Below are 226,103 nucleotides of genomic sequence, written 5' to 3'. Positions count from 1 at the left end.
TTATAGAAAATCAAATCTGAACAGTGTAAATGAAGTTCTATCCCTGAACCAATGTAAAATTATTCAATGAACTTTATATTACACAACACAGCCCCTTTGTCTCCAGGGGATAGTGTAGATATGCAAAACTGCTGATAATAGTGGTAAAGGTAAAGGTTTTCCCCTGACGTTAAGTCCAGTCATGTCTGACTCTGGGGGTTGGTGCTCATCTCCATTTCTAAGCCGAAGAGCCGGCGTTGTCCATAGACACCTCCAAGGTCATGTGGCCAGCATGACTGCATGGAGCGCCGTTACCTTCCCGCCGGGGCGGTACCTATTGATCTACTCACATTGGCATGTTTTCGAACTGTTAGGTTGGCAGGAGCTGGAGCTAACAGCGGCTGCTCACGCCGCTCCCGGGGATTGAACTTGGGACCTTTCGGTCTCCAGCTCAGGATAATAATAGTAAGCTCTGTCCAAATGAAGAACTTCTGACCCAAGAATACCTTTGGATACCATAGAGTCATGATGGGAAATATCTAGAGAAAACGTATTTTGTTGGTCATGGATAAGTGGATAAGTCATGGATACCATGACTTATCCAGATACCATGGATACGGGAATCAAGTTGTACATGAAGATTCAACAATTCACTAGGTGTCAAACCAATAACAAAGATTTTGTGTAATCTACTATCAGACTTCTACAGCCATTAGTAAGGGTTTTAATGTCAGGTACACAATGAATAATGCAGAATGACACTATTCACGTTGTCTGAAGCAGTGATAAACTAGCAGAGAGAGAGAGAGAGAGATTAAAGCCTTAGTCATTACCTGAGCAGATAGATAATTATATAGGCCTCTAAACTGAAAAGAAACCATTGTAACCAAATCACATAAAAAAAACATATTAAGAATCAAGTTTAATCTTTAAGTATTGGTACTGATTAATGTGTTTAATACTATGATGTTATTTGGTGCACATTAGATATAATTATAGTTAATGTGTGTAATACGCTGTAAAAGATTCATCAATTGCTTAGTAAGAGTTGTCTATTAAAATGAGAAGTTTTGAGAAATGACATTTGGAAATTGACAGAAAAGGTTGAACTTATTCATGTTGTTGTTGTTTTCCTTCCAAAGCCCTGTGTACACTGGATGCACTATATAAATGAGGATGAAGATTTTTTTTTTCACACATGTATTCAACATTAAATTCCTTAAAAATGAGAAAAGCTTAATTTAAAAAGGATTAAGTGTGTTTTAAATTTAATAGATTAGACCAGCAAGTGTTTAAATGTGGTTTCCTGCAATCTTCCTCAACCTCAGATTTCCCAATAAGTGAATCTGTCTGTTATTGGGATTAATGCCACTACAAAAAAGGTAGTACTCAAGGAGCATGGGAAAATTACTTTTTTGGACTGCAGCTCTCACATTCCCCTGGCCAGTTTCCCCTCTGACTTTCTGATTTGGGATCAGATTTCAGTAATGTCATCAGTTATGATGCTTCTTCACTCTGGAACTTCAATATTAGCCACTGAGAAAAACAATTTTGTCAAAACATACTTACCCTCTTTCCAAACTTTGGTTGTTTGCACCAGTGGTCATCAGTTTTCAACCAGTATAAGGATTTATGCAAAACTGTCCTCTATGTGTTCAAAATTTGTGCAAACCTCCTATGAACAAATCTTGCCAAGAAACTCTCACATAGTGTTGTCAAAGGCTTTCATGGCTGGGATCACAGGGTTGTTGTATGTCTTTCGGGCTGTGTGGCCATGTTCCAGAAGTATTCTCTCCTGACGTTTCGCCCACATCTATGGCAGGCATCCTCAGAGGTTGTGAGGTATGGATAAATCCATTTATCCATTTATCCATTTATCCATACCTCACAACCTCTGAGGATGCCTGCCATAGATGTGGGCGAAACGTCAGGAGAGAATACTTCTGGAACATGGCCACACAGCCCGAAAGACATACAACAACCCTGAAACTCTCACATAATTGGACCACCTTACGATTGCCATAAATTTAATACTCAAAATGCTGAATAGGATCTATGTGCAAACACATAGACAGAAAGAACAGTATCTTCATTTCTTAAAGTCTTGATTCATTCCAAAGGTCCATCTACATGGTCTTAATTACCCATACATGCTGTGCAGTTACTACTGGCTGTCTTCATGACATTATCAAACTTGTGGTGCTTGTTGTGTGGTAAATTGGGTTAAACCTATTTAGCCTTGTGTTAAGTGTTGGAAATGCAACAACGCTTAGCACTGATGAGTGAAGAGTGAACAGGAGAAATAGGGTTAGATAGTTTGAGTGACCTGAAGAGTCCTCTCTCTGTTCTCTAGCTATCCTGCTCCTTCTGTGATGTAAACTGATACTCCTAGGGATTTTCTCCACCACTTCTCCTTCCCAGAGTCCTTTCTCAACCTTCCAAGATGTAACTACCGTAGCAAGATTAGCTCCCCGAGTAATTTTCATGTCAGAATGGACTTCCCGCAATAAAGCTGTTTCATTTCTCCAAACAAGTAGTGAGAACTCTAAACCTTCATGGGCACCCTGTGCTAACATCAGCAGAGGTGCCCACATAAACAAGAGGAAGGAGGAGCATTGTCCTACCTTCTTCCTGGTTATACAGGGCCTCTGCTGATGTCAGTATGGGGTGCCCACAATGACCAGGAGTTCCCAATGGGCTCTGTAGCCCTCTGGTAGCATCACTGGCAACAGAGACAGCAAGGCAACAGTCCAGCAAGGCAAAGCAATCTTGGCCCAGCTTGGCCATCATCTGGACTGCACCTCCACTGCTGCAGGTTAGGAAGAGTGTTTGTGGCTGCCATACGAATATGTATTCTAACATAAAATGCAGTTACATTTTAAATTAGTCTGTTTCTTTTTTAGTGAGGAATTGTTTCCACTCAAAATGAAACATTTTTTTTCATTGGCTTTTTATCTTTTTCTACTTGGAATGCTGGCAGTTAAAATATATTTTATATATCGTGAGTTAAATTCAATTGTCCGTCAGTTAGAATAGGCCAATTGAGTCAATGAAACTTATGTAAGTGCTAACTTGCCAAAGTACCAATGATTCAGTGGATTTACTCTAGTTAGGACTAGCAATTAGATTTAGCTTTCAAATCCTTTGTAAACCTCTATATGAATACTTGCATTAGCCTAGTTAGTGATTTGTTTACCCTACTTCGTTGCACAGTAGCAAAACTATAAGACCAGACTCTTTGTTATTTTGAAACTTCTGAGTTGATACAAGATTGGGATCAAAACAAAGATTCAATCATCTTATTAGTAGAACAATGTTGCTGAAGGTGCTACTTAAAATAAAAGGCATACTGTTAAGAATAGAACTTGATTCACCCATGGATTAACCTAAGTCATAATCCACTAAAAGTCTACACCATAAAGCCCTTTACTATTAAGTACACATTCAAAATGGGTGACAGATCATTAACAGCAAATGGAATTATATACATTGTTATACACTGTTTCTGGTTTTCTTGGCTCAAGCTTAACTTAATAATGTAATGGTCACATCACGTGCTATTTTATTTCTGAAGCAAACAACACCCAAAATATTTCCTACAAAAATATATATCAAATACCATAGGTTCAGCTTTTACACATACTAACCTATGCATGCTCTGAGGAATATATCTCTGTGTAGTTGTACATCTCCACTGTTTTTGGTGAGTAACATAATGCCATCAATGGGAGATAAATGTATAAAGCAGCAAATTCCATACCCATTGTCCACATTAATTGTGTACATTTTTGTTTCCTGGTCTATTAAACATGGTAGTATACATGTCATATGTTAGAATAAGGTGCATTAATTGTTTGGCATGCCAATAGGTATGACATGTGACAGGGATATTGCTATAATGTATATGGATGTCACAAAGAAGTTGATTTAAAGTAAGACAACCTTCGCCCCAGCAATATTCCATTATAATTCCAGGGCTGGGAGAAGGACCTTATGGGACATCTCTTTCAGATGAAAACAGTCTGGTTCACCATACACCACTGTCTTTTCCCTTCACTCAGCCTTCTTGTGGCACAGATATCAAATTATCATGCTCATGCAGCTGGAAAGAATTGGGGTCTCCCATATCCACAAATTTTGTATCTATGGATTCAGCCATCCATGGCTTGAAATTTTTTTAACCCAAAGAGCAAACCTTGATTTTTGCCTTTTATATTAGGGAACACTATTTTACTGTACCATTGTATATCATGGAACTTGAACATCCACAGATTTTGGTGTCCGTGAAGGGTTCTGGAACCAAACTCTAGCAGATCCCAAAGGCCCACTGTAGAAGACTATGAGCAAGAAAATGAGATAAAAGCCGCATTGCTTTCTCTTCTTACTGTAACTCTAGTTCCATGGTATTCCCAGACCTTGGAGGAAAATAGTTTGGACTACAACTCCCAAATATTGCTTGGTTGTGGGATTCTCAGAGTTGCCACTCAAAAATAGGTTTTCAACCTCTGCTCACAGATACCATACCAACACCTCCATTGTGAGGAGAGAGGAAGGAGTTAACTGTCATTGTAATTATGTCTTTAAATTAATTACAACTTTAATGGCATAGTTTTTTTTTTGTTGTTGTTATGTGTGTCACTCTGGGTTGCTTGATGACAAAAGAAAGATATAAAAAAGCTTTTAAAATAATGCCCTGTTTGTTAATACGCATGTGTAACCTTGCATGTTAATGCTCTTGGGTCAGTTAGTAATCAACAGATCATGGTAATGCATCAGGTGTTCATTAATTCCAGAGATATACTGTACTGCTCTGCTGCAGACAGGGTCTTTGAATTTGAAACTAATTAATGTAATGGTAGTATTACAGTCAGATTGGTTACTTTTTTTGTATTCTAGTATGTAGTTCTTTGCTTTCAGACAGGCATGTAGCTAGGGGGGGGGGCTTGAGGGGCTCCAACCCCCCCCCCCTCCCGAAATTCTCAGGGTGGTCTACGAGAAGGCCTTACATTTATTATTTAAACTGTTATGTTTATTCATGTCATGATCTGATCACCATGCTCAATATATCCCATATGCATGGGGGTATTGGGATACCGATACAACAGACTTGCTAGGGTAGATCCTCTCTCACTCAGATTCAGCCCCCACCCCCACCCCCGAATCAAAATCCTGGCTACGGGCCTGCTTTCAGAGGTGAATAATGTGCTAGTAATTAATATAGTAATGTGACTGTGATACTCTTTGAACAAAATCTGAAGATCTATTGAAATCAAATGAATTTATATTAGTTGTGAATTATTTAATTCATTAGGTCTACATACTGTAGGACTATGTAATTCCATGGTTTGGCTTGGAGAAGCCCAGCATTCTTACTCTGTTAATATTATTGTCTCATTCATTCAAACCCTTTCTGCTTTATGAACGTGGTCTAGTTAAGGTGGCTAGAAATCAAAAGAAGGCATTGCTCTTGCACACTTACGACCTCATCAGATGGGCCAATTTGCCTGTAATACACTGCTTCCACTCTTTGGCCAGGATCCATGCCAAAAAAAGAGGTGAAGCAGCACCTGCCACGATAATACAGGAGTCTCCTTGTGCTGATTTCCCTTCAATGAGGGGAAGCTGTGCAGCAACACTCCCGTGGGATGAGGAGGAAGGTAAGGCGTGCGATACAGGTCATGGAGCCCATGGAGCCCAAGGCTGGGAGCCCATGGATTCATCCTGATAAGGTCCTTAATAGATGTTCAGAAGAAAGAATTTTAGCAGACATAACTTATTATATTGACTATACCTGCTGATATTAACCTACTTGTGGTAAAACTATGCTTACACTTTAATATGAGATGCTGGAGCCCTGTTTTCTTGTACGTCAATCACCCAGGATCTAACAAATAATAATATGTGATGCATTATTTGAAGTTGTTAAAGCATTGTTTCCATGTGCATGTTATAAAGATTATAAAGTTAAAAACTGATTTATCACTTTATGTTTATTTACTTATGTTGTGATGATTTTTCATTTTAAAATTAGCACAATGCTGATGAATATAACTTTAGAAAGCTAACAATTTTAAACATACATTTATGAGCACTAATTTCAAAACAAAAGAAACTGGGAATGTCAAAAAACTCAATGAAAAAGAGAAACTGAGTGTGAATATGTAAAAAAGAAGGATTGGATAATTCTCTGGTGTTAGTTGAATGGAAATTGATTATCAGATCTCTCTACAGGGGTTTCTCTTTGCATTAGGAAGCATGTACTGTACCTCGTAGTTATTCTCCTATAATAAAAATGTAATAATCTGACTGTTGGAAAATTACATTTACAGTTAGGATTGAAATTTTTTTTACTTTTAGCATTTTCTTTGCAGTTCCACTGAGTTTCTTTCCAATATTATTCAAACAATAAATAGTCTTTTCCATTTGTTTACACATGAAATTTTATTAAACATAAAATAATATTTCTGTACAAAGAAAGAAACCTGAATTATGTTAGTGTGTGCAATTCTGAATGACTAGAAACAACATGCTGACATTGGCTCAAAACATAAAATATGTTTTTAATGCAATGTTGAAAGGCGCAATGTAAAATGTATTTCAGAAATCATCCAGGATTGGATAAATAAAATTGTCTCTGAACAAGTAGTAGGCCAAGCATTGTCCTCCACAAATCATTGAAATTAGGCCCAGACCTATGAAAAAATAAAACAGAACTCTTTATTAGCATCAACAACAACTAAAAAGAATTTTAAAGTACATTTGTGATTAAAATTAACTAGCTTTGAACTGGGAAAGTTAAGTTATGCTTTGGTTATTCTTTTTCCAACTGTTTCAAAAGGCTCACTCCCTGGGTTTTTTTCACAAGTTTTGTAAATGAAATTATAATAAGATACCTTTGCAAGTTTGACTGTTGCAGTTTTGATTCATATGAAGTGTTTTTTCCAGGAATCTCTAGGTCTTCCACTGGAAATTTATCATAGATTCTCACTGGAAGACATGGAGATTCCTAGAGACAACATTTTAATGACACTTTAATGCAAGAGTGAAACAAATCTGGATGGCTAACGGTGTGTTCAGCATCTTACTTAAATTATAAATTATCCTATTTCTGTATAAGAAGCCATGCCAGAAATAGATACAAAAACCAATATGAAAGTCTAGTATAAAACCAAGGTAAAGTATTTGAAGTTGTTCCATACCATTAGTTTCAATGATATGTCGAGCATTTCTGCCATTTCCTTCAGGGCAAAGATGACAGAATGAACTTCAAAACAACTCCAATTTAGCATTTGTAGTACAATCACCTTCTTCCATTGAGGCTGCCTGATATTTCAAAAATGTGAACATTGTCAGATGGTAATCCTGAAGTTCTCAAGTCATTTATTTTAAGAATTTGAATCAACATTAATTAAATCTATGACTGCAATACCATTTTTAGTTACGGGCATTTCTAAATACAGTGTATGTATAGGACCCTATTTTAATAGGCCAATTGCATACCTTTAGGCCACAATCACAATCCTAAGCACTAAAATGTCCTATTAAAATGGGAGTTCCATTTCCCCCCATTCAGTGAAATGTAAATTATACCCTCAGGACATGAGCTACTGGAAAAGTCTCCTGAAAAAAATATTGTGACACTTATACTAGTTCTATTCATTTTAGTGGAGGATGTGCATGAGAGCTTCCTGGGCAAGGATGCCTTTTGGTAAATCACTTTTATGAAGGGTTGTACTAAATGAGACAACAAGCAATTGCATTAATGGCATGTATATATGTGTGTGTGTGTGTGTGTGTCACACAGGATATGACCTGAATTGGGACCCTTGGGTGGTACAATGGCTTTTTAACCCTCAGTCTTATCCAGTTTGCACAAACATACCTCAAAATGCCTATTTGCTTTGCGGAAATTAACCTGTCTTTTTTTAAGAGTGGGAGCCTGCCTTCCAATATAATTACAGGAACAGTCGAGAGCACAGTGGGAGTAAAAGGTTACTGATCTCCAGTTTTCTACAAATGGTATCCAAACCAGATCAGGCTTCCACATCAACAGTCAATTTGTTTTTTAAAATGCTTCACTTATTTGCTAGATCCAGTATCACTACTATCTTTTGAATTCCATAAAAATAACTCTAAGCCATACCTAAAGCTGCCCACCAGTGCATCATCAGCGGAAATTCAGACATAACTGCAAATGAAATGTTACATTTTGTGATTAGTGCCAATGTATCATTTCTTTGGGTTCTATGGAGCCAAGTTATAAATGAACAATGTGAACACAATCACAACGATTTAAATCATTTTAAGATCTAAAAAAGATTTCCAATTAAACATCAACAGTGCAACATGTTTTATATTCAGTCCACCTTATTATAGGCTCCCAAATTTCAAGGCACCCCACAAAGCAGAACATGCTTGCAGAAGTCTTGCTGCTCAGTCATTATTTTAGGAGTCTCAAAGCCCTAATTCAAAGTGACAAGCACCTAATTCTTATCCATGGCAAACACAGCTCCTCTCCAGCTCTCCCCGAACTGAACTATAAGTATAGCCTCTTCCTTACAGTCTCTGCACCCAATCAGCCAAAACAATAATTCACTGAGGTTACACCAGTGGGCATAGGAGGGGGGGGGTCTGAAAAAGTGTATTAAATTGCACACTAAAAGTGAACTGCAGAAAGCCTGACTAACAGCCACATTATGTGCAGTATTCTGGAATGTCTAACCCAAAAAGAAGCCTTTCCTGCTCTAGGGATACTCCACACATGAAGCTATATTTCCATATGAAGAAACAAATATAAAACATATTGGTCAGTCTGAAGCTTCTCTTGTAGATGTGCACATACAGCCTCTCTTTAAAACAGTTGGTAGCCATTTTTTATGTGAGGGAGGAAGATAAAATCAGACTAACACCCTTTCCTTCCCTATCAAAAAGTTTGATCACATGACTTTATAATTATTATTATTTTACACTTTTAAAAAGAGCATCATGTGCACAGTTCCAAGTCCCAGTACACTGGATTAGAAATACAGTATATAGATACGTTGTCTATGTTCACTAGAAACTGCCTGGCATTATGAAATGGAAGCAAAGGGAAATTCAACATATTGATCATGTGAGATTTGCAAGGTTCCACTATATAGCCCCTGCAACAACACAATGCCAACCTCAGGTTTCAGTTAATTTCCTCTGAAAGCTCTTTCTAGCCATCTTAATTAAAAACCTACATGTTTAACATTTGAATGCCAAATCATTATTAATGTGCATTTCCATTTTTTAAAAATTGATTAAATATTGAAACATGCATAGTCACAAATATTCATGGAACAGTGCATTGTCAAACGTAAAAAGGTAAAGGTTTCCCCTGACGTTAAGTCCAGTCATAATTGACTCTGGGGATTGGTGGTCATCTCCATTTCTAAGCCGAAGAGCCGGCGTTGTCCGTAGACACCTCCAAGATCATGTGGCCAGCATGACTGCATGGAGCGCCGTTACCTTCCCGCCGGAGTAGACCTATTGATCTACTCACATTGGCATATTTTCGAACTGCTAGGTTGGCAGAAGCTGGAGCTAACAGCAGGTGCTCACTCCGCTCCCAGAATTTGATCCTGCGACCTTTCGGTCTGCAAGTTCAGCAGCTCAGTGCTTTAACACACTTTGCCACCGAGGCTCCTGTCAAACATAAACCACATGTATTTTGTTGACTCTTGTTACATCAAGCAGTGATTTTGCTAATTTTGGTGATGTCCTATGGCCAAAGGAAATAATTGCACTCGTAACAAAAACAATTGTGCTGTATTTTGTCTCCTTTTTGACCTCTTTAGCCCTTGGTGTCATATGCTTTGGGCTCAGGATGGGCAGTTGCATATTACATATGTTTGGCTTCAATTGTTCTTGAACGTCATGTCATAGTTCAATATGACTATAATATTCAGTATTCATTTGCTCGTAATAGTTCACCCATTTTCTTTACATTTGACTATGTTTATGGTGTCCTGAATATTATTTTTCTTAACTGGCCAAAAGCTTATTATACAATCAGCTGTTGAGACTTGCTGATACAGGACAAATACTGTCTGTAATGAATATAACCATTAGAAATCTGTAGCAAGCTATACGAATGACAAATACAAGTTTGCAGGGAGAGATTCAGTTAAATACCTTCCCCATATGTCCATGCAATCAATTCTCTTGCCATCTGAAGGGGGAGGGAGGGAAAGTAGGGGCAATAAGCCACTTCTGCTGGCAAGAATTCCTTGTGAAGCTCTTTTGTTGGAAAGAGAAAAAGGAGCTTGCATGCCAGGACACTATCTTTTATCAGTTAGCCTAAGCAAAATGTTGCCCCTTGCTGGGAACAGAGTCAATTAAACATTTGCTATTGCTCATATTTGAAGCTTAAAGCTATACTTTTCTCATTTCTCTCCAAACTCAACATTAGACAGAATGTTCTTTCTCACTCAGAGCTATAAAAAGCACAAATATGATTTAAGCAGATCCACGAAGTTGCAAATTAATGTACACGAAACAACCATTCTACACAAGGTGTACTGACCATTTTAGAATTCGACCTTACATATCTTTAAAAATGGTTGTCAGCATGGTGACCTGCATCTCTCCACCCATTTGCGCTTACAGCAGTACCTTCAGAAGTTTGGGGTCCACAGCTCCCATTAGTTCTAGTCAGCATAGGCCATGATGATGAGTGATGGGAGCTGCAATCCAACAACATATAGAGGGCTACATATATCCCTTTCCTGGCTTGTCTTGTGGAATAGTGTATAGGCTATAAAAATGGAGGATTGGATCTTAAACACTGTTCCATGAGACACAAAGTAAATGCTTGAATTCACACTTTTTTGTGGTTTTCAGGGAACAGTGTTGGAAACTCTCTGGTTTCTTTAACAGCCCCTAGTCAGGAATGAAGATGCAGAAGTTATGACTTCTACCAGAGTGCTTTCACCTTTCCAGCCAACTTCTGGAGAGCAAGCAGGACTCTGTTATTGCTCACAGAGATAAGACTTAGGTGAGGTGACTGGAGTGGAGTGGAAGCCCTGTAGAGCAATGTATTCCATTTATATTCCATTCTCCTTTCACTGTGCTCAGGGCACTCTTCATAGTTTTCTCTTCCCTTAATATAATAGTCCTGTGAGGTTGTGCAGGATGAAGCTGATGTAAAATATTAGTTTCAAGTTGCATGCAAAAGTGTGAATTCTTAAATTATCCCAATGTGTTTCATGCCAGAAATATGTATATATGCGCTTCTGCAAAGGAAAACAATTGGAATATCAGCAGGAAGGAATTTTTAAAAATGTTAATCCCTGCATATTGATTACTATTTTCCCCCCTTAAGAAGGCCATAAATTCTGAGGTGGGTTGAAACCCACTGAAATAATTTGAGATATATACTTTTTTGTACCATAGAGACTCAGGCTGCTTCCACACAGCCCTTTAACTTGCTCCCAATCATGTTTAAGAAACATGATTGGACGCAGGTTAAAGTCCACACACCATTCCTGAACAATTGTGCTTTCCTGGGGACGTGTCCAGACACCAACAAAAAACCCCAGAAAAGCCTTTAAAAGTATAAATTACTTACTCAGCAGCAATTACCCTGCTGCCAGCCCTCTCCTGATGGGTAGGAGAAAAGGGGCCAGGAGCGATTCCCCCTCCTCCCTTCTCCTGGTCATTTCTACGCTGCAGGAGAGGGTCGGCAGCAGGGTAATGGCGGCTGGGTAAATAATTTATACTTTTTAGGGTTTTTAGAGGGGTTTTGGGGAGGGGGTGAGGTCTGTCTTGGGACAACTGTGTAGATTAGGTATGAAAGTCGCACAACATGATCCCTGGGTCCAATCCACACAGCGACCACAGCTGGAAAGAACAGATGTCAAATTAATATGACACAAAGCAGGGTTTTCCTGCTTTGTGCCGAGTGAATTTGGTTTTACCTGAGGCATTGTTTGAGCACCTCAGGTAAAAGCACAGGAGCTCATGCATTTTGTGAGCTGTGTGGATGCACCCTCAAGGTGCATCTACACTGGAAAATCAATGCAGCTTGACATTGCTATAGGATCTTGAGAGCTGTTTTACAAGGTCTTTAACCTTCTCTACTAAAGACTGCTGGTACGCCACCAAACTACAACTCCCATGATTCCATAACATTGCAGTTGAAGTGACATCAAACTGCATTAATTCTACAGTCTAGATGCGCCTCAATCCTTTCTTTTACTACTTTCCCCCCATAAGCTAGACTACATTGAGGGTCTAACATTGCCCCTCTCCTTAAATATTATTGTAACCATTAAGTAAAGCTTGACATTTTCTTGATATTTAGAAGCACTTTATAAATCGTGTCTCTAAATTGTAGCTTATTTATCTTGTGCATAAATCCAGCACAGGCTGATAAACAGTGACTACCATTCAGCCCCTACAGTTGGCATTGCCCCTCAAATCAAGTCACCTGCCTACCACAATCAAAACCCCAATGTACATAAAATTAAAGTAATTTATGAGTATTTATTGTCACCTAAAACCAGCAATAACCTTGTGAACAAAATTAAACTCAAGTCTCTTGAGTTAACAATCTTTCTTTCTAATTTACTGCCACTAGCAGCTGTCTATCAAGCAGACAAGCTTTTCCTGAAATAGAAATGAAATAATAAGAAAAGTCTTTCTTGCTTAATAACTCCATTTCAGATTATAGATGCATGTCCTACATTTTAAAAAATGACAAGTAAAGCCAGTAAAGCCAACAGTATGGCTTTTAACATTTTTCTGTTTCTTTTTTAATGAACAGTACTTCTGTTTCTGAAAGAGTATTAAACAGCATACATACCAGCTGAAGTTACTGCGATGTGAATGACTGTAACAGTTATAGCATAATCCCAAACCCATTCTTCTACAACCAAGACAAAGAGTAGTCCAGAGATGAAATAGGTTATCTCCAGTGACACTAGAAGAACTGGAATCATACAAAATACGTTACAGCAGTAGAAGAAACTTTTTATCCTGCAATTGCTAATCCAGGGGCCTCTAAATTGTGTGTCAAATTGTCATAAGATGTAAGGGAAAGAGTTAGCAACAGTATTTATCCTTACTCAGTGTGTAACAGGGTCCTTTCTAATGAAGATGCAGATGCAATTGCTCAAGGAGATATAAACTGCAATAAGTTTTTATGCATGTTTTCATGCACAGTGGTACAACCAGGTTGTTTAGCACTGAACTTAATGTTCAGAGGAATAATCTCCTCTTTATAGTAATAAGTGGAGCTCACAAGAATTGCTATTTAAGAGTTCTAGAAGTTAAGGTCCAAAAATGTGATGTCTGAAAGCTCTGGTGCAGAGTATGTATTCGGTTACTGGTGTGGTCCTGATGTCTCTAAATTTATGTCGCTAAAAACCTGCCATGGCAGTACCTCTTGTGTTCTTCTCAGAATCTTGCAACATGCCACATATGCATAAGGCTGCCATGCTCTCTGATCTAGGTTCCTTCCCCAATCCACTGTCATCTGGGATAACAACAAATGCAATCACCAGGGCCACCTTCATTTTCAAATGCAATGTTATAGAGGTGTTTCCTTCTCTGCAAGAAAAGCACTATAGTATGGAAGGAGAGTTTTACCCAGCATAAAATCCTGAGCCCATTTCTGGATTGCAACCTTTAATGAGAGAAATATGTTATGCTGCACACCACACCAGTTTCCAAAAGCTTAGCTGACAGTTGCATTTTGACCAATTTATGAACATGATTTCACCATGGCCTTTAAAATACCACTATTAGGCTTTAATGTACATTTTAGCAATGTGTCAGTTTTTCATAATTTCAGTGTATTTTTAACACACAAACGTATTTACTGCAGTCTCCTGTTCATCACAACCAAAATCTCATTATACATTAAATTAAAGTAGTTTATGGGTACTTATTGTCATTTAGACCAGCAGTAACTGCATGAACAAAATTAACTTAAAAGTCTATACCATTAAATGTTGCTTTGAACAGTTGGCTCCTTCTTGAGGCCAGGAGACAATCCATTTTATCACCCAAGGATCTGATCCGTCATCAGTCAAAATTAGTAGTAAACATTCACAGCATTTAACAAAGTAAAAGAGGGCTTCCAGTAGTTGAATACCAACCCTAGCCTTTGGTGTCTGTTGTCTTGCCCTCAGTTATAACTGTCTTCTTTTAGCAATGAGACCTATATAAAGGAAAGGAAAGCTACTTTCATCTGTGCAATAGACTGGCTAAGAATGGTCTCGCTAATATACTCCTCAGATCCTAAACAGATGCTGTGGTCATTATTGTAGTTAATCTGCTGCTGTCCCATGTATAACCCTGGATGTACTAGCTTTTCTTAATCATGCGAGGGAACATTTGTGAGAAAGAGACAAAAGGGATAACTAATGATTGTATCTAGTGGTGTCATTCAGTCTGTTTGCACCAGTTCATCAGAACTGGTTGTTAAAATTGTTTTTTAAAATGCAGTGTCTGGAGCAATTGACAAATAGCCAGAAGTACCAAGAGGGAGGAAAAGATAGTAACTGGAGTGGTCAAGAAGAATGGAGACATGAAAGGGTCAAAGGGAGGAAAAGACTAGATCCTGAAACTAGTTGTTAATCATTTTGAATGACACCACTTGTTTTATAGTCTTCTTTTTCTCCCTTGCATTTAGGAGAGCAAGAGGTGGGAAAGGAAGGATCTCTTAAATCTCATTAATTCCTTGGGCTGGTGCAATTGGCTGACATGAGTGTTTCACTTTCATGAGTCATGAAAACCAATGTATGCAGTTCAACTTCTGTGAATATAAAAACTATTGATTACTAAGTAGTAATGTCTGTGGTGCATCAGTTCAAAAACAGCTCATAAATTGGCAGAGTGCTAAGTATTGTTTGTTTCTAGTCTCTTGACATTTCTAGATCAAATTGTGACCATGTCTTAGCTTTGGATGCAATTGCTTGGTTTGGTTGTCAACTTGAAGTGTAGTACGGCCAAACTGTAAAAGCCCAAGGTGATTGGATACTGGAAGTATAAATCAACAACAATTTAAGTACCCTTCTTTTAAAAATGTTAAAAAGTAATGCTGTTTGGTCACTGGAAATGCTTTACATGGTTGTAGATTGCAAGAGCTGGAAATTGAAGAGAGAAGCCAAGACTGTAATGCTAGAATCATCCAGAGAACACAGGTAAATTAGTATAAATCTGAAATGGTGCAACATCCATAAGAGTGGAGTATATGCCTTGAAGTGTGACTATGATGTAGTCACACATGAGCAATTGAAGAAATGAAGTAGCAAAATTGCTCATTTAACATGATTCAGTTCAATCCAGTTTCTTTATTGCCTTAGCACAATATCCAAATGAAAATCCCAGTGTTCTATAGCTGCTTGCAGAAAAACCTAAAAGAGACCCTTGGAACATAGTAATACAAAATAATAATCATCATCATCATCATCATCATCATCATCATCATCATCTCCTTAGGAGGACATTCGTTAATTTTGTCACAAAGCTATTGGGGGAGGAATATATAAACTAATTACTGTTCCCCATATAAATCTTGTAACAACTTTAGCATTTATCTGTGTGCAATGACTTGCTGGGACAGATGACTGAACATTAAAGGAGTGGGTAATCTACACTACTCAACACAGTGCAGACCATTAACTAATACTATATTTATGTCCTAATTAGATAATTTCTAGCTATTTGTTTGTTTGTTTATTTATTTATTTTCAGCTTACCTTTTCCACAAAAAGGTACTCAAAGCAGCTAAGAACACACATTAAAAATTAAATCTTGATTTAAGCATGATGAAAACTATTTTAAAAACAACAAAGACCTTCCAGATTGATCTCTTTTGGCTACACCAAGCCAAGTAGACGAGCTTACATACCAAGACCTCCCTGAATAAAATGTTTGGGTACATTGCCCTCAGTGGAAGTCTTCTTTGGAATGACACGCTTATTGTCCAACAGGATATAATAATGAAATGATATATGAAATGACATTGGACTAAATCCAATGTTAGCACCAACTGAATGGCAAGCCATGACCTTCAGAAGTCTCATTAATTTCTATGGGTCTACTGGAACTTGGACTAACATTCCTCCCATTTCCAGCAATGGGAATCATGCAGCCCTCCATGCATTGGTATCCTGATTTGGCAGGGACAGTTCCAATTAATCTTCTGTCATTCAACTTTTTCAGATGCTTTAAAAATCCCCCTTTTGTTCCTGATGGGGTTAAAATGTTGTTATTCAAGTGATTTCTGAACTTATAGTACCCTAATATTATTTGTTATGGTGACCCTATCATGATGTTTTCAGGAACTAAGAAAATGTGGTTCACCCAAGGGCACACACAAGGTTTCTGTGGCCAAACAGGGACCCAAACCCTGATCTCCGTTATTGCCCTTTCTCCCCATTCCCCACATGGCTGAGAAGAGGAATGACCTCTGCCTCCATTGAAATCCCTTCAGACAATCTTAACTGACAACAGATGTAATATATGAGGCAAAATGTAGACCTGTGACTCTAATAACATTTTTCTTCTCGTGAGTGGTTTTTTAAATCATCTTTGCTAGATGAAGAAACTAGTGAAGCTTTGAAAGTTTATGTGATCTATTGTCTGCATTTTGGTTGGTCAAGAAAGGTGCTGCTCTTTTGTGGATTTTGTACTTTGTTGTCTTTTGCTGCATGGCCAACACTGCCGCCCCTAAATGTTTTAAGGCTGATTACTGACTCTTTCCCTACCATCTATAAATCTGTCCTCAAAAGAAGCGCTTGGTAGATGTCCCTTTCAGAATCAGAAAGTCCCTTTCCCTGGTCCTATCATCCTCATAGACATGTGGAGACCCTAAAGGCACCCGATTTTGCTTGATATTGGAAGCCCTTCTACACCGCCATGCAATCCAGATTATCAAAGCAGATGATCCACATTATCTGCTTTGAACTGGATTATATGAGTCTAAACTGCCATATAATCCAGTTCAAAGCAGATAATCTGGATTTTATATGACAGTGTAGAAGGGGTCACAGTTAGTACTTGATTAGGAGACTGCCAATGAATACCCCATGCTGTGGGCTATATTTCAGAGGAAGAACTAGCAAACCTATCTCTAAGGATTCTTTGCCTAAGAAAACCATACGTCGACAAGGGACTTGAAGATATACACATACACGCAGAAGTGAAATGTGACCTGAATATAAGCAGTAACTTGTTTCAACTGTATATCTCCTCACCTCGCCCCCCATAGGAAACACAAATAGCCCCATTAAAAATGTTATTTGCATTTAAATGCAGATCGGTTACAGATCTTACACCCCTTTCTGCGTCTATACATGTTTCATGATGTTTATCATAACAATTTGCACTCAAAGGGGTTTTATTTGTAGTGATTTAGCTTTCCTTTCAGGAAAAGATTATGAACTGAAACGCATTTGCTTAATGTACATTTCTCTCATTTGGCCCAGAAGGGAAAACATAATAGCTTTACAAACAGTCAGGATGTTTCACATATCACACAGCATACCTCAATAGGTATCTATAATGAATCCTAGGGTCCTTTCACGCTACACAAGTATAATGCTAACATTCCACTTTATCTATGAAATTCTGTGACATACTGTTTTGTTTGAAGTGGACTAAAAGCACTGAAATTGTGTAGTGATAAGCCAGTTCAAGCCAGTTCATGCAAATCTTTGTGGATACAGCATGCACTCCAATATCTCACAAATGAAAACTGGGACATGTGTGGCCAAAGACCAACAGAGTGGAGTCAATAATGCAAAAGTTTTTAATGAGGTAGAACGGACAAGTTAGAAGTTCACTTTTGCCTGAACATATTGGAAAGGACAAAATTTTGCCTCTCCTCATCTTTTCACCCACACTTAATTAATTGAACAAAAATTAATTTTCATGTTGAATTTAGTTTACTTCAATTGAAATAAAGAGTGGACATGGGAGCAGCTGGGGTTTTCCTGCCAAATTCAGACAATTGGAGCAAATGATATAAAAGTACATAAACAGGCATAACCGCGGTAATATCTGGGCCTAGTCTGCCTCTGAGATCTTCCCATGTACCTCATGCCTCCTCAAACATTAGTTTAACAGGGGAGGGAAATGTCTTAGGAGGCCATTGGGTGCAATCTTCTGTTTGAATCCAACCCTTCTGTCAGCGCATTAAGTCATCTCTGGTGCCTTGGCTAAAGTCACTCAAGAAGATGAGCCACCAACACAAGCCGTGCTGCGTCTGCTGGCCACAATAATGAGGCAAAAAAGGAGGATGCTAAGGGTAACAGTTTGGCAGTCAGGACTCCTTCTTGCCTCCACAGCGGCCAGTAAGGGGGAATTGCCAGTATAAGCTAGGAGTCCCCAAACTAAGGCCCGCAGGTTGGATGCGTCATTTACCTGGTCCCTGCCCTAAACTTTAGACTTAGATTGGAACAACTTGAAGGCACACAACAGCAATTAACTTGACTATCTCATCAGCCAAAAGCAATCCCACACTTTCCATTGAAATACTGGTTTAAATTAGTTAAAATTGTTCTTCATTTTAAATATTGTATTGTTCTTTCTCATATATATATATATATATATATATATATATATATATATATATATATATTGCACTACAAATAAGATATGTGCAGTGTACATAGGAAATCATTTATGTTTTTTTAACTATAGTCTTCCCCCCCCCCCACACACACACACACGCACACACACAGTCTGAGGGATAGTCCCTCTGCTTTAAAAGTTTGAGGTCCCCTAGTATAAACCATCCTGGGACGAATCCCGCATTCACCACTCTGGATCAGTCCCAGGATAAATGGTCCATGTAGAGCAGGCATGGGCAAACTTCCACCCTCCAGGTGTTTTGGACCAATTCCTAATGGCCAAGAGTTAGAGTCTAAAACACGTGGTGGACCAAAGTTTTCCCGTGCCTGATGTAGAGCCACCCCTAGTTCAGCCATGGAAGCCCACTGGGAAATTTTGGGCAAGCCATCCTCTCTCATGTTGAAAGAACAGCAAACCTGTTCTGCATAAACCTTGTCAAGGAAGGTTTTTTAAGAATGAGCCCAGGAGTACTATGTAGTGTTTTAATATTTCTTTAAAGAAACAGTTTTAATGGTTTTATGGAATTAAATTATTTGTTTTTAATGAATTTATGTTTAATTTCATTTTAATGTTTCTACATTGCAGGTTTTAAATGGTAATGTACATTGTTTTTAGTGTTCTGAGCTGTTTTGAGTCCCGTTTAAGAGTGGAAAGCAAGATAAAAATAAGTTTAGGTGAAGACACATAACAACAATGGTAAATTGGCACATAAGCAGAAGAACTGATTGGAATTCTTCTTTATGAATTTCTTGGAGGATGGAGCATTTTTACACCATCCAGCATTCATTCTCCCAGCCCTCCTTTCTCCATTTTGAAATGGAATCAGGTAACAAGAAGTGTCCCAGCATGGCTGGACATTTAACTGCCTGAAACAAAGAAAAAGATACCACCTTGAGCCCAAATTCTGTTTAGAAGTCAGAAGGCGCACAACTCTTGCCATCAACCTGCCCTTTTTTACCCCAGCATTTTCCTCTGTGTTTATGTACATGCCTTCAAGATATCTTTTGACTCCATGAATTTGATCAAGTTTTCTTAGGAAAGGTGTGGCTTACCATGTAGAGTAGCCCATTGGAGATCCTTGACTTCTAAATGGTTGCTGCTAAAGGCATTTAAAGGTGATTGAATGTAAGAATTTTTACACAATGTTTAAAATGTTTACCATTCAGAGCTGGAAAATTATGTAGCAACTTTAATACAGAACCTGAAAAGCAGGTTTTACCTAAATAATATGTGTTAATCCATGAAGGCTTTGTCTTAAAATCAAAAGGTGCCAGTCCGTCCAACATCTGCAATCTGTTGAAGATATTTGAAATGTCAGTGGTGGTGTAAGCCATCTGAACATCAGTTATTTATTACACTACTTTATAATGTACATGAAACCATTGGGAGAGTTCATCCAGAGTTTGGAGTTCGGTGCCACCTATATGCAGCCCAACTCTACTACTCCTTTCCACCTAATGCCAAGGAAGCTGTCCTGACCTTAAACCAGTGTTTGTCATCAGAAATGGACTTGATGAATGCAAACAAATTGAAACTTAATCCAGATAAGACAGAGGTACTCCTGGTCAGTTGTAAGTCAGATCAGGGAATAAGGATCCAGATTTAAACTGGATGGGGTTACACTCCCCCTAAAGACACAGGTCCGCAGCTTGTGGGTCTTCCTGGACTTGGCACTGAATCTAGAGGCTGAGGTATCTGTGGTGGCCAGGAGGGCCTTTGCACAATTAAAACCTGTATGCCAACTACGCCTGTTCCTTGAAAAGCCAGATCTTGCCACGGTGGCTCATGCCTTAGTTACATCCCATCTGGATTACTGTAACATGATGCCTCTAAAGACTGCTTCAACTCTTTCAAAGAGCTGCACTCAGGTTGCTAACTGGGGCTGGCTACAGGGGGCTGACAACCCTCCCTGTTGCGGTAGCTCCACTGGCTGCCAGTTTGTTTCCGGGCACAATTCAAAGTGCTGGTTATGACCTTTAAAGTTCTAGATGGTTCAGGTCCAGGCTATTTGGCTGACAACATCCCCTTGAATGAACCCGCCCGGGCACCGAGATCTTCAGGAGAGGCCGTTCTCTCAGTCCCACCTCCATCTCAACTTTGGTTGGTGGGAATGAGAGAGCAGGCCTTCCTTCTCGGTGGCTGTCCCTTGACTCTGGAACTCTCTTCTTCCCAGGTATGCCAGAATGGGCCCCTCCCTGCTGTCCTTCTGGCAGCAGGCTAAGACCTTTTTTTTTAGGCAGGCTTTTAAATATGAAGGTGTTTAAGACCGTCAATGGCTGCTGTGATTTTGTGATGTGATTTTATATGCTTTTATGGTTTTAACCTGAATTGTTCTAATACTAATGTAGTTTAATACTGTTTTAATATTTAAATATTTGTACAGTAGAGTCTCACTTATCCAACACTCGCTTATCCAACGTTCTGGATTATCTAACACATTTTTGTAGTCAATGTTTTCAATACATCGTGATATTTTAGTGCTAAATTCGTAAATACAGTAATTACTACATAGCATTACTGTGTATTGAACTATTTTTTTCTGTCAAATTTGTTGTACAACATGATGTTTTGGTGCTTAATTTGTAAAATCATAACCTAATTTGATGTTTAATAGGCTTTTCCTTAATCTCTCCTTATTATCCAACATATTTGCTTATCCAACGTTCTGCCGGCCCGTTTACATTGGATACGTGAGACTCTACTGTATATTTGTACATTTCAAGTTGTATTGAAATGTTTTAGTTGTGAGCTGCTTTGAGTCTCTATGGAGAGAAAACGTGAGATATAAATAATAATAATAATAATAATAATAATAATAATAATAATAATACATTATTTAGCATCTGTGTTGATTTCCTTTATACCTTTATTAGCTTGCTAAGATGATTTAGTATTTTATTTTTTCCTGTCTAATAAGCATTTAAGATTTTGAGGTTTTCACATAGCTCAGTGAGTTAAGCATACTTATGCGTATTTGGCAGCCATAATGGGATTTGTTTTGCCTAAAAATCCCATCCAAAATATGTGAGGGCTTATTCTGCAGCAACATAATATTGCAAACCCTTTACCATACTTGTATCAATTCATTTATACATAATTATTGTAAATATATTCTCACCTGAATGTTGTGAAACAAATGCAAAGGACCACATAATACACCAAGTAGAATATGATCACACATATGAGCAGTTTGAGCAAAACAACCTGTAAAGTAAAAAAGTAAAATTAAGCTGCACTACTCAGTTAAGTTTAATTAGCAGCCTATAGTATTTTCAAGTAGTTTTTAGGAAACCAAAAAAGCAAACAATTATTTTTATGTAACAAGAAAGTAGATAATTACTTTTTAAAATAGTGTACATTTTATTATAAGAAAATACCAAAAATATGTTAGTCAATTTTTTAAAAGTAAATTTCAAGAATTTGGTTATACTTTGATGGCTGCTGTGACAAAAGAAAACTAAGAATTAGGGTTATAATTTGCTGAATTTTTACAAACTGAATATTTTTTGCACTATCTGGAAGAGCAAGACCTATGGAGTGACCAACCAAGCGATCACATCATAAACCACTTTGTAAAACGAATAAACAATATATTGCATTGGTCTGTGTGAACCTATGCAGTGACTCATGGCTGCTTTTGGAAATTAACCAAGGCCCCAAATCCAGCAACACACTATAGTTTATCTCCTGCCCTGACATTTCAACTTTATTTAGAAAATGAATTGCAACAAGAAATATAAGGTATTACATATAGACAGAAGAATGAAATGTTCAGATACATACAAGATGGGTGGCACCTGATTTGAAACTGTATATGTGAAAGACATTTAGGAGACTAAATAGATGACAAGCTGTACATGAGTCAACAGTGTGATGCATCAACTTAAAAAAGCAAGTGCAATTCTAAGCAGTATCAATAGAAGTATAGTGTCTAGATTGAGTGAAGTCATAGTCCCACTCTATTTTGCTATGATCAGACCTCACTTGGAATACTGTGTCCAGTTCTGGGCACCACAAGTCAAGAACGATATTGACAAGTTGGAACGTGTCTAGAGAAGGTCAACCAAAAGCATAAAATGTCTGGTAACCATACCATATGAGGGGTGTCCTAGGGAGCTAGGTAGGTTTAGTCTGGAAAAGAAGTTAAGAGGTGGCATAATAGACATGTCTAGTTATTTGAAAGGATATCATATTGAAGATAGAGTCAACCTCCTTTCTGCTGTTGCAGTGACCAGAACATGGAGTAATGGATTTAAGAGATTTCAACTGAATATTGGGAAGAACTTCTTAATAGTAAGAGATTTTCAATAGTGGAATACTCTGCCTCAGAGTGTGGTGGAGTTTCCTTCTCTGAGGGTTTTAAACAGAGATTGTATGGCCATTCATTGGGAGTGTTTTGACTATTGTATTCTCACATAAAAGGAATTTGGACTGGATTGCATTGTGGTCTCATCCAACTTTGTTTCTATGATTCTGATATTCTACTTTATATAATGCTTATAACTCTAGAAACATAAGAGTTGCTTGATGAGAATCTGTCTTCCAGATATTTTGAATTTCAACACCCAGAAGCCTCCAGCTAGAATGGACAGTGCTTAGGGAACATATGACAATGATACACAATGACCTTAACTCCTCTGACGTAGAATGTTTGGGAACCAGGGATTTAAAGCAGAGTTGAGATGTGCATGGCCCTCCAACTTTTGCTGACCCACAATTCCCAGCAGCCCTAGCAATAGAGTTAATGTGAGAAATACTGGGGATTTCAGTTCAGCACCATCCATGGAAATACTCTTCAGCATTTAACAGATGAAAACTAGGAAATGTGTGGTCAAGCAACATCAAAGTGTGGCCAAGATGGCAATGGTAAATAATGAAGATCACACACACACAAGAAGAGGCTGCAAGCAGTTTCCTTTTGCCTGAGACCCCATCTACACTGCCATATAATCCAGTTTCTGAATCCAGATTATCTGTTTGAACTAAATTATATGGCAATGTACATTCATCAGATAATCTGAATTCAGAAACTGAATTATGTGGCAATGTAGATCCAAACTGAACCTACTGGGAAGAGAAAGATTCAGCCCTTTCTCTCTTCTGCTGAGTTAACTGAGGGCCCTTCCACACAGCCAAATAACCCAGAATATCTGCTTTGAATTGGGTCATTGAGTCCACACTGCCATATAATCCAGTTCAATGAGGATTTTATACAGCTATGTGGAAGGGGCCTGAAAGGAAACTAATTTTGCACTTTGAACTCAGTTTGCCATGACTGAAGTAAATTGAGGATAAAAGGGTACAGTGGAAGAAGGAGAGAGCTACTTAGGGCATTTTCACCTTAGGACAGGTGAAAAAGTAGGATGACAGAAGATTAATCAAAACTGTCCCTGCAAAATCAGAACATTTGGAGGATATGCAAAGGGTTACACATTTTATTTTCTGTTTGAAAATATGCTAAAGGATAGAAGAAAAAAAAGAAAAGAAAAGAAAAAAGAAAAGAAAGAAAGAAAGAAAGAAAGAAAGAAAGAAAGAAAGAAAGAAAGAAAGAAAGAAAAGAAAAGAAAGACAGAAAGAGAAAGATGTAAAGAAGCAAACCCTTTCTAACTGAACTGTAGAAGAGTCTTTCAGATGGCTGCCAAATGCTTTGATTCTGATCCAAGACAGCACTCAAATTCAGGATTACTGGTAAGCCTATTCATGTCATTCCACACTCTGCTCCCAAATCTAAATATGTATGTTTCAAGAATCTGGAGCTTTCAAAAATATAGTTTCCTGCAGAAACTATGTACACATTCACATGGAAACTGTCGGTCACAAGTCTCAAACCTATTCCTTCTTGGGTTGTTCTGTTTAAATAATGAGAGCTATTGCTATTCATGCAGCTTGAAAGCATTTATACTATTTCTGGCTAGAATAAAAACAGTAATTAATGATGCTTTAGGAGCTCACGGAAAAGGCTATTAGCAAATATTTCTAAGACACTATTTGACTAGTTACAACTTTGCAAAATCCTCCTTGTTGCTGACACTTCCTCCAACCCTTCTTATCAACACTTTAAATATTTCCCCAATAACACCACCCATTTTTATTTGTTTTTTTAAGAGCCAAAGGAGGTTCTTCCAAATACCTGCTGAATGTCGCCTACAGAAATTCTATAAAATGACCTTGAGTTCAGCACCGACTTGATTTTCTTTACCTTAGTCTCAGCAATTTTGATCTTGAGAGCCATGTACACATGATGAGAAAAAGAGCAGTGATGCAGTTACATTTCTTACATCAGTATCAGCTGGAAGAAGCCCCTTATTATTATTTTTCACTTCCAAAGCACTTCTGGGTGTGCAGTATGAGACAGAACAGAATAGCATTATTGGATTAAAGCAAACTGGGGCAAAAGCCATCTGTGAGCCAGCTCTAAGCTGCTGAAGTCCAACTAGACAATCCTGAGCTGCTCATTACATCTCCAAACTGCTCAGCTACAACAGATCTTGCTCTCTGTGCTGTTAAGAGATTGCAGGTAACTTGCGCTTCTCATTCCCTCTCTTTGAACTGCATTCTTTCACATTAGTTCATAGGGGTTACACTACTTTGTCAATACTGATCACAACTGCAAATGAAAGTCCAATGTAATCACCCCACTTACCATAAATAAAGTTGTTTTATGCTGATGCAGACCATTGATATGCCTATTGTGATAATGTCTATGTGGCTGATAGATCGGTTCTCTGCAAAATCTCAGGTACATATATCTCCTGTCCTTATGCACAAACTCCTGCTTAAACTATAACTAAAAATGGGAACTGTTACGACTGTAGAGTCTCACTTATCCAACATTCTGGATTATCCAACGCATTTTTGTAGTCAATGTTTTCAATACATCGTGATATTTTGGTGCTAAATTAATAAATACAGTACTTACTACATAGCATTACTGCGTATTGAACTACTTTTTCTGTCAAATTTGTTGTATAACATGATGTTTTGGTGCTTAATTTATAAAATCATAACCTAATTTGATGTTTAATAGGCTTTTCCTTAATCTCTCCTTATTATCCAACATATTCGCTTATCCAACGTTCTGCCAGCCCGTTTACGTTGGATAAGCGAGACTCTACTGTTCATATAAAGCAGCTCAGTCTCTGAGCTTTGCCCCCTCTCCAAGGCCAAAGTTGGAAGTGCGTAATAAATATTATTTGTTGTTTGCTTTTTTGAAATAGATATTTCCTTACATACCAAATGCGAATCATATATACATCAAGAGCAATTAAACCATATTGTATCAGGTCTGTCAAAATAATTTAAGCAAAAACCTCGAAGTGGCTTGTAGTTCACTGTGGATTCTCAAAAATGGATATTTTTGATGTTAAACATTAAAGAGACAAATTGTTCTGTCTGAAGCAGCAAGTCACTCTAATTTTTGGCAAGAAAATATCACTAGATTCCAGATGTGTTGAATATACTACAAAACATCTGGGGCAGGATCACATGCATCTTCAAGGCCATACTTTGCCCATCCTTGGTTTAAAGGTTTAAGAAAATGTAGAAATACTGTGTTCCTAAACCTAACCCTGATAATGTGGGTAGGATACTTGGAGGGGTGAGAGCCATCAAATGCTTATTGCAGGGCACATTTCATCTAGCAGACTGTACATTTTTCATTTTCCTTTATTTAATCTGGGAACTAAGATTATCATCAAACCAACTATATTTCTGCATACTTCTTCTGGCCACTTACATTCCAAGTATGTAAGCATTTTTGACCTTTTCTGGTCAATCTTTCCTAACCTTTGTTCATAAATGTTTAGTTAGGATAGCTGTTGCCTGATAGATGGAATGCCTTCCATTTTGATTTAAGTAAATTGCCTTCTGAGTATTCATAATTATGAAACAAACTCTCAAGAAAGCTTAGCAGAATAAATACAGCTGGTTTTGGCTGCAACCCAGAACTGGAGTATTTTGAAGTTACACTATTGATTTGGGTGGAAAAACTTCAAGAGTCAGTGACAGAGAATTATAGTTTTTCTGTTTCTGAATTTGAATGAAAAAGTCTCAATTATTTTTGTTGCTTTTTGACAGCTTTTAAGTCATTTTTGAAATGCTTTGTATTTGTATTGAAGTTGGCTACACATTTGGTGTACTAGCTTACAGTTATCTACTCCCCTGTTTAAGGAGCTCCACTGGCTGCCGTTCATCTTCCGGTCCCAATTCAAGGTGCAGACCATCATTTATAAAGCCCTAAACGGTTTGGGACCCGCCTACCTTCGTGACCGTATCTCCTATCATAAACCTGCCCGACCTCTCCGATCATCGGGGGAGGCCCTCCTGTCGCCACTACCTATATCTCAGGCTCGCCTTGTAGGAACAAGGGAGAGGGCCTTCTCTGCGGTGGCCCCTCGCTTGTGGAACTCGCTGCCCATTGAAATCAGGCAAGCCCCCACCCTTTTAGCCTTCAGGAAAGATTTAAAAACATGGCTCTTCCGGTGTGCTTTCGGAGAGTAAATGTTCTATGCTACTCCCCCCCGATATTTATCCTCTAGACTGGTTCACTATCTGATGTCCCGTCCCTCGAGGTTTTATTCTGATCCCTTTCTCACCCAGAGTTTTAATTTTTAATCTAGTTTTTAAATGTAGTATTCATGCGGCCCGCTCGTGTTATATTGCTGTTTTGATCTTATGTTGTACTGTTTTATTTTATGTAATGTATTATTTAATTGTATTATGTTATGGTCTATTGTATTGTCTTGGGCATGGCCCCATGTAAGCCGCCCCGAGTCCCCGTTGGGGAGATGGTGGCGGGGTATAAATAAAGTTTTATTATTTATTATTATTATTATATGAAGAATTCCCACAAGTTGTGACTAAAATTAGGTTAAGATGTAGCTGCTGGTAAGCAATGTGAATATTCCAATAAAAAGTGTTCCCTGTAACAATGAAGCCTTCATATTTGAGCTATCATTATAGAGGGAATAGTTAGAAAATAAGGAATCAATTTTATCTTGTAGACAAGCTGTCTTTAGGGCTTCCATTTCTCAGAAATGTTTTGGATCACTGGAGAGAGACTGGTTCTGAAAAGGAGATATGAAAATAGCAGACAGTGGGAAAGTTTTTTGAACTACTACCCACTGTCCATGTTCATCACATTTGAATTCATGAGCAATATGGCCAGTGAATAGTCCTTCACTAATTCTTGGAGTCACAGTGCAAGAAACTACCTTTTCACAGTTCTAGAAAGCAGTATGAGAAAAAAATATTTGGAAGCGCAAAAATGACACCACAAAGCTTTAGAGAGGCAGCCCCCCCTCCCCTCTCCAAAACTCAATAACATCATTTATGAGCACTATGGAGCTACAAGAAAGCCTTGTGCCTTAGTAAGGACATTTCTTCTGCTGTTTTGGGGACAGCGGTCAAGGAGGAGAGGATGGCACTGCCATCCCACCTGGCCAGGCTACCTGTGGGGACCCTTCTGGGGATCGCAGATAGTGATCCCAGAAGGCAGTCGCCACACTCCATATTTCAGAAGCCTCAGCCCCAAATACTAGCAAAGCATTAATCAATAGTCTGAGATCAAGCTGATAATCCAACAGAGGTGCAAACATTAGAAGGATAACACAAACAGAGAAGCCAAATGTCCATACCATAGTTGTAAGTCGGCTTTCTAGAAGATCCGGGTCTTTGCTGGTATTTTTAAGCTGGATTAACAAATTTATTCCAGTTAAAATGCATTAGCTGGTATGTCATTTGGACTCTCTACTACTGGATTATCTACCAGTGTAGATAGGCTCTGAGTTGACTGCAAACCACTTTTGCACTTTAATCTCAGTTTGCAGCAATGGAAATAAAATGAAGACATAGGGGAAATGTGGGAGAATATCTGGGACCTTTTAAAATCAGATGAAATGTGGGAAAGTGTAGAATTGATTGGGACTGTCCCTGCAAAGGGAGACAGTGATGAGAGTATGGTTTAGCCCAATCAAGACCAAGCCACCTCAACAGACTTTTGATTATATAAGTAATTGCTGATAACGGTGCATTCTTGCTGGAAAAAATCAGTTCACCTGACTGCTATTGTGAAGACTGTGCTTAAGTTCAGGAGGAACTGGAGAATCTAAGGGGCTTGGCAGCTGATGTCATATACCCAGGTATTTAAAAAGCCCTAGGACTTTGGCCCTATACTCGCTGACTCCTTCAGAAAGAATCTAATCAAAAATGAAATGTTTACATGGGTATAAAAATGAAGTTTAATTTGTTGCTGCACTGACAGAGGAAATAAGGCAAAACATCCAAACAGAGACTTGTTTCTACAATATTATTTTATATAATGATAGTGAAACAGTCGAGTAAATTTATTTTTACTTATGTTCGAAAGAGCTGCCACTAGAGGGCAAGCTCAATGAGAAAAGGTTACATACAACCCAGCGACTGTCAGGAGTATCTCGTGCAGTCAAGCAAGTAGACATATTACATCACCGGCTTTCTTGGTACCTTTCCACAAAATGTCAGCCCAGGAGAGAATTTGGCCCATTAAAGATGCCATTTAGTTTTCTACACATAGCTTTACTGAAAGACTAACAAACAAAAACCAACAAAAATACCAGCACAATTTGTTCAGGTCACATGTTTTTGCTTATTTCTTTAATCACTGGTTGGATTGACACTGCCATATAATCCAAATTATCAAATCAGATAATCTACATTCTCTGCTTTAAACTGGATTATATGACTCTACATTGCCATATAATCCAATTCAAAGCAGGTGATCTGGATTTTACATGGCAGTGTAGGTAGGGCCTCTGTTATACTGATTTTGATTGTCTACATACCGGCATGTTAGATTGGTTTTAGGCTATGGTAGCATTCATTAGTTACTAACCAGTTAATTTTAAAATGTGAATTTTTACCTGCATTTTATTGGTGTTGGTCTTGTGTGTATTTTGTTACTTGTATTTTAATAGTGTTAACTGTGGTCCCTTCTACACTGCCATATAAAATCCATTTATCTGCTTTGAAGTAGATTATATGGCAGTGTAGATTCATATAATCCAGTTCAAAGCAGATAATGTGGATTATCTGCTTTGATCATCTGGATTATATGGCAGTGTAAAAAGGGCCTATTTTGTACCCCACCTCAAACTGTAGTTTCCAGAAACGTTGTCTGGACAGACCCCTTTTTAATGCAGGAAGTCCCACATTAAAGGGGCTGTCAGGATGGGCCCCCAGTTAGCAACTGCAAAAAAGGATTTTAAAAGCAGCAGATGTGGGACCTTTATTCTGATGAGATTTGACTTAAAAGGCCCCATACAGCTCAGGACTGGGATACTTGAAGGACATTATCCTCCTGTATAAGCCGGAAGGTACTGGGAGAACATCTGGATATCCACCTACAAAAGCGTGGGCTTTTGCGGCTGGTGTGCAACTACAGTCTGCACTGACCTGGGTTTTTTAAACCCAGGTCGAAGCAGACATTTCCGCTGTGTGGAAGCACCCAGGGTAAACAATGTCTTATCCAGTTTGACCTATACATCTTTTATGTTCTAATCTCCTTCCAAATGAATACATTATAGAGGAGTCTGTGTCACCAAATATTCATAAACTGGGGGTTCACAAATATTCATAAATTATCAAGAATATATAGCTATTATTGTACTAGGTGTGACATATTTCCTAAGCAATTTGCTTGGATCAGTCATGTGCCCAAGTAAGTGACAGGGCAGTGGGAGTTAACTAAAATGTTCTAATACAGGTGAAAGACAAGCTCTAAAGTTGAGGATTACAGACTATAATGTAAAATGCCACTTTAAATACCAAAATAGGTGCATAGGTCATGGCATATTTTTGAACTTGTCATATCTTATTCAGAGGAAAAGAAACCCTGAGCTTCTCATACTAGAGTAATTTCCCTGGCATAAATAAGACGCAGGGTTGGTGATAAGGAACAAAAGCCCAGGATTGCAGTAACAGAAACGCTGGGTCTAGCGACACTGTATCCTGTTGTGGAAGCTTACTTCGACCTGATATCCTCCAAATTTGTTGGGCTATAATAATCGACTGCTACACCATCCATAGGAATTGTAACCCAAGACATCTGGAAGATAGCAATTTGGGGAAATATTTTCTAAAATTTATAATATTTCTTAAGCATCTATCTGTGCTATTCTGCACAAAATAGACCTCTGGGTCTTCTATATCTTCAAATAGAGCCACTCAGCACTGTGGATTCAGAAAAACTAACCGTTTTCAGTTATTTGGCTCAGATAGCAGAATTTATGGCTGACCATTGCACTGGATATATATCAGTACAATTTCAATATACGACATCTTTAGTCCTTTTTCCTACAAATCTGAATTGTTAATAGAATAGCCTTCTCGATTAAATATTTCTATAGAAGAACTTGTCTTTATTTGGATCTTTGCTCTGTGTTTTCATTGTGGCAACCAAATACGAGTACCAGGAAGAGACAGTGAACTGCCACGAAATGCCTGCACAGGAATAACAAGGGAATCTATTCTTTTGTCTGTGGTTGTCATACTTAGCCACGTGAGTACACTCTCTGGACTCAGAATGACCAGTCAGTGCGATGTGCCCCAAGTCAGCATATATTAGCCTTGCCAATATCTGAGGATCATGAATGCTCTTGGCTGCAATTTATAGAGTTCTTACTGTGAAGTAATTTGCAGAATGGACTTACTGTGAAGTAATTTGTAAGGTATCCATGGAGCACAGAGTTGAAACGATGAAACGATACACAGAAATATGAACCTGTCAGTATCCACAAAATTCATTCTCTGGAAATTATACATAATACTTTAGAGTTCCAAGGTATCTATTCAGTGTGGCTTACTCCTAGGTAACTGTATTAAAGATTTAAACAGTACAACTAAATCTCATACATGCCTATTCAATCCAGTGGATCAGACTGACGTCAGGATAGGAGATAGATTTTGTAATACACCATAACATATGCTGCCTTCCATTTTAGTGGAGTGGTGCACCTGCTCCAAATTTCAGTCCATACTTTAAAAGAGCTACCCCCAAGGTACAGAAGTCTAATTGCCAAATTGGTTCAGTGCCCCGGACCAATGTTTTAAAGTTCAAACTTGAAACCAGTTCACTGTCCCAGTGGCATGGGAGCCACCAGCTACTAGTGTCACACTTCTCATAGAGAGTGAAACAGTTTCAGACATTTAGAACAAAAGAAGAACCAAGTCGCATTAGATTTCGGGCCAGACTAGTCCATCTGTTAACACAATGGCCGGCCAAGTGTCTCTGGGAAACTAATCAGAAGAAAAGAAGTGCAATAGCACCCTCTGTCTCAGTTCCCTTGCAACAGATATACTGGCTTTAGCTGTGTAGGGACTACATTTTAATTAAGCACAGTAACCACTGGTGGCTGTGTTCTCTATGAATTTACTTATCTCCCTTTAAAGCTGCCCAAGATGGCAGCCATCACAACATATTATGAGCATGAATTCCACACTTTTAATAATATTTTCTGTAAATGAGTACTTTCTTGAAACTATTTAGAACCAATCATTTATTCCCATCAGAAGAAAGAATTCCCATTTGCAAGTGGAGGAGATAGAATGTACTCTTTTAAAAATGATATTAGAGTAATTTCCCAAAAAAGAGTGGAAATCTGAATTAGGTTTTATGCAGATATGTGGAAAGTAACCCTAAAACAAATTGTATCTTTTTCATAACAGTCACAGGAAAACAGGTTTTGCCTGCCTATAGCCTATGCTAATTTTTTTCTTACTGTATTTATTAGGTATGGACAAATTTCTCAGAATCGTTGTTAATTGTAATATATATATATATATATATATATATATATATATATATATATATATAGTTTTTGGGTTCTGAATGGGGTTCCGAGGTGGTTTGGCCTTTCGGAATTAACCTTCCAATTCAAAGCATTGGAGCCTATTTATTTAATGGCCTTGGAAAACCTTTGGATATACGAGAAAACGTTTTTAATTCAAACAGTTTGCAGGGAGGAGGAGCCTAACCTGGGCTTGCTGAGTCTTGGCAGAAAGGGAAGAGCTTTTTCTCTCCAGGTTAGAAGCGGGCTAAGCCTCATAGGAAAAACCCACTGCTGAGTGTTTTCCCTCCTGGTTAGAGATTTGGGGAAACTGCCAAATATAAGACACCCGAAAGTAAGACCTAGGGAGAGGGAGCCGCCACTGCCACCACCGCTAAAGAAGGTGCATCCTCGGTGGTGACAACTCCTTCTTGCTCCTCTGCCAGGGAAGAGAAGGAGATGAAGGGAAAGGCAAGCACTTTTCTCTCCTTCTCTTTCCCTTCCTTGGTGGCAGCGGCTCCCTCTTGCTCTTCTCCCAGGGAAGGGAAGGAGACAGAGGGAAAGGTGAATGTTTTCCCTCCTGGTTAGAAGTGGGCTAAGCCTCATAGGAAGAAACAGCGGACTCTGTTTGAGACAGCATGGTGTAGTGTAGTGGTTTGAGAGTTGGACTACGATTGTGGCTTGATTCCCACTCAGCCATGGAAACCCGCTGGGTGATCTTGGGCAAGTCACACACTCTCAGGCAATGAAATAGGAAATAACACTTTCATACCAGGGCCTTCTCGGTGGTGGCTCCCCAGCTGTGGAACTCCCTCCCCAGTGACATTCGGCAGGCCCCATCCCTTTTGGGGTTCAGAAAAAAACTGAAGACCTGGCTATGTACGCAGGCATTTGAAGAATAAGCATGTGTTGGCTTCGACTCGGTCTGAATTACGGCTCTTGTATAACGTCTGGTGGATGAATGGCATAAGCACTTTGCATTGTTTTAAACTTTGTATATTGTATTTTATGACTATTTTATGACTATTTTATGATTGTTTTAACTGTTTTAATCATTTTAGTTTATTGTATATCCGTGTAACGGCATCAATTGCCACTTGTAAGCCGCCCTGAGTCCCCTCGGGTGAGAAGGGCGGGGTATAAATAATTGAAATAAATAAATAAATAAATACCAGGAACAGATTTCCTTATTCAGAGGCTGATGGCCATCTGTCAGGAGTGATTTGATGGTGTACTATGATTTCTGTTCCTGGGTGAGAAATGTCATTTCCTAATTGGTTCTGTCATAGAAACATGGTAAAACTTTATTACACTGGCAAACTTTGTCTTTGCGCAAGGGACATCGTCCTTTAAAAATAGAACATTATGGTTTGTTGAGTCTCTCTCCACCAATTTAACAAGTTTCAGCCACAAAAAACAAAGTTTATGAAGTAGAACAATGACTTTCAAAGTAAAGACAACCCAATGAAACAGTAAATAACACTTTCAAACCAGGAACAGATTTTTGTTATTATTTAAAAATGTTTTTTATAAAAACTTTGAAAATTCGCCAAAAAATTGAGGATAAGTCAAAGGTTCTTAGATTTGGTGAGCTAACAGTGGTAAATGTGTTCTACCAGTGTAGCAAATTTCATTAGAATAGCTCAAAAAATTAGGGAGAGAGAAGCCCCTCAATTTCCCCCATTGACGATAATGTTTTCCGTCATGTGCATGCGCATCCACCATTAATGAGGTACATACAAATATTTCGAATTTTTGGAAATTTTTGATTTTTTTTTTGCTTCAAAATTTGGGAATGACTTTAGAAACGAAGCGCCAATGCCCCCTACTTTCAAAGCAAGTATTGAATCATTTTTTTCATGGATCGCACATGCCTAGTGTTTATCATACCTTAACATGACTTCTTTCTAGCCAAAAGGCACAAGCAAAATTAGTAATCATCAGAAATAAACCCATTCTGTCATAACTATCATTTCTCTTGTTATAAAAATATTTATATGTGAACATCAACTCTTCACCAACAAACTCATTATGATGTATGCTCGTGTTTGTCTATTTTATTACTAACAACAATATTGTAGCATGCGTTCGGTTAAGAGACTGTGGGTAATTCCAAGTCACCCACAAAGTTTTATAGTTAGGTAAAGATCTGAATCCAGAGGAATACAGTACTAAACCAGTATCCTTTCCAGTAATGCCTTGCATTGACCTTTTAGGCTGAATGAAAAATAGATCCACTATATCCGCCCGTGGTGTTATGATCATCAGACTCCTAGCATCATTTGGCACACAGACAATATGTTTTCCCATTCCTGCTCTAGAAAGTCAGTACATCATGTGTTCTAAGCAGCGTGGACAATGGTTGCTTTCAGATGGTTTTGGTTTAAAACTGCCCTTGGCTCCAGTCAGTGTACTCATTACAGTTTTAACTGAACAATCCTACTAGAGTTACTAGTAATCATAACCACAGATCATTCAGGCTAAAACCCAGAACCCCAGTCCATGACTGATGCTGGATGAGAAACTCCCTCCTGAGCACACAGAAGACTGGGTGACTTGGAAGGCGCTGAACAGACTGCGCTCTGGCACCACGAGATGCAGAGCCAACCTTAAGAAATGGGGCTTCAAAGTGGAGTCCGTGACATGTGAGTATGGAGAAGAGCAAACCCCAGACCACTTACTACAATGCAACCTGAGCTCTGCCACATGCACAATGGAGGATCTTCTCACAGCGACACCAGAGGCACTCCAAGTGGCCAGCTTCTGGTAAAAGGAAATCTAGTATAATGTGTTTTTAAATACATTATAATTATATCCTCAATTCTCTTCTGACATGATAAATAAATAAATTTAATCATTATGTTTCTTATTGCTCAAAAAAGCCATATTTTCACATATTTCAAAAAATCTTCAATTGTCTTATCCTAGTTTATCAACTTAGAAACTCAGAAACTTTAACAATCCATTGTTTCATCATTGATGCTTCAGTCCATTTCCAGGTTAGAGCAAACAATATTATTGCTCAATATGTCAAAAAAGTGACCTTGAAGGAGCTGGGGGTGGCCATGGCCGAGAGGGAGCTCTGGTGTGGGCTGGTCCATGAGTCACAAAGAGTCGTAAGCAACTGAATGAATAAACAACAAATCAAAAAAGTAATTGTTATTTACTATTCAATTGTTTACTATCCATAATGCCCAGAAAAGACTTTTTTGGTGATATTACAAAATCTACCTTTAAAATCTTTTGGATTAACATGTATATTTTAGATGAATAACTCTTCACTTTCTTACAAGTCCACCACATATGGAAAAAGAGCTGTCCTTATCTTAACATTGAAACTCTGAGTGCAGCTACACTGTAGAATTAATGCAGTTGATATCACTATAGCTGCAATGGCTTAATGCAGTGTTTCTCAAACTGCTCCTCCAGGTGCAGCTTGAGAAATCCTAGCCAGTTTATTAGCTGTTAGGGATCGTGGGAGCTGAAGTCCAAAACATCTGGAGGAGCACAGTTTGAGAAACTGGCTTAATGTTATGGAATCATGGGAGTTGTAGTTTTACAGTGTCTTTAGGCTTCTCTGCCAAAGTGCTGGTACCTCTCCAAACTACAAATCCCAGGATTCCATAGCATTGAGCCAAGGCAGTTTAAGTGGTGTCAAGCTGCATTAATTTTACAATGTAGATGCACCCCTTCTGACAACACCTTATTTGGGTTAACTATTTCTGTTAGGCGGAGCCCCGGTGGCAAAGTGCGTTAAAGCACTGAGTTTGGAGACCGAAAGGTCCCAGGTTCAAACCCTGGGAGTGGCGGGAGCGCCCGCTGTTAGCTCCAGCTCCTGCCAACCTAGAAGTTCGAAAACATGCCAATGTGAGTAGATCAATAGGTACCGCTCTGGCGGGAGGGTAACGGCACTCCATGCAGTCATGCCAGCCACATGACCTTGGAGGTGTCTACGGACAACGCCGGCTCTTCGGCTTAGAAATGGAGATGAGCACCAACTCCCAGAGTCGGTTATGACTGGACTTAATGTCAGGGGAAACCTTTACCTTTACCTCATTTCTGTTAGATCCCTTAGGACACTATCTACACTGACCTGAAAATTCTGGGCCAATCCAGTGAGACATACATTGGATCTTCCCCAGTATGGGTCACACAGGGACTCCCCCAGTCACTGCAGAGGTGGGAGGCAGTCATAGCCATCCAGCAACATCTAACAGGGTTCACTACCACTGGACAACCATCCTAACTGTCTTCCACCACCCTCCATAATGTCCCAGCCATGACATGGGTCCTACCTGTCAATCGTTGCCTGCAGTGATGTCAGCTGGGGTACAAAGAAGGGGGAGAGGAAAAACCCCCTTCTTTCCCCAGAGCACCTGTTGCCCCAGCCAACATCATTACAGACAATGGTCAACAGGTAAGAACCACTCTGTGGCCAGAGACTCCCAGGGCACAGAGGTGAAGAAGCAACATGTCCTTGGGTCAGCAGAGCCCAAGAAACGGTTCTGTTCTAGACGGGCCTAAAGTTGAGGGGGTAGTTTAAGTTCTGGCCTAGAAAATTGGGCTATCCCTGTGGTTAACACAGGGCAAAGCTGCAGTAAGTTGATCTTGTTCTCTATTACCTGGACCAGCCCTGTGCTATAGGAGCCCCCAGGGGCACAATAGGTTAAACCCTTGTGCCAGCAGGACTAGTGACTTGAAGGTTGGGTGGCTGACATAAAGGTTTTCGGTTTGAATCTGAGAAGACTGCGAATGAGCTCCCTCTGTCAGCTCCAGCTCCATGTGGAGACATGAAAGAAGCCTCCCACAAGAATGGTAAAATATCAAAAAAACATTTGGGCATCCCCTGAGCAACGTCCTTGCAGACGGCCAATTCTCTCACACTAGAAGCGACTTGCAGTTTCTCAAGTCGCTCCTGACACAAAAAGACCTGTGCGATGTTTGGATGCCATGAATCCACACCAACCTAAGTGGTGTGCCCTTAGACAAATTTTTAATTACAAAGTCATCATCTTTACACAGCTCTAAATAAAAGGCATTTTCTCCAAATTCTATGGTCATGTCTCTCTTGATTTAATCTATCCTTAAGTTGCATATTAGCAAACTAATTAAGTTATTTGCCTTCCTAAAGGAGCTTTTCCCCTTAATTTAAACTCCCAGCTGTCTTGTTCAAAATACAAAAAAATAAAAATAAAACAGCCAACTCTAATTTTTAACCCATTCTTTTTTGAAAAAGGCTTCTTGTAATGAGGTGTCTGATACAATGTGTGTGTGTGTGTACATAGTAACACAGTCTGACAGTAGATAATTAACAACTGTTGTATGTATACATTCTAGACATTGAAGTATTTCTATATTATCTATTCACCTTCTTTACAAAGTTAATTCTTCTCATTACATTTTTTATTCCCGCCTCCCTCCACCCTCCCTTCCCCACCCCCACCCCATTTTCCTTTATATCTTTATCTTTAACTATACACACGGTTTTCTTAATCTTTGTACAATATCAATACTGGTTTCACCATCTTCTATCCATTTCATATAAATATTCCATTTCTCTTTAATTTCTTCTGTTTTATCCTCCTGTGTACCTTCCCAAACTACACATGCTATAATGTCCTATTGTACTTGCTCAAATAAATACTTGTTCCAATGTTCCAAATTCTAATTTTTTTTCATCTCTCCATCCCCAAGCTATTACCACCTTTCCTGCTGGGACCATTGCCTTGAATAAATCTTGATTCTTTGCACCCATATTTTTGTTCCCTCTTATTTTCATTAACATAAATTCCATGTTTACCTGGATTGGTATATTGAAAAATTTCTCCATTTTTAATTATCTTTTCCCAAACAAATTGTTACATTTAGACATTCCCACCACAAAGGCTGCGTACCAACCTTTCTGTACTTTACAATGCCAACCAGGGCCGGTTGGACATATGAGGCTGCTGACGCGGCGGCCTCGGGCGCTGGCCGCTAGGGGCGCTGTCGAGGTGTCGACAGCAGCCCATAGCGCCACAGCAGAGATCGCCCAATCCTCTGCATGCACACAGCAGAGATCGCCCAATCCTCCTTTACTTCCTGGACGCGGCCGCAGCTCGCCCTGGCGACCTGCGGCCGCGTCTAGGAAGGGAGAATTGGGCGATCCCTGCTGTGTGCATGCACACAGCAGAGATCGCCCAATCCTCCTTTACTTCCTGGACGCGGCCGCAGCTCGCCCTGGCGACCTGCGGCCGCGTCTAGGAAGGGAGAATTGGGCAAGGAGGAGGCAAGTGGACAATATCAACAGAAAGGAGGAAACCATGAAAATGAACAAAATCTGGCAAACATCATTTTAAAACTCTAAAATCAGGACAGTAAATAAAGAAACACACTCTGAAAAAGGGAATTCCAGACATGAAACAACCAGGTAACACCTCCCAACAAAGGATTCCCACAGGTAGGAATCAGCCAGACCTTGAAGCTGCAAGGCTTTTCACTCTAATCAAGGTGATTAATTGCAACATTCACACTTGCCTCCAACAGACAAGAATTCTTTCTCCCACCCTGGACCTTCCACAGATATATAAACCTCTCTTGCTTAGTTTCCAACAGACCTCACAACCTCAGAGGATGCCTGCCATAGATGTGGGCGAAACGTCAGGAGAGAATACTTCTGGAACATGGCCACGCAGCCCGAAAGACATACAACAACCCTAAAGGGTAAACGTTTTCCTCCTGACATTAAGTCCAGTCATGTCTGATTCTGGGGTTTGGTGCTCATCTCCATTTCTAAGCCAAAGAGCCAGCGTTGTCCGTAGACTCCTCCAAGGTCATGTGGGATGACTGCATGGAGCGGCGTTACCTTCCCGCTGGAGCAGTACCTATTGATGCACTCACATTTGCATGTTTTTGAACTTCTGGGTTGGCAGAAGCTGGGGCTAACAGTGAGGGCTCACTCTGGTCCCCCAATTCAAATCTGCTGCGGCCTTTCAGTCCAGAATTTCAGCAGCTCAGCGCTTTCACACGCTGTGCCATCAGGGGATATTATTTCCTAAAGGTTGTGAATATACAATATTTCTGATTGGTTTTTTTTTGTCTGTTAGAGGCAAGTATGAATGCTGCAATTAGGAAAAATGATAAGGATGTAAAGACCTTGCAGCTTTAAAGCCTGGCTGTTTCCTCCCTGAGTGAATTTTTTGTTGGGAGGTGTTAGCTGGCCCTGATTGTTTCCTGTCTGGAATTCCCCTGTTTTCAGAGTGGTGTTCTATGCGATATGTTATGTGCTTCTGCCGTCTGTGGCCGTGAGAAAACAGAGCATTTACCAGACTTTGATGATGGGAATACTTTGTTGGGAGGTGTTAGCTGGCCCTCTCACGATATATTGAAAACATTGACTACAAAAATGCGTTGGATAATCCAGAACATTGGATAAGCGAGTGTTGGATAAGTAAGACTCCACTGTGATTACTACATAGCATTACTATGCATGGAACTACTTTTTCTGTCAAATTAGTTGTCCAACATGATGTTTTGATGCTTAATTTGTAAAATCATAACCTATTTTGATGTTCAATAGGCTTTTTCTTAATCTCTCCTTATTATCCAACATATTTGCTTATCCAACGTTCTGCCGGCCTACTTATGTTGGATAAGTGAAACTCTACTCTACATGTTTAATGTTTAATCCCTTGTTTTGGGAGTTGTAGTTGGTGACTGAATGTTTTGTTAATTAATTAATTGAGTAGGGAGTTGTAGTTGCTGGGATTTATAGTTTTAATAATTATATATTATATATACTAGTTGTGCCCGACCACGCTTTGTTGTGGCGAAGTATGGTGGTATGGGAAATAAAGTATTGAGGAACTTGTGGTAGTTAAGGTAAAGGGTAAACATGTTGTCGAAGGCTTTCATGGCCGGGATCACAGGGTTGTTGTATGTCTTTCGGGCTGTGTGGCCATGTTCCAGAAGTATTCTCTCCTGACGTTTCGCCCACATCTATGGCAGGCATCCTCAGAGGTTGTGAGGTATACCTCACAACCTCTGAGGATGCCTGCCATAGATGTGGGCGAAACGTCAGGAGAGAATACTTCTGGAACATGGCCACACAGCCCGAAAGACATACAACAACCCTAAAGGGTAAATGTTTTTCCCCAGACATTAAGTCCAGTCATGTCTGATTCTGGGGTTTGGTGCTCATCTCCATTTCTAAGCCAAAGAGCCAGCGTTGTCCGTAGACTCCTCCAAGGTCATTTGGGATGACTGCATGGAGCGGCGTTACCTTCCCGCTGGAGCAGTACCTATTGATGCACTCACATTTGCATGTTTTTGAACTTCTGGGTTGGCAGAAGCTGGGGCTAACAGTGAGGGCTCACTCTGGTCCCCCAATTCAAACCTGCTGCAGCCTGTCGGTCCAGAATTTCAGCAGCTCAGCGCTTTCACATGCTGTGCCATCAGGGGATATTATTTCTTAAAGATTGTGAATATACAATATTTCTGATTTTTTTTTGTCTGTTAGAGGCAAGTATGAATGCTGCAATTAGGAAAAATGATAAGGATGTAATGGCTTTGCAGATTTACAGCCAGGCTGTTTCCTCTCTGAGTGAATTTTTTATTGGGAGGTGTTAGCTGACCCTGATTGTTTCCTGTCTGGAATTCCCGTTTTCAGAGTGGTGTTCTTTGCGATATGGTATGTGCTTCTGCCGTCTGTGGCCGTGAGAAAACAGAGGATTTACCAGACTTTGATGATGGGAATACTTTGTTGGGAGGTGTTAGCTGGCCCTGATTAATTCATGACTGGATTTCCCCTGCTTTGCTACACCCATTACAATGGTCCACGCTGGCGTGGCACTTCTGAAGGACAAGAGTTCACTTCCTGAGAAAGGAAGTGTCTATTCTCCTGGGGCTGCGTTCTCCCAAACAAAACTGATCTGAAGCTAGTCTGAAGTCTGAAAAATCTTCTGAAGAGATATCATGACCAGGAAACCTTTGTGTAGTACTTGTAGACTAGAAATAACAAAAAAATTAAAATTGTTGCAAAGTTTATTAAAATATTTATTTATTAAAATGCAAGATTGGTGTTAATTCTATGTAATGTTACTATATGAACATAATGTTGTTAATAAACTTCTGGTTGTAAGGTAAACTCTTTTATCCATTCTATTCACCTCTACCTTCTACCTTTTATTTCTCGGTGATTGGGTTTTTTTTGGGGGGGGGGCACCAAAATCCTGTTTCGCTTACACTTGAAAATTTCCTTGGGCCGGCCCTGATGCCAACATATTGGGTTTAGCCCTATTCCCATATTTTATAGTTCTGCTGGTGTCCTATACCATTTCCACATAATTTTCTTTCTAACTCTTAGTATTCTTTGTGTCCGGATAATAGTGAACACTACTGAAATGAAGGACTTCTAGAGATGTGCTGGAGGCCCTAGAAAATGCCTAGATAGAACATATTTTGTTATAGAAGTGAATATATGAATCCATGGGTACTAGTCCCATAGATACAGAGATTGTACTTAGAAAAATGTCTCTGGTTGTGTTTAGCCCAATTGTCAGAGACAGAACGCTCCAAGTAGAATACAACACAGTTTATTGAGGTTACAGAACTAAAAATTGCCCGTAGGAAACAAAAGACTAGGCAAACACTTGTCTTCAGTGTGAAAAGTAACAAAAATAACTTCGTTTGAGTCTAGATAGTTCAAAAGAATAAACCGGATTAAACAGAAGTTTAATCCGGATTAAAACAAAGGTGCTTACTTCAGCCTGGCAATTAAACAAACAAAAACTGGTTAACAAAGGGTCAAAATGAACACAAAACCCCGCAGCAGATTCCCCTCTGCTACTCAAGAGCTACAGAAGTAACTCGGGCTGTTGCTCCTCCGTGCAACGGGCGAAAACCAGGTCCAGGCACTTCAATCAGGGTAACGACGGTCAGCGGGGTCCCAATCCGGTCCGAGGTCGAAAAGCCAAATGCAGACGTCTAGGTTCCACAAGTTCCACCGATAGCCACAGAAGGGTTAGTCCAGAGTCGTAGTCAGTCAGTCAGTCCAGCGTCAATCCAGAGTTGGCAATAATGTCCGTCAAAAAGACGACGGAGGTCCAAGGTATCCAGCAAACGAATCACACCCATCTTCAGGAAGTTCCCCAACAAGAGCCCAAGCGTTCGTCCAGATTACCTTGCCCAACGCAATTAGCCATTGATTCTAAACCCCATTTTATGCCAGTTCATAACTCCTCATCGCTGTCAGCTGCTATCCTAATTCCAGGTGCCTCCTCATCATCATCCTCATCAGAACTAACACACCTTTGACTACGCCCCACAGCATCCCCAGCTGTGGACCCCGTTCCATCCCTCCAACCCGTCCACGGGTCCGATCTTGCAACCCGCCAGTCGCCTCCCATGATATCATTACCAGGAACACCCAAATCCTCCCTCACACGAGTCCATTCCATGTCATCCTCCTCTGAGCTAACCATCTCTTCCTCCATTCTCTCGGTAAAACCCTCAAAGGAGTCTTCGTCAGTTGGTTCTGCAAATAAGTCCCGGAGCCGCTTCCTTTCACGCTCCTCAAAAGAGTCTGACTCTCGAGGAGTCTTACGACCTCGTCTCCTAGTATCGGAGCCAGAAGGCTCAACCATAACACCAATCTCATAGAATGGCCTTTCTAATTCGATGATTTTTAAATTCAAAATATGCCTTAACTTTATCATCCTGAGATAACCATTCCAACCAAGTCTTGAATCATAACCTTCAGGTTTCTCATCTCTAAGCAATATCCATTCCTTCAACCATACAAAATAGCAGACCTCATAATACAACTTGATGTTAGGAATACCCAGACCACACTTTTCTTTAGTACCATGCAATGTTTTACATTTTATTGGGTGTTTCCTTGCCCATCAAACAAATCTGGAAATGTATTTCTGTCATTGACAGGGCAGAAAAAGAAGTGTCTTGGAAAAATATTTGCTTTTATTATTGCACTTCTCCACAAAATGGATAAATTTAAGTTTTCTCATTCTTCAATATCTCTATTAATTTTTTCCAGACTATTTCATAATGATTTGAAATAATAAGTATTGTTCTTCAAAATTGTTAACAGCCAGATATTTTCTCATTTTAATATTTAAAGTTTGAATGTTATACTTTTGAACAAGAATTGTCAACTTTAAAGCTATATGAATACTTCTTGTTCAAATTAATAAAATTGAATAAAGTTAAATTAATCAGTTATGATAGTTTAAATCAACCAGAAATAACATTTATATTAATTTTACTTTGAATATGTTTTAATGGTTTTTAAGTGAAATTTTAATACTGTTTATATTAAATTCTGTTTTAATGTTTGCATATTAAATTGTGTGCTAATGCTTTTATGTTAAGCCACTTTGAGTCTCCTTCGGGAGAGATAAAGCAGGGTATAAATAAGAAGAAAGGAAGAAGAGGAAGAAGAATACAAATAACATCTTATTATAAGAAGAATTCTTATACCATCTTTGTACAACCAATGTTATATCGATGTAATGTGACACTCAGTAGAAAATGAGAGCTCAGAAAGTAAATATAGATTGTTTATAATTATAAGTATCCATCAATGGAAAATATAATAAAAAGAAAAAGAACACATATTTTATTTTAAATTCAGCACCATTTTAAGTAGAATGTCAGTACCCTGCAAAAATAAGGCTGACATCTACCTATGTTCTTTCTTATGATCGTTTGAAACATTTCTGCAGGATGTAATTGAGATTTTCAAATACTTCAATGGGATGCTCTGATTCCATTCAGGAGTACTACCAGAAGGCATGAGCATTCTTAAACGCACCAGATCATGTGTAATCTTGGAAGCTAAGATTGGGGACTGCCAAGGCATACCAGTTGCTCTAAGATGTATTTTGCAGGAGGCAGTCTCAAATATACGTATAACATTCATGGAATCATCATAAGGCAACAGCCAATTTGAAGGCACACACACATTATTTCCTCCATCATGATTCAAACACACCAGTTCACAGTCTCTCTTAACCTTGTGGATTTGAGTGGCTGAGTTGCGGTTTGAACCCTGGTCTTCTGAGTTGCAGTCTAACACTCAAACCTCTATTACACGCTAGCTCTCACTGAATACATTTGAGAGATTTTTTTTTAAAAAATGAGTGTTAAGAAAAAAAACATATTCTACTCACATTTTGTGGCTTACCAACAAGTAACTTAGTCGTTTTTCTTTTGTTTTCTCAAAGGAAGCATCATACCTAAAATACTGCTTTAAGATTTGCATGAACACAATAATGCATCAGGAAAGCTTCTACAGGTTGAGCAATGCAAGAACTTTATGCAACTGTTCTCAAATAGAATTTTTATTAGGTTTTATTTCTATTTCTTTTTTTGTAGCTGTAACAGAGAGTGACAATAAACTTCTAAAATGTGCTAGTCAAGAACTGCAGACTACTATAACAGTTATCTTGCTTGATGAAAGAAATATTAGAGCACAACGCTATATATCTCTACTCTGAAGAAATCTCTCTGAGTTCAATAGATGCTACTCCAAGTAAGAGGGCATATGATTCCAGCCTCAGTAATTTTAGCGAATTCTTTAGTGATTTATGTAATTGCTGATTTATTGAATTTACTTAAATACATCTTTAAAACTAGGTTCCAGGTAGGTCTGCATTACCACCCTTGTTCGTTTAAAGTCTGCTATTTTAACTGCTTGTGCTGTTTGCCTTTCACTTTTTTCTTGCCCTTTTAGATCACAATCTCTCATCCAGAGAAGTTCATCTAGTCTGTAGGTTAAACTTTTAAAACTGCATTTATTCTTTTATTTAGAATTGTTTTACTACTGTAAATGGTTTAATCTATTTTAATATGGACTTTTGTATGCTTTTAATTGTATGGTTGTTTTAAATTGTGAGCCACTTTGAGTTCCATTTTTGGAGGGGAAGCGAAATATGAATAAATAAACAAATAGTTCCAACATTTACTGGGAGAAGACTTTTTATCACTACTGTTATGAGAATCTGCTTTTCTAAACAAAATTGTTACAAATAATATCAGTATTTGTTTCTGTTATATTTTGATTCTCTTCCTTCCATCGCTCCTATTCCTCAAGATTACAACAGGGTTGAAAATCATAACTCCTGTCATGCTTCACCGCTGGTTGTGCTGGCTAGGTCCACTTGGATTTGCAATCCCACAACATCAGCAAAATTACATGAGGTGCCGCGGTGGCCCGATAGGTTAAACCCTTGTGCAGGCTGGACTGCTGGCCTGAAGGTTGGGTTGCAAGAGGGTGGGCTCCTGTCTGTCAGCTCTAGCTTGCAAGGACATGAGAAAAGACTCCCAGCAGAATGGTAACACATCCGGGCATCCCCTGAGCAACATCTCTGTAAATGGCCAATTCTCTCACACCAGAAGCGACTTGTAGTATGTTCTCAAGTTGCTTCTGACACAATCTTTTTTTAAAAAAAGCAGAATTACATTATTTCAATTTCTGGTAACACTTCGTGTATATGAGAAAGTGTGTTGGTGTCCACACAAGCTTTTGGCAAATAAAACCCATCAGTCTTTTGGAAATCACAATAATCTTTACAATTAGAGCCAGCCCTCCACATTTGCTAGGGTTGGGGACATAGGACCCGTGAAAGTGGGATTTTTTTTAAACCTGAGAGGACATCTATTGAGTAATTTTTAAGTCCTCTAATATGACTTTATGATCAAATTGTGCCAAAGCACCTGCAGATTCCTAGAGTGTCATTTTAATCAAATCTGTGAATCAAATCTGCAAAAGTCAATGCGCAAATAGAGAGGGCTGACTCTATTTTAATCTGTATGAGTAAAGTACAGCTACAGCTATGATTTACTATAATATCAAATGTTGGCATGAACAGAGATTTTAAAGCATAGTTGCCCCGGGTGTACTCCCCCTCACCCGTGTCTTCTCTTAGTAAAGGAAAAATAGTATTCCTTGAAAGATTATAAATGTTCCCTTCATGTCAAATTTTCATCTGGTGTATTACAACTTCCCAACAGAGATCATCCAGATGAATTGCATCCTCTCACCAGTTAATAATGCAAGGGTTCATTGTGAGATTACAATTAGCAAAATGGGGATTACTATTCCATTTCCCCCATTCCTTTCGGGAGGTCTCTGATGTGGTAAGAAAGAAGATTTAGACTGATGCTTTACCTCTTTGAAAACATGAGAAAAATTACAAATGCTTGAGCCAGGAAAGCCCTTCACACTTCACAACAACAGCAGTTTGACAGCATCAGTTGCCATGACTCCATCCCATGGAAAAGTGGAATTGGTAGTCTAGTACCAACTACAAATACTTCAAATTGTGTCATACTGTGGTTGTTGTATTTTGGCTAATCACAACCGGATCCTAAATTATTAATATTGACCAAGACAGGTTTTATTGTGTATACATTAATTCCATAATCCACATACTAACAGACTATTTCTGGATTAGTGAAAAACAAGCATCAGCAGATAAGGCCCCTTCCAGACAGGCCCTATATCCCAGGACCAGATCCTAGGTTTTCTGCTTTAAACTGGATAATGTCAGTCCACACTGTCAGATAATCTGGGATAAACAGAAAACCTGGGATCAGATCCTGGGATATAGAGTATGTGGAAGAGCGCTAAGTATCCATTTAGAAAAAGTTGAAATATATTCAGAGACTTTTAAAAGGAAATTAATACATTGCTGTTAAATGTGTCTGCAGATAAATCATGTGCAAAAATATATAAGTCAAACTCTTAATAAAACAAGAGATATATGGAATACAGGTATAAAAAGGGGGAGTGGAACCAAACCCATGCAATGAAATGTGGTAGTGGTGAAATCGAGGTAAAATTTGGAGGTTCCCTCCCAATAGAGGGGGACCTGAACCTCCTTCAAAAGGGCCCGTTTTCCCCTGGTGAGAAAGAGAGAGAGCCGCTAAGAATCAGAGTTTACCAGTCCCAAATAAATCTTACCAGTAGGCTGAAGAAAGAACCACCGAGTTTTAACACAATCCAGCTGGAAAGGATGTCAAACCGTAATCATTCGTCAAGTAGGACATGCCATACAATAGAATACAACACCCTTTATAGTGAAAAAGACAGGGCGGCGAGGTTTGAATTTCCCTCCCCGCCTCCCTGAGCCGGCCTCACGCTGATTTGTTGTTGGAGTGAAGGCGCGAACGTCCTGCCAAATCAGGGAGCTATCCCCGCTTCGGCTCTTCAGTCAATCAGGAGCAAGGGGGAGGTCTGAATCATGGACAAAGGGTGGCTGAGTGAATATGTGAATGAATCAATGGTTCCAATCTGTACATGATGGCACCGATAGCTTAAAAAGCTCTCAAGGTGTCCAAAGATTATTTCCTGGGCTGTAAATATACATATTGGTCTGGCGGGGCTTGCCAGATTCCAGTTGTCATATAGCTGGAGGCTGGTCAGATTGGCGAGTGCTTTGTCAATATGTTCAGCCGGGTAAATAGACAAAAAGGAATAATCAGGCGGGGCGATCTTGGCTTTCCGAAGACTAAAACCGCTCCAGATATGAATGTGACAAGGAACCAAGTGATCAATTCCTCCTTTTGAGCGGCCTGCTCCGAGGCTCAAAAGGGGAGACCAATGTCTATTGTTTTTGCAAGGGATTTAGTGATGTCCTTTTGTGAAAGGATTATTCTCCCCCCTTGGGAATGAGTGTAGCTTCCTGGCAGTCAGGTCATGCAAAGGTGTCTTCTTAATATTTCATAATATAACTTACATATGAGGGACAAAAAAGGAAGGGAAACATACAAGGATACATGGGACACATTCAGAAATCATATCCACCCATCCCACCCTCCAGAAAGTCCAGGATAGACCTTGTTTCATAGGAAAGCATAAAACCCCAAGAAAGGAGAAACTGTCAGTAAATGTCCATGAAATACGGCCAAACCAGCCAAAAAGGGTCAATGGGGCTGTGATGGTAGACTGAGGCATGAGGGGACCCTTGGATGACCCCCTCTTTGTGTCCATCCGGTAGTCCGAACTTCACAGGCAGAGGAACGGCGGCATGGCAGGAACGTGGCAGGAAAGAGGCTTGATTTGACAATCAGCTGTTGTCTCTTTAAATCTGGTTAATGTAGTAATAAAGATGGTTTTCCCAGAACGGAGAGATTCTGAATGTAAAAGCAAGATAGCAGTTAGGTTTAGGATTAGTTCAGAAAGCAGCGGTGTGATTCTGGGGTCAATCCGTTAATGTGTGGTTACGGAGACCCTGGGATTTTCCGTAACTGCGGTTTAAAGGAAAGCATTCCAGCTGGTTGCCTGCAGCTGCCAGCAACTTAAGAAGGAAGGGGAAGCATGGTGAAAGGTTTATTATTAGACGGAAAAGATAGGTTCCCATGCCAGAGTCAAGGAAGGATACAAAATAACTACTATGAGAAGGGAAGGTTAGAATGAAATGATACTCTTATTTGGGATTAGTTATATTGTTAGGGATAGGGGGGGAGGCAAAAAGGAAACATGTTATAAGTTGCTGTTGGAACACACTTCATTTATTGATTGGTTCAGCAGGGCTTCTTCATTTGATTGGTGGAACTCCCTGCTGCAGGTCAGATTAGATTGAATGCAGGAAGTCTGTTTTCTTTGACCTCAGTGGTGTTAAAATTTAAGTGAGAATATGGATGATTCTACGCATACACTTAATGCATCTCCAACCAGTATGAAAAATACCTGTTTGAAGTCACATTAGTCTGACTACATAGGATTTCTGTCAACTGCCTTGGAGACGGGACCATGCTGCCACAGCCCAGCTGAGCTGAAAAAAGTTTCAGTATGGCTGGGAATGGGGCAGGTGTCCACTCCCCCCCCCCCCCCGCCCAAAAGTCAAAATCTGCACTTACTTTGATCGGGTTCTCTACTTCCTGGTTTGTTGCCATGTGATTGAAATGTTCTATTATGTAAAGTAGAACAAGGTTTGTCCTAAAGTATCCAGCAAACAGAATCATCATTCTGGTTTTACTTTCCCTGAAAGTATAAGCCAAATTTACCAGCAGAACAAAGGAGAGAGCTTTAATGAAATAAAAAGCAACATCACATGCTCAAAATGGTCAAAGCTGTTCATGAGGAAGAACACATATGACCTCATCACACGATGGAAATTCAGCATCCTAGGACACTTCTGCCTTGTGACACAAGGAGCCCCATGCTGTCCATCACATGATGTAGCCTCACTTCTGGCATGGCTCTGTGGGTCAACTGGGGCAGCAGCTTGAGCCACAGACACTGTGCCGTCAACAGGAGTCTCCCCGTGTTCTGTTTGGAACAACAGGGATACCACAGGGAGGTAGCCACGTGGCAAGGCTTCCCCACGTGGGATGGAGAAGTGTCGGCTGGCAGCAAGGCAAGGCATGGGGTGCCAGGATTGCCCTGCTGCCCCCCGATTTGCCTCGGAAGCTGGCAAATCAGAACACTGGACGTCATCAATGTGATGAGGTCCTAAGGCACCTTCCACACTGCCTCTATACTGTATCCCAAGATCTGATCCCATATTATCTGCTTTAAACTGAATTATATGAGTCTCCACTACCAGAAAACCCGGGATAAGCAGATAATCTGGGATCAGATCCTGGGACATAGGGACAGTGTGGAAGGGCCCTATAAGAGACTTCAGCAGTTTGCCTTTATCTAAGGGCACAACTACATTGACCCACGCTGATCTGAAGTACTGAATTCCAGAATGGCACCAGGATAGTTTTGACCACCAGCCCCGCAGCCATTGCAGAGATGGAAAGGAGTCCTGACCATCCAGCAGTGCTGAAGCCAGTTTGGCACTGCCAGACAGCGATACTTGCTATACTCTTCCCATTCTTGTCATAGCAGTGATTAACATTGCATCATGGCTAGTGTCTGTTGCCTGGAGTGACGTCAGCCAGGGTGTCAGAGCAATGTGGGAGAGAGGAAGGGAGAGAGGAGGAATCCCTTCTTTCATCCTCCCTTCTACAATTGCCCAGGTCCCCCAGTCAACATCACTCTAGATATTATGATCAATGGACAGAAGTCCTCTCTCCTGACCCCTGCTGAGTTTGTACTTTGAACTCCGTTTGCAGCAATTGAATTTCACACTCACTTTTAATTTTTTTAAAAATCCATTATATCATTTATAGCCCATTGCCTTTCAATGGTTTCCTTTCAGAAACTTGATTTGGTACTCCCATTTGGGAGTAACAGTGTGCTGCATTACCCAGCCTGTGTACTCTGGGTAGTTCAAATGCTATTAAGCAGAGATAGACAATTGTGACCTGATGTGGACTCTTATCATCCCTGTCTTTAGCAAGGGCTGGAGGAAATTGCAGGCCATATAGACAGTCATGGGGCCCCTGGTGGCGCAGCAGATTAAACCGCTGAACTGCTGAAAGGTCAACAGTTCAAATCTGGGAGCAGGGTGAGCTCCCACTGTTTGCCCCAGCTTCTGCCAACCTAACAGTTCAAAAACATGCAAATGTGAATAGATCAATAGGTACCACACCGACGGGAAGGTAATGACACTCCATGCAGTCATGCTGGTCACATGACCTTAGAGGTGTCTACAGACAATGTTGGCTCTTTGGCTTAGAAATTGAGATGAGCATCACCGCCCAGAATCAGACATGACTAGACTTAATGTCAGGGAAAAACCTTTACCTTACCTTTATAGAGGGTCATAGATCCTTGGCCCCATTTCCTTGTTTGTGGACCCCAATTCCCATCACTCCCACCCCATATTTGGTTATGTTACATAGCAAATGGATGATGTGAATTGTAGGTCACAAATATGTGGAGGATCATAGTTATCAGTCTCCATTACTAAGGCCTGTCAAGGCTTCCATAAGTTTAAAATTAACACTTCTTCTCTTCCTATGCTATTACATCCTGTTGATTCTGAGTTGGAGATTACAAATCAATAGCCTCTGATTTGCCTGTTCGATAGTCTGCTCAAACTGGCCCACAGCTAGTGCAGGTGGCAGTGACTGTGTTATTAAACTCTTCTTCCTGTTTAAATGGCAATAATGTAATTTCTATTAGTGAATAAAAAAAGAAAATGGGGGGAAGAAAAATGAAATGAAATAAGCAATTAAATACTCTGCATAAAGAAACATAGCTTGTACTGGGGTAATTTAGAGAGGAAATCCAAGGAGTCATTTGCATTAATTCCAACATTTCACAGATGAAAAACAGGACATGCATGGTCAAGCAACAAGAATGTGATCAAGGTGGCAAAAGTTATTAATGAGGAAGAACAGACAAGATAGGAGAGACTGTGGCAGTTTGTTTTTACCCGAGTCTATGGGGAAAGGCGAAGGGCCCCTGTGGTGCAGCATGTTAAAGCGCTGAGCTGCTGAACTTGTGGACCAAAACGTCACAGGTTCGAATCCGGGCAGCGAAGTGAGTGCCCACTGTTAGTCCCAGCTTCTACCAACCTAGCAGTTCAAAAACATGCAAATGTGAGTAGATCAATAGGTACTGCTCTGGCAGGAAGATAACGGCGCTCCATGCAGTCATGCCGGCCACATGACCTTGGAGTTGTCTAGAAACAATCCTGGCTCTTCGGCTTAGAAATGGAGATGAGCACCAATCCTCACAGTCTGACACAAGTGAACTTAATGTCAGGGGAAAATATTTACCTTTACTGTAGGGAAAGGCAAGATTTCAGTCCCTCCTCTCATCTCCCAGTAGCTGACCTAACAGATTGCAGACTGTGTTTAGACCTTGAACTTGCTTTGCATCAATTGAAGTAAAGATACAGGGATTAAATGGCAGAAGGAAATAAAAATTGGGATACAGTAGAGTCTCACTTATCCAACACTCGCTTATCCAACGTTCTGGATTATCCAATGCATTTTTGTAGTCAATGTTTCAATATATTGTGATATTTTGGTGCTAAATTCATAAATACAGTAATTACTACATAGCATTACTGCATATTGAACTACTTTTTCTGCCAAATTTGTTGTTTAACATGATGTTTTGGTGCTTCATTTGTAAAATCATAACCTAATTTGATGTTTAATAGGCTTTTCCTTAATGCCTCCTTATTATCCAACATATTCGCTTATCCAACATTCTGCCGGCCCGTTTATGTTGGATAAGTGAGACTCTACTGTATTTTAAAAGTGGGTGAGAAAGTGAGACAACTGAGAATTAATTGAGGCTGTCTCTGCCAAGTCAGGACAGTTAAGGGTATGCATTTGAAAGGTCTCCATTCCTCAATTCCAGTTAACAGTACAGTAGCAAATAAAATGGGCTAAAGCTGTAATTGAAAGACTTGCTATTAGCATTGGAAAAAAGCTCTATACCGAACGGAACTCATTTTTAGTAGATGTTATAGAAGCTTCTTAGCCACAGCATAGGAATTTGCTGGATAACAGAGTAACAGCTTAAGCACCATGTTACATTGGCATTTTAACTCTACTTCAAACTGAACATAAGCATATCTCAACTTCAATAAATCTAGCCAAAAAAGGACCTCCCGTTTGTGATGCTTCAGCAGTTTCACAAGTTAACACTGCTGCTGAACCTTTGTTAATATCTCTAGCCTAAACCCTTATTTTCTGATATTGCATACAATAGGATTGATCAATTTTTCAAGAGATTCAGAATGCACAGAAGTTGTGAGATTTTTAGTCCTGGAGATGTGGAACTGAACTGAAAGAATGCACAACATGAGTGTAATTCTTGAAGCAACAAAAGCTATAGGTGAAAGGCATAATTATTAAAAGGAAGGAAAGAAGAGAAGACGGACTTTCAGAATTGGAACAAGATATTTCATCTATCTGAGGCAAAAGATAAAAGTATCATCTCATTTCACAAGGAAAAGCTGACTGCACTAACAACTGAATCTTTCTTCAACAGTGGGGAATTGTACTTCACCACACACCTGAAAGGCAGAAAGCTAACTTTACCTAGGACAAGGTAGAATAACCAGCGTATGCCGTTCTGCTTTCCAATACCTGCCTTTCCTTCCCAGAGTCAGACTTATACCTAGTCCATGAGTGTATCGTAGATGGTGCAATACCTTTGTCTGGCTATTTTTAAAAATCAAAAGCTAGACACTTGTTGAAAACTGCAGTGGTGCACAGTTCTAACACCCACATCCTGCTATGCAGTAATATCTCCATCTGTCATATAGGCTCTACCTTCAAATTTTTAGAGTTTGCCAGATTAACTTCTAGCACATCTAGGGCTTCTTTAATAATTCTACAAAGCATCTACAAAGATGCTTTGTAGATATAGCTGAAACAGAATTTCCCCTTTATAGTGCTGCAATAACAGGGGATGGAGTGCATGTAATACTTTGCTCTTACTGGCCTATTAATAGCACAAAATAAAATAAAATCAAAATAAGTTAAGTACATATCAGAGATCGGCAACATTCATAACAGTATGTTTTACACAGAGCATTCAAAGGATGTAAAGAACATAGTAAATTATTTTCTAATTTCCTTTTACCATTTCTCAGTGACTTACCTATTTATCCATGTTTTTCTGTAATTTTAGTGCTGTAGAGTTGGTGGATCACTTGTTGGGGGAAAACAAAAAAATAAGAATAATTTTAATAATCATAATGCAATTTTCCTCTGAAAGATCTGTTCATGAAAAATTTGTGATAGGTGTTTGTTTTTAATATCACGATAGTCATCTAATTACCAATTTCCATCTTTTTTTGGTTCTGTTTCAACTTTCATTTTGTCACTCTTTCTGACTCCCACTCTATCAAATATTAGTCATTCATTACACTGAAAGCAGAATACATCTTATTGATGTAACCACACTTTTAAGAAAACACACTTATCAAAATTATATTTCAAAATTCTTCAAATAAAGCATAATCTGTGTTTCAGGAATGTCTGCGGGTTGTTTTGATTAAGGGCTCTTAAACTTAGTCACAATGAAGCTCACTAAGTAAAAGAGGTGTTAAGATGAATTCAGCCCTCTCCTGTTTGAACCATGAACACTTAGTATCTGCTGTAGGTGGGAGGGAAGACTTTGCCTATTTTCAGCTTGCTAGTTGCAAACAGAGCTGCTAGTGACTGAAGCTGATGGAAGGCAAGGAAGTACAGATTGGTTATCTGAAATGCTTAAGACCAAAAGTGTTTTAGATTTCAGATTTTGGAATACCTGTATTACTTATTTATTTACCATATTTGTACCCTGCCCTTCTCAACCCCGAGGGGGACTCAGAGCGGCCTCACATATCGGCAATAAGTCAATGCCTTAAAATAACATACAATTGATAAACATCTATCTATCTATCTATCTATCTATCTATCTATCTATCTATCTATCTATCTATCTATACACACACACATATATAAACCTCTATATATACCATACACATCAAAAGGTACCTTGGAGATGGAATCCAACTGTAAGCACAAAATTGATTCATGATTCATATACACTTTATACTTATAGCCTGGAAATAATGTTATGCACAATATTTTAAATAATTGTTCATTGAATCATCAGGAAGCACTACCACAACTACCCATGCGGACAATTTTGAATTTTGGAATATTTTATAATTCTGCATAAGGGATGCTTAACCTGTACCTTAGCTCTCAGATTTTGTACCTGACAAAGTTAAAGTTCAAAGCCAAATTCGGAATTTGTGGATGAGATAACAAATATTTCTACGAAGTCCACAAAAGTTCTGTTTTTTTTGTTTTTTTTGAACTAGAGATCTAAAAAATCATTACTAGATAAGCTATGGGAGCTCTAGTCTCCAAAAGTAATTTTTCTAAGCTTTGCTTCTCTGAAAGATAACTTGTCCACCTCTACTGATATTTTCCACTACAGTTCTTTTAATCCCCCTGATCTTCTCACCGCACCTATAGTGTCAGTTCTTGCTATGAAGGTGGATTGGCAAATTAACTTTCCCCAAACCCACATTTTCTGAGGCAGGACACTCGATTACAGAGGCCAACAATCAAGACAGTCGTGGTTGATGGAATGCTTGGCCTTTGTACTCTTCCCTGCAAATATTTCTTAATGGCATTTTGTCCACCAACATCAACTTAGTTTAGGTTTGGATTTGGAGCTTTGGGGGGAGGAAACAATGTATCTGTGAAACATTTAGAATTGAGAATCAGTGCAAGGAAAAGTCTTGGCTTTTGTTACTTGTAAAATTTTAAATGTAGCACCAGTTGCTACAAAAAAATCTTCACTTCCTAGAAAGCATATTATAATGACTCTCAATCACTACGTTCTGCAACTTCGAGCATGTTGGAGGGGGGAAAGGATAGAGTGCTGCTGATTGGCTATTGACAGTGCCATTGCCAACTTTTCTTCTCCTCCTTTTCCTCCAGTTCCAGAACAGATTGCAAATGTTTTTAAAGTGTCTGGGGAAATTTATTTGTAAAGCAAATCATGAATATATATACTCTTTAAAACACACATATGCCACCATTATGTCAGTTTAGAATATGTTTTTGAAATGGCAGAAAGCATTCAGCAAGTTACCACGCTGACAGCAGCTCCAGTTTTTGATTCACATAGATGCAGGTGCATAAGGCAAGTTGTAAAGCACCCCCCCCCCCCCAAATGCAACTTGGCATTGACAAAGCAGCAACTACTGCAGTTAGAAATGTTACATTTTTCATTAGACATCTAGAGAAATATCTCTTTTGACAAGCAAAATACTTAACTGCCCCGTTCCATTTTGCAGCTGGGGAGCCAAGTTGGAGAGTAGTTTGCCTAACCTCTTGGGTTGATATTCTTCCACATATCCTGTACTCCAACAAGCATCACCAACACAGCCCAATGTTACTGGCATCTCTCTCTCTCAAAAATGGCTAATGCCGGCCTGTGCTGTTCAGCCTCTCACCTGCTCCATTATTGGGTCTGCTCTTTCCACCTTCCCAGGGGCAAAGACATTCAAAGGCATGAAGGAAGTTGAGAGGGGAAAGCACAGATGGGAAGCACTGGGAAGGCATGAGGTGAAACAAAAGAGAGAAAGTTGAAAGAGAGGATGATAGAGTGGAAGGGTGCAAAGAGAAAGAGAAGTAAAGGCGAGGGAAAGTGCAAGGTATGGTTTGTAAATTTGTCCGTAGATTCCCCTCTGAATCAGATAGCAGTCACTTTCAGAAGCTGCATATAATATTTACATAGATCTGTACACAGTACAGTGATTTGATGGGAATGCAATAGCATTACCTGTGCCTGAATGTGACAAAGGATTGTTGCTGTCTATGACATTAGGAATGTACATGACCACTTTACATAGTTCCTATCCCGTTATTAATCCCTAAATGTGATTTGCTGTGAAGTAGTGATTGGCCAAGGTCAGAAGTAAATTCCATGACCAAAGAAAGATTTGAACCTGGGTCTCTCTGTTCCAATTCCAGCACAGTATATATCACTCTATTACCTTTCTCAGAATACGTATGTACTATAAAGATTGTACTGAAACACAGTCCTAGAAAAAATGCAACCATTAATGTTTGAAACTTACATAATTTGCATAGGAAAATGCAGGTTAATAATATACATAACTAGTATAATATGCATAATATGCATATTATGTTCCCCCTATTTGAGGATCTGGAATATAACAACCCCACTTTAACTACCATAGGCATATCCTTATTGATCAGTTATCATGAAAGGCAGGTGAATCAGCTCTGTGGTGGCTAAATCACAGAGCTGATTCAGGTTAATGCAGGTCAAGGCCACATTAATGCAGCCTAGAACCACGTTAACCAAAGTCACAGGTTGCTCTAAATTCTCCCTGAAAATCCAGAGCAAACCATGACTTTGAGCCCATGTAAACAATTGTGCTGGTTCTGAGACAAAACAGGTCACAACTGTTTACACTATGATCCATATTCCCCAGGCTCATGCAGTCTAGGGACATGAGATGGTATTCACTATCAGTTGCTTGTCACCTGAAATGACACTGGCGGGAGCCAGGAGGCAATCAGAGAAAGGAGAAGCGGGGAGGGGGGGAGGTGTGGTGAGATGAGTTACAAGGGTTGAAAGAAAAGTAATGCCTCCACCTTCGTAACTCCTCAATAGATAGCAGTACTGGTATGTGGCAGGTACTGGCTTGTTCAGTAGACTCTCCTCTACAGTTCCATTTGGCGGGAAGCCTTAGCATTGAACAGTTGTGTTGTTGCAATATTTTCACATCATAGGGCTTCTTCTCCCTATCCCCCACCTCCATGCAAAGTAGGAGCAGTGGCAGCTGTAAAGGGAAGAAAAGAAAAGGCCTAGTCCAGTGGTTCTCAATCTGGGGTCCCCAGATGTTTTTGGCCTACTACTCCCAGAAATTCCAGCCCATTTACCAGCTTTTAGGATTTCTAGGAGTTGAAATTTAAAATCATTTGGGGACCCCAGGTTGAGAACCACTGGTCCAGGCTAAGCTGCAAAGGGAAGGGCTTATTTTGGTGGTCTTCGGGGTGGTTGGGTGACATCCCAGTAGTTGCTGGGATGGCATCTAGACACATACCCCCCCCCCCCCCACCAGAGAAAGGCCAGGTTTTGGGGTGGGGACAGAAATACACGTTGAAGCGAGTTTTAAAAACCTGCTTTGGTGCGCATTTCTGTCAAATGTGGAAGCACTCTCAGAAAGCAGTTGCAGAACATGTCAACCTTCCTAGGTATACAGCAACAAATTTACAGGTTGTGGTCTTTGAACAATAATTAGATAGAGATTTGACTGAATCACTGTATATTCACAAATTCTAATCTAGCAGCAGAGGTATGAACAAAAACAATGGATTTATGGCATAATACATATATTAATGCAAGAGTCCTTGCTACTGCACATATAACAAAAGAAAAAGTTTTGAACTTAGAGAAATTGACTTCAAGTTACCAGATCTATTATTTTCCCCTCATCAATGCTAACTGAAAAAATTTACAAGATCCTGTATTATCTTGCTCTTTGAAAATTTAGGGCAAGAGGCATGAATTCCATCTATCAAACACCTATTGCATTCTGTCCAACTGCCTCAACTGTATAAATAGAATTTATACCTGAGGCCTTACTACTTCAAATTGCATCCAAAGAAGTGGTTTATTTATATCCACAAAAATTCATGGGAAAATAAAAACCTGTTAAGAGATTATTGCATGAGGTTTATGTCCGCTTTAACAGTTTCCAAACCATAAGTGGAGACCCTTCTGATTACCAGGCTTGCTCAAAAAATTCAATTTCCCCGTTTATCATTAGTAATTTGTTTGTTTTGTTGCTTTTGAAGCGATATTCGAATCGCATTATCCCGTCGTGTGGATCCCGTGGTTTCGAACCACGATAGGCAATTTTTCTGATGTCGTCGTTTTTTTCCGTTAGGTAAGCAAGCATTTGCAAATCACCCAAACTTGTTTCAGTGCACTGGGGCAACCTAGCATGTTGTTTCCACCTTGTGGCCAATCGGAGAGCACGTTTAACTCAGGGGAGGGGCTTGTACATCCTGAATGAAAACTGCAGGGAGCCTCGTTTCATTCGGCCCGGGGATCTGGAGAGAGAGGGTTTCTTTCTCACTAGCTCATCCCTCAGTACCAGCAGAACTACTTGTAATGAGTACAGAGCAAGTAACATGAATACAACACTGGAGATAATTTCAAGAGCCACAGGTAAAAAATCACTTCTGTAGCCCTTTTATTTTCTTGCACTGCACAAATGGCTGGCTCTCTTAAGCTTATCAATGCTTGCAAAGTCTGGCAAACGGTGCAATTCCCATAATCCACACAAATAGAACTTGGGCAAAAGGGAGGCTGTATTTTTCCCTTTTATTTTCTTGCACATTAGTGCAGTAAGTGCACATTGGCTGGGTATCTTACTCCTATCAATGCTTGCAAAGTCTGGCAAACGGTGCAATTCCCATAATCCACACAAATAGAACTTGGGCAAAGGGGAGGCTGTATTTTTCCCTTTTATTTTCTTGCACATCAGTGCAGTAAGTGCACATTGGCTGGGTATCTTACTCCTATCAATGCTTGCAAAGTCTGGCAAACTGTGCAATTCCCATAATCCACACAAATAGAACTTGGGCAAAGGGGAGGCTGTATTTTTCCCTTTTATTTTCTTGCACATTAGTGCAGTAAGTGCACATTGGCTGGGTATCTTACTCCCCCCCCCCCGGGCTGTTTTGGGCCACAGCGCATGTGCGTCCGCCATTAACGAATTACTTTTGAAACTAACGAATTCGGAAATGACATCAGAAATGAAACGCTAGCGCCCCCTACTTTTGAAGCGAGTTTAGAATCAATTTTTACGTGGATCGCTCAAGCCTACTGATTACACAACAGTGTAGTAACGGTGAGGCCGCAGACTGTATTTTAGTTCTTGGGGACTATTGGTGGTCTTGGGGACTATTGGTGGTCCACGGACCACAGTTTGGGAACCACTATCTTAGAGTAAGGAACTCGCAAAACTACTTTGGAGTATTTATTGTTTAAGAAAATCCTATGAAATTCACACACAAACAAAATATGTTCTCTCAGTCAGTAATTCATGCAATCCGGTGCCTAGAATTGAACTTTTTTTTCAATCAAGCCCAATCTCTGCCCCAGACTAATTTTATAAAACACTGAAGAACTCACACTTTATTTCCAGTTTTTCATTTGTAAAATATCAATGAACATACATAATTGAGATGATGTGAGAGAATACAGCACTCATTTCCAGAATTCTATAAACCAGGCTTCTGAAACAGAAGTTCTACAATCCTAGAGCTTACAGGAAGTTTGTGAATGTCAGGTATTCTAGACTCCATTTCCCAGATGTCCCAGTCAATATGGCAATGATAAGAATTGTGGGAGCTGTAGTCTAAAGCATCTACAGGGTCAAACAAGCCTGTTACATAAGCCTGTTAAAGAAATTATAATGTGTAGAATATACCAATACCTATAAAGACAAGCTATTTCCGTTGCAATACAAGTACTAATTTACAGGATCATTTTTTTCCTGAGCTGAACATACATATTACTATTTCCTGTAGATTTTCATTTTCTTAATTTGTCATTGAAATTGCTCAGCGTGTATGGACAATGTCTGGTGAACTTTTCTTTTTAAAAAGTACAATATGTTGTGTTTTGTTTCATGAGTTGGTGGTATTTCACAAGACACATTCATTATATAAAATTGGAATCATGAAGGTTGTAGTGTCTTCAGACTGAAGGAAAAGCAACAAAATGGTTGCATGTTAAGGGCTTGTACAGAAAATATGCCCCTGGAAATCAAGTGTGATTTTAGCAGATAAAATTTAAAAAGAGGTGGGTTAAAAACAGCTAACATGCAGGGTGTTTTAGGGCCCTTCCACACAACCATATAACCCAGAAGATCAAGGCAGAAAATACCATAATATTTGCTTTGAACTGGGTTATCTGAGTCCACACTTTCATATATTCCAGTTCAAAGCAGAAAATGTGGGAATTTTTTTAGCTATGTGGAAGGGGCCTGCGTGGCTGAGAATTCTGTTTAACCTGTTCATTTTGTTAATATCTGGTAAAATGCAGAAGAAATGCATGCATCATCTAACAAAAGAAATTGTATTCTAACCTAATAGATGAAAGGAAAGGCAAAAATTGATTTAATTGATTTAATTAACTAAATACATTTAATTTGTTATGTTTTATTATGCATGTGCATATGTGCTTTCAAGCAGCCTATTGACTTATGGTGACCCCATTAATTTCACAGCAGTTTTTAAGAGGAAATCTTGCCAGCTCCTTCCTCTGAAATATAGCTGTAGCACCTGCTATTCATTAGCAGTTTCCCATCCAAGTATGAACTATGTCTGGACCTGCTTAGCTTTCAAGATCAGCTAGAATTTGGTGCCTTTAGAGTATGTATTTAAGTTATGCTTTGTTATAATGTATTATTTATATGGGAGTATTTCTAACATCCTGCAGGTGCATTTGCTTGGAGTGTGATAGCTCATGCAGTGGATATATGATAAAGCAAATATATATATATATATATATATATATATATATATATATATATATAGTCTAATGAAGGACATTTTGAGACTTAACATTCAGTTTGTTTATTTATTTTGTGTCAAAAGCATTGCATAATAAATAAGTTTAAAAGTGATAAAATAAAGGAATCACAAACAGCTAAATAGTTTTGGACCAAAAGCGGGCAACAGCAATCGCATTGTCCGCAGCTTTAACTTTCAGTTGAAACCAGAACTCTTCATGCTGGGACTGAAGGAGGATCAATGTGACAAAAGATATGGAAGAATCTTTCAACATATGGCTATAGCTTTATGCACATATGTGGAAAGACACAATTATTTTGTCACAAGAAGACTAGGAGGCGTGGTGGCGCAATGGGTTAAACCCTTCTGCTGGCTGGACTGCTGACCTGAAGGTTGCTGGTTTGAATCCACAAGATGGGGCGAGCTTCCATCTGTCAGCTCTAGCTTGTGGGGACATGAGAGAAGCTTCCCAGCAGGATAGCAACACATCCAGAGTCCCCTGGGCAACGTCTCTGTAGACAGCCAATTCTCTCACACCAGAAGCAACTTGCAGTCTGTTCTCCAGGTGCTTCTAACACAATAAAAAAACAAAACTTGCTTTTGAAATCTTATGACTTGGCAGAAATTGACAAATTTATGATTTTGATCAAAGGAAATATTAACCATTTTTAAACAGGATTGACAACCAGTAATTATATTTTTGAGAAATTACTGGGGAGAGTTGTCGGTACTAGCACCTGAAAATAGCACATACAGTAGAGTCTCACTTATCCAACATTCTGGATTATCCAACACATTTTTGCAGTCAGTGTTTTCAATACATTGTGATATTTTGGTGCTAAATTCGTAAATACAGTAATTACTACATAGCATTATTGCGCATTGAACTACTTTTTCTGTCAAATTTGTTGTATAACATGATGTTTTGGTGCTTAATTTGTAAAATCATAACCTAATTTGATGTTTAATGGGCTTTTCCTTAATCCCTCCTTATTATCCAACATATTCGCTTATCCAACGTTCTGCCGGCCCATTTATGTTGGATAAGTGCGACTCTACTGTATTAATAAACAAGCAGAAGCATGCTTACATTTATAACAAAATAGAATAAGGGGTCAATTATAACCATCAACCAAGTTACTGGAAGCCATGTTATTTTTTTCTTTCCCCTTTTTGTTTGTGTGTACTTTTTTTAAAAAACGTTGTCTTTTGTGCATAGCAGACATTTTTTATAGCAGTCATTTTATAATGTAGTTTGTGTTTATGTAATTTTTCTTTATATCATTTTATATTATGTTTTTTTCTTTGTTGTTTAATAAAGATGTCATAAAAAAGACAGGGATGGCTTACGACATTCATAAAACTGCATGAATGTGCCATTATTGCCATCAATCTCTCATTAGAATGATTTTCCTCAATACAGGCTCATAAAATCGATGGGTTCAGGCCCTTGAGAATAAATGCATATTTAGGGGTTCTTCCAAAGATAGGCCCAATTTACTCTAGCTGACAAACGTGTGGTGTCACCAACAAGAAAGGCTGACTATCTTTGCTCACCATTTTCAAAGGTAGGCACGTAAGAAAGGTCTGAGCTGATAATGTCAGAATATACAAAGGGAGAGAGGAAGGGTCCTTTTGCTCAAAGTGTTTAAGGCAGGCATGGAGAACAGGAGGCCCTACAGATACGTATTGGTGGAATGAAACTCCCATGATCTTTGGATCTGCTGGATAGGATGCATAGGAGCTGCAGTCTCACCATCAGAAGTGCCACACTATCCTCACCTCGATATATGGGATTAAAAATTCAAACCAAAGTGGATTTGAAAATGGAGCAGTAACCAGTAAAGCTGGTGTTACATGACCAGCTCAGCCTTGGCACTGGCTGGCTGCATTTGGCTACCAGATGAAGTTTCTAAACTGTCTTTTAGGGCTCAGTTCTCACATGAAAAAGGAAAAAGCAACAACATGAAGTAAAAGTTAAACAAATAAAACCCAAAACTTAAAACCACCACTCTTGGAATTTCTGTGTATACCTTTTTAATCACTTTCTGGCACTAGTGTTAATTTCTGTGGTTTTAGGGCACATCTACACTGGCCATTTAATGCAGCTAGGAGTCAAAGTGTAGTGGCCATACACTGCATGTGGCAAAAGTGGACTGCAGCACACTTTAAGATGAGATCAGCAAAATCAAAGAACCCATGATGCACATCACCCTGCTCTAATGTGAAGTACATCACATGAACATAGCAATGCCACAGAATGTGAAGTGCTGTGCAGACACCCCAAGTACTCCACTGATGTTCATGCCACATGCCCATTCTGGAGAAAGGGAATTAAAAATAGGATTCTCTGCTGCTATCAAGCTGTGGATATGGAGGATCCTGGAACTGGTTCCAGAGTTACCAATCTAATCCAGAACTTTCCAAACTGTGTGTTGTGACACATTAGTGTGTTGGCTGAAGTGAGTAGGTGTGCTGTGCTAATGTACTAATAAATGACTAAAATCTTGGAAATGTATGTTACTATCTTACAACTCATATAGTTTAAAAATATCAATGAAAGGTTTTCATGAGATATTTTGTGACCCCATACATTTCATTATTACAGTTTACGTACATATCCAAATATCTTGTAAGGATTTGGTTTCACCTCTGATTTGCTGGTAGAACTGAATGACTTATCATGAAGTGATGTGTGTCTGAAAAGTGTGTCACCAACATGAAATGACTGGATAGCTCTGATCTAATTATCTGCAAATTGAAACAGCTTTCATCTACGCTGGTTCAAAACTCACCTAAGTTGTAAGAGTAGATGGGCTCATAGTTGCGATTCCCTGCAAATGACTGCTACTAACAATAATGCAAAATAATGCAAGATTCATTGTTGAGCCTGGAACCCCAGGTTTCGACGGTGGCTAGGGGATCTTTTGCACTACTAAAACTTGTGCACTAGTTGCGCCTGTACCTTGTGAAGTCAGACTTGGCCACAGTGTCCGCGCTCTTGTTATATCCTGAATAGATTACTGCAATGCTCTCTACATGGGGTTGCCTTTTGAAGACTGTTTGAAAGCTTCAAATGGTCCAATGGGCGGCAGTCAGATTGCTCATCAGAGCGGTGTACAGGGAGCATACAACCCCGCTGCTACACCAGCTCCACTGGCTGCCAATCTCCTACCGAGCAAAATTCAAAGAGCTGGTTTTAGCTTATAAAGCCCTAAATGGTTCCGGCCCAGCTCATCTGTCTCTATGATCCACCTCGGGGGTTAAGATCTTCACGGGAGGCCCTGCTCTTGGTCCCACCACTCTTGCAAGTGTGATTGGTGGGGACGAGAAACAAGGCCTTCTCAGTGGTGGATCCTTGTCTGTGGAACTCCCTCCCCAATGAAATCAGGTCAGCCCCCTCTCTCCTGTCCTTCAGGAAAAAAACTTAAAACATGGCTGTGGGACCAAGCATTTGAGAAGTAATTGAAGCAGTGCAATGAGACTGAATTAATGTGATTGACAAAGGGGCAGGCCTTGCACTATGATCTGAATTTACGTGATTTTAATTGATGTTTTAATAATTGATTGTCTGGTTTTTCATTGCAATTGTTTATTTTTGGAATTGTGTGTTGTTGACATTGAATTGTTGCCTGTTGTAAGGCTGTCCCGATTCCCCTTTGAGGCCCTTGATCCCATCTTCACTGACCAAATGCTGCTCAAAGCTAGCTTTAGACAACAAACTCTCAGCAAAACATGCAAAAGGCAGGCTTGTCATGCTCATCCGTGCTCTGTGGTTTGTGCAATCACTAGCCGAGCATCAAACTGGTTCCAGGATTTCTTATGTCATCATTTTCGCAACAAAACCACTTTATCCAGTGCTGCTTTGAAACTGCATTGAATGGCCAGTGTAGAAGATGAAAGTGTAAAAATCACTTAAACACGAGCCTACAATGTGATGCGGTGGCAAAAAAAGTCAATGGGAATTTGGCCTGCATAAATAGGAGTCTAGTGCCTAGATCCAGGGAAGCCATGCATCCCTCTATTCTGCCTTAGTTAGACCACACTTGGAATCACACTGTGTCCAATTCTGGGCACTGCAATTGAAGGGAGATATTGACAAGTTGGAAAGTGTCCAGAGGAGGGCAACTAAAATGATCAAGGGTCTGGAGAACAAACCCTATGAGGAACAGCTTAGAGCTAGGCATGTTTAGCCTGCAGAAGAGAAGGCAGAGAGGAGACATGATGAGGGCCATGTATAAATATGTGAGGGGAAGTCATAGGGAGGAGGGAGCAAGCTTGTTTTCTGCTGCCCTGGAGACTAGGACGTGGAACAACAGCTTTAAACTACAGGATAGGAGATTCCACCTGAACATTAGGAAGAACTTCCTCACTGTGAGAGCTGTTCAGCAATGGAACTCTCTGCCTCAGAGTGTGGTTGAGGCTCTTTCTTTAGAGGCTGGATGGCCATCTGTCAGGGGTACTTTGAATGTGATTTTCCTGCTTCTTGGCAGGGGATTGGAGTGGATGGCCATGTGGCCTCTTCTAACTCTATGATTCTATGTCCCCATCCTTTTCATTCCCTGGAAGTGTTTATTTATTGTGTCAGAAGCGAATTCTCTTTTGACATTTTACCCATTTCTATGGCAGACATCCTGGGAGGTTGTGAAGTCTGTAGGAAACCAGGCAAGTGAGGTTTATGTATCTGTGGAATAATGTCCAGGCTTTGGGAAAGAACCCTTGTCTGTCTGAGGCTGGTGTGAATGTTGCAACTGGCCACTTTGAGTAGCACTGAATTGCCTTGCAGCTTCTGGAAAGGCCATTCAATGCTTCTGGAACATGGTCGTCCAGCCCGGAAAACTCACAGCAACCCAGTGGTTCCGACATGAAAGCCTTCGACAACAGAGACATCCAAGTCTGGCCCTTGTCTTGCCTCCTTTTATTATTCTTTCAGCGTTGGCGGAGACGCTCCCTGAAGATGTTCCCACCGCTGCTGCTGCTGCTGCTGCTGCTGTTGCGGATGGGAGCAGAGGCGCTCTGGGTTCGGATTCAAGGCCGGAAGAGGGAGGCGAGCAACAGAAAGGAAAGAGGGAGGGAGGCGAGACCCTGGGCGACTCTTGCAAGCGGCGCCCAGTCTCCGTCTCCAGCGGCGGCAGCGGCGGCAGCAGTTTCCCCCTTTTCCCAGCCCTGACTCCGCGGGCGCATGCTCACTCGCGCCGGCAGCAGCCCTGGACCATATTTGTCAGGACTTACTCGAGAGACGGAGGGAAAAATAGAGGCAAAAAAAGAAAGACGGAGAAAGAAAGAGACGGAGAGAGAGAGAGAGATTTTGGGGCGGGTAAGCAAACGGGGCCACCCATTCCCTTGGACTGAAGGGAGGGAGGAGGTGGGTTGGGAAAAGGGGCTTGGGGATGAAAGTTGGAGGGGAGAGAGAAAGGGAGCGCACGGCCTCGGGGTGGGAAGAAGGGGGGGGAGGCTGCACAAAAGGACACGGCGGAGGGGCCTGCATTCCGACACAACCTCTGCCCAAGTGGCCGGAGAAAGTGGGCCGTTGCGGGGGAAAAGTGGGTGAAAGAGGAACAAAAGAGAAGGCGGAAAAAGAGGGTGTTTAGGTTCGCCCCAAAGGAGGGGTCTTCAGGGGGCTGGGAGAGGGAGGCAGGGCTGGGGGCGCATCCATTCCCTCTCCCAGCCCCCAAAAACCCCTCATTGGGGGCGGGGGAGAAAAATACTAGAAAACCCCCTCGCTGCGCCCGTTGCCTTTCCTTTGACACTTCCAAGGAGGGGTTTTTTGGGGGTGGGTGGGGGAAAGACAGGGAGGCGCAGCAGCCTAAGCAGGGTCTCTGCTGCGGCAGCCAAGCTTGGGGTGCGCCGCTCTCTCTCTCTCTCGCCGCCTGGGTTTTGTTCCTTGGCAAGGAAGGAAGCCAAGGGAAGGCCGACTGGGAATGGACTTTCCCTTCCTTTTCCTTTCCTTACCGGTTGCATGTGTCGCGTGTGTCTGCGTTTTGGGAAGGGAGGAGGAGGATCGGGGAGAGAAAAGGCCTGTGCGCCGCCGCCGCGCTTTCTGGCTGGCTTGCTTGCTTGCTTTCCGGGGATTGCTTGCTTGCATTTCCGAAACAAGCGCCTTCCTTTCCCTTCCTGACTCCTTCTTTGCCTTTTCCCCGTTCCCTTTCTCCCCGGGTGCCTCGTCTCGGGCGTGTGAATCCAATGCGTGCCCATTCTTATACGGACACACCAGTAATCATACGGAGCTCCCCCCAATTCCGCCATTTTGGGCAAACTTTGCACACACACACACTCACACGCGCACACGCAGACGCGCGCGCCGAGACGGCACTTCGGCTTCCCCAGCAAATGCACGCGTGGATTCCCCTTTTCTGCCCCTTTGCTTTCTCCTCTCATGAACTAAGTATGCACATAGGTGTGGGTGCGGAGGAAGGAAGGAAGGAAGGAAAGAGAGCGCGGCTTGCCAAGCCTGGCAGCAACTCCTCCTCCTCCTCCTCTCTCTGCTTTTTCTTCTTTCCTGGAGATGTGTGTGTGCGCGCGCGCGCGGAAAAAGCGGGGTTTCGCCTCTCTTTCTCTTTTTCTCTCGTGTGAACGCGGCTCCCCCCCTCGGGACAGGCTTGATCCAAAGCCACCGCTTTTGCGTTTTGGGCGGCACTTGTTCTTCTTTTGGGAGGGGGAGAAGAGGTGGGATGGGAGGAAGAAGAAGAAGAAGAAAGAAGGCGCTCGCCTCAATCAAGCGCCACTTCGGGTGCGGACGGAGCGCGCGCGTGGAAAGCAAGCCAGGCCTTTCCTCCTGGAGATATACGTGTGTGTGTGTACATATATATGCGCGCCTAGAAAAATAACAGGAGCGTAGGCTTAACCCCCAAGCCTTTTCTCCGCCCATTTTCCCCCCCACACCGGCGGCGGGAGGGACGGGGAAGGAAAAGTCACGCGCGGCAGGGGAAAAAAGTTGGGGAAAGGGCGCCGTCTCCAAAAGGGGACCCTTCTTCCAGAGGGAAATAGAGGGCCTCCCAATGTAATTCCTCTTCCCAGAGAGGAGCCTGGAGAGGCACAGATTGCAATACGTTCAGGGAGAAACTCTACATGGGTTTCCTTCACAAGGGACGAAGGAATGCGTGTCAGGGAAAAGTTTGGGAAGAGGGAGGCCCTTTCCAAAGTGCGCGCCGCCCAGTCGGATCCTGGAGGATCCATGTGCCAAGGAAGGAGAAGCAGGAAGGGGGGGGGGGGGCTTCACAAAAAAGGGGCACACACAGCTGATTCCCAAAGGGGAACTTTCCCAGAAGCGCGTCCTTTCACTAGGCTTGGAAAACACACAAAACAGACGCCTCCTCTCTAGTGTCATTCTGCGTCAATGGGGGAAAGTTAGCATGGGTTGCTGGGAGTTGCATGGGCATGTTCCAGAAGCATTCTCTCCTGATGTTCCGGCCACATCTATGACATGCATCCTCGGAGGTTGTGAGGTCTGTTGGAAACTAGGCAAGTGAGGTTTATAGATCCGTGGAAGGCCCAGGGTGGGAGAAAGAAGTACTCTTGTCTGTTGGAGGCAGGTGTAAATGTTGCAGTTGGGGTTTATATAACTGGAATGTTCAGGGTGGGAGAAAGAACTCTTTGTCTGTGAATGTTGCCGTTGGGCACCTTGATTAGCATGGAATAGCCTTTCAGCTTCAAGGCCTAGCTGCTTCCTGCCTGGGGGAATCCTTTGTTGGGATGTGGTGTTTATTCGTTCAGTTGGTTCCGACTGCCTGACCTCATGGACCAGTCCATGCCAGAGTTCTCTGTCAGCCGTCGCCACCCCCAGCTCCTTCAAGGTCAGGTGGGAGGTGTTAGCTGGCCCTGATTGTTCCCTGTCTGGAATTCCTTTCTCCCGCCCTGAACATTCCACAGATATATATAAACCTCACAACTTCTGAGCATGCTTGCCATAGATGCAGGCGAAACGTCAGGAAAGAATGCTTCTGGAACATGGAAAATTCACAATTCCGGCCATGAAAGCCTTGCACAACACAAATCTAGCACGGTTTCCCTTCCTAAAGAAAACCGCCTCCTTGTGATAGTAGGGATTGGCGACCCAGGTTTGTTTTGGACTCGCTTCCTGGGTTCTCAGTGTCAGAAGAAACGGGATGCGGCGAATAAACAAGAGGAGGCTCTCTCTTCATTATGCAACTTCCTTTTCTCCCAACACCCCGGCTTCTCGCCGTTTCTCGCAAGGCGGAGGCACCTTTCTCTACCCGCCCTTTCCGGGAGCCTCTCCGGCCACAAAGAGTGGAGCTCCCCGGGGGGCTCATCCAGGGGCTCCCCCTAAAAGTGGAGAGAGGCCCCTGACGCCTGGAAGCGTAGTTTACATTCAGGGTGGTTTTAATATACCGTGGAGCCGAGGCTTGGCCAAGTTTCATGTAAAGAGGAGCGACGCTTCATCAATCCCGATCCCCCGCCTTTCCTGGTTTCTTTTTTAAACATTGCAAGGGTTAGGGTTCACACATATCCGATGTATATTATTTGGTATTCCTCCAGAAAAGTTTCAAGTGCAGTAGTCATAGTATGTATACAGTACACATTCCAAAACTGGCCGAGGAGGGACCCCTACTGGTGGAAGGGAGGCATCCACCCCAGGGAGGAAAGTTCACAGTTCAAGTTTGGCAGCAATTTGCAGTGACCTCAGGATCTAGCAGGCATGGGCAAACTTCAGCCCTCCCTCCAGGTGTTTGGGACTTCAGCGCCCACAATTCTTACCAGCCTACTGGTTGTTAGGAATTGTGGAAGTTGAAGTCCAAAACACCTGGAGGGAGGGGCGAAGTTGACCCATGCCTGATACAGGAACTGACATGGTTTGAGTATCCCTTATAATAATAATAATACAGTAGAGTCTCACTTATCCAACATAAACGGGCCGGCAGAAAGTTGAATAAGCGAATATGTTGGATAATGAGAGATTAAGAAAAAGCCTATTAAACATCAAAATAGGTTATGATTTTACAAATTAAGCACCAAAACATCATGTTATACAACAAATTTGACAGAAAAAGTAGTTCAATACGCAGTAATGTTATGTTGTAATTACTGTATTTACAAAATTAGCACCAAAATATCACATTATATTGAAAATATTGACTACAAAAATGCGTTGGATAATCCAGAACATTGGATAAGCAAGTGTTGGATAAGTGAGACTCTACTGTAATAATAATAATAAGAAGAAGAAAAATCCAACCCACACAACTCTGTTGAACTTCAGTTGGCTTTTTAACTTACTGTGGACATTTATTTAGATTTTATGTCACTATATTATACTTGTCTGATTCTTTTCTAAGCCAAAGAGCCGGCGTTGTCCATAGGTCATGTGGCCAGCATGACTGCATGGAGTGCCGTTACCTTCCCGCCAGAGCGGTACCTATTGATCTACTCACATTTGCATGTTTTCAAACTGCTAGGTTGGCAGAAGCTGGAGCTGACCATGGGAGCTCACTCCACTCCCCAGATTCACTGATGTTAGGTTTAATTTGATAATAAGTTTTTAACACTGTATTCCTGTGTGGGGTCTTGTTGGAATTTTATGTCAAATTTATTTGGTTTCTTTTTTGAAGGTATTGAATGTATGCCATTGGTTGGAATCTGCCCTGAGTCCCTTCGGGGAGATAGGGCAGAATAGAAATAAAGTTTTATTATTATAATTAATTTTTTATTTATATCTCCTGCCCTATTCCCCAGAAAACCTTGGCCCCAGCTATGACCCAAAATCTAGTCCTTGCACTTTACTACTGTTCCCTACCCGAAGTTATAGTGCTCTATTTCATATTGCCTTCTATCTCTAATTTTTGCCATCTGACATTTGCAATTTAAACATCAGCCCTGTTCTCACAACTGATTTGCACCAGTCTGCCCAGGAACTGTTTTACTATTTCAGGCCACTGGTTGTTTGTTTGATGGTTGTTTTATACTGTGTTAGGTTGTTGTCTATTTATATTGTTTTATGATGATGTTTATGAATTTAAAGGTGTTATATTTTAACTATGTTGATCGGGCTTGTTCCCATGTAAGCCGCCCCGTGTCCCTTCAGGGAGATGGAGGCGAGATACAAAAATTAATAAACTACAAAAGACTTCAACCTGTGTGCAGCCTGGTGTATTTAGCAAGGTGAAGCTAACCTGAGGTGCGACAGTTATGACCTATAAAGCCTTAAACAGTTCAGGTCCTGTCTACCCTCGTGAGCGCATCTTCCCCTATGAACCGGAACGGGTTCTAAGATCTGCAGGGGAGGCCCTCCTCTCTCCCACCACTGTCACAAACGTGGTTGGTGAAGATGATGGAGAGGGCCTTCTCGGTGGTGGCTCCCAACTTTTGGAACTCCCTCCCAAGGGATATTAGGCAAGCCCCTCATTGTCCTCCTTTCGCAGGGAGCTAAAAACTTGGATGTGTCAGCTTGCGTTTGAGAACGCCTAGTCCCTAGTTATAAATACCCAGTCTCGAGGTTCTCTAATATTATTTGACTCTCTGCACTTCATCCAATAACCAGCCCTATGACACGCTATTTGCACTATCCCATGCCCGGCCTCTCTTTATAGCCTGGTCACACCCATTGTACTACTGGCAATTGATTTGTTGAGTATTGTCTTGATTGAGCTTTTGCTGCTGTTTTATATTCTGTTTTATCTAATTGTGTTTTATCTAGATTGTTATATTTTATTATGTTCTTATTTTAATTCTGTTTTGCTTTAATGAATTGCTTGTATTTTTTTAGTGTTTTGTGGGCATTTTGCCCCCAATGTAAGCCACCCCAAGTCCCTTCGTGGAGATGGTGGCGGGATATAAGAATAAAGTTATTTTTATTATTATAAATACAAACTTCATAAATACTTCATACATGTAGCCTGGATGGTTTCAGATTTTGGAGGGTTTTGAATTTCAGAAGTCTGGTTAAGGGATACTCAATGTGTGCTCTGATTTTAAGACATGCTTCTGTTTCCCCCCCAGCCTTGGTCCCATCATTTTCTTATATATATAAAATGTGAAAAAAGAAAGAAAAGACTCTAAATGTTAAGAGATTAAACTTTTTCTTGTTAGTGTTCAACATGTTGAACAGTTCTGAATACTGTAATGTGATAGCTGCGAAAGTTGCATGATTTTGTTCTTTCTCTTTCCATTTTGGTTCACCACTAACCTTAGATTGGTGAGTTTCACTTTTCTTTCTAGTCTTTTGTTTGAAGGCAGTGTCATTGGGTTGTGTTTAAATGGAAAGCAGTTTTCTCTGAAGAGATATAACTAAAGGATTTCGCCAAGCACCTATTGTGCCTTACTGAAGTTTCTTCTAACACGAAATTGATTGTTTGCTAGGTTGTATTAAGGTGAGCACTCATAAAGTGGTAGAAAGGTCATTTAAATTCTAAAGGCTAGAAAGTTCATTTTGGATAATAAATGTGCAGTTGGGCTTGACCTTTTTTACTCTGTAGATGTAGAAAGTTTGGAAGCCCTCCGGCATGATTTGTGGGATAAAAACCACAGGTTTTAAATGATTCCTGAAATAATATGAGAATAAATTTGCAGACTTGAAGAAGATTGCATTTTTGTATGTTGTACAATCTTGGAACAAATATATGTGTAGGGAAGAAGAGTTAGGTAGCCAGGTAACTAATTAGCTTGGAGGATAGAGGAGGAAATGTGATAAATACTTATCTAGATATAACGAAGAGCTCAGATGGCAAAAATATCCCCTTCCCTGCCCAACTCACTAAATATATATCTATGTCTTCTTTCATTGTAATCCTAACCTAGATTGTGCTTCCTCAAATAATTGTAAGATACATGGATTTCATCATAGAAGCTACCATACTTTCCCTTTTAAAATTAGCAAGGACTTTTAAAAAGGCCTGTGTTTGGAAAGAGAAAGTATTTGAATTGTATTCTAAGTGTATCAATATCTGTGTTGGAATGTAGAAGTTCTTAGGACAGTGAGGTGGTGAGGGAAACATCTGGGGCATTGTTGGAGGGAGAGTCAAGAAACTGCATTGGTGTGAGTTTTCCGGGTTGTAGGACCATGTTTCAGAAGCATTGTCTCCTGACATTTCACCCACATGTATGGCAGGCACCCTCAGAGGTTGTGAGGCCTTTTGGAAACTAGGCAAGGGAGATTTATATGTCTGTGTAAAATCCAGGGTGGGAGAAAGAACTTTTGTCCATTTGAGGCAAGTGTGAATGGTACACTTGGCCATCTTGATTAGCATTAAATGGCCTTGCAGCTTCAATGTCTGGCTGATTCCTGCCTGGGGGAATCCTTTGTTGAGAGGTTTTAGCTGGCCCTGATTGTTTCATATCTGGAATTCCCCTTTCTTCTGAGTGTTGTTCTTTATTTACTGCCCTGATTTTAGAGTTTTTTAAAATACTGGTAGCCAGATTATGTTCATTTTCATGGTTTCCTCCTTTCTGTTGGCCCGAAAACTCACGGCAACTCATTGATTCCGGCCAGGAAACCTTTGACAACACAGTCAAGAAACTGTTTGCATATAGGATTGAGTCCACGTTAAAGTTTGTTACACGGCAGTGAAATTGCTCCTTACTGCCATTACAGTAGAGTTTCAATTATCCAACCATCACTTATCCAATGTTCTGTATTATCCAACGCAGTCTACCTCCCGTCCGGATCCACAGCTGTTTCTCTAGGCAGCAACGCACAGTAGGCCACACGCTCAACCACAACACAAGTGTAACCACGTTCCCAAACAACTGGCAGACTTGTTGTAAAACATGATGTTTTGGTGCTAAAGTTGTAAAATCATAATGTAATTTGACGTTTAATAGGCTTTTCCTTAATCCCTTCTTATTATCCAACATTTTTGCTTGTCTAACATTTTGCCAGCCCGTTTATGTTGGATAAGTGAGACTCTACTGTATTTCATAAGTGCAGTGTATTTGCTTTTAATGAGTAAAGGGATATTATATTCTAGAAGAGTAATAAAGGTTCTTGGCTTCTTTAAGAACTTTGCAGAACCTTGTAACAGGGCTTTACAAGCCAGTCTTCTCAGAACACGTTGACTGCAAAGACCCTACTAGGGAGAAACTGAATGTGTTCTTTCCTGGTCAGTAGTGCAAGTTTTTCAAACTTCTGCAGATTTTCCTTAATGAACACAATCATAGGGCTTACGTAGTCAACCCCAGTCTGTTTTTCTTTTGTGATGACAGCTCTGCGTTTGGACTTGCTGTTAGGTACCATAATGTTTTACCACACTTATTTGTCCCATATTATGAGACTGTCTGGAAGAGCCCTTAGTTTCTGCTATGAGCAATTCTTGAAGAATATTCAGAAACTGCAGGTAAAATAAAATGTAGTGACCAGATTGCTTTCTGTTGTACACTTCATTGACCATATTATATCAATCCTAAATCAACTACAGTGGAGTCTCACTTATCCAAGCCTCGCTTATCCAAATCTCTGGATTATCCAAGCCATTTTTGTAGTCAATGTTTTCCAATATATCATGATATTTTGGTGCTAAATTCGTAAATACAGTAATCACAACATAACATTACTGCGCATTGAACTACTTTTTCTTTCAAATTTGTTGTATAACATGATGTTTTGGTGCTTAATTTGTAAAATCATAACCTAATTTGATGTTTAATAGGCTTTTCCTTAATCCCTCCTTATTATCCAAGATATTCACTTATCCAAGCTTCTGCCGGCCCGTTTATGTTGGATAAGTGAGACTCTACTGTACTGTGCATTTTCTCAAAGTCTAATCCAGGATGCTGTTCTTTCCTATGAAAAACTGCACTAGGGGTATCTGGAATACATTCTGTGCAAAAGTGCCTATAGTTTATGTTCTGTTTCAGAGGCTTATTATGTCCCACAACAGATTCTAGGTTAGTGATCACATGTAGCAAAGCCTTTTCTGTTTCAGCATCTTAACTATGGGACTTGGCTGTGTGAAGGAGTCCATTGAGATTTTGAACAGTAGTGTTTCCTGGATGCTAATGCTGTTTCCTGCTCCCCCCTGCTATTACCTTAGGGAGGTGATTGGCCATATTTTTGTTTAGTTCAGTCAGACTGCTAAAACTGTTTTGCTGTGTTCAGCATTTGAAGTATTTTGAATGTTATTTACTTTGATAAAGGTTTGAGCTTTCCCTCCTTTACTCTGACTCTTTTTCAAAATAATTTTCTGTTTCCCTTGAGTTCTTGTTTCTTATGATATTGTTTCAAGGCCAGAGCAGGAATTAGGCACTTTACCAAATATTGTGGGACTGCAAGTCCTCCAGTGAATAGCCAGTAGTCAAGAATGCTGGGAGTCACAATCCAACAGCATCTGGAAGGATATGTGATTCCCCCCCCCCCCCCCATTTTAACATGACGAATTATTGGTTTCTGTCGGGGCTCCTGGAGCCCCTGGTGGCACAGTGTGTTAAATCTGCCAAACTTGCTGACCAAAGGGTCAATGGTTCGAATCCAGGGAGCGGGATGAGCTCCTGCTGTTAGCCCCATCTTCTGCCAACCTACTGTGTTTCCCCGAAAATAAGACAGTGTCTTATATTAATTTTTGCTCCCAAAGATGCTCTAGATCTTATTTTCAGGGGATGTCTAATTTTTCCATGAAGAAGAATTCACGTTTATTGTTGAACAAAAAAAACGAGCAATTATATACTGTACAGTAGTTGTCATCATAAACCAGCATAACCAGACCAACTGTGAATCCTATCAAGAATTTCTTGTTACTACCAATATTTCCATGTACAACACTTTATGGTATGTACATTTACCAATCCTGCATGAGCTGGTATTCTGTTTGGTGGGCATGCTTCCAAACAAAAACTTTGCTAGGTCTTACTTTCAGGAGAGGTCTTATATTTAGCAATTCAGCAAAACCTCTACTAAGTCTTACTTTCTGGGGATGTCTTATTTTAGGGGAAACAGGGTAGTAGTTCAAAAACCAAATGCAAATGTGAGTAGATCAATAGGTACCGCTCCAGGGGTAATGTAACTGCGCTCCATGCAGTCATGCTGGCCACATGACCTTGGAGGTGTCTGCGCACAATGCTGGTTCTTCAGCTTAGGAAGGGAGATGAGCATCAACCGCCAAAGTCAGACATGGCTAGACTTAATGTCAGGGGAAAACCTTTACCTTTACTATAGGGGCTCCCAGGAGCCCGGGGGGGGGGGATCATAAACAATTTTGTAAATACATAATGCTTGACATTTTTGCTTTGATTGTTTTGCCTTTCTTGATAATGTGGGAAAAGGGGAAACCCACACCAATGCAAGTACAGATTCTGTAAATTTGTCTAGCAGTTTGAAAGTTCTAGTTCTTCCATTTATCAGCCTTCTTGAAATTCTTGTGCCGTTGGTAGAGAGAACGAGTATTTCTTAGACCTGTAAGGAAATAAAATAACAGTGCTGAAGATATATAATAAAGCGGGTTTTTTCCCCTTTGTTTTTAGTGGACACATCTTTGTTCATCTTAGTTGTTGCCAGCACTTAGGAATATTGATGGTCTTCAATGGGCACTGTATCAGTTGTCTTCTATGATACACTATTAAATAAATCAAATAAATAGCATTAAAAAAGCTTTTTCGTCTATTTGTGACATATATGTTCGGAGATTTGGAGATGTATTTAGTTGGTGTTTATAGCAGAGTTGTCATTTTAAAGTCAGCTTCATTTAATCACTTGGATACTGAACTACACATTTGAAGTTTTGATCATTTTTAGTAAAAATAATTGAGTGTCCCGTAGTGTTTGTTATGCTGTATCTGGTGTGTAAACTGTTATTCAGTTTAATTGAACAACCTCTCCTGATGCATGTTGACAAAACAGTTTTCTGATTGATAGTGAGAATTTATTTCCATTAAATCATCATCAATTATCAAAACAGGTAGTTGGGATACAAATTGTGAAATATAGTGATGAATGAAGACAGGAAAGGGATAAACAATACAGCGTCTCATTTAATATTTCTGAAGTAAGACCTCTCTATAACATCTCAAACAAACAGCATTGAGACCTACTGTACTTTGCTTAACAAAGAAGCCAATGTATTTCTAAAGCAAACAAAATCATTTTATGCCTTCTGATGGGGCCTAATACATGTGTATTTTGGATGTTTTAATCATCTGAAGAGCAAATCTTTGACCACTGAAGTAATTCAGGTAATTAGGTTAATCTCAAATAGGAAATGATGCTGATCTTAAAATGATTTTTTTTGTAAATATATTCCTGGAATTTATTTGTGAGAAAACTTAGAAAAACTGAATGTCAAACCAATATGCCAGAAAGTAACCCATGATCAGAGGAGGTATTATAGTGTAATTTATAATCTGGCAAGGACTGTTACTCTTAATTCTAGATGGAGACTTTTCCCCACTTCCTTTTTAAAATGGATAATTCCAATACTGATAGTATAGGAGCGCATCTACACTGAATTACTTCAATTTGATACCACTATAACTGCCATGGCTCGATACTATGAAATCATGGGACTTATAGTTTTACTTTAGTCTTCTCTGTAAAAGAGTGCCAGTACCAAACCAAACTATAACTTCCAGGATTCCATAATATTTGGCCCATGGCACCAAACTGCATTCATTCTACATTGTAGAGCAGTGGGGCCCATGTAGGTGGGTCCTATGACTCTATGGGTACCTCTACAACAGTGGTTCTCAACCTGGGGTCCCCAGATGTTTTTGCCCTACAACTCAGAAATCCCAGCCAGTTTACCAGCTTTCTGGGTAAACTGGATTTCTGGGAATTGAAGGCCAAAAACATATGGGGACCCAAGGTTGAGAACCACTGTTGTAGTCATAGGACCCATCTATATGGGCCATATACCCCTGGGGGGGGGGGTGAGAATCTGCTCTGGTGGCATTTATATGATGCACAGGACCATCTACATGTTTCAGACCAGCCTTCGATTTTGTGCCCCGTGTAGATGCGTCCATAGAGTTGAAAAGACCACAATGCCATCCAGGAATACACAATCAAAGCACATCTGACAGATGACTACACATCCCATTTTAAAACCGCCAAGAAGGAGACTCCACATTTTAACTGAATGATATAGCCATAGCAGAAGTGACATGCTTAGAAAAGCTCCTTGAGTGGTTCAGCCAATTGCTTGAGGGGCTTGGTAGTTTGCTGTGTTTCACTGAATTTCCAAATAGCTGGACTATACAGAAAATTTATTGTAACCAAATCAATATGTTTACAGAAAATCTATGTTCAGCTCTTTCCTTGAATTGGGGCAAATTTCTTACTGCAATTGATTTGCTACATTTTGAGGCGGGGGATCATGAACCAACCATTGTAGTCCTCTTGTGCACTGTGATTGAATCTACCCTGCTCCTCCACTTTCCTTCCTTGACCCAGAAATCATTACCAAGAGAATAAAACAAAGGAAAGCCAATCCTGTATGAAATTGGCCAACAATTGTGTTTGTACATCCAAGACTGGATTATAATGATTCAAACAGTGCAATTGAACCAGGTGTCTCACTTCTCAGAAACCCAATTTTAAAAGGAAAATAAGCCTGTTTTATGATGCAAGACTTTGAAAGCTAATTTGTTATCAGGTAATGTTATATTTTCACACCTCTTTTTATATACCTATATACCTGGGGTCACATAAGTGTAAAAGTTTAAGACACCGTGGTCTAGAATAGTGGTTCATAAACTTTTCTGATTATGGAAAACTTCAGAAGACACTCCTCCCCCCCCCCCCCCCCCAACGGTATCCTAATTTAAACCCCTTCTATACAGCCATATAATCTGGATTATCAAATCAGATAATCAACATTACCTGCTTTGAACTGGATTTTATGAGTCTACACTGGCATATAATCCAGATCAAAGCAGATAATCTGGATTTTATATGTAGAAGGGGCCTTAGATTGCTGGCAGTGCAGGCAGTTGTCTAAATTTAAAATGGATACATAATTCTTAAATAGTTTTTACAGAGTCTCAGGGTTCCATGGAATACTGTTTGGGAACCGCTGGTCTAGACAAGCATCGAGGAACATACCCAGTAGCGTCATAGTCCATCTACACTTCTATATAATGCCTTTTGAAACTGCATTATATGGTCAGTGTAGATGGGGCCATAGTCAGGAAACAGTACAACCTGAAATTGGTAGGCAGGGTTTGTTTATGTGTAGGAAGTTATGGATCAGTGTATATGTCTAGAGTAGTGGTTCCCAACCTTCGTCCTCCAGTTGTTCTGGATTTTAACTCCCAAAAATCCCAGCCAGTTTCCCAGATATTAGGAACTGTGGGAGCTGAAGTCCAAAACACCTGGAGGATCAAAGGTTGGCAACCACTAGTCTAGGGAAACCTTTTGTGTGCACATGTGAGTAGGGCACTAGGTTGTCTTGAGTATGGGGTGTGTGGATTCCTTTATTGGAGAGAACGGCATTCTGCCTGCATATACTAATATAATTGAATATGGTAGGTTTCTGCCTGAAATTAGTGGATCTCTCAAAACTGTTTTGCAGTCATAATTTTAATTTCTCAATTTGATTTTCATCATGCATTGTAAAATATTGATGGAACCAAAAAATATAGCCTCGAAGGAATTCCTTGTGTGCTTTTGTGGACTCGTATCATGTTATCCTTTTTATTACAGGCAAAGGGGGATTGTGTATGTTCTGTGGCCCTATCGGGCAGCCCATGCTTCCTCCTGAAATACTTTCCCCTAGTCATCCTTACTTTGAAATAGATGGGCATAAGCCGGGTGCTTTTCACTTCTACCTCTGAATAGAAATGTATATGGGTGATTTGAGGATGCTTTATGGTTTACAGGAAAAGGATTAGATTTAGCAATCTCTCTGAACTTGCTGATTTTACAAAGACTGCCTTTCTGGGGATATCCTTCTCCACACACACACACCTAGTTTTGCAGGTATGCTGATGTGTCTTTTTCTACAATAGTTGCAGTAGGTCATTTTTTATATATATATTTTTTATACAGGCAGTTCCCAGATTAAGAACAAGATAGGTACTCTAAATTTATTCTTAAGTCGAATTTGTGTGTGTGTGTGTATTTGTATAATGGAGCCTCTAGTGGCTCAATGGGTTAAATGCTTGTGCCGGCAGGACTGCTGACCAAAAGGTCGGTGGGGAACAGGGTCTGTCAGCTCCAGCTTCCCATGCAGGGACATGAGAGAAGCCTCCCACGGGATGGTAAAACATCTGGACGTCTCCTGGGGAACGTCCTTGCAGACGACCAATTCTCTCACACCAGAAGCAGCTTGCAGTTTCTCAAGTCACTCCTAACACGAAAAAATGTATATGAATTAGAACAGGTGTAACCCCAGCCATTTTTTTAAGTTTTGCATAGCATAGGAAAGTGTTAACATCCCTGTAACATTTATTTTGCTCTCTGGGTCCCTGTTCACGTACTGTCCCTGTGACGATTTGATGTTGAAAATGGTGGGTTATCGTAGAAACAAGAATTGGCAATAAAGCTTCAGTGGAGACACCTTTTTCCCATGATAACTCTCACAGGATTGAATTTCCCTTCCTAGGTGTAGATTTCATCTTACTTCCATTTGTCTCATCCCCGTTTGTCATTAGGAGTTACAGTATATGTAAATCGGATGTTTGTAACTCGGGGACTGCCTGTAATCCAAACTTAACAACCTTAATTCAATCCTATGTATCCTGAAGGAGGACATTGCTTATCTGTACTGTAATTTAAAGTTTTACTCTGTCTATCTTCCTGTACAGACCTTCATGCTTGATAACAGTCACTAAACTTATGTTATCTAATGGGGCACAAACAAGGATTGTAGTAAGGTTTTAAACCTGATCAATTGCTTCACATATCATGTGAACACACAGACACTTTGAATTTCAATATATTTTCCCAAGAATGCATATTTATGAACTGACTTAAAGCAAGTTTTAGGTTTAGATTTATATGATATCAAGATTGATGGACAAACTTCTTCTGTTTTGGGGAAATTGTTCTTTTTGTGACGTTATACATGGAATTTAGTATGAAAAAAATTTAACAATTGTAGGTACTACCAGTCAAACATTTTCTTTGGTTCAAGCCAATCGGAAGGAAAGCCATCAATGTCAGCCTGGGCAATGCTAAATAAATTTCGTCATCTAACAAAAAGGTATAGCGTATGGATGCACTGAAAAAAATAAATTAAATGGTATTTGTGCAAGGGAGACTATGTGAAAGATAAATGTGTTTGTAAGCAGAGAGTCAAAATAGTACCAGAATAAAGTGGAGCGACCTTCAATGTTGATATATCCTGAGATAAAATAGTTTACATCTGTGAGATATAACTTCTCTATTGGCTGCGCCTGAACCAAAATAATGGATTATGTATACAACATGGTTCTTTGCAAAAACGTAGGCCTGTGCAGTTTAGGGGGGCTTGCTTCTAAATAAACTACATCCTTTAGATCCAAACCTATGCCATGAAACTTAGAACTAATCAAAACTTAGTTCTGAATAGAAATGTATTAGATTGTACTGTATTTTAAATTAAATTCCAAGTTTTGTTTTTAGTATACCACCTTTCAGCTTTAAGTCATCATTAAATGTTCACTATTGGGACAGTTATATCTGGGTTTTTTTTACTCTTGACACTTTATGGTATTTTGAGTGGTATGAGTACCATATGTGGAAAAGCATTTAAGTATATCAATACTTTAAAATTTAAAACCATCGAAGTCAGGTTTAGAGAGTTAATAATCCTGCTCTGGGAGAAAGGCGGCATATAAATTAAAATAAAATGTCACTTTTGAATCCATGAATCCCACACTATATATAGCTTATATGATGTAGTATTGAAACAAATTAAGTGGGCAATGCCGTAAGGTTATATTTCTGCATATGAAGGCATCTGGATTAGTTTTTGGTATACAGTATATCTGGTGTTGTTGGTTATAACACATTTTTGCCAGTGCTAGTGATGGATTGATAATATTTAAAATCACATGATAAGGATTGTGAACATAGTAGTATAACTAACTGTGTGTGTAAATAAAATATAATGCCCAGCATATAGCAGCGTGTATCATGAGTGCCTTTGCACATTTTGATAATTTTTCAAGTTTCAGGACTTTCAGTAAGACTTTTTTGTGTGGGAGACATGTTTTTTGTGCAAAAAACTTTTCATCTGTTTAAAGAAATTTTCCAGAGAAAATCTCAAAATGTGAGAAATGATTCACTATGAAAGATTCCTGGTATCATGATGTGTTACAATGCCTTCTTGTCAAGAATGGGAACATTTGTGAATATTATTTGTGCGTCCTTAATGTGTAATGTTAGGCAGTTGAAAAGCAGAAGGAGATAAAGTGAAGATTAAGGTTATTCAGATGTCTACAAACTTAGTTATTAAAACCTACCAAATTAATAATGTGTTAGTTGCCCAAATGAGCTATAAGTGTTCAAGACATTAGTAGGAATATTTGACCAAGACTCCATCTACACTGCCATATAATATGGTAGTGTGGACTCATATAATGCAGTTCAATGCAGTTAAATTGCATTATGAAACTGGATTGTATGGCAGTGTAGATGGGACCAAACACAACAAAAGAAGCTGACAAAGCTATCTAGAAACTATTCCGCTGTAAATAATTAAGGTTGATATAATTTAAGGGATAGGTAAAGGTAAACGTTTTCCCCTGACATCAAGTCTAGTCGTGTCCGACTCTGGGGGTTGGTGCTCATCTCCATTTCTAGAGCCTGTGTTGTCCATAGAGACCTCCAAGGTCATGTGGCTGGCATGACTGCATGGAGCGCCGTTACCTTCCCGGCAGAGCAGTACCTATTGATCTACTCACATTTGCACGTACAGTCTTCCCTCCCTACTTTGTGGTTTGCTTTTTGCTCCCTCACTGCTTCCCAGTTTTTTTCTGAGAAGTGCGCATGCGCAAAAAGTGCCAGTTTCCCTTTTGCGCATGCACCCTCCCTCTCATCGGCGTCCAGTGGATGCCGATGAGAGGGAGGCACATGCACAAGAGGGAAACTGGTAGGCGCCGGAGAGGAAGAAGCGCAGGAAGAAGGCTTGCAAAGGGGATAAAGACCACCTAACTACTAATATAATGTGTAAAAGTGTGTTAAAGCACTGAGCTGGAGACCGAAAGGTCCCAGGTTCAAACCCCGGGAGCAGCGTGAGCGGCCGCTGTTAGCTTCAGCTCCTGCCAACCTAGCAGTTCGAAAACATGCCAATGTGAGTAGATCAATAGGTACCGCTCCGGCAGGAAGGTAATGGCGCTCCATGCAGTTATGCCGGCCACATGACCTTGGAGGTGTCTACGGACAATGGCGGCTCCTCGGCTTAGAAATGGAGATGAGCACCAACCCCCAGAGTCAGATATGACTGGACTTAACATCAAGGGAAACCTTTACCTTTTAACTACTAATATAATGTGTAAATATTGAAATAAACATAGTGCCCCTACTTTGCAGAATTTCACTTATTGTGGGTGGTCCTGGAACGTAACCCCCACGATAAGTGTATACGGTCTGCGCAGTAATGTTTTTACTGACTGTTATATTCAAATTTATGAGTTTTGTAATTTGGATTTTTATTATAGTATGTTTTGTTATTTTGTACTCTTGATATTAAGTGATGTAGTTGTGGCATTTAATGTTTGCCGTTTATGTGTATGTTAACTGCCCTGAGTCCCTCTGGGGAGAGGGGGCAGTCTAGAAATAATGTTTTTATTATTATTATTATTATTATTATTATTATTATTATTATTATCATCATCATCATCATTTGAACTGCTAGTTTGGCAGAAGATGGGGCTAACAGCAGGAGCTCATCTCATTCCCCAGATTCAAACCACCAACACTTTGGTCAGCAAGTTCCGCAGCTTAGCGGTTTAATCTGTTGCACCACCGGGAATTTAAGAGATTATATCTGTAGAACTTGGAACAACCATAAGCCCAAACTATGATTTGTGTTGATAATAATGATATATTTAAGGAAGTAACGCTGTGACTGTGACCAAAGAATAGACACTATGGATTCCCTCACAGATAAAATGAAGCTGGAAACATGCTCTGCATCAAAGACACACTCTTGGATAGTACCACCTTAGCTGTCATGAAATCTAGGGCCAAATCTGTTAAAATAATGTTTAGCCTGTAGAAGAGAAGGCTGAGAGGAGACATTATAGCCATGTATAAATATGTGAAAGGGTATCATAAGAAAGAGGGAGCAGGTTTGTCTCCAGACCATAAGAGCTGTTCAGCAGTGGAACTCTCTGCCTCAGATTATGGTGGAGGCTCCTTCTTTGGAGGCTTTTAAACAGAGGCTAGATGGCCATTTGCCAGGGATGCTTTGTGCTTTTCCTGCATGATAGACTAGATCAGTGATGGCAGTCTATGACGTGCGTGTCAGCACTGACACGCCTAGCCATTTTTGCTGACACGTTGCCGCATGCAGATTGATTGGATGACTATGTCTTTTGTGGCCAAATTTTGTGTGATTTCGTCAAGTGGTTTTATTGTTTATAGGAATTATGCACATTACATTTCTATTTTATATATATATATATATATATATATATATATATATATATATATCATTCTATTATTATTCTATTATTGTAGTATATTATCATATTATTACTATTATATTATTATTATATTATTCATTATTCGTGACTACATTGAAACTAGAATAGAGAAACATCAGCGTGGAAACTGCAAGAGGTACCATAGATTGTTGTACATGGAAATAATGGTAGTAAATAGTTTTGATTTATTAAATACAGTTATATATTACAATTATATATTTTTGTTATTTAAACTATACATATTGCGAAATTATGGGTTTTTTTCTCAAAGTGACACACTACCCATGTCATGCTAGGTTTTTTGGTTAATTTTGACACACCAAGCGCAAAAGGTTGCCCATCATTGGACTAGATGATGGACTAGATGGCCCATGTGTCTCTTCCAACTCTATTATTCTATTCAACTAACTGCTATGACAACATCCCATGGGATTCTGGCATTAGCAGTTTAGAATTCTCTGCCATAGAGCTTTAGGACCTCATTTAAAACAAACCCTAGGACTCCATAGGATATTGCCATGGCAACTATATTTGTGTTAGTGTCAGTGTGCCTTTGGATTCCATAGGATGCAGGCAAGGCAGATGAAGTGGAATCCTGTGGTTATAACTGTCAAAAGTCCTGTTCTTTTTGTGGATAGCAACAGTGCTACTTCCTTACCTGCCTTGCTCTTGCACTGATTAGACTGTTGACAGTTTAATCTGAATAGATTGTCCTGGTTCACCCATCTACGTAGACCCTTCTTATTCTTCCAGTTGGGTCTGTTATACTTTCCAAGTTGGTCTCTTTTATAAATAATTTCTGGATCTATCTCCCCCCCCCCCCCCCCCCACTTAAAATTAACTTAACATTAATTGTGGTGAATGAGGGTCTGGGCAAAAGACCAAAATAAGAATGGACCCCCTTTCCTGCTAATAGTTTGTATTAGTTACTGATGATCATTGTAGAAACACCCAGGGTTTTCTATCTAAAATACAGCAATTGATTTTTCACAGATGAACACAAACTGCATCCACTGAAATATTGTTGAGGTGATACTAAAAATACAGGAATTCTCTGGGGGTTTGGAAATTGATGGCTGTTTCACACTTTCAAGCAATTGCCTAACATTGCCTGATGAACATATATTTGTGATTGCAGTTTTTTGTTTGTTAGCTACTAACAGTTTGAATGAAGGTGAAATCATGTTCTCAGTTCTTAATACCATATTGTAAAATACAGCCTTAAGGCCCATGTCCTCCCAAAGCTGAAAATACTCTGCTTTTACTATTTCCATTGAAGCTTAACAGCATTGCCTATAATTTTTTCATGACTGTTCATATAACAACACAGAACATTTCTGGGAAAACTGTGCATTACTGTACTTAAGGAACAAAATGGTTCGACTAACTGACGGGTTTAATTATTTTATACAATATGTGTAGGCTGAAATCTTACGTGTTCCATTGACTGTACCATCACACACATCTTGAGTATATGATTGCAGTACATGGTTTTATCTCAATAGTTTCTACACTCTTTTAAAAAATATTTTATGTTATTTGCTATTTATAGGCACTTCTTTCATTAGCTAGTTTTTCTTATGTGTGTAACAGGAGCGCTTAGATCTAAATCTCTGCATTCTTTCATCTTCACTGCATTCAAGCCCACAAAAAGGGTTTTTTCCCCTTTGTCAAATACAGTGAGTCCCAAGAGAAGATATATGTGAAGGTTTAGTCAAGGCAATTATTTTTCTGACAATGTGTTAACTTTTTTTTAAAAAGGAAGTATCAGCTTTCATGTGTTTGGCTATAACATATATCATACATTTCTACTTTCTATTGTTCTATATATGAAACAATATTGGAAACAAGCCTCCTTAGATTGTATTCTAGGATCCAATAAATCCAATAGATAAATAAATATGGATTACAATATATAATGACACAATTGAATAAGAGACAGCTTTAACCCTTGTGCTGGCAGGACTGTTGACCGACAGGTTGCCAGTTCGAATCTGGGGAGAGCGGGTGAGCTCCCTCTGTCAGCTCTAGCTCCCCATCAAACATTCGGGAGTCCCCTGGGCAACGTCCTTTCAAACACCCAATTCTCTCACACCAGAAGCGACTTGCAGTTTCTCAAGTTGATTCTGACACCAAAAAAAATCTGAAAAAGATTGTGTTTGCACCTGATATAGTCATTCAGTTGCAGAAGTGCACATTCACTGTAAAACCAGATGTTTCATTCATCAGTGTAATTCATCTTAAAAACCTGGGGACCCACAGGTTGAGAACCACTGTCTTAGAGTCTCTCCTGCCTTCTCATGGTCCCTATTTAGCAGATCACTTCAGGCACCTAGGCGGCTTGTTAACATCTCAGTATGAATGTCCTTGAATGTTAAGCCTGTGGGTATACAGAGAATTTCAAATATTTTACTTGGTGTTCAGAAAATGTGGCAATTTTAAAAACATTTTACATTTTATCAGTAGCTGCTGCATTTCCCACCCTCGGTTTATATTTGAGTCAATATTTTTGTGGTAAAATTATGTGCCTTGACTTATATTCGGGTCATCTTATACTCGAGTATATACAGTATATTGACTGTATTTAATAGAGCAATGAACTGCAGACATATATAATGCCCTTTCTACACAGCTGTATAAAATCTAGCTTATCTACTTTGAACTGGATTATATGCCAGTGTAGACTCACATAATCCAGTTCAAAGCCGATAATGTGGATTGTCTGCTTTGATAATCTGAATTTTATGGCAGTGTAGAAAGGCCCTAAGAAAAACATGCAAGTTTGCATTTCATTATCATTAAATGTGATTGCTAAATTTCAAAATAGGCAAAACCAGATATGTTTTAATGATATTTGTCTTAGTAAATGTGCGGTTGGAATATGGAGAAAAATGTTAATAAAATTGGGAATATTTTAAAAAGAGACCATCTCATAAAAATGCAGGCACTTCTAAAGAAATTAAATTAAAAAAAGAAACAGTGAACTCCTGTACCTGCAATGCAATGAAACCCTACAATGCCTAATACCACACTAACCCCTACTAAGGTCCCATCTGTACTGCCATACTGACAGTGGATTGCACTGAACTGGATTATATTAGTCTACACTGCCATATCAATGCAGTTAATTTGCATTCTGAAACTACATTAAATAGCAGTGTAGATGGGGCCTAAATTCATTGCCAGCAACACAAGCTGGATCTGGTATGCCATATATTGCAATTTTGGAATGCAGGTTAATTGGCAGTGTAGACTCATATAATCCAATTCAATGCTGTTAATCTGCATTTTGAAACTGCATTATATGGCCGTGTAAATCGAGCCACGAACACCATAATCATGCAATCACAAGGTAAAACTAATAATACCAGCCCGACTTGTAGTATTACTGATTCTTCAGCACAATTCTTCTGTAATCGTTGCTAATCCCAAAATTTCTTTAATCCTAGACTCAGGTGTCCTAATCATGAACATTAAATATACATTTTATTTCATGGGACTCTCAGTTTCTACCTGACAAACAGTTATAAAATTTGAAAGGCTATTTTTAACCTTTTATATGATGTGTACTGCAAGAAGGAGCTCAACAACCTGTTTTTGTGAGCCATAAGTTGTATATCAAAGAGCTGCATGAGGGTTCTCAAACCACACTTTGACCACTCCTGATCTAGGGCCCTTCCACACAACTGTATAAAATCCACATTGAACTGGATTATATGGCAGTGTGGACTCAGATAATCCAATTCAAAGCAGATATTGTGGATTCTCTGACTTGATATTCTGGGTGATATGGCTGTGTGGAAGTGCCCTTAGACCTTAGTTCCTGTTTTTTCTTGTTTCATTTTAGCCTTTGGGGATAGCCCTACAAGTCCTGATCAAGAATAACTGGTTGGAGTGATAGCCTTGATGTCATAGGCTAGCTATGTTACTCTTTCATCTCGTTATCTTTTAAAGAAAGCTAGATAGTGCTCACTTCTTTGAGATGGTGAGTATCTAGCATAGGAAGAGGTAGTCTGCCTCTTGCCGGATGCCTTTTCTTTTAGTTTGGCCATGAAGAGTCTAAAAATGAGTGCTGTGTGCATATATATATACTAGCTGTGCCCGGCCACGCGTTGCTGTGGCCTTGTCTGGTGGTGTTGGTGAGAAATTGTTGAGGCAGTGGTGGTATTGAATGTCTGTTGTATGGTTGTCTTTATGTTTAGTATGCACACTGAAGTGGATTATATGGCAGTGTGGAGTCAAGATAATCCAGTTCAAAGCAGATAATATAAGATTCTAAATGGGTTATATAGCTGTGTGGAAGGGCCTTGAGTCTACACTGCCATATAATCCAGTTAAAATCTGATAATCTGTGGAAGAGGCCTAAGTGAGGCCTAACTGTGCCTGTCCCCTGGGCTGAGTAGGTTGCTAGGAGACCAAGTGGGCGGAGCTTAGCCTTCTAACTGGCAGCAATTGGATAAAAACTATTATTCGTCTCCCTGTAATTAGGACTTTATTTTTCTTTTCTTTTTGTTGTATCAACCTAGAGCCGTGAATGATGGGTTGTGTTGTCAAATTTTGAGGTTGGGGGGCCTGTAGTTTTGTTGTTTTGTCTGCTGCCCTGATGCCATCACTCTTTTATATATAGAGATTGTGTATGAGAGAGAAAGTGTGGCATGGGAGGATATATGAGAGCGCTTTCTTATCATTTTACCTTCAGATTACTGAATTCCTGTGCCAGTCTTGTTTTCTTTTGGCAGGTTCAGTCATGCTGTTGGGAAGATGATAATAGTATATCCAAATGGAAATTTTGCTCAGCTGTATTATTGACACTACTGAGTAGGTGCAGGTGACATTCACGGAGCTCTGTTACAGCACTTCATATTGCAATGGGGGCATAAGAGAAGCCTCTCACAGGATGGTAAAACATCAAACATCTGGGTGTCCCCTGGGCAATGTCCTTGCAGATGGCCAGTTCTCTCTCACCAGAAGTGACCTGCAGTTTCTCAAGTCGCTCCTGATACAAAAAAAAAATGCAGTGGACCTATAAGAATGAAGAATTGACTTATCCTGGCAATAATGTCCTGTTTTCTGAATGCTGGGAAAATGCAGCAGCATTGAGACAGGAATTTAAAAAATAGTGCCTAGTTGGTTAGTGGGCCACTATTGTTCGGTTGTGTTACAAACTGTTCTTTAAAAAGGGGCTCGTGAATAACTCTAATATTCCAGATGAAAATTTCAGGCTAGTTATAAATTGTGAATATGAGCATACAAAACTATACATTGGAGAAGTCAATAGCATAGAGCCATGGCAGTTAAAGCAACAACAAACTGCTTAGTGATGCAGTCTGGCTACATCTACTGTTGTAGATGATAATGGCATTTAAAACCAGTGATCTTAATCCAGTTTAAATTAGTTTTAGGTCCCATCTACACTGTCCTTATAATGCAGATTGAATTGGATTATATGACAGTGTAAATATGATCCACTTCACTACAGTTCAGTTTGCATTATATGAATCTATACAAACGACATAATACAGTTCAAGCTGCATTATATGGCAGTGTCGATGGGGTCATAGTTGCAACCAGGTGAAAGTTAATTAATAAATTAGCTATGTCGGGATTATAGTAGAATTTAGCCACCTTGAGATTAATCTTTTTTAAAGAAAATTTCCCATTTGGAAGGACAATTCCAATTAATACTCTGTTGTCTAATTTTTTTATTAGAATGTTCCAGTTTCTGTCCGTTCTTCCTACTTCCTTTCTTTTTCATCAACTTATTTCATTTGCTGCAAACTAAATTCAAAATACAAAAATAGTTTGCATTTACGTAAGTCAACAGGAGAGGAAAGGAGTTGTGGACTCCTGCCTTTCCTATTAAACCCAGGCCAAAAAAAAAATTGCTGCAGCTTCTTCTAGCTTGTATGTTCTTTAAAAACCCTTTGCCAGATATACCACACTGTTATTGCTTAGCTACACATGTCATATGAAATATCAGAAAATATGTTTATGCTGAAGGTTTCCAATTTCTGAAGGCTTTCTTTAGCAAACTTCAGGGTTTGTTTTTTTAAAAATAAATAAACAAAAAGGAGCAAACAATGAAAGAAGGAACTAAATTGTTTTATAGCATCAGTTGCAGCATATGGGGGAAAGGACTTAATAATGTATAAATAAATAGCAAATGATTTCAAAAAGTGAACTGAGAGAGCAACTATCTCACTCTTTTTAATGGTTAGTCTACCCCAGAGAAATGCATCATTTTGCAACACAGTAATTCAAACTCCTTATAAAAGATATGGACACATACATAAATTGTAATAATTAAATGTATGGGGACACAATAGTTCTCATGAAACCCTTTTATTTATATTTTTTAAAATATGTGATTTATTACTTATTTCACATACTCAGAAGTTTCTCTTTACATTCACGTGACCCAACTACACACTGCTGTCAACACACTAGCATGTTGTAACACACAGTTTGGAAAGTTCTGGTCAAGTGGTTTCTCATACCATGTTTGTTCAAGCCAGTATTTGGGCCTGATCGGGGGACTTGTGAAAAAAATATATAGTGCTTACTAGGTCTCGGCTGGACTATTTTTTTTTAAAGATATTTTCACTTTGAACTAGGGTCATCATATCAAGTGATGGTATATTTCTGCCCCCCCCCCCTCCATTTTAATAGTTAAAATAAATCCAGAAAAATACACCAAATAAAAGGTTGATGAAACTTGTTCACAGCAATGGCTTCTGCTTACAGCACATATAATTTAGAATAGTGTTAAATATGAAGTAAATCTTAGTTTGTTATAAAGAAAGCAATTATATAACTTGCTGATTATGGGAAAAAATGAGATGGAGATTTATTTAATGTTTAATAGTATAGACCAGGAAATACTAACATTCTTCATGTGTTCTGTTGTTTTGTTAATACTTGTTTCAAGAATTCCAGAGCGGTAGCATCTTAAAAGCATTGAATTGTCTGGATGTAGTAGCCACATGCCATTATTCTGAAAGCACCATGTTTTTTAAGTTCTTTGTTATTGCTTGAAAATTATTGTACAGTTCAGAACAGCATTATACAAACAAAATTGCCAGATACTTATTTGTGGAATTGCTTTAGATGAATACACCGAATTGTTCCAGCCACAGATAGAATCCTACAATTACCCAGATCTGTCTCTATCCTTAAATTAAACATAAGTGATCCTTGTTAAGTATGAAACAGGAGTACAGAACAATATAGCAGTTGCATATGAACTGAGCTGCAAATTAATTTTCTATGTTTTCCAGATATACTTCACTTGAAGACAGATTGGAGTAGCTTCTAGAATCTTTTTTCAAAAATGCGAACCAACCATTATTTTCTTTGTTCACACACTTCTCAGTGCAATCAAAATCTTGAATAGCACATAGCACAGACTGCTGCAATCCTGTATTCCAGCCTTTCCCAAACTGGTACTCTTTAGGTGTTTCAGTTTGTCCCAAAGTTCATAAGAAACTGCTATTTTGTTCTTTTCTTCTGTTTCACACTTAACAAGGATCCTTTATGTTTAATTTAAGGATAGACACAGATGTGGGAAATAGTTGGATTTTATATATGCCTGGGATTTCAACAACGCTGTGTATTCACCTGAAGCACTTCCAAAAAGAAATGTCTGGCAAATTTTGTTTGTTTAACGGTGCTATAAACCGTCCACTAATCTTGAAGTGATAACAGCTCCTTTTGTTGTTGTTGTTACAAAGACTGATGAACTTCGTAGGGCAAGGTTTAAATGCTGCAGGAAGTTCCAATGAGGATTTACCTATTGAATCTCCTGCTGACTTGGGACTAGTAACAAAACATCTGGAAATCACCAGTTTGGAAAACACTGCTACACATACAAATTAATATGGTGTTGAAATAATGTATGAAGTGATTATACTAGTAGAGTGATATCCCCACCTGTGCTCTATCTTGAGACCCTCATAACAAGACAACTTTGTGGTTTCAGCAATGCATTTCTTCCCTTCACCCTCAATTGCTGCCCTGTACAGCATGCAGTCTGATGGGTTTTGGAGAGCTCATTGCAGTGGCATTTTCTTCTAACAAGGCATCTCCACATTCTGGATTATGTTATAAAGCATTATAAGTCTTGAAGGGCAGGCAAGTAATGTGAAAACCATAGAAAGTATGGTGAATTGGAAGGAGCAACTGGATTAGTAAAAACATTTCCCTTATGCCTCTTCTTTTATTTTACAGTATAATCACCATGACTGAACCAGCTTCAAGTGGAAGTGGACAGGATTTTGATGTGTTTAGTGTAATGGACTGGAAGGATGGGATTGGTACCCTGCCTGGAAGTGATCTAAAGGTAATATTTTTGTAATTTTACATATGCTTTAAAAATGGCAATTTAATCATTAAGGCAGAGACTGGAACTTTCTACAACTCCCAAAGAATTCAACTAACATTGTTGGATTTGAAGTTCAAAAAAGTAACTTTGCTTAGAGAACCAGTGATACGGGTTTTTCCAGAAAAAGTTCAACTAAAAAAAGTAGGAACATTATACAGTGCTATAATGTTAACTGATTTACTAGAGTTGATTTAAATCAGGGATCCCCAAACTACGGCCCGCGGGCCACATGAGGCCCCTCAAAGGCATTTATTTGGCCCCCACAGCGGCAGCTCCCTCCTCCTCCGAGGAAGGTGCATGCCGTTGCCGCCTTTCCCGCCTCCTCCCTCTCGCTGCACAAGACTTCCCCGCCTCCTCCCTCGTCCGGTGCACTCCTTCCAAAACTTGTATTTATAAAGGTATTTCAATTACTTATTTATTTAATAATTAATTAATTATTAAGGGGTGCATTGCTTCTGCTTTTGATGCACAAAGGCAGAAGGGGGCTGGATTAGATGGCCCAAGGGGTCTCTTCCAACCCTTATTATTATTATTATTATTATTATTATTAACATTGAGGTTCTATTTGTTCCCGTTTTGTTTTTCTACTTCAAAATAAGATCTGTGCAGTGTGCATAGGAATTTGTTCATAGTTTAAAACTATAGTCTGGCCCTCCAACAGTCTGAGGGACTGTAAACTGGCCCCCTGTTTAAAAAGTTTGAGGACCCCTGATTTAAATGTTATATTCAAATACATTCAAAGAGCTATGTGGAAATTATGGTACTGGAATATTTCATTACAGTTTCCCATTTTATATGCCACATCCTTAGAATAATAATTAGACTTATGTCTTGAATTATGCTCATCTAACACAACTGATTGCATTATAACTACTCTGAGAATTTGACATAAACATAAGTGTGTGTGTGTTATAATGTGGAAAAATAGTCATTGGCAAAAATTTTCATCCCACTTGTCTGGAAAGAATGACAATCTAATATTGCATAAAGCTAAATATTTGTTTTTATTTAAAGGGTTTTTAGACATCCATATTGACCTGGAGAAAATAATACGATAGTTACAAAATTCATTCACTAAAAGGTAACAGAATATTAATAATGAAGTAGTAAACAGCAATGAAATAACAAAAGCAGAAAAGGGCAATGTAAAATCCTCAGTTAAACGTTATGATAAAGCTAGAAATCAAAAATAAAAGTTAAAAGCCTGGAAGAAAGGTTTTTATCTGACCCAGAGAAAATACTAAAATGAGTGCTGCCACTGAACACACTCCATTGTCAGTTGTCACCTACCTCATTTCTGCCTATGGTAGCATCTCCATGTCAGTTCATCTGCCTTGGTACCCCAGGTGATGCAAGAGGTAAATAACATAAACGTAACATAAACATAATGGTAATGCAACTGCAGCCAAATGGGAGGGTTGCAATATATGTCATGCAAATGACACAGCCGCAGTCTAAAAGAGGAACTCTGTTGGAGTGGAAAAATACAGGCTGATGGAAGAAAATGTTTTCTGCACCAAAAAGCCTTTAGCTTCTGTGAGAAAATGTCCACTGTCCTGCTGCCTTCCTGGCTATATTGACTTTCATGCTTGAGAATATCATGCCAAGAATGCCTCTACAAAAGCTCAGAAAAAACTGCATTGTGGACAGCAGAGAAAGCAGAAGGCCTGAATCAACCCTAACAGTATTGGTGTGACTAGATACTGTATGCACAGTGAAATAATTCTTTCTGTGCCATGATAGAGCATCAACTGCAGTTTTCGCCATAACAACCCCTGTCACTCAGTCAAATTGATGCTAATAAATTCCTTGAGATCAAGATGTGATCCCCATCCAGTTGATGAAGCACAGGTTCTCACTGTGCCACAGATTGAAACATGTTTCTGAGTTCAAAACTGAAACTAAAGAGAAGATTAGCATCTCGTCCCTGGATGAGGATGAACATCAGTTTGGAAAACAGGTCCCCTGCCAAGACAATGTACCAATCCTAAAGCAGTGAGCTTAATACTGAACAGGGAGGAGACTGAGCACTGGGAGCTTATTTCCTAGACTTTGCATACATTGTAGTCTCATAAGTATAGGGAAAAATCACTTCTTAGGAATTCAAGGTGCAATGATGGCAACTAATTTTTGGACAGCAGGTATAATCCACATCCATTATCATCAGGCAGAGCTCAGCTGATCCCCTTATTACTGCATCAGATAGATTCAGCAGTAGCCATGTTGGCCAAACAGCAAAAAATGTGCACTTATATCAGCTTTATTGGTTGATCAAAGTGCAAAAACACATCATGCCAGCTTTCGAAGCTCCACTGGTTTTTTCATCAAGCAAACCTGTTAAACATCATATAAGAGAAGAGTAAGAATGTTGGGTCAGACCTACATTTTGTATCACACATCTGTAGCCCTTAGAGCATCGAATAATAAGCCGCAAGGCTAGCAAAGCCAGGGTCTTGTTAATGTATTGTCGATAATTAGATGCTCATGGTTTGGGAGACGAGGTTTCATTCAAGGCCAAATATTGGAGGACTACAGTCTCTGAGATGTGCCATTTGCCCAGCCTCCCATAGTGTACTGCAAAGGAGAAAAACCCAATGATCACAAATGAACAGGAACAAAACATGAATGTTGAGATAGAGCTCAATGCTTCCTGTATTGTAGAATATTCCAGAGTGTCCAGTGTTTTTCTGGAAACAGGTTCAGATTGCATTTTGTGTTGGGGGGCAGTGTATAAAATATTTCTTCTTGGAAGTGAGACAGCGTATCTGTGGTGTTTTCTGTGTCTGCAATGTATCAGGTTTGCAAAGTGCTGCTAAAAAGGCAAGCAGTACAGAACAACGTTCAACCTATGCCCTCTTGGTTGATTGATTACATGATTCAAAGCCTAGGAACACCATCTTGTTCCTGTGCTATTCCTTCCAAATGATAAGCTCAGCCAAAATTGGAAAGAATTCAAGGACATTAAGCTATGAAACATGTCATATTTATCTCCAAGTTTTTTCATGGATATATCAAGGACAGAGATAGGCAAACTGTAGGATTTGGACCTTATGCAAATCCCCCCCTTTTACATCTAGCCCACACTTATTAGAAGTTTTAATAGTAATGACCTGAAATATGTCAAAGCCTGGTGTTATTTTGCCTGCATTTTGAGAAGGTCTTTGACTTTTTGAAAGATATTCTAAATCGGTCACTAAAACTGTGACATCTGGCAAGGAGAGAGGTACCTTACAAGCCATTGAATTCTCCCTCTTTAAAATAGTGAGATTTGAGAGAGGCTTGCTTCTTCAAAAAAGACTACTCATCATTTTGACTATGCGGTTAAGCAGCCTAGATAGTCAAGGCAATTACTGTAATTCTGATAAAAGTTTTGTGGGGTCCAGTGCTATTTATCCCGATTGCATTGCATGGAAGATGCTGCAACTGACTTTCTATGGACTTGAGCTGATTCTAGTTCTTCCCAGGAGCCAAGATTTCCTCATTTAACAATCTTGAATGAGGAATACTAGCAGTTCTCACTGTTGATTATCCCAATGTTGGTTCCTTATTGTGTGATGGTGCTGGCAAGAGTATGTGTCTGCAATGTTTTTAACAATCAGTGGTGGAGAAATGCAGACACAGAAATCATGTCAAGCCTTAAATAACTCAAAAATGTAAAAAAGATCAAGAGTTTAGAATTATCTTCAAACACACCATGGCAACCCAAAAAAACTGTGGCGAGAGGCCTATGAGAATAAAGCAGTTTTTGTTTGGCTGCTTACAGGTGATTTAAAAACAAGTTTTTATGGCTTTCCTATATGAAAAGAGTAATATATATACAGGGCCATAGCCAGAGAGGGTAGGGGTCCTCCCCCCCACCAAATGTGTCAGGTTAAAAAAACTGGTTTATTCATAAATTGGTTAACCAGTTAAAATTCATGAGCAAACCAGTTTTTTTTAACCTGACGGCTACGGCTCTGTATGTATATTAGTACGGATTTCACAGGACAGCTATAATTGTAGATTCTCAGGCTTCCTTCCTCTAACTGGCTCATTGTGTGCTAGTTTAATACATTTCCACAAATGATAGCTTCTGGTCAAATGTGTCTGACATCTGTTTGCCAAGAGTCAGGAACTACTGATACCCGAGAAAAGAAAAACAGCTGCTACATACGGTATCATACAGTCAGATCCATATTTGACCTTCAGTAACAGATGCAAGATAGCAAGATATGGATAAAGCTATGAATATTATGCAATTACCCTAGACTCATCCATACAATCTTACAAAAGTGTGGGTCAAAGGCAATATTACCTCTATACAGGCAGTCCCCGAGTACAAACATCCAACTTACAAACAAATCATAGTTAAGAATGGGGGTGAGACAATAGATAGTGAGAGAAATCCACCCTAGGAAGGGACAGTCACTCCTAGAAGAGTTATCATGGGGAAACGGTGTCTCAACTGAAGCTTTCTCACCAGTCCTTGTTTCCACAACAAGCCTAATTTTTCAAAATTCCATTATCTCAGGGATAGAAAGTGGGCTGAAATCTCCATAGGGGTGGTAACCCTTCCCTATGCAATCCAAAGCATGTATGTATGTATGTATGTATGCATGTATGTGTGTGTGTGTGTGTGTATATATATATATATATATATATATATATATATCTGTGTGTATATGTATGTGTGTGTGCAGAGTCGCCCCGAGGTAATTTTCGGGAGTAGGCGACCAGAATTTTGGCGTCCCCCTCCGAATTTTGTTCCCGCCCCCCAAACAAATCGCCGGCACATGCGGACACGGAAGCCCCAGCCACCCGTCCGCAGGGGCGATTGGAAGGCGTGTGCATGCTTACAGGCCCATCGCCCCAAAAGCATGGTCAATGGGCCTGTGCATATGCGCAGGCCTTCCAATCGACTGTGCGGACATGGAAGCCCCACCCGTCCACACGGGCGATTGCTTTGGCCTGGCACTGCACCGAGCGGCCTAGGCGGGCCGGGACTGACGGCGCCCCCAGTAATAATGCGCCACAGGCGAGCGCCTAATTGGTCTCGCTGGTGGACCGCCTCTGTGTGTGTATGTGTGTGTGTATATATGTGTATGTATGTGTATAGTTACACATGAAGGTGAAGTTACACTTTAAAAATGTACCTGTTTTGACTTACATACAAAACCAACTTAAAAACAAACTTGCATGACCTATCTTGTTCTTAACTTGTGGACTGACTGTATTACCTTTCTCCTTTGCTTTTGCTATCTTTTTTCTTCCCTGAAATGCTTTTGGGGTGGGGGGGGGGGGGGATTCTCCATCAAATGATCTCTTAATGCTATCAGTGGCTTGTATGTTAAGAATTTATGAGAACTTTAGCTGTAACATTCTTGGGTTCTCCATTCAAAGAAAGCATTGGGGTGAGGCAGGGAGAAGGTGCTCCTGCAACGAATCCTGTTACCATCCTTTGACATATGCCCTGGGAATGTTCAGTGGAATCATAAAAAGGAAAAGATGCCAAAGGTGCCTGTGTGATTTGAATCTCTGTTTGGTCAGTAATTTTTTCTAGAAAAGATTACTTTTGATAATATGAGCAATATGTCTACTAGGCCACATATTCTAGGATATACAAGAAATCCATAGAGGCCACTTACCACTCCTTGTTTGGGTTGTTGTGTGTTTTCCGGGCTGTATGGCTGTGTTCCGGAAGCATTCTCTCCTGACATATATATCTCACAACCTCTGAGGATGCCTGCCATAGATGTGGGCAAAACATCAGGAGAAAATGCTTCTGGAACATGGCCATACAGCCCAGAAAACACACAACAACCCTGTGATTCCGTTTATGAATGCCTTCGACAACACACTCCTTGTTTGATAGGCAGTTTCTTCCGAGCCTCAAGAAAAAAAACAGCATAGAAAAGAGCCATCCATAATGCTCACACTGGCCTGCAGAAAACCGAGGGTCATAAAAACATTTTTGAAAAATGTATGCTTGTTTTACAGAAATCTGGCATCTTAAATTCAGAAACCTTGGGATCAGTGCAATGTTAAAATGTTTTTTATGTTTGAAGGTTCATAGTTTTTAATGGCCTAAGGCAAGGGTCCCCAAACAGGGGGCCAGTTCATGGTCCCTCAGACCGTTGGAGGGCCGGACTATAATTTTTTAAAAAAAACTATGAACAAATTCCTATGCACACTGCACATATCTTATGAAGTAAAAAAAGGGAACAAATACAGCCTCAATGTTAATCATCATCATCATCATCATCATCATCATCATAAAAATAATAAAGAGGGTTGGAAGAGACCCCTTGGGCCATCTAGTCCAACCCCCTTCTGTCTTTGTGAACCAAAACATAATCAAAGCACCCCTGACCAACAGCAACAACAATGACACTGTAATAATCAGGGTTCAAAGAGACCTCTAGCCAAGAAAGGTTTACCCCTGACAGACAGCCACTCAATAATAATAATAATAATAATACATCATATATATCTCGTTTGCTGTGCCATACTCTGTCTTTGTGCCAATAATAATAATAATAATACCATAATAAACATGGTTGGACGAGACCCCTTGGAACCCCCTAGCCAAGAAAGGTTTACCTTTTCCTTTTGCTGAGACTGAGCATTGGCAATATTGAAAGATGGGGGTTCCAGTTTATTGGCTGGAGGGGCACTTATTCACCATCCCTGTAGTATATCTAGGCTCAGTTAAAGCATTTTCCCTCGGTGACGAGAAAGGAGCGAGTGGGGAGAGCAAGGAGGCGTGGAAGGTGAGTGCCTTCCCCTCCTCTCTTGCCCTGTGTGCGCGTTCCGCAGCGGCAGCGGGAAAGGAGCATGTGGGGTGAGCGAGGATGCATGGAAGGTGAGTGCCTTCTCCACGCTCACCCCGTGTGCGTTTCTCGGCGGCAGCGGCACCGGGAAAGGAGCGCGTGGGACGGGTGAGGAAGGTGAGTGCCTTCCTCTCCTCGCTCACCCCGTGTGCGTTCCTCAGTGGCAGCGGCAAAGGAGCGTGCGGGGCAAGCGAGGAGGCGAGGAAGGTGAGCGCATTTCTCTCCTCGCTCGGCCTTCCTCGGCGGTGGCAGGAAGGGAGCATGCGGGGTGAGGGAGAAGAGAAAGGCGTGCGCGGAGGCAAGCGAGGAGGGGAAGGCACTCACTTTCCACACCTCCTTGCTCACCCCACTCACTTGTTTCCCCCCACCGCTGCTACCTTGGTGAAGGAGGAGCGAGCTACCGCCAAGGGGGCCAGATAAATGGTTCCGATGGGCCGCATGTGGCCTGCGGGCCGTAGTTTGGGGACCCCTGGTCTAATGTATAGTCTTATGTGTTTTAGATGTGCGATATATTGTTTTTATTGTATGTGAGGCATTGAATTTTGCCATTTATTTGATGTGAACTGCTATAGGTTCCCCTAGGCATGAGAAAAGTGATATATAAATGCAATAAATAAATAAATAAATAAATTGAGAAATGACTTCCGATCTCCTCTATCACATATTTTTAACATGTTTTAACATTTCTGTGTTGTCAGATGTGAATGAAATTGGTGTAGCGATTAGTAATGAAATTTATGGAAATTCATATACTTACTGTGTGTTGTAGAACATTTTCAGCACCTAAAATACATTAAAAGCAGCTGCAGTATTGAAAAAAGTTTTTTCATTGTCGCATTTTTTTCTTAATAGTAAATAGATGCACTGAAACCATGTTCTTTAAATTTTATTCCTAATTTTTTAAACAGGAATGCAGATTACATTTCTTGTTTTTAATATTGAAGGTTGTGTTATTTATAGCAAGCAATTTTATACATTGCCTTGAGCAATTTTTCCAGTTTGCCACTTCTCTGCAATACAATTGCAGTTCTTACAAACCTGTGCATTTTCCAGGTTTGTTTGTAACTTTGCATGTTGCTTTTTGATTCAAATTATTAATCAAATGCACAAGGAGGTGAAAATAAAATAGAAAGTAGTGAATCAGCAGACTGACTTATATTTTGGTAAAGAACTGGAGACTAACAAAGGTTTTCAAGGTTTGGAACTTTTCTATTTGGCAAACTAAGCAGCATGTTCAAATCAGAAACACTTCAGTGCTTTACAATTGCTTTGCACTGTGTTGAGGACTTGGAAGAGTTGATATCTTCAAAGCTGAAGAGCATATATAAATGTGAAATGCTCTGGTTTTCTGAATCACTTTAACGGGTGTACACAATCTCTATCACCTCCAGATTCAAGTGCTTCCTTCAAATTGGACAAGTTGTAGTAATTTAAAATTGCTTCCTGGCAGAATGGCAGTATATGAAATATTTTAGGTCTTATGTTTTCTCAAGTGCTATATTGTCAAAGTAGAATTACAAATTGGTCTAGTATTTTGCTATTACATCCAAACAAGCCAATGCACTAATTTAAAGAAAAAATCATTGTAAAAATAGACATAGCCAGGAAGTTTTAGAAAGACCACATGGGAAAATTAATGGTATGGCAGGGTAGCCAGAGACAAATCTACCATTAAACTGGATTGTTATCACTGACAGGCGGCTTAAATTATTCTACTTTTGTGCTTTGACAATCTTAACGTTAATGTAATATCATTTACAATTTATCATCCCGTGACATTGTCTAATGTGGGGCAAAAAGGCTTTGTGCTACTTGGATCCTTTTTTAAAAATTATTTTCCAAAACAAAGCCCCACTAAACAGCACCAAATGCAAAAGATATACACTTAGAAATTAAGTAGAATCCATATGTACCTGTGTTAGTCTGGATCAGTATGCATTTTTCATACAGGCTGCTTCTGTATTGTTGATGTGATGCAATATGACAACACTTTAACTGCCATAGCTCACTGCTAGGGAATTGTGGGAGTTGTCGAAGGCTTTCATGGCTGGAATCACTTTGTTGCTATGAGTTTTCCGAGCTGTATGGCCATGTTCCAGAAGCATTCTCTCCTGGCGTTTGGCCCACATCTATGGCAGGCATTCTCAAAGGTTGTGAGGTCTGTCAAAGGCTTTAATGGCCGAAATCACTGGATTGCTGTGAGTTTTCTGGGCTGTATGGCCATGTTCCAGAAGCATTCTCTTCTAATGTTTGGCCCACATCTATGGCAGGCATCTTCAGAGGTTGTGAGGTGTATATATATATATATGTGTGTGTGTGTGTGTAGTGAGTCTACTTTATCTCCCTCATTAGCTGCATAGAGTGAAGTGGTTATGAGCATTTATGCCCATGAATGAGCAGGTGTCTCTACTGTGAGTATGGTGGTGAGGTAACAGTCAGTTTTAAGTATTTTTTTGTTAACCAGGAGAATAGCAGAAAGAAAAAACTGAGGGGAACCAAACCAGAAAGAGGAGATCTACTAGGGATAGAAAGCCTATCATAATCATTTGCTAATAGAGTGATACAAAAAAGCAACACCATTATAATGACATTCTTAAAGCAATCAAATATCCAACAGAAATGCCTACTGCCGTAGTTGGACACAGTACTTGCAGTGAAGGAGAATATAGTCGCACCTTTTTGGTCCAACACACTGCAACATCTACATACCTTCTTGTAGGAACATTTCTACAGCTAAGGAAGCGTGACTGAGATTGGAGGCTTATAGCTGTATTTGAGCTGTTATCTTCTCTGTTCAATACCCGAGAATCTACATGTTCCCCACTCAATTATTGGACCTATTTCACCCACTCTGCCCTGCCACTTTCTTTTAATCGTAGTTCCTGTGTTTTTGTCTACACCTGCCCCCCTTCTTTCAGAAAATAGGAAGTTTGGTGAACAATACCTACTCTTTTGATTAATTTTGGGCCCTGGCATGCTTCCCTCTCTTTGCTCTTACTGCAGTTTGAGCCCATATAAACCCAAATGAAAAGGTGGAGATACAATTAGTGAAATGAGGGAAAGCTGGATGTATGAAATATTGAGGAATATAATTGTCTTTATTTTCTGATACTTTTTAGTTTGTGTTTGGCTGGAAATAATTCCCAAGCAAGCACAAATCCCTCTCTGCTCCGAAGTAAAAATCGGTAGTTTACTCAGAAGTACAGTGTACTCAGAAATACAGTAATCAAAAAGGTTATGAGTATTAATTGGAATATATGTTTTTCATTGCATTATATTTTATGGATAGATATACAATACTTTATGGGGGTGGGTCACTGCACATGGGCCCTTCTAGATAAGCCCTATATGTGTTATGGTTGAGCCTTATGGCTCCGATTCTGGGAGACGTGGTCGTAAGACTCCTCGGGAGTCAGACTCTCTTGAGGAGCGAGAAAGGAAACGGCTGCGGGACTTATTTGCAGAACCAACTGATGAAGACTCCTTTGAGGGTTTTACCAAGGGAATGGAGGAAGAGATGGTTAGCTCAGAGGAGGAGGATATGGAATGGACTCGTGTGAGGGAGGATTTGGGTGCTACCGGCAATGATAGTATGGGAGGCGACTGGGGGGTTGCAGGATTAGACCCGTGGACGAGCTGGAGGGATGGGACGGGATCCACAGCTGGGGATGCTGTGGGGCGTAGTCAAAGGTGTTTTAGCTCTGATGAGGAGGATGATGATGAGGCACCTGGAATTAGGGTAACAGCTGACAGCGATGAGGAGTTGTAAACTGGCATAAAATGGGGTCTAGAATCCAGGGCTAATTGCGTTGGGCAAGGTAATCTGGACGAACGCTTGGGCTCTTGTTGGGAATTTCCTGAAGACGGGTGTGATTCGTTTGCTGAATACGTAAGTTACCAAGGACACTGGGCATAGACGGCGGGAGGAACTGTGTGGGCTTTTCCTGTGCAACTTGTGTTTAATCTTAATAGCTTGGACCTCCGTCGTCTTTTTGACGGACATTAATTGCCTACTCTGGATTGATGCTGGACTGACTGACTGACTGACTCGACCTCGGACTATCCCTTCTGTGATTATCGGTGGAACTGGTGAACTAAGACGTCTGTACCTGGCCTTCGACCTTGGACCGGATTGGGACCCCGCTGACTGCTTCTGCCCTGATTGATGTGTTTGAACCCGGAGTTCGCTTGCTGCACGGAGGAGTAGCAACTTAGTTTATCAACCACAGCTGTTGTGTAGCAGAGAGAAATCTGCTGCCAGTTATTTACGTTTTATTGAATCTTTGTTTACCAGTTTTTGTTTGTTTTAAGTGCCAGGCTGAAGTAAGCATTTTTGGTTTAACCCGGATTAAACTCCCGTTTAATCCGGTTTATCTTTTGAACTGTTTTTTAGTATCTTTTCGTATTGAAGGCGAGTGTTTGCCTAGCCCTTTGTCTTTTACGGGCATTTTTGGTTCTGTATCCTTAATAAACTGTGTTGAATCTTATCTAGTGGCGTTCTGTCTGTGACAATATGCCAGGATCTTATCCCAGGTTTTCTGCTTTAACCTGGATTATATGAGTCTCCACTGCCCGATAAGCTAGGATAAACAGAAAACCTGGGGTCAGATCCTGGGATATAGGGCCTGTCTGGAAGGACCCTAAGCCTCATTGAGAAGGGAAGAAGATAGACAGGAATCTATGCAGACAACTCAAAACAATGATGGATGGGTGACTTGACTCCACACCAAGGTGCAGAAAATCTTAAAAGCACTAACTTTTTACAAAAGCATTTATTTATATGTTTGCATGTATTTGTTTTGCTGAGTGGTTATTATTTCCATCTGTACTTGTTACATCCAACCTTACATAAGTGTCCATTGTGTATAGATGTTGGAATTCAGATGGCAAAAGGATTTGCTATTTTCTCCATTTAGAATCCACTCTAAATGTTCACTTTCAAAATTACAGTATTTTTGCTAGTTGTGTTTTCATAATGACCACTAGATGGTAGTGGTGTGCCACATTATTTCTCTTGTACATTTTATTTTACCTGCCATTTAATTGTACGCAGTTTTTCTTTTTCTGTACTCATATAGTTCCCTACACATCAGTATTGAGTAGGGATTGGAAGAACTAGGCACTTGATCGAGCCTTCCAAAACCTTATCTTGGTTTCCAATGTACAGTATTTTCACTGTGAAATGTCCCTCAGCTGCACCCTCCTCCCATGTATAAACAGACAGGAATGTCAACAGATGGGAAGAAGTAGCTTCATGAAAGTGTATTATAGGCTTTGCTAAAGATGGTGATTGGTCAACTATTTCTGAATTCAGAATGTATACTGCGTATAGCTATGACACATATCACTGTTAGAGAAATGTATGGAAAATGTTAGGATTTCTTATTAAAAAACATTTGATAAGTACTGCCATAAGTAGGAATATGAAAAACTCAATTTGGCTACATTGAAGGCATAACTTTTTAAAAATTTTACACTTTCTTTTTAAAAAATCAGTTTCGTGTGAACGAATTTGGTGCCCTGGAAGTGATCACTGATGAAACAGAGATGGAAAATGTTAAGAAGGCAACAGCTACCACAACCTGGATGGTGCCAACTGCTCAAGAAGGTCAGGGCATTGATTTAATTATTTTTGTGTAATTATCTCATAGTCATATCAAAGTTATCTAGTCGTGTGCGTGAGAATAAAACTTATTTAATCTCTAACAGTGCAGCCCATTAATTCTAGTCATATATAAGTCAGTTCAGAAAGTGAGCATGGTGAAGTTTTTAAAGATCATGTCAGGGGGTGTTGTGGTTTTTAGCTTTGTTTATGTTTTTATGAATTTTAACTGAATTTTAAAAAAACAATTTATATTTAAAACTATTTTAATGTTTGTATATTTGTAGATTTTAAATTGTACTGAAAAGCTTTTCATTGTAAGCCACTTTGAGTCTCCTTGTTAGAGAGAAGAGTGGGGTATAAATAAACATAATAACAGCAACAACAATAACAACAACAAATATAGTAGCTTTTACTCAATGCAAACTGTAGCTGGTTTATGTGTGTCAAACCAGCTACAGTTTAACACACACTGGGCAGCAGTGGCATGGCAAAGTGTGAATCCCTTTCGCCAGAAACTGTGGTTCCAAACCTGACTAGGATGCCTTTTAAGTCACTCAGGATTTATATCAAAAGCTGGCAATTGCGTTAAGAATTACTGTTTATATGATGTTTTTATTGCTGTTTATAGATTGTTGTTTTTGGCAAGTGTAGCCTACCATCCACAAAATAGTAGCATAATTGTTGAAAAACAAGCATTGTTTGTTTCAATACTGATATGTTTAGGACATTTGTCCACCCATGGCTCTTAGAGCAGCTTAAACATAAAATATGAAGTACAAAAGAATATCTGAAAGTAAATCATGACAGGCATATAAAATCCAGCGCAGAACAGAGACCAAGAACTAAAGGTCTAATGTACCAAAAGGTTCTTTCCTCTGACAGATAGCCAACAGCAACTGATATTCATTGGTGATCTGCCATCCAAGGACTAACCAGAGCTTACTCTACTTAGCATCCAATGTCAGATAAAATCTGGTGCCTTTAGAGTATTTAGGTCTTTCATGTTATGAAATTCCAACAAAAGAATGACTTTGCTTTTTTGGAAGTGTGAATTAAGCCTAAGGGCCCTTCCACACAGCCATATAACCCAGAATGTCAAGGCAGATAATCTACAATATCTGCTTTGAACTGGATTATCTGAGTCCAGTTCAATGTGGATTTTATACATCTGTGTGGAAGGGGCCTTAGAGAACAGTTCTAGAGTTTGATTAAAATTCTAGTCTCTCCAGTATGTGTGTCATTTGGTAAATCTGAGTCATGACCACATATTAGTATAACTATGGAAAGTACTTTAGAACAAATTGCTATCTTAAAAACTAAAATTTAGTCTTCCAAAGCTTTCCTCTGACATTTTGGTGTTAGGTCATTTAGTTTTCATTCACAGAAAAAAGCCAAGCTCCAAGAAAAGCTCTATTAAAAAATATCTCTGCTGTAGTCCCCTGCACATTGTTTTGGAAGATCAGTCAACTTTCTTGAACATCTTCTTTGGATAGGAGGGAGCAAGAGGATTTAAGTGGGAAATGGAATCAGTGAGAGCATCTCTTCTTGCTCCAGTGGAAACTCTGGTGTTGAACTTTTATCACTGATGTGAATCCAGTCCAATATCGTTCATGCTAATTCTGTTCACAAATAGATTATTACACTTCTGATATTTTTAAACCACTGTATAAAAATACATGTAAGTGGTATAAAGAGCTTTCATGCTATTGAGTGAACTATCTCATCTAAAGCCAATAACACTGCTGTGACTGTGAATAGCTGCTGCAAAGCCTTGAGCTCTTTTTCATAGCAGTAGAAATGTTCATAAGTGAGTTTAGAAAAGCTTGGAAAATATATAGCATGTACTGACACATTTTGCTTGTTACACATGATGTGCAACAATGTCTGGTATTTTTCACTTATACACAGTCCCAAAGACCCACTGCTCTTTCCACTATGTAGCCTTCTCAGAGAAGACAGATGTGTCATCAAAACTGAAGGAGGTAGATGGACTTCATTTCTATGAAAATTGTTTTCATTCTGGAACTACGATGGAGTATGCACCTGGGGACAAAGCTTGCAGCCCTAAGTGTACCCATCAAATTAAAAACAGGTAAGCATCGTTGCCATATGCGGAAAATAATTCGACAGCAAGTTCAAATACTGCAATATAAGAGAAGATTGAGACAGCATGGAAAAACAAGAACTCCATAGTGAAATCAGCTGAGCTTAAAAATACAACCCGTATTTTATTTTTATAGCCTATTTTATCATTGTTTTAGCCTTTCTCTCTAGAGGGGAAGGAAATACAATGATTTAAATCACTGGACCTGTTCTGCCTTATATTTTCTCAAAGAATGGACAGACTTGTTAGAGGGTTACCCAGAGATGTACTAGTAGATCCCAATCTTGAGTCTGTCTCCCCTATTATATAGGATATCTCATATTACCATTTTAGTACTTGTAATGATTAGTTTTGGCTTTTATTTAAATTTCTTCTTGAAAGTTACTTTTTATTTTTACAATGGAAGAACGTAATGACATGCGAATTCTCTTTCTAGGGAGCTAAAGGAAGACAAAGACATATCAGAATTCAATGATGAAGACTCTTCTAAGAATGCTCAAAAAAGGAAAATCAAATTGCCTCCCAAATCAGAATGTGTAGAAGATAGAAACAAAAAGGACAAGGAAACAGTTAGTATGGCAAATCTGATGGTGTTAAAGGTCAAACTATCTGCAGTTGCAACCTTTTAAAAAATCCAACATTGACTTGCATAGACTGGTCTAAAAGTTCCAAATTTTAAAAACATACCTAAACATATCTGTTTTGGAAACATTGAATGAGTGGTCTTTGTCAAAAGTGCTCATGTCAGGAACCACATCATTATTGTTATATTTACTCTGTACAGCTTTTGTGTAAGCACATGAATTTTTAAGGCTGAACCCTTTAAAACAGTTTTAGTAGATGTAAACCCATTGGGATTTGCTTCAGAGTAAACATGCACAGAGTGCCCTGGAGGTTTTACAGATTGTATGAGTCAAACCGTTAGTCATGAACAGTTTTAAAAGTGCAGTAAAATTGTCTTTATGAAGTTATTTAAATTGTTATTTATACTTTAATTTTGCAATTTAGGAGGAGAACCCTGAAGGAAGGGTACTAAGAGTCTCTCAGAGAGCCACACGGAAGAGGAAAAGAGACATGGCAGTTTTAAAAGAGAGTAAGTTCATATTTGACCCTTTTCTAGTTTCCATCATTTTCTCAGAGGCTCATTACTTATCTCATGAAAGCAAATGATAGTGCTGTGTACAGCAAGGTCCTTGTAATTTAGAAAATGAAAGTCTGCAAAACATTGTTCTTCATGTACTTCCATTTTATCATTTGACTGAATAACTTCCTTTATGCTTTGGTTTTGTTATACTATTCCACAGGGGAACTTTCAAGTTGACATATAAATGAGATTATGATAATTAAATCTTTTGAATGCAAGCAAGAATTTATTTTAGTATTTGTAAAGGTCATACAGATAATTTTTGAAAGCATATATTTCAAAAGCAACAAGGAGACCTTGCTTTGTGTCCCCTTTGGTGTGTATGTGGGGGGCAGGGGTTGGTAACTTCAAATCTAAACCGCATGGCAAAAAATAAGAAAAATGTATAGAACCTGAAATTAAATGTAAAAAGGAAATACATGAGGTTGCACAGTTGATACACTACATTAATAGCAGAATAGGTACTTGAAGGAAAACATGATTAAGAATTGCTGATTAACTGAATAGTGCTCTATTATGATAGGTAAGCCAGAGATAGTACAGTTACCTTTAACGCTGCAGCACTAAAATCAATGATGTTATTGGTGCAGCTGGGACCATTTGCTGTTCTTGCTTTCAAGTCATTTTTACCTAACACACTTTTCTTGGTATGACTTGTTCAGAAGAGGTTAGCCATTGCCACCTTCTGAGGTTGTGTGTGTGACTTGTCCAAGGTCACTCAGTCAGTTTCTTTGTATAATGAAATAAATAACATGCAAAGCTGTGATGTTTCCTAATTTATTTAAGTTGTTTAATTTGTAATTCTAGCGTTAATGTCAAAGGCAAAGAAAGCATGGAGTTGGTCTTCATATTTGGAAGAAGAGAAGGCAATAGCAGCACCACTTAAGATTTTTAAAGAGGTACAATATCTTCTGAAATCCTAACAGACTGCTTCTTATACGAAGCCTACATAGATCATGTATTGTGGCAGTTAATCATTAAATCAGAGGTAGAAATCATATATATAGTTTTACTGCAAATCCAGTCCATCCTACAAAGCATAGCAGTGGTAAAGAATGTTAAAGTCCAGCAACATCTGGAGAGCCTCATGAGTTCAGCTGACCTCTAAATAGAATGTGTGGTAAAAAAAATGATATTAACAACTTGCTTATTTTGATACTTATCTTCCTTATGGAACTTGACAACTGTCACATATGAAGCAGAATCCATAGCTTTAACCCAGGCATTGGGAAAACTTTAGCCCTCCAGGTGTTTTGGGTTTCAGTTCATTAGGGATTGTGGGAGTTGGAGTCCAAAATACCTGGAGGACCAAAGTTTGCCCTTGCCTGCTTTAACCAGAACTGTGAAGTTTTCCTCCTCCTTCTTGCCCTTATCCCCCACATTCAATAAAAAACCTGTTCCAAATGGCTGGGAGAGTCCCCCGATCTATTATTTGGTATCATGGAGAGCTACAATAGGAGGGAGAAGGAATGCAGTTCCCAGTGTCACTAGTGCTGGATAACACTGTTGGATCATTGTAATGGTTTTATATCTTTATGGGGAAAGCCAAAGTGTTTCTTAGATTTGTTTGGGTTGAACTGTTCTTTCCAGAGGTCATTCGCTCCTAGGGGCTATTTACATGGGTCACTTACCCTAAAGCGGGCCAGACATCACTCCTTGAGTGTCCCAGAAACATCCAGGGATATCTGGCCCCTAACGAAGTTTCACTCCACGCTAGGTAAAGACTCAGGACAACTCTGAACTTCTCTAAAGCTCTGGAGTAGCCCTGCATTTCAGAGTGTTTGTGAGCAGCTGGGCCAATTTGGAAAAACACATATATTGCGTGTTGCTGCTGCCTGTACCAGAAATACAAGTGTTATGGCCACTAAATCTGTAATTTGCTAACAGTATTTTGGCCTGTAAAAGAACAGATACTGGAGCAAGTTGTTTAAATAGTTCAGCACAGAAGAGAAGGCTGTCATATCTTGGGTAGAATGTAGCCACAATAGCTTTATAATAATAGTTGTAATGTATGCCTTAGATGCCTTTGAAATTATTGTTATCTGGTCTATTTTTAAAAAAACAAGGAAAGTAGGATTTTTAATAGGAAACTATAGCCTTTTAAAGCACATCATTTTACAAGGTATTCAAGCAGTGTGGAATGCCTGTGTAATTCATTACAGTAATTTCTGTACACAGTTTCGTTCCAAAAGGTTGTGTGCAACCTTTTCTTTTTCCTTTATGCATACCTATTTCTAGTGCTATTGTAATTTGCATGCAGAAAGGCAGAAATGTAATAGCACTGTGATATCATGCCGTAAGTGCTTTTTTCATGTCAGGGGCGACTTGAAAAACTGCAAATCGCTTCTAGTATAAGAGAATAGGCTGTCTGCAAGGATGTTGCCCAGGGGGTGCCCAGATGCTTTACCATCCCGTGGGAGGCTACTCCCATGTCTCCGCATGGGAAGCTGGAGCTGACAGACAGGAGCTCACCTCGCTCCCCGGATTTAAACCGCCGACCTATCGGTCAGTAGTCCTGCCAACACAAGAGTTTAACCTATTGCTGCACCGGGGGCAGTAGTAATTGTGCATTATTACAGCTTTTTTTTTTAAAGAAAAAGAAAAAAGCAATCATGATACTTGAGGGTGGCAAATAGCAATGTGGTATTGATGAACGTAAGAGAAAAAAAAACTGGAACTTAAAGAACAAAGTAAAAGGTGCCATATTATCAGCATTCAGCTTTCTTTTGTGAGTCCAGCTGAAGTGATTTCTAAATGGGACAACCTGACCGGTTGTCTCCTTCAGAAACACATAATCAGCGGGATGCCAGCCAATAAATGCTGGAATTACAATAATTGTTAAGATCTGTTAAAAGTGACAGAGAAGGGCACTGGGGCTTTGTTCAACGAGAAAGCTGTTGTATGTGCCACCTACTCACAACTTTGTAATCAAAGCTGAGGGCCCTTCTGAATTAGATAAGAGGATTTGTATCATTTCAGGCTTCTTGTTGTAAAGGGAGCAGTTTTGCCAGCATTCATTCATTCATTGTAAATTTTCCAGGGACTAGCAAGATCTAGCAGAAATCAAGAGACCTGTTTGTAATCTGTTCCTAGAAAAGATACGTCACCCCACCATATTTTCAAATGTTATATAATTCCAATATGTATTCCCTACCTTTCAGTTCTCCATATGTGTATACTTATGGCTAGCTTTAAATACATAAGTAGAGAATCTGTTCAGGCTTTGAGATCCATACTGAAATATCCACCCATCTTTCTATGTTCATATTGAAATAACAAATGACAAAATTGGTACTTTCCTTCTAGTATCAATCCCTCCCTTACAACAAAAATGGATTCAAAGTGGGAATGAAGCTGGAAGGGGTGGATCCGGAGCACCAATCAATGTATTGTGTCCTTACAGTAGCTGAGGTGAGTACAAAACCATAATAAAAGACATTAATCTTTAATAGAGGTAAATTCCAATTTGTATGGAGAGGAGGAGGTGCAACTTCACCATGCCTAGGCCAGATGAAAGACCCTTCATCCCAACTGCCACAGCTGTGGTCTCAAAGTCCAGTATCTCTTGGACTTCATACCTTTCCACACTGCCATTTCCTTTCCCTTTTCTTATCATGTCTTAATTGAATTTTAAATCTGAAAGCAGAACAGTTCAGTTGTTCTTTTACTTGTAAAATGCCATTTACAATGATTGAGCTATGTAAATATGATAATGATAATGATGACAATGCAGAAAACATCCCTATCAAGCAATTGAGAGTATGATTGTGGGAAGATGAATGCCTTTCAAGTAAGGATAAAGTGCCTTGCAAGACAAGAACAGAGACTTAGCTACACCAATTTGCTGTTTCTAATAGTGGCCAACCAGATGCTTTTGAAAGGCCCACAAGAAGGACATGAGGCCAAATGCTCTCCTGTTTGCTACCTGTTTGTATTCAGAGGTGACCTCCCTCTAATTCTGTTAAGATGGGTAGCATTGTTCTCTTTTAATTTGTTTGATCTCTTTTTAAGAACATTTAAGTTGGTGTCCATTACCCCATTCATGATAGTACATTCCATAATTTCAGCAATGTCTTCTGTAATTAGCTTTTGCCCTTTTCTGACTGTCATTCAGCATCACTTGGTGGCTCTTCTGTTGTGAAAGAGAAAGACAGATCCATGTCGGGACAATTGCACCTGTAATTGAAATACTGTAAACTCTAATACAGGGATCAGTGTGCCCCAGACTCTGGAGAACCACATTTCTGGATTATTGGAGTGTTACTTCTGGTTATTTCATGGCCTGTTTGGAAGAAAATTGGCTGTTTCGGGGTGCCCCCCCCCCCCCAAATAATTCAGTAAAGTTCTTTTAAATTGTATGTGCATATGTGGCCCCAAAATAAATTTATTTGGCTGGAAAATATTTCAAAATGACTTTGGTGGACATCCCTACTGTAGATAAAAGTGCACATCTAAATATATACACCATGGCCTTGCTGTTTTCTCTCACACAGACAGCATGTTATCTTATATTCCTCTTCAGCCTGGCATTGATTCCCTTTTCTCAATAATGAAAGAAGTTGTGACAGTGTGATAAACTGTAGTATTATATCTAGAATTTCTTAGTTCTGACCCCATCTATGACACAGATTAAAATTTGGGGATTATGCATAAGTCTGCTTCTTAGTCTACATTGACTCATGTCTGTTCTTTGCTTTGCTGTTCTTTTCTTCTCTCTCCTCGCAATTAGACACTTGGCTACAGAATTAGACTTCACTTTGATGAATACCCAGATTGTTACGATTTTTGGCTGAATGCTGACTCTTCTGATATTCACCCAGTAGGATGGTGCGAGAAAACAGGGCACAAGCTTCATCCACCAAAAGGTAATAAGTTCTGTTTAAAAAACACATGGTGACACGAGTACATTTGGAAATAGATATCCATCTAGACCATCTACAAAGAGCATGTTAAAAATGTAGCAGGTAAACTGCTGAATAGTTCAAAACATTGGGACACTGTTATTCCAGTATTGCAAAGGTCTGCACTCATTTACAGTCTATATTTTATTTTGGTGGTATTTTATTTGTACCCTGTCTTTTTCCTGGAATAGAAGCATTTCATGCTGATATCATTTTATCTTTCGAAGCATTTATCTTTTAAAGCCCTAAACGGATTTGAGCCTAGTCATCTAAGGAGCTATGAACCTGTCATGCTGTTAATACCAGCTAGAAATCCCCTTTGAAGACATCTTTTCTCACAGCGAACAATGAGAAAACTTTTCTCTCATGTAGCTCCAAAACAGTGGAACTCGCTTCCTTTGGAGGTTCGGTCTGTCACTCCTTCTCCCTACTTTTAGGAAACATAGCAAGACACTTCTTTTCAAGTTACCCTTAAATGGTTTTTTTTAGTATTGTTAATTATTGTTATCCATGTTTTAATAATGGTTTAGTGCTTATTGCTGATTTTAAGATTTTGCTGTTTTTTAAATGTGCTCTTGAATGTGTTGGTTTTTTTGTTTTTGTTTTTTTGCAGGAGGCAGTATTATTATTTTACAATATAAGAGCAGGCCTGGGCAAACTTGGCCCTCCAGGTGTTTTGGACTTCAACTCCCACAATTCCTAACAGTCCACCAGCTGTTAGGAGTTGAAGTCCAAAACATCTGGATGGTCCAAGTTTGCCCATGTCTTCTATAGCGCCACATTTCTTTGCCCAATTAGAGTAAGCCTTCCTTTGTACTATTGACCTCTATGGAACAGCCCACCTTGGATGCCTTTACAGTGTAGAATTAATGCAGTTTTAAGCCACTTTAATTGCCATGGCTCAATGCAGTGGAATCATAGGAATTGTAGTTTTGCAAGTTGTTTTGCTTTTTCTGTCAAAGAGTGTAGGTGCTTCACCAAACTACAAATCTCAGGATTTCATAGCATTGAGCCATGGCTATTAAAATGGTGTCAAACTGTGTTAATTGTACAATGTAGATGCAACCCAAGAGGGCTCATTAGCCTGAGGAGTAATGACCTCACCTGTCTTAGCCACCTTTCACCCTTAACATGTTTTGCTCTGTTTCTTTCATCAAACTGTGGTTTGGTGTTCATCAGCCTTGTATTCATACAGCCTGTCTTCCTGTTTATTTTGTTTGAATTTGTCAGTTCTCCTTTCATGAGAACCATTTCTTGCAGTTACAAACTGGAATCCCACCTCTGGGATGAAGCATTTCTTTATTTACATCATGAGCCACTGTGAGTTGTAATTTTCAAAGAGATACCTGTGTGCTTTATAGCATACACCTTCAGCACATTTGCAGAAGTGAATTGATATCCCCAAAAGCTCATAATGGTGTTACTTGGTTCCCCCCTCCTCTGATTTCCTTATGGTGATTATAATTAAATAATTAAACAATTAAATGGACTCTTTGTATTTGGGCTACAAATCAAACTTGATAAGTTGTATGAGGGATTTCTATTTTTCCTTTCCAAACTTTGCATCTTGTTGGTTACAAGAGTTAAATAGAATTCATAAGTGTATATTATCTGCAGATATTAGAAAATTGTCTACTAGAAAATGGGTACTTGTAGCTTTGGAAGAGAAGCAGATGGTTTAGTTTTAGTATCTCTACCTCTGGACCGCTTTAGGAGAAGCTGTTAGTATGCTAAATTAGAATGCTGCTGACAATTAAGTTTCCAAAAACAGGAAGAATTTTTTAAAGAAAGTTTGATGTTTTTCCAGCTTATACTGGCAATGGATGATTTGGCAGATAGTGAAAATTAGTTTTAACAGAGGTGGCTGCAGTTGACATAACTTCATCTCAGAATTAATGAATATTTTATCTTCTTTCTTTTGCTTTCACGGGCTTCTTCAGGATATAAAGAAGATGAATTTAATTGGCCTGCATACCTGAAGAAATGCAAGGCTCAAGCTGCTCCTAAATCCTTATTTGAAAACCAAAACACCGTAAGTTTTCTTCCACTGTACTTGGCTTCTCTGCTGTCAGTAGCTTTCCTATCATTTGCTGTTGTCCTTGATCTTACTTAAAATATATCTCAACTTCTTGTTGTGTGCCTCTAAGTTGTTTCTGACTTACAGCAACTCTGTAACAAGGTTTTCTTGGCAAAATTTGTTCTGAAAAGGGTTTGCATTTGCCTGCTTCTGAGCCTGGAATGTGTGATTTGTCCAAAGTCATAAACAGCCTTTCTATGGCCAAGTGGAGATTCAAACCCTCGTCTCCAGAATCATAGTCCAGAGCTTAAGCCACCATACCATGCTCCTCAGAGCTAAAACATGGAGAATACTAAATGAGGAATGGTGGCACATCTACTAAGTATTGCTGTTTATTATAGTGCAGTTATATCACATAGAATATTAGAATAATGTCTGCTGCTGCTCTTGCTCCTTGTTATTAACCATAAGCTCTGAGCGCACTCTGGCTGACATCAGAAAGGGGGACTGTTGAGACTGTTGGTGTACTATTTTCACTGTAGAATTAATACACTTTGACACCACTTTATCTGCCAATGGGTTGGGTGGTACACCAATAGAATCTCTATTCTGTCCTAACCATCCATCTTTAAGTATACAAATCTGCAGGTTGTGGACTAGGGCATCTTTATAGGGAGATAGAATCACAATAGACCAGTGGTTCTTAACCTGTGGGTCCCCAGATGTTTTTGACCTTCAGCTCCCAGAAATCCTAACAGCTGGTAAACTGGCTGGGATTTCTGGGAGTTGTAGGCCAAAAACATCTGCGGACCCCAGGTTGAGAACCACTGCAATAGACCATTCAAGCTCCACCTCACTTGTTCCAGATTTAAATTGCCTCTTTAAATCTCCCTCTGCCCTGTTTGACTCTGTTAGCTGTTCCCTGAATCTGTTCACTACCTCTTTCCCATGAAAAACATACTCTTACTTTATTGGGGCTACAGAACTCTTGTTCTTAAAAACAACCTAATATGAAGACAAGTGAATGGGGAAACCAGATAACAAACTTGTTGAGAAGAACAGACCTTGATCTCATGTACCCTTTCTACATTCCCTGATTTATGGGCACTTTCTGTTGAGCCAGGACTTCGGTCCTGCAAAGAGCAGGATCCAGCAGGTGAAACAGGTCCAAGACAGCAGTAACTAAGGATGCATCTAATTGAATTAATGCATTTTGACACCACGTTAGCTGCCATGGGTCAACACTATAGAATCATGTGAGTTGTAGTTTTACAAGCTTTTCCGCCTTCTCTACCAAAGAGTGCTGGTGCCTCACCAAAGTACCAGTCCCAGAATTATATAGCATTGAGTCAAGGGAGTTCAAAGTGGTGTTCAAACCACTTAAAATAGTCAGGAGTCCCCGGTGGCACAATGGGTTAAACCCTTGTGCCAGCAGGACTGCTGACCAAAAGGCCGGCGGTTCAAATCCAGGGAGAGGGGTGAGCTCCGGTCTGTTAGTTCCAGCTTCCCATGTGGGGACATGAGAGAAGCCTCCCACAGGATGGTAAAACATCAAACATCCGGACATTCCCTGAGCAACGTCATTGCAGACGGCCAATTCTTTCACACCAGAAGTGACTTACAGTTTCTCAAGTTGCTCCTGACACACACACAAAAGTGGTGTCAATCTGCATTTCTTCTACAGTGTAGATCAAGCATGGGCAAACTTCAACTCCCAGAAATCCCAGCCAACTTGCCAGCTGTTAGGAATTGTAGGAGTTGAAGTCCAAAACACCTGTAGATCTGAAGTTTGCCCACGCTTGGGGTAGATGCACCCAAAAAGCAACCCCTTCCTCACTGCAGTATCCAGATGGTCTCTGTGGTCCTCTCTATTTTCTTAATACTATACAGCTAGGCAATACATCTCATTTTTATGTCATACTGTATTAGGCAAGGAACCTTTTTATGGCATACTAAACTAGTTAGGACATTTCTTTCATCTTTGTTTAGAGATGAACACAATAGTAATATTTCTAAAATATTGTGAAACCCATTTCTGGTTTTATTTTCATACCATGAACATTAGTAAGCAACCTGATGTTATAAATACCACGATTTTTGATATTTAATTTATTCTAAATCTGCATTTTAAAAATTATGTCTGATGTTGCATTACTCCATGCAGTTAAATAAAATGAGCTAATCATTACTTTTTTCAACCTTTCTTTGATTAGACGGTGATTCCATCAGGATTCCGAGTGGGAATGAAGCTTGAAGCCGTAGACAGAAAAAACCCTACGTTCATATGTGTTGCTACGGTAACTGACATCGTGGACAGCCGTTTCCTGGTTCATTTTGACAATTGGGACGAAAGCTATGACTATTGGTATGGCTTTTGAAAATAACTTCTTTGTCTGCATGCTGTGTCTAAATTGGGCAACAGAACTAGGCTGTCATTTCAAGTCTGGATGTTAGTGTTCAAGGGTGAAGCAAGACTTTTCTTAAGGGGTGAGTGGTTGCTAGGGGAGCTACGAGGGCTATATATATACAGTATATAGTTGTGTATAAGTTGGACTTATGTATAAATTGAGGGCAGGTTTGCATGACTAGGAAAGAAAATACAGCATGGGATCCAATGTTGGTGGTTTCAACAGGTTTTGGTGGTTTCAAACAGGTTTTTGGAAATGACTAATCTGAAGCCCTAGACGCCACTTTAGCCATTAATGGAAACTTGGGGTCTAAATTGGCTCTTGGAAGCGATTATTCTGTAATCTCTAGATGCCACCCTGGCCACTACATGACTCCTGTTCTGCACTTTACCTGCTTCTCTGATTTTGTTATGGTGTTTACTTTTATTAGTTCTACCTGATAGCTGAACAGTAGGTTGAAGTGGTGTAATCCTGGCCTAGGTTACTTGCTGTTAGTCACACTTCACCCCTGGCTTATGCCTATTTTTACCACGTGAGTCCTACCTACCCTGGCCCATATTGCCATTTTGTTCGATTTATATATTCTACCCATTGGCTGTAGAATCACCCAGGCGATTGCAATTGCTTTTATTGAGGTATCATATTGTTTTAAAATGTTGGAATTTTAAATATGTTTTTGTTAATTGCTGTTACAGCAGAGTCTCACTTGTCCAAGCTAAATGTGCCAGCAGAAGCTTGGAAAAGCGAATATCTTGGATAATAAGGAGGGGTTAAGGAAAAAGCTATTAAACATCAAATTAGGTTATGATTTTACAAATTAAGCACCAAAACATCATGCTATACAACAAATTTGATAGAAAAAGTAGTTCAATACACAGTAATGTTATGTTGTAATTACTGTATTTACGAATTTAGCACCAAAATATCACGATATATTGAAAACATTGACTACAAAAATGGCTTGGATTATCCAGAGGCTTGGATAAGCGAGGCTTGGATAAGTGAGACTCTACTGTATATTGGTTTCTTGTATTTTGTATGATGTATATGTATTGAATGTTTTTATTATGTGTAAACCTCTCTGAGTCTCCATGGGAGATAGAGCGGTATATAAATAAAGTTTGTTGTTCTTGGACCAAGTCACACACTCTCATTCAAAGATGAAGGCAGAAGCAACCCCACTCTGAACAAATCCTGGCCATAAAACCCTGTGATAGATTTACCTTCAGGTCACCATAAATCAGAAATGACCAGGAAGGCACATAACAAGTTTGTTTTAAGTAGTTTGGCATTTAACCACTCTCCTGATCGCTATGTCAAAACAAATTCAATGCACAGGATTTTCTCCCAGAAGCCCTACTTAGCTTTTCTAGGCTGATTGTGAAGTCAGTGAAGCGTCTTCCTCTGAAGCCAGTAAAGAAATGCAGGATTGGCTAAAAGGAAATCGGTACTCTCATATTCTCCAACACTAGTTCACTGCACACTTAGCCTGGAAATGTGTGGCATGTGCCTGGTTTTTACTCATAAGAGACACATGTCCAATGAATAAATATAAATCACATAAAAATATAACAAGCTGTAGTGTTAACTTGGGGGGGGATGTTGTTTTACCATAATTTAGCATAAAGTATATGTTCATTGTGAGTTTTATATCTGAACACTAGATGGAGCTGTAAGATGATTTGTGCATTAACTGGTTTTACTGAGCAGAAATAAATGAAAGTGGCCTGAACAATGAAAAAGATGCACAGATTGAAATTATTTTACATTTTTTTGCTATTGTATGATAGTTGACTATTATTTTTAAATTTAGTTTTTAGGGGACTGCTATTTAAGTAGTTATTCCTAGTTTTAAGTATTTTATGGGAAAACGTGTTGGCTGTTTGTAATGTATATTTATTGCTAATTACATTGTTGCTAATTCAGAAAAGAAAAAAGTTAATAACTAGGTACAATATTATAGTCTTCAAACTACACTTCATTGAGTATTCCTAGTAACATTGTTACAACTGTTATTGTGGCCATGTGGGCTATAAATATTTTAACATGTATATTTTGTTACTGTACTTTTAAAATAATTATTCCCTGCCTCTCCATAGAGATATTTTCACTTTCCTGAAAATATCTTCAACAAAAAAATAGCAATAAAATCGCAGTGTAATCTCTACCCAAGCTTGTAAATATCTATTCAGATCGCTGTACTGAGTAAATATAATTTTTAATACAGCCAAAGCAAGAATAAGGGTTAAAATGTTTAAGGTATGTAATAAATTTGGCCAAATGAGAAAGTCATTTCATAGCTATTTTGCTTTTAGCAGGCAACTCAGCTGTTCATGTGTGTCCCATTGACCATAGGATGTTTTAGATGAAATTAAGTTAAAATTAAGTGTAGATGACCCTTTATCCCTATTTTTCCTGTTGCTGAAACTCTACTGTTGGAAAGGTAAACATTCACCATCCATCCTTCAATAGTTAAAAGGTCTTCCCTTTTAGTTGCACATGTATGTGCATTTTATAGGCATCAGCTTCAAGAATGTATTATTGGAGTTATGGCCTTACTAGTGCCTGCCTATGCCCATATTTCTATATTCTCTCTCTCTTTTTTCTTATTTTTAAAATCTAATGACCTTTAAAAATATTTTATTTGCAGGTGTGATGCAGCTAGTCCACATATTCATCCAGTTGGATGGTGCAAGGAACATAGGAAGACACTTATAACCCCTCCAGGTACACATTTTTTCATAGCACCATAATTGTAAGTTACTAGAAATTTTAAGATGCAGTCCCATTAGTATGCTCATGAAACCAAGCTCTGGTTCTTCTCTGAGCCATCTGGGCCGTGTGACTGAATGCTTTAAAACCCTGGATGAGAGTCAATTCCAGTAAGACAGGTGCTCTGCGAATTGGTGATTCTTGGGTCTGGGACTTGGGAAATGTTGTAGCCTGAGTAGGATTGCACTCCTGTTTCCTCAGTTTGGGTGAATTATTACATCTATCTTTATCACTGGAGACTCAAGTGGGCCATGGCACAGAATCCTTTCCATGGGTTTCAGTTGGTTCATCAGCTATAGCCTTCCCCGGACAAGGATAGCCACTGTGGCCACACACACTCTCCGCCCCCCTCCAGCACTGAAACTTCCTATTTAGATTTCTGCATTATACTCTATGTGCCCTTTTAGATTATTTTGAATATGCAGCTTGAGCTTGCTGACTAGAGTACTATTTGGCCAGCACTTTTAAAGGAACTACACTGACTCATGCAGTCATGCTAGTCACATGACCTAGGAGGTGTCTACGGACAACACCGGCTCTTCGGCTTAGAAATTGAGATGAGCACCAACCCCCAGAGTTGGACACGGCTGGACTTAATGTAAGGGGAAAACCTTTATATGAGTCTACACTGCTATATAATCCCATTCAAAGCAGAAAATCTGGATTTTGTATGGCAGTATCGAAGGGGCCTCAGAGTCCTAATCGCTTGTGACCTTGACAATTGAAGGAATGCCTCTTCCTATGTGTATCCGTCTTACATTTGCCTGTTCGTCACAGCAGCAGGAGCAACACATTGTGGGAAGACATGGAAGAGTACCTTTTTTGCTATGGTGCCCCATTCACATTCCAACCACTGTCAACTTTGATTTCTTTCTGGTGCCAAATTATAACAGGACTTTATTTGCTTTTCGAATTGTACATGTACACATGGTTTAGTCTTTTGGTGTTTAACATTATAAAGTGTTTTGATGTATCATGCTTAAATTAATGTATTGCTTTTAACAAGGAAGTGTTTTAAATGGCTTGTTTTACTTCTACACCGCCATGAGATTCAGTTATAAAGGACAGGGTATAAATGTTTTGATAAATAACAGTTAAAAAAATTAAACTATAATGAGATTTCTGATTCGCACCATAATGAGGTGCCAAAGAGCATGTCTCATGTCTTAATTCAAGAATGAGATGGTGATGATGGGTAAAGGGAGCAAATGCGTAATTTTTTATGCCAGCTAGCAAATAAGATTTTATGAAAGCATCATCCACGAAATTATGATTGCTCAATATGTGGTACTTAATATTAGCTATGTGCTGTATGTAGATGAATGAGGTCATATGAAGAAAGATAAGTGAATAAACAGTAATGATTATCATGGAAAAAATCATTATGGAAAGCAGCAATAACCAGGAAATGGAAAGCAATAATATGTTGAAATCATGAGTAATAATTCGTGGGATGAAACTGGGGCATGCAAATAGGCTTATAGGACAACCTTTAATGTGCCATAAATATTTAACCTGTCGGTGAATTAACTGTAGTTCTTGGTAGCAAACTCTATAAAATAGCCCACACAGAGCAATGGTTTAATTCACTGCCATAGTATGAGTCACCCAAAAAGCCTTGAAGACTGTTATCTTTTAACAGTAGGGATTTATAAACCAGAAAGGTTCAGATTGGCTTCTCAACAGAGATAGTGTTTCCCCTTCATGATATAAAGCGATGGTGACTTTGTACAATATAGAAAATTATGTTCAGAGTGATTTCAGTAAGGCCTCTTCTACACTGCCATAAAATCCAGATTATCAACACAGATAATCCACATTATCTGCTTTGAACTGGATTATGAGTCTATACTGCCATATAAATAATTTAGTTAAAAGCAGAAAATCTGGATTTTATATGGCAGTGTTGAAGGGGCCTTAGATTGCTGGCAGGGCAGACAGTTGTCTAATTTTAAAATGGATACATAATTCTTAATAGTTTGAAATGAGTATATAGCTATGTAAAATGTTACTATCTGAAATTGATATGCCTTTGAGTATGGTTTTTTTGTTTGCCAAAAGTCACCATGAGATTTCTGTGATACTTTGTCTTCATAAGTCTTATAATAATGGGTTCAGCCTCTTTCAGGTTTGGAGTGAACTATATTTTGCTCTGTCATATTTATTATAAGGCCCCCTACTTTTCTTACCTCTTGTTGACACCAAATGTTGAAGAGGTAGCAAAGCCATTGTGTTGTCACCCCCCTCCCCGAATGTACTTTCTAAGCTTACACTCACTCAGTGTGCATGCTTTGGATGCAGATGCACTAAGACACAGTAGTTTGGTCTGAGGAGGGGGAAACTGTCACACCTCACCTTTTCAGGTCTGGATGCTTCTCCTGATCAGACTACAGAGTGCTCTGAGGCAATTGTTTTACAAGGAAAATACTTACTGGTAGTCTTCCTTCTTCATACATCTACTATTCAGAAAAGAAAGTGGAAGAATGAGGTCTCGGAGTCCCAAGGGATAGGTCTTAGAACCTGTTGCTCTTGCCACAAGGAGAATAACATATCCTGTTCCTTTATATGGGGTGAGAAGAATACAAATAACACTTACTGCTGTTTTTAAATTACAGTAATAACTAGCTCTAGGGGGGAAATGTAGCTGGACCTTTAAGCCTCTGTTTTTATTTTTGCATGAGCTTGGGTTTATATCCACAAAAGCTCATGCAAAACTAAAGACCAGTTAAAGATGCTGCTGCACTTACCCTTTTCTCTCCCCCCCCCCCCATCCTTTTTATGCTGCAAAACTAACACAGCTACTTCTGGGAAATATATGTCACATAATATGTCTCCTGCATGTATGATTCTTCCTTTTAGACTATCCACATACCAAGCATTTTTCTTGGGAGAAATATTTGGAAGAAACCAGTTCTTTGCCTGCACCTGCCAGGGCTTTTAAAGTGGTAAGAAACATATTCGTGTTTGATTAGCTACCATTGATGCAGCCTTTGTGATCAGTACCTGCCCTTGCCCATCTGGTCTTAGGTCTGATGGCTGCTCATTTGCCTATTGCTGCATTTGTATGCCATCTCTTCAGATATATTGTTCATGGGATTTATTTTAGGGGTCAGCAGCTGTAGGCCTTCCAGCCTAATCCTCCCCCCTGATGAGAGCCATCTGTTTCTTCAGTTGCTTATGTAAACATAAACATGAGCATTTGAACCAGAAATGGAAAGCTTGCTTTTATACATACCTCATTCCCTTTCTTTGATTGCTATTTCTTGAAGGGGAGAGTGGAATACTGTATGTAAACTTGATTGATTTTGGGTTGTTGAGTGTTTTCTGGGCTGTATGGCCATGTTCCAGAAGTATTCTCTCCTGACATTTCGCCTACATCTATGGCAGAGGTTGTTTCGTCATAGATGTGGGCGAAACGTCAGGAGAGAATACTTCTGGAACATGGCCATACAGTCCAGAAAACACACAACAACCCTGTGATTCCAGCCACGAAAGCCTTCGACAACACATTGATTGATTTTCATTTTCCTTCTCTTTCACTCATCCTGGTCCCTTTCTGTGCCATATAAGGGGGAAAGAGGATGAATAAGGGAACTGTGGGTAGCCAAAGTATTGGACTACTAGAATATAAAAAAAACTCTTCACTAAGTCAGTTCAAAGCCCAGTAGTCTCTTTTCAACACAGGCCAGTCAGTTATGCCTCTGGGAAACATACAAGCACAGAGGCTAGATCTGGCTCTCAGGGCTTCATTGTGAGGCCTTTCGCCTCTCTGAAATCACACTCAAAAGAGAGGGTTGGGAAGATGGCCATCATGGTCTTGAAGCTTTATCTTAATTGTTCTGCTCCTCCTTTGCCTGAAGGAAGGAAGAATGAAGCTATCTATACACTCTGCAAGGATCTTGAGTTATCAGCTGAGTCCAGACTTCAGGACCCAACTGGCTTTAACTTGCCTCTCCCTCATCCTCCCCACACAGGGATGACAAAGAAGTTGTATTCCCAAAACGTGTCATTTGGAAGCATTTCAGCTTATTGTTTGGTTAGAGCAGGCCTGGGAAAACTTTGGCTCTGCAGGTTTTGGATTTCAACTCCCACAATTCCTAACAGTAGGCTGTTAGGAATTGTAGGAGTTGAAGTCCAAAATACCTGGAGGGCCGAAGTTTGCCCAGGCCTGGGTTAGGGCCAAATGACATGTACCCCACTCCATATATCAAGCTTGTAACATCTCAGACATTCATTTTAGTACTACCATACTTACATAGAGATTGTCAAATGTTTTCATAGTTATTTAAGACAAATTTTGTATTTACATTTTAAAATGGTGATTCATTTAAAAAAATTTTTTTTAATTCATTCATGATACACTTCTATATCATATCTTCTCCTGATAGTTAACTTAGGCATCCAAAACAACAACACTCAATCAAGGTTTATCTTTTTTCAAGTACAGTTAACAAAGCCTCTGATGAAGAAGTTCATTTTTACCATACACAAAAATGCACTTGGCTCCTTTTTTGTCCTCTAGTTGGGAGATGTTTTAGCAGCATTGGCATTGAGAAGATGGTGTGAAGTGGAAAAGCTTGTTTAGACTAATGGATTGAGCTTTTCCTTGCAATCTTCCAGCTAAAACTGTCTCTCTTTGGAGATCCCTCTCATTACCCTTGGATTGCTTGGGCTCACAACTGGTCATCAACAGTAAAGTCCAAACAGAATTAGTATCACCACTGCATTTAGGTATTCTTCAATGTTATAACCCCATGATATTTATGATGGGAGAATTAATAAACTCTGTCAGGGTTTTAGGCTATTTTAACATATACAGTCATATAAGCATACATATTATGCATCCCCTTCAAGGAGAAATATAGACTTTGCATGATCTCAACACATTACTTACAAAGTTATATTGTTGACAAGGTGTCATGCATCCTTCACAGCAGGCTTGCACAACCTGTGGGCCTCCAACTCCAAGAAGCCCTAGCCAGCTGTTCCAATACTCAGGGATTCTGGGAGCTGAAGTTGAAAACACCTGGAAGGCATTAGGGTGTTCTAATTCATATGCTGTTTGTGAAGAAAACACACAGGTGTATCTGTTAATTTCACTGTGTTTTCTTAGTTGCTTTTGAATAGAAAAGTGGTATACAAAACTATAAAATAGAAACTAAAATTATCTTTTTCTGTTTCAGAAACCATGTCATGGATTTCAGAAGAATATGAAACTTGAAGTAGTTGACAAGAGAAATCCTGTATTAATCAGGGTAGCCACCGTAGTAGATACTGATGACCACAGAATTAAAGTAATTGAGATTTGCTTTTTTCCTCTTTGTCTGCCTTTTAAAACAAGAATCAATATATACCGAACCACAGCCCTTCTGTTAAAGTGAATGAATAAGTCTGCAGACACGAGAGTCCATGATCATACATGCGCTTTTCTAGTACTCGTCCTTTGGGAAAATAAAATCCACCTAAAATGTTGTGCCTTGTGGATTGTGCTTAAATAGTATTAAGTCAAGATGCACTTCTAAATTCTCTTAGCTGAGAAATAGTAATGTTAGTCTTATAAGGTGGACTCACATTATCTTCTAAATATTGACAAATACTAAAACTGAAGCTAGCAAGCACATAAGGCATTTTAAAGTATTTTACAACATTAAGTCCTTTTACCTCTTAAGCTTTTAATAATCCTTCACACTTGCTTGTTGTTTTATGTATTGATTTGTCTGTTTTATTTTTTATAAACTGGTTTGAAATCATGACTAAGTGGCAATGTTTAAATACAAAAAGCTTCACTTGGAATGGGAGAAAATAGTTTTACCAAGTAACTTTACTGGACATAACTTTCTTAGTTTATTATAATAATGAATATGCTTGCGATTGAAAGAAAATCTATTTTATCACAAGATTGTGTTCTTATCTGTAAAGCAGGACAAATCATGAAGAGCACAGTTGGGCCTCCACTCTTTCTTGGGAACTTTATTTTTATCTCCCAGTTAATTCAAACACAAGTTGTTGTCTCTGTGTCCATTACAATTATTCATCAGATATAGTAACTGTCAGCTCAGATTCTCTCTTTCTGCTGTAATCTCCAGCTGTGCTTTGATTGAAGATGCTGAGAATTAGCATATTATTTAATAAACCGAAACTACAGCTGCAACAATTTTATGTCATCAAGGGGAACTTTGTCAGCAATTGTTACTTCTGCAGTGCATGGCTTCATATCAGGCAGGGGATAGGCAAATCTGTAAGCTACATATGCTGACACTTTTCCATTTATCTCTGTCTCTTTCATGTCTGTGCACAAATACGCATCCTTGCCTCTTTCCCCACAAACGCACACATATTCACCTGATTTGCCTTCCTTCTTCCATATCAGTGTCCATATAGAGAGAGGTTTAAAACCTCTGATTCTGTGATGAAACGCCCCTTTCTACCTCTGCTGAGATGTAGAGGTAGCAATCTCCAGCCTTTGCATTGCCTTGTATGCTGTCATACCTTCATGAGTAAGAAGTGATTTTGAAATTCATATCTAGGTGCCTCAAGTAAAGAAAATTTAACTTTTCATATTCTTCCACCTATTCATTACAAAGCTCTTTAGCTTATAGAATATTTTCTAGGTAGTTAATAGCTGTATAATGCATAATATACAGAGTTTTCAGGATCAAAATACTTTGCTCTTTTTCAACAAATTCAGATAAATTTATTCAGGAAACAAGAACTGATCACAGCATAAAATTGTCAGAACTTTCAGCTACACTGTATGCTGAAAGCACTAAGCAGTTTAAACATTTTCACCTTTTTTTACTGCTATTTTGTCAACAACACAAAGTATTCTGCCTTCCTAGGCTTTACCTCACTCCTCTCATATCCCACATTTCTCATAGGAACAACTTGGCAGCTCAGTTTTCTTTCCCAGCACATTTTCTCAGTATCCCAAACTGCAAAACAATTCCATTCCCCAGCATCAGCAGCTGTGCAGCATATCCCATCATTCTATGTTACAAAACATATGACAGGCCAGCATAGCAAGACCTATGAACCTAACAAGTACTAGTTTAGCACCCTCGAGAATTTTCCTATTTTAATGGAGTGTCTTCAATTAAGCTTTTACTTTAGATCTTTTTTTGAGATAATTTTATTGTACTCTCAGATAACCCATTTCATAGACGATATTATAGCCTTTAAGAGTATATGTCCATTCCTATTCAAAGGTTAAGCATCTTTTGCCATAATGGGTTACAAGTTCTGGGGTCTAGTTGTTCAGGAACCTTTCTGGATTCAGTGTGTGCTTAAGGTTGTGAATCAAGGCTTTAATGAATTAGTTTTAATTAGCATACATTTGAAATTCTTATTTCAAATAAATATAGCATAAGAGCAGCTGTAATTATCACAAATGGCACTTCTAGCTTGGTTTGTATCATTTAGTGTTTATGCTTTGTTGAGAGCACAATCAGTTTCATCCTGCATTCCGGTCCAACTAAGCAGGAGTCCACATTCATTTTTATTAGTGCCATTAGCCCCCCGGTCCTTTTCCATCAGCTTTTTATCTCCTGCCCTCCTAACTAAAGTAGACATAACACTTAGACATAACATGGAAATAAGACTTAACTGCAGTTTAAACATACTACTCCTTTCTGCTCTAGATTCACTTTGATGGCTGGGATAGTATTTATGATTACTGGGTTGATGCCGACAGCCCTGATATCCATCCTGCAGGCTGGTGCGGAAAAACTGGACATCCTCTTCAGCCCCCTCTCAGTAAGATGCATCATTACATAGTAAAAATAGAAGACGAAAATAATTGCCATTTTGTTTAGATGGTTTCTCTGCATTGACTGGATGATGTGGCACAGCAGATCTGCATTGGTTACTAGTTCATAGAGTGAATATTTGTAGCATCTCTGAAGAGCTAGCTGAGAAATATTGGCAATCATAAGTAGCTGTCATCTAGCTCTGTGTCCATGTGAATGTGTGTGTGCTTGGATGTGCAAAATAGAAAAAAAAATCAAGAACAGAAAATAGAAGAAGTGATTAACATTTAATAGCCCCAGTGGCGAAGTGCGTTAAAGCACTGAGCTGGAGACCAAAAGGTCCCAGGTTCAAACCCCGGGAGCGGCGTGAGCGGCCGCTGTTAGCTGCAGCTCCTGCCAACCTAGCAGTTCGAAAACATGCCAATGTGAGTAGATCACTAGGTACCGCTCCGGTGAGAAGGTAACAGCGCTCCATGCAGTCATGCCGGCCACATGACCTTGGAGCTGTCTATGGACAACGCCGGCTCTTCGGCTTAGAAATGGAGATGAGACCCCCAGAGTCGGTCACGACTGGACTTAACGTCAGGGGAAACCTTTACCTTTACCTTTTTAGCCTCTGAAAAGAACTGCATCTAGATTCCTAAATACCAAAAGACTAATGTACAGAACTATACTAGTCATTACAATTTAATGGATATGCATTTGATGAAAAAAACCACTTCCTAGTATGTAAGTATATTTGATCTCAGTTGCTCAGAAATAGATAATAGGTCTGATACGAAAACCATTTTATTTTTGTTTGACTTAGTGTGACACATATATTTTCTTTTCTTAATAATGTAAAAATAGCTGTATGTTTTACCTCTCATTTTATTTGAACAGGTCCCTTGGAATTAGTAGAAGCTTTAGAACAAGGAATATGCCCTACAGCAGGTTGCAAAGGAATCGGACATATAAAAAGAGCCAGACATATGGGCCACCACAGGTATGTATTGCCCACTTAGACTGCCGCATTGACCTCAATTAATTGATACTTGTAAGAAAAGAGGCTGTGACGAAGAAAACAATGGGATACCCAAATATTTGAGGGGGTGAGCATTTTGAAACAAAACAATCTGTAGCTTCCGTGGTGTGATTAACTTGAAAGGTTACTTGCATAGCTCAGTTCTAGACAATGTGTGTATGTATGTGTATTATCAACTAATGCCACTGTAGTTTGTTTGGCTTTGACTTTTAGTTGCATAACAAAATTCTAAACAATGTATTTATCTTTTTACTAAGGCCACTGTAGCAAGCTTGCTCCATCCCCTTTTAAAAATGCCTGTGAACAACAAAATCCCAGATACAGAAAGCTATTAAAACACACCCTCTTACTCTACAGTGTTTACAGTTTTAGTCTCCCTTCAGCCTTCATGACTAATTTCTTTATCAGGTACATGTGGATATTACCGTTCTCCACAAATGCTGATCTAAGTCTGATCTCATATCTACATGCTTGGAGGTATTATTAATCATATGGGTGTTGGCAGTTTAATAAAGCTTATCCTGCCTCATAGAAATGGAAGTAGAGGCTCTCTGCTGTGGTCTCCATCTAGGGAAACTATATGGAGTCACATAGAGCAAACAAAAATTACTCCCAACTTGACCAGTCATTGAATTTCCTCTGTTTAACCTTAACTGTAAATTACTAATTTTTGTAGATTTTTGGTAGGCTTATTTTTGCTAGGCTTATTAAGAATAGTCTTTATTATTATCTCTTGATAAATTCTGACAATGGATATTTTACTTAAGGGATAGTTCAAGTTGAAACATATCAATATATATTTTTGAGTTGAAGTTTACATGCCAAATTTTGTGAATTCCACTTGTTGGTAATCATGAGGAAAAGGTAATATTCTCCTCATGTCCTTGTTGCCTTCCTCTTAGACATCTGGTTTGCTATTGGAGAAATAGAATGCCATATTAGATAAGACTTCTCTTGTGATCCAATATAAATAATCTTATGCTAATAAAACCAATGTAAATGTTTTGAAGCACAAGGCCTTTGCATACTTACCAGAATTCAATTCAGAATTCCTTATGGGTAGACATGTGTAGAATAGCATTGTCAAATAGAAAAGAAAGTCAATGGCCATGTTCTTTTGGTGGTTGCTACAAAGTCATCTGTACTGAAACTATTGGAATATTTAATTCAAACTACACTCAAGGGGGAAATGTTGTCATTCTCTTCCACCCCAACCAAAATATATTGGGAGAATAGAAACTGGGTGTGAATCAAGGTCATCCTAACGCTTCCCAAATGGTTGCTCCTAGTTCCTGACTCAAATTGTGTTCCTGGCTTCCGTTTGAATTAACAAAGACAATGTAAAATGTGTATACAAGCAGTCCCCAAGTTACTCACAAGATAGGTTCTGTAGGTTTCTCTTAAGCTGAATTAGTTTGCAAGTTGGGAAAGATCCATTTTTAATTATAATTCCAGCCAAAAGTATATATATTCTAGCTTTGGATAGTATTGGAAAGGGTTAACACTCCTGTGGTGTTTATTTTGTTGTCTGTGCCCCTGTTCAGGAGAATTTCACTGTACTTTCTGTCCCTGTGATCATTAATTAGATTTTGAAAAATGTGGCTTGTTGTGAAACAAGAATTGGTGATAAAACTTCAGTACCTTTTCCCCATAACTCTATCAGGAATGAATTTCCCTTCTGAGGGGTAGTTTTTCTCATTTCCTGTTTTCTCACCCCCATTCTTAACTATGAGTCATTTGTAACTTGCCTGTAATTATCTATGTCAGGTTTCAGACCATTGCTTCTTTCATCTCAACTGAAATTGTACTTAAATGTGGTTTGGGAATTTTTTTTTTTGACAGGGTGCGTTTAGCTTGTTAGAAAAAAATGTCTTAGAGCATGTATCTTGGTCATTTTGTGATGGCATATTGTTTGAGCTAAATGAAACCTGCAGTGATTAATTATGACAGGGTTAAAATGAGCACCTCTTAAATCTTAAGGCTTCAGGATTCTGCAGTGGCAGAAAGATGTTTCAGACGTACATACCAATGAATAGCTCAGTGTCTTGTGCTTTTATGTAAGAAATAGTGTTCTGGATGTTATAAAAAGTTGACTTTCTAACTGTAGCACCTTTCTGCACTCACTCAAAGATCTATGCATAGTACTTTTCTATACTGTGCTATTGTATGATGTTTCACAAAAAAGTGGGGCAGAGTTAAGTTACAAGTGTTGAAATATCAAAACAGAATGTGTGTCACGACCCAGGCTGCAGAGCACCAATAACCATACACAGAGGCCAGAATCTAACTAATATCTTTATTGAAGGAATATATAAAGTTAATAAAAGCAAGTGTATGAAATAGTCCAGAAATAGACCTTTCAGGAAAGGTCAAAATTAGTCCAAAGAAACAATGTCCAATATGAAATATTAAGGTCCAAAGTTGTAATCCAATAACCGAAACACTCACTTTGCCAGGCAAAGTGAGGGGAGATGACAAGGTCTTTTAGTCCGTGAAACTTGAGCGAGGCTAGGAAGTAACTTGATTCTTGGGAAAACGAGGCTTGATTCAAGGCAACAAGGAAACAAGGAACAAGAACAAGATCCGTGGTAATTTCTTGGCAAAATCCGGGAAACAAGACGAGGCTGAGTCTTAGAAAGCAAGGCAGGATTCGTGGAGTAAACAAAGCTGGGAACGAAGGCTTGGCGACAGGAACGGAGGCTTGGAAGCGGAGTAGCTGTCCACACACGCTACTCCGGTTGCTGACGAATTGACTCCGCAAGATCCCTTTATGGGTAAAACACCTAAATAGGGTCCCGTTTTCCCGCCCAAGAGCAGTTCTCTGGAGAACCAGAAACGAAAGCTATTTTCTGAGTCCAGATGCATGACTCCCTAAAGTTTCCCATGGGAAGCAGGCTTAATCAGCTGAATGCTTAGCAGCTATCCTAGCACTCCTGCGAGACGCCTGATCGACTCCTCTCTGTTGTTTACAAAAATCATGGCGAGAAAACGTAGGAGATTTAGGCTCAGGGCTTGTTTGACAGACTTCTGGAAGACAAATCTCTTGCAGGTGCAAGGTTTCCAAATCTGGCTGGGAAAGTTCCAATTCTGACTGAAACGGCGAAAAACCCAAGTTTTCCTCTTCATCTGGCACCACAGTGCCAGGAATGGGACTACATTGCCCATGGGTCATCACAATGTGAATAAAACTACACAGCCCAATGGGGATTTCTTTTCTGTGTGGAACTTATTCAAATGAACACAAGTTTTGTATGGATGCAGTTGTTTCCTTTTTAATTGGTTGAACCCTTTTTTGCGTAGCATATATTGTAATTTGGATACAGACTGTAACATTTAATCCCTTCAGCCTTTGTTTCTAAACCCAGGAGCATCTTTAAATGCTGGGTTTACTTCTATGTAAATAAGTATGAGATTGCACTGTTAGAATTACAGCCGAGGATCCGCTTCAGTGCTCTCACTAATGAAAGAGGTCTGTCAGCATATCTAGGGAAAGGCCCTGCCATTCTCAGTATCTGCCCCAGGAAGATAGGGAACTCTCTAAAGCAATGTTTTGTGTGGAGCTAAAGGGTAGGAAGAGAGGAAGAGAAAGAAGGGGAGCATCTCATCGTTAATGTGGAAGAACTGTTTGGAGAAGGAAAATGGCCTCCTACTGGACAGGCTTCTTCCAATAATGCAAGTGGCCAGTTGGATGCTGACTACAATGTGTAATTAAAAAAACTGCAGCTTAGTTTCCCACAATTCCCCTAGCACACTGACACTTTTTGATTGAGGAAAAATTTAAAATGCTGCCACATAAACCTGCCAGGGCTCTCTAACAAGGGAGAAGGCATAGCGTAGTGTACTTGTTTCCAGAGTGCCAGAAACCTGGGGTTAGCTCTGGTCATGCTATATGTAAAAATTAGAGGATATGATGGTGGTCCTGTTCTTTGCCTCCATTTCATCTGGGTTATCTCTTAATACTGGAACCAAGAAATAATGTATAGTACTGGAGATAGTGGCCATCTTTATTTAATACAAGATGAAAAGTCCTGGGTTAGTAGAGAGAAGAATTGACTGGGTTAGTGGAGAGAAACATTCAGCCCTTGATTATTTCAAATCTATAGCAACATTCAAGGCTGCAGCCAAGGGGGGAGGGGTTAGGGGTTCAACCTCCCCCCCCCCCCCCAAATTTTCAGGTTTTAAAAAAACCTGGTTTACTCATGAATTTTAACTGATTAACTAAATCCCTATGAGTGTCCACTGAAGTTTATTGATGGAGCCTGATTTCTAAATTATTTTGTGTTATGGAACTACTCTTCATGAATCACAAAAAAAATAAAAAATCACACACACCCCCCCCCCCACCCCGCCCGCTCAAAAAAAAAATTCTGGCTATGTTCCTGGCAACATTATTAATTAAATGATACGTTACCTAATTGCATTTTATATTATTATGAGTTCTTAAAATAATAGAGTTGGGAGGGATTCCAAGAGTCGGCTTGTCCCATCTCCCGCCGGTATAGGAGCCCCTGGTGGCACAGTGAGTTAAACCTTTGTGCCGGCAGGACTGCTGACCTGAAGATTGGGTTGCTGACCTGAAGATTGTCAGTTTGAATCCAACCTGGGGAGAGTGCGGATGACCTCCCTCTATCAGCTCCAGCTCCATGTGGGGACATGAGAGAAGCCTCCCACAAGGATGGTAAAACATCAAAACATTCGGGCATCCCCTGGGCAATGTCCTTATGGACAGCCAATTCTCTCATACCAGAAGCAACTTGCAGTTTCTCCAGTTGCTCCTGACATGAAAAAAAGATCTCCAGCCAGTGCAGGAATCCACAGCTACTGTCTTCAGCTTAGATGACAGATGGGTGTAATGTATTCTACTTAATATATCACATTAATTTATTCCATTTACTTATATCACATTTAATCCCCTTAATTATCAGGATATAGTTACAGGGTAAAATATTCAAATTCTTACAAATTTGAAATCCAAAATCCTTAACATTTCAATTGTTTCAATTTCAAAAGTTTGTGTGTCAGTAAGCTAATATTGTATGAAGTGACTCAGTCTTATTAGTATTTATAATAACTAATTTACTCTAGTATGTAATTTCTTTAAATACTATTGCAACTAAGGTTAGAAAAAATTGTGCATACAAATGGGTAAATGCCCTCTGCCAAATGCTTTAGCCTTTGGCTTGGCTTGACTTGGCTTCTAGCATTTAATCTTTTTGATTTTCCTTGATTTTCTTGATTATTTAGTGGGACTGGGGGTTGGAAATTGTAAGTAGATGGGTACACAGTGTTTGGGGACTTGAGGTGTGCTTTTCTTTTAGGCTGGTTCTGAGCTTTTGGTCACCCTTTTAAAAAGGTAAAGGTTTCCCCTGACGTTAAGTCCAGTTGTGATCGACTCTGAGGGTTGGTGCTCATCTCCATTTCTAAGCTGAAGAGCTGGCGTTGTCCATAGACACCTACAGGTCATGTGGCCGGCATGACTGCATAGAGTGCCATTACCTTCCCGCCGGAGCGGTACCTGTTGATCTACTCACATTTTGCATGTTTTCGAACTGTTAGGTTGGCAGGAGCTGGGGCTAACAGCGGGTGCTTATTCCACTCCCGGAATTTGAACCTGGCACCTTTCAGTCCGCAAGTTCAGCAACTCAGCGCTTTAACACACTGTGCCACCAGGGGCCCTTTAGCCTCTACTAAAGCCTTTAGATTCTTCTTTTTATCTCTCCCTCCTCTCTTTCATCAAAGTAGTACTTTTAAAAGATTTTTATTCAGGAAAGAGCAAAACCTCATTCTCAGAAAAATGACCTATTTATTTATTTATAAATTAATTTTATTGATAAGTAACATAAGTATCACAAGACAAACATATTTGCATAAAAAGAAAATAGAATAAGTATGGTATTGATTTCCTTAAACAGTAGAGTCTCACTTATCCAACATAAACAGGCCGGCAGAATGTTGGATAAGCGAATATGTTGGATAATAAGGAGGGATTAAGGAAAAGGCTATTAAACATCAAATTAGGTTATGATTTTACAAATTAAGCACCAAAACATCATGTTAGATAACAAATTTGGCAGAAAAAGTAGTTCAATACGGAGTAATGCTATGTAGTAATTACTGTATTTATGAATTTAGCACCAAAATATCACAATATATTGAAAACATTGACTACAAAAATGCGTTGGATAATCCAGAACTGTCAGGTCCCTGAACATACTTGTTGAATCGTAGTAGGAATGACTGAGTAGTACTGATAATTTGACAGGGAAGACGTGTGAGAGAGTAAAAGAGTAGAGGAGAAAAATAAAATATTTATGTATGTATTTATTTACTGTATTTATATACCGCTTTTCTCACCCCAGGGGGACTCAAAGTTGTTTAGAACATAATAATGGCAATATTCAATGCCTAACATACATACAAAACCAAATCATAAAATTAGCAAGAAACATATAACTATGCATTAAAATCAATACAATGATTAAACATAAGATAAAACAACATTTAGATATGAAGACATAGAATTAAAACCACGTTTATATATATATGGTTTTCTTTTCTCATTCCAAAATCAGTATCTAGAAAAATGGCAATGTACATTATTTTATTAGACTGTGATCGATATGATCAATATTGTATTTACTTGAATATAATGCACCATTGAATGAATATAATGCACCATTGAATGCACACCTCAGTTTTGAAGGTGCACATTTAAAAAAAAAAGAATTTGCCATTAAATGTAATGCACCCAATGGTGTAGCATAGTTCGTCTGAAAGGCATGCAGCATGATTGAGGCCAGTTGGAAAGCCATGCCCCTCCATCAAGACAAGGCTCGTGAACTTCCATCATTCCCAACTGGCCTAATCCATAAAGCCTTCAACCCCCCCCCCCCCCCACCAAAAAAAAAAAAAAAGACTAGTGAATGAGGCCATTTGGGAATTGCACATGACTGGGCCATGGGGCTGGGTGGGTGAGAAACCCTGAGGGCTGCTTGGGGGGCAGAATGCACAGCCAAACCTTGGTCCAGAGGGAGGTGGTGAGGGTGATACTTTCTGCTCCTTTGACCAGAGGCCTAAAGCTTCCACAGCCCCTCCATGAGTAAGTGGCAGAAATTATTGGGCCTCCATCTGGCACTCCTCCTCTGGCACAATAGAGCCCCGAGGCTGCTGAAGCAAACAGCCTCTTCACTCCCTACCTATCTGCTTGGCCTCCGAGTCCCTCTGGGCCATTTCACACAAGTGGGTTTATGTATGCAATACTAACATGCCATTGAAACTAATGCGCACCTCAATTTTGGCTGTGTAATTTAATAAATAAAGGTAAATAAATACGGGTAAGTCTTTAAGTTGCAATCTTAAATTCATTTACCAAGAAGTGAATGGGTATCATCCAGAGGCTAGAATTCTGAGAATCGTGAGAACTATTCCCTACTCCAGAAGGGGCTATGGATCATTGTGCCTCCGAGATAAACTGTCCTGGACTTGTGGGACATTGCTTTTGAAATTAAGTGGAGTTTCAAAACTACAGAAAGCCCTTATTTAAAATGGTTACCCACCACTCCACTCCACCTCTGGTGCCCAAATTGCAGGTACTCTCCAGTCTTCAGTCTTGATTACTGTTGCATGGGCCAAAAAGCAAGGTGAAAGAGGAGGGAGGGCCGCCTTTCTTTTCCATTTGGGCAAAGAGGAGACAATGAGATGTAAGTTCATCTTGTTTCTGCCTCATGTCACTACTTTCACATTTTAGCATTGACCCAGGCTGGCTGGGGATAATGTTTGTCAAATAATTTCTCAACTTAGATATGAATATATATGGTAAGAAAAGTAGGGCTTGCTGACAGATCAGGAAGAAGGTACCCTCCTTGCATCAGTCATTTTAGGATCTTTATGCTTCTCTCAAAGAATAGTTTGTTATTAAAAGCAATCAGTCACAATGACTGATAAATGTAGAATGGTATATGAAAGGATAGCTACAGTTCTGAAAAAGAAACAGGTAAAATCTGTGGAGTTTATTTCTTTACATTTTATTATAGAAAGCCAGGCCATGGACAAAAAATAGATAAAATAAAAAGGAAAAAAGTAATTCTGTTTCACAGCAGGTGTTCAACCTATTGACAAGAAAAAAGAGACACATTTTAATATACCTTCTCTTGTGTCTGGCAAAGTGGTTATGAAATTCATTTTGTGCACTTCATTGATGGTAATATATCTGTGTTACTGTCAAAATTTGAAAAAGTAATTTTAGACAAATTGTGTGGCACCTGGGGAGTATGTGAAGTAGGATGCCGATTTTAGTTCCTAATTAAGTTACTTTCATTTATAATAATTGTACTTCAAGTATGACTTCTTTCATCCCCTTCTCCTCCCACATACATTCTTTAATATGTGCTATCACATACTTAAAAGAAATGTTTTCTGTTCTTCTAAGAAGCCAGATTCCATTCATTTCACCAGTAAAGTGTCCTATGAAAGCTGGAAGTATAAAGTAGCTTACTTTTGTGGGGAAATGTTCCCTATTCCTTCTTTAGACTGTTCAGCTCTCCCTTCTCTTATTTCACTATTACTGTGTGTGAACATGTCCTCTTCTTTTAAATCCCATGTTCAACTTGATACCACAACAGGATAGCTGTCAGGATGAAAGGTGATGAAGGTAGAGAGGAGCAGAATCCTTGGCTGACAATCACACCCTAATGCTTGAAAATGCTGCTGAAAGGGCATGACAGAAAAAGTTATTTCTTGCAAAGAGTGGAAAATAGAGTTGGCTGCCTTTTCTCAAACTAAAGTTCTATGAGTTTTTGAACTGCATCCTATAGGACAAGAACAGGTGCTCACAGTGGGGCAGAATCCACTGTTCTACTAATGGATACATTCTTTTCTACAGTGAACACCAGGAAGTAGTGAAACATTACATCATGCAATAATTCTGCCTTACGTAAATAAGGAATATTGAATTAAAACAATTACAGATGTGCTTAAGTTATCAATCCCTTTTTCTCCTTTTTACTCCTTTTTAGAAAGGGTCTGGGGCACATGTGGCTAGAATACTGATTCTTCCCATTTGCAGAGCTCTTGCTCAATAGGAAGAAAAAAGCCAGCCAGTGGCATCGTCTTCACAGCCACCCTTTGTGTTCTGCATATATCTTATCCTTTTTGTCTGCCATCTTACATGTAGTTTGATAGCAACATCAGGAAGGATGTTAGAGAACAACATCTGCAAGCCAATAAGGGGGAAAACAAGCTAGGGAAAAATAATGAACGCTTGCTGCAGGTGGAAAGCAGTGCTACCTTATTAGCAAGAAAGAGCTCCTGTTTCTTTTTTCCTAAGCAGCAGCTACACTAACAACCCAGTAGGAATGTATTTGACAGCCCCAATTTCCCCACACAAGGACTTTCAGTATCTGGTTGTACATAACAGGTGTGTCTATAGTAAACAAGGCTTTTGACAGCCCAGAAGCTCAGTTTACTCCACACATATCTGTGTGAGCTGTGAAAAAGCAGGATTCTACTGTAGCAGTGTGTTCTTTCCTGATGGCATGAAATGGATGGCAAAATAGTGCGGGAGAAATGGAGAGCAGATAATATTGTTCCAGCAGACAAGGAAAAGCAGTGTAGATCTGTAAGTTTGGCTACCAAAATTTAAATCATAAAGATGAATTTAGGCTAGTGAAATAAAATTCAGGTGACACAAAATTTAGGTAATTTCCTGTTTGAGCACAAAAGATTTGAGCACAAAAGGATCCTGACTGATGAAAGCTGTATAGAGAGGAGAACTGTGCTCCTTGCTTTAGACTGAGTGCTGCACTGCTGTGCTGAATGATCAAAGAAAAAAGCGAGGCAGGCCTCTCTTGAAGCATTTTAGAAAGAAGCCTTCAATTGGTCTATAGAAAGTTCAAACTGTTTTTACTTATCTGGCATATGTTAAGTTCTGAATAGAAAGCTTTCTTAAACACCTTGAACTCCTTTTTGTGGGTAGGAATATTTTTCCTGTGTTATTTCTGCCTCTTAAAAAAACAAAGCCCAGGAACACATCTACTTCATTCACTGAGCTATATCTGTAGTGTGCTGCGATATATAATCTCATTACGGTTGGCACACTATCTAAAAGGCATACTTTGTAGGGAACTTTTGGAGTGTTCTTATTGTATAGTTGACAATGGGGAGTTTGGTTTTTATCACAGAATAAACTGTAATTTCTTTTAGCAATAGAATTAAAGAAACTATTTTTGCACTAAGCATTTCTAGGACAATTGTATTTCTTCCACATTAGAACAAAGTAAAGTAGATGCTTATATATTATGAATCTCAATTTCTTTGATCAGTGAGGAACTTGTGCAATTGGATTTAGTTGACACTGTTCTAAAATAGAATTGTACCAGAAAGTTTTATTTGTGTGTGGTCATGGATAGAGCCAGGGGCCCCTGGTGACAGTGTGTTAAAGCGCTGAGCTGCTGAACCTGCAGACCAAAAGGTCCCAAGTTCAAATCCCGAGAGCGGAATGAGCACCCGCTGTTAGCCCCAGCTCCTGCCAACCTAGCAGTTCGAAAACATGCAAATGTGAGTAGATCAATAGGTACCGCTCCGGCGGGAAGGTAACAGCACTCCATGCAGTCATTTCAACCACATGATCTTGGAAATGTCTATGGACAACGCCGGCTCTTCGGCTTAGAAATGGAGATGAGCACCAACCCCCAGAGTCAGTCACGACTGGACTTAATGTCAGGGGAAACCTTTACCTTTAACTATGGATAGAGCCAAGTTCCAGGTAAATAGTTATCTAGATTAGTGCTACTCAAAGGGAGGTCCCTGAGCCATTGGCTGCCCATCTCTAGCAAGTTTCCAGGAGAGAAAGAAAAACAGTTGTACTTAATTGGCCAGTCCCCAAATAATTGCTGGTCTCTCATCAGAAGCACTGAACTGCATTGTGTTTAGTCAGGCTAGGACATCCTTTCAGTGCCTAATATTTTCTTTCTGTGTATCTTGTTTCATTGTTTCAGTGCTGTCAGCTGCCCATATTCTGAGATAAATCTGAACCGAGAACGTATCCTTTCAGACCGTTTGAGTGGAGAAATGCCTCTGAATAATCCGCCTACACATTGGAACAGAAAGCCAGAAGGAAATGAAACATCAGCTTCTCCTCTAATCAAGTAATTATGTCCCTAACAGAATTACAGATGTGCTTTATTATACAGCTTGTTGTGCCTGAAGGATCAATGTGCAAGCCTATTTAATGTATTGTGCATTTAAGGAGACGGTGATTGATTTTGTTTTTAATTTGTGTATTCTTGTTCTTAAAATGTATTTCATTCTTGAGAATGTAATACTTTCAAGCTCTTCTGAATTAATGGCAAATGACTGGACTCTAGAGAGATATTTTTAGCACGTGCAGCCAAGGATTTGGGAATACCTAGTAGGATTTCTTTTCTTTTGAGCAGCTTATAACTGGCATGTGCTTTTCTATATGGGAATACTTCAAAATCCCTGCAGTTGCACATGTGCAGAATTGACAATTACCATTCATTCAGCTCCCCTAAATGATAGGGCACCTTGCCCAGAATCATGAGCTATGTAGATGTCCTTTGCTAACAACAGGTGTACCAATGATTCATGTACTTTTTAGAAATCATCTGTTGTTTAGAATGAATATTTCAGTTTGCAAAATATCTTCCCTTTTTGTACTACTGAAGAGCCTTATCAACAAAAGGTGATATAGTTTTAGGAATAGCCTTAAATGGTCATTATTTTTTGTGGAAAATAAGGGGAGATCAGTTGATTGAAATGAGTGTTCCATGAAAAGCCAGGCAATATGTTCCTATGTTGTTACAAAGACCTTTGCATGCAGTGTAAACAAAACACGAAACAATGAACATTTTACAAACACATTAAATGCTTCATCCATGGAAGGCACATCTACATTACAAGATAAAATTAATTAACTGAAAGTTTATCCTTTTATAAAAATTTCTTTGAATAGAAGTTTATCTGAATTGAAGTATAATTAGTAGTTTTACTGAAGCTCTACTTGTGACTGGAATATCCTGTATTAGCTTATCATACTTAAGTAACTTCTGGCCCAACCTCTACACAGAAATAGCGTTCAACCATTCTCTGATCATTGACACAATGGATCACTTCCCTATGCTTTGGTAGATTATTGCTGAGTTACCATAATAATAATAATAATAATAATAATAATAATAATAATAATAATAATAATAATAATAATTTTATTCTTGTATCCCGCCGCATCTCCCCGTAGGGACTCGGGGCGGCTCACATGGGGCCTTGCCCAACATCACAATATAAAAACAAATCAAAACACATAAATTTACAACAATAAATCAACAATATCAGTAAAACCATCATAAAAACAATATTGCAGGAAAAAGCGTTAAAAACAGATATAAAACACAAGTCTAGGCCAAAGGGCGAATGTGTCAAATCGGGGGGAGGTAGTTACGTAATTGACATAGTCATTAAAGTACTAGAAATGACAATAATGGCAATAAGAAGGCGAATCAGTGGGTCTATTATTATGTAGGCAGACAACTTGAACCAACAGAATTTACTCATCAAAGGCTTTGCAACAATAGTATCAAAATTGTGACTGACTAGTGATTGTGAATATTAATATTGTGAATATTAAAATAGTTATTATCAGGTTACTGATTCGTATGCTTAGTCACAATTTAGACACAGGCCACAATTGTAACTCACACCAAACCTTTGCCTAAATTTGTTGGGTTAATAATTTCCAAGAAGAAATGTCTGGATTTGTACTAATTAAACAAAATAGTGTTTTCTAAAGAGTTAAAAGCTCATGTTCTCAAAGGATAGTAAGGACAAGGTGTTTAAAAAAAACTACACATTTTAAATATTTGTCATGTTATTTTTGAACAGTAATACAAATTGTCCTAGTCCCATTGGCCCAAAATCTTCAGCTCATCTCCATTCATCAAAAAAAGAAGACACAGATGGGAACCTTGTTTGCAAAAAACCTCTAATATGTGATGCCAAAGAAAAGAACTACAGGTAATTTTTCATAAATGTTAAAACGTAGAATATTCTTGTTCTAATCCTCATAATTTTAGTATAGTCCAGAGTTTCTCAAACTGTTTTCCTTCAGATGTTTTGGACTTCAGCTTCCACAGTTTGAGAAACGCTGGATATTGTATTGTTTCTCTGAATTAAGCATTTTGTTCAGGCCCCTTAAATTTTACATTCATGATGTCATATAAATAATGCACTCCTCATCCTTTGCTTAAATTCTCAGAAGTCTCATGTAAATAATATGTTGCAATCCTCTGGAAAGAGGATAGATTTTCTCCATGTATTGCAGTGTTTCTAATCAACAGTGTTCAAGGTGTAGTTATTTGCCAAGAATTCTGAATTAAAGTAGGTCTTTGATTCAGCATGATTATTCTTGTGTGCTGCTTCATTCTATAAATGAAAAGTCATCTCAGGTTGGCAGATTTATATACAGATGCTTGGATGTCTGGGGATTGTAAACTGAAGTGGAAAGAAATTACAATTAAAAGGGGAAAAGGTACAGACTGTAACAATTACTTTAAGTGTGTCAGAACCTGAATAGTTTCATCAAAGGCATTATTGTAGTATTGAGCTGAGTAACTCATGTAGTGTAATTTTAAAAAATCGACATTGTCCCTGCACAAACTGCAGCAAATCTATTGATGATCTGTTGAGTGATTTTGCATTATTCTTCTCTGTTTAGTTGCCTAAAGGCAATTTATAGTCTGTTTTAGTTGGTTTAAGCCAGTGTTTCTCAAACTGTGCTCCTCCAGGCCTTTTGGAATTCAGCTCTCAGAAATCCTAGCCAGTTTACCAGCTGAATTGTGGGAGCTGAAGTCCAAAACATCTGGAGGAGCACAGTTTGAGAAACTTTGGTTTAAGCATTTCTCCATTTACTTTTCAAGAATCACTTAGATTCCTTTTAAATCAAGATCAGTTTTTTTCTGCCATAATTAAGACATCTAAAAGCTTATTTTCCAATATTAATGTATACCTTTTAAAGACAAGAAAATAACTAGGAAAAAACTTGAAGTTGTCCTTGATTATTAATGGAATTGTATCAACTGCCAAAATTGTTACTGAAAGCTCTGTATTTTAGGCCCCATTATAAGGTGTTATTGTAGTATTTCCATGAGCTAAATGCTTTGTACATCCCCCCACCTCTTCAACCTAGGCATCTTAAAACCTTTTAGAAGTTTTAAAAGAAGTCTTTGGCTGTTGACAGAAAGATACCAAGGAGGGAGACGTGCTAGTTTCCCTAAAGCATAATGTTCCACCTGCAGACTGTCTACCTCCATTTAATGGGGCGCAAGGGACTGTCCTCTAACTCTGACTGCTTCATCCACTCCTCCCACTTCTACAGTTGTCAAGGATGGCAGCAGCTGCTGCTTACAACATAGAGATGAGAAAGTAAGAAGAGAAACCACATAATGAAAAATCAGCTTGTCTCAACTCAGTGGGGGAAGGAAATGGGAAAGAGTCACTGATGGAGTGCACCTTGTTGTTCCTCTTCAGCAACATTAGTTGAGCTTCCATGCTGTCAACTTCCCCACCAGTAAGCAGCAGCAAGAATTGACAGCTGCAGAGTTTTGGGTTATGTGCAAAGGGCTAGAGTTCCACTTTGGGGTCCATCCAAAATGAGATATATACATGCTTAAGGTCAAGGTAAAAGTTTTCCCCTGACGTTAAGTCCAGTTGTGTCCGACTCTGGGGGTTGGTGCTCATCTCCATTTCTAAGCCGAAGAGCCAGCGTTGTCCGTAGACATCTCCAAGGTCATGTGGTTGGCATGACTGCATGGAGCGCCATTACCTTCCCGCTGGAGCGGTATCTATTGATCTACTCACATTGGCATGTTTTCGAACTAGGTTGGCAGAAGCTGGGGCAAACAGCGGGCGCTCACTCCGCTCCCCGGATTTGAACCTGGGACCTTTTGGTCTGCAAGTTCAGCAGCTCAGCGCTTTAACACATTTTGCCACCGGGGTGTGCTTATATCACTACTAATGAGATTCTGGCCTTTGACTGGTATCCTGTTAGTAATACATGCAGGTGTAAGTATACGTTAGAATTGTATATAGTCATTTGTAGCCATGGTGGGAGGAGGTATTCTCTGTCTCCTCCATGCAATGAACATCCTACATGGAGAACTCGTCATTGTCCTGTGGGCTCCCCCCAACATGGCCATTTTTCACCCAGGGAAGTTGGAGGCAGCCAATGAGCATCCAGGTATGTTCTTGTAGCCCGGCACACAATAATCATCCTTCAGGACTGTTGGGATTCCCAGGGTGGGAATGTGGGTTCCTGGAGGATTCCTTCATTATGAGGAATCCTTTTGTAAGGACATAGCTGGGTGCATTTTTGAAGGTCAACCCCACTCTTCTGGCCACTGAATGGCCATGGTGGAGAAGGTCTGTAAGAGGGAATTGAAATTTCTGCATAAGCAGACAGGGAAAAAGCAGCATTCTTCTAATTCTGACAGATAGTTCAGTATGTAGTCCTCTTTCTTTCAACTATTTCTTAAGCTGCTTTGACTTATCCCATTTAGGTTCCTGTTGTATAATCAGAGGAGTGCCAGATCTTTGGCCAGATGTATTGTGGGCCTCACTTCAGTTTCTCATCATGATAATACTTTCTTAGTAGCTTTTCAGTAACAGGGCGGAACATGATATTTATCCCAAGGAAGTGAATCTTTAAATGAGAGAGCGAGACTTGATGAAAGTGTTGCTGAAATGAATAGCATCAAGTACTGAAAATACTCCCGGCACTGTCCCATTTTGTTGAGTTCATCCTTTTCCCTATTCATAGTGAATCTCACATAAGCAAGATTGATGAACAGCCTTGATATCATTAGTCTGACACCAGTAGCAGTAAGACTGCCTTCCCTGCCATTGAGATGGATTAGGCAATTTCTGCTCTCTTTGTGCATTTACTTAATGCTTTTCTGTAGTATACGTGAAGGACACAGAGCTCCCAGCGGGTCATTTTCCTGTTAGGTTGTGTACCAATGCATTTGTTCCTTTGCTTGTTTGCCTTTGTAGGGACATATATCAGAATCTTAAGGAAGCAGTAAAAATAAAGAGAAGCATGATTGATGGCAGAAAATGGCAGCAGTTGTAGTCTCTAGACATTCTTTTCTTTGAGTTCACTTTGAAGAAGTGTTTCAGCAGTCACAGACAAATATCATCAGTGTTTTCTCCTGTTAGATAGGTGGATAGCATGGTGTGTAGGCAGATGCTGTAAGTGATAGGGCATGACAGATTATGCACTGAGCACTATCATTTTTTTAATTACATGACTAATTTGAAAAAGAATGGTACTGTGACATTCAGCAGCCATAGCAGACATCCTAAAAATAGTTGAGCAACTTGTGTGTAGCATGATAGCGTTCATAAATTTAATTGAGGGATGAAAGTAACCTGTTCAGGGTACCTCTATAATTTAATAGTTATTTGGGAAATAATAGGAAAGATTTCGTATACACGTTATTATCAAGAAGAAAAATCGTTATTTAATTAATTAAAATATTAAACTCTTGTATTTTTTAGGGGAAGCCCAACAACCAAGCAATTTGCTAGGAAAGATGGATATGAAAGAAGAAAGATGGAAAGTGAAGAGCCATCTCTAAATGAAGCCAAAGGTAACTATGTTTTGTTTGGTGGTGTTTCGTTAAAAATCTTGGTTTTAACTGACATTTAGAAAATCTCTCACTAGTAGGCAGAGTCAGTCAAAGGCTCCCTGAATTAAGCACATACATTGCAGTCATAGAATAACACAAAGCTTGAGGGTAGAAAGTACCAAAGTTAGAACTGGTTAACTTAGTACTTCAACCTAGCTGTGCACATAGAGATAAACATGGAAACCCAAGCTCAATCCAGTTATTGGTCCCAAATAGAGTAGATCTGTTGAATCGCTTCAGTTCTGTTGATTTAGTAGGTTTGTAGCCAGTCATCAATATCTACAGATTCTATATCCATCGCTTCAACCAACCATAACCCAAAGTATTTGTGTGTCAGACCGCTGGAGGATCCAAAAAGCAAAACTTGATTTTGCTGTATGTCAAGCACTACAGCAATGTATAGGCTCACCCTGCTGTAGTCTCCCATCATTTCGCAAAGTCTCAGGCTCTCTCCGGCACTCATTTAAATTTTCATCATTTTAGATAAGGGGTATCATTTCACTACACCACTGAATATAATGGGCTTTGAATATCCATAGATGTTGCTATCCACTGGGGATCCTGGAACCAAACTTCAGTGGGACACCAAGTATCCACTGTACTCTAGGTGCACCAAGCAATTGATCTAATAATTGGTGCCTTTCCTCCACTTATTTTAACTTTGAATATGTTTTGATGGATTTTAACTGGGATTTTTTTTAGTGCTGCTTGTGTTTAATTCTGTTTTAATGTTTGTATATTTGTATATTTTAAATTGTATGCCAATGCTTTTATGTCAAGCCAACTTTAAGTCTCCTTTGGGGAGATACAGCAGGGTATAAATAAATATAATAAATAAATAAATGATAATATTAAAATATGAAAAGTATCATTATTCATACATTGCAATATATAATAAAAATAATTCACAAATCACAACTTAATAATAAAATATACAAGTTATGGGTGATTTGTCAGGCATTAATAGTCTAGTCACCAAATGTTTTGCCACTTTGAGTTCAGTAATGAAATAAAGGGTGGAATATAAATGGAAGACAATTAATTAGAAATAAATTCTGAATAGAAGAAAGAAAAAGTAGATTAGGGGTTTGGAGTGTGTGCAGGCTGCATATTTGGCTTTCTTAAATGGCCACTATTGACTAAATAAAAATACAGAAGCTAGCCATGTTAAATTGAAAGTACAAACTTGTTTTGCAAGTGTGGCCAGCAATATTTCTGTATGGCAGTTGAAATTTGTTTATTTGGGTATTGTTTTTGTTTATAGATGCCAAGGATTTCAGTAACCGAAGTTCCCATTCTCAAGCAGTAATTTTGTCTTCCAAGTTGACAAACTCATCATTTCCTTTGCGTTGGGAACAACAGAGCAAGCTCCTTCCAACTGTGGCTGGAATTCCTGCCAGTAAAGTTTCCACGTGGAGCACAGATGAGGTGTGTTTTGTGAACAGAACTAGGCTGCAAATGATAATCAGCCTTTTTAGACATACTGACATTGATATGTAACACGTAGAATGGCCTAAATTCAATGTTGTGCTGACCCTGCAGCAGCAGCATGTCTCTCTTCTCCCTAAAGTCCACTATAGATCCCTGAATACTGGTTGCAAAGGGTTTCCTAACTTTTCAGAACAGGTTTCAGAGATACTGAATTATGTGCAGTAGAAAGAGAAAATTTCTTATTCTCAGTTCTTTTGGACACTGTTCAACAAACAAAGTCTAGAATTGGATTCTACTCATTAATGATGAATATGAATTGTTCTTGCATGTTTTAATTGCTATTAGTATTGTCCAAGTTTGATGTTGGCCTAAGTCTTACGAGTGGGAGGAATAGCCACTTCGAGTCTCCTTGAGGAGAGGGGGCGGGATATCAATAAAGCTTTATTTATTCTTCTTAATGATATCTTCCAGTGCTTTCCTCCAAAAACCTACTTTTGACACTTCACAGTTTCACCTCTCAGCACAGCAATTCCTGGCTATTGCAGAGCGAGTTATGATGTGTCTACCCCTATTCTGGTGATGGGGCATACTGAGAAACGCAGTTGCAACAACTGCTATTGCAGAAAGGCAATTGCAACAACTGCTATGGGATTTTGTCAGGAACCTTTTATAGCCAGTGTTAGATATTGTTTTGTAAGTTTTGCTCTGGATGGTAGCAGATGGCGGAGTAGACCGTGCAGTTTTGATTCCCCGTTGCAACATTTATCCTAAGCACAGAAGAAATACCTGAATAAATGAGATTCTCAGTGACCAACTAACTGGAAATAGCTACAAAACCACTGGATCTGAAAACCCATGTGAGATTGTGGCTTCTGGTCTATCATTAGAAAAGTTATAACCCAGTCCAGATTCTGGAACCTGCAAATAAGTGGATCCAACTTCAGTGTCAGAAAGAATAAATTGGTACAAAGTATAATTAAGTTCCAACTAGACAGAAATACAAGTGATTTTTTAAAAGTTGAATGCTGTCATAAATCAAAGTGATGTCTGTTTTATGAAATTATGCGTATGACAAATAGAATTGTTAGGCATGTTTCCCCTCAGCCTGCCACAATGCTGAGGACCAACAGACCTGAAGTTAACGAATCCCAATTCAAAGAAACTGAACCAGACAGAGATGAATTATCATTGATAATGAGGAATACAGTCAAAGATACTGCTTCAAATCTGATTTCTTTTTCATATGTAAAGGGAAGTACTTGTCAGAGGATTGGGAATATCTGGAAGAAACCTGTGAAAACTGTTTTTTAAGTGAAGGCTGCTAGACTGAAGCAGAATGATGGGACTAACTGATGTGAGAACAGTTGGAGACCATATTTCTTGGTAGTGGTCCTTATATTTTGGATATGCTCCTGTCTCTCTCTGATGGCATCCAATGGAAGATCCTCAATAATGGCTCTAACTTCAGCCAGAAGATCCAAAGAACAAAGTCAGGGGTGACATCTCAAAACAATGGCCCCAATAAGAGACCCCACCACATGATCAGCCACAGTATGACCCTCAAGATAGAAAGCAAAGGCAGCTTTTGTATCCTCAGGCAGCCTTTCAAGATGTGAAACAGGTATTGCTGGTATAAGCCTAGCAATTAGAGATGTGAAACAAGAGCAATAAATCAAGCTTGTATTCTTTCTCTCCGGGGGTTGAGTGTGTCTCACCAAATAGTTTACAGGTAGCTGCCTCTCTACAGTCAACCTGCTTCTCTCAAATAAAATTCCATGGATGGAAGGTCAGTCCATGTCGAAAGAATGAGAAAAGTATTTCTCAATTTAAGATGGAATAAAGAACACGAGCTAAGAATTAATCTTGAGTTGAGCATTAGACGAGTTTGCTTATCTCATGCTATAGTATAATTGTCAAGGGGAGACTAACGTTTCCTCTTAGTCTCAGGAAAATCCTGAGCAAAATGGATTGCAGAATTATGTCAGTCGTGCTTTTCTTTTAAAATCTGTCAAAATTGGTTGATAGGTTTCAGAGTTCATACGAAGTTTGCCTGGCTGCGAGGAACATGGCAAGATGTTCAAAGATGAAGTGAGTATTATCAATGAATTCTTTAATGGCTAACACTCAGTTTTTAATGTACAAACATGTAGTCTCTTGGACTTATTTGACATGGAAAAGATACTGCCATTCTGAGTAGGGCTTTTGTTTTGAGCACATTAAAACTGATATTTCTTTTAACCTTTTTTTCTGAAGATCTTTTCCTAGCCTGATTTGCACCAAACTCAATTAAGAATTATTTTCAGTGAAACAGAACAGAACATAGAGTTTTTGCTGTCTTGAAATTGAATTAGAACTGAACTTCCTCTTTCTTCCAGCTTAGAAGTAGAAAAGTGATTCAATTGTCAAACATTTGGAGTATATTGTTAGGAAAGTGCATCTCCATGAATCCTAGAAAAAGGGAGAGGATTGCATTCGAAAGGCAACAATTGATTGGTACAGGGAAAAGGCTAGGAATGGACTTGATTTTGCATTACTTATCTTGATGGCAGGATACATGGGGATGTTCAGAGTTTGACAAAGGCTCATATTCTCCCAGCTGATTAGGATTAGGTCTGATTAGGAATAACTAAAGTTTTACATTGGAGATTGTAGACTGTGAGGTTGGTTTTTATTTGTATCAAAATTGTGATCATTGCCTTAAGCCAGGGCCTCTTGGCTGAGACTGGGTCATTTTAGCAATATAATATTTCAACCGTAATAAAGAGCAATCATCCTTTACTGCTTCAGCAAGAGATAGAAAAAGTGAGATCTGAATCTGTCCTACTGCATTTGTTTTCATGCTACTGCTGGTGTTACTGAAAAGCATTCTGTCATCATGTAGTAAATAATAATACTGAGAGCCTTTTACCTGACCATTTCTGGGCACAGCCATGTAAGTCTGCTGTAGAAAATACTACAAATGGTCTTACAAGGTAAACTGTTATAGGGGAAGCCTTAAAGAGAACAAGACACTGAATCAGATACATGACATTCTACTTTTGTTATCAGATGAATGGTACCAATGTTGATAGCTGAGAGATAGAGACATCTTTGCACAGATGATCTGATCAATGCACTTAGTGTGCCAACTCTGTTTGGTTTATGGATTCTTAGACTTTCTTTTACTTCTCCCCTACGTGTCCCTTTTGCAAGCAAAGTTTTTCTCCAGGCAAGTTTTCTAGAGAATTTCTTTGGTTTACTGGCCTTACCTTATCTGGCATTATCTGTAAAAGCTTGGGGTAAATCTGTTTCCACCCTAACAACTGTATCTGCATGTGCTAGAACTTAAATCAAGATATTATTAAATTGGTAGGAATAACAGTTTGGCTTAGTACAAGACAGTTTCCTTTGTTCATAAAGACATTTTTAACTTGAGTATGGCAAGAGTTGTAGTTTTAGGAGAACAGTATTTCCTACCAACATCACCTTTTCAAAAGTGGTTTGAGGAGAACAAATAGGCCATTTCTCATGACATGGAAACAAGTAACAGCTCTGTCTCTTATACTCAACATACTACACATAAAATATGTCGTAAAGGGAGAGGGAAATCCTTGACATTTCGTTTAAATGCATATTACATGGGTGGGAAATATAGACTCTGGGTCCTATCACACTACACTGTTGTATTCCACTTTAACTGCCATGGCAGTTTCATATGGAATTCTGTGAATTGTAGTTTAGGAAGGGCCAATTACAGCTCATCATCCAAAGAGCTCTAGTGCAACACTAAACCCAGACCACAGAATCTCACAGAATATTAGCCATGGCAGTTAAGTGAAACATAGCAATATAACAATGTCATCTGAAAGAGCCTTATGTCCAGCTGTGTGACAATTAGTCAAAAACATCTGCATGATACCATTTTTATAGTTGTTAGATTACTGTATACCAGAGAGATTTGGATCCAAAATGTGAGTTCAAGCTTGCCATTTTGCCCCCCCCCTTCAGTTATTAAGATGGACTTTGTATATTCTTAAATGCTATAAAATATTAATAGTCCTCTTTCTTTCTTTCTTTCTTTCTTTCTTTCTTTCTTTCTTTCTTTCTTTCTTTCTTTCTTTCTTTCTTTCTTTTCTTAGCAAATTGATGGAGAAGCTTTCTTGCTAATGACCCAAGCAGATATAGTCAAAATAATGAGCATTAAACTGGGACCAGCACTAAAAATCTTCAACTCAATTCTCATGTTCAAGGCTGCTGACAAGAACTCTCATAATGAACTCTGATTGAGAAGTGGATAACGGGACAGGCTTCTCTTCACTGAAGTTCATGTTTTTCTTCAAAGCACAGAGATACAAAAGGGATAATTACAGAACTCTCCAGGGAGAGGAAGAAGTTGGAATGGATGAAATGTTGATATTTTCCAAGAACCTGGCAATCTGAACACTTCTGGGAAGTGTTTAAATTTTTAGTAAGATGCTCATAAAACAGAGTGTAGTTAATGTTTACCAAACTTGATGGCTCTAATTTTCTACAGCTAGTCATCCTTAATTTGATTGAGAAACCACTAAGGTAACAGGTTAAAATAATGGAAATATTAGCTTTTTCTAAGGTGTCACAGAATGTGTACTTGATTAATTTACTTAATTCGGTTTAATGAATTCCTTTGTATCATTTTGCCATTTTCATAATAATTTGTTCACAATTTTAAAATAAGTGGGCTGTAGTTAGTTGAGATTGTTCACTGTTACATTTTGCACAGAATCTCAAAGTGAAGACTTTGCTATGGACTATGAGTCTGATGATTAACCTATTGTACAAAAAACATTTCCAGAAATTAATGCTACCGTTTTGTATTTTTTATTTTTGCATGGTTAAAAAAAATCTGAATGCATACCTCCACCAGCATATTTACTATGGAATTATTAAACAAACTACCAAAAATGAAATTTAATGTCTTAGGTAACAACTATTTTATGTTACATTATCGTAGAGCCAGTCTGTTAAAAGAGAAGAAAATTAAATGTGAATGTATGAAAGAAGGAGTATCTTCACCTTTCAGTTTTAAAAAGAATGAGATTCATGGGAAATGTTTACATCTGTTGAATGTAAAGTATGTTCTCAATAATTTTAAGCTTTTTGTCAGCGAACTGCCTTGTTTGAAATCACTTTGGATCAGCAGCATTGACAGATGTAGCTAAAGCAACGGAACTCTTTTCTCATTGCTCTATCTAGCAATACAGGATCACAGCCACTGTTGTTCACTTAATATTCTATTTATTGATTTAGATCTGTGGGAGATTTGGCAAAGTAACTTAATTGACTCACTGCTGCCTAGTCACTTTCGGGGGTTTTCCCCCCACAAACACATTGGTAGCACCCGAGACTTGAAAGCTGCCTTCTGGGGACAGGAATAACACAGAAATACATATATAGAACACTGGTTCAGGCACTACTTGTGACGACTATGGAGTTCTCCAAGCATACAATTCAGCCCACATGGCACTTACTTACAAACTAAGGAACCAGCCCATGCTGCAATGAAGAAACTGTTGCTCTCTTGTGTGTTTATATAGTTAGAAAACTGAAACACCTTGGTTAACCCTTGCTAAAACAATTACGGTATTTTCCTAATGTCATCTGCAACAATAGATTTTTTTTCTCATGTCAGGAGCAACTTGAGAAACTGCAAGTTGCTTCTGGTGTGAGAGAATTGGCCGTCTGCAAGGACATTGCCCAGGAGACCCCTGGATGTTTTGATGTTTTTACCATCCTTGTGGGAGGCTTCTCTCATGTCCCCACATGGAGCTGGAGCTGATAGAGTGAGCTCATCTGCGCTCTCCCCAGGTTGGATTCGAACCTGGCAGCCTTCAGGACAGCAACCCAACCTTCAAGTCACAAGGCTTTAAACCACTATGCCACCGGGGACTCCTGCAACAATAAATGTGGAGCATAGACTTCTTTAGTCATATGTTATGATCATACAACAGTTGGAGAGATATAAACTATTGAAAAGATAAACCAAACTTATGATATCTAATAAGCCAGGAATTACTTCCAAGGAAATTTTCAACAGTCACTGTATTGGTATATTATTATTGTTTTCCATTTCTTCTGATTTTCAGTTAAAGTATTGGTTGACATTTCACTTCAGAGATGAGGGATTCCAAAAAGTGAAGCGTAATGTTCTGCCTTGTAGGGAATGGAGTGCCAAAGACATGAAAGTAGGCCGGAAGAGCAACCAAGGTCCCGGTGTGGTCATCTAGTTGAACCTGTTTCGCCTTCTAATACAGAGGACACTCACACACATTGAAATTAAATGAATATTTATTTTGAATACTAACATTGATACGTTAACCTGCTTTCAGAAAACAAAGAATGCAATTTTTTGTAATGCAATTTTTGGCATTTCTTGTGTTACTTAAAAGGATTATTACAGTATCATTATTCTCATAAAACTTTGGGAGGAAATTTCAGCTAGGATTGACACTATCAAGACAAGACTATCCTACCTCATCCCCTTTATTTCTGATGTTTTTATCTAGACATGACATCAAAAACCTGTGGGTGGAATTCAATTCTGCAAACAGAAATATCCCCTGAATAGAGTTCTGCTTAAAGTAGTCCTGTTGGAAGAAGGCAGAGTGAGTGTGTTTCTTAATGCACCCTCCTTCTGCCTCTTCCAGCACCATTTCCTCTAAGTCTTTTAACCCTTTGAATAAGATTTGGGATATGGAGCACTGTGGCAAAGCAATCTACAAATACCTCATTAGATTATATTTAAAACTACCTGAAGAGAGGATATTTTCAGTGTGCAGGAAACACCTCCAGACAACCATTTTGCCTTTTCTGTACTTAACAGTCTCTCCTACACTTTGGGTGCTTCTGTAAATAACATTATTTACAGAATGACTATTATCTTTAATGATTTTAGCCTACTAGGGAACAAGTGGTAATAACAACCTTTGGAAAGGTCAGCAGAAGCAGAGCTAATCTCAGAAATAACAGCTTTTTTCACCAAGTAATGAGAACATGAAGAGTGCAAGCTGAAATAAGAGGCTTGTTATTGGAAAACTGAAATAAGTTTCTCAGCTACTAAGCACAGTTCAGCTGTCTCTACTGGATGACTTTCCCTCTATAAATGTCTTCTTTAAGACCTTTAGCAACATAAGAGCTTCCTTATGTTTACTATAATTTGACAACCATCATCAGTTGTGTCTTGCTTTACAGATACTGTTATGCAAAGGACTAAATTGGGCCAAGAAATAGCTCTTTACATACCTCCACACCTACAACTGGAAACGGGAAAAGGGAATCTTCTCCAAAAAACATCTGGCCAAAATAAACATGCGGCAGCCATCTTCATGCCTGTTCATATGGGGAAAATGCAGAGCAAAATTTTAACCAAATAAACACTGAAAGGGGGATGTGATGGCTCTGTAATCTGGATGTTTTGCCTACACTTGACAATAATTTATTAGGAATTCCATGCACCCCTATCCAAAAACCCATGCTGCTTTTATAAATAATACTACTTAAAGAATGAACAATTACATTTCCCTTTTCAGCGAATATAAACCACACAGATTCTGCTTAGGATGAATTGCAGAGCCATTTTTCAGTGTGCTTCTGAGAATATCCCAATTAAACTAAGTATCTGTCCATTTACTGCTTTTAACAACCAGGCAGAATTGCTTATATGCACATTTCTGAAAGACATTGTGCTATTTCAGACTTTGATAGAATCGGATTAATTATTCTTCAGCAAGTTCAGAGTCTGTATGATTTTGGAACATGCTTCCAAAATCTGCAATTTTCTTGTAAATGTCATTTTGTGTTAAAAACTGAAACCCCAAAAAGCTGGAGGTTGAGATGGAACCTAATTCAAATAGGTCAGCAAGACAGTGCTTTTTAAGCCAACATTTTAAAGGCCATATACTGTATGTGGAATTGGGTTCTATTCTGAGTCCTTTGAACAGGACTTCCTTTCTCAGAAACGTTTGCAACTCCAGAGAGAATTGGATCATCATATTAATGAATGATTTAATACTAAAATTCCTGGAGTAAATACACAATGGCCATCTTTGCTTCATACAATGCAAAATAACTACTTAAAATAACATCCATTACCTGCTAGTGTCACCTTACAAATTAAAATAATCTATGGATCTCTTTCAAAGGCATCCTATTATTTCTCATCTTGCATCTAAAATCTTGATCCTGTTATCCACTTCCATCCAATTTTTCTGTGTTTTGCTGTATTCTTCCATAAACCAGTTAACACAATCATGTATGGTGTCACGTTCTTTATAGTAAATGTTCTAAACTTGTCAAATTAGACACAGTTTAACTGTATCATATAATTATAAAAATATATTTCTAACCCGCACCTCTCTTCCCCGAAGGGACTCAAAGCTACTGCCAAACATAACAAACAAGGCAAACATTCAATACCATAAAATATAAATATTTACACATAAAATTTACATTGCATTTTTAAAAATTAAAAAGCTTTCATCAGCTTTGCAGTATCAACAAAAATTAGTCCTACATATTTTTTTTTCATGTCAAGACCGACTTGAGAAACCAATTTACATACAATTTCCAGGTTAGTATCATTTACCTCAATGCAATTTATTTCCAAGTAGACTAACAAAAGTTTTGCACTAGAGGATTAGATTATGAACCTTGTTGAGTTTATGCCCATGAGGCAGAAGATGAAAAGTAACATCTGCCTCACCACCACCAGACTCCACCAGAATGGTCAGGATTTTTTTTTTCTAAATTCATATTTATTCTAACTTTCAAGACATCCTCACAAAGACCATAGGATTTCAGTTGTAATCCAACCAGATTTTGACAAAATATTTATAAATGTTTCACAAGGATTTGCATGCCATTGAAATATAAAATATGCATGGGGAATACATACTTTTCTAAGAAAATTAAGACCTGTATATTGCCTGCTTTATTACATATGCCTGTGTGTAACTAAGTGCCATTTCTCGGCCTCACTCCTTCAAACATACTTTTCCAGATAGTAGGTGCTGATTTCAGTTTATAAAAGAAAAAAACAGAAGGAGGAGGATTGTTAAAAGTCTTGCTTACTTCCTGTGCCACAACTGCCAGCTGAATAAACCTAGATCTCCGAGTGCAACTTCTCTCTGGTAAACAAAGTTTGGGAGTGCAATTATAATTGTGATAATAGTTCCACAATTGTGGCTACTTGGTATGATTGAAAGCAGAAATTACAGCCTGACATTCTAGGTTATGAATCCATAACTGCAATACAGAATGCTAGCCCAGATCCTAAAGATTTCAACAGGTTGTGCTGCTTCCCAATTGAATACTATATACAACTACACTTTTCTAATAGAAGGTATTATATTTAGGGAAAATATATGATTGTTATTTCTCAAAGTAAAAAAATAATAATTAGCAAGCAGAATCCCCCACCCCCAATATCAGGTTTTCTGCAAAACTGGTTAGATAAAAATCATACTTTTCAGTTCTGCCAAGTGTTTGTTGAAACTCTAAATTAGAAATGTGTGTGGGGAAAGCTTACCCCACATCTTTTGCCAGCCCAATTAAGTCATTTAAATATTGGTATTCAAGAATAACGGGTAATTTTATGATGTTAAAGTATTATTATAGTGTTACTCTTACTAGTAACTATAGGATTAAAAAAACCAGTAATTATCAAACGCAACAGTTAATCAGACTTAGCATATGTGGTGAGAAATGGAGGCGGAGTTCTGTATGTAAAAAGGCTTTAATTAGCGATGCTATTAGTGTATGGCACAATGGATTGCAATACAACCACTCATACTTATTAAGGCTATAATTTTTACCCCATATTAACTTAGCACTAACTGATTTCATTGATAGATAAAAACGTGTTCACAAAACAGGAACACCTACGCCTCTATAAGCACCATTAAAATCAGCCATCCAGGGTCCAGTTTTTGTTAATGTCTTCTTACTCTGTTTTTAATTGCTGGCATCCAGCATTGCAATTACAGATTCATAATCTACAGTTAGAGATCTTTAAATGCTCCATACCCGTCTATGGCATGCATTCATAATTATAGTCCTATTGCTACAATTGTAAATATTCCCCTCCTCGAAACACATTTTTAACTTGAGCTTCCGCTCATTGTGTTGAAGTTTGCAGGTGGGAGAGAGCTATTTTTCGGGTCCTGATTCACTCAGGTCCTAGCTCAGATAGGTGTCTTACAAGGTTCTGATGCTGTTGGTAGTGTTATATAGTAGGCCCTTCACTTTTGCAAGCATTAAAGGCACAGGGTCCATTTGAATATGGAAAACCCAAAGATTAAAAAATACGGTACTGTTCCATTATCCTAGATGGAAGCCAGAAGGGGGTGCTAGACAGAAAAGAGTTGAAGGAGGAAAACCATTTTCCCCATTTTGCAGGTTATTCCCCCTCCCCACTTCCCATTTCATAACGATAATTGTTTCCATACTGGAAACAATGAACAGGTACAGGCAGTCCCTAAGTTGAGACCAAGATAGGTTCTCTGGGTTTGTTCTTAAGTTGAATTTGTATGTAAGTGGGAACAGGTACATTTTTAAATGTTAAAAGCCAAAAATTGTTATTTTTTTTAGCTTTGGATGGCACAGGGAAGGTGAATAGCCCTGTGGTGTTTGTTTTGCTGTCTGTGCCCCTGTTCAGAAGATTTCACCTCATTTTCTGTCCCTATGATAATTGGATTTTGAAAAAATTGACTTGTTATGGAAACAAAGATTGGGGAGAAAGCTTCAGTGGAGACACATTTTCCCCATGATAACTCTTTCAGGGGTGAATTTCCCTTCCTAGGAGTAGATTTCTATCACTTCCTGTTGTCTCAGTCTCATTCTTAACTATGAGTCATTCCTAAGTCAGATGTTTGTAGCTTGGAGACTGCTCGTACTTGCATTATTCTACCTTTCTGTCAGAGTGTGCTCAAGTGAAAAAAAATATAATAATTACACGCTTCCTTCTTTTTAAACTAACCAGATAAGGGGGGAAAATTACATGCACCAATGTTCTCTATTTCTGCAACCACTCTTCTGAATGCTCACTCTTGTATGAATGGCTTGGATTTTCTCATCACCATTTTAGGAGATTTTTGGTTGGTCCACGTCTGTGTCCAAACTTGCACATATTTCTCACAACCTGTTCATCATCTCCTATTGATCTTTGTTGGTGGTTGAAATAGTCTTTAAGAGCTCGTTTCCATAGAAACTGTATGGGAGGAAGCATTAGGGTTTTCTTTGAGCTTTATCTATTCTCTCCAAGCATGCTATCTCTTGCTCCCAAGTTGGGTGGGAACCAGTTTATTTCGAAAACAGTTTTTAAAATACTGTATGTATGTGTGTGTGTGTGTACGTATGTATATATATCTCTGGGAAAACATGGAATTAGGATCTTGGAAAGAAAGCAGGTAGCACCTTGGTATCAAATTATTTTAGGTGTTTTTTTTTTTAAGTATTGGTAAGTGTTCTGCATTTGGCTTCTATGTATTCCACAGTGAGACCTCAGATTCCATTACAGCAGTGGTTCTCAACCCGGGGTACCCAGATGTTTTTTTCCTTCAACTCCCAGAAATCCCAGCCAGTTTACCAGCTATTAAGATTTCTGGGATTTGAAGGTCAAAAACATCTGGGGACCCCAGGTTGAGAACCACTGCATTACAGAATGAGCCAAGGCCTTTTGCAGATCCTATATACCCTACAAATCAGTACATACTCTGCATGGGAATCTCCACCTCCATTCTGGTTATCTGGGTATGGCTGTTGTGCAATGGCCAATAAAAATACTCTGCAGGCAGAATACATCATATGCCTGTGTGTGTCACTAACAGGATGCTAGTCCCCATACTCTTTTGAGTAGTGAAAGTGGTGTTAGATCATAGAATCATAGACTTGGAAGAAACCGCATGGGCCATCTAGTCCAACTCCATTCTGCCATGCATGAAAAGCACATTCGAAGTACCCCTGACTGATGGCCATCCAGCCTCTGTTTAAAAGCTTCCAAAGGAGGAGCCCCCACTACACTCCGAAGCAGAGAGTTCCACTGCTGAAGTGGTAGTGATTTCCATTAAATTGGAAAGAATGTCTGGTCTTCAGTTGTTTAAAATGAGCAACAAGTACAATTCTTTCTATAGCTTAGACTGCCATGGGCTGGAATCACTATTGACTAATTCACCCTATATGTTGATCTCCTGGAATATTGCTTTCTCATGGGCCCTCAATCCCTGATCTAAAAATATATAGAGCTTCCTTCCAAATTATGAAGGTCCCAAGTTGTAGTATATTTAATTCATTATCCCTTGAAATAGATGTTGGTACTAGCCACACAGAAAAGGAATTAAGTGTAGATTTAACACATTTTAAGTGCAGCTTTTCCTTTTTTAAAATTTTATGGAAAACAAACTTATTTGTTTTAATACTTAGAAAGCTACTGCGATTCTCATCTAGAAAAGGGTATGCCTGGAGCAATGCATTGACAACATCATTATACTGCTGCGTAGTAGGATATATCTGTCAACAGAAAATAAATAAAGCTCAGAATTTATTGAAGTGCTTCTGAGCAGCAACTTAATTGAAATATTGTATGACATTATATGCCCGCATTCTAGATTGGCTGGCGTTTACATATGGAGACCAGATTAGGTAATATCTCCTGACTCAATCTTATCCCCAGCCTACCTTTAAGAGTCGGCTGCTGGATTAAGCAAAGGAGGTGCATTCAGCTGGTGATCAGCATACCAGTAGGATCACATTTTCACCTCCCTCCCATAAACCAGCAAGGCTGCAACATGAATTTACAACAGGGGTCTTGTTTCAGATTGTTGCAGCCTCTCCGACTGATGAGAGGGTCTGGAAATAGCTTCCTTGCAGCATGATCAGAATCTGAACAGACCTCCTTTGCCCTATGTGAGTGAGAGCTATTAAAGTGGACTGGGATGGCATTTGCTAGATTTCCAATAAAATACATAGTTTTACCAATCAGTTACAAACCCATAATTGTAGTTTACATATCCATAAATGAAATAATGATGATGACTGGTCAGAATCCTATTATGCAGTTATGAAGGTGTAATTGTTATAGTTATGGGTGTCTTACAGAACATTAAAACTCGAAGAAATTAAAAACAGGTAAACACATCAGCAATAAACATGTAAGACATATTTTTAAAAGCAATTAAGAATAGAATTAAAACTATTTAAAAATACATCATTAAAAGTCTGTTACAGTCAGTCCCTAAAGTCTGTTGTTGCCAGTAAAAGGAAATCCAGTCTCCAGCTGCCAGTAAAAGGAAAGCATGGAAGTAGCCATTCAAAGACTGGGACCAACCACAAGGATGGTGATTTATTTTTAATAGCTACTGTTGCGAGCTGGCATGATGTAATGATTTGAGTGTTGAACTATGACTGGAGACCAGGGTTTGAATTCCCACTCAGTCATGGAAACCCAAGGGGTGAGCTTGGGCAAATCACACTCTCTGAGCCTCAGAGGAAGGCAACAGCAAATAACTTCTGAACTAATCTTGCCAAGAAATTACTATGATAAGTTTTTTTTAGGGTTGCCACAAGTCAGGAACAATGAAGGCACTCAAGCTATTCTCTATGCTACAAGCAAAAATAACACAGCAATCAAGACTGCACCTCCCAGTATTCTTCAAGATTGGCTAGTCTAACTAGGGCTCTTGTGGTTTGTAATCCCACATCAGAACAGCCATATTATTTCTACATCTGTATTTGTTTTAATCCTTTAAACCAGTGTAGTTCTGGTTCAACTGAATCTGAAATCCAGGCTGAGATTTGGAAATCCAAAGATTCATCTCTCAACACATTAGCTACCATTGGATAATTTTAAAATGTACAGGTTGAGCCTCCCTTTTTAGGAATTCTTAAATCCAAACTACTCCAAAATCACAACTGTCCACATGGGTGGCTGAGATAGCAACACCTTTGCTTCCTGGTAGTTCAGTGTGCCTAAACTTTGTTTCATTCACAAAATTACTAAAAAAATACTGCACAAAATTATCTTCATGCTATGCATATAAGGTATATATGAAACATCAGTGAAGTTCATCCTTAGACTTCGTCTCCATCCCCAAGATTTCCCATTATGTATGTATGTGCAAATACACATACTCCAAAATCTTTTTTAAAAATCTGAATTCCCAAATACTTCTGGTTCTAAACATTTTGAATAAAGGAAATGTAACCTGTATTACAATTTCCTCCCTCTGTTTATCAGAATTGAAATTTGCAGCCATAGTAACCTTGCATGAGAGCGTAATTCCTGTTGAAGTTCAGACAAAAAGTCCTACATTCCATATCTTTTATTAACTGCAGGTGCCAAAAAGTGCTTATGTAAAATTTCTTGGCAAAACAGGTAAAAACTTAGAGGCATCATTGCCTTTTCTGAGGAAATCAACGTATTAAAGCCAGAGAGAGATAGGTGCAGGGTATTGTACAAAAACAGCTCCCTCCCTTTGTGTGTGTTTTTCAGCAATTTGTATAAAATAACATATAATGTACAGATATGTGCAATGTTTCAGAAGAATAGGCATAGGGACTAGGGAGTTATTATGACAGAAAATAAATCCAGTTTTTTAGAATAGTGAGCTATGGAAGTACTGAAATTTTATAACAGACCCATTTTCTCCCCAGCTCTTCTGTTCTATATTTCCACTGCAATTACAGTGTTGGGGAAAATAAATACCCTGTTTCCCCTAAAATAAGACATCCCCAGAAAATAAAACCTAGTAGAGGTTTTGCTGAAATGCTAAATATAAGGCCTCCCCTGAAAGTAAGACCTAGCAAAATTTTTGTTTGGAAGCATGCTCGCTGAACAGAACACCAGAGCATGCAGGATCGGTAAATATATGTGCCATAGAGTGTTGGACATGGAATTAATGGTAGTAACAAGAAATTCTTGATAGGATTCACAGTTTGTCTGGTTATGCTGGTTTGTGATGACAACTAATGTACAGTATATAATAAATGTTCATTTTTTGTTCAACAATTAATGTGAATTCTTCTTTATGGAAAAATAAGACATCCCCTGAAAATAAGACCTAGAGCATCTTTGGGAGCAAAAATTAATATAAGACACTGTCTTATTTTCGGGGAAACACGGTAAATTATAGGATGATTTTCTTCAGCACAATGTCAGGCAATTAAATAATACCTAGAGAGTTTACTTATTTATATATACAGTAGAGTCTCACTTATCCAAGCCTCACTTATCTAAGCTTCTGGATTATCCAAGCTATTTTTGTAGTCAATGTTTTCAATATATCGTGATATTTTGGTGCTAAATTTGTAAATACAGTAATTACAACATAACATTACTGCGTATTGAACTACGTTTTCTGTCAAATTTGTTGTATAACATGATGTTTTGGTGCTTAATTTGTAAAATCATAACCTAATTTGATGTTTAATAGGTTTTTCCTTAATCCCACCTTATTATCCAAGAAATTCGTTTATTCAAGCTTCTGCTGGCCCGTTTAGCTTGGATAAGTGAGATTCTACTGTATAAGTTTTCTTCTTGGGGATAGTAGGGAAAGTTTCAGAAATTTCCCTGAGCACTTTTGACATGAAATATGTGAGGGCAATGCAAGAGGCTGGGCTGGTGAGCATTGGCTATATCACCCTCAACTGGCATTTTAAGAGGAAGGATGCTTTGGGTTTTTGTGCTGCCATTCTCATCTCACTGTCAGGTGTCAGGTTATAGGCTACTTCCACCATAATGTCAAGGCCAATTCTCCACTGTGGGCAAAAGACAGGCAAAAGTGGATTACCCCCAGCAATGCACTCTAGATGTCAATGTGGAAACCAGTATTAGTTGGTGGTTGCAATGTCAGTGGGGCACTGAAACCACTCTGGATTTTAGTCCGAATTTTAAAGGAGCCATTCAAAGTGCTAAAGCTTCTCTCGAAGATGGTTTAGCACTATGGACATTTCCTTTAAAATTTACTCTATGAGGCCTCTGGGGTAAGAAATATGCTCCAGATTTCAGTCCAAGCTTTAAAGAATATATTTTGGGCATGGGATTCAATATCTCAAATTGCTCCTTTAAAGTTCAGGCTTAATCTCAAAATGGATTCTCCATCCCACTAACAGGAAAGTCACCAGCCATTACTAAAAAAGATATGGAAAATTCTGTATACAAGCTGCAGGAAATGCACGGAAGAGCAAGAGAGGGTGGTGGGACAGGTGCTACAGACAAGGCTGCAGAAATAACACCAAGGCAGGATCCCAGTCAAGTGAGATGCATGGTCTCCTTTGAAATACACACTCTGAACTACTACATGCTATTCTCAGCCCAAAGTTTGCATACACAATGCATATCTAAAGAAAACTGACACACCATAGCTGTAAGCAAGTATGAAAATAGATACGCATTTTTGATGTAAAAATTGGACAAAATTAATGTATGAGTCAATACACACGAAGTGGACATGTAGAGGCCAAAAATAGATGAATTCACCCATCTTTAACCAGCAAAAATAAAAGACATTCCTGATTCTGTTCTCTGTGATCTGGTACACAAAGACAGGTTGCTACAAACAGTAATTCAGTATTTCTGGAGCACAGTCCATAGGGTTTGCAGTGAGATAAAATATCATCTTTGGCTGGACTTGGCTTCCAGATCAGCCCACATCTGAGAAGTTATGTGCAGCCACAAATATATTAACCATGTCTTCTTAACCAATTAATCACTCTTCAAACCAATTTTCTCAGCATATAAATCAATGCATTATCTCTATGGAAATTCTTGCCATGCCTTATTTCTCCCATGAGGCAGATTGCTTTTTAAAAGCCCTTACTTACAGCAGTCCTTCAAGGTTCTTTGTCATGTCAGCTTCCAGGAATTCAATTATCCTGATTCTCAAACTGTGGTCAGGCATATCCTCTCTGCTAACATGCATTTCACATTATAAAGAAATGCAGGAAGGATATATGAATGTGTCCACTGCAGTGCCTTGTAACTTGCTCTAACATGTTTCACATTTTTTCAGTGAAAGAAAATAGAAAAAATTGAGTTCTGCCATGTGGACCTTTGCTAGTTCAATTACTTAAACATAATTGAGGAAACACCAACCTCTTGTGACAAGAAGGTGCTTATACTAGTACACTTTATGCATCAAGATACATATAAATTACATCTTCCTTTGAATAATAAAAAATACAGTTGCTTTTTTTTTAGCTTGATAAGAAAGCTTTCTCTCCTGATAGTCAGACAGGGAGCAGATCAAGTCCTATGTAGCACACTATTAAACTCTGGAAGCATGATCCATCTGCAAAGCCCTAAAAACAATAGTGACAGAAGGCTATGAATACAATCAATAGGTTTGATTTCCCTTCATTTGAATTATTTGTAGGTATGGAAGGAAGCTCTCTTTTCCTTTTAACAGACAGCTCTACTACTCAATTCCATATCCTTAGAAGAATTTATATTCTTTCTCACTAAATCTTAATAGTTTTTGCTGTTTTTTAATTATTACATTTTCACAGTCAATTAAAATAAAAAAACACACACATATATGTATTTCTTGTTGATAAATATAAACAAATATATTTAAAATACATAACCACAAATAATATTCATATCAACAACTTATCCATTTTGCCTTGAATTCAAATTCTTATTTTTAAAATAAATTAATCTTTAGATTATTATCTCAATATCTCCCCAAACTTCATTCCCTTATCTGTGACTACTACTCTCTTCAAGGCTCACAGATCACTTAAGACAAATAATGGCCCGTTTGGATTATCCCTTGATGTTTTTCATATCCAAAATACATTAGTGTTGGTTTTGGAGACAAAAGCAGGTTTTTCTCAGTGAATTGTTTCTCCCCTATAATGAGAGAGAGAACTTTAACTCCAGGCCTCACCCCAAAAGTTTTTGTTCTTCTGAAGAGTGAATCTCCTTAGTGTAAGAGAAATGTAGATAAGACAGGTATAATAACCCTGTAACATTTTTATGTAAGTGTGTGTATATGCGTGTGTGAATGTATGAGTGTTTGTATGGATGGATAGATAGATAGATAGATAGATAGATAGATAGATAGATAGACAGACAAATTGACAGATATGCAGATGATAAATATGTCTTTTTGTTACAATACCAATGTGATCTATATATAAAAAAGTCAAAGTCTATTTGCCTGCCTGTATGTATGTGTGGCTGTACCACAAAACCTATTGCTAGGTGACAATCTAGTGGCCCTTTGTGATGTTACTGGGAAACCAAGGTGTCTTCCGTGTACATGAGGGGAAGCAAGCAAGGAAGAAAAGAGTCACAAAGAGAGCCATGTTGTAATGGAGACATTATGTGAGGCCCTCTCTGAGCTGGAGAAGGGAGAAAAGGGAAGGAAAAGAAAGGAAAAATTAAAAAGGGAATGGAGAAGGGAAGAAAGATAAAGGAGGGAGTGAAGGAAGGAAGAGAAAGGCGAGGGGGTAAGGTATGAGGAAAAGGAAAGAGAAAGTTGGGATAAAAAGAGGGGGGCATCAGCCTCTCCGATACCTAGGCAATGCCAGGTAGATATGCTTGTTCAGAATGAAGGCAAGACAATCTCTGGAATTAACAGGGATGCCATAAACTCATTTTTGTTTGAGAACTCTTTGGTCGATGGATCCTTCCTTGTGACTTTCATTAGGAGAGAACTAATTTATCTGTTTCAGAGTTAACTGAATGCCAGGACTCCTGTAAGAAATAAAATATAATTAGTTATGATTCACAATGCCAGCAAAGATAGAAAATGCTTTGGCAATCCACAGTATCACTTTAAAATAGGGAAAGCCCATCAGCAGATGTCATCCAGTAAGTTCCATGGGGCTACTTAACTATGCAGATGACCCATAGTTCCTACAGATAAAATAGGCTTCTACTGTCTCTAGAAAATGTCTAAGCAATTAATTGAAGGCTTGGTTTTTATGACTGCAGGTCAAAATAGTCATCTATATGAAAAATTTAAAAAAATATCAGGAAACCAAACACACCAAGAGCAATGATTCCCTCAGAGCCTACACATGAAATTCCATTTACTCAGTGCACCAAAAGGCCCATTATGGACCAGCAAGGCAAAAGCTGGCACTCCCTATATAAATGCATGGATTCAAAGAAGAAGAAAAAGTATGGTATAGAGTTGACCTAATAGCAAAGTACCTTGAAAGCCTGCTAGATCTTTTTTCCTGGAAAAAGAATAATCATAGCATGTTCGTATCATGAGTTGGTAATGGAGTATATTTATTACATAATACAATAGATCAAAATGCAGCAAACCCCTCCCTGTTAAAAGTGATTTTGCACAACCCTTTAATACTATAAAAACTACCTGTCAGTCAAACGAGAAGACAAAAGGGGAAGCCTAATCCCCTGTAAACTTCTCTTTTTTTAATTTAATGATAAATCAAGCCATACAATTCACCATTCTGGATAAAAGGTAGCAGGAAAGGTATAACAAATGCATATACAGTAACTCCACTAAAGCTGAAAATTTTGAGGACCACTGTGAAGTTATTGCATGGATTACAATGAAGTTTTTACTGGGAACAATAGTGAAGGCCGTTTTTCTTTCTTTCTAATTATTACAAGGAAACTATCGCCTTTTATCGTTAACAAACAATAAAGGTTTGTTAATATTTTAAAACACATTTTCTTGAAAAAATATATATGAATGAATACATTTTACACTAGGCTTTGAATTTATGTCTGCTTTTTGGAATGGTTTTAAAGCTGTAAACTTCTCAACAGCCTCCAATTACTTTATCCACATAACCTGAGGTCCGAATAATTACGACTTTTGGATTACAGTTCTTACTTTACCATTCTGGCTAGGGAATTTTGGGAGTCATGACCCAAAATATAACTTCTCCATGCCTAGCAAATTTCCCAGCATGCAAGCTGATTTTTCCAAACACTTCGTATGGGCCTATGATTTTGATCATAGATGACGACCTGCACATCTACTTAAGTTCTTTGCTTGCTTTCAGGTCCAGTAGCCAATTCACATTGCACATCTATATTATGATGATGATGTTTGTGTTTGTTTATACCCCACTTCTCTTTCCACAAGGAGACTCAAAGCAGCTGTAACACTATTATTCATCATTAAGTGCCATAATTCTATCCTATGGAATCCTGGAATGTGTCATTTCTGAAATATAGACAAAAAGAATTTGTAATGGAAATGAGCATAATCTATCAGAAAATGTGGAGAAACTGAAACTGAGCTCAAACTAGAGATATGTGTCTCAGCAATTCCTCCATCTGAAGTGAAGGTAAGCCTTCCAGTGACCAACCAGAAAACAAAGTACATGACATGCTGGTAATACAAATCACTTGGTATGAAAGACAAACATCTTTCATCCCATGAGAAATAAGTGTCAAATATATGAAGTTATTTGACCCAGAAAAAGACTCGGAGACACAAGCAGCTACATTTCAATATTTGCAAGTGAACAGTTTGCTGTGGGTGTTCTGGCTCTCTCCCTAGACATGACATGAGAGCATAGACATGGGTTTCTGATAGAATATATTTGTGGAGTTTGTTTCCAAAAGGAACCAAATCCACCACGCCCTACACACACAAACAAAGAAAAATGCATCAGATCACATATCCTCAGCATGCTTTTTATTCCTGTAACATTTATGTAGATAGATTTGGTACCTTTTGGAAACAAATTCCACATTTAAGCTGTATGTTTTCAATTGTATTGAACTGGTATATTTGAAATAAATACAAATGTTATGAAATGCCACTAATTTTCCAAAAAATAAAGGAAAAACAAACCCATGTAACACTATACCTCAGCAGTTTCTCAGTTCTTAGATAAACAATGTCTGTCTTGAAGGCTATACTGCTATCCTGGCTCTATAGATGAAAGCTGTACAGATGGAAACATTTCACTATTGCCTCATTGGATTATAGGCTAGAAGTGCAGCTATACTGTAGAATTAATGCAGTTTGATACTACTTTAGCTGCCTTGGCACTCAGTTCCTCCTCTAAAAAAACAAAACAAAACCAAAGCACCATTATATTTTGAGTCTTTATCCTAAGAACACTTCTTTCCACCTCTACTTTCAACCATTATGTTGTCGTTACCCAATGCTGATTTTTTAAAAAAAGTATATGCATTATTTTCTTCATATAGCCTGTGGCTAAGCTAAGGAATTTTATAGACGGGGTTTGGGATGAATTCTGATATATAGGTCAAGCCCTGACCTAACTTACAACCCTGCTCCTGGAAATAAAGTGAAAATCTTCCCAGACTAAAAAAACAAACTATACTGCTCTATTGGTGTTATTGCTGTGTAACCAGAAAGCACATATACACTATCAAAAATTTCAAGTAGAAACTTACAGAGCAAGCAATATACTGCATCTGTCAAGGTTTTGGCATACAGTAAGGTTTCCTGAGTTAGCTGCTCACTCTAAATTATTATGCAAACTCAGTTTATATAATATATTTAAATCAATTTCCTCCACAATAGACACAGATATACAGACACATTTTACAAATAGAGAAATACACACTAAATAGTCTTACCACATAGTTTAGGAATCAAGTCCTCGAAGTTTTTCTGCTGCAATCAGTTGCAGACTTGATCAACTGATCAACTTTCCATCTTCATATGCTACAATAGCAAATTCCACTACAGAGGTGGAGTGGGAAATTAAAATACTTAAAAAAAAAATGAGCCAGTCTTTTCTTGTTTCCGAAACACGAACATAGCAATCATATGAAAAAGGGTTCCTAATTCCACCTCCCTGATGATAAAAATATTTTACACGTGACATTCATTCCTGCTCTAAGTTGCCAATTTAATCTAGCCTTTTTCACCTATTCGTCTCTTTCAATCATGGTTTCTTTTGCTATGAACAGGCAGCTTCATTCTTTCGAAAAGAACACTCCCAGATCCCACACCATTAACGCTCAGGTTTCCACCCAAATATGAGAAAGATATGTGTGAAATTCATCACCACATTGCTCATTGGGAAATGGCAGACATTTTACAGAAAGGAAATATGGAGAAAGAAAAAAAATGTACATTTATAGCAAACTCTATGCTTCATGAAGAAGCTAATCAATTGGATACTTTGGTCTAATGGGAACAAAGGGAAAATGTGAAGTCACATTTTAAAATGCTGATGTTTAATTTGTATTTTACCATTATATTATACTTAAAGAGATGGGTGATATGTTAGTGGAGAGTGAATCTAGTCCCGATTTTACTCCAACAACCTATCCAAGATGCTGAATCTTATGCTTTAAAAGTCTTCATCTTTAGGCTAAGTCCTTTAAAGTTCAGACTACAATCCAGAGAAGCTTCCTGACTGTTAACACAAAAGCCACAGCTGCTCCTGCAATTAATTCCCTCCTTTATGCCAGAAGAGATGCTCAGGGCATTTGAAAATAATACTAATTCAATTAAAAAATTAGAAATTAAATTACCATTAAAGCGATAAACAAGATTTAAATTATGAGAGCACATAAAAAAGATTAATGACAGTCCATGTCAACTTGGAAGGTAGGAGACTGGTACCAAAAACAATTGCATGTAGGTCTTAAAAGTATAGTAAGTGAGAATTTTTCCTAATCAGAGGGCCTTCAATGATGCTGAGCAAAACTGGAAACATATTTCATATTTCTAGATAGAAACCACAGTTGAACTGATTCCCCTGCCCCCTGAAATTCTGAGGCACAATAAAATAAATTTCTATCTATTTTATTTAATTTATTTCACTTCACTTCACTTTATTTCTTAATTAGTCGCTCTCTACCAGAGTGCTCCGAGTGACTTACAATTTAAAGTATCATTCCACAATATAAAAAACATTCAGCATAAAAACATTCAACATAAAAACATTCAACCTAAAAACATTTATTTACAGTATTTATTTATTTATTATTGGTCTATGATATAGGTTTTTAAAAATTCCTTAATTTTTAAATTCTAGAAATATGTAATATCTTTGAAGAAAGCAGGAGATTAGGTAGGACAACTGTAGTTACGCAGCTCCTCTCACAGGCTAAGGAGTAATATCAGGGTGTGAAAAATCATTATTTGGAGAGAAGACTGCTGTAAATTAAAAATCACACCTCCCTCACACTCTTCTTGCTTCTTTGAGATGCAAAGGATTAAAAAAAGTCACCAAGATAAAAGGCAGAATACATTTCATTGGAAAAAGAATGCATATTAAATTTTGATATGCATTTATATTCAAAAAGGAAATATACTTTATCACTATAAACAAAGCTTTTAATATCTGAATGTACTGACATTCAGAAGTGGACAAAAAGAGACTAAAAGGTCAAAGAGAGTAAAGCTATTAGAAAATAAGTGATTGTGGACTTTTTCAATTGCAGTTACCACATTGATCCTAACAAACATTCATATATATTTAGCTTCCTAAAATGTAATAATAATAACAACAAACAACAACAACTTCTTTATTCTTATATCCCGTCCCATCTCCCCAAGGGGACTCGGGGCAGCTTACATGGGGACCAAGCCCAGTAATAAAGCAATAAAATATATCGGCATAAAATACATTTCAATTACAATGAGTTAACACATAAAACATATAAAATATCATAAAACATAGCTCAGCAAGACCAATAACCGATAGCCGAGCGCATTGGGCATGTTCAGAGTTGGAGGCATGACAATAATAGGGCATCTGCAATATGTTGCAAGACCACTGGTATGGGCTGGTAATAAAGTGTGATGGCAGGGTATGAAGGTAGAGGTAGAAAGACTAAGTTGAGTTGTTACTGATTAATCAAAGGCATATTGGAATAACCAGGTTTTCAGATATTTCCGGAAAGTAGCCAGAATGGAGGCTAGTTTAATTTCTCTCAGGAGTTCCAGATCCGGGAGACCACCATGGAGAAGGCCCTCTCCCTCGTCCCCTCCACCCGTGCTTGTGACGGCGGCAGGAGCGAGAGAAGGGCCTCCCCGGTAGATCTTAAAGTTCACACTGACTTGTAATAGAAGATGCAATCACGAAGATAGGCTGGACCCAAGCTGTTTAGGGCTCTAAACGTGATAACCAGCACCTTGAAATTGGGACCGAAAACTTATTGGTAGACAGTGGAGCTGCTTTAATAGGGGGGTTATCAGCTCCGTATAATTCACCCCAGTTAACAAACTGGCCGCCGACCATTGTACTAATTGGAGTTTCTGGGCCATCTTCAAAGGCAGCCCCACGTAGAGTGCATGTAGGTTCTGGCATAAAAACAAGAACTGATGTACATGACATTTAAAAGTACAGGAAAGAAAAAGAAAAATAGGAAGGAAAAAAGAATTTGATCATGCAAATTTTATCATCACATATTTAACCAATATTTAACCATTATGTAACCTATTCATTATCAAGAATTTATTCTCTTAACCTCAAAGATACATCACTTTCTAGTTCTTCTCTATGTAAGAGAGGACTTGGAAAAGTTTGGTCTGAGCTGCAGCACATGAGAAAAACAATTAACACCCTCCTGAGTCAGAAATTAGTACCCATGATCCTACTTGAAACACAAATCCATGATGTTGTTACAATCTGTCTCTTGATCAGGCAGCAGCACTGAGGGATGGCGCTTTGCAGTCCTAAGACCTCATCATACATGCTGCCAGAGATTGCTAGGGCATGTATGATGAGGTCATAGGACTGTGGTGAAGGGTGGGGGAACCCATCGCCCCACTCCCCACATCGCCTGGCTTCCCTTGACTTCATCCCATGAGGGAAGTATCCACTGCCTGGTTTCTTCTTGATCCCAATGCAACACAGGAAGCTTCCTGTGTTGATGCAGTGGCATATGCCGGTTCCTTTGCAGTTTTGCGACAGAGCCCTGCTGGAAGTAGTTCTACACCGTGAGATGGGAGCCATCAACAAACTACAGAGGAACTTTCATATGTCGCCAAAAACAGCCCCGTCTGATAAAGCTGCTAGTGAGTGGAGAGCAGTGGTGTCACGACTGTAAATGTGAATACCAGACAGTTGTGAGGTTGTAAGCCTATCTTATGACATCATTATTGCCTAAAAGGATGCTGGATACTATATTTACCATAAAAAGATCTTTTTTTGTTCTTAATTTCGAAGCCCTAGCATTCGATCTCTGTTTTGATGCAGTTTATCAATATTTTTGGTAAAATATATAGGTTTTTAATTAGCTAGTTTAAGTCAAATACTGACAATGGAAGACAAGACATATTCTTGCATATTCAAAGCATGGCAGTTTCAGTATCCCTCAAATTCTATATTTGATTATAATTACCCCTAGGGTGTTACATAGAATTAATGGCAATATAAGAAAGCTCATAAAAGACATTGTACATGACTTAGAAAGATGAGTGGACTTAAAGATGAATCCGAGGGATGGTTAAAACTAATGTTATACCTAGAATTCCTCTACTTACACCTTTCCAGCATTTTCAAAAACTAAATATATATATTTTAGGAGATTTGGTGGTGCACTCATCTCCTCCTAGAATTTCAATGAAAAGGATCCAAATTCCAATCAAAGAGGGAGGCTCTGCTCTTCCAAGTCTTTTTATATTGCTATTAGGCATATCTGTTATCTTGCATTAATTTTTACTTAAAATAAGTAATCCACCATAGTCAGATTTTAGTCTTCATTTCTGTCACCTCTGTTCAGACGAACAGTACTTGGATCTATTTTTATAAAAAAAAAAGTGCAGAGTTTTTTTTTGCCAACAATTTCAGCAGTTAGAACTGTGTGACAAATACAGCATTATCTCATCAAATGTAATTTGACCTATACTCCCATGCCAAATTCACTTTAGGAAGGAATCCAGATTTGAAAATTGGTTAGGAGCCATGGACCGATAATGGGGTTGCTATCTAAAATCAGATATTTTGCATTGTTGATTGTTTTTTGCCTTTTTCAGTTTTTGCAGAAGCAGTTTAAACTACTTTCAGCTAAATAGTAATATTTACAACACTAGCTCAGTTTGGCCCATTCTTTAGCACATATGTTTTAAGGTTCTCCCATAGAGGTACATTCTGGAAGGAAGTAATCCCACAAAGACATTTGGCTTTGAAATGTTCCTTGATATTCTGAGAACCTATGCATTTCTTCTGAATTATTCACCTCTTTCTTTGAAATTAATACATAACTAATGGAAGTGGATTTTCGAGCTCCTTTGAGTACCCGTTATCCAATGGATAAGAAAATCTATCCACACTTTCAACATTTGAAAGGATGATGCACATTATAGGAAAAATTTACAAATTGACTTACATTTTGGACATTTGGGCAGTTTTTATAGAAACTTACATATATAGTTATATGCTATTTTTTTCCCTTCGTGTGTTGATTTTCCTCCTTTTGTCAAACTGAAACATTATAATATGTAATTGTGATCCTTTTTGAACATAAATATTTATTTAATTTTTAAAAATATGTCACATGCTAACAATGTGCACCATCTACACAGCCATTAAATGCAGATTGAAATGCCTTGTATGGGCATATAAACCAGTTCAATAAAGTTAAACTGAATTATAATTCAGTTCAATCAGCTTTATAATGGTAATGTAAGGACTTCATCACATTAAGGCAATGAAATGGATGCAAATCTTTTGTTCAGTAGAGCTCAGTAGAGTTCCATTTTTTTAATTAAATAGATGAATTCCTTACCTTCACCACACTTCCATGCAACTTAGTATATTTTCTGCATTCTTTGAGTAAATTTCCCACCACATTACAGATCTGAGGCCCTGCCCACCATCCCTCCCCCCACATTACAATTTACAGCCTAAGGAAGGGAGGAAGCAGAAGCCAAAGGGAGAGAAAAGGAGCCCAAGCAGCAACGGGAGGAGAAGGAGGTGATTTATCAATACACGATTGGTTGATAAAAACTTAAAATAGTGTATAACTACTAAAATAATGTATAAATATTAAAATAAATATCGTGTCCCTACTTCGTGGATTTTCACTTATTGCGGGTTGTCCTGGAACCTAACCCCCGCGATAAGTGAGGGAACACTGTACCTCAAATACGTCTTGCTTCAGAGGAATAAGAGGAATTAGATATTTCAGTGTTATTTCTGGCATGGGGGAAGGGGAAAAACTCTGCAACTTAGCTGTATGTGCTCTGGGAACAAAGTATTATACATTGTATAATACTTTCAATATCATATACAAATTACTAGGGGATACTTGCATCATAGCGTAATTGCAGCCAGGGTTTGAAGCTGCAAGGCTATTCAATGCTAATCAAGGTGGTCAGTTGCAACATTCCCTCTTGCCTCTGATAATAATGGGATAATTCTTCTGGAACATTGCCAAGACAGCTCTGAAAGGCGCTAGAGTTTAATTCAACTCAGTGGGCCTAATTTCCAAGGAATTTTATCTTGATGCGACAATTGCAACAATCTCACTTGCCTCTGAGGATGCATGCCACAGATGTGGGCAAAATGAAATCCAGCTTCTGAATCCCAAAGATCTGGATACTTGCTTGATAGCATTATTGCAGCCGGGCTTTGAAGCAGCAGGGCTATTCCCCTCTTCTCTCTCTCTCTCTCTCTCTCTCTCTCTCTCGCTCTTGCTCTTTCTCTTTCTCTGTGACAGCAATGGATTAGCTGCCTTCCTCCCCTTCCCCCCCTCTCTCTCTGGAAGGGAGGGAGGGAGGGAGGGTCCTGGAAAGGCTTTTAAAAAAGAAATTGTTTTGGCAACTTACTTCGTGAGGAAAAGGTAATGGTTGCGGGTCGGTGGGTGGCTTAGCTCCTCCCACATTTTCAACAAAGGACACTACATTACAGAAAAGGCCAAACTTCCAGATGATGTATTTATTTATTTATTTACAGTATTTATATTCCTCCCTTCTCACTCCGAAGAGGACTCAGGGCGGATCACATTATATAATATAGGGCAAACATTCAATGCCCATATATACATAGAACCGAGACAGAGACAGACACAGAGGCAATTTAACTTTCTCCTGAGGGGATGTTCAATTCTGGCCACAGTGGGGAGCAGCTGCTTCATCAACCACTGTGATGGCACTTCCTCATTCCAACATTGTAAACTAGTTAAATTTGCTTCCCCACTCCCTTATTTCCTACTTGATAGATGCAACTATCTTTCGGGTTGCTAGGTCAGCAACAAGCAGGGGCTATTTTTGTATTTTTTTAAATTGACGGGTGCTCACCCCGCCACAGGCTGGCGTCGAACTCATGATCTCATGGTAAGAGTGATTTATTGCAGCAGGTTGCTCACCAGCCTGCGCCACAGCCCGGCCCCCTGTGGCGCAAAAAATCCAGTTCCCCACCATCTTCTGAAATGTTGAAAAAGACTGCTGGCCACCATGCTTAAAAATACACAAGGAATGCTCTCTTCCACACTTGAAACCAAACTAATGTGGTGGGAGCAGTGGCTTCCTGGATTTTAAGTGTAGCAGTCAGTGGAATTTAGTACAAGTGATGAAGTGATAAATGGGGCCATATTCTGTTAGTTTGATTCATTCCACACCCAACGCTTTTGCACTGATTTCAATGTGACAGATGTCCAAGTGAGAGGATGTCTATTAATCATATCTATAGTCTTCACTGAAACAACCAGAGAGGAAACCATTTAGTCTGTTATAGCAGAAGTACATCTTAAAGACTAACACATTTATTTATGCCATAAATGTCTAGGTTACAAAACCTTATGTCATAAGAATGTAATGCAACATGTCTTAATAAATACCATGATAAACCTGATAGTTATATTTAATAATACAGCAGAATAAATCTAATAGTTTGCAAGATGTCAGGTGATCATTTGTTATTTTTGCTATGTTCTTTAGCTCTTAACTTTTTTTCTCGACCATGCACCCAACTTTCTTTTGAAATTGCAGAAGTTTACTTCCACATTATCTTGAGAACTGAAGTACTCAATTTCTGTAATGTTTTCCTGCATCACTAGACAACTGGGAATTAAATTGCTGTGTTGTTCTTCTTTGTTTTGTTTACTTGTTTAGAAGAGTAATGGCCATAGCACTTGGAATTAATAACAGAGATAGGAAGGATGTTGCCTTTTAAAAGGCTGCCTAAATAACTATTTCTCCCCAGAATAACAGATTGAGCATACTTTTCTCTCCAGAGATTTGTTGTCCTTCGTTTCTTCATAACATAGGACAAAGACTGTAGACCTTACCATTTACAATTTAGAAATTTCTTTTTGAAAGCTCCAGGGGCCTCTCTTGAATAACAGTACTAGAGCTCTTGAGCACTGAAGTATCCTACCAAATTACAAATCCAATGAATTCGTAGAATGCAGTTTATCACCTATACTGCTGTGTCTCCAAAAACTTCAGTTGTGATGAAGAATTCATTAATTCAACTGGACTCCATGCCATTCTTTGTATGGACAATGATTCTGCACCCCAATGCGTATCCTATTCATATTCCCAATGGGAAATGCAGGTAAGTTACATAGTGGGCAATAATCTTCAATCTGAGATCAGAAATAACAGTGGACTTTTTCTCTCCTGCTGATGTTTCCCATTGGAATATGAGTGGGGTGAAGGAATGGAAGTCTGCTATTACCGCAGATACCAAATTGTAAAACAAAAAACAAAAAACCCCCAAAAAACAGCAAGGTTTCCCACCACTTCACTTGCAGAATCTATTGCGAATACAAGCAGGCTAGGATGGACATATTGTACATGCAGAGCCGATCCAACAATGAGGCGAATTAAGCAATCGCTTGGGACGCAAAACATACGGGGGTGAGTTGAGACTGCTTTTTCTGTTGATTTGTTGTAAAACATGATGTTTTGGTGCTTAATTTGTAAAATCTTAATGTAATTTGATGTTTAATAGGCTTTTCCTTAATCCCTCCTTATTATCCAACATTTTCACTTATCCAACGCTTTTATTTTTCAGTGATTGGTTTGGGGGGGGGGGTTGCCAAAATTCTGTTCGCCTACACTTGAAAAATACCTAGGGCTATAGCTCTGTGTACATGCAGGCATGGACTTTGTTCTACCCTACTCATGTTTCCCTATCTGGAATGTGAATATGACAGGAAATCCTTCCCCTCCCCAAGTTATATAAGAAACCCGAATTGAACCCTCCCTGAAACCACTTTTTCCCCCTTTCGACTTGAATACTTTTTCAGTTTAGAACTATGGTGCTGGATCTTATCTCTGTCCACTGCTGAAAACACAACCCTTATTTGTCATCATCATATAAAGCAGGCACAGGCAAAGCAAGGCCTGCGAGCCGGACCCAGTCTTTGGGCTCTTTCTTCTGGCCTCCGTCTGCCTCGACCTTCTTCTTAGTCTGTGGACACAGGAGCCCACCGCTTTCCCAGGCTGAAGGGAGGGCCAAGGCAGAGGCATGCGACTGCCAAGAGCTAAACTGAGAGCTCTCTGGTGGAGGAAGCGGCTGTGGCAAGGCAGCCCCCTCCCTGTTTCCCTGCCTTCCTCCCTAACTCTTCCTCATCCTCTTCAGGAGCCGGCAGGAGAAGGAAGGAAACAACCACAAAAATACACATTCAAAAGTACACATAATGCTCCCTCACCGCTCCCTGATTATAGTAACGCAGAAGTACACACAGTGTCCTTCACTGCCCCCTCAAAAAGGTGCTTTTTCAAAAAGTATACTGCTCGCTTCACTACTCCTTCAAAATAGTAATAATAATACTTCAAAAATGCACATAGCGCTCCCTCACTGCCCCTCAAAAAAAGATGCTTTTTAAAAAGACATAGTGCTCTCTACTCAAAATAATGATGATGATGATTATAGTCAAAACGACTCCCTCATTGCTCCCTCAAAAAAGGTGCTTTTTCAAAAAACATAGTGTTCCCTAACTATTCCCACAAAATAATAATAATAATCATCGTCATCATCATTATCATCATCATCATCATCATCATCATCATCATCAAAAGTAGCCCCCACTGGTCCCTCAAAAAGAGGTTCTTTTTCAAAAAGTGTAGGGTTCCCTCCAAATAATAACAATAATGAAAATGTTACTTTAAAGGACAAAACTTTATCTTATGGCTTTTACATGCAATTTATATTAGTTCACGGGTCCTGGCCCATCTACCAAATTTTAAAATACAATGCAGCCCCTGTGTCAAAAAGTTTGACCATGCCTGATATAAAGTATCCTTTGGTTTTTCTTTCAATTGGGTCACTGCAAAGCTTTCTTCACCATTGCTGTAGCTACCTCCCCAACTGTCTAACTGTTCCAGCTTCTCATTGAAGCACAGGAGATTTAAAAGTCTTTGAAATGGCATTGTCACTTGTTCTAGGTGTAATGGGTTAAACTGCTGAGCTGCTGAACTTGCTGACTGAAAGGTTGGTGGTTCGAATCAGTGGGATGGGGTGAGCTCCTGCTGTTAGCCCCAGCTTCTGCCAACCTAGCAGTTTGAAAACATGCAAATGTGAGATCAATAGGTTCCACCTCAGCGGGAAGGTAAACAGCGCTCCATGCAGTCATGACAGCCACATGACTTAGGAGGTGTCTATGGACAACACAGCCTCTTCGGCCTAGAAATGAAGATGAGCACCACCCCTCAGAACCGGAAGGTGAAGCCCTTTATCTTTATCTGTGTTTTGTTATTTCTAGGCATTGAATGTTTGCCTTTGTGTTTGTGTATGCTGGAATCCGCCCTGAGTCCCTTCGGAGAGATAGGGCGGAATACAAATAAAGCATTATTATTATTATTATTATTATTATTATTATTATTATTATTATTATTCTCTTTCTGAAAAGGTTGATAATAAATATTTAGATAATGCTAGTAAGAATTGTTTCTAAGGATTTCACTGAATGTGTTTGTTCAAATTTATGTTTAAAAGGTATGGAGTTTAAAAGCTACAGATGATAAATTCAAAATTCAGCCCAGTTTGAGAGTTTGTCCTGTTATTTTCTCACTATTAATATGCAAACTCAAAAGAAGTCATTTGCATTGTTTTGCATATGAATTTGAATAACAAAAGCACAATGACATAAAGTGGTTTTTCTACTTAGGGTGTAAAATTGTTATTTTTCCCCATAAATAATTCAGGGCAAGTTTACAACTGATAATTTATTTCAATATATTTCTGCATTGCAAATAAAGGCAATGTAGTAAGATATGTAGCATAAAACATTAGGCAGAAGAAGTGAAGATTTTCTTCCTCTGGATCTGCTCAGTACACCATGCAGCTCTAGAGAATTTTACATAGGGACCACCAAATGCAGCGCTCAGGCACAAATCAAAGAACATGAAACAGAGAATTTTCAAATTCAAACTGTGAAGTCAGCTATGGCGGAGCACTTGATGAACCAACCTGGACAAAGAATATTATTTAAGATCACAGAAAAGCTGGAGCACTCTGACAACCATCATGTCAGACTACACAGTGAAGCCATTGAAATTCACAAGCATGTGGACAATTTCAACAGAAAGGAGGAAACCATGAAAATGAAAAAAATCTGGCTACTAGTATTAAAAAACACTAGGATCAAGATAGTAAACAAGAAACACCACTCAGAAACAGAGGAACTCCAGACAACAAGCCATCAATGTCCATTTAACACCTCCCAAACAGAGGACGCCTTCAGGCAACAGAGACAAGGCTACCTCTATGCAGATACCTTCACTGATTGACTTTGCAGCTACATGACTACTCAATGTTAGTCAAGGTTGCTATTTGCAACATTCACACTTGCTTCAAACAGACAAGGGATCTTCCTCCCACCCATTCAACAGATATATGTATACCAACAGAACCTCTGAAGATGCCAGCCACAGATGCAGGTGAAATACCAGGAGAGAATGCTACTGGAACATGGCCATACAGCCTGGAAAACTCACAGCAACTCAGTGATTCTGACCATGAAAGCTTTCGACAACAAAAAGTTTATTGTTTATGGTGGTTTTTTTCTATTTTCCCTTAATTATGAATAAAAATTAATATTAAAAAGGAATTGATGCATTCATTTAAATCTATTTTTTAAATGTTTTTCACATGTCTCTTTGTGGTGTTCACTTTTCCATGCATTAAACACCCCTTTATACATTCTGGGCAATTTCTTTGGGGCCAGGTCGTATACCAATGATACATCATTTTTTGAAGGTTTTTTAAAACTTGTAATACAATGTAAATATAATATAATGTAATTTTCAACTCCCTTGACCACATATCTCCCATTGATCCATCTGTATACTGTAATGTAAGCACACTTCTTAGACAATTCCATTATATACTCTTTGACTTGTTCACTTTTTTACTTGATCTTAAAGTCAAAATAATCACAATAAATGGTGACCAACAGTCAAACTGATAACTGAAATTTTATTTGTTCCTGTTCCCCAGAATTTAGAAATGAACATTTTGTTTTACCGGATCTGTACATGGCAAATCAGGGATTCCATGAAACTTTAGCTCCCAAAGTCAAGTTTTCCCTCGCAAAAGCCTCTTTGCTTTAAAACCTTGACCTCCATACTCCCCTGGATGCTCTGTCATTTTTGAAAGCCCCAGATCATTTTATCTGTCAATCTGTGCTAAAAGCAATAGCAATCTGTTCTGTCCTCCTTCCTTTCCTTGCTCAGGCAGCAGGCACAGTACTTCATTTGTGCAGTAACAGCACAACCACCCCATAACAGGCAGTGTCACATAAGTGTGATAAATGGTTGGTTTTTAATTAGTTTTTCACACAGGAGAAATGCTGCTGTGAGAATATGCAAGTGTGGTTTGGTTATTCAAAGTCATGGAAAAGCTTTCCGTTCGTGACTCCTAAATATTTCCTAATTTAAACAATCCTATTTGGACAGGAATCCAAAATTATAGCATATGGGTGTCATATTTGCTGGTAGAGAAAGTATGTTGTGTGGGTTATTACTCCTCCAGAGGTCAAGAAGCTAAAGGATTAGTCAGTAGCCAGAAAAACCAAGACAGGCAGAGAGACACATAAAAGAAGAAGAATTACCGTCCAGTTTCAAAGGTCCAGAAATGAGGGCAAATTCTCCAAGCTGACTGGGGTATATTTTCTAGAGTTGGATATAGATCAGGCATGGGCACACTTTGACCCTCCAGGTATTTTGAACTCTAGCTTCCACAATTCCTAACAGCTGGCTGTTAGGAATTGTGGGAGTTGGAGTCCAAAACACCAAAGTTTGTCCATGCCTGGTATAGATGTTGCATCCAGCAAGTATTTGTTGTCTATCTTATTTAAGGAGGCTCATTGTCCAGGTAGAACAGCTGAAGCCACAATACCTGAATAGCAGAAATACAGAGCCCCTTCCCAACCCCTCTTGTACTGTTTCTATCCCAGAGGGAGGCTTGGCAATGACAATATTTTTATAGGGTTTTCTGGGAGAAATGCTGAGAATGACAATCTGTCAGTGATGTGCACACACAGGGCTTTGGTTGTTCCTTTATCGGAGAAGAAATAAATATTTTAAGAGGTTTTTTAAATCATAGAACATGTCAAAACAAGTTACTCCACTAAGGGTGCATCTGTACCATAGAAGTATTGAATTGCCATAGCTATGGAATCTTGATTTTGTTTAGCTTTCTCTTCCAAAGGGCATTGGTGCATTCAAAACTACAACTCCTTTGATTCCATAGCATTAAGCCATGGCAGTTCAAATGATGTCAAACTGCATTAATTCTACAGTGATGACCAGGGGGCCTCAACCTTTTTAAGCAAAGGGCTGGTTTACAGTCCCTCATACTGTTGTGGGGACAGACTGCAGTTTGAAAAAAAAAAACATGAACAAATTCCTATACATACATGTGTATGTATCTTATTTGTATTGCAAAAAAAAAAAACCATGAAAGAATACAATATTTAAAATGAATATTTTAACCAACATAAACTTGCCAGTATTTCAATGGGACATATTGGTCTGCTTTTGGCTGATGAGATAGTCAAGTTAATTAGGAGTGTTGTTGTTGCATGCCTTCAAGTTGTTTCAGATTTAGGGCAACCCAACACAACTGCATTAAAGTCAGAGTGCCATTTAGTTCTAGTTGGACTCTGCCCTAGCCAATATAACAAATTGTTGAAACCTATAATTCAGCAAGTGGCCCACCCCCCTACTTTAAATATTATTTTTTTCAAATCTAAAAAAGGAGCAAAAAGTAATTAATAATAGTACTTTGCTGTTGTCTTTTGTTCTAATATGAAGGCATGTGAAACAATCATGCTTTTAACATTGTGTGGTACAGGGTTTATTGAACAGTGGGAAGGAGGAGGATAAATTAAATTTAAGGAGAACCAGGGACTAGTAAGAGCAATGTTGGCAATTAAACCACTGTAAGTCTGATTAAAAATATTAAAGCAAAACCCTTGCTTTTAGTGTAAACTTTGTGACAGACCATTTCCTAGTTTCATCTAAAATTCCATGTTATATTCCATGTTTCATCTCTGTACGCAATATTGTTTATTAATTTTACAAATATTAAACCCCGTGTCTCTGTGAAAACTATTTGAAACTGATATGTGATGTTTACTGCTGAAATACTTGGTTGTTTTTACAGTTCTAGGGTTTTGTGTGTGTGTCTGGGGGAATTTCTGAGATTCTAATCTAACTTTAATTGGATCAACATATTCAATATTTTTTCCAAAATTGTTACAACACACACAGAATATATTTTTTTATAACAAGAGGGTTTGCCATTCAGTTCACAGCAGGGCCGGTCGGAGATAAATTTAAATATTAAGCGGGGGCGCTGAAAAGCGCCCCCCGCCGGCCCTGCCTCCTGCGCCCTGGCCCCGCCTCCCAACCAGCGTGCCCTGGCCCCGCCTCCCGCGCTGCGTGGGAGGCGGGGCCAGGGCACGCTGGGCGGAAGGCGGGGCCAGGGTTGGCCCCGCCTCCCATGCTATTCGCCCTGGCCCCGCCTCCCACGCAGCGTGGGAGGCGCGGCCAGGGTTGGAAAGAGGGAGGCTTCGCCGCCCGGGGAGGGGAGGAGGGATCGCCTCCTCCCCTCCCCGGGCGGCGAAAGAAGCGGGCTTCGCCGCCCGGGGAGGGAAGGAGGGATCGCCTCCTCCCCTCCCCGGGCGGCGAAAGAAGCGGGCTTCGCCGCACGGGGAGGGAAGGAGGGATCGCCTCCTCCCCTCCCCGGGCGGCGAAAGAAACGGGCTTCGCCGCCCGGGGAGGGAAGGAGGGATCGCCTCCTCCCCTCCCCGGGCGGCGAAAGAAGCAGGCTTCGCCGCCCGGGGAGGGAAGGAGGCGATCCCTCCTCCCCTCCCCGGGCGGCGAAAGAAGCAGGCTTCGCCGCCCGGGGAGGGAAGGAGGCGATCCCTCCTCCCCTCCCCGGGCGGCGAAAGAGGGAGCCACAAGGCCAGGGCGCACTGGTCGGGCGGCGGGGCACCGTCAGAGCGGTGCCCCGCCTCCCTCCCAACCTGACGGCGCCCCCCGGGACCTGCGCCCGAGGCGGCGGCGTCACTGGCCTTTATGGTGCGGCCGGCCCTGGTTCACAGCAAGAGTTCCTATAATGAGACTTTCTGCATTATCTTGGAGATTCAAGAAATAGTTTTCTAAGATCCACAAAGATACTTGCAAGAACACCTCAGCAAGCGAGAGTCCAAAAGTGGCAGGTCAAAAGCCGAAACCTCAAGCCATGGCTGATACCGAATGAGAAATTCCCTTCTGGGCAAACAGAAGACTGGGTGACTTGGAAGGTGTTGAAAAGACTGCACTCTGGTACTATGAGATGAAGAGCCAACCTTAAGAAATGGGGCCACAAAGTAGAGCCCACAACATGCGAATGTGAAGAACCACAGACCACCTACTGCAATGTAATCAGAGCATGCAACTCCAACTCCCACAATTCCATGTTCAGGACTGCCTGGCCTCAATGTTTAAAGTTCTCTAACTTCTGCACTGAGAAAGAAGCCTTCTGGTGTGAGAGAAAGGATGTCTGCTCACATTCAAGCAAAGTTGAGTAGAAATGACCTTCAGGTCTCCATGCTCACTGTGGGGAGGCTGGGTAGTGTGGGACTGGTACATGTGTGACTACGGTTGCTAGAGAAGTAAAGGGTAATGCTTCTGTCTCTTTAATGGATGTCCAGAAGAGGAAAATTCAGCAATGAGAAACCAAACCTTTTGAAATTCTCTCTTCCACACAACTGTCTCTTATTTCATTTGGCATCTTTATGTGTGAATGTTGGACAATGGTTAGAACATTTATCTCTATGACTCTTATGAACAACTTTTAACTTGTATCACAGCATATATGAAAAGTCACACATAGATTGACTCTGAGAAAGATAGAACTGCATGTTGGCTCATTTTTTTTTCATTTGGTGTACCAAGAGAGAACTGTTTAGTCTCTCTCACATATGCAAGCATTCATGCAGGATGTTGCAGGGATGGTGAAAAACAACCTGTTAGAACTTTTGTTTTACTCATAAGGAGCACTGAGGCTGAAAGAAAATTCCCCAGCATAAATCCAGTAATAAGGGAGAATTAACAGGAGGGGGAAAGGAGTCAGAAAACCTTAGATGGAAACTCACCTAAAGATCTGCCAGTAGATCCCACTCTACCATCTTTCTGTTCCTCATTTTCATCATGAAAGGAAAACATCTGACCAAAATTGGCAAACTTTTGTCCAACCCTTGCCCCCAGCAGCTCATAACAATAGCCTATTAAAAGGAATGCTACATTAGTTCAGCCTGTCATCTCAATGAACATTTGCAGATCAGCATCTATGATCAGTCACATTTAAAACCAAATAATATAACTTATTTGGTGCAGCAGTTTAAATTGCTAAGCTGCTGGACTTGCTGACTGAAAGATCAGCGGTTCAAATCCGGGGAGTGGGATGAGCTCCCGCTGTTAGCCCCTGCTTCTGCCAACCTAGCAGTTCAAAAACATGCAAATATGAGTAGATCAATAGCTACTGCTCCAGCGGGAAGGTAATGGCATTCCATACAGTCTTGGCAGCCGCATGGCTTAGGAGGTGTCTACGGACAACGCCAGCTCTTCGGCTTAGAAATGGAGATGAGCACCAACCCCCAGAGCTGGGCACGACTAGACTTAATGTCAGGGGAAAACCTCTACCTTTACCTAATATAACTTTATTCTTATATCCTGCCACCATCTCCCAAAAGGGACTCGGGGAGGCTTACATATGGGACAAAATGCCCATAAACACAAATACAAAACAATCTATCAAAGCCAAAACCTAATAAAATAAAACATAGTTAAATATAACAATCCAGATAAAAGCACAATTCAATAAAACATAAGAATATAAAACAGCAGCGTAAAACTCAATCAACACAAAGGTGCATTTGCTGAAGAAAAATCATTACTCCTAGTCTTCCAGCAGCCTCTTCTCAGCTTTGTGATACAAAAATGACATGAGGCTCACATGGTGAATCAAATATCACCACAGCAAATTGTTTTGCCTCTTCTACCAGTATGAATTAGGTGATAAGATTATCTATTATTTTTACCTGTAATAGATGTTTATGAAATTGAAGGTATAGTTACCTGCTTAAAATGCTCATATACACTCATGCACACACAGAATAATAATAAAGAATAAATTTATTTTTGCATGCCGCCTCCATCTCCCCAGCAGGGGATTTGGGGCAGCTCACACAGGGAACAAGCCCAATATAATCACATAAAATCGTAAAATAACAATTTAGACATCAGATAACACAATTTAAAAACAATTTAAACAAGCCATAGTTAAAATCGACGTAGTTAAAATGTTAAACAATCATTTAGGCATTAAAGGTCCAATATAGGATAACATCTGGGTGATAATCAAAACTGATTTAGGGAGTGTCTATTACAAATAGGACATACATCAAATAGATACAACAGGTAGAGAAGATAAATCTGAATGGGAATCAAACTAAAAAGTAAGCAGGGCAAGTTTCAGTGTAGATATGGACCAGGTTATAACAGACTTGTCTACTCAAAAGCACAACAGAACAGCCATGTTTTTAATTGCTTCCGGAAGACAGTAAGGGTTGGTGCTAACCTAATCTCTCTGGGGAGAGAATTCCAGAGCCGAGGAGCCACCGCAGAAAAGGCTCTCTCCCGCATCCCCACCAACCACATTTGCAAAGGGGGAAGAGGCGAGAGAAGACCCTCCCTGGAAGATTTTAGAGATCGCACAGGTTCGTAGGGGAAGATGCGGTCACAAAGGTAGGCCAGTCCCGAACCGTTTAGGGCTTTATAGGTAAGCACCTGCACCTTGAATTGGGACCGGAAACTTAATGGCAGCCAGTGTAACCAGCTGTAACCAGCTCCATTAACAATCTGGCTGCAGATCTTTGAGCTAATTGTAGTTTCCGAGCCGTCTTCAAAGGCAGCCCCACATAGAGTGTGTTACAGTAATCCATTCTAGAGGTAACTAAGGCATGGACCACCCTGGTCAAGTCAGACTTCTTGAGATACAGTCGCAGCTGGCGCACAAGCTTTAATTGTACAAAGGCCCTCCCAGCCACCTCCAACACCTGAACATCAAGCGTCACTTATTTTAAAATAAGTGAAAGAATTGCTCTGGGGAATTCAGTCTGAATGTATCTTTGAGTAAAACATGGTGGCATTTCTAAAGCAGGCTAATCGCTAAAATCACACAAATCCATCTCCACCCACTTGGTAAAGGGTCATGCTGTGATGTTGTACCCATTTACATTGCAGTAAGCTTCACTGCACTCACTTCTCACTTATCTCTAAGTAGACAAGTACAGGATTGTGCTGTTGGTGTTTTAAAATCGTGAAAGGCTGCTATCATCCTTATCATTATTGTCATTCTTGTTGTCATCACCATTCCCACCCCCGCCACCCTAGTAGTGGATGATAGATTCCACACTTCTGAGCTGACACTTCGCAGATGACATGCCTCTTCACCAAGATGACTTAGAAATGTCAATAGAATTAAAGCAACTTCTAATACACATTTTGGTGACTTGGATGTAGAACAGCAGGAAAGCTGCTCTCTTTTCCAAAGTGATGATGTTTCACAAGTCATTCTAGAAGTGAATGGTACATGCTCCACTTTTAAAAGGAAATTGTGGAAGCTTGGTCCCGATTAGGAACCTAGAATGAGGAAGATATTAGGTAGCATTTGACGCATAAATTTCATTTAAGCATAGAATTCGGCAGTCCTGGCAACTTTTACTCTAACAGCTGTTCTAAAGATTTAAATAGATTGTTTTGAAAAGGTAAAATCCCATAAGAAGTATATTGAAAACTGGGATTTAATAACATGAGAAATATAAGTAGATACAAAAAAATAATATTGCTTTTTCTCTATTATTATTACTGAATCTGTTTATCCAGCCAAATATACGTCTTAAATCCAGTTTAATTTCTGTCAGATGTGCTTAATTGTCTCCCAAACAAATGGGGTTCAACAGTGCTTTTTCTGAATTGTATGCAATTTGTTAAATATATTTACTGTGTAGGAGGAGAGAAGCTACAAGCTACCCTCAGACGAATTGTCTAAAAGGGAGTCTTACAAATACTTACACCAACGTATTTTTGGAATCTGATGATCAGCCAAGATATGCCTCCACAATGTTGTGAGCTTGGCTGTTTGTATCGAATCATTTTTTAGATCTGTCAGAGCTAATGAAGATAAATGTCACTAATGCATCAATATTGATCTGATCTCTTTTCAGTGTGTTTGCTCCTGCTGTATCACAAACACATTCACATATGATGTCTACAGAATGCCTAATGTATTTTAAAAGGGACCGTGAGAAAATTTCTAAGCCAAAACGTCTAAGTATAAAGGATCTGTTAATTCTTGGAACATCAAAAGGCTCACATATCACATGGCTGAAGGCATCCAGCACTGGTGATATGTTGGAACATTTGGAGACAGTATTTTAACATTGTTCAGAAATATCTACTTAATTTTATTCAAACAGACAAGAAAGAAACTCTTATAATCACGTCATCCCTACCTATACTTCCTCCAAACCCCAAATATTTTATGGTTATTAGTAGCATGATTCTTATTCTTTAGGAATGAGGGAAGATAGGACAACTTATTCTGAAAAGAATAAAGAAAATACCAAGACTAAATAATATTAATCCATTAAATCAAAGTTTGGAAAACTTTACTTTTTACATGAAAAATATTATTTGGTTTATCTGCCAATCCCATGTGTTGCTTTGCTTGGAAAAGTGTTAGCAAAAGACCTGGGGGATGCTTGTGATTTATATTTTCTATTAAAAGCAGAGCACAGAACATTTAATTTCAAAGCAGAGAAATATCTTCTCATTTTTAAGATTCTTTATCTTTATTAGTGTATAGGTTTTTCAGGTGCTGCTTATTATAAGGAATACCCCTTATTTGAACATGCCAGGATGGCATTGCAGGTTGAGTCCTGGATAAGGACTCTGGGAAAGCAGAGTTCAAATCCCCACTTGGCCACAGAAATCATGGGCAAGTAACACTTTCTTACGGCCCCAGTGGCGCAATGGGTTAAACCCTTGTGCCGGCAGGACTACTGACCGAAAGACTGGTGATTTGAATCTGGGGAGTGGGATGAGCTCTTGTCTGTCAGCTCCAGCTTCCCATGTGGGGACATGAGAGACGCCTCCCACAGGCTTGTAAAACATCCCGGCATCCCCTGGGTAATGTCCTTGCAGACAGCCAATTCTCTCACAGCAGCAGCGATTTGCAGTTTCTCAAGTTGCTCCTGACATGAAAAAAAGGCCCTTCCACACAACCATATAACCCAGAACATCAAGGCAGAAAATCCCACAATATTTGCTTTGAATTGGATTATCTGAGTCCACACTGCCATACATAGCATTTCCAAGCAGATAATGTGGGATTTTATTCAACTGTGTGGAAGGGGCCTTAGAGGGGGGTACGGGATATGTGTTCATGAAAAAAACCCATGATACAGTCACCTTAAGGTTGCCATATGCTAGAAACTACCTGATAGAACATGTAATTTATGGATGTGGAATTAGATTACTTTTGCAGACAAACATATGACTAGTTTAACTGAAATTAATACTTTTATTTGACATTTATGTCGAACACAAACTTGTTAATGGATGTTGCCTAGTTGTCAACATGCACATCATGAATTTTGACTACTCCTTATTGCAATTTTGAAAAACTAGCAAGACTATTTGAGAGATTTTAAAAAATAACATCCAAGCTGTAGGCTGTGCCTCAAAGGAAGTTTTGAAATCTTTGAAATAAATGATTACACAAATTGCATGTCTATTGTTTGAGATGCTTCAAAAGAGTGAGTTACCAATATCTCAAATAAAAGGTGCAGATGTACTTCCAGCATTTCCTATTCTAGACATATGCTTGAGAAAGTCACACAGAGGATATAAAAGACAAACACATGCTGTTGCAGAATATATAGGGTAGATATGTAGATGTAGAAACTCATCACAATGAAGACAGAAAAATCTACAAAATAGATTCATATGTAAAAATGTCTTGAAAATCACTTTGGTTCTTGAAGATTTAAAGGACCATGCTGGAAGGAAATGACTTACCATAGCTCAGAGAATTGGCTCACGGTAGTGCATGATGATATTTCTAAGATGTAAACCTAAGACAGATTGTTTTTAAAAACCTGGCTCATTCTTTGCACCAATGCATTCAAACAGTAATGGATCCAACATGCCATTGGATTTATTACTGGCTTGCATCCAAAGCCCTGCGATGCGCTTAAAATCTTAAAACAAAAATTGGGAATTGTACAGTACAACAAGAGGTTTTTTGGCAATAAAATGCTAAGGACTTCAGCATTAATGTATTCCATGAGAGTTGGCAATATCTAAGATATTAATTGAACATTGGCAATACCGAAAATGTACTTTAAATTTGAGCTCAGAGAAGGATGATGAAGCAGTAACACATCCTTCTAAATTTCTCCAGCTGCACACTTCCACTAGGTGGTAGCATCCATAGCAATTGTGTTCAAAATATAATTAAAGGGAGCCTAAAATCCCCTAGGCTCCAGCACACCATTTTGACTGCTGTGTTTGCACTTTTCTTCAGTCTTAGCACTGAACTCTTTGAGAATGCCCCTTTGTTGATGTTTGCTGTGTTGGAAATAGTTAGCATGTAAGAGTGAACCTCACAGTGGACAGTAGCAACAGGGTTAGATAGTTTGAGTGACCTGAAGTGTCCTCCTTCTATGTCTACCTAAGACAACCATTCTGTAAATATAAACTGATATTCTTCTGCATGTTTCTTTACTTCTTCTTCCTATGTGTCCTCTTTTGACCTTCCAAGATGTAGCTAGGCTAGATCAGCACCTGACTAGCTTTCCTATCTTAGGCTAGATCTCCTAACAATAAAGTTTAGCTTTTTTTTTTTTAAGGCATTGGTGTGTTGGCGCCTTAAATCAAGATCTCTAACTGCTGCATTCACTCTAACATGCTGTATGATGAGGCCATATTATCTTTCACTCTCTGTGTATAAATGAAGATTCCTAGACCCTCTGGCACTGAGAAAGCAGAACTGGTAAAAAATGCAAGCTTCTGCATTTTTTACTGAGAAGTTAGGCACTAAGTTTAATGGGGCCTGTTCTCTACTAAGTGAGTTTAACATTCCTCCTCCTAATGTTTTATTGTTGTTCTCAAGAGGCATCCATCATTGTGCCAAATGTATTATGAGTTAGCACGAGGAACCTTTTTTTCCCCTTTCCCCCCTATTTGCAAAATTTTCCTCCCTTTTGAAATATAGGCAAGCATATGGAAAAAAAAGCTATGACTATACAATGGCTGGAGCAGTCACTGGAAATAAAACAGACAGTCAACAGGAACATAACATTATACAAAGCAGGTCAACTTCTCCCAACTACTTTTACTAGAATGATAACGAAGCCATACCCAGTTACCTACTCTCAAAGGAGAAGTTCCTATTCTTGTCTTTTAAACCTGTTTGAGCACTCAGATTTTTCATATAGCAAGCTGTTATATATAAATAAGTCCAGCTTCTTGGTTTCCCTTCCTTGGCTTTATGGCAATATTTTATAATTGTATTTTGCATATATTGCAAAGAGGAGTGGTAAGTGTGTCTCTGTGTAAAAAAAGACACAAACACAAAAACCCCATATTGGATATAGGATGGGTTGGGAGCTATTCAGAGCTACTTCATCTTTCAGGCTGTTATCTATTCAATCCAGGAGAAATCCTCACTGATTCAGTGGTATTTATTTCTAAATAGATACTTCAAGGTTGCACCCATACTATAGAATTAACAATTTGACATCTCTTTTTATATTCCACTTTAATTGCCATGGCAACATCCCCTGGGATTTGTAGTTTAGCTGGGGAAAATGGAAAGAAAAAGGAAGAGGGGCTGACAAATGGCAAGATGGATGGATGGTATCCTTGAAGTGACTGGCTCAACCTTGAAGGAGCTGGGGATGGCGACGGCCGACAGGGAGCTCTGGCGTGGGCTGGTCCATGAGGTCATGAAGAGTTGGAAGGGACTGAACAAATAAACAACAACAACTTAGTGAGGCGAAAAGGCTCTCTGGTTGACAATTTTAAGCACCTTTCCTAAATTGCATATCCAAAGGGAAACAAGAACGAGTGTGTATGTGGGGGCTGGGGTGGTGGCAGGGAGGACAGTTCAAAATGTGAGGGGAAAAACAGGATGGGAAAAGTGAAGAGAGAACACCTAGTCAAAGCTGGAAAAAATGATTTTTAACTCAGGCAAAGCTGGGTACTTTACCTAGATTCTCATAAACATGGCTGTGCAATGCCTGGTTGTAATACTTTGCCAGTAAACATATCTTGCTCTTTCCATATATTCTGCCATTTGTGTAATAGGCTAATGGTTATGTTTTCTGGGGGCCAGCTCTTTGGTTTTCATATGCATAAAGAGCACTTTCACCGTTTGACACATGGATCAAAGCCATCATTATTCTGTAGCATTTCTGCCATTAGCTTATACCCAGTGTATGCCTGCGTGCCCAGAATACGCCACCAGCATTTATTGCCTTGCTCATGATTGGCCTTTCATTATTAAAGAAACATTTGCGATGAACATATTACCCAGGTGAATACCATAGAATCATAGAATCATAGAATCATAGAATCATAGAATAGTAGAGTTGGAAGAGACCACATGGGCCATCCAGTCCAACCCCCTGCTAAGAAGCAGGAAATCGCATTCAAAGCACCCCCGACAGATGGCCATCCAGCCTCTGCTTAAAAGCCTCCAAGGAAGGAGCCTCCACCACGGCCCCGGGTAGACAGTTCCACTGTCGAACAGCTCTCACAGTGAGGAAGTTCTTCCTGATGTTCAGGTGGAATCTCCTTTCCTGTAGTTTGAAGCCATTGTTCCGTGTCCTAGTCTGCAGGGCAGCAGAAAACAAGCTTGCTCCCTCCTCCCTATGACTTCCCTTCACGTATTTGTACATAGCTATCATGTCTCCTCTCAGCCTTCTCTTCTGCAGGCTAAACATGCCCAGCTCTTTAAGCCGCTCCTCATAGGGCTTGTTCTCCAGACCCTTAATCATTTTAGTCGCCCTCCTCTGGACGTTTTCCAGCTTGTCAACATCTCCCTTCAACTGTGGTGCCCAAAATTGGACACAGTATTCCAGGTGTGGTCCGACCAAGGCAAAATAGAGGGGGAGCATAACTTCCCTGGATCTAGACGCTATTCCCCTATTGATGCAGGCCAAAATCCCATTGGCTTTTTTAGCAGCCACATCACATTGTTGGCTCATGTTTAACTTGTTGTCCACAAGGACTCCAAGGTCTTTTTCGCACACATTGCTGTCAAGCCAGGCGTCCCCCATTCTGTATCTTTGATTTCCATTTTTTCTGCCGAAGTGAAGTATCTTGCATTTGTCCCTGTTGAACTTCATTTTGTTAGTTTCGGCCCATCTCTCTAGTCTGTCAAGATCGTTTTGAATTCTGCTCCTGTCTTCTGGAGTGTTAGCTATCCCTCCCAGTTTTGTGTCGTCTGCAAACTTGATGATCGTGCCTTCTAACCCTTCGTCTAAGTCGTTAATAAAGATGTTGAACAGAACCGGGCCCAGGACGGAGCCCTGCGGCACTCCACTTGTCACTTCTTTCCATGATGAAGACGACGCATTGGTGAGCACCCTTTGGGTTCGTTCGCTTAGCCAATTACAGATCCACCTAACCGTAGTTTTGTCTAGCCCACATTTTACTAGTTTCCTTGCCAGAAGGTCGTGGGGGACTTTGTCGAAGGCCTTACTGAAATCCAGGTAGGCTACATCCACAGCATTCCCTGTATCGACCCAACTCGTAACTCTATCGAAAAAAGAGATCAGATTAGTCTGGCATGACTTGTTTTTGGTAAATCCGTGTTGACTATTAGCAATGACCGCATTTGTTTCTAAGTGTTCGCAGACCACTTCCTTAATGATCTTTTCCAGAATTTTGCCTGGTATTGATGTGAGGCTGACCGGACGGTAATTGTTTGGGTCGTTCTTTTTTCCCTTCTTGAAGATAGGGACCACATTCGCCCTCCTCCAATCTGCTGGGACTTCTCCCGTTCTCCAAGAACTCTTGAAGATAATTGCCAGTGGTTCTGAAATAACTTCCACTAGTTCCTTCAGTACTCTTGGATGTAGCTGATCTGGCCCTGGGGACTTGAATTCGTTTAGAGTGGCCAGGTGTTCCTGGACCACTTGTTTCCCTATTTGGGGTTGGATTTCCCCCAATCCTTCGTCCATTCCATGTTGCTGAGGTTGAAGATGGCTTTCTTTTTGTGAGAAGACTGAGGCAAAGAAGGCATTAAGCAGTTCTGCCTTTTCCCTATCCCCTGTCACCATCACCCCATCTTCTCCTTGCAGTGGCCCTATCGCCTCCTTTTTCTTCCTTTTTCTACCAATGTAAGCAAAAAAGCCTTTTTTGTTGTTTTTTATGTCCCTGGCAAGCCTGAGCTCATTTTGCGCTTTAGCCTTGCAAACCTTTTCCCTATAGGTGTTGGCTATACGTTTGAATTCTTCTTTGGTGATTTCTCCCCTTTTCCACTTCTTGTGCATGTCACTTTTGAGCTTTAGCTCAGTTAGAAGTTCTTTGGACATCCATTCTGGCTTCTTTGCACTTGTCTTATTTTTCTTCTTTGTTGGCACTGTTTGCATTTGCGCCTTGAGTATTTCACTTTTGAAAAACTCCCATCCATCCTTAACTCCCTTGTTTTTTAATATCGGCGTCCATGGAATGCCGCTCAGTAATTCCTTCATTTTTTGGAAGTCAGCTCTCTTAAAGTCCAGAATGCGTGTTTGACTTGTCTTAGTTTCAGCATTCCTTTGTATTGCAAACTGCAGGAGCACATGGTCACTTGCCCCTAAGGATCCAACCACTTCAACTGTATTGATCAGGTCTTCCACATTTGTTAAGATTAGATCAAGAGTTGCTGATCCCCTTGTTGCCTCTTCTACCTTCTGGACCATAAAATTATCTGCAAGGCAAGTGAGGAATTTGTTGGACTTTGTACTCTTGGCTGAGTTTGTTTTCCAGCAGATATCGGGATAATTGAAATCGCCCATGACTACTATATCTCTTCTTTGTGCCTGTTTGGTCAGCTGTTGACAGAAGGCTTCATCAAGTCCTTCATCCTGACTCGGAGGTCTGTAGTAGACACCCACGACAAGATCTTTTTGAGTCCCGGTTCCCTTGATTCTTATCCAGATGCTTTCAAGCTGGTTTCCCGGATTACAGTCTTGCATTTCTTCTGCAACGTAACTGTTTTTGACATATAAAGCTACTCCCCCTCCTCTCCCCTTTGTTCTATTTCTGTGAAAGAAATACCAGTCCTGATATTTAATCACAGGGATTTGCAGCCAGTCACAGATCACTTGAGCTTTGCTCTTCCCATGCATGACTTCAGCAGCATCTCTTGATTAAATTACAGCACTGCTCCATCAAGGATGATGTATCCCTTTATACTACTGGCAAACAGAAATGGATAACAGAAAGTCCCTGTAATGGTGCCTCTGTAAGACAGGTAAGATAGGTTTGTTCATAATCTGGCATGATAGGTTCTCTATTTGTTTATATAACATATTAATTTAATTATGTATCTGGAAAGGAAGACTATATATATCAACTTCTGAAGGAGTGGTGATTCCATGTCAGAATCCACTCGCCAACTGATAAACTATTGGTTGCCATGATACTTGCACACACACATTTTTAATTTGAAAAGCTGCATTTCCGCATGTGTCATTTTTATGTAACAGCCCTAGGATGGCCATCTTTCTCAAAAAACAGTGTTGTTGTTTTACAAAAGCATATTCGTGAAGATGGCAAATTCCATTCTGAAGTTACAAGCAGTGATTTCTTCATTCACTTCTCAACTTAAATATTGGCACATCAAATCATTGAATAACTCTGTTGGGTTACACTGATGTTATTGTCATGGTAAGAATTTTGTTTCTCAAACAATACAACTGCTGAATGTCAGACATGTTAGATATAATTTAATAGGGTTACAATTATAGATCCTATAATTAGTCTCTCAACTGCAACAATTGAATCAATATTATATTTGTTGCAGTTGTTGTGTACCTTCAAGTTTTTTCCAGTTTATGGCAACTCTAAAGCAAACCCATCACAATATTTTCTTGGCAAGATTTTGACCAAGAGAGTTTGCCTTTGCCTTCCTCTGAGGCCGAGAGAGTATGATTTGCATGAGATCATCCAAGGAGATTCCAAAGCTGAGCGGGAATTTGTACCCTGGTCTCCAGAGTCATTGTCTAAAGCTCAGCCCACTATATCACACAACATTAATGTTAACCGAGTTACCATTGATTCAATGAGTGTGCATCTACACTGTAGAATTACTGCAGTTTGATAGCATTTTAACTGCTATGGCTCAAAGCTATGGAATCATGGGAGTTGGAGTTTTACAAGGTGTTTGGTTTCTCTGTCAAAGAATATTGCTGCCTCGCCAAACTACAATTCCTATGAGAATGGAGGGATGAATGCTATGATCCAGGATTATTCATTCTAGTTCTGAGTTTCTTCCAGTTTGGACTAAAAATTGGGTTAAAATCAAGGATGGCTATTGTGCATCCCTCCAGAGTCTGTTGAATTACAATTCTCATAAGGTTTAGCCAGCATGACTGATGATGAGAAATCCTCTCAGTTACAGTTCAACAATATCTGGGAGATCACAAGATGCACATCCCTCATTTAGGTAAGATTGGGGTAAGATTTTAGAAAATGGACTGAGCTATTTTAAGGGAACCAGGTGCAGTGGTAGCCCTATGTAGGATACTAGTTTTAACATCATAAAAGAAATAGTACATTTATCTGGGCTTCTTACATAACTAATATCTAATGAGAAATTTGAATTTCCTGATACAATGGTGGAGGTTACAGAGTAAAAATAATGGTACTAACAAAACTGAAAAGTTTGTTAGAGTATTTGTGAGGGAAATGAATTTAAGCAGAAATGCAAGGTCAAAAACACTGTTAAAATGTGGTGGTCTGGGGTAGTAAGGAGAAGAGGAAGATGAAATGTGAGACAGAAAATATCACTAATTTGTATGGAGCCTTTCCCTGTGACAGTTATTGAAAAATAAAGAGCTATTTGGAGCCAAGTGTGGCATCTTTTTGTGCTAAATTGATCCAAATGTCAGCTTGAATAGCAGCTCTGGTTAATGAAGTGTAACTGGTTGGGGTGCCCATTTTAGCAAGTTTAACTCCGGGGGGGGGGGACCCCAGAAAGCAGTTGAGATGTATCCTCAGTAAAAAACAAAAACAAAAACAAAAAAACCAAAACAAAACAAAAAAAACCCACAACATGTTCAGAGCCCTTTTCCTATGAGAAGAATGAATCTAGAGCTCTTTCATCACCACTACACATATATCAGTCTTAGGTGAATAGTTACTAAACTTCAAGACCTTGGAACAGTATTTTCTAAAAACCCTAATGTGTCAACCTCAATGGTGACTTTTCAAGAATAAAGCATAGCACATTGCTAACAATGTCATTTTAATTTAACTGCTTTTATTCTTTTAAAGCCTCAAAAAAATGTCCAAACTATTGTTTGAAGAAGCAATATTGTAAATTAGAGTTGTAATCATGTTGGACTATAGCTCCCAACATTCCTTGTTGTCTATGCTGCTTGAAACTGCTACGAGTGGTAGCTTAATAATATCTGAAGGACCACGTGTTTCCAACACCTGCTTTAAAGTAATGAGAAAACTTTACTTACCGTATCTCACAGAGAAATTAGCATATGGGTGAACAGACACTGATACTCCAAAACAAATGTGTCAGAGATATCATTATTACCTTACTGCTTACTACCAAACTCTTCCTAGTTTCATCTATTCTGAGCGCCAAGATGGAAAAGAAGAGGAAAATCATCTACTTATCTTGAGTAGATCACACAGAGAATAAGAGAAGATACCAAACATGGCTAGCTCTGGTGTGCCGCAAGGTGAAATAACATACATCAGGGATACTGGGGACCCATTTGTAGCACTATTATGCCACTTTAACTGCCATTGTTCTGTCTTGGGTAATATTGGGTTTTGCAGTTTGATGAGGTCCTGGATCTTTAACAGAACTCCAATATGCCGATGACAACGTAGTCTGTGCGTATTCAGAAGAGCTCTGCAAGTGTAGCATTTTTCTGAATGAAGCAGGGAGTGTTTGATGATTGGGACATCTGTAGAGATAGCAAGATGCTTGTTTATAAAGCCATTGTCCTCCCAACCCTGCTCTATGCCTGCAAAACGTGGACAGTCTACAGACATCACAATCAATTCCTAGAGCGTTTCCATCAGCGTTGCCTCAGAAAAATCCTGCAAATCTCTTGGGAAGACAGGTGGACAAATGTCAGCGTGCTTGAGGAAGCAAAGACCACCAGCATTGAAGCAACGCTCCTACGCCATCAACTCCGCTGGACTGGCCACGTTGTCCGAGTGCCTGATCATTGTCTCCCAAAGCAGTTCCTCTAGTCCGAACTCAAGAACGGGAAACGTAATGTTGGTGGGCAGGAAAAGAGATTTAAAGATGGGCTTAAAGCCAACCTTAAAAACTGTGGCATAGACACTGAGAACCTGACCTTTGTGGCATAGACACAAAGCCCTGACCTTTGAGCGCTCTAATTGGAGGTCAGCTGTGACCAGCAGTGCTGCGGAGTTTGAAGAGACACGAATGGAGGGCGTAAGGGAGAAACGTGCCAAGAGGAAGGTGCGTCAAGCCAACCCTGACCGGGACAGCTTTCCACCTGGAAACCCATGTCCTCACTGTGGGAGAACATGCAGGTCAAGAATAGGTCTCTTCAGCCACCAACAGACACACCCCAAGACACCAGAAACAGAAGACCATCATCCTCGACCTACGAGGGATCGCCTAAGTAAGTAAGTAAGTAAGTAAGTAAGGATCTTTAACAATGACTTCTTCCTAGATTGCAAATTCCAGCATTCTATTGGACAGAACCATGGCAGTTAAAGTGGAATAATAGTTCTATAATTCTGTCATGTGAATAGGCCCCCCAGAAAGTTTGAGGAAGATAAAAATAACTGCATAGTTCAACAAGGATTTTTAGGTGGTGCCTTTCAGTCTCTGCTTCAAGCAAAAAATACCTTGGACCAGTACTGAAATAAATCAAGAATGGCATTTTCAGACAAAGGTTAGCAATTAATTCATACCTGTTGCTCTATTCACACAAACCCTTTCCTGCTATATAAGTTCTAAAGCTGAATTTAATCTAAGTTTTAGAGCTAGAAAAAAGGGACAGCAAGGGGGCAGTGGTAAAGACTTCATCGGGGAGAATCAAACAAAGTGGGAAAGGTTTACTACTCCTTTCCCTTTTTATTTGAAAGCAATAGCAGATTGAAACCACTTTAACTGCCATGGTATCATCCTATGGCATCCTGGGGTGTATAGGCTGGGATAGCCTGCTTGAGAGCTCTAGTGCTGCAGCCTGGTGGAGTGAAATTTACTCAATGTTTTACAGAGATTTGGGTTAGGGCAGACCAAAGAAAAGATTCCAAGTTTACTCAGTCCCAAGCTTAGCAGAAGAATATGCTTATTAAATATCAAATCTGCAGGAAAAAGGGCTACCCTCCTCCCACCAATTTTATCCAAGTAATTTGCTATTCATATCCAATGCCTAGCAATTCATTTCAGGTTGCTTATAGGAAGCCCCAAGAGAGCTCTGAGGTTTCCTTGCAAAGATTATTACTTGCTGGATGACAAGAAGCAGAACACGTTTTAAACATGACTTGAACTTCAGAAATGTCAGGCTCTTCCATTTGATTTCGTTGTCCTTTTTAAAAAGAAGTTGGTAGCCTGGCATTTTGACAGCAAATCATTCATAGAATGATAAGCCAAAAACATTTTGTTTCCTAGACTTAAAGCTAAATCTTATTTCATCACTACTGACAAAACAGACTGCTCTGTTCCACATGAGAGTAATCAGGATAGCTTACAAAGCAAAGTTGATATGAGGTCCTACGTAACAACTCTATCCATTCCACACCACTCAGACTGTGTTGCCTTTGGCAGCCACCTCACTTTGTCTAATGGTAGAAGGATGGCCTTGAGAACTTATTTGAAATTGAATTTGTCTCCTGTGAAATTGAGCTGAGAGATGTTTTTTCTCTCGTGGGCAGAGAGCCATATCATCAACACAAAGTCAATGTGGGACATTGTTCCTCACTTTACAATATCAAAATGGGTATGGAATTGTTAGATCTGAATTGTACTTTGCAACCTAGAGAAAACACATAGAAAGGTTGAGTAAGCTTGCATGAAAAGTGCATTGTGCTGTAACCCATGATAAGCTTAATCCTATTTGACTGAGCTGTATGTGAGACAGTATTTTTAAAAAATACACTTGCACATTATCATATAATGGTGGTTTTGTGAGATTACTTAATGCTAGTGGCCCATAGCCAAGACTTTAGCCCAGTGGTTCTCAACTTTCCTCATGCCACGGCCCTTTAATATAGTTCCTCATGTTGTGGCAACCCCCAACCATAAAAATATTTTGTTGCTACTTGATAACTGTTATTTTGCTACTGTTATGAATCGTAATGTCAATATCTGATATGCAGGATGTATTTCCTTTCACTGAACCAAGTTTGGCCCAAATACTCGATACTCCCAAATTTGAATACTGGTGGGGTTGGGGGGGGATTGATTTTGTCATTTGGAAGTTATAGTTGTTGGAATTTAGAGTTCACCTACAATCAAAGAGCATTCTGAACTCCACCAATGATGGAATTAAACCAAACTTGGCACACATTACTCCCATGACCAACAGAAAATATTGGAAGGATTTGGTGGGCATTGACCTTGAGTTTTGGAGTTGTAGTTCACCTACATCCAGCCTTCTCTTCCAAAGGGGGTCCTAAGACCATCAGAAATATGTGTTTTCTGATGGTCTTTGGCAACCCCTAAGAGACCCCCCACGAAACCCATCAGGGATCCCAACCTCCAGGTTGAGAAATACTGCTTTAGCCAATCAGTAATTGAAATGCAGTCCTTAGTGGCTTTTATTTCCCTAGCTCATGTCCTCTGTACTGCAAATAATAATTTTGTACATAGATTCCTTTGCTGATGATACCACCAAAAAGCTCTTTCTGTCCTGACACTATTGCATGGCATGGTGTGCTTCCTTTTGGTTTGAAGTTCTCAAATTAACAGTTTATTTTCAAAGGCCCATTTGGGCTCTTCTCTCTTTCAGTTCAGGTATGCCAACTAGATCCCTGCTTCCCACCAGTAGACACTCTATGGCATTAGATGGGCAAAAGTAGAGAGGGGAATGCCACCACCAAAATAAGATTTCAGGGAGATATCTGTGTTAGTTGGTTTCAAAGGAAAAAGGAGAAATGGAAGGGGAGGATCAAGCAGCCCCCTTGAGACGAATTTATTTTAGTGTGAGCTTTTGTGGATTTCACTCCCCATCTTCAGATAATTGAGAGAGTACAAAATTAATGCCACAGGTATTTAAGCTGAATAAGAAATCTCTTTATTGCAAATGGAATGAAGGCTGGTTAATCCTTTAATGAGACAGAAGCTGCCTAGAATGTGATGAGGTTTCTGTTCTGGGAATGGAAATCTGTCCATTTTGATTTTTCAGTTCAGTACAGGGAAGAAGTGCTTGTGTATAGTACACTTATGTGAATGTTTTCCTCTGTCTAAAGTCAGGATTTTTTTAAAAAAAAGAACCAAGTCATACATTTTCTCATATGTTTGGAGAGGAAGATCTATTACCTGCCTCCCCAGAACAAGATGTTGGCTACCTCTATAGACAAGACAGGCATTGAAAAATGCAGGTGACACTTTTGAGTCCCTGTATCAGGAAAAGGGTGGGATAAAAATAAAGTAGCAAATGAAATAAGAATGCTGTAATTCTATGCAGTTGTTATTAAAAAATAAATGTGACTATACCTTCTAAATATAAAGCCTTCCTATTTGCTTGATTTGCTCTAGAGATGCTTGATTTTTCATCTGCCTAAATACCCGAAGTTCACCAGATTCTGTCTCATCTTGGGACAAAACAGGGCCTGTTCTAGTTAATACTTGGATGTGAGACATCCAAGGAATATCACATGTTTTAGGCTGTATTTCAAAGAAAGGAACTGATAAAATTACCCCACTTCTGAGTATTCCTTGCCTGTTTTATTCTGTTTTATGTTATTGTCTAAGTACCTACTATGTACTATGTATGTACTTAGTATGCTATATTTTATATTTTAACTATGTTGATTCGGCTCGTCCCCATGTAAGCTGCCCTGAGTCCCTTCAGGGAGATGGAGGTGGGATACAAAATTGAAGTTATTATAATATTATTATTAAGAAAACTCTATGAAATTCATGGGGTAGTTATAAGTTGACTTGAAAGCATACACACATAGAGCAATTTCAGCAGTTTCACTACAATGTTGCTCTGCCTCACCCACTGAATTTAATGGGGATATCACCCTACATTGTTCTCCTTCAGTAGTCCCCCCTTTTTCTTCCATCTATTCCGCCTTTTATTTTTACCAGAAAAAAACTGTTAATGAGATTTGGCCAAATATTTACATAGTGCCTTCAGATTGCCAGTTTCAGAATCCCTACACTTGAAAAACACATACAATTACAGATAAATGCATCATGAAAAAATGAAAAGTGCCCTTGTATGTTGCACACTGAATGCTGGAGAGGAGAAACAGAGAGAAAGCTTTCAGGAAAGTAATGTGAAGAGGATCTCAAAATACCATAGCTTGTGAACATTGATTTTATACACTGGCTGTGGGATTCAGGGAATTCTGTTCCAAAAAAGTAATTTATCCAAGTTCTGTAAAATACAAATTGAGGACATCATCACAAAAGGCTTATAATATGAATTAGAGATTCCCATGCGGTAATCTTAAACTGCTTCCATAGCGATTTTGGTATCAGTGATGTCTATCATGGGCAAGTTAGGAGTATTCTTTCTTTTCTCTTCAGTTCCCTATTCCCAATCTGCTACCATTTTGATTTCTGGTAGACAGAGAGAGAGAAGCTCTAGCAGAATATCCATTACTTCCTCCTTTCTCCCTGTTCACTTCCCTCTGCACCGTTCTGTAACTGGACCAAGCCACTGATATGAATTTGCCATCTCAATAAATCATTTCAATTCCTTGTATAATAATACAATTTTGCATAACTTCATGCTCATATGTGGTTATGTGCCACCAAACAACATTTCCAAGTAAAAATTACACCTTCCCCTTGCAGAATACACAAAATAAAATATTTAATTGCAGAATGCTTCTTTATTTTTTAAATTAATATTTTAAGTGTTCGTAGGAATAGTGCTTCATACAGAAATGCGCAGCTGCAAATCTCCAGCAAAGTCCAGTCCCATGAGATTGTAAACTCTCAGAGTTGCACAACTCTCCTGAAAAAAACAAAAACAAAAGAAGGGGGAGGGCACAAATGAAGACAGGGAATGCATGGATTGAGAGGAGCTATGTCTCAACATCTGCAGTAACCTAAATGCACTTTGAGCTTTCTCAAAGCATTTTCAGAAAAGCTTGGTGCAAAAACATGAGATGCTAGCCAGGCATATTCTTGTCTCAAGCAAGATGAGTTTGCAATGTGAGAACACGTTTTATGAGCCTCATCTGATAAGATTCGAAAATTTAGATTTGGCTGGAGCCTTGGTGCCCCATCCAGGACTATTTCAGTCTAATATTTCTTATACCAAATGCTAGCTAGGTCTTCTGTACTGACACACTTGTACAGCTTTCTTGACAAATTGCGCACTCATTTTAATGACCATATCTGACAAGCAGGCAATGGAATGACAAGGTGTTAATACGTTAATAAATCTCAAGACTATGGCTGAACTTTCAGAGAGTTCATACCTAAGTTCAGCATTTCAGATTATGCTTGGTTAATTAAACTAATTGCATTGCTCAGTGATATTTAGCTAAAGAACTGAATAGGGCTTTTTCAAGAGAATTACTTGACTTAAGCAAGCTTTTGCATTGAATCACCCTCCCACATGAATGAAGTGTGGTATCTCTAAGGCTATCCTTGCTGGCAAGATTTCAGCATACTTTTCTTGGCACCTTTCCGAAGTAAAGCTTTCTTATATTTAAAACTATAAACAAATAAAACGCCTTTAAAAAATGAAGACAAAATAGTTTCAGCTCAGAAGGGGGTGAATTAGCAAAGATAATCAGCCATGAACTTCAAGGCCATTAAATTTAAATACAATGACCTCTTGGTATCTACCGCAGTTTTGTTCCAGGACCTCCTGTGGAGGCTCAAATCCCATTATATACAACAGAGTATTTAAAAAGTGTCCCTCATATAAAATGGCAAGATCAAGGTTTGCTTTTTGGATTCTTTTAAAAAGTATTATCAAGCTACACATGATTGAATATGTTGATGTGAGGGGTCATACTGTATACTATTGAAATATAATATTTTTTTGTTTCCCTTTTTGTGGTATCAATTTTTGCTTTGTTAGGCTTATTGCAAAAGTGGTTATTGAAATTCCCTAGAAATCTGGAGAGGTAGTGAGGTAAGATAATTGTTCTTCAATGGGATAAATGGCTCAAATTGCTGGATTAGTTTAGAAAAAAGATATACAGGACCTGCTATCCGCTGTTGCGTTTGGAAGTCAACTATGCTCCCAAACAAGTTGAACTGCAACTGTTCCTACAAAAAGTTTTCTTCATTCATGTCATTGAAAACAATGGACTAAGTAGAATGGGCGCTAAATAGCAGTTTTGGTGTGACCACTCTAAAAGTTATAGCACTTTTCACATGACAATTATCACTTTTCTTTATTTGTTTGAAATTGGTACCCAGTGTTTTCAGTGAATAGTAGCAGTTGACTTTAGAGAAGATGTCTTTTCACACAAGCAGATATTCACAAGGCATCCAACAAAGTTGTATTTTCTATCACTGTAAACACTAAGAAAGGAGCATCTGTTTTCTTTATTTGAAAAAAATAACCACATGCATTTTTAAAAGTTATGTACATTATAATTTGACACACACAGTGCATAGAGAGAGTTATTATGAAATAATTTCATATGACGATGTGGGTCAAACTTTATAAAAAAATAGTAATCTGTTTGCTGTTTGAATTCAGAAAATACTATCTATTCCCAAGAAGAATTATACTTCACTTCTTCCATGTTTTGTCAATTTGGATGGAGGTCCTTGATGGATCTTTGTACAGAAGCAGCATTAGTAATGCTCACAACATCATTCATGTGCAGGAAGCAGGGCCGGTTGTTACTAGGCGGCCGCGGACGCGGCCGCCTCGGGCGCTGGCTGCTAGGGGCGCCATTCGGGCCTGACTTCCTGGTCGCGGCCGGCGATCGCCCGGGCGGTCGCCGGCCGCGACCAGGAAGTCAGGCCCGAATGGCCTAGCTGTGCTGTGCGCGTGCGCACAGCACAGCTAGGCCATTTTGCCCTTAGTAACAAACTAAGGGCAAAAATGGCTTCTCTGGCTGTGCGCACAGCGCAGATAGCCCATTCGGGCCTGACTTCCTGGTCGCGGCCGGCGATCGCCCGGGCGGTCGCCGGCCGCGACCAGGAAGTCAGGCCCGAATGGCCTAGGTGTGCTGTGCGCGTGCGCACAGCACACCTAGGCCATTTTGCCCTTAGTAACAAACTAAGGGCAAAAATGGCTTATCTGGCTGTGCGCATGCGCACAGCCAGATAAGCCATTTTTGCCCTTAGTTTGTTACTAAGGGCAAAATGGCCACGCTGGGCGGGGGCGGGGCCAACTGTGGCCCCGCCCCCCTCACTAATCGCCCTGGCCCCGCCTCCCACGCAGCGTGGGAGGCGGGGCCAGGGCACGCTGGGCGGGGCCAGGGCGCGGGTGGCGGGGGCGCTTTTCAGCACCCCCGCTTCCCATTAAAAAATATCTCCGGCCGGCCCTGGCAGGAAGCCTGTTGTTATGGAACTGGATAGTAAAATCATACTCTCCCCTTTCCAGCAAACAAAAGCTGATAATTTTATGCCTTCCCTTACACAGACAGCTTTAAATATTTTATAAATAATTTGATGTTACACACCTACTCCACACAAACTCTTGATGAAATTCTCTAAGAAAATGAACAGTGCAGCACATGCTGAAGACAACACAAATAAATTAAAAGCATTTAAAGGGAAGTGTACAGTTATGCCACTTGTGGTGCTCATTGTTCAGGCAGGGTTTGCATTCGGCACAGCTGTCCATTCCCACCTAGACCAGTATCTTTTCCCGGAAATTGTTTAAGGGAGTCTGCACAGCTATGTCTTTTCAATCAGATGTTCCTCTTTCTGGTCATCAGTGGGGTCTCAATGCATGCCTGCTCCTTCTTGGGTTCTCTCTCTCCCCAGTAGATGGTTCGTAGTGGAAGCCACTGGTGGACACTCCCCTGTGGGATTCTTGCTAGGCCCCAAATTACATCTGTGCCCCAAATCACCTCAGCTCATGGGGGACTCAAGGGAGAACAGTCTGTGACCTTGGCACATGCATGGCATAATCAGAAGAGACAAACGAAAAGTCCCTGGGGCAGGCTAACTCAGGATGATCGGCTCTGAGAGCAAGTTTTTCAAGGTCCTCAGTTGCAACAGAAATCTCTATGGACATCCTATTTCACATGTTCTCTCTCTCTTTCATGCATACTTCTGTAAAATATAAATAATGTCATAGAATGAGGAGAGATGTTTCTGAATGCTAGCATTTTCCTACCAGCCAAATAGAGAAATGTCATTTCATTAGCATTGGTTAGATGGCAGTTTCAGTGTACAGTATTCCCCTGGTATACTACACATTTCTAAGATGTTATTCATAGAAAAAAATTATTTTTAGAGGTAGAAAGAATGTCATGTTAGAATTTCACAAATGTAACCATTTCAACATTATACAGTGAAGTGAATTTTTTTGCTATTAAATCACCATCTTTCAGCCATATAAGGAATAAGAGATTGCAACAAAAACAACAGCCCCACTCTACAACCAAATAGTCTATCTAAGGAAGTTGATGCTTACATATGTGAAAGATAAACTGGATCTGTGATGAAGAATAGGCTGACAACCATTGAGAGGAAAGATTTAATTTTAGGTTATATATAATCTAGCTGAGCCCCCGGTGGCACATTGGATTAAACCACTGAGCTGCCAAACTTGCTGACCTAAAGGTCAGCAGTTCGAATCTGGGGAGCAGAGTAAGCTCCTGCTGTCAGCTCCAGCTTCTGCCAACCTAGCAGTTCAAACACATGCAAATGTGAGTAGATCAATAGATACCGCTTCACCAGGAAGATAATGGTGCTCCGTGTAGTCATGCCGGCCACATGGAGCTGTCTACGGGCAACGCTGGCTCTTCGGCTTAGAAATGAAGATTAGTACCAACCCCCAGAGTCGGACTTGACTAGACTTAATGTCAGGGGCAAGTCTTTACCTTTACCTTTACGCTGCCAGAGCTTAAAGAAATTAAACATCAATGAGAGACATTTGAAAGAGTCCAAAGACTCAGAGACATTCCAAATATTCCAGCGTTCAACCTGTCATTCCTGAAGAGGCTTGGCAAAAGTGCCTGTCTGAACTCCTATAGAACCAACTCTGCTTGGTGTAGACAGGTTATGCCAGAAAAAGCACAGGGGGAATGTGTCTCTGGTGGTTCTGCTAGAGCAATCAGCTAATAATAACAATAGCAATTTTTATTTATTATCCACCTCTCCTTTTGGGTGAACTATAATGATGCTTAAGGAGTCCTATTTCACATCTTGGCTCATGACTCAGTTCTGTCCCTCAAACAAGAACCTTCCGGAAAAGTTGTCCAGAGATTTGGATCTCTTGCCGTCAAGTATGGAGATGACACCAACTTTGTTACCCCTTTTCACTTTAGTGCAAGAAAACTGACAAATGCCTGTCACCAATAAGAGCCTAGATTAGGTTGAACAAACTGAATCTCTCCTGGTAAAATAGAAGTGTTTTTGGTCAACTGAAAGGCAGATCAGGAAATAATGAGTTCAGGTTCACTCTCCTTGAAGACATAGGTCTGCTATTTGGGTGGAGTCCTGGACTCAACATTGAGCTTGGAAACCCAAATTTCAATAGTAGCCAGCACTACATGCTTCTGATCAACTGCGCCCATTTATTGAGACATTGGTTCTGACCACACAATGCATCTCTTAGGACATTATCCCACAGGCAGGAGGGAAGTGGAGGTAAGAGGGGAAAGTATTTGGAAGAATGGGGACTTGTCTTACCCCAGCAAGGTTTGTCTTTGGGGATGGCCAGCCATCCCTTGTCCTTTCCCCTTCTTTCTTCAATCAGGAGTCAGGTAACACCCGACTCCTGAAAATGGAGTCTTCTCTAAGTTTTTGCATGCTGGCAAGATGGATTCCCACAGGTGGTCACTGGAAGTGAGATGGTGTGATGTCCCATGGCCCTCTGGGTCGTGACCCTGGCGCCATTATGGATCACAGTGATGAAGAAATGGGATTTCTGCCATTTCAGCAAGAGGCTGTTCCTTTCCAGATGCCTTTTGTTGACAATTCTAGCCCGGAGCTCATTAAAAAGGACCTTGAACAGGCAGCTATTCCCAGCACCTCTCCCCCCTTTGTGAGAAGGGAGTTTTGGGAAGCTAGCCACTCAGAGAAAGCGCAAACACGAAAAAGCGCCCGTTTAGCGGCCAGAGAGAGTGCTAATTAGCTCGTTTCCCCTGAGAGTTCTCAGGGAGGATCGCATCTGAACGAAGATGTTGTTTCAGTTCTTTTCCCTTGGTAAAAGGAGCACTGGACACCTGCTTTGTAGAAAGATTTGAAGTTCTTTAAAAGTTCCCCACACTGGCTAGTCCGCACAGAGTCAATGTGTGAATTTGGAGGATTAACTTCGCTTCCAGTCAAGTGTGAACTGCGTTTAAGTCCACTGCCTTCCAGCCTTTTCATGCCTTGCCAAGCCGTGTTCCTTGACTTGTCTTGCCGTGAATCCAGTCTTGTTTTGTCGTGCCATGTGTCCAGCCTTGTTTCCAGTTTCTTGCCTTTGGACTTGTTCTGAACTCTAGTGAAAGACTTGGACGTTTTCCCCACTCAAACTGCTTGGAAGTTTGAGTGCGTTTCGGTTTTTTGGATTACAATTTTAAACTCTAATATAATATATTGGACAATATATTACTGGGCTATATTTGACCTTTCCTGAAAGGTCTATTGATGGACTATACTTTCTACTTGTTTTCATTTTAATTCCTTAATTCCTTAATAAATATATTAGATTGTTTATTGGCCTCAGTGTATTGGTTTCCAGTGCTCACGCAGCCAGGGGCATCACAGATGGCCTCTGTGGGACTCGGTTTTGTCAGCATGTGAAAATGAAGAGAAAACTCTTACATGGGAAAGGTCTGCAGTCACATCCTGTTTGGATCAATGTCCTCAGTGTGGGCAATATGGTTTTCGCCCTTAATCTACATAGACCAATTTGGCTGACCCAATAATAGATGTGTAATAAAGTAAAGGCTTCATATTATTATGAGAAGCCTAGTCAAGGTAGGGTGTTTTAATTCACAAAGAAATAACCTCTAAAATGTATTTTTAAAATACTTATACCCTGCCTGAAATAATAAAATAAGGCCATGAAAACACACGAGAAAACAAACATGTCAAGTAGAAATATAATAAAAGGATTGTATAGCTGTATTGACAAGGCAAGGGTTTCATTGTTTCCCTGTGACATATCCAGGAAAGAGATTCATTAAAAACAATTCCCAAATATTTGAATAGATGGGTTTGTGCTATGCTATGTTGGTCTAAACACCATTTATACCTGGAGCAGTGGTTGCCGAGAACCATAACCTTGGTCTTGGAGTAATTTATTGATAGATATTCTTTTTGGCAGTAGGTACTGACAGCCTTCAAAAGATTTTAAAGATCCAACTGAGAGAGGAGGATGAGCACAAGATCATCTGCATACATCAGGATGAAAATATTTCTGTTCTTGATTACTGATGAAGGAGAGTATCCATCTGAATAGTCTGTGATCAATATCAGAATTCTGTAGCTTTCTGCATAATCTCTTTCTGTTAATGGAATCAAAATCAGCAGAACGATCAATGAAAGCAGAAAAGACACATTTCTTCTTTTCCTTAGTATATTTATTTATTAAATGATTTAGTGTGAAGCATTAATCTATGATGCTATAGCCACATCTGAACCCTGCCTGTTCTTTATGTATAAATTGTTTTTCTTGTAGCCAGTCTATCAGTTTAAGAAGTAGGTGTTGAGCATATAGCTTTGAAGTGATGTTGAGCAAGTTTTGAGGGTCATTCTTACCAAGTTTCTTGTAGACAGGAAATAAAATGCTCATTTTCTACCCACTTGGCATTTGTCCTTTGCTGTTTACCCTGCTAAATAGGCTAGCAAGGAAGGGGCTATGCTATTCAGTGTTTTCCTGGAGGAAGCACGTCTTCTCCAGGTGCTTTCACAGATTTCAAAGATGTAATTAATTACTTTACCTCACCACCAGAGACTAGTTCCCACTCAGGTAGAATAGAGAAATCTTTGTCCAGTCCTGCCACTTTCAAGGTGCTTGATTGGCTGCAGAAGATACTGAAGAGTAGAGAAGATTTTCATTCAAGTAGAGGCAGATATTGAGGCTTGCAACCTATATCTTACTCATTGTAGTCCTCTGGTAAAAGTTCCCCAAATTCGTCTTCCTTCCATTTTGTTACTGCCTGATCCAGTTCCTGCCAATTAGATTTTATTTGTTCATCTTTCTTAGCTTTGAGTAGACTTCAATGTTTTGCCCTACAGTTAGTTGCATTTTCCATGTTTTTCCCAGATGAGTTTTTGTAAGATTCCCTTTAAAAAAATTGCCATGTCTCTTTTGGCACCTCTGCATTTTGCATTGAACCAGTCATATTCTGCAGGCTGAATATTTTATCTGTAGATGTTGTCACACAAGGTCTAAGCTCTTTTATAATGTGTCAATAGATGCTTTGCTGACCTATTACAATAGAGTTGTTGATGTGTGCTTGTTAAATAGTTACTACGTAATATCTCTTTGATGCTGCTACTCAGTCCAATTGACCACTTCAACCTCCTTTCCTCCAACAATTCTTAAATTAAATTTTCTTTTCTCATTACTGCCTGTACAAGTATTGGACATAAGGACAGTACTAATGGAAAATAGTCACTTTCTGTGCATCCCAGGATTTCAAGGCAAGGGACTAGAGTCCACTTTGCAAAACTAGTGTTTTTTTTCTGTATCATAGATTTAATTTTCATCAACAATCATAGAGACTATAATTAACATCTAATTCCAGATTTATTACGTTAGCCCATAAACAAAGAATACAATGTCATGGCTAAAAATATATTTAATTTAGTCTGTATTTTAAAATGTTTTAAAATGAGTTTTCCACTTGTTTAATTTGCAATCCTTTCGAATAATGTTGCTTTTGTAAACTATAATACTGACTATATGGGTTCAAATAATGTCTGAGAGTTAATCTTGCTCATATCCAACACTGCCATCCATGGGCTTTCTTGTTTGTATTAAATTTATAACCTGTATTATCTAGAATACGATGATGAGAGATTTAGGGTCTCTATCTGTTTTGTATTTTCAGCTTCAAGAATCCCCAGCCAGTATAGCCAATGATGTGGAATTACTGAATTTTTCATCCACAACATCTAGAGCAGGGGTCCCCAAACTTTTTAAACAGGGGGCCAGTTCATGATCCTTTGGTCCGTTGGAGGGCCAAACTATAGTTGGCCACCGAGCAATAATAAATAATAATAATAACAACAACAACAACAACAATAATAAAAAAGAGGGTTGGAAGAGACCCTTTGGGCCATTGAGTCCAATCCCCCTCTGCCTTTGTGCATCGAAAGCACAAACAAAGCACCCCTGACAGATGGCCACCCAGAATCAATGTTAATAATAATAATAATAAAGAGGGTTAGAAGAGACCCCTTGTGCCATTTAGTCCAACCCCCTACTGCCTTTGTGCACCAAAAGCACTAGCAAAGTAACCCTGACAGATGGCCACCCAGACTCAATGTTAATAATAATAATAATAATAATAATAATAATAATAATAATAATAATAATAATAAAGAGGGTTGGAAGAGACCCCTTGAGCCATTTAGTCCAATCCCCTTCTGCCTTTGTGCACCAAAAGCACAAGCAAAGCACCCCTGACAGATGGCCACCCAGCCCCAATGTTAATAATAATAATAATAACAACAACAACAACAACAACAACAACAACAATAATAATAATAATAATAATGGTTGTAAGAGAAGAAGAGATCCCATGGGTAATTTATCCCAACCCCCTTCTGCCCTTGTGCTGTGGGGGCCGGATAAATGGCTTTGATGGGCCGCATCCGGCCCCCAGGCCTTAGTTTGGGGACCCCTGATCTAGAGGGTTAAAGGTTCCTTACTTACCTTCCACCTATTCCACTGTGGCAGGGATTGCCCCAACTAGTCCTTTAGCTTCCCACTTTCTCGATTGTTTTAAAAATATTCTGCTTTCTCTCTCCCACTTTTCCCTGTCATCCTCAGACTACTTTGATTGCTCCAATGATATTTTGAAGTGTGCAAAAGTAGCTGGCATGCAATTAATTCACTGGGCAGAAAAGGAGAGGGCATTTTTGTCCTTCTTTGTAGAGTTCAGCAAGAGAAAACATTTACATTTACTCCTAGCTTTTTATCATAACATTCTGTGCTATGTGACTCGAGATTGCTTTGTGAGATGAGAAGGAGAAATAAACACACTTTATATATAAAAAAAATGGGGGGACGTTATGGCCCTGAGAATTAAGACAGGCTTGCTTGCAGCTATCTCCTTCAAACAAAAGCATCCTGGAAGTTTGTATTAGGTTTTCTTTCAGCCTCTGTTCTGCACGCATGGATTGTCCCCTCTTTCTAGCTGCCCTAAAATTAGATCAATACAGTAGTGCAAATTGATTTTTTTCCCTCAACCTTTTAGTACTGATTTTTGTTTGGCTTGAGATTTTGCCTTCCTCTGAGGCTGAGAAAGTGTGACTTGCCCAAGGTCACTCAGTAGGTGTCCATGGTTGAGCTAGGATTCTAACTCTGTTCTCCAGTGTTGCAATCCAGTGATCAAACCACTACAGCATGATGAGTGCAAGTACTTATGTAGGCAAAGCATTTTCAAACCATGAGCTTCTAAGTGTGCAATTTGCCACAGCTCTGTTGTCTGCCTTTACAGAAGACCCAATTGTCAGACAAATAATTCCTTCAAAAAGAGGAGTTGGAGAGAGATTTTTGTGAAAACTGCATCATGTGTAGAAGCGCTACTCACTCTGCAATGTATGCTTTTCAGAACCATTTGCTGATAATTAGGCATGGGGCAGATATATTAAATGTGTTCACCCAGTGCTTCCCCTTTTCTCCTTCAATGGTTTTGTTAGAGTATTTTCCATCCTGTTGCCTTCCATTTTCATATATTTCTGTGCCCAAGCTATGCAGAAATCTAATTACCCACCAAAGAAAACTGGTCTCTATAACAAACAATACAGCTATGCTTTCATTATGACGTTTTTCTTGCAGCTATTCATATTCTAATTTGATTTAGTTTGTCCCTGGCTGTCCTTCAGTCTTCTTTGCATGCCCCTATGCATATGTATCATCATTTCTTGAGTCCTGTGTGTGTTCTTTAACTTTATAAAAATGTTAAAGCCCCCCTCCCCCAGTACATCACTGGTAGAAAGGGTGGGAATAGAATCTTTCAAAGTCAGCAAAAGGCTACGCTCATATGACTCAAGTAATTTTAGAATTAGAGGGAACCATCTGTACTTAGATTACCAATGTTATTATTTTAAAAGATAAACCAAAGGAAAATAGTACAAATATTCATCATCTTTGGTGAACACTCATGTCCAAGTATGATTGTCTTCCAAGTGTAGTGTCTTGGCGGTGGGTTCGTAGATGACTGTAGAGACCTATTCTTGATCCCCATATTCTTCCATAGTGAGAACATCAATTTCTAGGTGAAAGGTGGTCCCGGTCAGGGTTGGCTTGATGTGCCTTCCTCTTGACATGTTTCTCCCTTTCACCCTCCATTCGTACCTTTTCAAATTCCACAGCACTGCTGGTCACAGCTGACCTCCAGTTAGAATGGTCAAGGGCCAGAGCTTGCTAGTTCTCAGTGTCTAGGCCACATTTTTTAAGGTTGGCTTTAAGACCATCTTTAAATCTCTTTTCCTACCCACCAACATTCTGTTTTCCATTATTGAGTTGGGAGTATAGTAACTGCTTTAGGTAGCGATCAGGCATTCAGACAACGCCAGTCTAGCGAAGTTGATGGCAGAGGATCATCACTTCAGTGCTGATGATCTTTGCTTCTTCGAGCACACTGACATTTGTCTGTCTTCCCAAGAGATTAGCAGGATTTTTTCAGAGGCAATGGTGATGGAATCATCCCAGAAGTTGAGTGTAAAGGCTGTAGACGGTCCATGTTTTGCAAGAGTAAAACAGGGTTGGGAGAACAATGGCTTTATAAATAATCATCTTGGTCTCCCTATGACTGTTCCAATCCTCAAACACTTTCTGTTTTATTCAAATAAATGCTGCACTCACAGAACCCAAACAGTGTTGTATTTCTGGTTAAATGTTGACTTTTGTGGAGAGGTGCCTACTAAGGTAGCAAAAATGGCAACAATTTTCTAACATTACCCCATTAAGTTGTATTTCTGGCATTGCAGAGGGATTGGCTGATGACTGCTGAAAGAGCACTTTAGTTTTCTCAGTGTTCAGTGAGAGGCCAAGCTTTTTGTATGCTTCTGCAAAGGTATTTAGAGTGGCTTGTAGGTCTTCTTCTGAATGAGCACAGATTACATGATCATCAGCATATTGGAGTTCTATAACAGATGCAGTATCAAAGTGATGAAGGTGGAGAATAAGGTTGGGGAAATAACACATCCCTGTTTGATACCTGATTCCACCTTAAATGGGTCATTTTGGTAACCACAGCTGTCCAATACTGTTGCCATCATGTTATCATGGTAGATATGGATTCAGTTGTTCTACCTCAAGGTCCAAGGCAGTTGAGTAGTCTGGCAGCTGTATCCATGCCTGAGCAGCCTTTAGAATCCACTCTGCTCACTCCATATGGAGAGGGGGCTAGAAAAGGTGCCCTAAGCATATCTGCCTCTCTTATCCCTGACTGGACTGAAGGGTCACCACCTTGCAGCCAAAAAAGAAAAATGAGCTTTGGTACATAGAACATATGGACACTATTGGTCAACACAGACAGTGAACACCCTGAATGCAGGGTTGCTATTATTTTAAGGGAGCTGGAACACGTCAACATTGATATAGGAGCATTTCAGGAAACCTGAAGAGCAGGAGAGAGATAGCTGAAGGAAGAAAAAGGAAGTTACACCTTCGTCTGGAAGGGACTGGCTGAAGAAGAACAAAGAATACACAGAGTTGGCTTTGCTATCAGAAACAACCTGGTGAAGCATCTGTCTGAAGCACCCATCGGCATTAACAAATGGATCTCAACCTGGAACACTGGAATAGACTGAAGACCTTTATAATAATAATAATAATAATAATAATAATAATAACAACAACAACAACAACTTTATTTTATACCCCGCCCCATCTCCCCGAAGGGACTCGGGGCGGCTTACATCTAATCTTGATCTAATCTTAACAAATGTGGAAGACCTGATCAATACAGTAGAAGTCGTCGGATCCTTAGGGGCAAGTGACCATGTGCTCCTGCAGTTTGTGATACAATGGAAGGCTGAAACTAAGACAAGTCAAACACGCATTCTGGACTTTAAGAGAGCTGACTTCCAAAAAATGAAGGAAATACTGAGCAGCATTCCATGGATGCCAATATTAAAAGACAAGGGAATTAACGATGGATGGGAATTTTTTAAAAGTGAAATACTCAAGGCGCAAATGCAAACAGTGCCAACAAAGAAAAAAAATATGGCACATGCGAAGAAGCCAGAATGGATGTCCAAAGAACTTCTAACTGAGCTAAAACTCAAAAGTGACATGCACAAGAAGTGGAAAAGGGGAGAAATCACCAAAGAAGAATTCAAACGTATAGCCAACTCCTGTAGGGAAAAGGTTCGCAAGGCTAAAGCGCAAAATGAGCTCAGGCTTGCCAGGGACATTAAAAACAACAAAAAAGGCTTTTTTGCTTACGTTGGTAGAAAAAGGAAGAAAAAGGAGGCGATAGGGCCTCTGCGAGGAGAAGATGGGGTGATGGCGACAGGGGATAGGGAAAAGGCAGAACTGCTTAATACCTTCTTTGCCTCGGTCTTCTCACAAAAAGAAAGCAATCTTCAACCTCAGCAACATGAAATGGACGAAGGATTTGGGGAAATCCAACCCCAAATAGGGAAACAAGTGGTCCAGGAACACCTGGCCACTCTAAACGAATTCAAGTCGCCAGGGCCAGATCAACTACATCCAAGAGTACTGAAGGAACTAGCGGAAGTTATTTCAGAACCATTGGCGATCATATTTGAGAGTTCTTGGAGAACGGGAGAAGTCCCAGCAGATTGGAGGAGGGCAAATGTGGTCCCTATCTTCAAGAAGGGAAAAAAGAACGACCCAAACAATTACCGTCCGGTCAGCCTCACATCAATACCAGGCAAGATTCTGGAAAAGATCATTAAGGAAGTGGTCTGCAAACACTTAGAAACAGATGCAGTCATTGCTAATAGTCAACACGGATTTACCAAAAAGAAGTCATGCCAGACTAATCTGATCTCTTTTTTCGACAGAGTTACGAGTTGGGTCGATACAGGGAATGCCGTAGATGTAGCGTACCTGGATTTCAGTAAGGCCTTCGACAAAGTCCCTCACAACCTTCTGGCAAACAAACTAGTAAAATGTGGGCTAGACAAAACTACGGTTAGGTGGATCTGTAATTGGCTAAGCGAACGAACCCAAAGGGTGCTCACCAATGCGTCGTCTTCATCTTGGAAAGAAGTCACGAGTGGAGTGCCGCAGGGTTCCGTCCTGGGCCCGGTTCTGTTCAACATCTTTATTAATGACTTAGATGAAGGGTTAGAAGGCACGATCATCAAGTTTGCAGATGACACCAAACTGGGAGGGATAGCCAACACTCCAGAAGAAAGGAGCAGAATTCAAAATGATCTTGACAGACTAGAGAGATGGGCCGAAACTAACAAAATGAAGTTCAACAGGGACAAATGCAAGATACTTCACTTCGGCAGAAAAAATGGAAATCAAAGATACAGAATGGAGGACACCTGGCTAGACAGCAGTACATGTGAAAAAGATCTTGGAGTCCTTGTGGACAACAAGTTAAACATGAGCCAGCAATGTGATGCGGCTGCTAAGAAAGCCAACAGGATTTTGGCCTGCATCAATAGGGGAATAGCGTCTAGATCCAGGGAAGTCATGCTCCCCCTCTACTCTGCCTTGGTCAGACCACACCTGGAATACTGTGTCCAATTTTGGGCACCACAGTTGAAGGGAGATGTTGACAATCTGGAGAGCGTCCAGAGGAGGGCAACTAAAATGATCAAAGGTCTGGAGAACAAGCCCTATGAGGAGAGGCTTAAAGAACTGGGCATGTTTAGCCTGCAGAAGAGAAGGCTGAGAGGAGACATGATAGCCATGTACAAATATGTGAGGGGAAGCCATAGGGAGGAGGGAGCAAACTTGTTTTCTGCTGCCCTGCAGACTAGGACACGGAACAATGGCTTCAAACTACAGGAAAGGAGATTCCACCTGAACATCAGGAAGAACTTCCTCACTGTGAGGGCTGTTCGGCAGTGGAACTCTTTCCCCCAGACTGTGGTGGAGGCTCCTTCTTTGGAGGCTTTTAAACAGAGGCTGGATGGCCATCTGTCGGGGGTGCTTTGAATGCGATTTCCTGCTTCTTGGCAGGGGGTTGGACTAGATGGCCCATGAGGTCTCTTCCAACTCTACTATTCTATGATTCTATGATTCTACATGGGGCCTAGCCCAATAAAACAATCAAATATCAGTAACACAACTATAAAACAATTATACCAGTAAAACATCAATATCAATAAAACAATTGTTAAAATCGGCAAGAAGCATACAAGAAACATACAATATTAAAACAGGAGACTAATTCATAAAATCCAGAACAGAATGTGCCGGTAGAAATGGACAATAAAGTGCAAAATAGCATTGGCAACACCTCAGAAATGGGGGCTATTATAAAATGGGCAGATGGATCAGTCCAACATCAAATTAGGTGTCAAAGCCCTTTTGGAAGAGCCAGGTTTTTAATCATCACAGCCTGTGAAGAAACCATTGGATACCAAACTAAAAAACATCAAGACTGGTTCGATAAAAATGATAACAAGATCCAACAATTGATAAGAAAAGGAAAGCCTTCCAAATATGGCAGAGACACCAACTGCGCTGCTAAGACAAAGATCTACACTAGTGCAAAAGCTGAGGTCCAAAGAAGGACCAGAGAACTCAAGAACATCTGGTGGACAAAAAAGGCTCAAGAAATCCAACATCTTGCAGATGTCCTTAATGCACAGGGACTCTTTAATGTCACAAGGGTCATCTATGGACCAAGAAATCAAGAAATACACCCTCTGGGCTCATCAGATGGAACCAAACTTCTGAAGGATAAAAAAATCAATCTCACTACATTGGAACAAGAACTACCACAATCTCTTTAACTGCAACAACAAACTAGGGATGAGCTTGCAGCACTGCTTAATTTGGAGAAAGTCAGCAAAGCCATCAGCCAACTAAAAAACAACAAAACAACAATGGGATCCCTGCTAAAATCTTTAAAGAGGGTGAACCTGAGCTGACACAACTTCAACAGCTCATTGAAAAAGTGTGGGTGACTGAGGAAATGCCAATAGACTTCAAAGATGCCACCAACATAATCCTTTTCAAAAAAAGAGGAAAGAACAGACTGTGGAAATTATCGAGATACAGTAGAGCCTCACTTATGCAAGCTAAATGGGCCGGCAGAAGCTTGGATAAGCGAATATCTTGGATAATAAGGAGGGATTAAGGAAAAGCCTATTAAACATCAAATTAGGTCATGATTTTACAAATTAAGCACCAAAACATCGTGTTATACAACAAATTTGAAAGAAAAAGTAGTTCAATATGCAGTAATGTTATGTTGCAATTACTGTTTTACGAATTTAGCACCAAAATATCATGATATATTGAAAAAATTGACTACAAAAATGGCTTGGATTATCCAGAAGCTTGGATAAGTGAGGCTTGGATAAGTGAGACTCTACTGTATCTCCCTTCTAACCTCCGCTGGGAAAATCTTCGCAACAATCCTTTCAAACCGCCTTCTATCTATTTCAGAAGACACCCTCCCAGAATCCCAGAATGGCTTCCACTCCTCCAGAGGAACAGTGGATATTATCTTCACTGCACAACAGCTCCAAGAAAAATGCAGGGAACAAAATCAACATGGAATTCATTGACCTTTCAAAGGCATTCAACACAGTGAATCACAGTGCTCTCTGGACCATCCTCCAAAAAATGTGATGCCCTGACAAATTTGTGAACATCTTACAGCTCCTCCAGTACGAATATTATGCTTATATTGGAGGGATAACAGTAGTATCAGAAATACTAATACTATCTGCCAGTTCTCAAACTTGCTGAAATTATCTGGCCTACATTGGATACCTGGCAAAATTTACTATTTGTCCCTCCAACCTCTTCATTATTCCTTTCAAATGCAAGAGTGATTAGCTCCCATTTGCAAAAGAGCAGTGTAATAAAAATTCATGAACACTGGCAGAAAAGAACAGAGGACAGAAATGATGGCTCCGTGTTCAGCAGGTGTTTTAAGAACATGAGGAGGCTGTAACATAACACAGTGAAAGCCACCTGTATTTAAGAACATACCCACCCCTTCTGGATGACACCAGTGGCCTGTCCAATCCAGCATGCTGTTCTCATAATATCCAACTGGATAACCATGGGAAGCCGTCATAAGAGAAATAGCACCCCCTCTCTTTCCTACACCACCATATTCTTTAGTAATTGGTATTGAGATGTGTAGTGCTGCTTATACTGTATTCTTGATTAATAGACATGGATAGGCTTCTCCTTTATTCTTTTAAAGAACTCGACAGTCATTTCTGCAGCTCAATAGCATCACTAAGGGTGTCACCCAGTGTAGTAACTCAGGGTGTCACCCCTTATTGACCTCCTCCTATACTAGATCATACAGAATCTTTAGCTATGTTTTTTGTACTAATGTTATTCCTAAATCATTACTTGTAATTTAATAAAATCAGAAACTAGCAGCAAAACAATGATCAATGTGGTCCTATAGTGCATGCAGATGAAATCATGTGATTTGAAGCATCATTGTAATTGGGTAGTAATGACAGCTCTGACTCAAGGACATGAGCATTAATAGGTTGAAAAGCGAAGTAGCATAAAGTTTCAGCCTTCTAAGTATTTCTTTTTTGCTTTGATCAGATCTCACCTGGAAAACTGCATCCACTTCTGGACACCACAATTCAGGAATGATATTGACAAACAGGAACATATCCAGACAAGGGTGATTAAGGACCTCATTCCATTTGGGGCAGAAAGCAGGGGAAATTATCTTCTTACCATAGCATTTGTTCCTTTTCATTAAAAACAAACAAACAGATAATTTATTTATTGCCATCACATGTGATAGACTCAGTCTGTTTTTAGGCAGATACTCTGCTTACTCAAGGAATAGTTTCCACCCATTCTGTTTGCTTGTTTGCTTGTTTGCTTGCTTGCTTCCTTTCTTTCCTATTAAAAAAGGGAAAACTTTACTATTGAGAATCCCACATCTACAAAAAGGGAAAATAAAGTTACAGTGAATTAAAGATATATCAAAATTGCACATTTGAAGACCATCCACAAGAACACCCACACTTTCATGTCACTAAAACAATCTAAAATGGTGAATGGGGAGATCTGGAGTCGATTGCTCCCCAACTCCAAAATCCTCAGTTTCTACACATTTTAGAAACAGAGTCCCGTGGGCAACTGACAGGAAGTACTCTTGCATTATTTTATGGACACCATGGGATTCCATCTTTACAATGTCTTTTAAGTGTTTAGAAAGGGGGGTAAGCAGCATATGATCGAGTTTTATAGAGGCATATGGTCTGGAAGCCAAACACTATGAAGAACAGCTTAGGAAGTTGGGTATCATTCATTTGAAGAAAAGAAGATTAAGAGGGAACATGATAGCAATGTTTAAATATTTGAAGGGATGTCACATTGAAGAAGAGGCAAACTCATTTTCAGTTGCTCTAGAGCAGTGGTTCCAGAATTTTGGTCCTCCGGGTGTTTTGGGCTTGAACCCCCAGAAAACCCAACCATCTTACCAGCTGTTAGTAATTGTAGGAGCTGACATCCAAAACATCTGAAGGACCAAAGGTTGGGAACCAATGCTCTGGAGACTAGGGCATGGGGAAATGAATTCAAATTGCAGGCAAAAGATTCCACCTAAACATTAGTAGGAGCTTCCTGATGATAAGAGCTGTTTAACAGTGGAATTGAGGTGGAGTCACCTACTCTGGAAGATTTTAAATAGATGCCGAATGGCCATCTTTCAGGAATGCTTTGATTTGATTTTCATGCATGGAAGGGGAGGTCAGACTGCAGGACCCTTCTGGTCTTTTCCAATTCTAAGATTCTATGATACAACATGTTAGGTGATCCTTAAAAAAAGGTTTTGTAGTTATGCACACATGAAATGCCACTCTGCATCTTGTGGTAGCAAATTCTAGTTTCTCTATGCAGTGTGTTTTTGAATTATTGTGTAATTAGTATTATGAGATGGGAAGTAAAATGCTTCCCACTTGCTCCACACTATATATAACGTATTTTTCCTGGAAACCTTTAGGCATTGCAATATTTTTTCCTGGGGCTGTTGCTGCTGGTCTATACTCGTTTGGGCTAACCTTTTCTTGACCATTTCCAGCTCTTAAATCTGTAGCTACTGGTCACATGATATGCCTAGAGTAAATATCATCCAACTTCTGTGAATTGCCTAGTATTCACAGAAGGATGGTAATAATAAACCCACTAAATTGATGGAAACTAACTACAGATGGTAACCTGCCTCTTCATGCAGTTAACAGCAGTCACATGGTAAGTTTTAGACTGGTTAGTATAACATTACGGATCATCTGTTTGCCTTCTAATATATACTATTAGGATGGACATCTGTATTAATATATCTTCTGTTATTGGCATACATGTCTGCAAAGAAGAGAGTCCATACTATAGACACTTTTTAGATTTGAGCATAATTGTTGCCTTCCTGCATCAATTGAATTACTTGCTTCCCGAATCAACAGAGCTATGTCCTTGGCTTTTATTACCATAGCAAGGAAAGATTATGTACCCAGAGCAGCTGTTGGGAGAGCAATATGATCACTGTGAATTGTTTGCAAGTGTTTACTATGTGCACTGTGTGTTATATTCAGCCACACAAAAAGGGCCAGTATTTAATACAAAGAGATCAAGTATTATTATTTCTGCTTTTCTCTCATTCAAACCAGGGGTTGTCTACACCAGAAATAAATTCATATCCATCTATATTCTTGTGCTAAAGAACACATGGTGTGTGTCTATTTTAACAAGGAAAGCACTTATTTTAGACTTCAAAACGTTTAAAAAACTAACTCACTGTGTTTTTCTCCTTGTATCTGTTGAGACAATACCACTGCCTTCTCTGTCAAGTGTCTCTGTGGCAGAACCCTGCTTGTGAAGTCTCTTGCTCTGTGGTCAGAACAAAGCACTCATCCATGAGATCAACATTGAAGGGGTTAATCCGCTTACCCCTTCACCATTGCCTAGATACCTTGTGCTGACCTCAGAGCAAGAGACTTCACAAGAAGGGCTTTGCCAGGGAGATGTGTGGCAGAAAAGGCAGTGGTGGTTTTTCAATGGCCCTAAGGAGAAAAACACAATTTATTTCACCTTTTTAATGGTAAAGAGCTGGATCTACTTCCACACCATTGGTCTCATTCATGGCTAGAATTAGCTGGGTGTCTTCCTCAAGGAAAAGGAGGAAAAAAGCTGCTCTGAACTGAATTTGGAAAGGGGAAATGTGTAGTCGTCAATGTGATGTCAGTGTGATGATGTAACACTAAGAGGGTGGGAATCCAAGGCAATTATGAGGCAAAATACTCTTGATTGTGAGCTGAATAATTTTGCTAATGTATATATATATAGGAATAGAATTGAATAGAAAAGCATATTTCTCCACAAAAAGTTTTGTCACCCATCTTTTCAGTGTAATAGAAGAAGGGGCTTTGTGCAGTCTTAGGCACATTCCTGTTTTAATTTGTTAAGAAGGGGTTAGGGAGGAAAGCATGTTTCATATATTATATATAAATTATATGCTGTTTTATGTTTAACATATATAAATAAAAATTATTTTTAAACACCTCTGGTCTTTGGAATTCCATGATCCTGAGAGCTGAGTATCGCAAAAGATGTCTGTGGTGGCAGCATTGGAGGTAGGTATCTTGTTGGGAATAAAAGTAGCATAAACCTTTGTAAGAACCTTATGGGCCTTTAGATTGCCAACACACTTTGTGTTATGGAAGGGAGGCAAGAAGAAGTCTTACATAGATACTGAGAACTGGGAAGGCTTGGCCCTTGAGCGCTGCAACTGGAGGTCAGCTGTGACCAGCAGTGCTATGGAATTTGAAGAGGCATGAATGGAGGGTGAAAGAAAGGAAGAAACATGCCATGAGGAAGGCACATCAAGCCAACCCTGACTGGGACTGCCTTCCAGCTGGAAACCAATGCCCTCACTGTGGAAGAACATGCGGGTCAAGAATAGAGCTCCACAGTCACCAAGGTGGGTATCTGGGGAAACCATCACACTGTTTGCAGTGAATATTTGAAGGCTTTACTTGTGATCGATTAAACGTAAATACATCATCTATCAATTTTGCAATGCCAACACTTTGTTTATTGCAAACACATTCTTCAAGCAATCCAAGATATGACTGTATAAATGACTTAGGTGATCCCTCATTGTCCAAGTATGATTGTCTTCCAGGTGTAGTGTCTTGGCGGTGGACATGTTGGTGACTGTGGAGCCCTATACTTGACCCGCATGTTCTTCCACAGTGAGGGCATTGGTTTCCAGCTGGAAGGCAGTCCCAGTCGGGGTTGGCTTGATGCTTCTTCCTCTTGGCACGTTTCCCCCTTTCTTTCCCCCTCCATTCATGCCTCTTCAAATTCCATAGCACTGCTGGTCACAGCTGACCTCCAGTTGCAGCACTCAAGGGTCAGGGCTTCCCAGTTCTCAGTGTCTATACCACAGGTTTTAAGGTTAGCTTTAAGCCCATCTTTAAATCTCTTTTCCTGTCCACCAACATTCGGTTTTCTGTTCTTGAGTTGGGAGCTGTCACGCCCGAGGCAACGGAGCACTAAGAACCGAACACAGAGGCCAATAACTATCTAATATCTTTATTAAGGAAATATATAAGAATAATAAAAACAAGTAGAAAATATAGTCCAGAAGCAGACCTATCAGATGAGGTCAAATATAGTCCAGAAATGTTTTGTCCATTAAATGATATTAGAGTTCAAAGTAGAATCCAGCAAACCGAAACACACACTTTTGCCAAGCAATAGTGTGGGGAAATGTCCAGAGTCTTTCAAGGTCCAAGGTAAATCCACAACAAGGCTGAAAACAAAACTTGATTCTATGAACAAGGTCCGTGGCTAGGAACAAGGCAAGGCAATTCTTGAATACTTGGTTAGGCAAAGCAAGGAGACTGGGGTTGCGGACTTTGCGAAGTCCACACTAGGCTGGAAACACGAAATCACTCCTGAAGCTGCTCTGTTGACTCCGCACGGAACCTACCGTGCCAGGCACATTTAACTAGGTCTCATTTTCCTGCAAAGCAGGTGTCCAGCGTTCCCTTTCCCTAGGGAACAGGAAACGAAACACAGCTCTCTTCAGATGTGAGACTCCCTAGATTTTCCCAGGGGAACATGGCTAATCAATGTCTTGTTTAGCTGCAAGTCTCAAACTCCTCTGAACCTGCTCCTTCTCTCCCCTGCCCGCAGTATAGGATTGTCTCCTAACAAAAGGGGGTGAGAACTGCTCAAGGTCTGTTTTAATGGGTTCTTGGGCAAAAACATCAACATCAGGCATCTGGAAAGATTCCGGCTCTTGCTGAGCCAGCAAAAACCCCATGTTTTTATCTTCATCAGCCACGGTGGCACTGGGAGCAGGACTACAAGGCCCATGAGGCATTACAGGAGCATAGTAACTGCTTTGAGAAACGGTGACTGGGCATTAGGACAAAATGGCCAGTCCAGCAGAGTTGATGGTGTAGCAACATCTCTTCAATGCTAGTGGTCTTTGCTTCTTCCAGCTCGCTGACACTTGTCCGCCTGTTTTCCCAAGTGATTTACAGGCAATGCTGATGGAATCATTCCAGGAGTTGAGTGTGACGTCTGTAGACAGTTCACATTTCGCAGGTGTATAACAGGGTTGGTAGGGCAACAGCTTTATAAACTGTATAAACAGACCATTTGATGGCCAGTACAGAAATCAAATAGACTACATGATTGTCAGTAGAAGATAGGGAAGCTCTTCAAAAACAAGAGTAGGGGCAGATTGTGGCATAGACCTTGACTTGCTGATACAAAAATTAAAATAGAGCTAAAAAATAATGCTAAACCAACCATCATGCTGAAATGCAACCTGAAGAACATCCCTGTAGAATGTAAAGCTAGTGTGACAAATACTAAGCACATTAAGCTTAATTGACTGGAAGCCAGAAATAGTTTGGCCAGGACATTGTCAGGAAGAAATGCAAGAAGACACTATCAGCAGCAA

The 226,103-nt window shown here is 39.4% G+C and overlaps 3 protein-coding genes and 1 long non-coding RNA gene across 7 annotated transcripts; 1 reads left to right on the top strand and 3 right to left on the bottom strand.

Annotated features, from left to right (window-relative positions):
- Window positions 1-6,423: 6,423 nt before the first annotated feature.
- tmem244 (transmembrane protein 244) lies at window positions 6,424-25,432 on the bottom strand. Of its 2 annotated transcripts, XM_062978802.1 has the most exons (6): window positions 24,788-25,432; window positions 21,707-21,792; window positions 19,808-19,881; window positions 12,809-12,934; window positions 8,123-8,167; window positions 6,424-6,671 (listed from the first exon to the last, which is right to left on the bottom strand). In XM_062978802.1, exons 1-6 carry the CDS (start codon window positions 24,818-24,820, stop codon window positions 6,577-6,579), a joined length of 459 nt encoding a protein of 152 aa, XP_062834872.1. In that variant the 5' UTR covers window positions 24,821-25,432; the 3' UTR covers window positions 6,424-6,576. The 2 variants fall into 2 exon arrangements, with proteins under 2 accessions (XP_062834872.1, XP_062834875.1); XM_062978805.1 differs by lacking the exon at window positions 8,123-8,167.
- A 41,007-nt stretch (window positions 25,433-66,439) lies between these two features.
- l3mbtl3 (L3MBTL histone methyl-lysine binding protein 3) lies at window positions 66,440-152,795 on the top strand. 3 transcript variants are annotated; one of them, XM_062978790.1, is made up of 22 exons: window positions 66,440-66,636; window positions 93,057-93,168; window positions 105,516-105,627; window positions 107,566-107,716; window positions 108,165-108,297; window positions 108,737-108,821; window positions 109,680-109,771; window positions 112,179-112,283; window positions 113,602-113,737; window positions 115,714-115,805; window positions 118,004-118,155; window positions 120,849-120,925; window positions 123,830-123,915; window positions 126,154-126,264; window positions 128,608-128,722; window positions 129,598-129,700; window positions 140,734-140,883; window positions 142,637-142,768; window positions 146,309-146,400; window positions 147,704-147,867; window positions 149,896-149,958; window positions 151,989-152,795. In XM_062978790.1, the coding sequence occupies exons 2-22, from the start codon at window positions 93,067-93,069 to the stop codon at window positions 152,130-152,132; spliced, it is 2,397 nt and encodes a 798-aa protein (XP_062834860.1). In that variant the 5' UTR covers window positions 66,440-66,636; window positions 93,057-93,066; the 3' UTR covers window positions 152,133-152,795. The 3 variants fall into 3 exon arrangements, with proteins under 3 accessions (XP_062834860.1, XP_016851901.1, XP_062834856.1); XM_016996412.2 differs by having other exon boundaries at window positions 66,441-66,636; window positions 107,533-107,716; XM_062978786.1 differs by lacking the exon at window positions 66,440-66,636 and adding an exon at window positions 85,476-85,560 and having other exon boundaries at window positions 107,533-107,716.
- On the bottom strand, window positions 75,851-126,064 carry LOC103280143 (uncharacterized). The gene is made up of 3 exons (XR_507188.3): window positions 125,865-126,064; window positions 123,403-123,529; window positions 75,851-76,656 (listed from the first exon to the last, which is right to left on the bottom strand). It is a non-coding gene; the product is annotated as an uncharacterized LOC103280143 (long non-coding RNA).
- A 25-nt stretch (window positions 152,796-152,820) lies between the features above and the next one.
- samd3 (sterile alpha motif domain containing 3) lies at window positions 152,821-169,505 on the bottom strand. Its single transcript, XM_062982935.1, is given in 6 exon segments — window positions 152,821-152,846; window positions 160,299-160,389; window positions 164,697-164,779; window positions 164,782-164,864; window positions 166,116-166,224; window positions 169,427-169,505. Coding segments are annotated over 6 exon segments (471 nt in total).
- Window positions 169,506-226,103: the final 56,598 nt, after the last annotated feature.

This window comes from Anolis carolinensis, chromosome 1 (assembly GCF_035594765.1).
Source record: "Anolis carolinensis isolate JA03-04 chromosome 1, rAnoCar3.1.pri, whole genome shotgun sequence".
Lineage (NCBI taxonomy): Eukaryota > Metazoa > Chordata > Lepidosauria > Squamata > Dactyloidae > Anolis > Anolis carolinensis.
This window is presented reverse-complemented; position numbering and strand designations above follow the sequence as displayed.

Bases quoted from the DNA above. Each gene is read 5' to 3' on its own strand.
- tmem244 (XM_062978802.1), bottom strand. From the start codon at position 24,820: ATGGCTCTCAAGATCAAAATTGCTGAGACTAAG. The intron at 21,793-24,787 runs GTAAAGAAAATC...TTTACTTTACAG, and splicing joins TCAAAATTGCTGAGACTAAG to GTTGTTTTGCTCAAACTGCT. The intron at 12,935-19,807 runs GTAAAACCTGCT...GTATGATTCCAG, and splicing joins GATTAACACATATTATTTAG to TTCTTCTAGTGTCACTGGAG.
- l3mbtl3 (XM_016996412.2), top strand. From the start codon at position 93,067: ATGACTGAACCAGCTTCAAGTGGAAGTGGACAGGATTTTGATGTGTTT. The intron at 105,628-107,532 runs GTCAGGGCATTG...ACTTATACACAG, and splicing joins GGTGCCAACTGCTCAAGAAG to TCCCAAAGACCCACTGCTCT. The intron at 140,884-142,636 runs GTAATTATGTCC...ATTTTTGAACAG, and splicing joins TCAGCTTCTCCTCTAATCAA to TAATACAAATTGTCCTAGTC.